General features: G+C 31.4%; 8 protein-coding genes across 18 annotated transcripts; 3 read left to right on the top strand and 5 right to left on the bottom strand.

Annotated features, from left to right (window-relative positions):
* Positions 1-12,513: 12,513 nt before the first annotated feature.
* LOC127711792 (uncharacterized protein C1orf50 homolog) lies at positions 12,514-19,154 on the bottom strand. Its single transcript, XM_052217932.1, has 5 exons — positions 19,031-19,154; positions 17,425-17,540; positions 15,198-15,284; positions 14,694-14,825; positions 12,514-12,853 (listed from the first exon to the last, which is right to left on the bottom strand). The coding sequence occupies exons 1-5, from the start codon at positions 19,062-19,064 to the stop codon at positions 12,623-12,625; spliced, it is 600 nt and encodes a 199-aa protein (XP_052073892.1). The 5' UTR covers positions 19,065-19,154; the 3' UTR covers positions 12,514-12,622.
* Positions 19,155-42,802: 23,648 nt separating this feature from the next.
* LOC127711766 (twinkle mtDNA helicase-like) lies at positions 42,803-63,295 on the bottom strand. Its single transcript, XM_052217888.1, has 13 exons — positions 62,492-63,295; positions 61,661-61,751; positions 60,848-61,004; positions 59,180-59,352; positions 57,941-58,097; positions 54,150-54,271; positions 52,935-53,106; positions 52,246-52,380; positions 50,187-50,260; positions 49,735-49,852; positions 47,496-47,681; positions 45,081-45,206; positions 42,803-43,982 (listed from the first exon to the last, which is right to left on the bottom strand). Exons 1-13 carry the CDS (start codon positions 63,126-63,128, stop codon positions 43,782-43,784), a joined length of 2,349 nt encoding a protein of 782 aa, XP_052073848.1. The 5' UTR covers positions 63,129-63,295; the 3' UTR covers positions 42,803-43,781.
* Positions 63,296-76,350: 13,055 nt separating this feature from the next.
* LOC127711786 (voltage-gated hydrogen channel 1-like) lies at positions 76,351-83,475 on the bottom strand. The gene is made up of 3 exons (XM_052217924.1): positions 83,042-83,475; positions 80,678-81,182; positions 76,351-79,315 (listed from the first exon to the last, which is right to left on the bottom strand). Exons 1-3 carry the CDS (start codon positions 83,045-83,047, stop codon positions 79,011-79,013), a joined length of 816 nt encoding a protein of 271 aa, XP_052073884.1. The 5' UTR covers positions 83,048-83,475; the 3' UTR covers positions 76,351-79,010.
* A 2,440-nt stretch (positions 83,476-85,915) lies between these two features.
* On the top strand, positions 85,916-88,898 carry LOC127711788 (X-box-binding protein 1-like). Its single transcript, XM_052217926.1, has 3 exons — positions 85,916-86,238; positions 87,168-87,488; positions 88,046-88,898. The coding sequence occupies exons 1-3, from the start codon at positions 86,045-86,047 to the stop codon at positions 88,215-88,217; spliced, it is 687 nt and encodes a 228-aa protein (XP_052073886.1). The 5' UTR covers positions 85,916-86,044; the 3' UTR covers positions 88,218-88,898.
* A 9,395-nt stretch (positions 88,899-98,293) lies between these two features.
* LOC127711780 (putative phospholipase B-like 2) lies at positions 98,294-111,946 on the bottom strand. The gene is made up of 11 exons (XM_052217906.1): positions 111,758-111,946; positions 110,616-110,859; positions 108,742-108,869; positions 107,842-108,059; positions 107,468-107,559; positions 105,169-105,329; positions 104,464-104,556; positions 103,868-103,939; positions 103,210-103,362; positions 100,868-101,027; positions 98,294-99,098 (listed from the first exon to the last, which is right to left on the bottom strand). The coding sequence occupies exons 1-11, from the start codon at positions 111,934-111,936 to the stop codon at positions 98,895-98,897; spliced, it is 1,704 nt and encodes a 567-aa protein (XP_052073866.1). The 5' UTR covers positions 111,937-111,946; the 3' UTR covers positions 98,294-98,894.
* A 227-nt stretch (positions 111,947-112,173) lies between these two features.
* On the top strand, positions 112,174-119,367 carry LOC127711787 (sesquipedalian-1-like). Its single transcript, XM_052217925.1, has one exon. It carries the CDS (start codon positions 112,297-112,299, stop codon positions 113,050-113,052), a length of 756 nt encoding a protein of 251 aa, XP_052073885.1. The 5' UTR covers positions 112,174-112,296; the 3' UTR covers positions 113,053-119,367.
* A 12,787-nt stretch (positions 119,368-132,154) lies between these two features.
* LOC127711762 (uncharacterized) lies at positions 132,155-267,305 on the bottom strand. Of its 11 annotated transcripts, none has more exons than XM_052217877.1 (25): positions 266,943-267,304; positions 236,394-237,828; positions 235,534-236,303; positions 234,753-234,828; positions 228,340-228,375; positions 221,566-221,711; positions 214,578-214,653; positions 194,918-195,885; positions 194,002-194,056; positions 192,326-192,595; positions 191,405-191,842; positions 183,396-183,680; positions 181,275-181,559; positions 174,519-174,818; positions 172,930-173,217; positions 171,709-172,685; positions 154,416-154,523; positions 148,149-148,224; positions 147,109-147,360; positions 145,503-145,559; positions 143,562-143,702; positions 142,068-142,146; positions 139,464-139,581; positions 136,583-136,734; positions 132,155-135,875 (listed from the first exon to the last, which is right to left on the bottom strand). In XM_052217877.1, exons 1-25 carry the CDS (start codon positions 267,000-267,002, stop codon positions 135,725-135,727), a joined length of 7,599 nt encoding a protein of 2,532 aa, XP_052073837.1. In that variant the 5' UTR covers positions 267,003-267,304; the 3' UTR covers positions 132,155-135,724. The 11 variants fall into 11 exon arrangements, with proteins under 11 accessions (XP_052073837.1, XP_052073840.1, XP_052073834.1 ...); XM_052217880.1 differs by having other exon boundaries at positions 236,484-237,828; XM_052217874.1 differs by lacking the exon at positions 139,464-139,581 and adding an exon at positions 140,616-140,730 and having other exon boundaries at positions 235,534-237,828; positions 266,943-267,305.
* Positions 267,306-281,692: 14,387 nt separating this feature from the next.
* Positions 281,693-285,824, top strand: LOC127711785 (bifunctional 3'-5' exonuclease/ATP-dependent helicase WRN-like). Its single transcript, XM_052217923.1, has 2 exons — positions 281,693-281,794; positions 284,839-285,824. Exon 2 carries the CDS (start codon positions 284,847-284,849, stop codon positions 285,666-285,668), a length of 822 nt encoding a protein of 273 aa, XP_052073883.1. The 5' UTR covers positions 281,693-281,794; positions 284,839-284,846; the 3' UTR covers positions 285,669-285,824.
* Positions 285,825-288,358: the final 2,534 nt, after the last annotated feature.

The raw sequence follows: 288,358 nt of genomic DNA, 5'->3' as shown, positions 1-288,358 counted from the left end.
CAATCATACCCGAGACGTTTAAATCGTAAGCATTGAAACTTTAAACTTCAAAATTGGGGAACCGAAATTTATCGGGATCGGGATTTTTAACAAAATATGTCCGGGATTTCGGGATTTTCTGATATTAAAACCGGAAAATCGGGTGTGGTTTGTGTTTCTCACTATTTTAAATGTTGTGTTATATGTAATATTCCGTAAAACCAAGAAAAAAGTTGCACGTAAATACAAAAACAAAAAATGGTTTGACAAAGACCTGGTACAAAAACGTAAAAGCCTTATTTCTAAAGGTGAGCTGTTATCAAAATTCCCCTGGGACCCAATTATAAAAGGGTCTTACTATAAATGTTATAGGGAGTATAATAAGCTACGTAAATATAAACAAAGGAAATTTAAACAAAACATTCTTGACAGTCTGGATAATCTAAGGGATAATAATCCAAAGAGTTATTGGAATCTCATCAAAGAATTAAAAGAAGACAATTTGGATGGTCCAGAACATTCTATTCAAACTAACGTCTGGTTTTCATATTTTCAATCTTTAAATCTCAACTCTGACAAATTTAAAGACAGATTAGAGGAAATTAACAAGAAAGTAAAAAATTTAGAAAATAATCCAACTTTTTGTGAACTGGATTACAAAATAACCCTAAAAGAAATTTTGGATGCTATAAATAAACTAAAGAATAATAAAGCTGCAGGACTAGATGGTATCCCAAACGAGATATTAAAATCAGGGGGTAGTATATTTGCACCTGTTTTGCAGAAACTTTTTAACTTGATATTCTGCTCTGGAACATACCCTCGCAAATGGTCATTGTCTTATATATGTCCAATTTTTAAAGCAGGGAGTCCTAGTAAACCTGAAAATTACAGAGGCATAGCAATTAATTCATGCACTGGAAAATTATTTAACAGTATTCTTAATAAAAGACTTGACATTCATCTTGATAAAAATAATATAATTCATCCATGTCAGGTTGGTTTCTCAAAAAAGAGCAGAACATCTGACCATATGTTTGTTTTAAAAACCATATTAGATAAATATACTAACAGAAAAGGGGGGAAAATTTATGCTTGCTTTGTGGACTTTAAAAAGGCTTTTGATAGGGTCATACACTGTGGTATTAGATACAAATTATTGGAAAATAACATATCTGGAAAATTTTATACTATTTTAAAAGACATGTACAGAAAAAATGAAATGTCGGTGAAAGTGGGTAATGTACTAACGCCATCTTTCAGCTCGCTAGTTGGGGTTAGGCAAGGGGATGTTCTAAGCCCAAATTTATTTAAGCTTTTCATTAACGATCTGCCTCCAAGATTTGAGTCGAGTCCAGATGCTGTTTATATCAATGGGCGTAGAATTGATTGTCTTATGTACGCCGATGACATTATTATATTATCAAACTGTAAACAGGGTCTGCAAACCCGACTTGATAACCTGCAAACTTATTGTATTGATTGGTGTCTAGATGTTAACTTGTCCAAAACAAAAGTTTTAATTTTTAACAAGCCTGGAAAATTTTTGAAGGAATCACTTTGTTTAGATAATGAGGCTATAGAATGTGTTAACAGATATAAATATTTAGGGATAGTCTTTACTTCCAGTGGTCTTTTTCAGCAGGGGAAAGAAGAGCTATTCAAAAAGTCCTTAAAGGCAAAATTTAAACTACAAAAATCCATGTCAGCTTGTAATCCAAGTATTGATACTGCAATCCATTTATATGATCACACAATAAAACCAATTTTATTATATTGTAGTGAAATCTGGGGTACCTTTAAGATTAACTCTGCTGCTTGCAAGAAAAAAAGTGATTATCTATTTGAATTAATTTACATAAATGATTATTTGGAAAAATCACATTTCAGGTATCTAAAATATATTCTTGGTGTAAATAAAAAAGCCTCAAATTTGGCAGTGTTATCAGAGGTTGCAAGATTTCCTCTTTATTTTTCTGTCATTATATCTATGGTAAAATATGTACACAGGCTTAACAAATTGGACGATGGGTTACTTTATGATGCTTATGTTTGTAATAAAATTTTAGATGCAGGAAACATTAATTGTTGGTATTCATCTATGAGATATGTCCTTCAATCACTTGATATACAAAATTTGAATACAAAGCTCAATAGATTAATTAAATTTGTAAAATGTAAACTTTGTAACAGTTTTAAAACATTTTGGGGGGTCAAAAGATCTGATACCTTATCACAAGGTAATAGTAAATTAGAAAATTATTTCAACCTCAAGACTGACTTCGTAAAGGAGGCTTATTTATCAATTAAAGATTTTAATATAAGAAGAGCTATATGTAAATTGAGAATAAGTGCACATGATCTTAAAATTGAGAAAGATAGGTATAGTAAAAAATACATAGAGAGAAGTCAGCGTCTATGTCATCACTGCCTATCACATGGATCAAATTCTATTGAAGATGAGACCCATTTCACAGTAAGTTGTCCTTTATATAACGAACAGAGAAAATTATTATGGGATAAAGTAAACAGTTTTTGTAATAATTTTAAAGAATTACCCAAGGATAAAAAATATTTCTGGCTGTTCACAAATGAGCATTTACCAACTCTTATGTGCCTAGGCAATTATATAATTAAGTGTTTAGAAATAAGATCCAGGTGGATACAAAATATATAAAATTATTATGCAATTATTGTTAATGTTATGTAAGACACATGATGTGTTAGGCTCTGATCCTGTCCAATATATGATAGTATTATATTAGGATATAGTTTTTCTTTTTTCCAATCATATTGTGCTTAATATTGTTGTAAATGATGCCCTTTATGGGTTCTTGATTAGATTAATAAAATTCTTATCTTATCTTATCTTATCTGTACTGTTTTTTTCGTCTTTTTTTTCCATGGCATTGTCAGTTTATTTTCAACTTTAAGAGTTTAAATGTCCCTTTGGTATCTTTCGCCTCTCATTTATAGAATTTTACAACCAGTCGGAACATTAACAGACCTTACGAAGAAATATGCACCATAAGTTTAGAATTATATATATAGATGAGAAGACAAGACCTATTTACGTCGTCCTAAAATGCACGAAATAGTTGTTATTGGACGGTAAACAAGAAAAAAATCAATCAATCAATCCTTCATCACAAACATTTAGAAGCACGACCACTTATTAAACTTTATTTTTGTCGTTTTAGAAATCCGTAAATTTATAAACCATTCATGTAACTTAATTGGTCCTTTGAATAAACAAGGTTACACCTTCTTGTTATTAAAAGTAAGTAATTTGACGCTGTAGTAAGGTATTTGGATATTGTTTTATCGGTACAAACATTTATTTTGTTAATAAATTAGATAAAACAAAACTAAATATGCATTGGTATACAGTAATGTTCATATGCGGATCCAGTGGGGTCCGGGGCGGGCCCCCCCTTTCGTGGAAAAAATTTGGTTGATTATATAGGGAATCACTGAAGCATGACTGTAGCGGCCCCTTTTATGGCAGTCAGTGCCCCCCCCCCCCCCCCCCCCTTATAAAAAGTTCTGGATCCGCCCGCCACTGATGTTGTTAACACTATGGTCTTACATCCTGTCGATACTGATATGTTGGCATTGCATAAGGTCAAGCTTTTCTTAGACTGTTCATGTCTTCTTTACCTGGAATCTGTTGGATGTGTACTGAATGATATTTTAGTCTGGGAAACATGTGTAATTTATTAGTTGTTATAACAATAATGGTACCAATTTTTCTGCACCAGATGCGCATTTTGACAATAAAGATCTCTCCAGTGATATACGAGGCCAAAATATTTTGAAGTCCAAAACTTATTTAAATAACCTTGACACAGGGATATGTCTCGCCTGTCGGCCGAAAATTCAGAAATAGACAAACTGATGGACAGCAACATTGCTAATTAATTCAAAGTCAATTGACTATGACCTAGGAACGGGGCCTCCAAATAATTGCCGAACTGATATGCACTGACAGTAATGCAACGTTATAGAAAATAGCACTGATCTATCATAAGTAGTTCCTAAATTAATTTCTGATAATGAAATCTCTTTAAATGCAATTATTATATAAGTGAAATATTTCACACTTGTGTTTTGAATCTAGATTTTCTAAAAAAATTATTTGTTAGTTTTGTTTTATTGTAAGAATAATTTGTTTAATTGTAAGAACAATTCTATCAATATACTTTCGGCGTGGCTCGGTATTTATACATCCCGATATTGTGTTATTGTGCTACGGTCATTTTTGTATTCTTGTCTTTCATTTTTACTCATGTACTTTGACTTTAGAGTGTCTATATGCCATGTTGTTTTTCTTTGTTGAACTAGTTATTTGTTTTATAGTGATTAAGATAATAACACAATGTGCTTGCTGTTCAGTGTGATCCAAGGCTCCGTGTTGAAAATAATTGATCGGCAATGATTTTCGTATAATTTTCATAAAAGCTGGCAAGAATTGTACACATAAGCGCTAACAATGCAATTTTCCATGTAAATTAATGTTTCCAAGGGGCATAACTCTTTTAAAAATAATTGATCGGCACTGATTTTCGTAAAAGTTTCATAAAAGCTGGCAAGAATTGAACACACGAGAGCGCTAAAAATAATTGATCGGCACTGATTTTCGAACACCTCCAAGACATAAAGATATAAACCTATGATATAAGTTTCATTAAAATCTGTATTCTAAATACAAGGTATATAGTAACCAGGTCTTTTATCGTCGGTAATATAAATCTTAATACAATAGATCATGATGCAGTAGCTGGATAAGCATCTGTGTCTCGTCCTCTGCGACTACACAAAATCGTTTATTTTCACCCTAAATCGAGATCGTGCCGATGCCGAAAATGGGTTTGGATTCAAGGAACTCTGTTTCGTCTAACTGACAATAAAATGCTCCGCTGGGCGCAGCTTGTTACGACCAATTTGGATTGTGATTAAATATTTGACACAGCATAGGTTTCTGACACAGAATGAATGTGGTCTAAGAACTTAAAGTTTTTTAATTTACCTATTCAAACCATATCATTATTATTTGCTTTTATATATAAATCAGAAATAACCAATTTAAAATGGAAAATTTTAAAGAAAAAAAATGAAAAAATAAATCCCCCCTCAAATTTTTTGAACCCCCTTATAATTCATCACCCCCAAACTCAATCCCAGCCTTCCCTTTGTGTTACAATGTATGGTGCCTTGCAGTACAATTTCAGAGAGATGCCTACACTTGAACACAAGTTATTGTCTGGAAACTAGAAAAATGCTTGTTTTTTGGCACCTTTTTGGCCCCCAATTCCTAAACGTTTAGTGCAATTACCCCCAAACTCAAACCAAGCTTTCCCTTTGTGATATGGAACTTTGTTGTACAATTTCATAAAGATCCATACACTTACAAACAAGTTATTGTCCTGAAACTAGAAAAATGCTTGGTTTTTTTTTTGCCCCTTTTTGGCCCCTAATTCCTAAACTTTTGAGGCAATTACCCCCAAAATCAATCCCAACCTTTCCCTTAGTGGTATGGTACCTTGCAGTACAATTTCAGAGAGATTCATAAACTTGAACACAAGTAATTGTCTGGAAACTAGAAAAATGCTTATTTTTGGCCCCCTTTTGGCCCCTTATTCCTAAACGTTTTGGGCAATTACCCCCAAACTCAATTCCAGCTTTCATATACTTACACACAAGTTATTGTCATGAAACTAGAAAAATGCTTGTTTTTTGACCCCTAATTCCTAAAATTTTGAGGCAATTACCCCCAAAATCAATCCCAGCATTCCTTTTGTGATATGGAACCTTGTGGTACAATGTCAGAGAGATCCATACACTAACACACAAGTTATGTCTGGAAGTTACAAAAATGCTTATTTTTGGCCCCCAATTCCTTAACTGTTGGTACCATAACCCCCAAAATCAATCCCAACCTTCCTTTTGTGGTATTGAACCTTGTGGTAAAATTTCATAGAGATCCATTCACTTAAACTAAAGTTAGAGTGCGAAAACTAATGTGTCTTCGGACGACGACGACGACGCCGGCGAAGACGACGCCGGACATCGACGACGACGACGACGACGCCAACGTCATACCAATATACGACCACAAAAATTTTTTTGCGGTCGTATAAAAATCACAAAAAAGAGTTATAATCTGTTTAAGCACTATATATGTCTCTATGAAACGGTTTTTGCTCAACTAAGAGGTTGCTAAAATGTGCTATTGTAAAAGAGACAGGATATCGATAGAGACAGCAATCCACTGTCACAAAGGAGTAACACACAGGTCTATATTTGACTTTACCAACAATAGACACAAGTTTTTATGATAAAACGCAAAAACACTTGAACGGATGTTAAATCGTCATATAAAGGAATAAAAAGTCTATAATGAGACTTAATTTGGATAGAAACAAATAGTTGGTAAATCTTTAAATTCTTGACATTTTAATACTTTCAGATTTTCTGGTTTTCAAGATATTAGTCAATTAATTGCATTTACCCATACTGTACATTTAATTATTTCTTATAGTGGTCATGTTAGTTTATGAATCAAAGTATTATTCAAAAATTTCAATACAATCATGTGACATTTGGTTTATATTAGTTCAATATGTGGTGTTTTGAGGGCAATATCTTGGATGTATCCATGGACACTGATAATATAGATGGAATATACATAAGTTACAGTGTAGTTATGAAATAAAAAATTGGGACATTTAGTTATGTTTATACAATATAAACTATTGACACAGAGATAGGTCTCGCCTGTCAACAGAAAATTCAGAAAAAGACAATCTGATGGACAGCAAAATTGCTAATTATTTCAAAGTTATTGGACCATGACCTTGGGTAAGGGCGTCAAAATGGTAGACAAACTGAGATGAACTGATAGTAATGCATCTTTACAGAAAAAGCATTGATCTGTCATAAGAAGTTCCTATCAAACTAACTTCAGCAAAAAATTTAACATTGAAAAATTGCTCTTTAGTTATGTTTATACAATATAAACTATTGACACAGAGATATGTCTCGCCTGTCCAAAAAATTCAGACAAAGACAATCTGATGGACAGCAAAATCGCTAATTATTTCAAAGTCACTGGACCATGACCTAGGAGGCAGGGCTTCAAAATGGTCCACAAACTGAATTGCACTGATAGTAATGCAACTTTATAGAAAATATCATTGATCCATCACAGGTTGTTCCGATCAAAATGACTTAAGCAGAAAACTTAACAATGATGACACTGCCGCCGCCACTGGAAAAGCATAAAATTGAGAATGGAAATCGGGAATGTGTCAAAGGGACAACAACCTGACTAAAGAGCAGAAAACAGCTGAAGGCCACCAATGGGTCTTCAACACAGCGAGAAAATCCGGCACCCGGAGGCAGGCTTCAGCTGGCCCCTAAACAAAAATGAGTACTAGTTCAATGAAAATGGATGTCACACTAAACTCCAAACCATATAAATGAACTAAAAATAAATAATATGCTTCGCTGAGTTCAGCCTGATATGACCGCAGAGGTCGAACCCTGAACAGTTGGGGCTAATTTGGACACAATATTCAAGCTTGATACTATCTGAATTTGGATTGTGAACAAATTTTTGACATAATATAGGTTTCTGACACAAATTAAATATGGTCAAAGATCTTACAAATGTAATGTGCAATACTGTGCAATAGAAGATTTCTTCTTGAAACTTTTCAAAAATTAGAAATTCGAAAAATTTGTGGAAAAAAATATGAACCCCTTAAAAAAAATTGGAACCCCCCCTCCCCAAACTTTTCGAACCCCCTTTGGAGCATTAACCATCAAACTCAATCCTAGTCTTTCCTTTGTAGTATGGAACCATTTAAAGGGAGGTTTACTTTAATGCAAAAAAACCCAAACAAAGAATAATCAATTCTGAGTATACAAATTTATTACCACTGAACCCTTTGATATACACTATTATGATATTGTATGTATTTAAATCACAGTATTTGATGTTTCTAGAAACAGCTAAAATATATTTCATACTAGAACTAGCAAACAAATAGCAAAAAGTTCCAACATAAAGAAACAAGGCTAAAGTAATTGTCCATTAACCAGGAAACCCTTGTTTTTCCCCCTTTTTTGCCCCCTAATTCCTAAACAGATTGAGCCATAACAACCCCCCCCCCCCCCAAAGCCAATCCTAACCATCCATTTGTGGTATGGAAACTTGTGGTACAATTTCAGACAATTCTATACACTGTTTCACAAGTTATTGTCTGGACACTAGAAAAATGTTTATTTTGGCCCCTAATTCCTAAACCATAGGGACCATAACCCCCAAAATCCATCCCAACCTTCCTTTTGTGGTTTCAAACCTTGTGTTTAAATTTCATAGATTTATATTTACTTATACTAAAGTTATTGGCAAATTTCCAATGGAGTTTATTATACTTAAGTTATTGGCAAATTTCCAATGGAATTTATTAATACTAAAGTTATTGGCAAATTTCCAAGATACATAATTTAAAAGCAGTGTAAGTGAGGTAATTCAAATGTATTTGAATTAACTCCCTTACACAGCTTATAAATTATGTTTTATGAACCTTCAAACCCTTGTTTTTCCCCCTTTTTTGCCCCTTATTCCTTAACCGTTTGAGCCATAACCCCCAAAAACAATTCTTACCATCCCTTTGTGGTATGGAAGCTTGTGTTATAATTTCAGAGAGATCCATACACCATTCCACAAGTTATTGTTTGGAAACTAGAAAAATGATTATTTGGTCTCTTTTTTTGGCCCCTACTTTCTAAACTGATGGGACCAAAACTCCCAAAATCAATCCCAACCTTCCTTTTGTGGTCATAAACCTTGTGTTTAAATTTCATAGATTTCTATTTACTTTATTAAAAACATTTTGCGGTCGTATAAAAACATACAAGAATAACAAAAGGCCAGAGGCTACTGGCTTGGGACAGGTGCATTAAAATGCTCCGCTGGGCGCAGCTTGATACGACTGCAGAGGTGGAACCCTGAACAGTTGGGGCAAGTATGGACACAACATTTAAGCTTGATACAGCACTGAATTTGGATTGTGATTAAATATTTGACACAGCATAGGTTTCTGACACAGAATGAATGTGGTCTAAGAACTTAACTAATTTAATTTACCTATTCAAACCATATCATTATTATTTGCTTTTATATATAAATCAGAAATAACCAATTTAAAATGGAAAATTTTTAAGAAAAAAAAAGGAAACCCCCCCCCCCAAATTTTTTGAACCCCCTTATGATTCATCACCCCCAAACTCAATCCCAGCCTTCCCTTTGTGGTATGGTACCTTGCAGTACAATTTCAGAGAGATCCATACACTTGAACACAAGTTATTGTCTGGAAACTAGAAAAATGCTTTTTTTTTGGCCCCTTTTTGGCCCTAAATTCCTAAACGTTTAGGGCAATTACCCCCAAACTCAAATCGAGCTTTCCCTTTGTAATATGGAATCTTGTAGTACAATTTCATAAAGATCCATACACTTACACACAAGTCATTGTCCTGAAACTAGAAAAATGCTGTTTTTTTTGCCCCTTTTTGGCCCCTAATTCCTAAAATTTGAGGCAATTACCCCCCAAATCAATCCCAGCGTTATCTTTATGGTATGGTACCTTGCAGTACAATTTCAGAGAGATCCATACACTTGAACACAAGTTATTGTCTGGAAACTAGAAAAATGCTTATTTTTGGCCCCTTATTCCTAAACGTTTTGGGCAATTACCCCCAAACTCAATTCCAGCTTTCCCTTTGTGATATGGAACCTTGCAGTACAATTTCATAGAGATCCATACACTTACACACAAGTTATTGTCATGAAACTAGAAAAATGCTTGTTTTTTGCCCCTTTTTTGGCCCCTAATTCTTAAAATTTGGAGGCAATTACCCCCAAAATCAATCCCAGCCTTCCCTTTGTGATATGGAACCTTGTGGTACAATGTCAGAGAGATCCATACACTAACACACAAGTTATGTCTGGAAGTTACAAAAATGCTTATTTTTGGCCCCTTATTCCTTAACTGTTGGTACCAAAACCCCCAAAATCAATCCCAACCTTCCTTTTGTGGTATTGAACCTTATGGTAAAATTTCATAGAGATCCATTCACTTAAACTAAAGTTAGAGTGCGAAAACCAATGTGTCTTCTGACGACGACGCCAACGTCATACCAATATATGACGTGGTCGTATAAAAATGCGCATATGTCCTACCTTCTGCGACTTCTCAAATTTCAAATGACTCTATTCTTACTCTCTTTATATACGAACTTATTGCTACCTGTAACGTCTATGTTATATAGGCACCTACGTTTTAATATTGTATTTAAATTGTGTCATAGGTCAAACTTATTCGTTCAGTGTATGTCTACTTGTTTTTGTTTAAATGTCTTTTTGATCGAGTTAAGCCATTTCGATTGATATTTTATAGTGGGTCTTTTTATGTTGTAATGTTACACTACTGTCTCAGGATAAGGTAAAGATTGGCGCCTATTAAAGCGTCTAAACCCGCTGCATTTTTATGCACCTGTCCTAAGTCAGGAGCCTGTTGATCAGTGGTTGTCATTTGTTGGTGTGGTTCATAGGTGTTTCTCGTTTCTCGTTTTTTATATAGATTAGATTGAATTGTTTGACACTAGTCATTTATAGCTTGCTGTTTGGTGAGAGCAAAGTCTCCATGTTGAAGGCCGTACTTTGACCTATATTTGATAACTTTTTATACATTGTGACTTGGATGGAGAGTTGTCTCATTGGCACTTCATACCACATCTTCTTATTTATAATTATGGATTATAATAGGGCCATAACTTTAAAATTAGTGACATTGATAAAAACCCATTTAAATTAATGTTGTTTAATGAAGGAGGCTTACCCAAGTAATGGAGAAACCCAAACTTTTTGAAAATTTCCACCTTATAAAGGAGTGCAACTTTGACCCAAAAAATTTACCTGTCAAATTTGCTCTGTTTCTACATGAGCTAGTACCTATACAATATTTCCTTAGGAGGTATGATAAGGGCATTTTTGGACCCTAAAATTTGAGATAAAAAGGTATAATAATATCAATCAAATAACATTCTTCAGATGTTTCAGATATTCGCATTGATATTGTTGATTTGTCTAGTTCCTTGAAGGATTCAAGTTTCTTGCTTTTATTCAAAAATTGCAAAAACTGTAAAAGCTAAACTTTGAAATCTTGTCATCAAATTTTAAATACAAACCTAGGCCTTACCAATGCAAAATTATTTTGCAAACATATGTCGTTAAGACACAGATGTTAATGTAAAAAAATCTTTTTAAATATTAATGTCTTTGACTCATATTTGATTTTGCGAAAGACTAGACTTTGTGTAAAATGGCCATTTTAGATAAACATTGAAATGTCAACTTGTGCATAATGACACAACAAATGGCAACTCTTTTCTATACAGGTATGTTTAAATTATAAAAGCTTCATAATCATATATCAATAAAAGTAAAATATTTTGGAAAGGATTAAAGAATCTAATTTTTTTATGCAATATCAGGGGTTTAGAAAACAGCTGTATTCATACATCCACCTTTCAAATGGATAAGTTGAGTCTTAGACAAGTTTTCTTTCTAAAACCCAAAATTTTGATTTTTTTTTAACTTTAATCAAAGAAGTAAAACTGGATAGACAAAGAGAAATCCATCAAAATTGGGGATTACAGGTGTGTTAAATGCTCCCTGACAATATTCCCAAATTTTAAACGAATTTGGTCAAGGCTCTCTAAAGCTATTGTATGGAATACAAATGTTTATCTATTTTCTATTAACTCAAGTTAAAAAAGAAAAGTAAAATTAATAAGTCAATGGAGGAGTCATGATAACCATTATTGTAAAAATAGTAAAAAATATTAATGCCTTTTGAAATTATGTAACTTTAAACGTGTTGTCAATATGAAAAACTATGAATGAATGAAAGCTTACTGCAGATTGAACACATATAAAGCAAAAAATAAATCATCAACAGGTCTCGCTATACCTTCCTAAAAATAACAATTTTAACTGTTATATAAACAAGCTCATCTATTGTTTGAAACTTGTTGGGTAAAATGTGAGTTGGATTTTTCAAATGTTGGAGAATCGTGACTAAGCCACCGTAATCTGTACACTAAGTTACACCTTTGATGTCACTTTGATTGATGTCATAAATATAACAAACTTTGACATATTTACCTAAATGGCAATTTTGCAGACATTTTGGACCTAAAAAGGAAATTTTGCAGACATATTGATCAATTTTGCACATATTTTTTAGACAAAAATGATATCAGTCAAGGCCTTACCCAATAGATATTTTATACACATTACAATTTTTGTAAAATACATCTTGAAGCAAAATATCTTTTTTGGTAAAGCCTTCGCTCATATTTATATATGAAAGACAAGTTCTCAAAATGAGGCTATTTTGGCAGTTTTGCACTATATGCAAGAAGTTTTAGTCCTAATGCCTGTCCTTTTTAAAAACATTCAACTTATTTTCGACTTTTTATTTTAAATAAAATATTTATAAAATAAAAATTACATAATTTATAAATATTAAAATAATCACTCCCATGATATCACATTTTAAAATCTCTACTATCATGAACTCTCATTTGTAACGTCTTTTACACTTGCTGACGAGGATTTCTTTGTGAGACCATCAAGGTTCATCTCCGAAGAGTCTGTGATTGCGTTTTGTGCATTTAATATTTTGTCTATGAGTGCAAATTCTTGACTTTTTTCTTCAACTTCTTCTATAGGTGTCCATGACAAATCATACTCAAGTTTGTATGCTCCAACAAATATATGTGGGCATCCTGCTCCCCATTCCTGAAAACATAACATGTTACAGACAGGTTCATGTATAATCAGCATTTTACATTTTTGTAGTTTGAAATGTATGTTGCATTTCTAAATTCAAAATAATTAATCTTCCATTGAGTACCTCTAGACCTTGTGTTCTTTTAATTTAGGCCTCAATTATCTAATATTTACTGAGTGAGGTTAGGAAAATAGGTTGTAGGTTATTGTCAATTCTGTTAGATAGTGTGCATCTTCACTAGCCAAGGGTTACGATCCAGTCCCCTCCTCTCCACCCTTGGCAGATTAAGATAGAATTTAGGATCCATAAGGTAATGAATTCCATTGGTTGCAGTTGTAACTGGCTGCATCCAATCAAAATGCACCTTTAAGATGATCATGTGTTAATGTAGAAAATGTAAATAATCAATTGCAGCCTCCTGATTTCACAAGTCTTTACCCCCCAAAACATAGGACGATATTTAAGGACAATTTTAAAGTTCTTAATCAAGTAATTAAAGTTCCTGGGTATGTTTCTAGCGCAAATGTTGGAATGTCAGCGTAAATTTTTGATTTCTGCCTCACGGAACTTGTAAACACTAGACACAACCATTTTAAACCTCCACACTGAAGAGAGTACAAGTGCTGCCATTGGTCAAGAATGATGTAGTCAGAATGGGCCTGACTTTTATCTACCAGTAGATGGCACAGCATTGTAATCACAAATGCTGGCTTAATCTGCCAAGGGTCGAGAGGAGGGGACTAGATCGTAAACCTTGGTTAGGGAAGATAGATAATGTGAAAAAGAAAAGCATGTTGAGATGTTATTTGGGATACTGGCTTAATCTAAAATGTACAAATCTTGTCAGAAAGGTTTCTTGTTTCAGTAAAGAAATAATTAAAGTGAAAGTATTATTTTTCATGTGGCACTATTACAATTTCCAGTATTTCATTGTTTCCTTGAACCATGAAATTTAGAACCTAACGAAATGCATATTTATCATTCAGTTCAATGTGTTAATCTTAAAACCAAGAATTTAAAACCAAATGTATCAATGATGATTTTTGCAAAGACAATGAAAATTGATACACATCAAGAAAAGTATTTCTACAGTATAGAACTAATTGTATGGGATAGTTAAATGGGCCAGAACATTTGTAGCAGTAGTAAAATTTTGCCAAAACTTCTTGCAAATTTAATTATGAAAATCTTTTATCATGAGCTACTATCATAGAAAAAGAATTTGTGTTCTTAGGACATTATGTTCTGCTTGCACTATCATATGCAAATGTTCAGTAAAGAAAACATAATGCCCCTACTACCTTTTACAGAGCATGAAAATCAGTACCTGAAAGTGTCATTTTTGCTGGGGAAAAAACCCCATTGATTTCAATACCCAGTTTTGTTTTACTAAGCAAGCAAATGTACAAAGATCAATATATATTACTGGTTTAATAGTTATATATAAAGGTCATCTCAAATGTTGTTTTCTTTTTATTTTCAAACTATTTTGAGTCTCAATTCCCAATTATAGTAAATCAGAGTTGTTTCCCTTGGATTGTGTGAGAGTTTTTAAATTATTGATGTTTAAACTAAAATTTATGCATGAAAAGTATTTATATGAACAGATAGTTTCAAGTAAGGCATATGAAATAAAACTCCATCAATTAGTGATTGCAGATTTTCATTAATGGACAAAATTTCAGTTGGAGGAAATGTTAATAACTATAACTTAACTGATTTTGTAATAGGAAGAGAATAACTAATCATTCTATTTGATTCAATTTCTTCAAAAAAAGATTCTTTGTGTCGTCTCATTATTTTTACATTTTTGTTAAAAGTGATCATAAGAAAATGACCTTAACCTACCTCAGGTGACAGTATTGACATGTATTTTTGTCCTGATTCTCGCTCATACATGTAATACATTGTACCAGGTCTCTTTACTAAATTACACGCTGCATGATGTATGATGTTATCTCTTTTGGCATCTTCTAAATGCTGCAAGTATATATAAAAAAAATTGGTTTCAGTAAGCATTTGCAAATATTTAAAATTGACCTTTTTAAAATCAAACCCTGTCCATTTCAAATCCTTGTTTAAACTATGCTGCCAGGAATTTTGTAAATGGGCATGATAATTTTCTTAGTGTCAAGAGTTTCGGTTGAATTCAATAACAGCTTTTATAATTTTTGTAGTTTAGGTTGAACTTGTAATGCTTCTGAAGTTCAATTTTACATCATTCTTTCCTTCTTTTTAGATATAACCATAATGATGAGCAGGAGCTCACGTCACATAAAATTATCGATACAGTGAAAAATTTGATTCACCTAACCAAAATTTAGAATTATCAATGGTTGTAATGGCACTGACCTTTTTAGCTTGTTCCTGAAGGTATCTTATCTGATCAGCTATTACTGTTAATTTACTTCCCACTCTTGCTTTTGTCATTTCATCTGCCTGAAAAAATACAAATCAATATTTATGCTGCAGTTAGAACACTTCCTGTTGTCTTTATCTACCAAAAATAGTAAAGAAGTGATATTTCGTGCAATATCAATGTCATGTCATGTTTCTTCACAATTTGGGGTTCGTTAAGGGATGGAAAATATGTTTATTTTTATTTATAGGTATAGAACCACTAATTCAGGCCCGGTCGGAAAGAACATACAAGAAAGTAGTACATATTTTAAACAAAATAGTTCCTACGCATAGCTGTATCTTTGTCAATAGTGGGAATATTTGGGTAGTTTTAGTATCAAATGAAAGCTTGGGGACTTGGGATCACTGTAGAACCCTTGTTGAAAGTTTTATTTGAATAATAAAGAAGTATATGAAATTTTAATAGGAGGGCTCATTTGGCCTGTTGTTCAGATCAGAAGTTCCTGTTTTTGTACTATCAAACTTCCGGGAACCAGTACGCTCTAATATGCAATTAAAGGTATGTTGTTTTTTTCAGCACAAGTCAGGATAAGGTACAGTTTTGACATGAAATAACTGCCACTTTATTTGAACTTAAGACAAAGTAGCCATTAATGCTTGAAATTGCAGAATTTAACATAGAAAGCAATAGGGCTATGAATTAGTGGTTTTATATCTATTACATTTTCATAACTATAACTATAACCATTTTCATAACTATAACTATAACCATTTTCATCGCTTTTTTGTGTATTTTTCCTTGAATCTTTTATTGTGATAGTTTTTCATATCATGCTACTTGCTTGAGGTAGAAAATTATTGTCAGAAACTAAGGGTGCACGCAGCAGCACGTGCCATTGTCAATGTAAACAGATTTTCAATTGTTTTCAAACACGAGGATCTTTCTCTGCAACATCTCATCTCAAGGCTGTCGTCCTTCGATGAGATTACAGCTTTGAAACACCCTCTCGTTTGAAAAACTATCGATAATCTATAATTATCTGCAGTATAATATAAAATTTTATTAGGTCAATGTCAGAAAAATATCAGCTTTATTGTATTCGACACGAAACAGTTGAAGGGCTCAGTAAACCCTTCTCCAGTTTCTAAGTCCCAATACAAAAAAGTTGAAAATTTTCTGACATTGACCTTATCTTGTATATATATCTACATTGTTACAAAAAGTTTAATAACTACCATTAACTAAATTTACTGCCCTCAACTTTTTTACAGGAAAATAACATGACTCAAAAGGCCAGTGTGAACTTTCTTATTGCTTATTTAGTTACTATTAAACTGTCCTGTCTTAAACTCTTTGTCAGCCCTTTCAAAGGGTTTTATTGTCATTTTGATACTCTTTTATCCCGGTCAACTTTTTATGGCATTTACATTAATTGTCCCTTCAATACTGAAGTACCATGCTTCTCTTAATACCTGGGAGAAAGTCGAGACAGTATTACACAGAGATTACATATCAAGTATTACATAGTTTATTTTGAGCCCTATCAAAAATTGATGACAATGCAAAAATTAACAAAAAATCAAGATTAATCATCAAATGTATAAAAATTTGATTAAAATATAGATGTTATTATGTATTAAAATAAATCAAACAACATGATCAAAGGATATGTTAAAAAAAAATCAATTCCATGTGTGCTGAGAAATGCATCTATCAACATACTGACACTCTTAAAATACCATGGTTAATCATTAAACATACATTTTCAAATGTCATCAAAGTCTAAAATTAATGTTTGTTTTTATAAGTAAATTTATGAAGTTTGTCAAAGGAATTAGTGCTGGTGTACTTAACAGACATGTCCCCAAGTCTGGAGGCTTCATCATCATCTTACAATGTAATTTCTTTTATATACAGAAAAGGATACATAAAAACAAGCTCATTAAAGAAACCAGGATTATAATTTTGTATGTCTAGTATACAAAAGACTCATCAGTGACATTTAAATTACAAAAATTTATAAAGAACAAATAACCTACGAAGTTGAAAAGCATTAAGGGCCTTAAATTCTAAAAGGTTTTGCCAAATATATCTTAGTTAAACTTCCTGGGGAGGAAAATCCTTAGTTTTTCGAACAATTCAGTACTTTAATAAATTTCCAAATACCCCTGGTAATAAAATGTATGGTGCATAAAATTAATGTACATTTAAGATTACCTTTTGAATTGTCTGTGCTAATGCTACCAGGTCCATAGGATCTGCATGTTTGTTAGTTCTTTCTGTATTAACTAGCTGTACACCTGTAGGCCGCCTATTAGCCTCCACTAACTGAACTAATAAACAAATCTGATTAATCAATATTGCATATATAATCATTACCCTTTCAAAACAAATCTACTATCACTGACAGTGACTATAATAATGGGACAAAATAATTAAGTAATAATGATTTCTCAAAACCCTTTAAGATGATCATTGTAAAGAAACATAGAAGAATACCAGGAAAATCCTTTTTTTTTTGTAAAAACAACATTTCATAGTCTGGGTCAATAGAAAAAGTAATTGACGCCTTGATAATGTATCATGCTTAGGAACAGAATTGACTTTGAAACATTATACAGGTGACCTGCCACACTTAACCTACGACATTGCAACACTTGAACTATGGACATCATACAATAATCACTTTTGCTGTTTTGTATTGTGGTGTCAAACATTTTCTTTTGCAACATCAAAATTTTATGGGAACTTTTGTGATGTCCAGTAATGGCAGACAAATAGTGATAAGGTTTAATATTCTAATTAGAATCTTTGAACACATGCTCACAAGATGAGTTAAGTCCACTTTAATCTTGTTTACAATGACACCATTCATACAATTTTTTTTTAATTTGATAATTATCACTAATATCAGTGTATCTGATTGTCTCCCTTTGGGATATCCAAGATAAAATACTATTTTTTTTTCTCACAAAAAAAGTGATTTTAAAGCTTTTTTCATGATCATGGATTCAGGACAAACAGTTAAAATCATGTCAATGTAGTTCATGCCTTAACAGGTCAGTTGGCAGGTACATATATTTTTTTGCCTTTCCCTCTGACATGTCTGTTTATCTTATGACCCTGGCAAACATTATATCTCGGACCAATAGGTTATGTATTTGTCCTGGATATAACATATCGCTATTTAGACATCTGCAACATTTCATGGGGAACCTTTGTGAAGCCCAATAATGTCACACAAATAGCAATGATAAGGTGTATTATATGCAAGGAACAGCTAATCAAAATTTATTAGTATGGTTATGTTTGGTTTGGTCACTGTGCAGCATTGATAGTAAAAAAAATATCAGATAAAAAACATTGAAAGCAAACGATGTGGACCTACGAAGGCTTATATTATAGGACTAGTTTTGTCATACATTTGTAGCTTGGAGCAAACATACATTGCTGTTTGGTCTTACTAATAGTACATTTTGTATAATGAACAATACATATATAAACAAAACAGGCAGACGTTTCTCCAGGAAAAAGAGTGTCCTATATAAATAAGTTTTATGTAACTTTACCTGCATGTTTATTTATGATATTGTAATGCAATACTTTCTAGCTTTTTGTATGTATTTGAATGGTTTTTAAACTTTTCACGCACTACACGTTTACGAAAAAATAAACAATTTAAAAGCCACATGAAGTTAAACGTGTTTTTACATTACATAACATAATTTGTCAATAAATGTTTACCGCTATATTAATTTTTAATGTGCATTCCTTTGTTGTTTATATTTATAATTTTAGTGCAGATAAAGTTTGCAAAATTTACCCGCTTGAAGATTCGAATAAGTAGGATCTGTCATTTTTATCCGGCAAATTTCAATATTTCTGTGTTGTTATCGCATCGAAGATGAAAGCGGAAATGAGAGTAACTCCGTGACTGTCAAGGTATATATAGGGAATCCCCGCAACGTCATATGTTTGGCCAATCAAATCCTATATTTATGAAAATTGTGAGATCGGATCCAACAGAGACCCTAAAAAAGAAATGAAAAGAAAAGAACCGAATAACCACGAACTTAATTCTTATTTTATAACTAATAAACTTAAAGGGGAATTAGCTGTCAAATTCATGTTCATCGATTTGTTACAAAAATACCCTAATTACAAAAAGTCTACAATAAACAAGGCACTGGCTACGGTTACATGGAAATGTAACAATAATAATAAAATTATTGTTACATTGGAGACTAATTGCCGGAATACAAGGTTGGGTAAGGATCCGATTAATTATGTAACAATAATATTTGAGTCTACGGTTACATTGCGTTATCGTTACATATTAATTATGCACTTCAATGTAAGCTAGATTTATTAAACTTAAACCTTACAGTTTTGATGCTGAATTGTTTTCGCCAATAAGAACGAAGTTACGATCACATAATATCTGGACTCAGAAAATGAAAGCACTAATTCCACCAGTTTCAACATGTCGGCAAATGTTAACATTACTGAATTGCCTTCACAATATAACATAAACATCGCAAGATTAAAAAAATATTTTTTCAGTATGAATCATGACAGACATTGAAAGTTTCTTTAAACTTCAAAAAGGGATAGTGCAAAATGTAATTGTACAGTATGCAATACAGACGTGGACCGTGTGATTGCTGCATCACTTGTTTGTGATGGCTGCTTAGTGGTTTCACTAAAATGCGTGGGACTAAATCATGCTGCCATAAACAACATACGGGATTTGTAGAATTGACATTGTAAATAAAAAAATTAAAAATTGTATGCAATATTGCAAAATTCAAATAAAAGTTTTCAAGTTTTATTTTGCATTAATGTAACAATAACGCAATGTAACCGTAGACTCAATTATTATTGTTACACTCGTAATTAATCGGTTCCTTACCCAACACTGCATTCCGGCAATTAGTCTCCAATGTAACAATAATTATTCTATTATTGTTACATTTCCATGTAACCGTAGCCAGTGCCAATAAACAATGCATGGACGCGATAATATATATCAGCATTTCGTGACGGTGTATTTTAGTCTACATGTTCTAGATACCATGAAATTAACCATCGAAAAACTGTCGAATGTCATATAACCCAGTATAAACATAAATATAAATATAAAAAGATAGAGACCACGTGGCGAATTGGATTTTTGTAGGTCTGTTTGATTTCATGTTAGTAGGTTAAAACAATACGTTAATCATCGTTTTTACCTGTATAAGATTTTTTTATGGGTCGAATCAGTCAACGAAATGATTCACCCTTGTTTCACTTTCAATGTGACATTAATTTCCTTTTATTGCTAAACACGCCTATAACATGCGTAACCCATTTCCAGCTAGGGGTTAAATTGAAGTTCACATAAATACAGATATACATGAGGTAGAATTATTTACTTGCAAGTGAATAATACATCAAATTTGGGCCATACTAACTGCTTACAACGAAATATTATTTAAAAATTCCGCCTTTATTTATACTTGAAACAAAGAGAATCGCAGTTTGAATTTTTGTCTAACTCGTAGCTAATTCCCATTTTAGGACATCGTATAAAGTAGTGGTCAATATCACGGAATTTTATGCACCAAACACATTGCTAGTAGAATCTAAATAGTCAACGGTATGATAATACTCCCCTAGGAGCTAGCCTGTACTTTACCGGAAGAAGAACTAGAGCATAGGGAACTCAGTGCATATGAGTATCGGCATAATATATTGACTCTAAGGATGACATATATGTTACCATTTTCGATCAGTAATTTCAGACATCAAATCAAATATTCCTAGAAATCGAAGATAAACGTATAGAATATATAGATTATTGCTATAAATGGTTCAGCAATTTTACTTGAAATTCATTATTTTTCCAAAACCAGGTCTCACAAATTTTCTATAAAAATGACAATTTATTGTCAATGAACTGTCCGTTATACTGATGGAAATGTGTAGGGGGTCACCGATGTTGATTTGAATAACGAAGTCTTCTGCACAGGATAAAAACAACAAATCAAACAAAATAATACACACAAAAAAAAAACACAAGCAGGCATTCAAAAGTAAGAGTGCAGTTGTGAACACATTAAACAAGTGAAAAGTAGTTAAAGTATTACAGGATTGTAACAGTAAAATAAAAGAGAAAAACGGGGGCTATTCCCGAAGCGACTAACAGTGTTTTTGCTGTTGTTATATATATATATATATATATATTTATTCAAGATAAAAGGCATGAAATTGACAGACACAATACAGTATAGTGATATACATATATATTACTAGACATGAATAGGATTTTACAGTTACAAACACCAAAATGATTTACAGTAATGATCACTAAAAATAATAAAAGATAAATTATGGTAATTTTCATAATTTTAATATTTGACAATGCTGTAATAATAAATTAAATGGACTAGATTTCAACTGCAGCCTAATACCTTGGAATGACCCACAAAACTTAATGAAACTTATTTTCAGTGAGGTCCCTTTAAGAAGAGACTACCAGTTTACACCAAGCTTGACACATATAAATAACACTGAATAATTTAAAATTATCACAGATAAAGGCTCAAAGCCTCAATAAAATTGATAAAAAAACAAATTCACTATTAAATTACTCTTACTATACAAATCCTTGCTTGTACTTTAAAATTATATTTCTACGAGCAACTTTTAACTATTTCTGGAAGCGAGTTCCAATCTTTTATTCCATTATAGAAAAGTGGTAGATTTACACCCTTTAATTCCAGGTATATAAAAATTCATGTTACTAGATCTTGTGTTAAAAAATTTTTCATTTCTAAAAAATTTAGTATGCAAATAACATGGGCATATATTGTTACAAATATTGAAGATTGGGTCTAAGTTGTTTGACTCCATTACTAATATTTAAAAAATTCTATTTATGTCACACTTTTTCTATAGGATGTAATTGTAGAATAAATCTCACAATTTTATTTTGTGCTACTTGAAGTTTATTCTTTTTTGGTTTTTATATACCTTCATACCAGCGTGCACATGCATAATCAAAATGACATTGAATCAGAGAAGAGCACTATGATTGAAAATTTAGACACTCTTTGTTTCTATATAAAAATTCAAGCCTTTGATTAACTTTTTTCACTATAGAAATCATTGACAACAAAATCACCAGTCAGAAACTGATCAATTATAATTCCCAAATATTTTACAAAATTGTATTTGATAAGCAATAAAAGGGACACTACGATGTACTTATAAATGAACATGGATTATGTAGATCTATATTTGATAAGCAATAAAAGGGACACTACGATGTACTTATAAATGATCATGGATTATGTACATCTACCGGATATCCCCATCCCGTTACAAATCCAAACTATAGTCTATACAAGGATTTGTATAGTAGTATAATCCTTAGTCTATATGAATGCACCGCCTGAATTATAAATAAAAGGGGATGTGGGATATACACCCACATTAAGATCAAATGGCATCCCTATGAAAACACAACAACAAAAGACATGTAGAAGCCAATGTCCGGTCTTCAACAATTGAAAACCGTCCATACAAGAGGGTCTGGATGGGGGGTCCTTCATTTCTGTATTCTGAAATTTTTTAGGCCATTTTTCTCTATTCTTCATGCGTTTTGCCCATTATTCTCTAATCTTAATATTGAAGCACCTCATTATTCTCTTTTCTTTATTTTTTGGTCCATTTTTCTCTATTCTGTCAACTCCCATCCACACCCTCATACAACTGATGCAATTCTTCATCGCAGTTTTCCTTTGTTCAATTTTTTAATTTACTAAAATGATATCAGTGATAGAACTAATTGTCCTGCATATCAAATGCAACATTATGCACATATATTAGGAATAATTCTGTATACATATATGAGTCAACAACCAAGCCCAAACGACAAGGGCAATAAAATCAATCATAGTACGGACTTTAACATGACATGGAAACGTTTCTATACAATATTCCAAGATCTAATTGGAACTAGAACAGCAGAATAAATCTGTCATTAACAGATCCAGAGAGGAGTCCGGGCACATAACCTCACCCAACCCTAAGCATGTCTTCTGATTTATTTTTGACGAAAATTAGCCGGACAATCATAGGTCGTGGTCACATCTCCATACTTAATGTAATGCGCGTTGCATTGAGAATCGGCCGGATCTTGAGCTAAAGCAAAAGCAAATTTATACAGAATTTTATAAAATAAATCGTGTTTCAAATTATGAATAAGCAGATTGACATCATTATCATTGAACATCAACTGTTTTATTTAAATCTTTATCAATACGTCCATTAAGCCCAAATGAAAGTTTTTGAAGAATAGTTCCTTGGTAAACGAAATGCTTGTTTTCTTTACAATAATTCGATCCAGAATTTAAAACATAATTTTTTTTTCTTAATCTTGACATTAATCATTAATCTTCTGTCAAAGTTTCATAACAATCATTGAAGATTTACAAATTTGTCATGTTAAAGCATGAAATGTAATCCCAGATTGGCTGTATAAATGTTAACTGCTAAAAAGTGAGGCCATTCATCAGTAAAATACTGAAAATAAAAAAAAGCTTCAGACATTATCTCTTAAACATGAAAAAACCTTCTACCAAAGTTTCGTTAAAAAAAAGATGTGTAACAAACTTTAATCCCAAACTGTATCTACTTAACTACAAAAAAAAAACCTGGCTCGGTATAATACAGAAAAATAAAAAAAGACATCCTTATTTTGCTTTGGATGAGGTCTTTTGACCTCAAAAGCTTCTGTCCAACTTAAGTAAACCAAGTTGACGAAGATATTGATGACTGAAAAACTTCGATCTTAGACTGAATTTACATGTTGACTGTAAACAAATTAGTTCATTTATCAGTAAAATAAGACAAAATGAAAATATATATTTTCCAAATTTTGCTCTGGATTCCGTCTTTGGGTCATAAAAAAGCTTCTGTTCAAATGTTATAAATTCAATGAAAGTTATTGATGACTAAAAAACTTTTATCTTAGACTGTATCTAGATATTAACTATTATAAGAACTAACAACAATAAAAGCTCAGTTCCTTTGCTTTTTGTATGATTTGTTTTTTGCTGTGCATATACTGATTTTGTGTCATGGATGGATAACCCATATCCTTTTTTTTTTATTAAGTTCATTTAATCATTATATATTTAGTTAAATATGGCAAAATGAAAATAAATATTTTTCAAATATTTTGCTCCGGGTACTGTCTTTGGTGGAACAAAAAAAAAGCTTCCAACAAATTTCGTAAAATTCCCTACAGGTTTGACAAAGTTATTGATGTCAAAAATAAACTTGAACCACAGACAGAACCTTAAGGGCATACGATACAGTTTTGATCCCATATTGAAATTTTGATGAAAATTTGCATATAGGCTATTTTTTACCTGATTAAATCAAATATGTAATAAAAAATATACCATCATGTGCTACATTTTGAGTAAATTAAGGTTGAAATTTCAGATATTTTCTCAAAATTCGGATTTGTGGACGTATTTTTCCTTTCGACAGAAATACATAACTTTTTTGTTTTAAAAGATAAACACAAGCGGTTTTTTGTTAAATTATTTGTAATTTCTTTTTTATATAAATGTTCTATAAATTTGTACATTTTATTTTTACAATTAACTCATATTTATCAAATGTTCATGAATGTAGAAAAATAACGTAATTTTTTGCAGTATATTTATCAAATTTAAAAAAATTGCACTATTGACTTATTCATGAAAATTGTTATACATAATCTTCATACGTAATCAAACCAAATGTCACTTTTAAAAAGAGGGGTCCATGAACTCGTTTTCAAGTTAAATCAGTTTGAACATGGAAGTAATATTTAAAATAAATATTACTTCCATGGTTTGAATGATAAAAATCAGTCGAAAACTGCATCTTTTCCCGATAAGACACAGTTTGACGTCGCGAAAATAACAATTTACGTTAGCAACGTCATTACCTCCCCTGTAACTGTATCGTATGCCCTTAATGTTGACGCCAACGACGGAATATAGGATCACTATGTCTCGCTTTTGCGACATAAACGTACAGGCTCGACAAATTTTTTTTTTTATCAAATAAAAACTGAATTGTGACTTGTTGTCGGGCTTTGTGTCTTTTTTTTCTTTTTAAATAATTATTTTTTAATTTTAGAAATGTTTTTTATAGTAAAAATGATTTTTTGATATAAAATGATTTTTTAATACTAGAAATGATTTTTTTAATATTAAAAATGATTTTTTAATCTTTTTGTGTTTTTTTTTTATTATTATTAAAAAGGATAGTTAATTATTAAAGAAAGGGAATAAATTCCTCCTTTAATTATTTGTACATGGAAAAATTTTGAATTAACCTGAAAATGTGTCAGATGAATTCAAGTTTCATCATAAGAATTTATTAGAACTTTGCCAATGAAAAGTCTATTGACTCTAGCTATTTTTTTTTTTTTTTTTTCCCTATTAAATAAATAATACGATTTACGGTCGGGGTTACGACATGACCAATAAATTTACAACAAATCTAAATTCTTTTTGGAACAATTTGTTAGCTCTTAAAAGAGCTGTTATGTTATTTGACTGGTGACGAGTTTCATCATATGTTGCCATGCTCTACTCTCTTGAAGTCATAATACTATCATCTTCCATCTCGTCTTGGATAACATCATAGTAATCGTCGTGCATTTCCTCTCTAATTCTGGTCAGCACAGCAGCTTTCTGTTTGGTGAACTCGTAGTACGCCATCCGGACCTCTTCTATCACCTGTATACGGAGATAGAGGCTATAAGATGTGGACATCTGACGCTGGAGAAGAGCTCTCTTGTACCTATTAACCAAGTCTAGGTATCGCTCGTTCATTACTTCGACTTGTTGGAAACCCATCTTGTACTGTTGCTCTAACCGTTGGATAACATTTTTCAAGGAAATCTTCTGTCGGGTCAACATTTTCGTGTATATCTATAAGACATAATGATGTTAAATCTCGGAAATTATCCTTATATAGTTTTACGATTTTAAAAATATAAGTGATTTATGGCTTCGTATACCCTAAAAAACAAAAGTTATCCGGTAAACGATGTCATATGTCAACAAACTTAGGGGAAGGTATGGCTTGGTATTTATTTTATACTAATCGTTTATTGTTTGCAATTTCCTATTTGTATACAAACGAATTGACAAATAAATAAATTAAGTGACACTTATTGATATTGTTTGCACACCTATTTCCTATTTCCGCACGTGCTTGATGCCAGATGTTTTAATAAAAAATATTAAAGAATTAATAAAAAGTAAAAATGTTATCTTCATTTTCTCTATAAAAAGGGAATTTAAATTATCGCGTGTAATTTTATTTGTCCCTTTTGACTAAATTAAAGCATTATAATTACCAAAACCAAACTATATATTCTGTAAGATGATAAATTATACTAAAACGATGGAATTATTTAAAAATTCAATTCTACTTTGATAGAAAATTTAATATTTGCTTCTTGTAATTGTATTTTTGTAATTTTGTTTTATTAAATTTGAGATCATGGATTTGAAATAAATTTTCAATTGGAACAGAAAGTCTCCGAACAAAAAGTAACAATTAGTTAGTTTGAAATAATATAAGTAAAATATACATTGTATCATATCTTTTTCTAAGATAAATTCGTTTTAATTGAGGATATTGTTCTTTAGAATTGTAAAAACAAAATTTATCGGACTACAATCACACAGGAAAAAAGTTACAAGAAAAAAGGTCACAGGAAATAATGTCACAATAAATATAGTATTTTAGTATATTAAATTTTTTAATATAAATACTTTTTAATAAATATTTATTAAGATGTAGGCAGAAACATATATATATATGCATTTTATGTCTCTATCGTATAGAAGTCAGGAAAGTTATTTGTATGTAGTAAATCATATCAACGGAATAGTGTTTCCGGATATTTCAACATCTTTTAATGTTAGAATACAGGGGTGTTCAATGTGGTAAATGAACAGAAAGTCACAAATTTGATAGGACAAAAAGTCACAAATAATTTGTTTAAAATTGTTTGAAAATATAAGAGAAATTTCTTGAATTTTTTTTATTACATATATTCATTTTACCAAGAGCAGACAACAGCCGAAGGCCACCAATGGGTCTTCAACGCAGCTAGTTGTTCATAAGCCTTGATAAATGAAGATTTATCAAAGACTAATCAAATTTTAAACATGCAAAGAATATATTTCATGACACCATGAACTTGAGCCATTTAAGTACCAAGCCACTTTGACAAATTATTTTCTAAACAATTATATGATCATTATTGATTTTTTTCTAATAAAAAATGTTTACAAAGTTGCTTTATTTATAATAATTCGAGAAAATTTCATTACATGTTTTTAAAAATAAGTGTTTTCTTATTCAAAGAAATATTATTTTCAAAACTAAATTGTAACTTTTTGTCCTGTGACTTTCTGTCCTACATTCGTGCAATGTTTGAGTTTATTGCAATTCAATAAATTTTCTAATATTAAAACAATATCTTATCCATGAAAATGTCAAGTTTCAAAAACAATTATATAGACAGTTATTAACTAAATAACTGGCTTCAATTTACTATTTTCCTGTCAATCGTCTACTGTCTGAACAGATTAACAATTCAAACTTTAATTTTTTTCAATTGTTTTTATATGATATATGTCATGAATTTACTATCGAAAGTTCTAGTTGTATAACTTTTAAAGAAGAGAAAAACAATGAAATACTATTACTGAACATGTACAAACATGGACATTATTTCCTATCTGATTTATGACTTCTTTCCTACCAAATTTGTTACTTTTTCCTGTGACTTTTTTTCCGAAGCCAGTCAACTTACCAGACACTTCATTAGCTTGATATCTATACAGTTATTGCGTCATTGTTAAACTTTTGACAACTTACTGTTTAAAAAGTTGATTCGTGATAAATAGAAAATATAAAACCGTATTTAATAAGGAGATAATTCAGTCAAATTTTCAGTACTAAATCAACAACTGAAATGATTCCATTTTTTGATGAAACATCGTACGAACGGAGAACGGAATCGCAGGTATAAAAATGCACTTTTTTCCCTTGTAAAGACCGCGGATCTATAATTTTTATAGATCGGTTGAAATCCCAAAACTAATTTGCATAATGGAAATTTAGGCGATAGCAATACATCGGAGTGACCTCAAGGTCATCCTCTGTAAAAATGATTTAAAAAATTATGCATTGTATAATTCAAGATTTTTTCTTTATTAAACTGAATTATGATTTTTTTCCTGCATTCTAGCTACAGGACCAAAAGTCACAGAGAAGAAAGTCACCGTAAATAAAGTCACAATAATAATCAAAATAAAAGATAATGATTCGTTGATTTAAATGTCAAAAGGATTCATTTTTGTCTTCTTTTCTTTGAGTATTTAATTAGAAAGTCAATAAAATGTGTCAAGAGTATTTCATTTCTTTCCTCTTTTTTAAACTTTTTTGTAGTAAACTTTGATTACTAAATAAATGAAATAATATTAATAAAATGAATTTTTTAGATCAACAATCTGAATTTTTCTTATGTATTTGGTCACTGCCAGTCCTTAGGATACAATCATTTGAACACTACCACTATTAGTATATTTACACTGTCAGCCCTTAGGATAGAATCATTTTAACAATAACACTGCTGGTTTTTGTGCACTGTCAGCCATAAGGATACAATCATTTTAACACCACCATTGTTGGTATTTGTGCACTCTCAGCCCTTAGGATACAATCATTTTAACACTACCACTATTGGTATTTTTGCACTGCCAGCTCTTAGGATACAATCATTTTAACACCACCATTGTTGGTATTTGGGCACTGCCAGTCCTTAGGATACAATCATTTGAACACTACCACTATTAGTATATTTGCACTGCCAGCCCTTAGGATAGAATCATTTTAACAATAACACTGCTGGTTTTTGTGCACTGTCAGCCATAAGGATACAATCATTTTAACACTACCATTGTTGGTATTTGTGCACTGTCAGCCCTTAGGATACAATCATTTTACTACTACAACTATTGGTATTTTTGCACTGACAGCCCTTATGATACAATCATTTTAATACTTACAATGCTGGTATTTGTGCACTGTCAGTCATTAGAATGCAATCATTTTAACACTAACACTTTCAGTATTTTTGCACTGCCAGCCATAAGCATACAATCATTTCAACACTAACCCTGCTGGCTTTTGAGCACTGTCAGCCCTTATTATACAATCATTCTAACACTACCACTGCTGGTATTTGTGCACTGCCAGTCATAAAGATACAAATCATTTTATTACTAACACATCTGGTATTTGTGCACTGCCAGTCCTAAAGATACAAATCATTTTAACACTACCACTGCTGGTATTTGTGCACTGCCAGCCCTAAAGATATAAATCATTTTAACACTAACAATTCTGGTATTTGTACACTGCCAGTCCCAAAGATACAAATTATTTTAACACTACCACTGCTGGTATTTGTACACTGTCAGCCCTTAGGATAAAATAATTTTAACACTACCACTACTGGTATTTGTGCACTGTCAGCCCTTAGGATAAAATCATTTTAACACTACCACTGCTGGTATTTGTGCACTGTCAGCCCTTAGGATAAAATCATTTTAACACTACCACTGCTGGTATTTGTGCACTGACCTAAGGATACAATCATTTTAACACTGCTGGTATTTGTGCACTGCCAGCCCTTATGATACAATCATTCTAACACTGCTGGAATATGTGCACTGCCAGTCCTTATGATACAACCATTTTAACACTACCACTGTCAGCCCTTACAATACAATAATTTTAACACTTCTACTGCTGATATATGTGCACAGCCAGTCCTTAGAACACAATCATTTGAACACTACCCCTGCTGGTATTTGTGCATACAAAATGGATACAATAAGTCCAGCAGCCATTGTGTTGTTACTGACATGATTTAAATAACTTATTTTCAGTTTATGGGTTGTTAATTTTTATTTCAACTAACATTTCCCTCTGACAAAATCCTATTTTGATAATTTTTGGTTGTTCTGTTTTTCTTTATAAATGTTGTAAAATGTGTTCAATTCTATAGTTTTCAAACCAAATTTCACAAATATAATAAGATGTGGTATGATTGCCTACGAGAATAAAGACTGAAATGATGTAAAAATAAGCAATGATTGGTCACCGTAAGGCCTTCGACAATGAATAAAACCCATACGGCATAGCAAGCTATAAAAGTTCCAGACATGTCGAAATGTAAATTCTAATATGACATTCTTCAAACGTTTTGAGTATACAACCGTGGGAAAATATGAATATATTGTATGTCAGCTGATCGTTAACGTTTGGGCTGTTCCAATCATACTACCATGTCATATGCTTTTTATTGAATGCGCTACCCGACGTCAATCGGTGTAAATGACGTCATTGAACATAAGAATACATGTATAAGCATTTTACAGGAAAATGCACGGTTGTGAAACTGAAAGTCATCAAAACAAGGAAACATAAACAAATGATAAAATTTGTTAAAATTTGTTACATATAGTAAGATTATCATTTAAATTCATCCAAACCTATCTAAGTATGTTATTGTAAATAGTTTAAGCATGTCACTAGTTCAGTTTTCTCTGTTCTTTTACTTCAATATTAATAGTGTGTTTAATTATCGGAACGGCAAATGTTTGCCTTCACCTAGAGCACTTCGATCCAAAAGAATTGCTGTATTTGTCCTATTCGACTAGAAATTAAAGAACCTTTGTGAGCATGCTCGCATACCCCACGGCCCCACATTGTCACTGGGCAAACAAAATCTCAACAGATTCTTAAGTTCAAAGACTTGTAACTCCTACAAAAGTCAACTGATAAAAATTTTCTTGTGGATTTGCACATCTACATTGTATAGTCCGAAATATAAAGCTTTACTAAAAGTATCACATAAACTTAACACGATCCAAAAAAATGAGGTCAAGGTCAGATAGACCAAACTGGAAATACATGTACACGTTACAATCATTCAATACAACAAATATAGTTGACCTATTGGTTGTAGTTTAAGAAAACAGACCAAAACACAAAAACTAAACACTGAGCAATGAACCTTGAAAATGAGGTCAAGGTCAAATAAAACCTGCCAGACTGACATGTACATTGTAAAATATTTCCATACACCAAATATAGTTGACCTATTGCATATAGTATTAGAAAAAAAGACCAAAACACAAAAACTTAACTTTAACCACTGAACCATGAAAATGAGGTCAAGGTCAGATGACACCTGCCAGTTGGACATGTACACCTTACAATCATTCCATACACCAAATAAAGAAGACCTATTGCTTATAGTATCTGATATATGGAGTTGACCACTATCTAAATCAAAAGAATTTGGTTATAAAAGATTCCAAGTACATGTACTACCAATAAAGTTCTTATAGTCTAGTCAATTTAGTGAACAACCTGCAACTAATTGCAACACAAAGTTTTTCTCTGAAAAACAAGTCTGTTACTATCTATGAACAACATACTAAAACTATATAAAAATATATTTTGCGGAAAGTGGTGTAATTTATAAAAATGTTTTGTAGTAAAAGTAAGGTTATATGAGTTGCTTCCCCTTTATTTGCCAAAGTTGAAAAAAATAAAATTATACAAAAAATGTTCTGTATTTTTTAAAACAGTTGAAATAATACAATACAATACATAATTATTTCAATTTGAAAGAATAAAATTACAAATGAATCACTTTCCTGTCTCAAAATTTGTATATTTGAATAAAGATATAGACCGAGATTGTGTTCTGCTATTTTACAGTCCAAGAATCTAGTTCTCCAAAATAGTATTGGTAAGTAACCTATAAGTGGAAAACTGTACTGAATTAGAGTAACCAACTTAGTCACATTCTTACTTGGTATTTGAAAGAATTCTGCCCTTGTGTTAAAGGCACAGACATTTTATTTTTTGTTAGGGGAGGGGTTCCAGAAACACGTGTTTTGTTCTTTATAAAAAAAAAATGTTAATGCAAGATTCAAAATCTTTTTTTTCCACAACTTTAGAAAGAAAACAATATATTTTTTTCATTTACCTTCTGGAACAAACATGTTAAGATTTAGAATCCAACAATGTTTCATAAATAAATAAGAATGATGAGTGTTAAATGATTTTATGTTAAATATTTTTTCACAAATGAAAATTTCAGGCTCCTCGAAGCAAATAGCTACTCATGTAATTTGCGACGATCTCAGTACTCACACACCATATAAAAAAAAGTTTTGACTGTAACACTGAATCCACTTTTCACTTTGGTTACTAATCGGATGTGTACTTATTTATATTTTAGTAGGTGCTAACAGTATTTATTCATCAACTGTAATTACTAAGCTTTGAACTAGATATGAGAACTGAGTGTCTTTTTGTTAATTGGTTATATTTATTATACTCCGTCCTGATCTTTTTGAGTTGAGCCCTTTCCAACCGGGTTTTACAATTTGTTCTTACGTTGTTTGCTATTTAAATAAAATTGAGAATGGAAATGGGGAATACTGTATATCAAAGAGACAACAACCCGACCAGATCAAGAGCAGATAACAGCCGAAGGCCACCAATGGGTCTTCAACGCAACGAGAAAATCCCGCACCAGGAGGTGGTCCTCAGCCGGCCCCTAAATAAAAACTGTTCCTGATTATTGGAGGGTTGAGTGCTCGCAAACAGGGTTAACCCTGCACATAATGAATATGATTATCACAAGTCACTGGCCCTTTATTACTTGGTTGTTATTGTTTGCTGTCTGTCATATTTGTTTTTCCGTTTATTGATTTAACATTAATCAGGCCTTTGAGTTTCTTGTTTGACTTGTTTTATATTTTGACGATGAGCCAGAGTTGTTTACATCCACACCCACATCATTGATATCTCTTGTGGAAAGCTTTCTCATTGGCAATCATACAATATCTTCTTATGTTTTTAAAGTGGGGAGATTTTATAATAAGTGATGGTTTCATTGGCAAGCGATCAAACTTACTACCAAGAGATCTCTGATAGAGTTGAATACAGGTCAGCATTCCGGAAGAAGAAAACAGCATCTTTAACATTGATATATCTGTAATAGAGTATATTTATGAATAGAGAGAGATTTGAGGTTTTTAAAGTCAACGAGAAAGCAACCCAAACGACTAACAAAAAACCAACAGACATACTTTCAGATAAGACATAACTATCTAAACGCTATCTCTGGTCATCAAAGTCGCCCACAGACACTACAAATTTTAATTCATACACAGATGATGCATGATCATTTTTTTACAGTTCTTAGGCTAAAGCTGATTACCTTTTATTAATTCAATGAGATATATTAAATAAAGAACTTGGTAATGCTTTTCTTTATATACTAGTAAGTATATTATTAGTTACATAGTGTGCTATATATATAGTGACCTAATACGATATATATGGGGTCAGTAAATTCCATATGGGGTAAAATCCCCATATGGAATTTACTGACCCCATATATATCGTATTAGGTCACTAGCACACTATGTAACGAATTTATCTTACCGACTATCTTAACATGTGGTATTTAGACTAGTGGCCTATCAAAGTGATCAAGTCTTCAATACCATACGTTAGTATTTAGAACCTTCTTTCATTGGTCTATACAAAAACAAATGCTAACAGTAACAACTTGTCAGCTTTAAATGTGTTTTATGAATTTATTTCAATCGTTCGTCGTCAATTTCTTCGTCTGTTGAAACCTTTAAGATTTTTCCTCAACACCGTGTTGTTTTTAATAAAGGGACGGAACACCACTACTAACCGTGTATTGAAATAAGCCCCACCTACTAACCCAATATGGAATATACACGGTCTCCACGCGGATGCTTTTAACCAATCATAATTATAGGAGGTAAGATAAATATATATCTTTGACCATAATATTTTCATATAGCAGACAACCCATGTTAGCTCTTTGTCATTACCATTTAGTTGATGTTTCAGACCACCACATACATGCAGGTTTATAGGGTACACACATAAGGCGCTGTTGATATTAACACTTCCTCCAGGAAGTAATCCCATTAATTCATTCAACAGTGCTTATCTCATTTTCAAAATCCAAAATTGGACCACTTTAGTACAATTGCTATTGAAGTTCAAGCTCTTGAGGTAAACTTATAATCGTATTGACAAAGCTGCTCTTGAAATTGCCTTAAACAATATCAGATCTACATTTAATTTTCGATCTATGAGTTTGACTGTCCCTCTGGTATCTTTTGCCCCTCTTTTAATGCTAATTCAGTGCACTAGTATATGTTCCTAAATTTAAAAAGCTTATATATCTGAAATTAAACGTGGACGTTGATAGAGCTTGCTAAATAAAATTAGCAACACATTAAGAGAAATCTGCAATCACATCGTATGTGTTTAACTGTGACTTTATGCAATTCAAATATTGTAAAAGTAGCTAATGAAAAAATACACAAAAAGGACTATAGTCAATGACGATGCAAGGACACTAGAAAAATGACTTTTCCAGCAATTAACATGACAAAATCAAAGTCAGTAACCAAACTGATTTACAGTTATTTTTTAACACAATCATTTTTTGTTTATTATACCTACACGTATAATTACTATAAATACATAACCGAAACATAAGATAAAATTTCATACCTCCACAAAATGTACATATTTAGAACTGAGTTTTACTGTGTGTTAGTTTATTCTATATATTGTCCAGAGAAACTAGGGGAGGGTTGAGTTCTCACACAACATGTTTTACCCCTGCCACATTATTTCACCTATCCAAAGTCAGGAACCTCTAGCCTTTGTTTGTCTTGTGTGTGTGGTTTTTTTTTGTGATAATTTTGGTTCAATTGTATGTACAGGAGTTTAGGGTGGTGTCCATTTTGCTGAACTACTGTACAAAATAATTAAGGGGTCAGCTGAAGCCCACCTCCGTGTGCCGGATTTACTTGCTATGTTAAAGACCCATTAGTGGCCTTGTTTTCTCTTTGACACATTCCGTGTTTCCATTCTCCATTTTTCGTTTTTAAAAATCAAACTAGAAATAACTAAGATTTTGAAATTTTCATTTTATATGCCCCTCACTTAGGGGCATTATGTTTTTTTCTGTCTGTGCGTCTGTTCGTTCGTCCGTCTGTCCTGCTTCAGATTAAAGTTTTTTGTTAAAGTTTTTGGTCAAGGTATTTTTTTATGAAGTTGAAGTCCAATCATATTGAAACTTAGTACAAATGTTCCCTATGATACGATCTTTCTAATTTTAATGCCAAATTAGAGTTTTGACCCAATTTCACAGTCCACTGAACATAGAAAATGATAGTGCGGGTGGGGCATCCGTGTACTATGGATATATTCTTGTTTTGTAGTTAGTGTGTAAACCAATATTTCACACAACAAAATGATTATTATTGATATCGATAACAAGAGGAATACATATGCAATAAACATAAGATAATATAGTCCGTCTATAAAGATCCTATGTTAAAAGTTTTAACCATGAATAATCGAGTTTTTTATTTCCATTTTTCACAATTTTTCTCTACAAATCACATTTTACACAAGAATTACAATTTTTTAAATACTAATAACTATAAGACTTCTTAAGATAAACATCAGACAGTATTCTCTATTTTCTGTTAAGATCCCAGTTTGAAAGTTTTAACCATCAATAACCGAGATATTTTCATTTCCAGTTTTCCGGGTTTTCGGTCTTAAAACATATATTCAACCAAAAATTAACCAAATATTAATATTGATAACTAAAGGTCTTCACAAATAAAACATAAAATAGTATGTTCTTTTTTCTATATAGATCAAATTTCAAAAATATTAACCATAAACAACGGAGTTTTTCTACGTTTCCAGTTTTCAGCGTTTTTTCACTAAAAATCACTCATTTCACCTCAAAATTACTTCAATATGAATAATAATAACTAGAGGACTACATAATACTCTATTAAGATAAGGTTTCCTGTCTTCAACAAGCTTTAGGTCTAAAAATGTAACCATAAATAACAATTTTTCTTCTTTTCCAGTTTTCAGCATTTTTTCTCTAAAAACCACATATTTCACCCCAAACTAACCTTTTCCGCAAATTATATCAATGTATAGTTTTAGTATGTTGTTAGTACAAGTCTATATTATAATTTGCACTAAAAAAACCTTGTGTTGCAATTAGTTGCAGGTTGAGCGATTTTAGAGCTAAATTGACTAGGCTATAATCTTAAAATATTATTCATCTTATTTTCAAGTTTTCTCTGTTATTAAGTTCTTTTTAAAAGGATTTGCAGAGAAACACTTCTATATTTTTTATTGAAGACCAGCATTTTAAATTCACAATATTTTGTAATTCCATTTATTACCTTCAAACCTTTTTTAAACTCTTGACATTCATTTCTCTTTCACTATCTCTTATGAGACATTATTTCACTCACAAAAAAAATTGATTTCTTTTTTTAAGATCCAAAAAAATTGACTTTTTGGTCATGTTTGGTTTGATGATGTTGTTGGATTGCTGTCTCATTCATTTTAATTCCATTTATTTCTTTATATTACAATCTTGTATACAGATGTCAAAATGAAAATAAAAAATGTCTTCACTTTGCATACCAGTAGTGAACATACTGATAACTGGAACATAGTAAACAGGATATTTTGCTCACATTACTGTAAACTAACTATTTTCAGGGATACTTTTATTAGCGTTTAGACCTTTCTTGCCAACTTCACATGATTTATTTTCACTATTTCATAACAGTGTTGATGCATTCCTAAAAGGGAAGATCCAATTTTGTGATTTTTTTGACAACTTCTATTCACGTTTTTTTTCTACCCGCCAAAGTTAGTTGGTTTAAAGTATTCCTTACCGACTCCATTTGTTACAAACAACAACACAAAACAATAACTGATACGTAAAAATTTCATATTTTATTCATAACAATAAATAATGCCATAAAAAAGTTATAACAATTACAAATCAATTACATGTTCTTAAAAGCTGTAAGATCTTCAAAACATTTTACAAAAGTAGCAACATTTTTCCTGTATGTTGCATAAGGTTGTGAAACAAAGTACCCACACATTCTGTGGGGAACAAATGCTAAAACCGAAGCCTAATAAAAGTAGTAAGTCAACATAGCCTAGCATTTTCACTTGAACAGAACTGATAGCTCTGGTTAAAAATGTGTTACAATATGACCAGTTCTATTGACTACATGTAAGATGGTGAAGGGCAGTGTATCATCCAGTGGCAAGTTAAATGCATTTTCAGAATAGGAACATATTAATGTGGTATCATTATGAACTCTGCTATGTAATAAACTGAAACACTGAGCTAGATTTTTAAAGTGCTGGCTCACAAAGTAACAGTCTGCAGGAAGACATAATCCTACATGAACACTAGATTTAGATTCTGAGTCAAACAGTTTTTGCTCTTACTCCTTGATGCTGCATGCTTAGCTGAAGAGATGCATGATAGTAGAAAATGGATGTACTGAAAACTTAAGATGATTTCTGCAAATTATTTGATATTCTTTGAGTTTTGTAAAATATGATCGTCCACACTACTGTAAATTCAGAAATTACTGCCAGGTTTTAATTAATGTGAATAATGCCACTATGTAAGTATGGCAATAATAGGGAATCACATTCTGATATCTGATGCATATATCTGTATGCAGCCTTTCCTCAAATTGCAATAAATAATCTTGCAGTTATGTCTTCAGAACATCGCAATAATAAATGCATGCAATAGTGTCTGAATTAACAGTATTTAATAATATCTGTCATCTTGCTTCAACATCAAGGTAAATTATCAATGTAATTTCGTTAGTCAAAACATGGAAGTAATATTTAAAAGGAATAACAACGTCGTCACTTCAAAGGTTTCATCTGCGTTACCGCCCATAATTCGATAACTCGTTAATTGGTTTAATATCTGGCATGGAAGTTGATTCTCCGCATGTGATCGATCAAATCACTGACACTTTTTGGTCATTTTCGTGTTCACGGAAAACTACGAACAGACAAGTTTTTGTCGTATATACGTGCGAAGTAACCCGAATAGTCCATTCGTTACATTCCGTTGATGTACGCTGCCGAATAGAGTCATTCGTTCAATTTTTATTTTAGTCCAATTTTCCTATTTCTGGTTAGTTCGATCTTAATAGTACCGACAGCTATCACATATGAAATTGGAGAACAAGGCTGGGTCATTTTCAATTTTAATATTTACAGACAGTTAAAAAGCCATTTCCGTAAGTTAAGAAGATAATTGTACAATAAATACGTTTGGACCCCCTTTTATTAAATACGAATAATCTAAGTCTTTCGTGTATTAGCCAATTAAAATATTCACAATTCTAAACGGTTCTATCCTTTAATTTATAGTTCTTGATACATAAACTAATTCGTGTAAAAATGAATTTGCCGTAAGACAGATAGCGTCAAGCTCAATTTGTCGGTTTGTTTTAATTTTTGTTGTTACTTGTTAAATTAATACAAGTATTCCACAATAAACACTTTTTAAAAAAATATATGTTTACGAACATATTATCCCTATTTTAGCTGTCCAGTTTCAATAATGTAATCAATGACATTTATGACATATACATAAATTTAGAATACTTCTCGATAAACTTTGCACATTTCAACAGTAAAAAAATCTATGTCTAGATTTGTCTACATTATTTTGTTAAACATCATGTGAAACCTGATCGATTCATCGGTATTTAACTGTTTTACTCGGGATCCGCTTTTAACCGGAAAATACTTTTAGAACAGTTTAAAACAAACGGTAAAAAGCAAAAATATGCTAAATTAAATACAATTTTCCATGCTAAACTGTTGTAGGTTGAACAATTCTCGTCCGTTTTTCAAGTTTTTTTTACATCATACGACTTCTTTCTGAAGGTAGATGTTTTATATGATACAGCACCACCTTCTTATTAATAAACCTCGGATTTCACACAGGTGCTTTATAATTACCGGACTCGATAAAATCACGTGACTGATAAGAAATTCCAGATGCCATTTTACAACCGCGGTATCACAGATAGTAACCAAAGGGGTCTTGCTGCTGAGACTATAATTGGATAAAATCATATGACTTTAGTACAGAGCTCTGCAGGCTGTTAATACATGCTAATTAGTCGTTGTTATTCCTTTTAAATATTACTTCCATGGTCAAAAGATAATAAAATCAAAGTGCTTGTGAACACTAAAGGGTAAAGATTGCTTTCATTTTGCAATTTTGTGAATTTTTAATAAAACATTAAATTGTATTTTGCTAGGTAAGTTAAAATATTGTACATTTGTAGTTGAACCTATTTTTATAACAGATTCATCTTATGTAATTTTCAATTAACATATCATCAATAAAGTGCATGACATTGACTGGATAGGTTCTAAATAACGATCAATTCACTGCACTATTTTGTTTGAACTATCAAAGGCATATCAACCTCGATCAACCTTAGAAGATATAGATATCAAGTCAGTACCATTGGGTTTTGATTGCACCCAAAATACCAAGTAAATTGAGTTTTATTCACCCACAAGGAAAACTTAGACATTCAGATATCACTTGCACAAAAAAGATCATACTGGTATTTTAACAATTTCTAAACATAACTAGAGGCTCTCAAGAGCCTGTGTCGCTCACCTGTATTTACTGATGCTTTGGAAATCATGTAAAATAAGGTTAAAATCATAATTAATAGTATTAGGTATTAGATATTATAATGATATCTAAGATAATAACAAAAAACTGCAAAATTTTTGTAAAATTACTAACTCAGGGGCAGCAACCCAACAACGGGTTGTCGGATTCGTCTGAAAATTTCAGGACAGATAAATCTAAATCTGATGAACATTTTTGCCACTTGTCAGATTTGCTCTAAATGCTTTAGTTTCAGAGATATAAACCAAAAACTGCATTTTACCCCTATGTTCTATTTTTAACCAAGTCAGCCATGATGGTTGGAAGGCGGGGTCATCGGACAAATTTTTGAAACTAGATACCCTAATATTGATTATGGCCAAGTATGGTTAAATTTGTCTCAGTAGTTTCAGAAGAGAATTTTTGTAAAAGATTACAAAAATTTACAAAAAATTGTTAAAAATTGACTATTAAGGGCAATAACTCCTAAAGGGGTTGACTGACAATTTTGGTCATGACAACTTATTTGTAGATCTTACTTTGCTGAACATTATTGCTGTTTACAGTTTATCTCTATCTATAATAATATTCAAGATAATAACCAAAAACTGCAAAATATCCTTAAAATTACCAATTCAGGGGCAGCAACCCAACAACAGGTTGTCAGATTTGTCTGAAAATTTCAGGGCAGATAGATCTTGACCTGATAATCAGTTTTACCCTTGTCAGATTTACTCTTAATGCTTTGGTTTCCGAGATATAAGCCAAAATCTACATTTTACCCCTATCTTCTAATTTTAGCCATGGCGGCCATCTTGGTTGGTTGGCAGGGTCATCGGACACATTTTTTAAACTAAATACCCTAATGATGATTGTGGCCAAGTTTGGTTAAATTTGGCCCAGTGGTTTCTGAGGAGAAGATTTTTGTAAAAAGATAACAACGACGGATGACGACGACAACTGACGACGGACGCCAAGTGATGAGAAAAGTACAATAATCAGACAGTGTAAAAAAAAAGAAAGTCTTGTTAGTTCATCTTCATGACACCATAAGGAATTATAGGTGCTGTGAGCAAACTTAATAGAATGATACTCCTCGCCCCTTGCAATGTCCAGGAGTCTAAGGACCTGGCCTTGCAGTCATAAAAATTTCGAGTTTGATTATAGTACTCAACCAATCAAAATACTGGATTTGATGTTTCGAGCACACATATTGTACTCCGAGAACTGAGTAAAGTTTTATGACCGAGGGCCCAGGGCTATAATTAAAATCAAACTACATATAAAACAAAAAATCCAATTTTGGTAAGTATCCACTTAATGATGATTTTAACATTTGTTTGTGAAAAAGCTTCAATAAATTGTAATGAGTCCATGATTTGGTAAGGAAAACCCTAAAATTATTTCAGACCAAAAAACAAAATAAAATATAAATATGGTTAAGAAATTGAGAAAGTTTCAATAAATTGAAATAAGGCATTAAGGAAAAGTTGTTGATACAATATGGATATAACCAAATAAAGAAATGACAAAGTCAATTATTTGGTAAGATAAACACCAAAATATTTCAACCAAAAATCAAAATAGGAGGTGCACAATAGAGTTAAATGGTTAAGATTGTGAGAAAGTTTCAATAAATTTTAATAAGGGGTTTGGGAGAAGCAGATGTAAAAGTAAAAGTGTACAAAAATAATGTGCAGATATGAGGAAGTGCATGTCATTTCAAAGTAACCCCCAAAGTCATTCAGATGAATAATTGAAATAGGAGTTGCAAGCATTCTGTCTCAAGCTGTTCAGGAACAGTTATTTATACAAAAGTGGGACAGGACAAATGAATAGACAGACATAAAGATGGATGGGCAGTCAAGAACATTCCACCACTATATACTGCCTGCTTTAGAAATTGGAAAGGGGTGTCATAACTAGAGGCTCTAAAGAGCCTGTGTCGCTCACCTTGGTCTATGTGCATATTAAACAAAGGACACAGATGGATTCATGACAAAATTGTGTTTTGGTGATGGTGATGTGTTTGTAGATCTTACTTTACTGAACATTCTTGCTCCTTACTATTATCTCTATCTATAATGAACTTGGCCCAGTAGTTACAGTGGAAAATATTTTGTAAAAATTTACAAAAATTTACAAAATTTATGAAAATTGTAAAAAATTGACTATAAAGGGCAATAACTCCTTAAGGGGTCAATTTACAATTTTGGTCATTTGACTTATTTGTAGATCTTACTTTGCTGTACATTATTGCTTTTTACTGTTTATCTCTATCTATAATAATATTCAAGATAATAACCAAAAGCTGCAAAATTTTCTTAAAAATTACCACTTCAGGGGCAGCAACCCAACAACGTGTTGCCTGATTGGTCTGAAAATTTCAGGGCAGATAGATCTTGACCTAATGAACAATTTTATCCTCGTCAGATTTGCTCTAAATGCTTTGGTTTCAGAGATATGAGCCAAAAACTGCATTTTACCCTATGTACTATTTTTTAGCCATGTCGGCCATCTTGGTTCGCGGGCGGGGTCATTGGACACATTTTTTAAACTAGATACCCTAATGATGATTGTGGACAAGTTTGGTTAAATTTGTCTTAGTAGTTTCAGAGGAGAAGACTTTTGTAAAAGATTACAAAAATTTACGAAAAATGGTTAAAAATTGACTATAAAGGGCAATCACTCCTTAAGGGGTCAACTGACCATTTTGGTCAAGTTGACTTATTTGTAGATCTTACTTTGCTGAACATTATTGTTTACAGTTTATCTCTATCTATAATAATATTCAAGATAATAACCAAAAACGGCAAAATTTCCTTAAAGTTACCAATTCAGGGGCAGCAACCCAACAACGGGTTGTCCGATTCATCTGAAAGATCTTGACCTGATAAACAATTGTACCCCATGTCAGATTTGCTCTAAATGCTTTGGTTTCAGAGATATAAGCCAAAATCTACATTTTACCCCTATGTTCTATTTTTAGCTATGGCGGCCATCTTGGTTGGTTGGCCGGGTCACCGGACACATTTTTTAAACTAGATACCCCAATGATGATTGTGGCCAAGTTTGGTAAAATTTGGCCCAGTAGTTTTAGAGAAGAAGATTTTTGTAAAAGTTAACGACGACGGACGACGACAGACGCCAAGTGATGAGAAAAGCTCACTTGGCCCTTTGGGCCAGGTGAGCTAAAAAAGGGATATGACACTAATGGTTATATGTAGAGATAAAACATGTATGCAAAATTCCATGAAAATTGTAACTCTTTTAAATGTTGTCACACACACACACACAAAACCAAGGAGATTTTTCAAAAATAAGCAAGTATGGGTTAACCTCATTACATTTCAAAGGTAAAATATATTCTGTTGACAGAAAACCTGTCTAAATACTTATAAAACATACACATGTTAAATAAGATGCATATGACCTTATGCAGATTCTTAAAATTAAAATAATTAATCCATAATACTATCAACTTATAACACGTAAAATTGTACCCTTAAACTGATCTGAACACAATGGTTTTCGAAAAAGTACCTATAATCAGTAGAGTTGAGTAGACACCAGATTTCACCTGCTTCTCTGTGCCTAAGTTACATGGGCAAAATTTTGATTGTAACTTAAAAGGCATGTAGTCACCTTTTTTCACTGTTCGGTACAGGTATTTAAAAAAATCCTGATACTTTTGCCTATGAATTTATCCACATATAATAACACTACTAAGGTGTTGGCTTTCTCCTTGACAGAGTAAAACAGGTCTCTTTCTAACGTTATTTTTATCCAGAACGTCACCTTTCATCTTTTATTTTTCAGCTTTATGGTATCACATTCATCACATTATAAATTCTTTTTGTTTTTCTTCCTCCTCATACTCGTCACTAAAATCTTCATACTCAGTAATTGTCTTTTCGTCAGATATTTTTTTTCCTGATGATTTTTTCTCCTTTTTCCCAGCATTTGACAACGTCAAGTCCTCTGGGTCAAATTTCAGTGATATATTTCCCAATTCTCCATCAAATCTATTTTTAGTTACCTATAAAATGTCATATATAATAATGAATAGTTTGAAGAGAATCTAAATTTCTAGGAAATAAAAAGAATTCTCAACTATTAATTGTAAATGTCAATTTTGAGATTTTTTTTATCTCAGGCAAAAAATGATACATGGAGTGTAAAAATAAACACATGCTCTGAGTGCTTGTTTTCATTATGTTACACCTTTAATTGAATAAAAAAGAATTTTAAAATCATAAATGTTTTAATCCTTTTTTCCTTAAAGTTTACTGATGTGGGGTTTACATCATTAAGACAACAAGCCAACAACTATCATAAGTACCAGGGGGGATACAGAATTTTTGAAAGAGGGGATGTAATTCAAGAAAACGGAATATATACCACTGAGCTTAGTCAAAACAAAATTTGCATACACCATCTACAGCCCCACCCTGAATCGGTTACTGAATACTAACTTTGTAGAACATTAAAACAATGAGCAAAAAATTTTAAAAGTCCATCAGCAATAGCCAAACATTTTCAATTGTTGCCAATAATAGTAATCAAATACCATTTAAAATGAAACTCGTTACCAAAAAAATTACAGCCATATGTTTAAACTACCGTGACATTCGCCAGAAAAAGTGGAATATATAAACACTGTTCATGCAACTGACCAAACTCTTTCCAGGTGGTATGATAAATAACTTTGTTAAGTACAAACATTGATACTAACTTCATACTTAATTTATCAAAGTCATAATTTAAAATGGCTTGTATTCAATGACTTTGAAATCATAAAACATACATAGCAAATTTGTATGCTAATAAAAAAAAAAAAATTAACTCGGATAAAAATTTACATTTTTACATTTTAATTTGATTAGCTGGGAAAGTAAAACAAACTAATCCAAGGTATTTTTCATCCAAGAAATAGTGAATCCTCTATGTCTCATCCCCTATTACTCACAAAAATATATTTAATTGAAGTTGTCTCCAAATTTTATAAATTACAAACAAAAAGTTGTCTCCCATTTTCATTACTTGTGCGATAGGAAACAATGGCGAATTCCTCACCATGCCTAATTGTCAGGGAACCATATAGTTTATTTTCATATGGCCTTTTACAATAGCATACCTGTATATATTTTTTTCCTCCTCTTTTTGTTTTACTGGTCTGTAAGAGAATAACATTGTCAGCTTCCTGCGTTGCCTTGGCACTCCCAAATATTGATGCTGTGGTTAATTCTGTATCTTCATTTTCCTTTAAAATAATTAATCTATGATATCACTAAAGTTACTATTTTACATTATCCCCGGCTAAGTATATTTCTAGGATTCTGATTGGTTAACGCACGTCGTTACAAAACCCATAGCCCCTGGGTGTTGCTAACCAATATCCCCGGACGTTGCTACCCATTACATCGGGGAATTTCACGCGCGTTTTCCTTAGTTCCATGGTTGTTCCTTATGAAATATCGAATTCTGTAGCTTTTCCATGATGTCTGTATAATTAAATATTTAATCCACTAACGATTTTATCTTATTATATCGATTATTTGCACTCATTTTAGTAAATGCATCACTATGCAGCCACATTGTCAATGAATGGTACTACTGACCTAGCTATGCAAATGACCCACGTTGACGTCACACCGTTTATGATGTAACTCTCACAACATTGCGCGCCAAATTCGACCCATTTCAGTTTCTCTGTCTCTAGTTTAAAAACGTCTTATATTTGTCTACCTGTAGGGTTCTACCAAAGGTAGTACCCTACACCCCGTTAAAAATATGTCAAATTCCCAAATTTCAATAAAAGATTTTTAAATAAACTGTTATCACAGAGATATGTCTCGCCTTTTTGTAATTTTGATAATGCAAATGTTGAAATTAAAATAGCAATACTTTAACGTGTAAGTTCTGCAAATATTCAAAGTTGATGAACCATGACTGAAGGTACATGGCTAAACAATGTCCATGGAATGAGATGTGCCAATGCTAATACAACTGCATACCAAATACTATTGACTTATTATAAGTCGTTCCCTTTAAACAAACCTAAACACAAACATTAACTTGTAAACTATGTAAAAGTTTCAAAGCCAATGAACCATGATCAGGGGTGGGGCTATATAATCTCCAAGGAAATGATACTTGCAAATGCCAATAAATTTGCATACCAAATATCATTGACTTAACATTAGCAGTTCATCTTAAACTGATCTAATCACAAACTAATACATGTAAACTAAGCAAAAGTTTCAAAGTAAATAGACCATGACTGAGGGGGCAGGGCCAAATATTCTCCATGGAAATGAGATATGCCAATGCTTATACAACTGCATACCAAATATCATTGACCTACCACTAGTGGTTCCCCATAAGTTGACCTAATCACAAACTAATACATGTAAACTATGAAAAGTTTCAAAGTCAATAGACCTTGACTGAGGGGGAGGGGCCAAATAATCTCCATGGTAATGAGATGTGCCAATGCTAATACAAGTGCATACCAAATATCATTGACCTACCACTAGTGGTTCACCACAAACTAGACCTTATCACAAACTAATACATTGTTGACGCCGCCGTCGCCGCCGACACCGGAAACAGCACACCTATGTCTCGCTTTTTGACTCCGTCAAGGCGAGACAAAAATGAAAAAAACATTGCTTTCACGTATAACTTTGAGGTCGAATTTCTCTAAAAATCGCCAGATTTAGACTAAGACAGGGGATAAATTCGTTATCTACGTTCATATCTGTAGATATGGATATTTTAACACCCTTCAGTACCCTGTACACCCTTCGGCTGCACCTCAGGGTGTACTTGGATACTTCAGGGTGTTAAAATATCCATATCTACGGATATGAACATAGATAACTTATAATATATGCACTATTTAACATGTTTAAAGTTTTTGTGTACTTGAAAATTTAAATAAATGATATCCAACCCCCAATAATATGTCTGGATTCTGTCTCCTGTAATAAAAACTAGAAGTTCTGTGAGAAGGGCTTGAAATCTGATACCCCAGCTCTCTATACCCACTTGACAATGTTTTGTTTTGGGAACCCTTAAAATCATACTACAGAATAAACAAGAATATGTCCATTTTCTATGTTCAGTGGAACGTGAAATTGGGATCAAAACTCTAATTTGGCATTAAGATCAGAAAGATCATATCATAGGGAACATGTGTACTAAGTTTCAAGTTGATTGGACTTCAACTTCATCAAAAACTACCTTGACCAAAAACTTTAACCTGAAGCGGAACAGATGCACAGACCGAAAAACATAATGCGCCTAGGTGGGGCATAAAAAATATAGTATATTTGTAAGCATTCAATGGTTTAGAAGGAGTTGCTGATGGGTGATGTTCACTCCCTGGAATATGAAATTTAAAAGTCCCATTTTTTGGTATGGGAAACTCAAAGAATCTGTCTGATCAAAACCTATATAGATTACCCAAGCAAGTTATGTGAAAGTTTTGTTGAAATTCAATCTTTTGTTCATAACAAATTGGTCCAGATGGACAAATAATAATGACCTTTCTGGGATGAATAACCAATGTTATGTGAACATTGTGCGCTGAAGCAAATCTTCTGAAGGCAGCATACACTATGTTCTGTTTGGAAAATTTATCTGTGACATCCATGTCACTTCCCATCATAAATTGTAGATTGTCGACTATAATATGCTGGGTATCATGAATATACACTGCATGTGCCATGGTCTGGAAAAAATAAATATATAACACATTTTATGTTTCAATTGAGTAGAGTTCATATTTCAACAGAAGACAAATATAAGGAGAAAAACTTGATTTAAATTTTTCATGTTCGCCAAAAAATATGTTACTATATTTCCATATTTCAAACCATGCAGTCAACTACATATTTTTAGGGAGATCTTAGTCTTCTACATCATGAAAAGTGAATTCTTTGATGTTTAAACCCAAAGCTGTCTACCAATTTTTAGTTGTTATTTTTCAAATTGTACTTGGTCATATGCAAGATTTTCATTATCTTTCATGTAGAATGCTCTTGTCAATATATTCTATGAGTACATTATATACTGTGAAAGTACTTTTATTCGTGCCGTACCAATTTTCGTGGTTTTTGTGCATGGCTTCATCAACGAATTTAAGTGTCTAACGAAATATAACAACTGTTTTCCAAATCGAGACAAGGAACGATCCAATGTACACGATGTACATGGATACAGCGTATAATCTAGAGAATACATCGAGTATCGGTTAACGCACTATGAACTATATACATGTATGTACAACTTCAGACAGGGTTTTACCCATTTAATCTTTAAAGAACCTAAACTGTACATCTTTGAACCTTTTAATTGTCATGAAAAATTTGTTTTGATTGATGAACGTCAGATGATATGCAATGATGAAGTGTTCATGTTATCTCCTCACAATTCGCATACATAAAAAAATAATTTCATATTGGGATTGCTTTCTTATTTCATAAGAATAAATTCTACAATTCAAAGCACATTTGTAGAATTTTTTTTATGTAACTGAATTCTTTAAGTGACATGTTTATTGCCCAATCAACTCCTTTTATGATCGTTAATCTGTTGATTATTTGATCTCGGGTTAATTAATGTCATCACTTCTGATAACACGTGTTTACTTAACAATTTCTGACAACAATTCCGAGACAATTTGTAAGCATAGATAAATCAGCTTATTTCCGAAACAATTGTTTTATTAAAAATTTGATGATTGTTGTCAGTAATGAAAGACGATCTAGTAAGTGAAAATGAACACCTAATTTGCAATGTCCAGCAAATCATTATAAAACAACATATGATTATTTTCAAGAATCTTCGTTTCTGATGGCTTCAAATTCTTCACTCAATTTTTTATTTCAGAAAACTAAAATCCATGAATTTAAGAACCCACGAACATGTAACTTTTGCTCAAACCACGAAAATTGATACCCACGAATAAAAGTACTTTCACAGTTATAAAGTGTTTGTGAGCACTAAAGGGTACAGATTGCTTTCATTTTTTAATGTGACCTTAAAATTAAAGACTGCATGGTATCCAGCAATGGAAGGCAATGTTTTGAATTGGAGTTATCTCCCCCTTATTTTTAGAACAGATAAACATATTGTTTTGTAACTTGAATATATGAATATATAATATTTATGAATTGCTTGACATGGACATAGATAGGATTTAAAGAATGTTCACTTCACTGCATTATGTTGTTTGTGATCTCAAAGGTACTGTATACATGAAGTCTGGAAAATATACCAAGCAAGCTAGTGACAAACGAGTTTTGATTGCATTTCATGCAATCTTTACCCCAAAAATTCCACAATCCAGGCAGTAATTATCAGTAGTTTTTGAAAGGGATAAGTACCAAATATGACCTGTTGATGGAAGTATATAAATCAGGCCTTTACTTTTCTCCTTTGAATCGTTTTACATTTGTCATTTCAGAGCCTTTAATAGCTTGCTATGGGGTATGGGTTTAGCTCATTGTCGAAGGCCGTACAATAACCTAGTATAATTGCTTATATATATACACCTCATTTGAACTCTGGTGGATAGTTGACTCATTGGCAATCATACAACATAATCTTATTTTTATAACATTTGTGAGTTACATTTCAAAGTGTGACACTTTCCTTGTTTGGTGACCCATAGTTGTTAACTTCTACATCATTTGGTCTCTGCTGGAGAGAAGTCTCATTGACAATCATACAACATCTTTATATTTCTATATTCATATGCTCAAAATTAACAGATATCTTACATCTATAACTTTCTTAATATCATTCTGTCCAAAAAATGTCATAAAGTGCATGGGTAATTTTTGGAATTCATCTGCATAATTATCAAATTCATTCAAATTTTCTGGAGAGAGTTTCTTCCTGAAAATACAAAACAAAGTACTATAAATCAATCTGTAGTTGGTTTAACACATTTAAACATCAGATTAAGATAAGATTCTATTTCAGCATTCCAAATTCTTCTCTTTTTTTGGATGTGGGTCTTCAATTCTTAAATTTTTTAGGCCATTATCCTCATTTTCTTTCAATCACCTCATTTTGCCCATTATTCTTTAATATTTATATTTTAGCACCACATTCTTCACTTTCTTTATTTTTTACCCTCTATTCTGTAAACCTCATCAAGACCTTTGTTCATTGACCATTATACAATTCCCTTAAGTTTCTTATTCAAAGAACCATGATGGATACTTACTTAGCATATTGAATTAACATTGTTTTAGCCAGTCTTGTATTATTCACCTCAAAGCTGCCCCATAGTGTGTTTACCTAAAAAATGATTAAAATTAACTCACAAGTTAAGTTATGTAACATGACAATTATTTAATGTGAATTTTTGGCCTAAAAAGCAAATTTTACCTAAAACCAAATTCAGGATGAACTCACTGTATCACAATAAATGACCTGTAAACAATACATTTTGGACAAGAATACACAAAGTACCCTCCAAGCATTGTTTAATTCAAATTAGCTACACAAGAAGAAGAAGTTTGATTTTGTGATTCTCCGGTCTAGAGATATAATTCTACATTAATATGTCCTATTCACTGGTTTAACTACATCACTTTAGTTACATTAAAATATTTCAGGAGAAACAAGTGAAACTGCGAGCTACTGCTCACTGATGATACCCCCAGCCCAAATATTTGATGGTAAACAAGAAGTTGTTGAGTGATTAATCTGAAAACGCATCACACAGTATAGCTGACTTATATAAACACTGAAACCAAATTTCAGAAATCCTTGTAATGTAGTTCCTGAGATAAATGTGACGAAAATTTTCAACTTGGATGTGTTGTGTAAAATGATGTAAGTGTTCGGTAAACAGGATGTTGTTGAGTGACCATCTGAAAACGCATCACACGGTATAGCCGACTTATATAAACCCTGAAACCAAATTTCAGAAATCCTTGTATTGTAGTTCTGAGAAAAATGTGACGAAAAATTTTCATGGGACGGAAGGACGGACTGACGGACTGATGATGGATGGACAGACAGAGGTAAAACATTATACCCCCACTTTTTTAAATCGGGGGTATAATAACTAGAGGCTCTCAAGAGCCTGTGTCGCTCACCTGTATTTACTGATGCTTTGGAAATCATGCAAAATAAGGTTAAAATCATAATTAATAGTATTTGATATTAGATGTTATAATGATATATAAGATAATAACAAAAAACTGCCAAATTTCTGTAAAATTAATAACTCAGGGGAAGCAACCCAACAACGGGTTGTCAGTTTCGTCTGAAAATTTCAGGGCAGATAAATCTAAATATGATGAACATTTTTACCACCTGTCAGATTTGCTCTAAATGCTTTAGTTTCAGAGATATAAACCAAAAACTGCATTTTACCCCTATGTTCTATTTTTAACCATGTCAGCCATTATGGTTGGAAGGCGGGGTCATCGGACAAATTTATTAAACTAGATACCCTAATAATGATTATGGACAAGTATGGTTAAATTTGTCTCAGTAGTTTCAGAGAAGAAGATTTTTGTAAACGATTACAAAAATTTACGAAAAATTGTTAAAAATTGACTATTAAGGGCAATAACTCCTAAAGGAGTCGACTGACAATTTTGGTCATGAGACTTATTTGTAGATCTTACTTTGCTGAACATTATTGCTGTTTACAGTTTATCTCTTTCTATGATAATATTCAAGATAATAACCAAAAACTGCAAAATTTCTTTAAAATTAACAATTCAGGGGCAGCAACCCAACAATGGGTTGTCAGATTTGTATGAAAATTTCAAGGCAGATAGATCTTGACCTGATAATCAGTTTTACACAATGTCAGATTTACTCTAAATGCTTTGGTTTCAGAGATATAAGCCAAAATCTACATTTTACCCCTATGTTCTGTTTTTAGCCATGGCGGCCATCTTGGTTGGTTGCGGGGGCATCGTTTTTTAAACAAGTTACCCTAATGATGATTGTGGCCAAGTTTGGTTAAATTTGGCCCAGTGGTTTCAGAGGAGAAGATTTTTGTAAAAGCTAACGACGACAGCCGATGACGACGGACTACGGACGACGGACGCCAAGTGATGGGAAAGTTCACTTGGCCCTGTGGGCCAGGTGAGCTAAAAATATGAAAATATTAGAATCTACTGATATCATGTCTATTTTCTTGATTAATTGATTGATTGGTGTTTGCCTTAAGCCCTCACAGCATAAAAAGGCTATACAGTTCTTGAGAGCTATGTTAAACATTTTTACAATAGATAGTGTTTTAAAAATGGGATTCTTACCCCTTGCATACAAAGATCAAGTGAGTATTCACTCATAAAGGTTGTTTTTCCACTTCCTGTCCGACCAGACATGACAGTTAGTTCCCCTGGACGCAAGCCTTTCAATACATTATTAAACTGGACAAAACGCCTCCACTGGAAGTAAAAATTGTAACTAATTTAATAATAATTACTTAATAATCATGGTTTATCTGGGTACATCGATAGCTTGTAACAACTTTGTTTTTTTAAATTGTTAAAACAGAGAAAAACATGTAATTTTAGAATGTAGGACAGAAAGTCACAGGACAAATATTTGCAAGTCTTTTTTTAGATTTGTGAAAGAAAAAAGAGAACAAAATTGATCTCATTACAAACTATTTATGATACTGGGATTATTTCTTTTAAAATTTTGATTTGAAAGTATATTTTGAAATAAATTTGTAAAATGTGGACTCACTTGACCTGCATTAATTGTCTCAACAAGTTTATTGAAATTTGAAATAATTTCACTATTATTTACTTCATGAATAAAAATCCCCTCCTGCAACTATATGAACAATAATAAGAGATAGCAAGTAAATGGTAGGGTTGATCTAAGTTTGGTCCTAAATCTTGAACTAAATCATTCCCTACATTAAAACTTCAATTAAAATGCAATATGTATGTAAAAATATCCCAAAGTAAAGCTATAGCACCATGACACTTACTTGAACACCAGCTACTAATTCTTGTTGAGCAATCTGAGCCTTTACTTCAGTCCTCAAATCTTCAAAGGATGTCAGGTGATCATTTTTCATTGGTTTAGCTTTAGACAAAGTGTGTGATATACTCAAATTCCTTTTTAATATTTCATGTGGAGTGGCACATTCATCACCAGGTCTAAAATTTGAGTAAAATAAATTGTTAACAGAGATATGTCTGGGCTTTTTGTTATTTTGATGATAAAATGCAAATGTTGAAATTAAAAAAGCAATACTTTAACATGTAAGTGATGCAAAATATTAAGTCAATGAACCATGACTGAAGGTACAGGGCCAAACAATCTCAGTGGAAATGAGATATGCCAATGCTAATTCAACTGCTTACCAAATATCATTGACCTACCACTAGTGGTTCCCCATTAACTGACCTAATCACAAACTAATACATGTGAACTAAGCAAAAGTTTCCAAGTCAATAGACCATGACTGAGAGGGTGGGGCCAAATAATCTTCATTGAAATGAGATGTGCCAATGCTAATACAACTGCTTACCAAATATCATTGACCTACCACTAATGGTTCCCCAAAAACTGACTTAATCACAAACTTATACATTGTTGCTGCCGCCACTGCCGCCAGAAACAGCATACCTTTGTCTCGCCTTTGGATTTTGTCAAGGCGTTACAAAAACTTTTCATTTATAGATATACAATTGTACAATAAACTAAAATCTATGATACATGTGTAATTAGGGCAATTCAAGTATAAAATATCTATAGTCTTTAAAAGCACTTTTGTATAACCAAAACGGCTGCATTATGAGTAAATATCCCTGTTAATTCATTGTTTATGAGAATTTTGAGCAGACTTAAAACTTTAGCAATTAATTAACATTCATAATTGTAACTACATATAAACTATGATAGCAAAAATATCTTCTATAAATTTTTAAAACATTATTTTGATTTTCAACTGGTATATTTTATTGTTTTTCTAGTGATGTTATCTAAAACAGCATTTTCCTCCAAAAGTTTGTTTCCACTACCAGAAAAACAACACATCTAGACCCCTATAGTTTCTGGTCAGTCTCACCAGGTAATTTTTATCCCGAAGGTTTATGTTGCTGTTACTTGAAGAAAAATTTAAACCACCTATTCTTCCAACATGTCCAAAGATCAATATATGGACTTATATCAAACAGCAAGTTTATTTAAGCCTTACCTGAAAACCAGGCATCTTCTCTCTCCAAGTTTCCTGGCAAATTTGATGGTATATTCCCAGGACTGCATATCATCCCCAAACCACAGGATAACAGTTTCAAACTTCTCTAGATATGGCAATACCTACGAAAAGGCATTCATGACTTTAAAAAATTTTCTGCAGACATTGCAATATTCAGAAAAGATATCACTATTTATTGTAAACCAATTATCTTTAAGCAAGCAATTTATTTTCTAGACTTTAGCGAGTAGAAAAATATTGCATAACTAAATCTTCACGGACAGGTCAAACTTCAATCTTTTCCTGATATAAAACAGGAGGGGTATAAATCCATTACATAAAATAAATGGAGAATGTGTCCATGGGACACTGATGATGCCCCCCCTTGCATATAACGTAATAAAGGGGCATAACTAGATAACGGTAACAGTGACCCAAATTCAAACTAGATCTGTATTTTGTGGTAACAAGCATTGTGTATAAATTTCATAACATTTGGTTAAGGCAAACTGAAGTTAGAGAACAGAAACCAATTTTGGGACGTACATATGGACATACACACAAGGGTAACACTTAATGCCCTCACCAGTTACTGCCGGGGCTTAAAAATGCAAAAATAAATCATCACAAACTAGGCTAGAAAGGCCTATACGTGAAAATATTATCTGAAAATTATTTTGTTTACAGTATATGTTTACCTCATTGTATACAGGGTCCTATAAAATATAGAACAGGAGATGAAAATAATTGTGATTTAGTGCATTTCATTGAATCTTTAACCTGTTACTGGTCCCCTGTCCTTTATCTATTTTACTTTAAAAGATATAAAGAACAGGTACCCAGTAAACAGATTCTTACTTCATTACTTTCAAAAACCAGTGAACAAAAACAATTATAAAACAAGAATGTGTCCATTGTACATGGATGCCCCACTATCATTTCTATGTTTCTAAGTTTCAATTTGATTGGACTTCAACTTCATCAAAAACTTTAACCTGAAGCAGGACAGACGAACGAACGAACAGACACACAGACCAAAAAACACAATGCCCCTAGGTGGGACATAAAAAATGTAAACAAAAATTGTTCATAGGAAAGCCTGTGAAAGTTTCTGCAAATTTTGTTTCAAAATGGCAGCTTTTACAACAATTAGATTTCTCTTAAGAATGTTAAAACATGCCTCAAATACTTTTGATTTGTGTTATATCTTTTAATTAAGAGTTTAATATTTTATGGAATGATTGATTGGTTGTTGGTGTATAATGTCACTTTCAGCCCATTGGTTATATTGTGGCGGCCAGATTTTATTGGTGGTTGAGCCAGTATGCCCAGAGAGATCCACTAACCATCAGCAGGAAAACTGGCAATCCCAGATGGTCCCTTTTGGTTGTCTACAAATATAGTCCCTAGTGTGGACAGTGTATAACTTGCCATTTTTTTGCACGGGATGCAAATTATTTTCATACAATTTCCAAATTTTTTTCTTTATATTTTATGCATGAAATATTAAGTAAGGGGATGAAATTACATGTTAAAATAAACTGCTTCACCGACCGCAGAGGTCCAACCCTCAACAGTTGGGGCAAAAATGGACACAATATTCAAGCTTGATACAGGTCTGAATTTGAATTGTAATTAAATATTTGACACATTATAGGTTTCTGACACATAATAAATGTAGTCAAAGAACTTGAAATTGGTTGTATGATTTGAATTTATATTCAATTGAAGATTTCTTGCTGTTGTGCAATACACTGTGCTGTTGCGCAATACTTAGTAGATCTGTTTTCAGACTATATACAAAGAATTAGCAAAATAAATTGTGACCCCCAATTTTTTTCTTTGGAAAATTGACAATTTCTTAAATCTTGAGGGGAAAAAAATTGCCCCCCCCCCCCCCTCACAAAAATTTTTTTTTTACCCCCCTTCCAAAAAAAAATATTTGAAGAGAATTTTCTTTTGAGGAAAAAAATGTGTTCCCCCCCCAAAAAAATAAATGAAAATGTTACCCCCCCCCCCCCCCCATTCCAAAAAATTTAATTTTGAAGAAATTTTCTTTTTGTAAAATGTGGTACAAATTAATAGACATCCATACACTTAATACACTTGCTTGTTTTAGACCCTTTTTGGCCCCTAATTCCTGAACGGTTTGGGCAATTACCCCCAAAATGAATCCCAACCTTCTACTTGTGGTACAATTTCAGAGCATTCAAAATACTTGTACACAAGTTATTGTCCTGAAACTAGAAAAATGCTTGTTTTGGCCCCTTTTTGGCCCCTAATTCCTAAACTGTTAGGACCATCACCCCCAAAAACAATCCCAACCTTCCTTTTGTGGTATTGAACCTAATGTCCTATTGGTTAAATTTCATAGAGATCCATACACTTAAACTAAAGTTATTGTCTGGAAACCAAAAATTTTTTGCAGTCGTATAAAAATTTGGATGCTGAATCTTTATGTTAAATAGTCATGGTCCAGTTAAAAAAGGTCAAAAAATAGTATGTCTGAAGCTGTCAAACTGAATTTTAGACCCCCTTAACATAGAATTGTCAATATTTTGAGTTAGAGCTGGTAGACTTTTCTATAATTTTGATATTATTTGTCCCAATAGTAGTACACTACACTGTAAAAATCTTTCGAGATAGAGCAGGTGCGATTGTTTTAATTTGACTTAATTGTCTAAAAGAAATGCACTACGAAATAACTGTGTTCTCGTGCCAGATAAATAAGATCAAAGTCCAACTAACAACCTCAGTGTCGACAGGCTAGTGATTGCTGTAGATGAAATACTTATACAACTCAGTCACTGGGGCTCAAGAATTTTACGAAAGAACTCCTTTCACAGATGTAAGGAAGTGTGCATGGCCTTTAAACATTGTTCTCTTGTGGCTTTTAAATAGGCAGTATCTTTCCATAATAGCCAAATGAGATATTCATTGTACATGATATTGTACTTTTATGAATAGTAAAAATAACTATTAAAGATGAGCAATGAAACATCTATTAGATAAAAGTTTACAAATGAAATTCAAAGAAACTTCATTAAATTAGTTAATTGATTCACTAGGAGTTTTTATACAACCAACTTAATCAGTGAATGAATGGCATTTCACTCTACAATTGATTGCTTTAAACTTCTCATTGAACAAACTCCAAAGAGAACAATAGCTATTATATTTATTCAACCAAACAGTTCACCTTGCAAAAATGTAAATATCCTAACAAACATTAACTAATTCGGGAGAGAGGTTTTATGTCCTTTGTAATAACTACATTTACTTGTACAAGTTTGATGATGTTGTCTTTTAACTGTTTAACAACCAGCTACAAATTAAATGCATATTCAGAAGGAAATCATGTTAATATATGAATATTAGCCCTGCTTTGTGCCAAATCCACACACTAAGCCAGATTTTTAATAACCTAATGCACAAGATAAAAGTCCACAGGAAACATGTCACCATTACCTAAACATTATTCTGACTCTATACTGTTCAGTCTTTGCTCTTACACCTAAATGACGCTTGCTTAGCATAGAAGCAGAAAATACCAATTATAAAGTCTTTGGTTCGACCTGCAGAGGGTTTGAACCGACAACCTCCCGCACTCAGTGTGAACAAGATATCAAAAGACCATGAAGATGGTTGTACAAGTTTGATTCTTGACTGTTATGTATACCAAAACTTTTCTTAAATAAGATTTTTTTGTCTATTCATTTAAACTAATTGGACCTGAAATTAATAATTCTTAAATCATGTTCAAGGATGTAATATATTCATGTTGATATTACCTCCTGTGGAAGATTTGATTCTCTAGGAAGAGATAATACACTATAGTCTGAGGTAGTCTGCTGTAATACTAGGGCATCTTTTTCTGTCTTTGTTAAAATCAACTGTTTTTTCTCCTCATCTTCTTTTCTCCATCCAAATAATGAACTCTGACCTGATCTGTGTAAAGCAACACTAAATTGTACACACTAAAATGTCTCACATTCATTAGTGGTCATTAGCGAATTTTTTAAATTGAAAGACTTTTTAAGATTAAAGTTCTACTGCATGTATCACATAAACTTAACATAACCAATGATCTACCAAAACTGAGGTCGAGGTCAGATGAACCCTTGCAGACAGGAAATATATACCATACAATTATTCCATACACCAAATTTAGTTCAACTTTTGATAACACTAGTATTTGAAAAAAAGACCTTACCATGAAAACTTAATGTTAACCAATGAACCATGAAAATGTTGTCAAGGTCCAATGAACCCTTCCACACAGACATGTTCACTTACAAACATTCCATACATCAAGTATATTTTACCTATTCTAATAGTATCTTATAATTGGACTGTACATGAACCACAAAAAATAAAAGAAGAATGTGTCTGAGGACACGAATCCCCCTTACTCAAGCATCGTCAAGCTTTGCAATTTTCCAAGATAAAAAGGGGTATACCTCTATAATGGTAAATGACTCACTGCTCAAATTTGAATTCTGTCTGAGTGTTGTGGTTCATAGAATGTGTATGAATATCATAAAATTTGCATGAGGCAAACTTAACTTAGAGTGTGGAAAGGAAAAAAATTGCAATTTTCCAAGTTATAATGACTCTAGATTGGCAAGTAACTCACTTCCCAAATTTAAACTTTGTCTACCAGTTTTGGTTCTTAGCCCTGTGTGAAAGTTTCATAAAATTTGCATCATGTAAACTTAAGTTAGAGTGTGGAAATGAAAAATTTGCAATTTTCAAAGTTATAAAGGGGCATAACTCTAGAACAGTAAGTGACCAAAATTATCCCAGCTTTCTCTCCTTGTGGTGCAAATATACAAATTTTGAAATTATCAAATATTACATAATTATTTGTAAAAATAGATTTAACCATACAATAAAATTGTATGACTTTTTTACTTAAAAACAAAATTTCCCACATATAAATTGATTTCTACATCCAAATATGCTATTTCAGTTAAAATCTTCACCAATTTTTATCTCATTCTCTTCTCGTGTAAAAGAAAAAAAATTACCCATTAGTAAAGGAATAAGATAAACCATTAAATTCTCCATCTTCATCGAAGTATGGTGTCAAACATTTACAGTCAATTAAAACTCCATCAGGACTTCGGTACGGAATCAATAAAGCATGTCTTTCCCTGTCATAGGTAATATTCTGTTTTTCCAGTGTGGACTTCTGGATATTCTGCAGAATGAAAAATACAAATTTTATAAACACACTATCAATTAATTAAAAAATAAATTAGTATATCCCTTCCTACTAACAATACAGTTTTTTTTAATCTAGAGTGGATTCATTATAGTTCTTGGGTTACAAATTTCCGGGATTTTGTGGGTCAGGTGAAACAAGAATTAAAATGTAAAATGAAGTAAAATTTTTTTTAAAGGCTTGTGTGAATACTGTTGTAAAACCACAACATCAAATATCCATGAATAAACAGTTTTTCCTTGATCCAGAAAAAAAATCAACAGTATTTTTCAAAACATCAAATAGAAAAAACATGAAGTTGCTTTGAATATTTAAATTTTAAACCAATGAAACTGCATATCTGAAAAAATACATTCGATAGTCTTGATTGTGTGAGTCTTTTTAGTAAGACATGTGTCACCTGCTGTTTTCAAATGATATACATCATATAGGAAGAAATAACTTAGTCCATGTTTTGGTATAGAAAATCTCCAAAAATAAATATGATCAAAAATCTAAATAATGAGGTGCATAACTTTATGTCCTGTAGAAGAATCTGTACAAGTTTGTTAAAATTCTGTCAACCTGTTTTCTAATTTCTGAATTAACAAATTGATATAAGCAGAAAATACTTTGTTGATGTCATGGTATAAGTAACCCTGAAAAATCACTCAGTCAAACTTTAACATATGTGCAATCTTCATGTGAAGTTTCAGGGATCTGGATAAAAAGCTGTAGGAGGTAGGAGTTGATTACACAAATTAGGTACCTACTTTTCCCTGCTTGCCGGCCCAAAACAACACCACCATTCTACTAGACTTAAAAGTGGAATTTGACAGGAATTAAAAAACATTGAGAAAGATGGAAATGCACTAATGTCTATAAATTTAGGTCTTATTATGACACTTCTGTTGAACAATATACATTTGCAGACTGATTGTTGTTTGCTTATCATACAGAGATAAATGTTTCATGCATATTCATGTCTAGACCGAATGTAATAAGAAATCAATAATCCACATAATGTAGATGTAAGCTATTATAAGTCACTGTACTATAGTATTAGTAAGTTATAAAAGGCTCTGAAATAACAAAATGTTTAACAATCCAAACAAGAAAACTAACGGCCTGATTTATGTACAAAACAATAAACGTAAAAAAAGAATTAGACAGCGACCAATGATAACCACTGAATTACAGGCATCTGACTTGGGACAGATACATAATGAATGTGGTGGTGTTAAACAAGTTTGGGAGTGCTCAACTCTCCCCCTAACCTGGTACAGTGGTTAAAAGCACACATTAAGAACAAAGTATAAAAATGACTCATCAGATCAACACAATGCACAAAAGGCAACTAACAAAAAGACTAAAGACATAATGTACCGATCTAAGTGTACTTAAATCGCAGTTACTGAAAGCCAGTTCAAAGCCAATGACAACTAATAAATAAATCATGTCACCAGACAAGTCTTTAATAATCATTTCTTACTTCAAATCCAAGTAATTCTTCGATCTGTTTGAATTCCTCTGATTTAAATTTCTTCAATTGTTCACCTTTTCCAAGAGCTTCCAGCGCTTTTACATCAACTTCTGTCCAATCATATATATCATATGTGTCTTTGTCATTAAAACACACAAAGTTCTTTCTGAAAATAGTAATCGACAGTGAAAATTTAATAAGCCGTCTATTTTTAATTAATTTATATATCTGAGATTTTAAAATTGTATTTTTGAAATTTAGTATTGTCCAATTGTCCACTTGATTAAGGTTCGCCATGTTGGCTATTTAACACAAAATAAAAACTACTAACAAATGATTATATCAATTTAAAACTCAGTTGTTCATCATGTATAAGAATATCATTATATTACTTTCTCAATATCACACCTGTATCAATGGAGACACCAATATAATCCTGATAGCGTTGATCAAGGGCTGATACAGTGTGATACTGTATAAACCATATCATATTCATTTTACAGCTGATTTTTTGTTCTGGTTTATTTAAGCCGGTACAACTTTGACTTATATAGGTATCATTGTGGATGCCCAATATAGAACTAGCTATTAGCCTTGTTATAGCATTCAGGTAAATGTTCAGTCTTTTAGACTGTTAAAGTTATAAGTTATAACTACACAAAAAAATAAATCTGTTAAAAAATACATCTGGCTGCTGAAAAAAAGTGAACTTAAAATGGAATTTCTATTTTTGAAGATAAACTTTAGCAAATTGTCTCTGTATACAGTCAACATGGTATATATGTACTTAATTGTTATCAAAAGAATATTAAATATACTTACTTAGCAACTTTTGTCTTTATCAATGTTTCAAAATTTTCCTGTAAAGCAGTTAAGGGACCATGTTTTTTACATGTAAAACACGTAAAATACCCTGTAAAAACAAACATATTTATTGAAACTTGAAATTTTAACAAAAATATTTTAGAAGCAACAATTTTAAATCTTTTCAAGTTTCGGCCACTTAAAATCATTTTCATTGCATAATTCAAGAAACAATAATATTTTTTTCTCAGTGAATTAGAATTCATATAAACAAAGATTCTTTTAAGTCCTTGTTCCATTCTCTAATTTTTTCTATCACAGGACTAAAGACTACAAAAGGCTTTTTTCAGTTCAAGGTGATAGAATTTCCTATTCATATTTCTACTGTGTTGTGTTCTGTTACTCATTAAAACATATTTCCGACAGAACAACCCATTATCAAACTTTTTCTTATTTTTATATTATCATTAATGTAATCTAAATATTTGAACTGAACATTGAGTTGATGGCAGGTACTTTCATAACAATATAAGGCTTAGGCCCTCAGATTTTAACCTTATCAGGGACTGTAGTGGCCAACAAATAAGTTGTCTTACTAGTATTTGTCCTGTACCATATATACTTTATATTAGTCAGGATGTGAATTTTGACATGGGAGAAAAGTGATGCCAGAAATATCGTAAGCAGCTGTATAGAGCAGACACATAGCACTGTTTTTCAAATTCTAATTTCTGGTAATGTTTGTATTATTTTGATTCTTTGAATATATTCTTAATTTTGAAATCCAAATATTACAAAAAAAAGTTTAAAATTTGTTTTACATTACATGCTCATTAACTGAACTATTACCTGTAGTTTTATTGACATATATGGCATCACTAACAACAGGTTTCTTGATCACTGAACATTTTAGACAGTTGATGATAACACAAGTATGTCCCACTATACGCTTTAGTTTGTGAGTTTCCAAAAGATTCTTTACATTTTCATCTAGCCCTGAAAAATCTTCTAGGTCCATTAATGAGTCCTTTTTCTTTTTCACTTTTTTCTCTTTCTTCTCTTCATCTGTAGCACTTTTCTTTGATGGTCGTGTCCTCTTTGCTTTTGTTGTTTCTAAATCAATATCACTCTCATTAGGCAAAGCTGTTTTCTCTGGCAATAATTTCGTAATTTTAGAACCTTTTGTTGTTTTAGCAATGTCCTCTTTCACATTTCCTACAATTTCAGTACTTTTCTCGCTACCAATAGTTTTCGTATCTTCAGAATTGTCTTGTGTATCCTTTCCTGGTACATTTTGTTCATTTCCGCCATCTGAGATTCCTGACAAACCCCTACATGCATAATATAAGGAGTTTCTAATTGCACTGCTTTTATGGCATATTCTGAAGGATAATGTTGAATAAAGTTTTACTTTGCTATGTCGAAGAATTAGTCTTAAATCAGTGTGTACAAGTCTGCTTAATACAACATAACTGACGTTCATCATGTTGGATATCTCACGTGTATTAACTTTGGTAGTTTTGTGTTAATTTTCTTTTTGATGTACATCTTTTTGGGGTATCAGCCATTGTTAAAATAATCCTCATCACTTTCGATTTTTATTATCCATTCCTCTATTTATTAGTTACAGTTGTAGTGTCCTGCTTTTTACTCATTTTCTTCCTTCAAATATAAATATATAAATATAATTTTTTAGAACTCTGCAGAGTTTTAGCAAATAGGTGATGTCATTGATTTTTATGAGATTTTGTAATCACTTTAAGCTTACAGAGATTTTACATGTAGATGCCTTTTTTTGACTTTAGCCTCATTGATTTAATGTCCTCAAAATAGTCAGACTGAAAAAAATCTCTCATTTGAAGGGAAGGTTAGTTTCTCATTTGGGGGACCTATTCCGCATTTGGCAGGATGGGATGAGTCCATTCTGCACAAAAAGATAAACTTGTACATGTCGTAAAACCAAATTCAAAATTTGTCTATTTTGTTTTACAGATTTTTTTACCGATACTTTGATGTTTCTACTTCTATTAATGTTTTAGTTTTGTGTTCTAAAACCTAATTTGCTTATATAAGTTGATAGACCTACAGTGGGAAACTTTCTACCATATAAATATTTAATGTCAATTTATTGAGAAGATGCACACATATGTAGATTTGTGCAGGAATCAATTCTACCTATTTTAAAAATTGTTATAAAATATCTAAATCTTTTTTAACAGTGAACATTTTTGAAAAAAAAAAATTTGCTTAAAATTTCTAAACCTAACCATACATACATGTAACATAAAATAGTTATATTCATACAAAGAAAATATTTTTCTATTGAAAGCTCCTGTGACAATGTACAGACTGGTGCTTTTGAAAACTAAGGTGTAGACAGCTGGTAGACACATTGTAGAAAAATGCTAGATTTTAGAAAATATTATCATGTTAAGGACTATGCCATTATGTTGTCACAGTTGAAAACCTTGAAAATTTGAATATAGAAAGAGCTATAAATTTTGCAGGTGCAATATTTTTTTTATTTTATTCAATATGATATTTTAAGTTAACTACAAAAAAAAACTTGTATCTACCTATGTTATTCTTTTAAAGACACCATCTGCCTATTGTCTTTCTGCAATATCAGTGAAATTTCTTCAAAATTATCTTACATATTGTAGGGAACAAATAAAACTTCAAGGAGTACTCAGCAGTTGGGCTGACATCCAAAGAGGTGTACACAAAAGCTAAATGTTGGGACCTTTATTATCTAATATTTTATAAATGATAGATTTCATTTTATTGAACATGAAATTCTACATAACTGTTGCTGATGATAATACTCTGCCATATGCTGATGATGATTTTGAAAATTTAAATGTACACTTGCAAAAGAAAGTTCAGCTATAATTGAATGGTATAAATGTTACTGCATGCAAGCAAATTCTGATCAATTGCAGGAAAAACAAATTTGAGATGAAGCCTGTTTTTAATATATAATCTAAAATTTCATGTGATGAGATTGTCAAACTTACAGGTTTTTCAAATGAATTTTTGGTTTCTGAGTGAATATTTGAAAGTCAAGTCTAAATAAATTCAGGCAGTGCACAAATTTTCCACTTTCCTCATGATTTTTAAAGTAATCATTGCAGACGTAATAATAAAATTAGTGCATATGGTTACATTGCGTTATAGTTACATTAAATTTCAAACTTTGGATTTGTTTGATTCGACCCCAAAAATTTCAAGATTCAATTTCTGTAGTTGACATATACTGTGGATTCAGTTATTTTCGTGGGTACCGATTTTGTGGATCAAGAAAAAATTGGATTTTTCGTGGATTTTTCATTTCGTGGTTTTACAAAAGTCTAAATACAATCCTATAGAAAAAGGTGCACATTGCGGAATCTGTCGTTTGCTATGGCTACACCAATAAATGCATCGGCCTTAAACATGCCCCAAAAAGCACATACTGGATGATCCAGAAGTTTCAATTCTACTTAAAACTATACAACATATACAATGTATATGAAACATTGTATTATTGAATTAAATTAGAATAAAAGGGTTTAAAAGTTGTATTTTAATATATTACAAAGATAGTTTTTTTTGTATTGTTAAGTTTTCAATGTAATTGTAGCCAGTGCAATCATTTTTTACTGCTGGCTATTTGTTCAAATAGTTTGTAACTATATAATTTGTGTTTATGTTTGTTCTTTGGTATACACCTAGTAGTTTTACAGACTGTCAGTAGAAGTACAGTCACTTGTCTCAGCAAAAGAACACGTTACTCAAGAGTCATATTAATAAAGGTATAATATATACATATTTTTACAGAGACAAGTGCCTATGTCTGTGTGTGGGTAGCTGCGGAACAGTAGCTCTTAGGTCCTTCTGATATTTTTGACAATTTGCGGACCATAGTCCTTAAGGACCTAAGAACTACAGTTCCGCAGCTACGTGTGCGGTTGAATTATAGTCATTTCGTACCCCCAATTTCGTACCTCATGGAATATTTACATGTATACCATTTTGTACCTCATGGAATATATATATGTATACCATTTCGCACCTCATGGAAGATTTGTATGTATACCATTTCGTACCTTATGGAAGGTTTGTATGTATGCCATCAGTCACGTCTCAGTCATTACAACTGAACGGACGTGCTGGGTCAGCTCTCCTTTACCCGCTATCTTCGATGAGGGTTTACAGTTAGATGGATCAACGACTTACTACTTTCGATGACAGAAACCAATCTAACGCTGTACAGTCTACGTTAGGCTATAATCCGCGTAGGGGCAAATTCCCGCGTCAACATACACTCCAAAACCCATTATGGATGGGGGAGTGGTATGCCGAGTGACGTCCGAGGGCTGTATCCTAGGTGTTAGATGATGGACCGCCATTTCACTGTCTCACGACTTTGGTCCTGATAATGCTTCCTGTCATCGTTAATACTACGTCCGAGACTCATCTACCAGTAGTCCATCATCGAGGTTAGCGGGCTGCCAAGCTGACCAATCTGGCCCTGAAAGCAGCCGTTGTGAAGACATAACATCAAAATAGTCAACAAAAGAAAAACCAAAACAACTCACAAAACCAAGATGGCGGCCTACCAAAATGGCGTCCTTCACCTGTTCCTGACCGATGGCACAAAATTATTTAAACGCTCACCAAACGCCTTCGGGCACCGAGCCGACCGTGCGAGGGATGTATATCCAGTCAAGGTCGTTAAAAACTTCCATTTGTTGTTGTTGTATGCCATTTCATACATCGTGGAGGATTTATATGTGTTTTATTTCTTGGTTAAAACAGTCTCATTGACCTTTTACTGTTAGGTGGTAGAGGTCACGAGAAATGTCTAAAATTTAAAATCAAAGCACCTATGAGATATTATACAAATAGGAATAAAGTCAATAAACGAAATTTTTTTTGAAATCTATAAAACTTTGTATTTAAGATATTAATTTCAAATATTAGCTGGCTCTTTAGTAACAGTTCACTTTTCTGCCGATAACACTGATTTTGTTACTTTTGAATACACGTTTAACAAAAGACATGCACCGTACTGGCGTATTGTTTTCAAAGGTAGCATTATATTTAATTGGATTAAAAATGTTTATTGAATACACATGCCCATTGAAATTGTGACGTGTGCCTAAATATTGAGATATATTCAATTGATTATCGTAAAGTGCAGTTGAACCTAAATGTATATATCATATGCATGGATTTTTTTTTTAAATAATACTTTTAGAAAAATATGCAATACACACGAAAAAAAGATATTTACCAAACGTTTTAGAAATTTAAAAGGTTAGATGTACATGATGTAAGGATACAAAATAAATGAACTTGTAATTTTCTCAAATTGAAAAAGCCGTAGCAAGTTCTTTGATTGGTCACAAAAGGTGCAAATTCTTATGCAAACATTTTTATTCATGGCTTCCTTCTTGGTGAATACCAGCTTGCAGTCTTCACAATAAACTTTTAAACCTACTAGCCAGAGGGACTTGTGGTTGATAAGATTTTACAAGTCCCTTAAGCTTGAAAAGACTACAAGCCCCCACAAATTTCTGTCATCGTTGAGCACCGCAACACGGCTCAAACTAGCTAGGGGGGTTTGAAGTCCCCGCAGGTGGAAATTTTCCACAAGCCAGTCGGACTAGTCCCAACAGCATATTTACAAGTCCCCAATAAAATTTACAAGCCATTGGCGTCAGATTTGTGGCTAAATTCAATGACTTTGTGTCCCTTTTCACTGCATTTTCTGGCGAAAACAACTGGTAATAACTATATATGTAAAAACAGTTGCAGATAATTATCCTTTGTTGGTTAATTAACCTTACATTTTTAGTTGAAAAATTAATTAAGGATAAATCCTGCAAACAAAGTGTAATTAAAACTATTCAAGTTTCTATGTGCTGCTTAATCAAACCAATCATCAGTCTTTATAACATTTCTACGGCTGGATGCATTTTATTTATGTTATTTAAAAAAAAAGGTAAAATCATCTCAAAATGTTTTATATCTTAAAAAGGAAGCAGGACAAATGGCCCCACTGGCAAATCGCCCCACACCAAATCACCAAATCACCCCACTTTTTCACCATTACTCGACCCACTTTTAATAAAATCGCCCCAAACTGGTTTACTAACTCGCCCCACTTTTTAAAAAATCGCACCACTTGTGAAAAGTGTTAAATTCCGTTAATTTTTCTCCTGCCAACTCGCCTCACTTAATGAAAAAAGGTAAAATCTAGATGAATATATAATTTTCAGGTCTGCCAACTCGCCCCACTTAAAAACGAAAATTTATTAAATTATTTTTATTGACTATGAGGTGGCATGACTCAATTCATCAGGACTTTTCTATTTTTCATAAGTGGGGCGAGTTGGCAAGACTCAATTCATCAGGATTTCTCTTATCTTTCACAAGTGGGGATAGTTGGCATTCACGTCACAGAAATACTGATACTCACTTAAATTCTTTCTGCTTTATTTTAACAAAAAGAAAAGAACTACAAAATAGATATAAGAAGATGTGGTATGAGTGCCAATGAGACAACTCTCCATCCAAGTCACAAGTAAAAGAAAAACCATTATAGGTCAAAGTACTGTCTTCAACACGGAGCCTTGGATCACACCGAACAGTAAGCTATAAAGGGCCCAAAAATGACTAGTGTAAAACCATTCAAACGGGAAAAGCATGTTTATCTAAGGTTTTCATACGTATTGATTTTATTTATGAGTGGGACAGGAACATAGATATACAACAGGATTGCATCTTTTGCATCAAGATGGTCGAGTTGGCATTACTAAATTCATCAGGATTTATCCATTTTTCACAAGTGGGGTGAGTTGACAGCCTTATTTCAGAGGGATTTTTACCCTTTTCATAAATGGAGCAAGTTATCCAACCTATTTTCAATCGGATTTTACCCTTTTTCATAAGTGTGGCGAGTTGGTAAACAAAAGTGGGGCGAGTTGGTGAAAAAGTGGGGCGATTTGCCAGTGGGGCGATTTGTCATGGATTCGCAACGAAATGGTTTCTATCGTGGGTACGAATGGTAAAGGTTGGGTACAAAATGGTAATTTGGGGTACATTTCGCAGAGGTACGAAAAGGTCAAGGTACGAAATGACTTGCTACCGTGCGGTTGAGTGAGATGGATATAAATTTACGTACATAGAAAATGTTATAATTTGCGTTTGGCATGCTTTATAATGAAACTTTAGGTTATAATATCTGTCTCATCTCTATACTTCAAAGAATGTCAACATGTGATCTCTGCTTTTTTGTAAGTAATACAAAAAATGTTACAAAACACACATGTGAAAAGGGGAGATAATTAAACCCCGCCAACCAAATATATTGCTAAATACAAGTCGACACTTCCGATCTCACCGTAATAGTGAAAATCTAAACACAAATAAAACGATAAAAGATAATTAAAGTCATTTGAATAACTTCAAAACTCAAATAAATAAAAGGAAAGCTTAAGACATTCTGTGAATTTTATTTTTTTCGAAAACAAATCCTTTAGTAAAAACAGACATATATATATATGTCTCTGCAGAGAAAAAACAGAGACACTGGAGAAATAAATATACTTAAGTACTAATAGCCATTTTCCTACAATTTTGTCCAGAAAGAACTATTCACACCATTTTATTAATTTTCTTTCTTTTTGCCCCATCCTTTATCTCACAGTGTGTGTAATTGAAGATTAATTGTGTATGGGGGATTGTGTAATAACCCCAAGCTTCTCTAATCATATTGGAGATAATCTAGGTCATATGCACCCTGCCAGATGGACATGTACACCTAACAATCATTACATACACCAAATAAAGTTGATATACTGCTTATAGTATCAGAGAAACGAACCTAATTACAAAAAAAAAAGATATGAATACTTTGCCATCATTCCAAGCACCAAGTATAGTTGACCTGTTGTTTATAGCATATGAAAAACAGACCAAATTATGAAACTGCCAGCCATGTTTACCTTGTAATTATTTTATATATACCAAATATAGTATTTATATTTATATAGTTCAAGTTATTTAAGCAGTCACTGAACTATGACAAGGAAACTTGACTTTTACCAGAGGACCTTTAGAATATAAGGCATCTGTATACATGATGTGAAGAATCCAGGTCTTCCATCTTCTTAAATATAAAGCTTTATACAAATAACAAATAGTTGTATTTAAAAAAAGCCAGATTAGCATCACTATGTCTTTCATTCTGCAACATTCATCATAGGCAAGACAAAAAACAAAGCTCCAAAGGGACAAACAAAATTCTAACACCATCTGTTAAATTTTATTTATGATGTAAGCTATGAGTAAAGTATCAACTTCCTATATGTACCAGATAATTCAAATCTACCTTTAGAAACTATGACCCTGACATGTATAATCCTAACAAAATCTAATAAAATGCTTCGCTGGGCGCAGCTTGATACGACCGCAGAGGTCGAACCCTGAACAGTTGGGGCAAGTATGGACACAACATTCAAGCTTGATACAGCTCTGAATTTGGATTGTGATTAAATATTTGACACAGCATAGGTTTCTGACACAGAAAGAATGTGGTCTAAGAACTTGAATTTTTTTAATTTACCTATTATGGTCCAATGTCCAAAATCAAAATACATGGTTAAATTCAGCATATCAAAGAACCCCATATATTCAATTTTTGTTGAAATCAAACAAAGTTTAATTTTGGACCCCAACTTGAACAAACTTGAAAACTGGGCCCATAATCAAAAATCTAAACACTTGTTTAGATTCAGCATACCAAAGAACCCCAAGAATTCAATTTTTGTTAAAATCAAACTAAGTTTAATTTTGGACCCTTTGGACCTTAATGTAGACCAATTTAAAAAACGGGACCCCAAATTAAAAATCTAAATACACGGTTAGATTTGGCATATCAAAGAACCCCAATAATTCAATTTTTGATGAAATCAAACAAAGTTTAATTTTGGACCCTTTTGACCTCAATATGAACCAATTTGATAGCGGGGCCCACAAATAAAAAATCTAAATACATGGTTATATTCAGCATATCAAAGAACCCCATATATTCAATTTTTGTTGAAATAAAAAAAAGTTTAATTTTGGACCCCAACTTTGACCAACTTGAAAACTGGGCCCATAATCAGAAATCTAAACACATGTTTAGATTCAGCAAATCAAAGAACCCCAAGAATTCCAATTTTTGTTAAAATCAAACTAAGTTTAATTTTGGACCCTTTGGACCTTAATGTAGACCAATTTAAAAAACGGGACCCAAAATTAAAAATCTAAATACACGGTTAGATTTGGCATATCAAAGAACCCCAATAATTAAATTTTTGTTGAAATCAAACAAAGTTTAATTTAGGTCCCTTTTGACCTCAATATGAACCAATCTGATAGCGGGCCCACAAATAAAAAATCTAAATACATTGTTATATTCAGCATATCAAAGAACCCAATATATTCAATTTTTGTTGAAATCAAACAAAGTTTAATTTTGGACCCCAACTTGAAAACTGGGCCAAAAATCTTAAATCTAAATACATGTTTAGATTCAGCATATCAAAGAACCCCATATATTCAATTTTTGTTGAAATCAAACAAAGTTTAATTTTGGACCCCAACTTGGACCAACTTGAAAACTGGGCCCATAATCAAAAATCTAGACACATGTTTAGATTCAGCATATCAAAGAACCCCAAGAATTCAATTTTTGTTAAAATCAAACTAAGTTTAATTTTGGACCCTTTGGACCTTAATATAGACCAAATTAAAAAACAGGACCCAAAATTAAAAATCTAAATACACGGTTAGATTTGGCATATCAAAGAACCCCAATAATTCAATTTTTGTTGAAATCAAACAAAGTTTAATTTAGGTCCCTTTTGACCTCAATATGAACCAATTTGATAGCGGGCCCACAAATAAAAAATCTAAATACATGGTTATATTCAGCATATCAAAGAACCCCATGTATTCAATTTTTGTTGAAATCAAACAAAGTTTAATTTTGGACCCCAACTTGAAAACTGGGCCAAAAATCTAAAATCTAAATACATGTTTAGATTCAGCATATCAAAGAACCCCATATATTCAATTTTTGTTGAAATCAAACAAAGTTTAATTTTGGACCCCAACTTGGACCAACTTGAAAACTGGGCCCATAATCAAAAATCTAAACACATGTTTAGATTCAGCATATCAAAGAACCCCAAGAATTCAATTTTTGTTAAAATCAAACTAAGTTTAATTTTGGACCCTTTGGACCTTAATATAGACCAAATTAAAAAACAGGACCCAAAATTAAAAATCTAAATACACGGTTAGATTTGGCATATCAAAGAACCCCAAAAATTCAATTTTTGATGAAATCAAACGAAGTTTAATTTTGGACCCTTTTGACCTCAATATGAACCAATTTGATAGCGGGGTCCACAAATAAAAAATCTAAATACATGGTTAGATTCAGCATATCAAAGAACCCCATCTATTCAATTTTTGTTGAAATCAAACAAAGTTTAATTTTGGACCCCAATTTGGACCAACTTGAAAACTGGGCCAAAAATCAAAAACCTAAATACATGGTTAGATTCAGCATATCAAAGAACCCCATATATTCAATTTTTGTAAAAATCAAACAAAGTTTAATTTTGGACCCTTTGGACCTTAATGTAGACCAATTTGAAAATTGGACCCGAATTCAAAAATCTAAATACACGGTTAGATTTGGCATAACAAATAAATAAATGTGGTCAAAGATTTTACAAATCTAATGCGCCATACTGTGCAATTAAAGATTACTTCTTGAAATTTTTACAATATTTGAAATTTGAAAAAAAAATAATATTTGAAGAATAATTCTTTTTAATTTCTGAAATCTGAAACAAGAAAAAATTGACCCCCCACAATTTCTTTTTACCCCCCCCCCCCCCCCCCACCCCCCCCCCCCCCCCCCCCCCTTTTTCCCCCAAAAAATTCTTTCCCTCAAGATATGGTCATAATCTCAATTCAAATTTCCAATGGAGTTTGCAACCATAATTACCCATTTAAATTTACCATAGTGCTAACTTACCGGTAATCTATTTTATAATAGAATTTAAAATATAGTGTCAAATCTTTCATATGGATTTTTTTGTAAAAAAAAAAGATGCAACATTTGCAGATATTTTTACTGGTCTTCCTTTATAAATATGCATTTCTTTAAACATAATTTAAAAGCAGTGTAAGGGAAGTAACCAAAACGTTGTATTTGGATTACCTCCCTTACACTGTTTTAAATTATCTTAATTGTTCATTAACCATTACTTTATACATAATTTAAAAGCAGTGTAAGGGAGATAATTTCAATGATGTATTTGATTTATCTCCCTTACACTGCTTTAAACTATGTTTTGTACTAAAGTATTTGTCCATTAACCAGGACAACCTTGTTTTTCCCCCTTTTTTGCCCCTAATTCCTAAAGGGTTTGAGCCATAACCCCCCAAAGCAAATCCTAACCATCCCTTTGTGGTATGGAAACTTGTAGTATAATTTCAGAGAGATCCATACACTGTTAAACAGTTATTGTCTGGAAACTAGAAAATGCTTATTTTTGGCCCCTTTTTGGCCCCTAATTCCTTAACTGTTGGTACCATAACCCCCAAAATCAATCCCCACCTTCCTTTTGTGGTATTGAACCTTATGGTAAAATTTCAAAGAGATCCATTCACTTAAACTAAAGTTAGAGTGCGAAAACTAATGTGTCTACGGACGATGACGACGAAGACAACGACGCCAACGTCATACCAATATACGACCGCAAAAATTTTTTGCGGTCGTATAAAAATGATGCACATTCTGTAACTTGAAAAATGTTTTGTGACCCTTACTTTTTATTATATTTTTGAAATATCAAGTTATAAACTACATTTTTGAAAGTTTTACAAAATTCTATCGATTTTGATTAAGACCATTCAATTACCTTAAGGAGTGATGACAACAGTTGGAATAAGTAATTTTCAAATCTAAATGGTTGAGTGAAAGAAAAATATCAGTAATTTATGTTCATATTCATTTCTGACACATAACTTCTTAAAATCTTTCTTTTTTTCAAATATCTTGTTCAGTTAGTTGTTCATTATAAGGTAGCCATGTAGAATTTTATATCAGCACAAAATAAAAGGTCCCAAGAACCATCGTGATGAACATGCATGCAATATTAACCACTGGACGTAATGCAAATAATAATCAATGAATCCTAAGAACCTGCATACTACTATTATTATTGGAGTTATACAGGAAAACATCTGATGTATAAACACAATGGTTGGCTAGGATCTTATTCATGAATATATAAAATGAGCCATGGAGCATACATCAATGAGACATCAACCCATATGCTGTTATTAAAAGACTATCAACATTAAATTTCAAAATGACCCACAAAAAAACCGGAGGATATAGAATAAAATCATCAAAGATACCAGGCTTATATTTGTGTACGCCAGACAAGCATAAAATCTACAAAAGACTCATCAGTGACACTTGAATAATAAAAGAAGAATGTGTCTGAGGACTCAAGCTTTGCTATTTTCCATGTTAATAAAAGAACAGAGTTCCAATGTCCCCCGCATTGCACATATTATATCTATCCAAGGTCAATAAGTTAAAAAAGCACTTTTTTTGTTTGTTCTATAAGACTTTTTATTAATATCTTAGAGAAATGAAGGCTTCAGAGCAAATGCAATGTGATTTCCATTATAATTAATATTTCCAAGGAGCATAACTCTTTAAAAACATTTGATCAGAACTCATTTTCCAAAGTGTCAAAGACATTGCTGATATAATAAGCCTATGATATAAGTTTAATAAAATTCTGGCAAGAATTGAACTTATGAGAGCGCTAACAATGCAATTTTCCATATAATCAATATTTCCAAGGGCATAACTCTTTTAAAAAGAGTTGATCGGCAATGATTTTCAAACTCCTCAAAGACATTGAAGATTTAAACCTATAATATAAATTTCATAAAAATCTGGCAAGAATTGTACATATTAGAGCGCTCATAAGGCAATTTTCCCTATAATTAATATTTCCAAGGAGCTAAAAAATTTTGATCGGCACTTATTTTCGAACTCGTCAAAGACATTGCTGAAATAAACCTTTGATTTAACTTTCTGAAAAATCTGGCAAGAATTGTACACATGAGAGCGCCAACAATGCAATTTTCCATATAATTAATACTTCCAAGGGACATACCTCTTTTACAAATAATTGATCAGCACTGATTTTCGAAATCATCCTAGACATTGCTGATATAAACCTATGATATAAGTTTCATAAAAATCTAGCAAGAATTAAACACATGAGAGTGCTAACAATGCAATTTTTCCATATAATTAATGTTTCCAAGGGGCATAACTCTTTGAAAAATAATTGATCAAGACTAATTTTCTAACTCGTCCAAGACATTGCTGATATAAACCTATGATATAAGTTTCATAAAAATCTGGCAAGAATTGAACAAATGAGAGCACTAACGATGCAATTTTCAAGGAGCATAACTCTTTAAAAAATAATTGATTGGGACTGATTTTCGAACTCCGATAAGAAATTGCTGATATAAACCTATGATATATTAGTTTCATAAAAATCTGGCGAGAACTGTACACGTGAAAGTGCTAACAAGACTGGATGGACGGACGTCCGATATTATTATGTCACGTGTTGCGTGGGGGACAAACAGCGGCATAACTCTAGAACGGTAACTGACTCACTGCCCAAATTCGATCTCTGTCTGCGTGTTATAGTTTTTAGCATCAATGAGACATCAATCCAAATGCTGTGATTAAATGACAATCAACTGTTTGCTATCAACATTAAATTCCAAAATGACAACTACAAAAATAAAGCAATAACTAATGTCTTGTGACAAGCACACAAACATATGATCATTTCTGATATATAGTGATTGCTGTGTCGTTTCTCCTGTTCATATAGTTATGATCATTATTTATCAGAGGCAGATTTAGGGGGGAGGCAGGGGCCTGGGCTCCCTTTTATGGTGCTACATTTTGGTTAATGCAGACTTTTTACTTGTTCCACTCAAACTTTGCCTAGTTTCAGGGCCCCATGGGCCCCCGGTTTTCAAAATCCTGGATCTGCATCTGTTTATCCCCTTCTACAAAGGGAGAATTATAAATTTTACCACACTACACTGTTGATTATAATATTTATCAACTCAAGGTAGTCAAATTTTTCTTTTTTTAACATGGTAGTTGAAACTTAGAAATAAATGATTACCGAGTATTTTTAAAATTCTAAAATTTCACTATATGGCCTGTAATTACACCAGACAAATTTATAAAAATGCACATATAGTTAAAGATATAATTTTTTCCAAGATAGTTTCTTCATCAACAATCAACAATACTATAACACTGTAGAGAACCTGTGATTAAGATGAGGTTGGAACACCACAAAATCAAATGACTACTAATGGTTTATTTTAGTTTTGCGATGCATACTGAATTAAAAAGAAACCATTCAAATTCTGTTAATTAAATTCCCATTCTATCTGACCAGCTTTACATTAAATAAACTTCCGCAATTAATTATAGACAGATAATAAAATTGATCCTGACAGCTTTCCTGGGTGGCACTCTGGTAACCTTCACAAATCATTGTAAATAAAATGTATAAATAAACTAGCAAAACAATTTATACTTTATTTTGTACATACAATTCATTAATTTTTACAATTCAAGTAAGAATATATAATGTATTAGATATGGATTATATATTTAAGTAGTACCATGACGTATTATCACCAGGCATATCCTACTTTCAAATATTAAAGTCTGATGACTGACTTCAAAAACATGATACATATCTCCTTTTGTTGGTATCAATATTTATGTTAGTTTTCTTAAAGACCAAAATATTACAAATATCAACACATCAGACTTATATAGTTATATTTTTAACTAAACTATGAGAAAAATAAGTATTTAACAAAAACCAATCAACAAAAGTGTAAAGGAAATTTTCATAAGGTATTATTTTAATCAGCAAGATATAAATTATCAAAGGTAAATGGTGCTTTCAGAATAAAAGAGTATTTTAAAAAATGCTTTTTTGATTGACTAAACTTCATTGGACAAATTACCCTATATGCAATAACAGTTTTGAATTTTTGCAAACCCAAATGCATAACCAGTAAGCGATACATTTCATCAACATATCACAATGTGATCAATAAAATAATATTTCATATGTAAACAGTATCAATAAATACAGATCTGGTTTATAAAGCAACACTATGCAGATCATTACATGTAAGCACTAATGATATATAAAGCATTTTTTAAACATGAGCCACCTACATGAAATTCTCTGTATTAATCATTCATGAAAAGTTTTTTAAGGAAGGGAAACAAAAAATATCTTAAAAATATCTAGAGACTCAGGTTAACATTGACAAGTAATTCATACTTTTTTTAACAACTGTCTCTCTTACAACAAATATGTGACAAGTATAGGAAAAGAGCCTTTTTAGAATATTCCAGTGTGAATTTCTACAAATCAATCTGATTAGAATTGAATTCTCATCTCCCTTTTCTATCAAGACCATTTTATGGCAAGGAGACATATACATGTATAAGGTTGATTTTAGCATATAATTTTGCATAATGAAAATCTTGATTAAATGTGGCTCATGCTTAGAATGATACAAATAAGGTTTAAAAATATCAAAATAATATATAAAGCTTATTCAAAATACTAGTAAAAAATCTTGAACAGCTTTTTAGCATGTAAAATCTAAATTATGCCACTGAATTTTGACACATACAAAAAAGATTAAAGTTAATAAAACATAAATAACATTTTTTATTTCATGTCAGAATTGACTAGAACAAACTTGCATTGATAATTATTTCCTTTAAATATGACACTAAAGTTAATCTATTAATATAATCAAAAACCAAACAATTTTTAAACTGCATTACAAATGAACTTTAAGTTTGTTATTATTTTATAAAGTAAATTCAATTAATGAATTTTCAACGGTATTTTTAAACGGAGAGTAATTATATAATGTAAATCAGATGCAAAAAAAAAAAAAAATTCAACCAGAAATAAATGTGTGTATATCAAAGTCTACTACTTAATAAATCAAACTGTATATTCAAGTGTATAATACCGTGTTTATGGCAAGGGTTTTATCTAGAATGACAAAAAGGTTAATAAAGCTTCCTTTTCCTTTCTTCTTTTCTTAACTAGTTGTGAAAGTTGAAATATGTTAAACAAACATTTTTTTCATTCAACATGAGATTCAGTCTTATTTTACAAATTATTTTCATAATTCCCCCTTTAAAAACTTCTTATCAGAGCAGATTAACCTAAAATTATCAGTGTAGTAGTACTACCTCTAAGTAAAATGTCTTCTCAAATTTGGTTTTGACTTCACTTCTGTCATTTCAACCTTCATCAGATATATACAACCTTCAAAATAAAAATATTACAAACATGTCCATGATTGTAAGTGGCTACAAGCTTAGGTATGCCTAACAAACATGTAAAAACAACATATGGCACTGTCATACATATTAATTTCTAAATTTAAAATATCAAGAATAATCAGTTTTAATAGAACTGTATGAGATTCAAATCAATTTTATTTTTAAATACTGTATTATCGCAGGGTCGAATATTGGGAAGGATACAGATAAAATTTACCTCCCAACTCCCAACTTACCCAAAGATGTTCATGAAAATGACCTCATGATACATTTTAACAATAAACAAAAACATTGTGGACGTCACAGCTACCCCAAACAGCACGCTGAAGTCTCACTTTCTCACCTTCACTAAGGTAAAAATTATAGATCTAGGCAAGTCTTTATGTAGAACAAGTAACCCTTTCTTGTGTATATTTTACTTCAACATTAAAAAATACATATATATTTAAATAAGTGTACATTTACTTAAGTACTTTATACAATTGCATCTTGAAAAAGAATGTTGGGATTTAGTCATAAAGCAATATATTACTGATACAGAATAATATGCATGTATATTGTATGACACTGTCTTGATAATGAAGTGAAATAGGCTTCTAGTTCAAATATGGTTTGATGAATAAACCAGATTTAACTGTATATGACAATGACACATTGTAGACCTTTATATACATTATCATTTTAAATACATTTTAAATGTTTATAAAAATTATACTTCTACTGCTATGCAATTATGGCAAGATGTCATACTTTGTACAAACATGACATATGTGTTATTGTGTATCTGTTTACAAAAGCACTATTTTTAACATTTCAAGAAAATAAAAATACATGTACATTTGTAATAACAATTCAGCTGCTTGCTGGTGGACTAGAATTTCTTTCACTACCAGAATCTGTACTGGAAGTCTTTTCAGATGCAAGGTGGTTGACTTCAGCAACTACATCAATGGTGCGTACAACAATCGGCTGTCTGTCTATTCTTGTTATATCTTCTATCCCATGTTTCCTAAGTAAACCTCGCAACAGTTCTATTTCCTGTTCTTGTGCCGTGCAATATTCACGATATTTCGTCAGTTCCTGTTCACATGCCTGCCGTAATCGTTTTTCTCTCTGTAATTTCTTTTCTGCTTGTTTCTTTACTGTAAGTACAATGCCTACAAAGATAGAATATCATATAAATCAAACTGTTCATAAACGGCATGAGCCATCATTGTTTATGCATGTACAATTGTCTCTTACTATTCCTTCTGTGTAATTTTTATTTCAAATACAGTATAAAAGTAAGGAGATGTGGTATGATTGCCAATGAGACAATCATCTACAAGAATTCAAATGACAAAAATAACAGCAATTATAGGTCAAAGTACGACCTTCAACAGTGAGAAAAACCTGTAACGTAAAGTCAGCTTTAAAAGGTCCTGACATGAATAATGTGTCTTTTTCTTTGGTGACATATTCTGTTATATTGACTTATAGCTGGCTGCTTAATATCAGGTAAAAAATAAAACATGCATACTGTAAATTCAGAAATTTTTGGGTGCATTTATCATGTTTATCATTGCAATTCATGAAGAATGGACAAAAATGTGACATAAAATATAGTGATTTCAATAAATGCTGCATACAAATAATAATATTGGAAATTAAATGCGTATTTTATTATTTCACTTCTTGTTAAAGTAGAGATATAAATGTACATATGTATATAAAACTAGATGATAAATGTATCAGCAAAATCACTGTTACAGAAAGTGGGCTAATGAAATACAAAAATTTAAGACAGTTAGAAACAAATTAATAAAATAATCAGGGTCCCACAGGGGGCATTTACAATTGTAAAAAACATTGAAATTTGACGATCCGCCATTTTTGTCAATGAAAACAAATCAGCGAGGCACGATTAGTATTCAAATTTCTACGGTGCGGAACCAAAAAAATCTGGAATTTGAAAAAAAAGCCGACCACCTCCTAAAATGGAAAGGTGGTCGGCACACCCGGCTTAAATGCCGAATGGAAAACACTGAAAACCACAAGATTTCACATCCACGAAAAAAAAAGATGTTTCTACAATGTTAAAAAAAGATGAGCAATTGATTTTGTTCTGTTTTTCTATATCTTAACCGTGCTTAGCTTCTGAATTCCTCTACCAACTTTCAGACTTTCTACAGAACTGTTTACTGAGGGTAATCCGAAGATGTGAGAGTTGAGCAGTATTTGTTTGCCTTTTTCGAGGACCTATTTCTATATGGTTACTCAAGGATTACTCATGGTATAGTACTATATAAATCCTTGTGTTAATCTGTCATTTTTAACATTATGATCTTGTTGATTTGATCATGTTGATTGGTTGCAGTAAAAGGTCATTTCATTCAGTGCTTTAAGTGTGCATTGTTGTGTGGAAATTTTAATGTTGTTTCCTCTTTATTATTGTGGTTAGGTCATACATGTATCTTAACTATTCCATTGTATTCACATAAAGTTAGTTACACATGCAAAAGAAAATTCAAGTAAATTACCATTCAGTATCCTTGTGACTCTCCATAACCTGAGTACAACCAGCAATCCTAGTCCACTTTCGGGACCCTCGTTTTTTCTGAACACAATGTCAAGGACAAATGAGACAATCACAATAATAGCATCAAACATTTCCAGTTTGTGTTTGAAAAACTTGAGTCTTAATGCGTAAATGCGTATTATAATTTCTATTATGAATAAGGACAAGACAGCTAAACTGCAGTAGTGGAAAACCATGGGTGCAACGTTTGTATCATGGTTTGGTAGAGTGATTATTTCCATGTCAATCAACAGTTCTGCTATCACAAAGAGACAGTCTAAAATAACTAAACACACGATCACAATTTGGAATTTACTTGTGTTCAGCACATATTCAACTTTCTCACGGAATGTTTTCAGGTCAGTTTTTGCATCATCAGAGTCTGACGTAATGGAACTATTTGTATCTTCTTTGTCAATAACCTTCTCAAGGTCATCATAAATTTTGTGAAATCCATCCATTTGAATCTGTAATGTAAATAAAAACAATTATTCAAATCTTTAATTTGAAGAACCTACATGTTGGATTCATTGATAATTTGCTTTAGTCCTTAAATTATATGCATGCAATATTTGTCACTGGACATTAAGCAAACTACACAATGCACAATCAATCAAACATATCATATAAACACAAATTTAGAAGAAGGCATTTTTGTCAATAAGTTCAACCTGTAATTATATGCACCAATCTTGAGGTTTTTTTTTATGAATGGGTTACACTGCTTGACTCAAATCAATAGGCGTAAAACAACATCATCGAACAATTGCTTCCTACTGTGACGTTATAATATAAGCATTGTGACATTTACAGAAAAGTGCATGATTTCAAAAGTTGTCTTTTTAATTGTTGTTCACTGTTTTGAACAGGACATTGAACTCCTGTAATGCTACAAGTAATTTCATACAGTATACTTACTATGCTATAGAGCTAACAGTACACATTGAACAAAATCTGGGTCTATTGGCCCTGATTCATGTTTGCCCTAGTACCTGTTTGCCCTGGGTCATCACCCTAATACCTGTTCGCACTGAGTCCGTTCGCCCTGATTCTTACTTCTATTTTGTTGTCTTGTTGAATAATGGTATGATACATAATGATTATTTGAAAATTTGTTGAAGTGTGTGTTGAAAATTTCGTCGAATATTCATGTTGTATTGCTGCAATCACATAATTGTTTTCTTTTGATTCACACTGTTAAAGTGCACAGGAGTACAAGGTATTTAATATAAAACAACTGAAAACCAAGTTTGGGTTTTTTTTATTGTTTTTTTTTCTCTTCTCTTTTACTTCTTTCTTTTCTATTTAAATGTTTTATCAAGTTATCTGTGTGTCAAGTGTTTATGGATGAATGAATTGATTCCATAATCAGCTGATAATCCACTTAACAAATTTGTCACTGCACGAAAACACACGTACACTTGAGATCAATAGAGCCAAGTTGCAAAAATAAATTCCCTTAGAATTCACACTTTTGTTTTTACTCATAATCATTCCAAGCTGACTACTTTACTTCTAAAAATGTTATTTTCATTATTAAACCACAAAAGACAATACAACAATAAGTGAGATCAAAGACATCATAATTATACCTCATTAGCAGAAAAATTAACAGTCATTAAAAATATTCTAAATACAAACAAATGTAACAATGAAACCAATCATTGCTTGAAAAAAAACAATTAATTTCATTTTTCCAAGTTTTTTTCACGAATTTTGACAGACATATAGCATGTAATTTGAGTCTCTGATTTTGAGATACACATGTACATTTTTTGTAAATGTATTTTTCTTTAATATTTATCAAATAAATATTTGCATAGGTATATAAAAACCTACATTGTAAATACCATTACTATGAATGATCAAGGATTTGTATAGCATTGTATCTTACTATACAAATCCTTGGAATGATGAATGAATATATTTTTAATATAAGAGTGAACACTCTATGGGCGAACAAACCCAGGGTGAACATGTAATTAGGGCAAACGAACCCAGGGCGAACATTTAATTTGGGCAAACAGACCCAATACCCATTGAACAATACACAACAATGACAATTGTACTGTGCTTTATGTGAAGAACATTCTGAAATCCTAAATTTTATCTTCTTGAATAAGTGAGAGAAAGGGAGTTTCTGTCACAGTTATTAAAAGTTGTCAAATAATTATACGATTTTAAACTTACAAGTTTCATCTCCTTGTGTTAATGTCTACACTCTTGTAACACTGAAATTTTTTTATGATCCGCCCCCTAATTTAAGTGTCATTCTTTGTCTTGCGAACTAAAGTCGTAAAGACTTTTTAGATAAAGTCGCATTTACCTTCATCTTGATACTGTATTACTTCAAGTCTTTAGAATAGTCTTCCTACATCTGACCACTTCTTGAGAACATTGCAATTGATAAACAATGTCCTACTATTAAATCCTCGCCCTGATTGATTCTGCACGCTGACTTTTGTTTGATCGCAGGGTCAATGACACCCACTTTGTTTACAATTTGCTGCTTTTGTAGTTGCTTCCCGCTTTGTCGAGATTTAAAACAAAGTACATTTCTTTTTTAAACTTTCTTCCAAAAGTCTTACGAATTTAACATAACTTGAAAAAAATATAAATAAAATTCTTTTGTTTATTTTCCTTAAAAAATTTACTAAAATTGAAACTGATTATCGGACGCGGGATTAAATTTCCGGAGTGGAAACTGTAGGCCTGTTTTTTATACTCAAACTTGTGAATGGTTAAAACAATCTGAAATATGTTTAAGCAGAGACATATAATACAATATTATATGTCTCTGGTTTAAGCTACAAGTCCTACAACGGTTGAAGAAAAATCTTTAAGGTTTAAACCATTTTGAAAATATCTAAGGCCTGTTTTTTATACTCAAACTTGTAAATGGCAGTGGCGGATCCAGAAATTTTCATAAAGGGGGGGGGGGGGGCACTGACTGCCTAAGAGGGGGCCGGCTCCAGTCATGCTTCAGTGATTTTCACATAATCAACCAAATTTTTCCCACAAAAGGGGGGAGAGGGCCGGGTAAGCTGGTCCTCGACTGACTACTACACTTTGTTCATAGAATATCGGACTTTACTTTTTTCAAAATATTTCAGGACCCCCACACATGATCAGTCAAAATTGCTCTATCTTAGTAGGTCCAAAACTATTTCAGGATTTGGTCCTTAATATTTATCGTCCAAATTCAAACCGGACGATGCTGCGTATATCTATACATTTCGTACAGCCAAACGGACCCTCCACTATAGCAAAGGTTACTCAAGGTCGGACTGTTGGACCGTCAGAAATCCGCGGGGTTATCATATTTTGATACCTCAGTTTACCCTTAGGTCCAGTAAAGTTTCATATGTGACTTGTTAAATAGAATATATCGCCCCACCCCCCGGACACTACTACCTTAATCATACCTTGCATACAAACTGACCCGCGGACGAGACCTGGAAATTAATTTACTCGCTCGAGATTTTTTTCATGACCCGACAGGCCTTTGCAAAATGTATAAAACCAAAATTAAAACTTGACTACATGTATTTGATCATGCACACAGTGAAACCATGCAATAAATAACATACGATAGTGAAGTCTGGGGGGCTTTTGATTCAAAAAGTTAACTGACGTAGGAGATAGTTATTTTGCAAACTTATGCAAATAAAACAAATTTAGATAAACTTTTGCATGCACGTTTAAATGTTTTTGACCTTATTTATAAATTGCGGATTTTACTAAATTTGATAATGGCCAATTTTTGTAGCTTTTTTATAAACACATAACAAATGTTTACACATGTTCATATGTAAATTGTCTTTTTCAAGGTTTTTGCCACAGGCACTTTTCTCAGAAAATATGCTATATACCTTAATATAACACGTGTTATATTAAGGTATATAGGGAAAAAAAATTCCGAGAAAAGTGCCTGTGGTTTTTGCATTCAAACAATAAAATGGGATTCACGTTTATAGGTTTTTGCATCAAAACAATAAATGGGGTCCACTGTAATAGGGTTAAATACTGGAAAAATATACTGGACTCTAATGATGTAATACTGCTTACATCAATTATAGTAATCTCATGAATAATTGCTTGAGCAGAGCAAATCACCATGACCGGGAGGAAATATCTATTCACTAAAAACTTTCGAGTCCTTCGCCTAGATAAATATTCTTATAAATAACAAAAATATCAAAATTGTAAAAAAGTTTTTGAAATATAACCAAATTTTGATTTATGAGATATATTAATTTTCTGATGTGAGATATGGTAATACTTGAAAAACGAAATGCATACATATAGATTGTTTAAATCTTAATTTAAATTTGAATCTTATTTATATTTAAATAATGGACAAAGACTTAAATAGATTATAAATAACAATTTAGAGATACAAAAACTCAGTTGTGAAGGATAGACATTTTAGATTACAAATGTATATACATTTTGCAAAAATGAAATTGAAATAAGCATGTTATGGTTCACTTTTATAAATTTTTACTTGGATGGAGAGTTGTCTCATTGGCACTCATACCACATCTTCTTATATCTATGTATAGTAACTGGGAAACTCTATTAGCTCCATATAGCAAATATGAAAATAAACATCAGGGGTCGGTTTCACAAAAAGACTTACGACTAAGATTGATCGCAAGTGTACTGAATTGTTCATGACTTACGATCAATCTTTGTGAAACCGACTCCCCGCATGGACTCCAGTCAATCCAAATCCTCATTTTAATCATTTTTACAAATCTAAATTTAACTTTGGTTATTCTGCCGATAATGAACGTTTGTTTGACAGAAAATAGAACTTGAACTTAACACAGTATAAGGAATACTACCGTTTTCAAAATATTATTACCTTCCACTAGAGGCTCATATAGCTGTCAGAACTCATAAAATGTCCCAAAAAAGTCCTTGAGGGGCAAAAAAAGATATCGGAAAAAAGTCCATGACATAATTTTTTCAATCTGCAATTTTTTTTGTCATACATTTGTATGTTGTCATGTAACGGACCTTTCTTATGAAACCTATACCCCTAATGGGCCTCTAAATTGCATCAGCCTTTGGTTACCCTGATTGGTAAACATGTGATTCCGACAGTAGGGATTTTCCAAAGTCATTTTCTAAAAATACACACCGGAAACAGTATACGACCAATAAAAACTGATAATTGTAGATACGTCAAAATGAAACTAGCCAATTAGAAATTACCACATCAGCTTTACAACGTAGACAGAAAAGAAAACAACAATGACTTAGCAATGAAGAATAATATTTTGTCGACTTCGACGGCTAATTGACCACATTTTCCTTACAAATGGTTACTACGAAAGACATTATGTCAGGGAATACAACACGAACGATTGTTATAACCACATCTAGTGGAAATGTTCCAAAATTGGTGACCGTCAACGCCTCTGCTGTCGAAGACATTTTCAGTGATGATGGGGGAGGGCCACGTAAACGGCGTCGGCTGACCAACCTTACCCCGGAGGAGAAAATGCTGAGAAGGTATGCATCCTTTCATTCCTTTGTCTATGATATTTAATTTTTATAAATGACAAATCCATAATGAAGTTGTAATAACTGTGCATATGGAACACAGCTACAAACCCTACAGTACAGCCTGTACAGACACATCATGAAAAACCTAATAAAGTACTAATCAATATATATTGACAGAAAGAGCCTGTTATATATGGGAGGGAAATATTTTGCATTTTATGAAATAAAAAACATGATTTGATACACCTACATAGCAAATTAATAATATTTATATTTAATAGTTACATGTATTACTATTATTGAGATGCTTTTGGAAAGGGGGTTTCTATCCGATCATTCCATCCAACTTCCATGTACAAAAAAATATCATACACCATGTATTGTCTTAAAATGACTATTATTGGTTAACACAAATGGAAGCTTCCTTGGGGGTCTCATGGTTGCATGTTCTGTTGAAGATCATTGCCAGGTCAACCCAAAGACATGAAAATTGATATTTGCTGCATCTTTGCTAAGCACACAACATTGAGTCATTGAGCATCTGATCAGTTTGATATTCTATTAATATCCAGAAAGGATGACATGTCTTCCTGCCAATGGTTTCCATGTTTAAGTAGCACATTTAAAATATGGCTCTGACAGTGTGTAGGTTTATGTAATTAGTTCAAAGCTAGATTTATATTCCTGTCTTATTAACATTTTGCTTGTCTTGAAGCTGCATTTAATTTTCTATTGAACATTAGACAACCATCAATGCATCAATACAAATGGTGTTTATTATCTGGCATAATCTGCAGTATTAAATGCAGGAAAATTAGTGAATAAGTTCCAACATGTCCAAGTTCACTTTAGAATTGATCATTATAACTGTAATACAGAATTTTGAAATTATTTTACATGTTTATAATTGATTTTCATTGTTACCTTTATTTTAGAAAACTAAAAAACAGAGTAGCAGCACAGACAGCAAGAGATAGAAAGAAAGAATTGATGGGTACTCTGGAACAACAAGTTACTAGACTGATGGAACAAAATAAACGACTCCAAGATGAAAACAAAAAACTCAAAACACAATCATCATCATTAATTCAAGAAAATCAACACCTTAAAGAACGCCTGGGCCATCCTGGTTCATTGGCCGAGAGAAAGTCTGAGTCCACAGGATCTGCAGTATCCTTTGACCTCCTGCCGTGGGGACAAACTCAGACGTTGTCTCGGTCAATGATGCCATACGCCACCTCTGTTCTGACAATGAGGTAGATATCTTTATATTTTTTCAATTACTTAAAAAACTTTAGCTAATTAAGAAACAGAAAAATTACAAGTTATTATATTTTATATTTAAAACAATTAGAATATATTGTTGTCATTATTTGATACTAATCAAACACAAAAAAACATGCTATGCATTAATTTTACACGGCAAAGATGACTTGTAACATGTATACTGTGTTTGTGGTGTCTGATTTTAATTTGCAATTGTAAGAAGGGAAAAGGAGACACTCATAATTATTTTTTTAACAAACAGGAAAGCTTTCAATGTTCCTCTTCAACATCATCATATTTCATATTCAGATTTACTTCCCTTGCTTTAAGTAAAGAACTAGAAAGTATAATATACACATGTGGTTTTAGTCTTAATCATTTAAAATTCATTTTCTACATGCTTTAAACAGAGAGAAAGATATGAAGTACATGGATTAACATTTTTGGAAAAAACACACTTGATCACAGAAAAGTGCATTTAATGCTTGAAAAAAATTATTTAAAAAAAATGTAAATTAGCTAATGAACACTTCTTTTGTCTTTTCAGTCTCTGCTTAGCATTGTTCAGCAGATCAACTCAAAACCAGAAACAGATGTTGCCAGTAAAGGATGTGAATCTTCAATCATCACTGCCCAAGGAAATACCCCCAAAATCACTGCCAACTCTGGCTTGGTGGGGCCCACATCAGCGGAGTTGGAATCCATCAATGAACTCATAAAATTTGATCATGTTTATTACAAGCATGAGTCCTCATCTGTTGAAACTGGACTTGAAAAACCTACTCAAGCTGTCAAAACGAACTCTCAAACTAAAGTGAATATTCATGTCACACAGGATATACCTAATGACATTACAATAGACGATTCGGTTAAAACTGAACCTGAATTATGTGCAATAGACATGATAGATGAAACTGACCTCAATGATATCAATTTGGAATTATTAAAAGACATTGAAAATTTAATTGGAATAGATTTTCAAGACCAGATTGAACAGGACTCTTTTGAGTCTATTTCACAGAATGGACAATGTGTAAAAAGCAAACAGGAAGTTTTAGTGACAAAAGACACTAGTTCAAATCGTAAACGCAAGAGATCAGAAGATGCGTCACCGCTTTCTGTCACAGATATGTATGAATCAACAGACAAATTGGGACAGGAAGCATCTGTATTTAATGATTCAGAATTCGGTAGTGATTTCAGTGATGTGTGTTCTCCCTATGGAAGTGACATTTCTGGTGACTTAAATGACAATCCATGGGAAGAATCATTCATGGAATTATTTCCCACCTTAGCATAAACCAGCCATTTTGTTTGTTGATTTGTATTTAAATGTATATATTATTTATTGTTTATCATTGACTTCTCTGTGAAATAAATTCATTGGGAAGAGGACTCAATTTAATTTTTGTCTTTTTAATCTTTGAACACGAAAAAATTATTTTACATAAATGACAGAAGTTAGAAACAAGAGTGCACATGCTGAAATGTCTCGCCTGTTTTACTGACCATTGATTTTATGTTGAAAGTCTTAAAGGTTTTACTACAAGTATCTCATAAACTTAACATTTTTAAAGATCCATGACAATGAAGTCAAGGTCAGATAAAAACTGTCACACAGACATGTACACCTTACAATTATTCCATACACCAAATATAGTTGACCCATTGCTTATGGTAATTGAAAAACAGACCAAAACACAAAAACTTAATGTTAACTGATGAACCGTAGAAATGAGGTCAAGGTCAGATGATTCTGGCTAGACAGACAGGTACACCTTACAATCATTTCTTACCAATAATAGTTGACCTTTTGCTTTTAGTATTTGAAAAACAGATCTAAACACAAAAACTTAACAATGACCAATGAACCATGAAAATGAGGTAAAGGTCAGATGAAACCTGCCAGTCTGACATGTACCCCTTACAATCATTCCATACACCACATATAGTTGACCTTCTGCTTGTAGTATCTGAGAAACAGACCTAATCACGTAACTTTAACCTTGATCACTGATCCATGAATTGAGGTCGAGGTCGGGTTAACCCTGTCCGACGGACATGTAGACGTTGCAAGGAACCCATATCCCAAATATAGTTATCCTATTACTCATAATAAGTGAGAAATTCACATGACGAAAAAACTTTTTTTTCCAGCAGTCACTGAACCATGAAAATGAGGTCAAGGACGATGGGCATATGACAGACGGAAACATCGTAAGATAAGGTATCTGCATACAAAGTATGAACCATCCAGGTCTTCTACCTTCTGAAATATAAAGCTTTATACAAATAGTTTACGCCGCCTCCGGATAGTTATAACTAAGTCTCACATACAGACAAAAATTAATGTTTTCATGTAAATTGTATAAAATAAAATTGAGAATGGAAACGGGGAATGTGTTTAAAGAGACAACAACCCCACCAAAGTGCAGAAAACAGCCCAAGGCCACCAATGGGTCTTTAACACAGCAAGAAAATCACGCACCTGGAGGGGGGCATCAGCTGGCCCCTTAACAATAATGTATACTAGTTCAGCAAAAATGGACGTCATACTAAACTCCAAAACATAAATGAATCAAATTTAAAAAAACATACAAGACTAACAAAGGCCACATACATTGTAGCAAATCCTGCATCAACACAGACAATACAACAACAAACTAGAGGCTCTCAAGATCTATCAAGATAATAACCAAAAACTGCAAAATTTACGAAAAATTACCAATTAAGGGGCAGCAACCCCACAATCGGTTGTCTGATGCATCTGAAAATTGCAGGGCAGATAGAGCTTGACCTGATGAACATTTTTACCCAGTCAGATTTGCTCTAAATGCTTTAGTTTTAGAGATATAAGCCAAAAACTGCATTTTACCCCCATGTTCTATTTTTATACGACCACAAAAATTAAAAATTTTTTGGTCGTATATTGGTATGACGTTGGCGTCGTCGTCGTCGTCGTCCGGCGTCGTCCGAAGACACATTGGTTTTCGCACTCTAACTTTAGTTTAAGTGAATGGATCTCCATGAAATTTCACCATAAGGTTCAATACCACGAAAGGAAGGTTGGGATTGATTTTGGGGGTTATGGTACCAACAGTTAAGGAATTAGGGGCCAAAAATAAGCATTTTTGTAACTTTCAGACAATAACTTGTGTGTAAGTGTATGGATCTCTCTGACATTGTACCACAAGGTTCCATATCACAAAGGGAAGGCTGTAATTGATTTTGGGGGTAATTGCCTCAAAATTTTAGGAATTAGGGGCCAAAAAAGGGGCAAAAAACAAGCATTTTTCTAGTTTCATGACAATAACTTGTGTGTAAGTGTTTGGATATTTCTGAAATTGTACTACAAGGTTCCATATCACAAAGGGAAAGCTGGAATTGAGTTTGGGGGTAATTGCCCGAAACGTTTAGGAATTGGGGGCCAAAAAGGGGCCAAAAATAAGCATTTTTGTCGAGCCTTCGACTAATGTCGAAAAAGCGAGACATAGCGATCCTACATTCCGTCGGCGTCGTCGTCGTCGGCGGCGTCCACAAATATTCACTCTGTGGTTAAAGTTTTTGAAATTTTAATAACTTTCTTAAACTATCCTGGATTTCTACCAAACTTGGACAGAAGCTTGTTTATGATCATAAGATAATATTCAAAAGTAAATTTTGTAAAAAAAAAATTCCAATTTTTCCGTATTTTACTTATAAATGGACTTAGTTTTTCTGCCAAGAAACATAACATTCACTCTGTGGTTAAAGTTTTTGAAATTTTAATAACTTTCTTAAACTATCCTGGATTTCTACCAAACTTGGACAGAAGCTTGTTTATGATCATAAGATAATATTCAAAAGTAAATTTTGTAAAAAAAAAAATTCCATTTTTTCCGTATTTTACTTATAAATGGACTTAGTTTTTCTGCCAAGAAACATTACATTCACTCTGTGGTTAAAGTTTTTGAAATTTTAATAACTTTCTTAAACTATCCTGGATTTCTACCAAACTTGGAAAGAAGCTTGTTTATGATCAAAAGATAGTATCCAGAAGTAAATTTTGTAAAAAAAAATCCATTTTTTCTGTATTTTACTTATAAATGGACTTAGTTTTTCTGCCATGAAACATTACATTCACTCTGTGGTTAAAGTTTTTGAAATTTTAATAACTTTCTTAAACTATCCTGGATTTCTACCAAACTTGGAAAGAACCTTGTTTATGATCAAAAGATAGTATCCAGAAGTAAATTTTGTAAAAAAGTAAAAAATAAATTCCATTTTTTCCGTATTTTACTTGTAAATGGACTTAGTTTTTCTTCCAGTTAACATTACATACAGTCTGCACTTTAAGTTTTTAAAACATTTATTAGATTGATAAACTATCCTGGATTTTTACCAAACTTGGACAGAAGCTACTTACAATCAAAAGATAGTATAGAGAGGAATATTTTTATTAACTTTTTTCCTCATTTTTGTTGAGCCTGCGATTAACAGCAAAAGTAGGCGAGACACTGGGTTCCGCGAAACCCTTACGAATTTTTCTAGTTTCCAGACAATAACTTGTGTTCAAGTGTATGGATCTTTCTGAAATTGTACTGCAAGGTACCATACCACAAAGGGAAGGCTGGGATTGAGTTTGGGGTGATGAATCATAAGGGGGTTAAAAAAAATTGGGGGGGGGAGGATTTTTTTTTCTTTTTTTTTTTCTTTTTATTCCTTTTTTTTTTCTTTTAAAATTTTCCATTTTAAGTTGGTTATTTCTGATTTATATTTAAAAGCAAATAATAATGATATGGTAGGAGATACACACCAAACAGGATGTGTAAATTATTATATAATAAGTATTGTGCAATAGCAAGAAATTTTCAATTGCACAGTATTGCACAATAGCAAGAAATCTTCAATTGCACAGTATTGCGCAATAGCAAGAAATCTTCAATTTAACAGTATTGCGCAATAGCAAGAAATTACCAATAGCACAATATTGCGCAATAGCAAGAAATTGTCAATTGTACAGTATTGCGCAATAGCAAGAAATATTCAATTGAACAGTATTGTGCAAAAGAAGATACTTCGTATAAATTGCTTATTTCTTGATCAATTTCAATGGGGTTTTATTCTTGAATTCTTGGGGTTCTTTAATATGCTGAATCTAACGGTGTATTAAGTTTTTGGATTTTGGGCCCCGTTTTTAAATTGGTCCACATTGAGGTCGAAAGGGTCCAAAATTTAACTTTGTTTGATTTCATCAAAAATTGAATTATTGGGGTTCTTTGATATGCCGAATCTAACCGTGTATTTAGATTTTTAATTTTGGGTCCCGTTTTTGTCGAGCCTGCGACTTTTGTCGCAGAAAGCTCGACATAGGGATAGCGATCCGGCGGCGGCGGCGGCGGCGGCGGCGGCGGCGGCGTTAGCTAACTTCTTAAAAGCTTTATATTTTAGAAGATGGAAGACCTGGATGCTTCATACTTTGTATATGGATGCCTCATGTTACGAAGTTTCCGTCAGTCACATGTCCAATGTCCTTGACCTCATTTTCATGGTTCAGTGACTACTTGAAAAAAAAGTTCAGATTTTTTGTAATGTTAAATTCTCTCTTATTATAAGTAATAGGATAACTATATTTGGTATGTGCGTACCTTGCAAGGTCCTCATGCCCGTCAGACAGTTTTCACTTGACCTCGACCTCATTTCATGGATCAGTGAACAAGGTTAAGTTTTTCGTGGTCAAGTCCATATCTCAGATACTCTAAGCAATATGTCTAGTATATTCGGTGTATGGAAGGACTGTAAGGTGTACATGTCCAACTGGCAGGTGTCATCTGACCTTGACCTCATTTTCATGGTTCAGTGGTTATAGTTAAGTTTTTGTGTTTTGGTCTGTTTTTCTTATACTGTATGCAATAGGTCTACTATATTTGGTGTATGGAATGATTGTAAGGTGTACATGTCTAGCTGGCAGGTGTCATCTGACTTTGACCTCATTTTCATGGTTCAGTGGTCAAAGTTAAGTTTTTGAGTTTTGGTCTTTTTTTCTAATACTGCATGCAATAGGTCAGCTATATTTGGTGTATGGAATGATTGTAAGGTGTACATGTCTAGCTGGCAGGTGTCATCTTACCTTGACCTCATTTTCATGGTTCAGTGGTCAAAGTTAAGTTTTTGAGTTTTGGTCTTTTTTTCTAATACTATATGCAATAGTTCAACTATATTTGGTGTATGGAAATATTTTATGATCTATATGTCAGTCACGCAGGTTTTATTTGACCTTGACCTCATTTTCAAGGTTCATTGCTCAGTGTTAAGTTTTTGTGTTTTCGTCTGTTTTTCTTAAACTATAAGCAATAGGTCAACTATATTTGTTGTATGGAAGAATTGTTAGCTGTACATGCCTGCCTATAGCATGGTTCATCTGACCTTGACCTCATTTTCATGGTTCATTGGTCAATGTTTAGTTTACTTGGTTAATGTTAAGTTTATGTGACAGTTGTAATAAAGCTTTATATTTAGGACTATCAACATAATATCAATGATTAGTAAAGAAGGCGAGACATTTCAGCGTGTGCACTCTTGTTTAAATTGGTCTACATTAAGGTCCAAAGGGTTCAAAATTAAACTTAGTTTGATTTTAACAAAAATTGAATTCTTAGGGTTCTTTGATATGCTGAATCTAAACATGTGTTTAGATTTTTGATTATGGGCCCAGTTTTCAAGTTGGTCCAAATTGGGGTCCAAAATTAAACTTTGTTTGATTTCAACAAAAATTGAATATATGGGGTTCTTTGATATGCTGAATCTTACCATGTATTTAGATTTTTTATTTGTGGGCCCGCTATCAAATTGGTTCATATTGAGGTCAAAAGGGTCCAAAATTAAACTTTGTTTGATTTCATCAAAAATTGAATTATTGGGGTTCTTTGATATGCCAAATCTAACCGTGTTTTTAGATTTTTAATTTTGGGTCCCGTTTTTTAAATTTGTCTACATTAAGGTCCAAAGGGTCCAAAATTAAACTTAGTTTGATTTTAACAAAAATTGAATTCTTCGGGTACTTTGATATGCTGAATCTAAACATGTGTTTAGATTTTTGATTATGGGACCAGTTTTCAAGTTTGTCCAAGTTGGGGTCCAAAATTAAACTTTGTTTGATTTCAACAAAAATTGAATATATGGGGTTCTTTGATATGCTGAATCTAACCATGTATTTTGATTTTGGACATTGGACCATAATAGGTAAATTAAAAAAATTGAAGTTCTTAGACCACATTCTTTCTGTGTCAGAAACCTATGCTGTGTCAAATATTTAATCACAATCCAAATTCAGAGCTGTATCAAGCTTGAATGTTGTGTCCATACTTGCCCCAACTGTTCAGGGTTCGACCTCTGCGGTCGTATCAAGCTGCGCCCAGCGAAGCATTTTATTAGCTATGACCGGGGTTATAGGATACATTTTTTAAATAAGATACCCTAAGGATGATTTAAGCCAAGTTTGGTTTAATTTGGCCCAGTAGTTTCAGAGAAGAAGATGTTTGTAAAAGTTAACGGACGATGACGACGGACAACGGTCGCAATTGATGAGAAAAGCTCACTTTTTGGGCCAGGTGAGCTAAAAAGGTCTCACAATCATTGATTTGATGTCCTTAAAATGAGATATATATATGTATGTACTCTTGGTGAATTACTTGCACCTTGCATCCAAATTGACCAATCTTAAAACCATAAGTGACAACATACTAAAGATGTAAACAAAGATGACATGCATGAGGATGTAAAATGTCATTATCATGGGAAGAGTTTGAATCCAGTTTTCAAGGTCAGGTTACAACATGACAAATATCATTTTCAAACTCAGTTTAGAGGCATCTTAAATACTTAGTAGTTCCTCCAATCTTGCATCTGATCATCCTCTAGATTAATCATTAAAGGACCTTAGACATACATGTATATATATCCAATACTTGGCCATTTGGTAATTACATGTAGAGCCTTTATTTCAAGGCCATAACATACATTGTAATCATGACATTTGAGTTTTTTGAGTGTCTTCTACAAATGAAGCTGATTTGGTTCTGACTCTTATCAAATACATTGTTTACTACAGGCAAATTTGATTCTGATTAGCCGATTTTAAAAAATCTGATCCTCAAATAGGCAAATGTTTTGAATCTTAATGGGATTGATGATTGCATTAGTTTTGCATGAATAAGCGGCAGCATGATTCCATTGCAAACATGGTGACAATGTGGTCATGTATGTGTCATACATGTAATTTGAAACCCTATTGAAAGACAGCAAACATGTTGTACATGTAAGTGTATATAAGGTCCTCTTCAAATAGTCTACATTTGGTTGGTTGAATTGTTTGCTTGATGTCTAGTGGCAATTATTTCATTCATATCCAGTGTTATTGATGTGATTCTATAGTTTCTAGAAACAAGACAGTATTTCATAATTTCCTGTTTACCAGGATGATATAAGAAATTTCTGAGGAGAACACTGTAAATGGACACCTTTATTAAGTATAGGGTTTACTGCCCGATTTGAGAATTCCAGGTGACCATGCATGGCTATATTGCTATTTTCAAGTAATCCCTAAAGGTCTGAATAAATAGAAAGATGAGTGCCAAATACAATGTTTGTTTCTTTTTCGTCAATATCTAAAGTTCTCCAAAACTACATGGTTCAATGTTTTGAAATTCTTGGTGATTGAAGAAAACTTTTATCAATATTAAAATGCAAGCTAAATTGATTAACCACAAATACATAAAATACAATACAGATAAGGCTTGGTGATTTTCACATATTCAGACTGAGAAGATGACTACATGGATACTCTACTACCTGTTAATATGATGTTTACTAAATGACTTAAGCCCAACATATCTACATGTACATACTGTGGATTCTTTTGTTTTTTTTTCAGATACCAATTTTGGTGGATTGAGGAAAAATTTTACTAGATTTTGTATTTTAGCAAAGACTCCATACTGACACAAAGAAAATTTGTACTTCGTTGGACATTTAAATTTGTGGTTGTACCCACGAAATCTTCGAAAATTGGTACCCAACAAAAATATGAATCCGCAGTAGTCTCTGGCTGAAAACTTGATGCTGAAGAAAGGAGTCTATATTTGTTTGCAAGCAACACCTTGTCAACAGGCTATTGTTTTAACTGTCTTGAATAACTTTATGGAGAAAATCTCAACTTCATGTATTGATGATTCGGTTTGTTTATCTTCAATGCAATACCAGTAGATGAAAATACTGTATATTCAGAGGAGCCCACTGATTTTTCGGGACCAGTGTTTTTATGGTTCAAATCCTTGTAAAACTTAATAAAGTATATTTATTGGTAGAACAGCATCACCTTTATTGATTTTCATGTCAAAAGAACCAGGATTTGTCTTCTGCATAAAATTGGTTGGAATAAAAAATGGACATATTTTATAAAAATGTTTCTGAATGAAAAATTTAAACAATTATAAACATAACTTCTTTTACTTTAAATGACTGCAATGAGAACTGCTAAAGATGCGTAAATGTTTTTATTTTAAGAACATTTTGAACTTAAATAGTTATGCATCAAAAAATTTTGTTATCTTGTAATTTTGTATTTCTACTTCTTGACTGCAGGACGTAGACCACAAGTCACTGAGGGTATCACTAGTCTTGATTTTTTATCAAATTTATTCGTTCAGTGTATGTTCACTTGTTTTTGTTAATATGTCTTTTGATTGAGTTAAGCCATTTCAATTGATATTTTATAGTGTGTCTTTCTATGTTGTGATGTTACACTATTGTTTCAGGTAGGGTGAAGGTTGGCGCCTATTTAAACGTTCAAACCCGCTGCATTTGTTTGCACCTGTCCTAAGTCAGGAACCTGATGTTCAGTGGTTGTTGTTTGTTGATGTGGTTCATAAGTGTTTCTTGTTTTTTATATAGATTAGACCGTTGGTTTTCCTGTTTGGATGGTTTTACACTAGTCATTTTTGGGGCCCTTTATAGCTTGCTGTTCGGTGTGAGCCAAGGCTCCGTGTTGAAGGCCGTACTTTGATCTATAATGGTTTACTTTTACAAATTGTGACTTGGATGGAGAGTTGTCTAATTGGCACTCATACCACATCTTCTTATATCTATTGAAGCAAGTGATTTAGTACTGGCCTAACATACTTTATTTTTAAATGAGAAATTTTCATTAGACAAAAACATGTTTTATTCTAAGGTTATGCAATCGATGCACAAGTGTTCCTTAGCTGGTTGTTTTTTGGGTTTTTTTTGTGATCTTTTGGATTAGTGCTCAACTTTTGTAAAGAGCGTACCTGATAAATGTTAGTGTAAATTCAGAAATTTTTGTGCTATTTTTATTATTGTGACTGGATAGGTTTTATTAGCATTTTAATGTTTGACAGCATTATTTGTAAGCAGCATTTTCTGAAATTGCAATAATTGATTTCTTATTTTTGTCCATTGTTTTTTGCATTTTTAATTTTTGTTCAACAATCACAACGATAAATGGATGCTAAATTTTCTGAATTTACAGTATTAAGAAACATGTGTTGTGTGTACAAAAATAATATCATTTATTACTTTTGAATTTCCAACACATGATTTTAAGCTCCCCTGACAAGAACAGATTTTCAAAATGTGAAATATTGCATTGATTAATTCTGGTTTCATACATCTTTTTCGTAAATTCATATACAAATGCATTCCACTTCTATATAAATGTTAAAGCAGTTTTTGGGAATAGCTGATTTTCTACATTAATTCAACTGCAAACTGGTTGAAATTAAGTACCAGAAAAAAATGACATAATAGTGTTTCTTTTTAATTGTTGAGAAATCTGCTGTTAAATTAAATAAATCAATAATTAATACATAAATACAAATTCTGAGCTGCAACAGCAAGGTTAACAATAAAATAGTATTTGTCTAAGTTCTTAATACCATTATTCATTATAAATATATGAAAGACATCATCATAATAATAATAATAATTTAAAGAGGGTACCTATAAAACTAATCATCCCTGAGGCTCTCGTGATATACATTGAAATATAACAAACAAAGAATTACAAAACAAACACACACATGAAAAAAAAAATCAAATGAGAAATTGTTTTGAAATATATTTCATTATATTAAATATATAACATTTTTAAAACAGGTAAAAATGATGAATTTATATAGTATTTGTATTATTCAAATTACCTAACAATATTCAAATTTTATTTTAAGTGTGTGAAAAATTATTATGCATATGAAATTACACAGCTTCTTGTTCCGACAAGTAATTTTTTGTTAATCTATTAGTAATTTTCTTTCATAAACAATATCAAGAGACAGAATTAAAACATTATTTTCAAATTTTATTTTTATCCTGGTCATCTTTAAGTTTTATATACCCTTCTATCCTCTAAATCCTCCAAATTTTTTAATGTTTATTGAACCATCAAACATAATTGGATCAAATTTGAAAACATCTGGATGGCTTCTGTGTGGGGTTTTAGGTCCAAAGTCTGACTTACTCCATTGGAATGGTGGTTGTTGTTCATGAGTTGGACCACCAATGGCTATAAACTGTAGATTCTTAATCATTGTCATATTTGTTAACTGAAAATTAAAAAAAATCACAAGTTACAATTTTTCATGGTTTGAGATTTACTAATATATACTACAGGTGATTGAGGATACCCCATAGTACCTACCCTTCATTATCGTTTATATCTGTTTTTTAATATTTATCATTTATATGTACAATGTGGATAACAATAAACGAATATACCATATCTTTACTGATAATATAAATGTTTACTATCAATGTGCCACTCAATTTAAATATCAAGACAATTTTGTGTTGATGGTTTGTCAATATTTTGCTCCATATAGTAAATATTTTTTTCAAATAGATGATATATAAATGTTAAGATTGTGATTCATTCTAATATGACGTTCTTCAAACGCTTTGAGTACACACCCGTGGTAAAATATGAATATATTGTTTGGGCTGTTCCGATCATACTCCCATGTCGTATGTTTTTTATGAATGAGCTACCCGACGTTATTGAGCGATGACGTAAGAATATAAGCAGTTTACGGGAAAATGCACGATCATGAAACTGAAAGTCATCAAAATAAGAAAACATAAACAAACCATGATAAAATGTGTTATAAGCCAATTTTTTTTTACATATAAGAGATATTATCATTTAAATTCATCCAAACCTATCTAAAAACATTATTGTAAATAGTTTAAGCATGTCACTAGATCAGTTTGCACCATTCTTTTACGTCAATATAATAGTGTGTTTATTTACGGGAATGGCAAATATATGCCTTCACCTAGAGCGCTTCGATCCAAAAGAGTTGCAGTATTTGTCCTATTTCAATAGAAATAGTTCATGTGGGCTTGAATTTATCATGGGTTGGCCCTTTATGCCGATATTTTTTAAAATATTTAGCACAAAGGGCCAACCCGTGGTAAAATCAGTATAAATTCAAGCCCCCATGAATTATTTCTTAAATAGTCAGTTGTGAACATATTAAAATTGAGAATGGAAACAGGGAATGTTTAAAGAGACAACATTTCGACCAAAGTGCAGAAAACAGCCCAAGGACACCAGTGGGTCTTCAACAAAGCGTGATAATCCCGCACCTGGAGGAGGGTTTCAGCTGGCCCTTAAACAATAATGTATAATAGTTCGGCTAAAATGGCTGTCATGCTAAACTCCGAAGCATACAAATGAACCAAAATGAAAAAAACATACAAGACTAACAAAGGCCAGGGGTTCCTGACTTGGGACAGGCGCAAAAATGCGGCAGGGTTTAACATGTTTTGTGAGATCTCAACCCTCCCCCTATGCCTCTAGTCAATGTGGAATAAACAAACACACAGCAATTGTATTAAACTGCTTAAAATTCAGTCAATTATTATTTTTTTTATAGCACACACTCTTGCTCATAAGTATTTTTTTCCAGAACCAACCAAAAATCATAAAATTTTGAACATTTCAATTAAGAATAGCCAGTTATGCTGCAAATTTTCTGAGGCCAGAACAGAGCTTACATAAGAATAAAACTACAAATTTTTGTTTAGTGTAAAAAACTCAAGAAGTTAAGGTATGCATGCATTGTTGTCAAGTATTCAATATTTAAAAAAAGTTAATGAATATATATGACTACAGTGGACTACCATTAGTGAATTAAGATTAATAGTTAGAAGAAATTAATTTTATGGAATCCAGCTACATAGATAACCACTAAAAAGAACTTCTCTATGTCATTTTTTTTCTTTCTGATATTCCAATGATCCACACAGGACAATACTGACCACATACTCAGATCACAGCCATCAAGCTTGAAGATTTCCATTCAGATCTTACCTTCATATCAGTTCCACCATGTGACCTATGGCCTAAAGCTCCAAATGGATAGGTACCGTTAGCAGGATTTAGGTCTGATCTAGCTGATATACCATTTTCACCACTGTATGGAGGAGTACAGGCACACTTAGAGACAGGGTCATGTTGAAAATCATTGTACCTATAATTTACATCAGAAAAAAATAACAAATAAGTTTGATAATTCAACTTCAATTCTGCATAAAAGGGCTTCAAGAAGATGTTGAACTGTGGGGTATAAGGTAATCAGGTTACTATCGACTGGTTTATCAGACCTTCATCTTTAACAGATACAAGGGTAAGGTATTCACTATACATCTTTATCTACTATTTAGTATTACTTTCAACCACTGAGGGAAATATTCTTAATATTATTGAAACTAGGTTGTAATAATGAGCTGTTATCAAATTTGTTTGTTAATTGGAGTTAGCCCCGAACAGAATTTCTGGAGATTCTTGATAACTAAGAACTTAATAAGCCGAATTTCAATAAAAACATGACTATTTAAACAGACCCTCAGAGTCACAGGTAACAAAGATACTTGAATGACAAGGGAGAGAAGTTCCACAAAAAATATATAGTGCATGAATATGGATATAAGGAAGTTTTGATACGGAGATGAAAAATTTTGACATGTTTTAAACTTCTATATATTCTTTTTTGCTTTTTTAAATTTCTCTTGTACAATTTAAAATTTATTTTGGCTAAGAATGTGTCTGGTCATGCAAAAAGTGTCAGTGCATACCTGTCAACTTCTCAAAACATCCATGGGGAGTTTTAGGCACAAGTGGACCTAATGCATATCTTATAAGTGTCATAAGTGTTTTTAATCTTGTATATAAAGGTTTTGAATAAGTATCTTTGTCCTTGAATGTCATTATAACTTCTTTGAAAACCTGTTTTAAGGTATTGAAGTTTAAACAACAGAGGATTTTAAGAGTCAGGTCAACATCTATCAGGGAAATCCTCCCCTAAATCAGAAAAGTTATTTGGTAGTGCATACTGGTTTTGCTTATTCATCCCAAGTGCAAGTAAAATTTGAAGACATGTCATTTTTATGTACTCCCATACATTTTCATTTGTATATTCTTTCTTTCAAAGATTGAATTTATTAGTCTGAATTATATGTATTTATTATATATTCCATAAAATTTTCTCCCCTTCATAAAATTTAGTATATAAAAGACACTTTTACAGATTTCCACTATAGTACATCAAAATTCAACACATTAGTTTAAAGAGTGTTCTGTTATCTCCACTTTACACAATTTAATTTGTGAAATTATCTCCCCTTAATAGCTGGTCATCTGTTTTATCAAATATTGTCCAGAGACATATAAGGTAAACAATGCTAATTTATTTCATGTATTTGAAATATAAATTATAACAGTCTTGAGATGCATAATAGAAATGGAAAAACAATTCTTTGAAACTTTCAAAACCTACGGTACAAAAACTCCAACTGAATCTGTATTTATCATCCATGACAAAATGTGAAATTTGTTTTAATATAGACTTTGTCTAAGATTTTCAAAAGATTTGATTAAGCAATACTTTATATCACCAAGAAACCCTAAAAGTCTACTTTTCTGGTAATACCTTCATCACTCTTAACTGTTAGAAATTAAAACACCATCAGGCCCTTTGTCTGGCATTCTGCAACTTTTATCGCAGGCAAGACAAAAATGAACCTTTTCTGTATATTGTGTCAATGGTGCAGTTTTTAAAAATTTGAGTACTGTACATGTAATTCAGAAAGTAATGCACCAATTTATTATGGCGAATCACTGATTACTGGTAAAAATGTGAGATCTATCAATGTGATTACAAACATTTTGTGAAGGAAAATCACTACTGAAATTATCATTACGAACCAGAAACTGTTCCATTGTTTGTATAAACAACAACATCACAGCAATTTCTGAAATTACTGAATAATATGGAAACCAAAATTCTGAAAGAAGATGTACTGACATGAAGATCTAATTTATACCAACTTCTGATATTAATTGATTGGCTGATTGATAGTTGGTGTTTAATGCCACTTTCAGCACTATTGGCTATTTTGTGGCAGAATCTTTTTATTGGTGAAGGAAGCCAGGGTTGCAAGAGAATACCGCCAACCTTCAGCAGGAAAACTGACAATCCTTGTCAATTAAGATTGGAATAGAACATAGCAGCCATGTCCGGGGATCCCAACTCACAACCTCAGTGTTGACAGGCTAGTGGTACAGTAGATGAACTACTTAGATCACTCCGCCACAGAGGCCCCCTAATATCAATTATATAGTCTTGAAACAAATAAGCTGACTAGGCATATTACCGCATTAACTGCATCATAGTTTCCATGCTTGTAACTTTACTAAAATCTCGTTTGAATATTTTAGCTCTTGGTGCCCCATCATATGAAAACCATTCTCCATACTGGGCTACTGCAGCTGGCCCTCCACTGAGGTTAAAAATGGTAGGATAGAACCTAATAAATGTAAAAAAGAAATTAGTACACTGACGGAGTAATAAGACTTCTATATAATTATTAGGAATAAATTGACTTTATTATGTTGATGACAATAAAAATAATCTGAGTTATCAAATGTTATTACAACAAAAATCCACAATGTGTTACCTTATTTTCTTGTGAGCAGTCAGCTCAATTTCATTTCTATTCTGAGATATCTAAATAAATGTAAGGTATTGAAAAACAATATCATTTAGGAGAATAAGCCTTTTAAGTGGCTAGAGGAAACATTTTAGTTTCGTGGACATTGTTTTAAGAAATTCTGCATAAAACTTATAGAAAATTTTGTACTTTATTGAACATATTCCTGGTTCACCTTTAAAAATAAGTACCCTTAAATCATTTATGAAACACTGTGATGAGCAAATTAGAATGCATACATATTCTGCAACTTTACTGACATTTCTAGACAGATTCATCAATTCAAAAACCGAGCTTTATTGATTACACATGTTCTACTTACGGAATGTTGTAACTTGGCCAGTATCCTTGTTTCATTAGAACATCTGACCGATCTCCATATTCTATATTATTCCTGTAAATATCAATCAAAACATTTTTTGGTTGAAAAAAATTGAAATTTTACAAAGAAAGTTCTGCTCTTAACAGTTTTTGAATGCAATTCACACACTTTCTGTGCTTTTTGAAGAAAAGAAACCAGCATTAAAATTGAAAAACAAAAAAAAAATAATTTGCAGTTTTACCGGTATATTCATTTTTTTGAACAGATTTTTAAGAAATGAATCATTGTAAATTCAGAATTTTTGTGATGTTTTTTTATTTCTACCAAAATTGCCATTGGATAGGTATTGCAAATTTAAAAGTGTGCATATTACATTTTGACAGCATTATTGTATACAGAGTTTAACAATTGCAATAATAAATACATGCAAAAATTTATAAATCTAGAGTAGATGTTTCATTAGAATAAAGTTCCAGACACATCAAAATGATAAGTGTATGAATATTAAATTTCATTGATAAACAAACCTTGCATGACATCTTGCATCCCAAAAAAGTTTCAAACTACATTCTTTTAAAAAAAACATAACAACTTACGGAATTTGTTCAAGAACATACAAAAGATCTGTCATATTGTATGATCCTGGTTTGAACTTGTTAGAATCCACTATCATCCACTGATTGTTGTACCTGTAAATATATAAACAAGACTTTTGTAATAAAATGTATTACAAATATCATCTACAGATTATAAGAACCTTAAATCGAGGATACAGGAGCGCTATAGTTTTCATTTTGTTTATCTGTCCGTCTGTCCATCAACAATTGTTGTGAGTTGAAAAACTCCAGTGTAGGTAGGATATGGTATAGTTTTGTACATTCCTTTTGCATAATATTAAGATGTGCATATTATTTTTGACTTTCGAAAATTTATTTGGATCAAATAAAAGAAATACTTTTTGTGCAAAAAAATCTTTAGACATGTGAATAGGACTAAACACATTTTGTACAGTTGTTGTGCTTCATAAGTTGATTTGCATATTATTTCTTGTGGAAATTTCGAATATAAATTTTGGAATATAAATAGTTTTTGTTAAAAAATTATAATATGTACATTAAAATATAGCACACTATAACTGTACACTTTAAATCAAATCAATTACCTATAGTCCTTTAGATTATGAGGTGTTGAAGTAACAATGTTTTGGTTTATGTCAGTGAAAATAATACCCAGAATGCATTAGACCATAAATGTGAATTGACCTGTTTGACAAATACATGAATGGTGTCAATACTACTTACGTTCCACTATTGTAAGCTGAAAACATCAATGACCACGTTTTACCACTGGTTGCAAGTCTATTAGCAGCCATTACTCTGATACCTTCAAGAACGGAATTTTCTGGCCTGACATATTTCCATAAGTCACTGTTACTATTTCCTATAGTTGTTTCTAAGGTTGCCTGTGAATTATAATTAACTTTTTTTTATAGAAAGAAGGATTCAAGCTACTGTGAATCCATTATTCACACCATAGCTAAATGTCCCAAGTGCTGTATAAATGAGGACTTAAATTGTGTGTCACAATGTGTCATTGTGGTACAATAGTCAAAATATGGTAAAAGTTTGATAAATCCAAACTAGAGGCTCTCAAGAGCCTGTGTCGCTCACCTGATTCTACTTTGGTTTTTGAAATCATGTAAAAATAGATTAAAATCATAACAGATACCCTAATAATGAGTGAGGTCAAATTTGGCTTAATATTGGTCCTGTAATTTAATAAAAAATCCTGGTGGCCATCTTGAACAGTAAATCGGCAACAAAGTAGCAACACTTCATCAGCACCTCATAAGAAACATTTATGCCATGTCTTGGTTTCATTCCATTCAGTGCACCTCTGTATGTATTTCCCATAGGGTCTTATGTTAAAGGAAGTCCCCCCATTGGCGGCCATCATGGATGAAGGACCAGCTTCAAAGTAACAAAACTTAGTCAGCACCTTATAAGGAACATTCATGCCATGTTTGGTTTCAATCCATTCAGTATGTGGTTCTCTAAAAGAAGACATTTGTATGTATTGTCCATAGGGTCCTTTGTTAAACATTGTCCCCATCTGGCGGCCATCATGGATAAAATGATCAGCTTCAAAGTAACACCACTTGGTCAGCACCTCAAAAGGAACATGCGTGCCATGTTTGGTTTCATTCCATTCAGTGGTTCTCTAGAAGAAGTTCAAAATGTAAAAAGTTAACGACGATGACGGACGACGGACGCCAAGTGATGAGAAAAGCTCACTTGGCCCTTCGGGCCAGGTGAGCTAAAAAAGCATACCAAGTACGAAAGCGATCTGTTAAATGGTCTTAGAGGAGCTATGTTCACAAGGTGACACTATTACATAACTCCAAAAAATAATCAAAGTCCCATAGCTCCTGTAAAATTGGTATGGTCAAAATAACAATATAAATTGGTAAATTACACTAAATGGCAAACAATCCTGCAAGTATGAAAGCCTTCTGTCAAATACTGTAAATTCAGAAATTATTGAGTGCATTTATTATTGCGATTTTGTCATTTTAGACTAAAATGCAATTTTATTTTTTGCGATATTGAGAAAAATCCTGTTTAATTCATATAAAAAATTTCAAAATGCACGTTTAAATTATTGTGATTATAACCCTGTCGCATTTTTCGCAATAATAAAAACATCGCAATAATTTCTGAATTTACAGTAGTCTCAAATGAAGTGCATACCCAAGGTGTTATTTTTCACAATACTCCAAAAATAGTAAAAGTCCCATAACTCCCATAAAAATGTTGAGTTCAAAGTGAAAGTATAATATTGTTATCTACATATATGATAAAAGTATGAATGCTTTCTGTCAAATGGTCTCACAGGAGTTGTGTTCACCAGGTGACACTAATAAAATACCTAAAACAAGAATGTGTCCATAGTACACGGATGCCCCACTCGCACTATTTTCTATGTTCAGTGGACCGTGAAATTGGGTTCAAAACTCTAATTTGGCATTAAAATTAGAAAGATCATATCATAGGGAACATGTGTATTAAGTTCCTAGTTGATTTGACTTCAACTTCATCAAAAACTACCTTGACCAAAAACTTTAACCTGAAGCGGGACATAAGGACGAACTAACGGACGCACAGACCGAAAAACATAATGTCCCTCTACTATTGTAGGTGGGGCATAAAAATAGTCAAAGTCAGATAACTCCTGTAAAATTGGTCGGATCACAATAATCGTAAAATATGGGCAACTACACACGACAGCAAACAATCCTACCAGGTATGGGAGCTTTTTATCAAGTGGTCTCAGAGAAGTTAAGTTCACAAGGTGTTAATGTGGCAATACTCCAAAAAATAGTCAAAGTCCCACAACTCTCATAAAAATAGTCAGACCAAAATTGCGGAAAACTAACAGCCTATTGCTCGCATAAGGAGGACATAAAATGCTTACAGTACAAAATACCTAATTTATGTTTTGCACTGAAAGCATAAATGTAAACTAAAGCAGCTGCGAAGTAAATACAAAACTGTTAAAAATGTAAAGGGAGATAACTCAACCTTAAAATAATCAACTTACTAATCCTGTACTCATGAGATAATAATCATCCCCAGATAAAATAGTTCCTGGGTAGGAAGAAAACGTCATCATGTACCCTGGTATATATACACCTGAAAAAATATATCAAAATTGTTCAATGCAGTTTTCTTTAGAAGCAATAGTATGTATGAATACCGAAATAGACCTATCGCTGTCAATAAAGATCAAAGTTTTGGCTTAATATGGCTATATGAAAACCACTTATTAAAAAATGTTCAACAAAACATATATCATCCTTTATCAAAATTTGTCAAAACCAAGAAATAAAATATCCATGAAATTTTCCTAAAACCATGAAAAATGTTACCAACACAATATTAATGAACCTACAGTAATTAAGACTTCAATAATACCTAATCCATCTTTAACAGTATATGCAAATTCATATCTCTTCAGAATCCTCAGCATGGACTGGTATGTTGACCAAGTGTCATGACTGACATACAAATCTTTGTTTCCAGGGAACATTTTAATCAAAGCAGAACAGGAACCAGATCCAAACACTCTCGATTTTTCAGGTTTGCCTAGTACCTCCTCCAAATCTTCTAAATCACCTCCAACTTGAAAAAGGCTGAAAATTAATGTAGGAATAAAGTACATACATAAATTTAAACTAATATTTGAATAAATTGAATTATTAAAAGTAAAATTTTTAACAAATAACAAAATTTAAGTATAGATTTCTTCTCTTTTTAATGATCATTTATCAATTTTATTGGTTTTTAATATATATTACGTTAGAGATTGTTTTAGTTAAAGAAAGGATTGATATGATTCATTTTACATCATCATGATCATACTGATGAAGTATATATATACTGATGAAGTATATATATATCTTTTATTCTAAATATTTATAGATACTTATATTTATTGTTTCCTTTTTTTATATTGGTGTTGTTTTGTACACTTTTAGGCGTATGCATTATACTTAGATTTCATATTGCTCCTGTTATTCATTGAACATTAGCTTGTTCATTTATGGTAAATTGGACGGGGCCATTAATAGATATATGGCTTCCAATATATTTTGTATATATACAGGTAGGTTAAAATTAAAACCTTCTAATTTATTTCAACACATTTACAGTTCAAAACAGTGTATAATATAACAAATAATTCATAACCATTTTGTATGACTATTGTGTCATGGACACCTTTATCTGACATCTGTGTTATCTTCCTCAATGTATTTCAAGGAAATATAATCACAATATTCCACAAGCTAAAAAGTATAAGATTAGTATTCTTACTAAAAACCAAATGGGTCTAGGTTTGTTGATCCTGGTCCAGAATATCTCAATGATGACCAGCCAGGTGACCTTCTTGATAGTTCATAACCTTGACTTAAACCATCAACTTGTAATAAAAACAGCTTTACCTGAAAAAAATCTTAATGTATACATGTTCTTATAGAAAAGCTATTATAACTATTTCAAAAAAAAATTTGTTGGTCATGCTTATTGCTAATTTTCTTGGGACAAACAAATTTATTTCAAAAACAAATATATGTTTTTCAACAAAAGTCAGGAACAAGACATTTTGTTTGTTTGTAGACTCTATCTTCATATTTATTATTATAGCTATATTGAATTTAATCCCTTTCCCTAATTTAAAACGGAAACGAACTATTTTTTCACTTCTCTTCAAAAACAAAACAAAAAATTTCCAAGAAATTTGGAAATTTTGAATCAAACAATTTATCTAACCCCTTCCACACACACAAATGAATTGGTGGTAGTCTGTGCCTAACTGCTAAAGAAGTTTACAAAGAAATTTTCAATTCAATTATATGTAAGGTACAATGTACATTCAATTACTTCTATTTTACTGGCGTATACAATTCTCATGTACAGGTAATTAAAACCAATTTACAGATGAAAACAAAATTAATTTGAAAACCCTGTTCATTACATAAAACTAATTGTAAACAAGTTTACAGTATGTAAACCTTTAAACAGACTTATTCAGAAGGGATATAGTTACCATACTGTTGTCAGGTCATTAAAGATGGCATATTTTATGAATTAATATTGATTCACTCATAGGGACTTTGCATCGGAAATAAACACATTTATTCAAAAACCAGTTGTTGGCATGATACAGGTCATGTTCTTCTTGTATATTGTATGATGGTATGATACTAAACCCCTTACGGGAGGGGTTGTGCTTGATTTTCATATGATGAAGACATAACTTTTCAATCAGTTTAATTAAGGTCTGGAGCTGGCATGTCAGTAATTTGCTAGTAGTCCATTGTTAATTTATATATCATTGTCATTTTGCTTAGTTTCTTCTGTTACCTATTCTGACATCGGACTCCAGACTTCTTTTGAACTGAGTTTTACTGTGTGTATTGCTGTGTGTTTGTTTATTCTAAATTGCCTTTTACATGTTTTGTGAGATCTCAACCCTCCCCCTATACCTCTAGCCATAGCCAATGTACAATGTAGAATAAATATACTTTATTGCTTTGCAATAAAGTATATTTATTCTACATTGTACATTGGCTAGAGGTATAGGGGGAGGGTTGAGATCTCACAAAACATGTAAAAGGCCATACTTTGACCTATAATTGTTTACTTTTTACACATTGTGACTTGGATAGAGAGTTGTCTCATTGGTACTCATACCACATCTTCTTATTTCTATTCACCCAGCCATATTTTTGCAACTGTCCCAAGTCAGGAGCCTCTGGCCTTTGTTAGTCTTGTATGTTTTTTTCAATTTTGGTTCATTTATATGTTTCGGAGCTTAGTGTGATGTCCTTTTTCGCTGTACACATTTTCGTTTAGGGGCCAACTGAAGCCTGCCTCCGGGTCTGGGATTTTCTCGCTGTGTTGAAGACCCATAGGTGGCCTTCGGCTGTTTTCTGCTATTTGGTCGGGTTGTTGTCTCTTAGACACATTCCCTGTTTCCATTCTCAATTCTCAATTTTATTTGATGAGTTAAATTATCAGTGTTATTCTTTCAGAAGTTAATGTTTTAATGCATACATATTAGCAACTCAATACAAAGCCAAGAAGTTTTCATTATAGGACATAAAGTAAATTGTTTCAGAAAAATCCCTGCCTAACCAGTTTTTTTTTTCTTCTGTGAAATAATAATCTTATGACATTAATCCTACCATGTGCCAATATGTAGATGTATTTGTTTTTATCTGTTCATTCATCCAGTCCAGGTTAGTCTGTAAAAATGTCTGTAATTTTGTACAATATGCACTGTATGGTTTTGTACAGTAACCATCCACAGTATTCATCCAGTGATCATGCATAAGATTGGACGAATGTGAAGCCTCTGCCATCCCAGCAGCAAAGGCTTGTTGCTCATCGTCATAATTTGTAGATGTCTTGATATCAAGGTATGCCCATCTGTTGCAATATAAGCATTCCTTGTTAAACATGTTAAATAATGATACAGATGGAAGGAAGGTGTCACAATAAAAAATTAGAATAGCCTTCAAGATGTCATTCTTATTTGGAATACCGGTAGCCCTGTCCCATATTAATTTGTATGCATGAGTGACAATGATGACTGGAGCTCTAGACATTTTATCTAGAAACTTTGATATTTTTCCTCATGTTTTCTTTGACCTCTGACTAATAAAGTTAAAATTTACTTTATGACCAAACAGTCTAAAAGTGGGAGCAATTGTGGAGCTCAAATATGCCCTCCAATGTATACATTTTGTAATTCTGAATTTAAAGTTTTTTTAACTAAACTATGTACTTCCCCCCTATAAATAGTCTTAATGTGTATTTAAAAAGTGAATACACATGATAAACTTATCATTTAAAATAAATGTAACTTCCTTATAAGATTACATTTAAAAATAAATCTGTATATGTTATATTAATCTTAGAATAAATGTAGCTTCCTTATAAGATTACAATCAGACAAAAACCCTATACAATAAGAAGATGTGGTTATATTGTGGTACGATTTTCAATGGAACAACTATCCAACAGAGACCAAATTCAGTGGTGACACAAAGAGGGAGATGTCAAATTTTTAACAGGAAAAAGAGGGAGAGTCTCCCTGCTAGAAATGGTTCTTCGGCAAGTATGCACGTCTGAAACATTCTTTTCAGAAAATTTAGAATTAAATAATTTTATTGTTTAAGATTTAATTATGGTTGATTAGTTCTAAAAACTGAAGACAACTTCCAATATATAACTTCTTACAACTAACACTAACCAGGGACAGTATAGAAAGTCCCTGCACTAGCAGATTAATCATATATACGTATACAGATTAATTAAAACCTACCCAGTATTATTGATGTCATTTTTAAATTCTGCTAATGCAACCCATTCCGGAGCTTCGTGCCGATGAATTTTATATTCCTGACTATTTTTATTGTACGTTACTGAAACAATTTCCCCATAGCATATGGAAATAAATGCCCCAAACATACAAGCAAACAAAAATACTCTGTCGTCTGCCATTTTGCATAGTCATGTGACTCAAGAGTGCTTGGTCACCTGATTTAGGAATAGAAGGTAGAGTCCGAATGTTTCGAACTTTTAATTATTTAAGCTACTTAATATTTGTTAAGCTTAAACCCAGGTTCTAACTTCAAAAGACTACACAAATGAAATATTGTAATTTCAATCAACTGTAGACGCAATCTTCACATTTACCCTTGAATGCCACGCCCACTTTCACTTTGAAAATGAAAGTAAGTATGAAATGCTCCATGACAGTGACATCACTGACACAGTGAAACCTAAATAGGAAGTTGCTTGGTGTATTTATAAGCTACTTAAAAACTCAGGTCATAAACTGTGAACTTTCCTGTTAATCTGATGAATAGACACAAGGATAAAATGAAAATAAATGACAAAAGTTTAACTAAATTTGCTTCATCAGGAGCCCCAGCAGACAAAGAAGGATATTTACTGAAAAGAGGAGATTTTAATAAAGGTTATCAAAGGAGATGGTTTGTGTTGAAAGGAAATTTATTATTTTACTATGAAAAGCGCAATGACAAAGAACCTATAGGAGTTATTATACTTGAAGGATGTACTATAGAGTTGTCAGAGGATACAGACGGGTTTGTTTTTCAAGTAAAATTTAGTGCCTCTGGTTGTAGGACTTACATTATTGCTGCAGATTCACAAGAGGATATGGAAGCATGGATGAAAGTCCTTTCAAGAGCAAGTTATGATTATATGAAACTTATGGTGTCAGAACTTCATAGACAATTACAGGATCTAAATGAAGATGCAAAACTTGTAGAGGATGCAATGAGAGACAGTCTTATTTTATCAGGAACTTATGGAAATTTAGACCAAAGAAACTCATATCAGGAGAATACGGAAGAATCAGTTGAAAATATCACACAACCTTTGAAAAGATTTAACCCGTTCAATACCTCAGAAGAAAACTTGACATGCTTGACAGACTCCGCTAATTTTCATTTTTATGATGATGCAAAACCGAAACATAAAACATTTGCTCAAATGCATGAAGAATATGGGAATCAGATCAAACATATGAAAGAATTATGGGGTGCAAGGACATCATGTTTGGTTGAAGATCTAACAAGTTCCAGTGTATAGCCAAAAACATTGTTAATCCAATCATGGAATACATGTGTTACACATAATGGTTGTATTGTGTTCCCATTTTAGTAGTTTGATGTCTTATATTTAAATTATAATTCATTTTATTTATTTATTTTAATGATTACCAACTTTTTAAAACCCAGTTACATAGCTGAAGGTATACAAAGTAAATCCTATCTATTCATACTTCAGACATCCCCTGACATTGAGCATAACAGGGTATTTGTTATTTTAAGATTTTAAATTACTACTACCATGACTACTGAAAGACTTTGATAGTACAATTACTTTAATCATGATATTGTTGTAACAATTATCTCAAAACGATCAATTATCTCCCTTTGAAAGCAAACTGATGCTTACAATCAATTATGTATGATCCTGAATTGATGATGAAGAGAAAGTGAAATAACAATGAACTTATTTTGTATTTTATTTACATATTAAACTGTCAATTTTATCATTTTTAAACTGGTAAAGGCAGTCTTCGTGTCAGTAAAGAGAAATAAAAATTTAACCTCAACTTACATTTTTTCATGTTTTACTTTGTTTTAAAATATATATATATATCTATATTAAAATGAATTATAATTAAATTGAAATATAATTGATTATACATTCCCATAATTGCTAAACACTAACTGTTATTTATATTCTATATTGCAATTTGAATAGAAATTTTAATATGGTTTCATCATTTTATTCATAATGCTTTTAATTTAAAATTTTCTGCAGTGATTTGATAAATGTTTTGTTTCTATTTTACAGAAAGTCTTTAAAAATGCATTATTTTTCTCATAAACATTTAAGACTTTTTATAAGCACATATTTTCAAACCCATTCTACCCGTATATCAAAGAAACACAATTTTCAGATGTTTTGGATATTTTAGCAAATGTTGTGATCATACTTGATCAGATATGGTTATCACATGGTTATTGTGCCACCTTCAGCATGTTTAGGGTCTTTTAATGAGTACTCATCATGTATTTTGTCTTTGTGTTTGTTTTTTAATTGGTGGATTCTATATGCACAACAATGTATAAACAGAGAATTTTTTATCATGCTTATTTTATCTAATACATATATATATATTGTAACTCAAAGATCAAAGTATGTATTATATCATGAAAGTTTGGTGAAGAATGATGCATGTATCCATAACCACTGGTTTAGCACCTCTTAAGTTGATATTGTTAAGGCCTTTTCACTTTCTGGGCCAATGTTATGACTGTAATTATAGATAATCCTTGATTCTGAAAACCAGAGGGACTTTCTCTGCTACAATCTCATCGAAGGGTGAAAGTCGAGGGATATCAGATGTAGCTGAGAAACTTCCCTGAGTTGAAGCACAATAGATACCATAATTCAGGATATTTACGGTGTTTTTATTAAAAATTAATAGTTAAATTTTGGTGTTTCCGATTTTTGCTGTTTGGGTCAATCCGTTTTAGATTTTTGCCTTAAGGAATTCATTGTTCAGATAGTGTTGTGACTAGTACTTATGTAAAATAAAATTTGTATTGACATCGGTAATATGAAAAATTTAACACATCACATACAGACATATTAAAAAGGATAGTAATAAAGAAGATAGTAAAAAGCTGCAGATTATATACATTCCAACAATTTGACATTAGATTTGGGGGTAGATCAACGGAAGTTTACATTTTATGATCATTAATTGAATTATGTAGAAATTGTTTCAATAATCAATTGATCTTGCAACCAGGAAGGATGGTTAAATTTTTATTTCCTTTGATGTACTAACCAGATAATTGTATTACTATTGTTAATGCCTTTTCCTATAGTCAGATTATGTACTAGAAATTAGCACTTCTCTTTAGGAGCAAATTACTATATCATGTCATAAAATTTCACAAGAATGGGGTTTTAATCTTCTACAATTGCCTTCATGTCTGCAAACACCAAAAATCTTTATACCTATGAGGTTCTAGAAATGATCCGGCTAAACAGTTACATATATGCCTTATTAATAAGTCCAACTCTTTAGTTTTTCTAAGGTTACACATTGTGTAGTGAGGCTTTAAATTTTCAAAATGCAGGCGATAATTAAGATGGAGGTAACTGAAATAATACATGATTAGCTTATTATATCTCCCATCCCCAATTAAGTAAAGGGGGTACAGCAATTTGAGTTTACATTTCATTTATCTTTCATTTGTTTGATTGTTTGTTTGTCTCGCCATCTTCAATTTGTGTGCAATATTTCACAATAAGTAATTGTTTTCAGTGTAACTTCAGAGAATCTTTACTACCTGAGGGCATTATTCTGGTATATTTCTTTTTTATCAAAATGATTTTGGGGGTTTCCCATGGCAAAACATGGCCTATGCCATACAAGTGTATTTACTAAAGAGGTTGACATCTCTTGCATTCATGTCTGGATTTAAATGAAAGTTTTACAGTGTCTTCAGTACTTTATGACTTTGTTTACCACAGTGTTCTTCTCAGGGCCTTTTAATGTGAGGGAAACGACAAACTTTTGGGATGTTGGAAAAAATTACAAAAAAGGGGTATTTGGGAAATGAGCATCCCCTCTAGTGTGATAATGTATTGCTTGAAAGTGATGCTATCAAAAATGATTTCTTATAGATTGTGTTATGGACATGATCGATGTAATACTATAATTTCTAGAAACAAGATGGCATTTCAAAATCGATGTTTATCAGGATGCTGTTCAGATACTTTTAAATGGTTTTTTGTTTGTTTTATAAGAAGAGTTGATTGCATTTTTTAGTTTCGGGTTTGTGAATTTTTTATGAAATGCATGTATCCATCACATTTAGTGTTTTTAAATGATAAAATTGAGATTATTTTCATTAAATACATGTATTTGTCAGCTTTTTCTGTGACATAATTTTATTTAAGTTGCCCAAATCTGAAAAACTAATGAAAACTACAGTCAACAAGTTTTTTTATGAGTTATTTTCCTTTTCGTAAGGTGTTTAACATATTAACCATGAAACCAACTTTCTGAAAATAAGCCAGAAATTTTACCACACCCATGTCATTTTGCAATGATTATCATATTTTACCACTGAATTCATAATCTTCTTGATGAAGTCTTTTTTAAAAGGCATAAAAGATAACATATATTACATAAAAATTATTGAAAAATAAAGATTTGTTCATGCAAGAATAGAAGGAGATATGGGGTATGCATCAATTAGACAGCAACCAAACACAAAAAACTGAAAGGAATATATATAACTTTGTAGGTCAACATATGGTCTTCAATAACAGACAGTTATTTATACAATATTTCAAACACTAAATCCCAACAAGTAAAAAAATATTTAAGAAATTTTAAAGAAAATCAAAGATCTGCCATGGAGCAAATGAAATACAACCCTGTGCCGCAAATAAAATACTGCATTTTAAAAAAAATTGGCACAAATGTAATGCCCCTGCCATTCGACACCTAATTCCCATGTGCTTGTTTTTCAAAATCTCATTTTTTTTTCACATTGAAATTACAGGAAGATATAAATGTTAATTTGTTTGAAAAACATACAAGAAATACTAATTTAACGTAAAAACATTTTTTTTAATAATTGAGATGTTTTGTTTTAAACTAATTTTATATTATTTATTGTCTATTTTTGTTATTCAGTAACAATCCTATTATTTGGATTTTACACTAATATAATCATGATAATATCTTATATCATCTTAAACAAGGAAATACAAGGCATATTAACACATAAACTATTCATGTAATAAATCTCACAAAATGTAAAATATGTTGAAGAGGTTTACTTTATGTTGTTTTATTTTATTATGTAGCAATATATCTGGATTCAGTTTCTCTATGTCACTCATTCTATATAAGATTAATTTTCCCTGATCTCTTTGCAGTGTATTTTCAGCTTTATATGTTAATAAGTTTCTTGCCAAGTATAGTCATTCATTCAGTAAGTGTAACCATTTTTTTTTTAAAGTTTTCTTTCATCAATTTTATCTTTTATCAATTTATTAAATTTTAGGATTAAATGATTAGATAATTAAATAATTGCAATAACTATGTTCTGCCTTTACAAAATGTTCATCTAAGGATGGTTGTATTTCAAACAAAAAAGGGCAGCAAGGTCAAATTCATAAATTGCCTCAGGTCACAAGGTCATATTTAAGAATTGCCTCAGGTCACAAAGTCACATTTGAAGATTGCCTCGTGTCAAAAGGTCATTGAAAAGCAAACTATATAGTTCTAAACTGATATGATTTACGGTTTTTAACATATTTAAAGGTCAGAAGTCCTTTTAAATGAGATCAGGTGGCAAGGGTGCCTCCCAAACCCCTGAAGGTTTTGCAGGTTGGATTTGGCCATGTTGCAGCCACTAATACAGTATTTGAATATGTTGTTGATTGTTTTTGTTTGTACCTGAGTCTTTTTCAAGGAGTCTGGTTTTGGTGTTTTGTTTGGTCTTATGGACTGTCCAAAATATTGGGTCATTTCTGTTTAATATCCTTTTTATGTAAAGACATATCAAAAGCAAAGATTTTTTAAAATGATTTCTTTTGTCAGTCTTTACTTTGACTTTTTATACATTGTGACTTGGATGGAGAGTTGTTTCATTGGCACTCATACCACATCTTCTGATTTATATTTAATATATTGTAAATACCAAGATAGAATTCTGTAAAAAAGTAACCGAATAAACCACACAAAACATACATGATTGCCACAACTTAATATGTCATTGAGATAGTAACCAGCAGAGGACATATATAATCAAAACACATCTTTATATGTTTGAGATGTTTTGTCTTGCAAGTCCTTGATAAAATCTGTGTGATTGTGCATTTTTTACTTTGTTGGTCGAGCTAGTCCTTTATGAACAATATTTGCCACTGGACATTGAGCAACCAACAATCAATCAATCCTTTATGAACTATGTGATTGTTGTTGTGGTACGTATACTGATCTGAAATTTAAGATCCCTACCACCATAGAATGAAGCAGTGCTCCGCCACCTGTCCCAAGTCTAGAGCCAGTAGTCCAGTGGTTGTTGTTGGTTGCTGTCTATCATAACTATTTTTTTTGTAAATGTAATAAGCTTCAATCAGGCCACTGGGTTTCTCTTTTTGTTCTCCTAGGACTATTTATAGCTTACTTATTGTATGGTTCTTGCTCACTGTTGAAGGCCTTATAGTGACCTGCAGTTGCTTACGTCCTTGACATTTTGTCTGTGGCAGATAGTTGTCTCATTTGAAATCATACCATGTCTCCTTATTTTTATATTTAAACTATATAAAATGATGAGGGGAAAATTAAATCAATTTCATGTGTCATTCAAACCATGCTAAACAATATGATCAGAGGATTGTTCTTGCTAAACTTATTCTTTTGCTGTTGATTAGAAGTCCAAGGAGTTCCCCATTGTGTGACACATTTACAAATAGGACCTTACAACAGAGCATTTATTCTTCTTGGGCTTATTTAGACTTTCGTGCAGATTTAATTTATATTTTGCATATGTGTTAGAGGTTGATTTCATTCTTTATTATTTTTGTTATTTCAATGCTTATTCAAATAATTAATTTCTTGAATAGAATCCATACATATGTTAACAAACATCACATAATAGCCTTTCATAATATTTTAAATCTATGTTAAAAACTGAAATCTTAAACAACTTGTAGACTGATGCTTCTTTTAACATCATTTCATTGATAGATATCTATATTATGAGTTAACTGCTACTAATCATAGTGTTTCATTAAAGTGATAATTTTTAAGTTTAATATTAAAAAATGTAAAGTAGCTAGCACCAAGGAACAGAGTTTCACTGTGGATATTATGTGAAATACATTTAAACAGATAATTTAATTCTAGGGAACCATGCGAGTTGTTGAAATCTACAACACAACTGGCCATACTGCAGTGTCCTCCAGAAATCTTCTTTTTTTTTTTGAAAGCTTATGTTGTTTAGTTGCTGTCTTATTTTTACGTACATCCCACTCTTCTATTGGTTCCTGCTCTGGTATATATGTCCACTTAGTAAAGCATTAATGACAGTTACACATTTTACATTACTGACCCATAATTATCAAGATTCTTTCATTGTTTTGCCTTCCTATCATAGTGTTCAGTATGGTGCTTGTATTTCAGATTTTAAACATTCTCATCTTGCTTATTGTGATATGTCTTAATGGTATGAATACACTGGTCTCGTACTCTATTCGTCTTTTGAAAAAAGATTGTATTTTTATTTACAATATACTGTATTTGTTAACTTTTTAAAATATCTCAGTTTTACAAATTATATTTAATTAACAAACGAATGTTTAGTGTTTTTTATTTTGCCTTTTGCAATTAACCTGAGGGATCGTGGTTTCAATTCCCAATAGGGTCAGGCCAAAGACTTTGAAATTGGTATTTGCTGCTTCTCTGTCAAGCAAGGGGAATTTTTAGGAAGAGCAAATACTGGTCGGTTGACTCTGAATCAAATTATTGTGTCCGAGTTGGATAGTATGTCTTACAAAAAAATCCTGATCATCGTGTCATCTAGTTCAAAACAGGTTACATTCATAACTCATAAAATGTTGTTACGTGTATGTTATTTTGCTGGCTACTGAAAGTCTATCATTCAGTGTACTTTGTCGGTGTCAAACATTTTGGTTAAGCATAAACTGACGTATCATTTGGTACGTTTTGTGTTCTCTAGTTCCACTGAATAAAACATGATTTCAAGATAATGAAACGTTATACATGGTAAGTAGTAAAATCGGAGTTAGATACGTGTATCGGTGTAGGGTGCAACTTAAGGATCATAACAACCTTAAAAGTAAGTCACTCTGACCTACATTTCGTGCTTTGTTGACTTGAATTTCTGTTTTGCCTTTGTTTGTTCAGTCTTGGTTGTTATTTTTTGGTTAAGTTTTTAAATTATCTTTTTGTTATTGAAGTTTTTTTCATATCCATATTTTATTTTCACGCCTAAGACAAAAAGATGTTATAAAGATGCACAATCGTGTCACTTTGGAATGTGGAGAAACCGTTAACCATTTTACTATTATTCTCTCCTTTACGCACAATTGAGAATTCAAATTGCGAAAACTATATGAGCGTACTAGGATATGCTCCATTAAAGTGACACACATTTCACCAATTCAGGCCTGTCCTAACATATATGATATATTTTTATACGACTGCAAAAATTTTTGCGTCCGTATTATGTTATGGCGATGTCTGCGTCTGCGTCCGAAGACATTTTGGTTCACAGACAATAACTTGAGGATCAGTGTATGGATCTCTACGAAATTTTATCACAAGGTTCCATTCCACTAAAGGATGGTTGGGATTGTTTTTTTTTTTGGGAGTATTATCCTAGCAGTTTTGTAATTAGGGGCCATAAAAGGTCCGTTTTACTGGTTCATAGAAAATAAATTGGTTCGCAGACAATAACTTTAGTATAAAGGTATATATCTCTATTAAATTTTAGCACAAGGTTCCACACCACAATATGAAGGTTGGAATTAATTTTGGGAGTTAATGTCATAGCTGTTTAGGAATTAGAGGGCTAAAAAGGGCCTAACAAAAACATTTTTATTTGTCTGGTTCACAGACAATAACTTGAGTATAAGTGTATGGATCTCTATTTATTAAATTTTAGCACAATGTTCCATACTACAATAGGAAGGTTGGGATTCATTTTGTGGGTTATTGTAGTTGCTGTTTATTAATTACGGGTCAAAGAGCATTTTTCATGTTTCAGGACAATAATTTGTGTATAAGAGTGAAGATTTCTATGAAATTTTACGACAAGGTTCCATACTTCAAAAGAAAAGTTGGGATTGATTTTTGGGGGGTCATGGCCAAAATCGTTTAATAATTAGGGGCCAAAAAAGGGCTAACAAAAACAACTATTTTTTCTGGTTCACAGACAATAACTAGAGTATAAGTGAATGGATCTCTATTAAATTTGAGCAAAGGGTTCCTTATCGCAATTGGAAGGTTGGGATTTATTTTAGGGGTTATTGTTGTAACCTTAAAATTTTAGTAATTAGGGACCAAAAAGGAGTCATAAACAAGCATTTTTGTCTCGCCTTGACGAAGTCATAAAGCGAGACATAGGTATGCTGTTTCCGGCGGCGGCGGCGGCGGCGGCGGCGTCAACAATGTATAAGTTTGTGATTAGGTCTAGTTTATGGTGAACCACTAGTGGTAGGTCAATAAAATTTGGTATGCAGTTGTATTAGCATTGGCACATCTCATTTCCATGGAGATTATTTGGCCCTGCCCCCTCAGTCATGGTCTATTCACTTTGAAACTTTTGCTCAGTTTACATGTATTAGTTTCTGATTAGGTCAGTTCAAGGGGAACCATTAGTGGTAGGCCAATGTTAATTGGTATGCAGTTGTATTAACATTAGCACATCTCATTTCCATGGAGAATATTTGGCCCTGCCCCCTTAGTCATGATCTATTGACTTTCAAACTTTTGCTTTGTTTACATGTTTTAGTTTGTGATTAGATCAGTTAAAGACGAACTGCTAATGTTAAGTCAATGATATTTGGTATGCAAATTTATTGGCATTTGCAAGTCTCGTTTCCATGGAGATAATATAGCCCCACCCCTTCATCATGGTTCATTAACTTTGAAACTTTTACAAGTTAATGTTTGTGTTTAGGTTTGTTTAAAGGGAATGACTTATGATAAGTCAATGGTATTTGGTATGCAATAATTTTATTGTATTAGCATTGGCACATCTTATTTCAATGGAGATTGTATAACCATGTACCTTCAGTCATGGTTCATTGACTTTCAATATTTGCATAACTTACATGTTTAATTATTGCTATTTTTTATTTCAACATTTGCATTATCAAAATAACAAAAAGGCGAGACATATCTCTGTGTTAACAGTTTATTCATGTTTCAGGACAATAATTTGTGTATAAGAATTTGGATCTCTGTGAATTTTACCACAAGGTTCCATACTTCAAAGGGAAAGTTTGGATTGATTTTGGGGATCACGGTCCAAACCGTTTAATAATTAGGGTAATGAAAGGGGCAAAAAAAAAAGGATTTTCTAGTTTCTGGACAATAACTTGAGTATAAGTCTATTTATTGCTATTTAATTGTGCCACAAGGGGTTATATAATAACATACAGTTTGGGATTGAATTTAAGGGTTATAACCGTATCGGTTTAGTTAAAAGGGGCCAAAAATAATTCTTTTGTAATACTTTGTATAAATTGCTTATTTCTTTAGCAATTTCAATATGATTTTATTCAAAGTCTTGAATTATTTGGGTTCTTTGATATGCTGAATCTAATTGGGTATTTATTATTTGGGTTTTGGGTCTGTTTTTGAATTGATCCATATTAAGGTTTAATTTGTCCACCATTAAACTTTGTATGATTTCTTCAAAAATTGAATTATTGGTGTTCTTTGATATGCTGAATCTAACCATATATTTAGATTTTAATTTTGGGGCCCTCTTTCAAATTGGTCCACATTTAGGCCCAACGGGTCCAAAATTAAACTTTGTTTGATTTAAATAAAAAAAAAAGTGAATTCTTGGCGTTCTTTGACATGCTGAATCTAACTGTGTATTGAAATTTTTGATTTTGGGAACGGTTTTCAAATTTGTCCACATAGTCCAAAATTAAACTTATTTTTGAAAAAATGAATTTAAGGGGTCCTTTGATATACAGAATCTAAAGACGTATTTATATTTTTGATTTTGGACCAAGTTTTCAATTGGTCTAAATCGGGATCCAAAATTTAACTTTGTTTGATTTTAACAAAAATTGAATATATGGGGTTCTTTGATATGCTGAATCTAACCGTGTATTTAGATTTTGGATATTGGGCCATGATAGGTAAAAGTCCAATTTCAAAATTTTCAGTTCTTTGACCACATTCATTCTGTGTCAGAAACCAATGCTGTGTCAAATATTTCATCACAATCCAAATCCAGAGCTGTATCAAGCTTGAATGAAGTGTCCATACTTGCTCCAACTGTTCAGGGTTTTACCTCTGCGGTCGTATCGAGCTTCGCCAAGCGGAACATTTTATTTTAACATGCACTTTATTGCACACTATTGCTGTTAACAATTTACTTAGTGTACAGCATTGCAAATAATACATTTTTGTCAGTACAAATAGATCCACTTGAAACCCTTAGAGTATATAAGTACAGTTAAGCATTCCACGCTTTAATATCTATATTTAATATATATATATATATAATCATCGGACATACTTTCAAATGCCTTTGATGTTGACCTGTAGTATAAATTGCGTAGTTGTGATTGATATTTTTAAAATAAAACATTTCCATGCACTTATATTTTTCAAAGTGGAATCATATGATAAAAAGATTATGCATGACATGACAGTTTTCATATCATATGTATTATCATCCCTCGGTCGATCATTAACCCTCGAGTCTTCGGTATTTAGCAAATATCATACTTATAGGACTGACAATACATCTGATATGAAAACTGTCATGTAATAATCTGATAAGATCAACAACGTATAATAACAGACCAATACCATACAATTACATTATAACTAAATGTCAACAGCATAAAATAACATAGAATCAAATCATAAAATTAAATTATAACTAAATGTCAACAGCATAGAATAGCATGGAATCAAAGCATAAAATTAAATTATAACTAAATGGCAACAGCATAAAATAACATAGAATCAAAGCATAAAACTTAAATTATAACTAAATATCAGCAGCATACAATACATGGAATCATACCATAAAATAAAATTATAACTAAATGTCAACAGCATAAAATAACATAGAATCAAATCATAAAATTAAATTATAACTAAATGTCAACAGCATAAAATACATGGAATCACACCATAAAATAAAATCATAATTAAATATCAGCAGCATACAATACATGGAATCACACCATAAAATAAAATTATTATTTAATGTCAGCAGCATACAATACATCGAATCACACCATAAAATAAAATTATTATTTAATGTCAGCAGCATACAATACATCGAATCACACCATAAAATAAAATTATAATTTAATGTCAGCAGCATACAATACATGGAATCACACCATAAAATAAAATTATAATTAAATGTCAGCAGCATACAATACATGGAATCCCACCATAAAATAAAAATTATAATTAAATGTCAGCAGCATACAATACATGGAATCACACCATAAAATAAAATTATAATTAAATGTCAGCAGCATACAATACATGGAATCACACCATAAAATAAAATTATAATTAAATGTCAGCAGCATACAATACATGGAATCACACCATAAAATAAAATTATAATTAAATGTCAGCAGCATACAATACATGGAATCACACCATAAAATAAAATCATAATTAAATGTCAGCAGCATACAATACATGGAATCACACCATAAAATAAAACTATAATTAAATGTCAGCAGCATACAATACATGGAATCATACCAAAAAATAAAATTATAATTAAATGTCAGCAGCAAACAATACATGGAATCACACCATAAAATAAAATTATAATTAAATATCAGCAGTATACAATACATTGAATCACACCATAAAATAAAATTATAATTAAATGTCTTTTTCGGTCGACTGTCAATCGAATTATTGTGTCCGAGTTGAATAGTATGTCTTCCAAAAAGATCCTGATCATTGTTCATTGTGTTGTTCTAGTTAAAAACATGTTATATTCATACTTAAATAAAACGGTGTTACATGTACCATAATGTTATTTTGTTGGTTACTGAAAGTCAATTGTTCATTGTATTTTGTCGGTGTCAAACATTTTGGTTTAGCATAAGCTGACCTGTCATTTGTAATATTTTGTGGTCTCCAGTTCCACTGAATAAGACCTGATTCCAAGATAAAAAAACATAATACATGGTTAGTAGTAAAATTGGATTCATATAAGTGTATCGGTGTAGGGTGCATCTTAAGGTTTATAACAACCTCACATCAAAAGTAAGTCACTCTGATCTCATGCTTTGTTGACTTGAATTTCAGTTTGTTTTCTTTTTTGCCTTTGTTTATTCAGTCTTAGTTGTTAATTTTGTTTTGGTTAAGTTTTTAAATTATTTTTTTTTCTATTGAAGTCCTTTTTTGGGGTTGAGGTAAAAAACAAATGAGTGACTGACACTCCTATCGTTTGGTGTGGTGTAACCCAGTCTTCCAAGGCTCCGTGTTGAAGACTTCACTGTGACTTTCAGATGAAGAACAGCAAAACAAGCGCTGTTTCTTTGCATTTTGCGTGTTGTTTGCTGTGCATGTAATGATTTTGTGTCATGGATGGATACCCCATATCCTATGTTTTTTTAATTAACTTAAAGCAAAAGTACATTTCTTTCTTCACAGACTCTGGATAAATTTAACATCTTGGTTTTGTCGTTCGATATTTTTAGGCCATATATACATAGACATAGTTGACTGAAAGCATTTTCAATCATATAAGATGTCATCACTACTGCATGCGTTTGAATTTAATTTAACTTCTATTTTTTAATGTTTTATCAATGATTTTAGGTTTTTGATTACAAAAAACTTTGGTGTAATATTTCATAACAAAAAGATGATATAAAGATGCACAATCGTGTCACTTTGGAGTGTGGGAGAGATATAGAAACCGTTGACCATTTTATCAACATTCTCTCTTTCACGCACAATAGAGAATTTAACTTGCGAAAACGATATGAGCGTACTAGGATGCTCTATTAGGATGCCGCACATTTCACCAATTGAGGCCTGTCTTGACGTAAATGATACATTCTTTTTAGCATGACATATATTTTATTGCACAGTATTGCTATTAACAAGTTTCTTAGTGTACAGCATTGCAAATGAGACATTTTTGTCAGTACAAATAGATCCGTGTGAAACCTCTAGAGAATGTAAGTACAGTCAAGCATTGTACGGTTTAATATCTATATATATATATAATCATAGGACATACGTTCAAATGCCCATGATGTTGACCTGTAGTATAAATTGCGTAGTTGTGGTTGATGTTTTTAAAATAAAACATTTCCATACACTTAGTTATGTTTTTTCAAAGCGGAAATTCGAATCACATGATAAAAAGATTATTAATGACATGACAGTTTTCATATCATATGTATTATCATCCCTCGGTCGATCACAAACACTCGAGTCTTCGGTATTTTGGCAGATATCATATACTTATAGGACTGACAATACATCTAATATGAAAACTGTCGTGTAATAATCTGATAATATCAACAGCATATAAAAAAAAAAAACAACACCATAAATTATAACTAAATGTCAACAGCATTAAAAAATGCATGGAATCACATCAAATTAAATTTTAACTAAATACTAAATATTAATAGCATTAAATAACAGAATGACCACATCATAAATTTAAATTATAACTACAGCATGCAATAACAGAAACACACCATAATATTAAATATTGCCAAAAACTGCTATCGAGTTCCATAAGTAATTATCACCATTTTTATCTTTATCACTTTATATCATAATCGTTATCATTGTGTTTAGTAGTATTAATATAATTGCTGTCTCACTGCATAGGTGCGTTGGATTCTCGACCTTTGTCCGTTCTAATTCTGTTTGGTGATCTCCCTAAAGGCCTTCGGGTGGGATATCTCTCAATGCAGAAGAAAAATATTCATCTTTCTTTTTTTTCAAAGGCCGTCTTAGCCATATATATTTAAAGCAGATGTCGATGACCACCAAAACAAAGTTATGACCAATTTGTTCATGTCCATCAGATCCGCATCTATTGTTCGTCTATTCCAGTAACTATGACGTTGTTACGCTGAAATGATCTTTTTACAGGTCTTTGCAAACTGTGTGGTTTTTGAAGCCTTTTCCGAGTCTTGTATTTACTTAGAACGAATTTCCTATCCTTTCTCACAAATTAATGCATCTGATCAGGATCTGCAAAGCTAGCGGGATTAGGTGGGTCGTAATATATTTGCTTCAGTTACTGCTACAACCAGTAGGTCCAGCAAATATCTTAGTGAAAGGATGACATATTACGACAGCCTTTGGTGGTGGTGGATACGCATGACTGATCGGTGGATATGGTTGATTGATTTTGTGTCTATACTTGTAATGTCTTAACAGAGGTTATACATAAACAGACCCATTTACGTAGGATTCGCAATACTTGATTTGTCAAAAACGCTGATGTATGACTTTCATTAAAAATACGTGAAGAACAAAAACGGATCTAGGGCAACCCTCTTGTTAACGGACACAGACTCATTATGCTACATCAGCAACACTGATAATACATACTAAGATATGATGGAGGACAGGTACTTGTACAGTTTGATACATCAGAATATGACCCAAATCATCGCATCATAGCACATTAAATAAGAAGGTGTTAGGAAAAATGAAGGATGAAACACATGGTATTCCTATACAGGAGTTCGTCTGTCTTAAGTGTAAGATGTACTCATTGATAAACGAAGAGAATGGAAATATCAGTGAAAAGAAAACAGCTAAGGGTATAAAGAAGAGTGCAGCTAAGGGTATAAAGAAGAGTGTTATCAAACATGACACTGGACACGTACATTGAAATAATTCCTCCTTACTAAAGATATGCATATGTCCACTATTTTTCAGATCCGTTTATACGACTGATACGGTGCTATCGGTCCGCAATTTGCTTTTTGTCCGCTTTTGTTTTTTGTCCGATAATTTTGCTTTTTGTCCGACACTTTTAATTGCTTTTTGTATGTTGCTTTCGGTCCGTTTTGCTTTTGGTCCGATAATTTTGCTTTTGGTTCGACACTTTTGCTTTTTGTCCGTTGCTTTCGGTCCGTTTTGATTTTGGTCCGATAATTTACGACGATCAGTTATTAAAAAAAATATATATATCAATAAACTGGACCTATCCCTAATTTGATGACAAAAGATAGTTACGTGATGATTGGATACGTAGTCTCGCGTACGGACATTGGAGAATACATATAATATGTTAGTCTGTGTTTTTATCACCCCACGTCTGTCACTTGAAGGAAGAAAACGTGTTTGTGTGACCTCTCCAAGATGTCTAATATTTGTCCAAAGTGTAATGTGGAATTTACAGGAAAGGATGCAATGTTGAGACATTACAGGAATAAACACAAAATCTATCAACCATTTCCACCAAACAGTCATGCGTATTCACTGAGCTATGATGGATATCTACCGATTAATAATTTCGTATACATCACACCACCACCACCGACACCACAGAAAGTGGTACTACACCATCCGTTCACTATGATGTTGCCTGGACCTGGTTAAAGTAAAAATTTTGGATGAAAACATTATTGGAGCGAGCACGGACTATGATAAACACATCACTTGAAAGGATTGTTTGGTGCTATAAAAGGTGGCAACCAATATTTAGTGAAATGATGAAAACCATTAAAAAACATTTTGTTTGTTCAAGGTTCACTTGAAAATTTGAATGATGACTCTTTCATAGGCTCTAGATATTAATATCGTAGCATCCTAGACGATTTAATGAGAGAGGCCATCAGCACTCGATAGTTAGTATGTTTATGAACTCTTTGTGGAGGGCAGCCATCACAAAACCTTAAAGTATTTTGTATAATACAAAATGCGTTCTCGAAGAGAAAGGAGATTCGAACCATGACCATCAATATACATCATATAGTCTTATTAAAAAATCCACTTTTTGCTAAACAGATGTATCCTTATAATCCAAAGAAATTTATGAATAAATATGTAGAGGGGACAAAGCGACCATATGGAAATACTTTCTCTATTCTGAAACAGAAAACATTGGAAGACGATGTATTCGAAAACAATAACGTGATTGGTGGAGATGACACTGAAAAGTATATATGCAGATAAGAACCAGAACCATCTCAGTTCGAAGAAACATTTCAAAGTGAACTGACGTACTATAGAGATGATAGATGATGGACTGGACTATAAGAAGGCCATTAAAATTGTTATTAGAAAAAATAAGCTCCTAATGGAAAATTACATTGATGAAGTTGCACTGACGAGAAGATTAAAAGTGAAGAATAAATAAAAAGAACTTTATCATCTGTAGATATTTCATTTAAAAGCTCCTTACTGTGCAGATGGCTCCGTAACAGTATCTGAAGACAATATATTACGATCCGTCTCATCCCGCTAACTTTGTGGTCCTGATAAGTTGCACTGATTTGTAAAAAAAAGGATTGGAAATTCGTTCTTAGTTAATACAAGATTCGTAAATGGCTTGAGCGACAAGAACCATACAGTCTGCAAAAACCTGTAAAAGGATCATTTTAGCGTAATGGAATAGACGACCGATTGGATGCTGATCTGAAAGATATGTCCAATTTTGCCAAATACAACAATGGTTATAACTTCATTTTAGTGGTCACTGATATATTCACCAAGTATATATGATCATCTATGGCTAAGACCTTTGAAAAATTAGAAAGGTGAATCTATTTTTTACTGCACTGAGAGATCATAAGGAAGATCACAAAACATGCAGAATAAAAACGGACAAAGATCAAGAACTCATAGCCAAGTCTGTTGCTACAATGCTAAAACAGAAAAAAAAACATTTAACATTTGTTTGCACAGAATACGGCAGTCAATGTCATCTGCGCGGAGAGGGTAACACCATCATATCAAATATATACAGATACTTTACAGACAAACAATCGTATGATTACATAGACAATCTATAGAAATTTGCTGGTAGTTCCAACCAAACCTTCCATATAACAATTGGTATGGCGCCGGTAAAGTCACCCAATCTAAAGAGACAAATCAGTGATGGAAAATCTATTGGCCAAAAAAATAGTTAAACCTTAAACAAAGATTGACGAAAACCTTTACGTTTCAACACCGGTGATAAAGTTCAAATAACATACATCAGAAACCCATCTACCAGGGAATACGACGAAAGGTGAATCTGGGTCCTCAATGCTCTTCAACTTCGTATTTGGCCTTTTTAACTTTTTTGATTCAAGCGTCACTGATTAGTCTTTTAAAGACGTAAAGCGCGTCTGACGTACAAAGTTTTAATCCTGGTATCCATGATGAGTTTATCTAAAACTTGGTTTAATTTGCCATACATACAACGAGAAACAAAAAACTTAAAAATCAATGCACCTTCTCAATGATTACGTCATGGGCAGCACAATGCCTCTATAGAACACGATCGTATTCAAATGCTAAAATAAGTATTTAAAAAAATAAATTAAAAACATGCATCCTGTTACGTAATGACCAATAGCACATTATTAAATATACTCCTACATAATCAAAATAAAAAGTGCTTTTCTAATGAACCATTTCAAATAACCGTAATTACTTTCCATGATAAGATTTTATCATCTGAGTTATCTCCCCCTTACAAAAGAAAGTTTTAAAAAGTTTAATCATTAAAAAAATGTGTATTGAAAAAATAGTTATAAGATTAAATTACACAAATTTCATTATTCAGATAAAAGTATCACAATTCTTGCATAAATTGATTACAGTTTGCTTATTTCATTAAATATCTGGAAAGATTTGCTGCTATTACCAAAGACAGTGAAATGCTCCCACACTGTCTAAATGTTTTAGCCCTATAGGTATTATGGTAGATCTTTTAAAGTCTTTATTAATCTATTAACCACTGGTCTAGACTTCTGATAATTTAGCGCTTGAAAAATTGTAGAAATGTGTCTATTGTTAAAGTCTAATCTACCTTTAGGTGTCTCCTGGTCAAAGATTAAAGAACGTATATTGACTTTTAAATGTCTTTCTTAGTGTCATTGAGTTCGTGTCTCCTTGTAAATGACTGTTTATGACCTCTATATGTCTTTCTTTGTGTCATTGGGTTAGTGTCTCCTTGTTAAAAACTGTTTATTGACCATTAAATGTCGTTCTATATGTCATGGGGTTGATGTTTCAATATTAGACCATAAATAGACTCTAAATGTCTTTCTTTTTATGTCATTGAGGTGATGTCTCCTGTTTAAAGACTATATACTGACTTCTAGATGTCTTCTTTGACATGTGTCATTGGGATAAAGTCTCATCATTAGACCATATATTGACCTCTAGATGTCTTTCTTGACATGTGTCATTGGGATAATGTCTCATCATTAGACCATATATTGACCTCTAGTTGTCTTTCTTTATGTCATTGAGTTGATTTCTCATTGTTGGACCATATATTGACCTGTAGATGTCTTTCCATGTGTCATTTGTCAATGGGTCATCCATAAACCATATATTGACCTGTTGATGTCGTTCTTTATGTATTTAGGTTGATGTCTCATTGTTACATGGTGTATTGACATTAAATTGTCTTTATTTCATTGGAATGATCTAGATGACTTTCTTTGTGTCATTTGGGTTGATGTATTTGTGTTTAAGACCGTATATTGACATCTAGATGACTTTCTGTGTGTCATTTGGGTTGATGTATTTGTGTTCAAGACCGTATATTGACATCTAGATGACTTTCGTTGTGTCATTGGGTTGGTGTGTGTGTTTAAGATCGTATATTGACATCTAAGATGACTTTCTTTGTGTCATTGGGTTGATGTATTTGTGTTTAAGACAGCATATTGACATCTAGATGACTTACTGTGTGTCATTGGGTTGATGTATTTGTGTTTAAGACCGTATATTTACATCTAGATGACTTTCTTTGTGTCATTGGGTTGATGTATTTGTGTTTAAGACCGTATATTGACATCTAAATGACTTTCTTTGTGTCATTGGGGTTGATGTATTTGTGTTTAAGACCGTATATTGACATCTAGATGACTTTCTTAATGTCATTTGTTTGATTTCTGATTGACAGAAACCAACATCTTTTCATTTTTTTTTATCAATATCTAAAAATAGTGACAGGTAGGTAAATTGGTGATATCACCGATATTTATGCAATTTTGCAAGGTATGTGGAACTGCAAACGAATATTGAAAAAAACCATATAAGTTACTTTGTGACTTTCTGAGATAAAGTACATGTAATATTCTGTAGAAAAAGGTGAAAATGTATAGGATTGAAAGAAAGGGATAAATTATTTGGGAGATACACCGTAATGACCCCAAATAAAGAAAACAAAATTAATATTTTTATCACTTGTTTATTATCAATTTCTTCAATATTTATGTTCATTCAAAAAAATCTTAAAAAATAATATTAAAGCAAAATAATCAACCTACAACAGAGTACACATAACAAATAAATGCAGAAAATATAAACAAAATGTAATGTTAAAATATGGCAAGCTATGTGTGGTTAGAGTAGATAAACACTGAGGTCTTATTTGCTTTTTTAAAAGCAGAGATACATGTACAATATAAAAATAGTCTAATGAACTAGGTGTGTATACATACATGTGTTAAGATTTAAAAATAAAAGTTATGGTCCAAACTTGCTGTTTTTGCAAAGTTCCAGGAGACTCCAAAGGAGATACCTTATTCCAGCTGTTTTGTAAAGTTCCTGGAGATTACAAGGGAGATAACTCATTCCAGTTGTTTTGCAAAGTTCCAGAAAATTCAATGGAGTTAACTTTCAGGAAAATTTTGAAGGTTTTTGGAAAATCTGACATGTTCTATATTTTCTACCAGTATTAAACAAGAGGTTCATAGCACCTTTATTTTCACTAATATCACGATTTATATTAAATCTTTAAATTGTTCCCTCCTGTATATTTGATCTTCAAATAAGATCAAAATCAGGAGGAAAAAAATCGAAAATAAAACCTTGCAAACTGATTTGGCCGTAGAAATTGAGAAATTTATACTCCACAAAAATAAACCGCTATACAGTATTATATACATTCCAATTGTGCTTATATCAGAGCTTGTCTTTGTAATAGTCTATTACAGATACCAACTATAGCTGATAATGTGGAATCTTTTACAGTTACCAACTATTACTTTAAGTTTCTCATTCAAACTGCGTTGCTAGCTCACAAACAACAAGGTTGGACCAAGTACCAGTCACAGAAATATAAATATTGCATAGCTTTTTTTCCCAGTAAAATACATTCTTAAAATATTTTTCTAAAAATATAAAAGAATCTACCAACCTTTAACAAATCTGTAAAATTCTACAATATTGAAATAAGATGGTAGATTTTACATGAACTTATTTTATAAATAGATATGTAAAAATACAGAGAGACACAAGATAGGATAAGCTTAATAAAACATTCCTTGGAATCTATATCAGGTTAACCATTATGATATATGAAAGACAGAAAACTATACTTGGTGAGTTTATGGTCACCTGACCTATATAAACAAATCTACACGAATATATATATATGCTTTAAATATACAACTCTTTAAGTACATTGCTTTATACACAGAAAAATGTCACAATAATAATTGCAAATAAATATTTGGATTTCATAATCACATAAATATTTCTGGATAATCAATCCTATGCGGTTTCTTGAAAATCCTATGTCGTTTCTCGATAAACCTATGCAGTTTCTCAATAATCTTATGTCGTTTTGACCTTTAAATTTTCAATTTTCATCATGAAAATATTGTTGTTTTTGTGGAAGCAAATCAAGTTTAAACAAAAAACAGATGGCATCTTCACCTAATGAAGTGCTGTTGGCAGTAAAGTTTATACATTTGTTCACTACGAAATCAGTACAGAACAATTTGGTTTGATTGATTGATTGATTGTTGATGTTTAATGCAACTTTCAGCACTCTTGGCTATAATATGGTGGCCAGTTTTTATTGGTGGACAAAGCAGCAGTGCCTGGAGAGAACAACAGAGAAGGTGAGAGCTGCATTTTAAATGTATATAAAAAACTGACCCAAAGGCGTTTTAAATCTGAAAGATAAGTCCTATAGAAATCTTTTTTTGGACAAAAATGCTAGCAGAATAAAACTAGAATTAAAAGTATAATAAAACGACGAAAAATAAAAATATTGCAAAAGACCCTGAGGTTCTACACTATAAATATATATTGCAAAATAGAGAGATATATATCTTAATGATATATTGCATAGCTTGATATGCATGGGTATGTGCAGATTTGTAAGATCAATCCCAGAAAACAGTCTGCATGAATGATTTTGAAAAAAATATATTTTGGACACATCCACCAAGAAATCTATAGATTAATATGTACTAAGTAAAAGTTTGCTTCCGATACATATTAACTGTAATATCTTTATATGGTGATAATTTTCTATAGTGAAAACTATTATTACACAGAATATTCTTTAAAAATCTTGAAAATAATTTGCTTTTGAAGGAGCCTGCTTATATACAAATTGGTTTATTTTTTTTAATAATATCTAACTTGATTAATACTATTTCCCTAAAATTATCTTTAAAATGCATTGACTAGTGGATAATATTAAACCATAATCATACAATATATTGAAACAACCCAATCTGCATAGTAAGTATAGAGATCATAATTACTGAACAAATCATATATTACATTACATCAATCTGTCATTTCACATACACAAATTTGTATGCACCATATTTATGTTCTTTTTCTTAAATAATAAAGTAAATAGTATATATTTACACAAATAACCATATCTTTTTTCCTCCTTTCTTATACCAAAGCATGCAAAGCAAATAGTATATATGTTACTGTTGTTATAAAAAAAATTATAACAAAAATACTGAACTCCAAGGCAAATTCAAAAAGTGAAAGTCCATAAAAACGGATAAAACCGTTATATATTTGAACCCACAAGAAAATTCCACTTTTTCTACATTGTGCAAAATGCATAGAATCCAGTGCGGTCATCTAAATTCAACTACATGCTTGGGTGTCAATGTTTACAAATTCTGCATTTTTGTCTATTTCAATTATACAACCTGTATATGAGCATAGATTTGGCACATAATTGAGATAAAAATAAAACACTGAGCCAAAAGAAATGGCCTTTACAATCTTAACCTTCCTTCTCAGTTAAAAAGGTATTAATAATGAGAACTGCTTTCAAAACAATTCTGTAAATTTTGGTTATTGTTTATCTCATAAAAACTACCACAAATATGTCTTGTCTAGAAATATTCAAGGTAATTACAGACAAGTAATGAAAGTGATTAAAACATGGCAGTAATTCTGTATATTTTTTAGTTCTAAAAAATACTAAGAAATAACATAATTTTCATAAAAATACTGAACCAATTGAGTTTGGTTCCATTATCTGATATCAATACCTGCCAACTTAAAAGATTTCGGCATGAACTAAATGATTTTGACCCCTGTCCCACTTGCATGATCATAATCATGTGAAAATCTACATAAAAAATTTGTTGGTTCCCATTCGACTTTTCCCAAGGGATATGTATTTTATATATGTTCACTTAAAACAGAAAAATAATCATATAAATCTTTAACAAAAAGTACATATTAAATCACAGACTATAATCTGATAAATAAAAATTGTTCCGAATGGGAAACCTCGGACTTCTTCCTACAATAATATCAGTCTTTTGAATAAAAATTATTGCCTTCTAAATATCAATGTAACACAGAGAATGAATGAACCCTTTCATGAAAACAGAAAAACATAGAGATTGCAAAATGTTATATTCTCATAAACAATCAAAGATGTTGAGCATTTAACTGTGTCCACATTTTGCCATCCATAGAGTAATCATGACAGGGTTGAATTCCTGAATCAAAATTGCAGTTTATTTATTGCTCTTTGTTTCCTGTGCCGTTTCTAGGATGATCGTTGAGTTTTCGGTAGAAGCTCTGTACATATGTAAAAACACATTTCCAATCTGGTTTCTGCATTTTAACCATATCATCAACATCTAATAATGGAGCAATGTCTGCATATTTTCTGCAAAAAAAACAAAACAAATAGGTTATATACACAACATGAACTTTTTCATTTTGCACACTGTGTTTGAATTTTTCAAAATATCTATTCTGATTTTACAACTTGTCAAAAATTACTGCAGAATATATATCGTTTACTGCTTCTGCAGATGTTCATCATTTGAGTCCCAAAAATTGGAATCTTCATTTAAAGACTTATCTCCTGAGAAAGAGATCAAATCTTCTTTATTTCAGCAACTTTTATCATTATTTGATTGTAAGTAGTTGAAGAGTGTTGAGGAATGGGGGCAGAGGGTACTTACCTATAATGTTAAAAATATATGAATTTCACAGCTGTTTTGTGTAATGTTGTTTGTCTTTTAGTCTATTTCTTTGTTTGCCATGGTGTTGTCAGGTTTTTTTTTACTTATGAGTTTGAATGTTCCTTTGGTATCTTTCGCCTCTCTATTGTAATACATGTACTATAACATTGAAGTAAGCAAGTTTGATTATCTCCCCTTTAACAAGTAGGACTGAGATTATGTTCCTTTATGTACATCCTCAGTTAGTGTTCTTTAATTGTGTAGGGTTTCATCAATATCAAGGCAGCTCATTAGGAGGAGTTGTGCACTTACAATGCACATGGACAGACGAAACGCTTATGTCCTATTTTATTAGACATTAAGGTCTGCAGGAAATAATTTACTGGAATCTTGTCTAATTACTTACTCTGCTATATTAAATGCTAATGTAAAGTTTGCTCGTCTCTTTTTGGGGTCCAGTCTAGCGAACTCAAAGGATTCTGGGTAAAAATGGTGGATCAGCGCACAGAAAGCCATGCCGTTGTTCCATGACGAGGAGAAATTTGTGACCTCCACATTCTGTAAAAGTTAGAAAGTATTCAAGTTTTAAACAATATGAATAGAAAAATTCAATGTAGCACATTTTCAAATTTAATTAATTTCTTTTGAGTGCTTAGCATAATCAATGAAAGATAGTTTCTTTTAACACAGATATATGAAGAAAATTATATCACTGATATGTTTCTAAAACAACTTAAATGTAAATACAGAGCATTTATTTAAGAAATGTAAATTTAAGAATTTTTTTTATTAAATTCTGTGGCACTAAAATGGTTTTAATTGTTTTATCTAAAATCCTTTTAAGAAGATATGCATATTCTTGAAAGATTTTTAAATAAGGTATGATCAAAAGTTGCAATTTTTTTCATATTTGTAAAATATGCATTGATGAAAATAATTTTTATTGAATATGTTGTAATTTGTGCCTTTTGTCTATTTAAAAACATCAGTTAACCTTATCTTTTAGCCTCACTGCCATTTCTGTAACAAACACATTACTGTAGTAAAAATGAGATAACAAGATGTAATAAGTGATCTAGGTTTTCACTGTTTAATACTGAAATTATTTGTTTTCAATATCATTTTTAAACCATTGTATTCATGAATAATTGTATTTCTACAATTTGTTAAATAGAAATAATTCATTCAGAATACAACTTCAAATAAAACTTATTATATCACATGGAAACGATGATGTCAACAATAACAGACTGTAGCAATTTGATAAATGCAGATCCTGTGTCTTTTAGTGGGTTTATATCTCAGCAGAGCTCTTGTTAGAAAGTCATTGTGTACATATGAAGACTTTAAATAAATTTAACTTACTTACGCACAGCTAACAAGGATCTGATGATGCTCTGTTCTACTTTCTGTTCTAAAGACCTATCAGGGTTTACCTGGTTTTGTGGTAATGATACACACATTCAAAATTTTGTAAGTAGGAATTTCATTGGCTATTGTTATAATTGCCAGAACAGAAGGTAGAACATAGTGAGTATTGTCAGGTCCTTGTAAGCAAAGCGTGAACCCAGGATCTGAATTCTAATCAGATTGTGAAGTTAGCAATTATGCAGTGAATAAAAAGACAAATCAGTAGGCATGTGGTAACTAGCATTGTTTTCTAATTGGCTAAACGGAGTTTTATTTCATTTGAATAATTACTATATGCCTCATCCAAACCTAGAGATAATTTTGCTAAAAAATAATATGCCGAAACGGCTGTACCCTAAGCCACTTTATATATTTAATAAAGAAGTTTTTATAAACAAATCGACCAGATTACAAACAGCGATAGATCCACTAAAAAGGGGATATTGATCATCTCTGCAAACTTTACTAAAACATTGTGTTACCCATTTGATGATATACATAATTAGAATATTTAACAATAGAATAACATATTTTTACAGGGCTTATCAAGACTTGTTTACTTGTATAAAAGATTAAAATATTATTACTAATTCAAAAGTTTAATAAAATGAATTAGATAGTCTATTTGAAAATTATCATAATAACTGAATATCTTTGTGCATTTGAAATATAGTTTAAGTAATATCTATCCTGGTATACCTCCCCTCCTAATAAACCCCAGATATGTGCTGTTAACTGGCAACCAATGATATTGTTTTCTACAACAGCAGAATCACATGACAAGGATCCAGATATATTTCTATGGTGTGAGATACCATGTAACTGGATCCCTGCTATGAAATTCTTTTGCTGATACTATCCACTGGATGTCATTTAACAGGGTAACATGGTGCTAAGTTACTCTAAATAAATCTTCTAGATGTGAAATAAAACTTAAAATGTTGCAAAGTACTGTAAATTACATAAAATTAATCTGATAAATGAAAAAAAAAACTGTAATACTGGCAGTAGGTTCTACAAATAAAACAATAACAGGGGATCACCAATTACATGTGAAACACATCACCATGCAGAGTATAAAAGTTATAAGAGATAGACAGAAAAAAGTAAACTAAGAAAAACGTTCACTCCAGTCTGATAAATTATAGAGTACAACTGCATTTCAAAGTTTACAAAATGCATATCTGATACATTTTTTATAGGTTTCAGCCTGAAATCCAATTATTGTTTTTATGTTGTAGATAGAAAACAACTTTTTGGTAAATTTCATTTTTACTAAAAAATCTTTGGATTAAAATTGATTGTATTTACAATTATTTTTTCTCATACTATTTTTTAATAAAAAGAGCTTCAATTTTCTGAGATGACAAAATTCCTGATACAAGTGCACTCTACTTATGAGAATCTGGTTGTTTCTCTATACACTTTTTTTATTTTGCCCATTGTTGTCTATTTTTTATATTTCTGCATCCCATTATTATCTATTCCTTAATTTTGCGGTCCATTTTTTTCTTCACTTTATTTTTTTGGCACATTATTCTCTATTCTGTAAACCCCATCTAGACCCTCATTTATGAGATAACAATTTGTGAGAGAAAAGGGTTTTTGTTATATTTTTCACATGAAAGAACACATTTTTGTCATTATTGGAATAGTTTGAATATATTTTACATAACTTTACTTTGAAATGCAACAATATCTCAATAACAGAACAAAAATTCACATCATGCAAAAGTGAGGTATTAGTGAAGAAAAAGGTTCATTCCAAAGTTAGTGCCATTTTCTGGTTTCAATTAGCAGTTAAAACCACTCCCGCTTGGGAGAAGCCATGCAACCATAGATTTGCCACATCCAATTCACATGCCACCAGATTATACCTCATAACCAGCCGTCATGGCTTTAGTCCAATTCAGGAGCATTTCTTTTATTGCACTTGGACTACGTCTAACTGCTGTCCCCCCACCTCTGCCTCCTCCTCTACCACCGGCCATAAAACTTAGAAAATATCAAACCATGTGAAAAACAGCAAACATAAAAGTTTGTGTGATTTAGACTTAAAGCTGGAGCGGAATTGCATGCAATGCTGAAATAAATCAGAATCTGAAAGAAAACCCTCTGTCCATTATAAAATGAAGCAATGGATGATGGGAAATGATAGTGGGTGACCATGACAACAAACACAAGACAAGCAAGGGAGACAATCACAAAACAAAGGAAAAATACCAAGGTAGGATCATCAAATACATCTCATGTTGACTCAGGATTACTTTTTACCAAAAAACTAATTTACTTTTTTTTCCATATCTTTCTACATTGTTTTTCCAAATTCTGTAAATTTTAAACATTATATCTTCAAAAAAAAATTAATTTGTTATGTTCTATGAAACAAAGAATAGTTTCAAATGGCTAGAAATTCAATTTTCTCTTTAAGTTCCCAAAGGCAAAGTTTTTCAATTCTACTGATAACTTTCATTATATGTTTATCTTGAAAAAAAATTTAAAAAAAAGTTAGATTAAATGATTTTATTTTAGTATAGGAGCAATGAGTTTTATATCAAACATAAAAACAATTGAGAAAAAATTGTTAGCTATATAATTCTACTAAATGTTATATGTTATATTTTCAACTACTGATAAATATTTACGTATATATAACTTGTATGTCAAAGCTGTGAGAGTATTTGAATACATTGAAAATATGAAGATGTTAATCAACCAATCAAAACTCAATATAGTATAGAGCTCAGCTCTTGTTTTTTTTTGTACAAACAATAATTACGATAAATTTAAAGAGATCATATATAACATTACTACCATTGTAAAACCTGGGACTGATATAGGTGGTCACTGGTTTACAATGCTTTTTGTATAGACTATAGTAACTGTTTTTAGAAGAAAAAAGTTTAAACTAAATATAATTTAAGAATATATTACTGATGAGTTTTGATTGGCTTGGGAAAATGAGATGACAGGATGTATATGAGGAAAATGACTCCATCTGTAGCTAAAAACAAAAAACTCAAATGTACCTCATATTCTCGTGTGTTGGTTTGGACAAATTTTAGTATTTCCTGTTTAATTGCTACAACATTTCTCTGCATAGTTTTGGCTGCTCGCTTAGCTAAAGATACAGCTAGTAAACCACTAAATAAATAAGGCGAGTCCATGTTAGTACATAATGTTTATGTGAAATTTTTAAACCATGAAATAAACATGATATGAATGTTTTAATTTAATAAAATTTCAAATACAGTAACAACTTTAACCCGAATAATTCAGTCGTTATATTCCACTGCTATATGATGGCTACATTAACGGCTGAAGGCCTAGTCAATGAAAAATCGTCAAAAAAATCATTCGGAATTAGCTCGGGATTTACCTATTTTGATAACATTTAGCTATTAGCTGATTGGCTCTCTCTCACAGAGAGCTCCAATCAAAATCCTGGATTCGTGACGCGTTTTTATCGTATAAAGAGTTCAGGCCCTCGCGAGTGGGAGAGTCGATCACGGGGAGGGACTGAATTATACGGGTTATAACAACTTTAAATTCCATCTATTTTTCAAAGACAGTTATTTTCTCTATTTTTTACCTTTAAATGTTCGGTATTCTAAATAGAAAATATTAGAAGTCTTCTGTAGTGACAACTATAAGACTTTTTCTCTATTATTTTATAATATATAAGACTGGTAAATAAGATAATCCTTGTGCAGACTGTCCAGCCTTTTCTGTTCAAAATGGTAAGTACCCTGAAGTATGACTACATAAATCAAATTAAATCATTTAAAGAAAATATATTTAAACAAAGTAAACATTACCATGAACAGAAATTAGAAAATAATTATCCTTAAAAAGTGCTGAAGCCCTTCCAAGTACATTTGGTTGTATGCACACAGAGGTAAATAAACTCATCATATAGATACCAGGATTAAAATTTTGTATTTGCTCCAGACGCGCGTTTCGTCAACAAAAGACTCATCAGTGACGCTAGAATCAAAAAAAGTTAAAAAGGCCAAATAAAGTACGAAGTTGAAGAGCATTGAGGACCAAAAATTCCTAAAAGTTTTGCCAAATACAGCTAAGGTAATCTATTCCTGAGGTAGAAAAGCCTTAGTATTTCAAAAATTCAAAGTTTTGTAAACAGTTAATTTATAATTATGACCATATCAATGTAAAACATTGACTATAATGTACAAATACAAGAAGATGTAACACACCATCCACCACTGGTATACAATTTTTCAAATTATCACTCTCACATTAACTCTCAATTCAAAGGAACTCCTAATATGAATGCAATTTGAAAAACAAATAATCTATAAACTGTTTATGACTTTACATAATCTTGTGCTTCTAGAACACTCGTTAATATCAAGTTTTTTGGCTGAACATCACAGCATCTTATTCTGTGTTAAAATGGTCTTTTCTATGATATAAACATCATGATTCATAAGAATTATGTACATATTGTAAATACATACTTTGGTTTAGCACCACCAGCTCCAGCTGGTTCCATTGACTTAAACTTGTTCATGGCCCCCTGAGCACCAGCTGGTTGAGCTGAAATATACAGTTATGGCAATTTTTATAAAGTGTTACATTTCCTTCTACTCAGAAGAAAAATTATGTCCTATTTTTTTGGGGGTCAATCTTTTAAAAAAACACACAAAATGGCAATGATATTGCCCTTGAAAGTATAAATATAACCATATCCTTATAATAAAATTTTCTTTTTGCTGTTTTTTCCACATAAAAAAAAGAATGAAAATTTACACAACATGATTATCATCAACAATCTGAAAACGAAAAGAATATAACAAAAAATATTTACAGATGATTAGAGAACATGAATGAGTAAATAATGTGTTCATGAAATAAATAAAATAATGATTGATTGATAGATGACAATGTTAAGAGTATAATATATATCATAAATACAAAATGCCTGAAAGTCTGAAGTTAGATATGATAATATTGATGAGAAGATAATAGATTTGTTTAAAATATTTACAACTAAACCTTGGTGCTTTAACTGTGGGAATAAAGGGGAACTAATATACAAAAATTTTACCCTACCCCTAACCCTAACACAATCACATTTTTCTTAACATATTTCATATATAATACAATGTTGGTAGCAGGTTATTAGGGGATATGCCAAATTTTTTATTTCAAAAATGTCAATTTTGTGACCTTTACATTTGTGTTAACAAACAAAAGCAACAATATGAACTTAGGGGCATTTGGAATCAAAACACACAGCAAATTAACCAAGGTCTGTTTGTTTCCGTTGAAAAATAAAATATTTGTTACAATTATATAATATCTACATATTAATACAACATCCATATACAGTTAGTAAACCATACAAAAGTTACCGATATACTACAACATGCTACACACAAATATACAAACACATGCATATTACAATATATTTGAAATAATATTAGTCAGTAAGGATATATAATAAATCAGAAATAAATGGGCAGAAATCAGATTGATTATGGATATGACTTGGACAAATTTTTTTAAGTGTAGAATTAAGGGTTGCATGTTGTCATGGTAAAATTTTATTACATAAAAAATTAATAAATGAAAAATGAGTTTTTCAATTTCAGGTCAAATTCCTCTTCATTTAAAACAATTGAAATTTCTAATAAGAGTAAATGCATCATTTAAAACAATTGTTCAAATTTTTATTTAAAATGAGTTTTCAAAACCCAGGACAAATTCTCCTTAAAATAAAGGCTTAAAGCATAAACAACTGAATATTCTTAGAGTTTAATCATTTAAAATAATTAACTGTTCAAATTTTAAATGCTAAAATACATGAAAGAATATTTATGTAAGACCTATGAAACCCACTTTAACACTACCAAGGGAGACAATACAGGAGACTTAAGGTTAGTTCAGGAAATGTTAAAATCTAGATAAGCTACATAAAGCTGGAAAGAAAAAAAAAGAAAAATGGCTACCTCCCCAACTCTCGGTTTTCTCTGATTTATTTGTAACACCATCTTGACTGTTCCAGGTTTCCGTTCGTACAGTTATTTTACCTCCAATGACTGGAGTGCCAGTATTTATTAGCTTGTCGCTCAAAAATTTGGCTGCTTGCTCTACAATTTGGGTAAAAGGAATGGGTAACATATCAGTGCATTCAACGTCATAATAAACAATGCAGAACAAACTTTATAACAAAATAAAGTGTTTATAACATGCATCTACAGAGATCTAATTTGATTTTACAGGTTATTGCAATGGAGTTCTAGAACAAAACTCATGCAGTGTGTTTATCTTAATATTGATGAAGCTGAAAATTTTTCAATAACTACATGTTTTTTTTAATTCACACACCAAGAACCATTTCTGTCTTACATCACTTCAAACATATGTCAATAAATCCTCAATCTGATTAAAATACAGATCCGGCATCCACACTTCACTCACAAGGACCTGACAGTGCTCTGTTCTACTTTCTGTTTTAAAGACCTTCAGGTATCCTCTGGTTTTATCGTAATGATACACTTCTTCAAAAATGTGAAAGCTGAAATTTCATTGGCTGATGTTATTATTACAAGAAAGAAGTAAAACAGTGTTTTCAGCTCCTTTTAAGCAAAGTGTGGATCTGTATTTTAATTAGATTGACAAATTATCCTCTAAGTAAACATGAAAACAATATCACTTTGTATAAAAATATATTTTTTTCAAAAATGACTATGTTTTACTGTATACATAACTGGGGAGGATTGTGATAACTTAATGATAACATATGCAACATCTGAAGTGAAGTTAGTGATGAAATACAAATGTTGTAAACACTTTTTAATCAAACATACATGTACCCATTACATTGTTAATTTAACAACAACACTATATATCAAATGCAGTTAATCATTTTGATGACAATGAAAAATGATATTTTGATGAAAAATCTAAACAAAAGAAAAATTGCAATGACAATGTGATATAAAGGAAAGAAACAACATCCTTATAGTATAACAAAAATTTAATGATAAACAAGAAGTTGCATGTTTTGTCCTGCTAAGCATACCCTCAACTGGTAATTTTAAACAAGAAGGAGTGGTCTGACAGATCTGAAAAGCCCTCACATGTTACAACTCATTGCTGTCAACCTGCTGACCAAAAATTCAGTCATTCTCTTTTGTAGCATTGGAGAAATATGAGTGAAATATAATAATTTCATAGTAATGGCAAACAGGAAGCAGGTGTCTGACAGATCAGAAAAGTGCACACACTTTACAACTCATTGCTGTCAAGCTGTTGACCAAATATGAAGTCATTCCGTTTGAAAGAAACATGATGAAAGTGAGACAGAAAATTTTTTGATGAATAGATGGACCAACAGCCAGTTGACACCACGATGAATGCTTGCCCCCATTTCTAGACTTGGTGTATAAAATGACTAAATATACTCTTAAAAGTGTTCTTTTTCATTCAGGTTCTTTACATAATGATAAAATCCAAGTATGACATGATGAAAAGTTGTAACTACATGTACTGCAATCAGTCAATCAAAAGGTAACCTAAATATAACCTTGAGAAAATTTAAGTTCAGCTGGATAAAAGAAAGATTTTTTGGGAGCATAAATTTTGGGAATTTACTTATATCACATCCCAAAAAACTCATGACAGCTTGTACCTCATAAGTAGCAATAGCTCTGAGAAAAAAGTGACAACTAGCAATGGTCTAATGACTTGAGGTTGACTCGATATGTGCAAATTTGATAAATATAAAACACTTTATAAAGGAGGATTAAAACATACAAAATATTTCAATTTTTCACATAACCAATTATACAATGCAGACATTCAACATTTTGAAAATATCAAAAAATAAGTGTAACATAAATATAAAATAAATTATTCCATAAACAATAGAAATGCAAGTGTCTCACCTGGTGTTTTCGTGAAGGATTGCCCACCAAATCCTGCTTGTGATGATACAGTGCCAGCTAAACGAAGAAGCAAAAGGCAAGATGAGAAGCAGAAAATCTACCATTTCAGATATGGGTTTTTGCATTCTCCTTAATTGCACCAAATTGTATTAGATCATATGAGAGATTTTCATAAAGGTATTATTATCATAAAACTTTATCTGCTTTAATTTTGATTTATGATCACAATACCTATATTGGTAATTATGTTTGAAATCAGTCCAAATGTATCGCTTCTTTTCTATTTAGCATTTTGTGTGACCAAATGTTATTTGTGTCAGATTTCTTCTTTATATGATTTATTAAAACATTTCTTCTCTCTCCAAATAATTTTTTTTTCAATGGTATTTTGCATCAAACATAAGTTTTTATATGACCTATTTTTAGCAACTTTGACCAATCAAAAGTCAAAGAATATTTGGTGCAGAGAAGTAGAATAAATGTGCACCCATCATTTATCTCTTTCTAAAATGGCCAATTGTTTAGAAAGTGAGTGAAAGCATCTATTAAAGCTAGCAATTCACACTTCTCATAGAGAAAGTAAGAGAAATAAGATTTCTACATAGTTTGAAATTGCATTTAATCTTATATGAAGTAAACATTAAAGAAATATTAAACAGATTCCCATTTATATAAAATTGGAAAGTACAGAATAGATTAATGATATTCTATTGAATTTTTCTTTTTAAATTAACATATCAATCATGCATATGAAAAATAATGAATTTTAATCAAATTAAAGTAACAGCAAATATTTAATAGTAACGAATCATTCCTCCATTATGTATTCAGACTGGCAATAACAGCTTACAGCCAGATTGATAATTCCACAAGTTTAAGCCAGACAGACTGCTTTATTTGCAATTTTTTTTAACTTGGTATCATGGCCATAATCAATTTATCAGCCCAAAATATATTAACTGCTCTTATAAATGGCACTGGTCAGAATGTACTGTTGAAAAATAACATTTGTAATGGCATTGCCTCTCAGCAAAGCAGAGCTAACATGGTACTAAAGAGTATTATTTAAATTAGCAGCTTTATCAGCTTAAGCATCTCTTGATTTTGCAGCATTATCAGCTGAAGCCACAACTGAATTAATAAGTTAACGTTTTGGCACAAAAAGGCACTGAGTCTTATTGTTCTTATAATTGAATGCTGAAAACACATTTTGTATATTGTTATTGGTTAAATTTCTTGTTCTCTGTTTATTTTTAGAATGCTTCTTATACATCAGAAAAGATTTAAGAAATTGTAAAAGAATTAACAAAAGAAGAATAGAAAGCTGATTTCCATTTTGTTCCCATCACACTGTGAAATGGAAATCACCTTAAGTATATGTGCCACTCAGAAAGCAAGGTGCAAATAGAAATGTTTGAAATAACAGTGAGTTAAGATGTAAAGCAACACACTAGCATAAACCCTTCATAAATTTTGATCCAACTTGATATTACCTCTACTATTTGAGACTTAAATCAAGCTTGACAATTGTCAAATTGAGTTATTTGCAGCACTATAATAGCATCATCCCAATACTGGAACATGTTAAGTTGTCACATTGACCTACCTGATCCTTTATTAGCAATTCTATCAAATGCTGCCAGCTGTCGTTTTTTAGCTTCTTCAGACTCTTTTAAATGTTCTTTTATTATATCATCTTTAATATTCATAATTTTTTCTCTTTCTTCTTTTGTTTCCTTTGCTGCTTTCTCAAATGCTGCTACCTGCCGTTTCTGATCTGCCTCGGCAGCAGCAAACTTCCTTTTAAATATATCCTCTGTTTCTTTTTCTCGTTGTAACCTCTTGACCTCCATTTCCTCTGTAAAGCAAATATAGCAATTTGAGATATATTAAAAGTTTTGCATTTGAAAATCATAGTATAGGAATGATAATTATAAATCTCACTGTTAACACAATAATCTATTCATATCTTACTGTTAACACAATAATCGATTCATATCTTACTGTTAACACAATGATTGATTCATATCTTACTGTTAACACAATGATCGATTCATACCTTACTTTTAACACAATAATGTATTCATATCTTACTTTTAACACAATAATCTATTTATATCTTACTGTTAACACAATAATCGATTCATATCTTACTGTTTACACAATGATTGATTCATATCTTACTGTTACCACAATGATCGATTCATAGCTTACTGTTAACACAATAATCTATTCATATCTTGTTGTTAACACAATAATCTATTCATATCATACTGTTAACACAATAATCTATTCATTTCTTACTGTTAACACAATAAACTATTCATTTCTTACTGTTAACACAATAATCTATTCATATCTTACTGTTAACACAATAATGTATTCATATCTTACTGTTACCACAATAATCTATTCATATCTTACTGATAACACAATTATCTATTTATACGTATGTTGACCAATTCTGTTGCGAGTGGTCAATTCTATCCAATTTTTCTCTCTTCAAATTAATAGATAAAAAAAATTCTAGCTGTTAAATGCAAAAAATAGAAAACATGAGTTTCAGGTTCAGAATATTCTTAATAGTGCAGTGCTTAAAATGCCCTTACTGAAAATGGACCTATCCTGAATTTTTTTTTATCTTACTTGATTTTTTCTCTCGTATTTCTCTCATCCTGTTTCGTATCTTTTTTCTCTCATCAAAATCATCTGTTTTACTGAGCTGTAAAAGATAGATCATACAATATGATAATAAAGTATAAGCAAGCATACCAAATATATATGTAATACCTTTAATTCATTCAAATCCTTCTTGTTATCTTATGCCAATGTGTGGACTTCAGATTTAGTGTTACATGCTTTTTCATTTACCTAATATTTTCCCTAATCATATACAGTCAAGCCTGCTATAAGGGACATCTCTATTGAGAAAAAACTGTCCGTCCAGGTCGTCCTCTTCTTGTCCATCTGTGGTAATGCTTATGCATTTTGAATTCAAGTTCAAAGGTCACCTCTCTTATAAAGTCAGTTTTCTCTTGTCCAGAGGGTGACCTTTATATACAGGTTTTACTATATATATTATTTCTTCAGTCTTTCTGTTTTCTATCTTTTGCCAACATATGTATCCCCAATTATAATGAAATGCTTATTATTCGCCAACAAATACAAACTGCATGTGTATCAATAATTACATTGACTTTTTCAACCTCTTCTGTTTTGTTATTTATCTTGATGTCAATGAATGGATCTCAGCTAATTAATATTGACAAAAGAAATTAACAATATGGCAAAAGAATTTCCAAAATGTTTATTTCTTTAGAGTTAACGACTTAATTCCAAGAAAAATAATCATTGCATATAAATTGTTCCAGGCCCCATATTACATGCATGAATAAAAGGAGGTGTAGGGTGTACCTCAACAAGACAGTAACCCAACAAAAAAGGATGTTATCTGGATTTGGGTTGATTTATAAAGCTATTGGAGTTTTCTCTGATAGGCTTTGTAAGAGGAATGTACTGCTTCATAGACTGAATATTTACAGAAAGTGTAGAACTTGTCTGTGCTCATAAGATAAAAAACAAAATTACTATTAAATTCAATTAAAAATAGTTTCTTTAGGTATCGTGTTGTGGAATATCTGTAAGTCATGGTGCTCAACATTTGCTGACTAGTAATTTATATCTCTGTTCATTAGAAATATGACAAATTGCTTCATTTAATTGAAGTGGATGGACAAATTGTTAAGATAAATAACTGGCACATTCTTGTATTAATTTGATGTATTATTGTGTAATATGTAATTGTGTGCAACATTTGCATACATAATCATACTAGTTATTTGTACCTAAAGCCAACAAAACCAGTACCTGACAAAATAATTTTGGCAAAAACTTTGATTCTGCGCATCTGCTATTCTCATTCAAACATTGTATCTGTATCAAAATCACAATGTGGAAAAGAGTGAGACATTCTTAGCAATCCAGAATATGTTAACATTATTTTTGAATAATGATTAAAATATTTCTGAATTCATAAGCTAAGAATACAGTAATCTGTTTTTAAAGTTTTTACCAATTAGCAAATTTTTAGCTGAAAAGGGAGACTGACGGACTATGTGACAAAAAATGATCTTTGCTTTATCATAAAGCTCCACATAATGAGCTAAAGAGAAGGGTGACCTCTAGGTCTATCCTATTATAGATCAGAGGTCAAAGGTTTAGGTCAATACCTTGTCACAAAAAAAAAAGTTTCATGAAAGGAGTCTAATGCAAGAATCAAGGTTAAGGTCAAAGACTATTTATCAAAATACAAATTAAAAGACATGGACTGTAGGAAAATTATATCAAATCTTAAAATTGTTTAAGAAATTATAATTCCTAGATCGTGTTTGTTTGCAATAAAGTACACACAAAAAATTTCTCAGTAGGAGGAAGGTTGATAGAGAAGTATTTTTATGTTACATTGGTATGTAAAATAATATTTAGATCATTCAAATATACATTTACCAACAAAATTATTTTCTGTCAGCAGTTGTCCATGGCACTTATAGCAGTGGTTATTTTTTCTTTTTTGTCTTGTAGGTGGATAGGGGGTTTACAATGTGCTCAATTCAGTACACTTGCACTGATGGTATGACATTCCATGGTCTTATATGAGGAACAAGTCAGACATGATGTCTGTTAAATGGGAGTACCTGGAAATAAACATAGTTTATTCAATTTGAGAAAACTCAACACTTTAGTCAAGATATTCTCAAATATGGAAAGGTTTTACAGAGGAAAATTCAAACTACTTCAATAATTCAATTTTCCTTTCAAAAGTGCAAAGACAGAAAATAATGGAATTCAAGAAATTTGTACTTCAGCTTCATCACAGTAAATGTTGGCAATGAATAACTCATCTAATTAACACTTGTGTAATTATCGGGGATTATAATTACATTGTAGTTGTAATAGCCATTAAGAAAATATTAAATTACAGACATAATTCTTGAGAGATATAACACTTGTCTTCCCAACACATTGATATGTTGAAGACTTTGTGTATATGCCAAGTATTAATGTCTGAACCATCTTCAGCATTGGTATCTTGACAGAATATCTTGCAAGAATTATGAATTCAACATATATTTGGACATTTAGCTAATGATTTAAGGACCACACCTAATTTAATTTGTGCAAATAATCTAGATTTTTTTTTATATTCAGCTTCCTGTATTGTATGTTTTCATAGAAGAGGTCTAGCTGATTCAGTTTAGACTCTGGTTTGTGCAGCATGTTACCTATTGTTTTTATTTCCCCTGTTAATAATTTCATTGTCCATGACCCTCTCTGTGACCTCTGAACCCCTTACTTGTGAAACAGTACCCTTAGTAATAGGCCTATCACACAGCAGTTTTTGAAAATTTCTGTCCTTTAACATGCATGCCTTTTTTCTGATCACCCTAAGGTCATTTTGATCAGACTGGGTTTTGGTTGGAACAAAAATGCTTTGGAGTACTTATTTGTAAACAGACCATGTATCCAATAAAATTTTATCTGGCCTCATAGCATGATCATAGCATGAGACCACTTGTGATTTTCTTGGTCAAGAAAGAAGATCTATATATAAGCTTTTTCATACATGATTTTTAAAATGACTTGGTCAGTCCTGATAAAACTTTTGAACTACTACTACTAAAGCTCTATTAAGAAAGGATAGTAATGTTCACTTCTTGCTCAAAATAGAAACAATTTCACATCATAATACATAAAATTTGTATCAATAATTAAGTATTCGCAGCTATGATCCTATCACATGCTGATTTTAATCACAACATGAAAGTAACGGCATTAAGCTGATATATCTAACATTATAAGCAATGATACTGAGAAAACTTATGCCTAAATGATCAGAAAAATAAACTTGTATTTGTTGGCTTGGCTTCAAACATAATTAGAAAACCATAGGATCACAGATTCCTACAGAATAATTGCAGAAACAGTTGATTATATTGTAGGTATCAAGTGAAGTAAACAAAAACATTGGGGTACCAGTAATAACCTTGAGTTTATCAATGACATTGAGGCTGTCATTGAGGTAAGCCACATCGAAGGAATTAGCAACACAGAGTAAATTTCAAAACAGATAGCTCTATATGGACTGAGAAACATGAAGATGACCAAACATCAGGATGATAATGCCAGTGGGACAGCAACCCAAAAGTAAATATCTCTCCTTCAAAGGAGATAGCCTAAGAAACAATTCAGGAATAAATTGCTTGCCGATCGCAGCTGGATACGACCGCAGCTGGATACAACCGCAGAGGTCCAACACCGAACAGTTGGGGCAAACATGGACGCAATATTCACGCTTGATACAGGTTTGAATTTGGATTGTAATTAAATATTTGACACATAAAAGGTTTCTGACACAGAATAACTGTAGTCAAAGAACTTAGAATTGGTTATATGATTTGAATTTATATTCAATTTTTTGCTTTTGTGCAATACACTTTGCTGTTTTTGTGCAATACACTTTGCTGTTGCGAATTGACCCCACCCCCCCCTCCCCCCACAAAAAAAAAAAAAAAATTACCCCCCCCCCCCCCTTTTTTTTTTTGCTTTTGTGCAATACACTATGCTGTTGTGTATTAACACCCCCCCACACACACACACACTTTTTTTTGGCCAAAAAAATAATATTTGAAGAATTTTTCTTTTTTTTTAATTTCTGAAATCTGAAATGAGAAAAAATTTACCCCCACAATTTCAAAAATTCTTTCCCTCAAGATATGGTCATAATCTCAATTCAAATTTCCAATTGAGTTTGCAACCATAATTACCCATTTAAATTTACCATACTGCTAACTTAATCTATTTTATAATAGAATTTAAAATATGGTGTCAAATCTTTCATATGGATTTTTTTGTAAAAAAAAAAAGATGCAACATTTTCAGATACTTTTACTAGTCTTCCTTTATAAATATGCATTTCTTTAAACATAATTTAAAAGCAGTGAAAGGGAGGTAATCAAAATGTTGTATTTGGATTACCTCCCTTACACTGCTTTTAAATTGTCTTAATTGTTCATTAACCATTACTTTATACATAATTTAAAAGCAGTGTAAGGGAGGTAATTCAAATGATGTATTTGAATTACCTCCCTTACACTGCTTTAAATTATGTTTTGTACTAAAGTATTTGTCCATTAACCAGGACACCCTTGTTTTTCCCCCTTTTTCGCCCCCAATTCCTTAATGGTTTGAGCCATAACCCCCCAAAGCAAATCCTAACCATCCCTTTGTGGTATGGAAACTTGTGGTATAATTTCAGAGAGATCCATACACCGTTCCACAAATTATTGTCTGGAAACTAGAAAAATGCTTATTTTTGGCCCCTAATTCCTTAACTGTTGGTACCATAACCCCCAAAATCAATCCCAGCCTTCCTTTTGTGGTATTGAACCTTATGGTAAAATTTCATAGAGATCCATTCACTTAAAGTAAGTTATTGTGCGAAAACCAATGTGTCTTCGGACAACGAAGACGACGCCAACGTCATACCAATATACGACAAAAAATTTTGCGGTCGTATAAAAATGACCAAACAGCGTATTGTCCTAAAAACAAATTCAAATATATAAATAGAGACATCAGAAGAAAATATCAACTCACTGACCACTGCAATATAGCACCTAGACAATTGGTATGGTTTTGAAAAGGACAGAACCCAAATTAATAGGTGCACTTAGCACTGCCACTACCATCAAACTTATATAGATACATATCATAATCCATGCTCATAACATTTGTTGTGCATCTAGTATAAAACCACAACTACTGTTAATTCACACAATTTTGAATGTCAAGTATTGCTATTGTTGAACAATGGACAAAACAAGAATGTGTCCATAGTACACAGATGCCCCACTCACACTATCATTTTCTATGTTCAGTGGACTGTGAAATTGGGGTCAAAACTCTAATTTGGCATTAAAATTAGAAAGATCATATCATAGGGAACATGTGTACTAAGTTTCAAGTTGATTGGACTTCAACTTCAGCAAAAACTACCTTGACCAAAAACTTAAACCTGAAGCGGGACAGACGGACGAAGGAACGGACGCACATACCGAAAAACATAATGCCCCTAGGTGGGGCATATAAAAATGAGTCTATCTATAGCCATTTCAGGAAATGATGCAAACACTTAATCCTATCAAAGTGCGATATGCCAGTATTTCATTTCTAATTGCAATTTTCCCCAATAATAAAAACACTGCAAAATTTCTGAATATACAGTACTCAAGCACCAATGAATTTTGTGCAGAAAGCAGAGAAACAAAGGTAAAAACAATATATGACTGTGGGTGTAACAAAACATGTTTATGCCACAAACAATCTACAATTAGCTCATAATTAGCAGATCAATCACCTGCTTATAAATTATTTGAAGAGCATGGTAACATTAGGATAAAGCAAGTGTACTGTTATGCTGGTGACATCAGTTATGTAGGAGGTATGATGGATCTGTAAGTCTTTTGGCAGAGAACCAGGTCAAAGGCACCTACATTGTATCAAAGGTTATAGAAAATTGCAAATGTTTCAGCATATTAGATTGAATACATAATTTCTGTAATTTTTTACTTTGGCAAGAAGTTTGGTAGCTACATGGTAAAGCATTGAAACATGATGCTGTCACTGTAGTTTTTCTACCCTGATTAGAATATTTCTGCAGTAAATGCTGTAAAATCACCTGTTGTGAATATCCATTGATCTTGAAGAGTGCTAGTTTAATTTGTGAGAGCAAGACCAAAAATAGCATATCAGTTGAAAGCAGATTTTATAACATTGTCTGATTTTGTGGCCTTTATACATATAGCATTCATAAATATTGATAAGCACAGATTGTTTGTGTATAGGGAAACTTACTATTTTGTGGAGTTCATCCTCATCGTCTATGTTGTCATAGGTAGGCATGGTCCTTGTTTTTTGGTCTCCTTCTTTATTTGAAAATCTGTTTGAGGTGGATTTTTCACCCTGAAATCAGAAAACCAAACTAATAAAAAATTCTTACATGCAACACATGATGGAGGTTAGGGTAGCTGTCTCATGTTGAATATTGGAGTACTGAAATATTCCTCTCTCCGAAGAAATATGCATTTTGAATATTTTGAAATTTTTTATATTTAACCCTTTTAGCAAGAATTTCAATGAGAAGATAACCTGATGCAGAACTCACTACAAAACAATCGATCTTCCAAATATTTCAAATCTGAATGCAAAATGTAACCTTAAGTTATGAAGATCCTGATTGTCATGTCTAAATGATAAAAAATCTGTACCTCTAGCATGCATGATGCCTTGTACAGGCCTTTACACTCCCCTTCAAACCCGATTATAATTTACCTGTATGCTGTAAGGTACCTTCCTCTGGAATGACAAATTCTAGAAATTCTCCTTTCAAATGGAATGTTATAAAACTGCTACAAAATCTAGATATCCCTGACACTAACATATAATATTGAGTCACTTTTTTACTAATAATCAACTAATTATTGTTATTTAATTACTGTCTTTCTAGACAAGAGCATGGAATGAAGATTTTGGTAGATTCCTGTATTACCGATAAGTTACCGTGGCAACAATCAAGTGTTAATGTAATGCATTACTCTTCTCAATCTCTCCAAAACGTTTGTTTTTATTCTCACTTTTGGCACTGTGTCGATAAGTAGCTTCCTTAAAATCAAGTTTGGCAAATGTCAACAGTTGTCTTCTGTGTTTTGTGCATGTTAAATAAACTGTTTAAAACAAGGTTTAATTAGTTTAAAACAGCTTGAGCCTACTTAATCAATGTACAAGATTAGTACATAGTACAAAGTTTAGGTCTGGGATTGCAATTTTCCTAGAAAGTCTGTTAAATTGGTGAAAATTATATATGATTACCGGTAGTGCCAAATTTGTATAAATAATTCTTGAGGACTGCTGAATTCCCCTGTAGATTCCAGACACTGAAATTTCAGCAGGTTAATCAAACTTTCTTATATATTTTTATTTCAAAACAAAATAATGACATTTGATGGCTGGGGAAATCTACATTGCTCATGAAAATATGGTAAATTTTACCAAATATTCAATGTTTTCCTAATATACCATTATCAATTTATCATTTGATATCGTTTATAAAATTATGGTTGCTTAATGCCCATTTGTTCAATTTTAAAGAAGAAAATGTATGCGGTTCATAAGTGTTTCTCGTTTCTCATTTTTTATATAGATTAGACCGTTGGTTTTCCCGTTTGAATGGTTTTACACTAGTAATTTTTGGGGTCCTTTATAGCTTACTGTTCGGTGTGAGCCAAGGCTCCGTGTTGAAGACCGTACTTTGACCTATAATGGTTTACTTTTATAAATTTTGACATGGATGGAGATTTGTCTCATTGGCACTCATACCACATCTTCTTATATCTATATACAGTAGAAACATGTTTGCTGTAATTTGTCTTTTTTTAGCATAATGTAGATGTATGCATCTTTAAATTATCATCTTCATCAGACAAAAATTTCTTTTTAACAAAGGGCAGATAATTCAGGTTTTTTTTACATAGCACAGTCTCAGTGTCCTTGAAAATGCGATGATTAGACCAATCAGACTATCTAACAAAGAAATATTCCCATAATGCAAAGCCAATTTCTCAATGGGTACATTTCATTTCAATGTCATTAAGAAATGTTTGACAAAATATGAAATGCTTAAACCATAATTCTAGTGGAACTTAATTATTTCACTGAGCAATACTGATTTCAATACTAATCAAATAGGATAGAATTCAAATTAAACTTACAAGTTACCAGAAATTTGGTTAATTTATGCATAGTTTTAATCATAAAGTGATAAGAGTTTGAGACAAAGTGTTGTCAGAGATACTACTATAAATCAACATTTCAACACCGATATATCAGTGCATCATTTAAACCTTACATGTTTTTCAAAAGATGAGTAATTTAGTTAAATTCTATTAAAAATTTGGCCATGCTTACAAATTTTTAGACATATTACTCATTTACTAGTTGATTATAATTGATCGAACTAATTTAAGTGTTGCTATTTTCATACGTTTACACTCAAAGTAACAACAAGATGAACTAAGTATAATAATCTGCTTATCATGAATTTTGAGTAATAAATTTAATTTTTACACAGATATATAGCAAGTATATCAGAGCTGTTGGTTTATCTATTGAGATAAACACAGTTGTAACAACAATTTATCTATCAGTACATATGGCTCCTAACAGAATACTTCTGGCATTAGTTATCTGACCACAGGTATTCCTGTTCTTTGTAAACAGGTAAATTAAGCCTAAGCAGACGTGAAATATGCATATCTTAGAGTCTGAAGGGAATAATGTTTGTTATTTATGATATGTAATGTTTACTTCTAGTTTTCTATTCATGATTAATTACAGTCATTAGACTCATATCAGTAAATATAATACATGAGTAAATAAATTACATTCATCAAGAAAAAAAATGTTTTGAATTTACAGTGAAAAATTGATACTGAATGGTTGAAGAAGGATTGGGCTGATTTATATTATACAAATATTAAATAAATCTGTATTAAATTGGCGGAAAATCCAGGGGAACTTTCATGAAGGACTGTTGCAAAAATTGTGCAAAGATCATGGGATGAACTAGCTAAAATCAAATATGAATTTGCCCCTTATCTTTTTCATTGAATATGCTAAGTTGCTCTATTCTCTTAAAAGTCAAATAAATGTATTGACGTAATTACTATTTGCCCACAAGGCAATATTAGTGTACAAAGGCGTTAAGTAAACAATAGGCAACGCAATTGACTTTAGTTACATAGTTAACGAATAGCAGCAAATCCTTGACAAGCACAATGAGGATAAAAGCTTGTATTCTTTTGTATCAATTGAAACTTATCCATCTAAGACTTATCTCATTGGTCAAACACATTTTAATTTTAAGACAATAAGCAAGGTTACCAGAACAAAATTGACAAGCTATTTACAGCTGTCAGTCAATGCTTTACACCCTCCTGGGATAATGATCTGGCCACAAGACCTAATTACTCTATAATGGAGGTCCAGATGTTACAGATATAAACATTGACATAACCTAGAATGACCCAGATCATATGACCTTAGATGGCACCTGCAAGAACTCAAAGGTTGAAGACTTCTGTAACATGAAGAAGCTATGTTTTTAATGCCTATTCTGTATTTGTTTATTTTTGTAACATAATTTAGGAAAATTGTATTCATATGAAAAATGGGAATAATCATAAACCATAATTCAACAAAAATAAACAAACCTATGATGGCCAAAAGAAAAATGATGAAAAGACAAACAACAGTTACTGTCCACAAACACTACACTGAAAATCTAATATTGAACAACATTAACCTCACAAAAACCTTGGGTGCACTAGTTCTCCTCTGGGATGGTAAGTGGTTTCTACTCCAATAGTGACATCATTTTAATGTTGCGCCACTCCATAAAGTACCTCATCTAATGGGGAACATAATGACCAAGATGAAGATAAAATCTCAATGAAATGACAGTTTCTCTTTCACTAACACTTTTTTCTAGATGGTAATTGGTATTGTCTTGGAATTCAACCTTGTCACCAATTTTGCAATTACAACAAAACTCTAATACATGAGAAGTTGATCCTAAAGATGACTGCATGCCCAGAAGTAATTACTTTTAATTGAATCTTCAAAATTTATTATCTACTTGTTTATATTGATATTTTGACGCCACATACCTCTTCAAACCTGCTCCTCAAGTACGATAGTTTACGGAATGGCGATCTGCCTGACAATGCAGCCATGATTATATAGTCTCTTATTAATCACAATGTATAAAAGTCTGTCTATATTTTCACAAAGAAAATAGTCTTTGTTTTTATAACCTTTCTAATTCTGATCCATCATATCTTTCTCTCTCTCAAATTTGATTTTTCTTCTTGGAAAGAAATCCTCTTAAATGCATTAATTTCACAACCACAACTATTTTCTAGATTGGAAAACTTTACCAAACTCCTTTGCAGTTAAAATGAAAGTAGACATCCAAAGAAGCACTCTTTTCTATAAAACTGTAAAACATAAACCCACAACAAAGGCTTTTTTCCCAATGTACCATGAATGTTTATCTTACAGAATCCAGAAAAAAAATGGCATTAGGATTACACTATCTCTCCACGGGAACCGTGAACTTCAAATTTTCAAAATCTCAGATCTTTTGAGGTTTTATAAGATAAGACTCATGACTAATGTGCACTTTTTATATAAGATTCTGATCATCCAGAAGCCTATATCAAATCTGGTAAATTTGAAGGTTAATCGGAATAAATTGACTATGCATTGATGGGAGACAAGGCCTGGTCAATCTTATATATACTTGTTTAGGTTCATTTTTAAAAGGCAATTGTCTATAACATGACTTTGTTGATCCAGAACATTACGTATTTTGCACAATTTGTGTACTTAGCTTTCGAAAATCTTTTGAATGTAGTGATATAGTAAATATGTGATTATTTTTGTAAATAGAAGATTGGGATCTCTAAAGATGTTAAACATACAAATAAAATCGTGAAGAACATAATTAAATTGTAATAAACAATCTCCCAGAAAACATCAATATGTAATAAAAAAGGTATCAAAGATGCTCCAAGTAATCACAGTTAATGCAACGAAGCTTTATTCCTCAGATATACAACTGTTTACTAATAAAAGCAAAATCAAAGAAAACTCCTTCCAACTAAGTCCTCAAACTGTCAACATCAAAGTCTATTTAAAAGTATACCTGAGTTTGGTAAGACAATGACCTTTTTAATACCTGCCAATAAATTTTTATTGAAAATTTCTTTTTATAAGTCGCAAAAAAAATGATAGTGTATCATCTTTTCACAAACCTTCACACACAAGATATCATAATCAAGAAATTGAACCAATAAAATATTTATTTTAGCTTAAAGAAAATAATCATGCATTTTTAAAAGTGCCTGTCCTAAGCTAGAAAACAACATTTTGAAACAATTCGAAAGAGAAAACTTATGGTCTGATTGAATATAATAGCATTAAACGAAAAATGTTTATGGCAGACGGCAAAAACGACAAGCTCCTGGCTTCGGGTAAGCACATAAAGAATGCAGCTGGGTTAAACATGTTTGTGAGCACCCAACCCTCCCCTTACCCCAAGGACACTGGTTCAAAAAGCACAAAATTAGAACGAACTGTAAATATTATGGTAATTGAAAAGAGAATTAGGCATCAGATCGGTGCTAAGATTTATTATTAGAAGACTATAATTCACTTTGATTTCCCCTATCAGTTATGGTTTTCAAGAAATCAGAGAAAATTACTAGCTTAATATATCAAAATTAGTTTACAAGTTTGATAATTGTTGGTCTGTTAATGCCAATTATCAGCATACCACAAGGAGGAATTCTACAAGTACATGTAAACCACTGAATCAGGAATAGAATTCTTTGTTCCTACCAGATACATCACAGATATGTAGGTAATACACACATACCTACCTAATTACTAAAGGTAAAGTGGATGTGGAGGAAGCGTTTAAGTGAAAATTGTTCTTCTAATTGGTCTCTGAGAGGTGAAGTACGCCTTGTGTTTTCAGATGAAAAGATAATAATTAATGATGGGATCCTGACGTTATAGACAGAAATTTATTGTAAACAATAACAAGAAAGTTTAAAAAGTCAGACAGGGAAGTACAGAATACTTACTGTAAATTAAAAAAATTCTGTGATATTTTTATCATTTGACTTTGTGTTGATTGTCAAATAATCAAAATAATAAATAAATACAATAATTTGAATTCACTGCATTACTTTTTCATTTACTTTAAGGGGGGAAAGGGGTGGTATTTTAATCATCTTTACTTTATTCTGACAATTTATTAAATTTTGCTGTAAAAGCAAAGACTTTAGGCTTACCAAGTACCTTATTCTGACCATTTACAAACTGTATGTGCCTCTGTACCCATGGTATGTGTTCCTTAACTTTCGTTTTAGTTTTAAAGTTTGCATTGATGAGAATTGCAATTTGGAGAAATGGATAAGTGCTGGATGTGGGAAAACCCCTTTTTTTGTTAAATCACTAAGGAACTTTACCGAAACTTAGATAAATTATGACTTAAAACCTAAGAATAACTTTTGCTGTTAGTTAGGTACATCTGTACCCTGTAGTTTTTACCTTGACGCTGCAGTCTTTATTTAAATCCTTATCTCTACCTATCAGGAATCAACTGCTAGTAAATCAACTTACAGATATAACCTTGAGAAAATATCAGCAAAACAAATAGATATTACTCTCCTTGAAACAACAAATTCTATGAAATTAGCAAAACATTGGTCAAATAAATATATGAAAGTGATATACAACGTGGATGTTTTAAGGGTCTATTTTTGTGGATCTGTGGATACATTGAACCAAACTACATATAATATTCCATTTGTTTTGTTACGCACAAATTAATGATGAGATAGAGGATTCTTGAAGCAAATTTTTTTTCAGTACACATGTTGGTTGATACCCACAAAGGTAAATGTATCTACTGTTGACAGTTTCTAATGGATACTTGCCCTTGGTTGTTACCCAATTTCTATATTTGTTATTTTTGCAGTCTCTTAAATACTGGCTATATTTGTATAAAGACCCTCTTTTGAATTTTTCAAAATTAGCATATAAGTCATTTGAAGATTTCAGTGTACCTTTAACAAACACATTTTTCAGTTTCTTAAATTCGTTGGTTTTGACCATGTCTGGAATAATAAAGGAAAACTGTCAGAAGGAAAACTCATATCTGCAGTGAAAAAAAGATTACAAAAAAAGATATGAAAAATATTTTTCTCATGTTTATCAGGTGAAGACCTAAACAAATAACATACATATTACAAGCTAAAACAGGAATATAAACCTGAGACTTATACAAAGTTGAATATCTGGAAACAATATATTAGACAGTTCTGTAAATTAAGAATTTCTAACCATAATTTACACATCGAAAAAGGAAGATATAATAATATGAATTTGGATCAAAGAATATGTAAACATTGTATTGATAACAAAATTGAAGATGAGTTTCATTTCATATGTGAATGCACCCTCTATCAAGAAGATAGGAAAGAGTTTTAAGATCACATTGTTCATACTATACCATGCTTTTGTAATTTAGATAATTTTGATAAATTTAGATATTTAATGAACTGTTTGGAGACTGATGTTCTCAACAGATTTCTTTTATATATAGACAAATGTATCATGATCAGAAATTCATCAGTGGGAATAATTGCATAATATTGATGTGGGTGTTTTGTCTATTGTTTGTTATACGACACACTATTGCTGTCTCTTTTTTGTTTTATTTTTTCTATGTTTTCATGTATTTCAGCGATGATCCTTTTGTACTGGATTTTATACTGAATAAAATTAGTTAGTTACTTACTTAATATGTTTTTTGGGAGTTATTCCCATTGGCCAATTTAAATTAATCTAACCTGACTTTAGATTAAAGGAGTGTAACCAGGGGACTTGCCCATTCCCCTGTTTTTTGTTTTTTTACTGCAAGTTTCTAATTCCCCCCCTCCCCCCTTTCTCTCTTTCAAAATCTGGATCTACCAATATGAAATGCACATTAAATCATAGAGAATTTGAATCAACTAAATACCAATGACATCACACAAAAATAAATAGGAGCTTAGCTCATAATTTAATTGATATGTCACACATATTCAAAAACAGTTGGCAGGGAAGACTTCAAAAACCAAAAATATCCATGAGAGCACAAATGTTCTTTTCTGTTTCATTTAAATTTTGCAGCGAGATAACAAAACAGGAATCTCCAAAACAACATTTTTTATGATAAACCAATCAATTGCATAATGTGATGACAAAATAGTTACAAGAAAGTGTGAAAGTCACATGATTAGCTATTGGGCTTCTTAAACAAGGTTCAATCAGGGGAAATAAGTCAAGAAAAGTCCACATCAAAAATAAATGTTACCGCCATGCATTAAAAAATATCATATCTAAATCACAATCCTTCATTTGTACCTCGTAAAATTTTAAAGCTTCATTTGTTTACTTCTTTGTATAATACTGATAATGTAACCTGCAGTGAGCCCCTCATTTGCAGCTATGCTTGCTGACATTTTAGGAAGTGTGTAAGATGATGCCTACCAGGTAGCAACAGAACTAATACATTACAATCATTAATGTTCTAATGGACAATCTTATCTGTTAATTAGATCATCCATATCTATACAAGCAATGCATTGTTATTTATCTAGGCTTGGTGGTAGATGCATTTTTGATGCAGAAGTTTTAATAGATAACTACCAATACAAATGTGAATATGGCTTACTTACCTGGACCCACAAACCCCTCAAATTTATAATGAAAATATGTTACACTTTCATCAATATTTCATAATGTATGGCACCTTTTCTAAACATTTTTTTTTTCTAAATGCATGTTTATATATTTGCCTGAATATGATTACTTGTATATTCTTATAAAAACATCAATTACTTATTTAAGAATGACATATCCTGTAATCATTTTTAACCCAATTTTCAATATTCTCCCATGATGCATATTCTCCAAAATTTCCCAAAAAATACAATTTAAACTGCAGTTCTAAAATCAAATTCACTTTTTATGGTCTGGGGTCAGTCAATGCTGACTGTCTAATCTGAGAAAGATAAACTACAAAAAAAAAAAACAGGTTAAAAATGATTTCAGATTTACATTTACACTGTTTACTTAAGAAAAATCATAAAATAAAACGAGAAAAAAAAATGCCAAATTCTCTCCTGACTTGGGTGCAAGCTGCCAAACTCATGGTGGCAATTGAGTTTTTTTTTCTTAATCTTGATGCTCACAATAGATAATAGGTAACAAAAATTCCTTATTTTCTGACATTTCTTTTTCTTCATTGCAATAAATCTTTTAATTTTCACTTAATACCTTTCATAAAGATAAAATCCTATGATTTGAATTTCAAATATCTTCATAAATAATTGATTTAGATTATCTAAATGAAAGATACCTCATCTATTGGTAAATTTTACATATTATAAAAATCACTTTAAGCAACAGGTGCCAGAAAACAAAGAAAAACCATAACTATTGTTAAATAGTCTTTTTTTTACTTTTTTCCTGTTACTTTGTGTTAAACTTACCTTATTAAAAACTTATAAAATCAGAATGTATTAATCACAATTGTTTCCACAATAAAAGTTGCTCCTACGACCTTCACAATATTCTCAAGATCGCATGTGCCTCTTTCTGTTTACAACACATATAAATATTCTCTGAGCACTGTAATCCTTTGCCAAACAAATAATCAAGTTTTTTCCTGTTTCCTCATTATTATGGAGGATCTTTACAGATGCTTGATTTTTGATAATCAGTTATTAATCCCTGGTCAGGGCATTGAGATTGGAATCTGATTGCAGATATAATTACCTAATTATTAACAGATGTGCAATAATTAATAACATATATTTTTTCCTCAATGAGTTTTTACTTTCTTCTAATTAATCTGATTTTATGTAATTTGTTCTTATCCAAATAAACTTCAAAACATTAATGTATCTAGTTTTTATTTTACAAAAGTGTATACAAATTAAAAGCCATAACATAGTACATGATGGCTTAATGGTTACAAGAGCACAATTATTTGTAATGCATTTTCCATGGGTACAAGTGGTGTTCTTTATTTCATTTCTTAAAAAATAATAGCCTAGAAAAAATGAGTAGTGTCAATGTTGTATAAGTGTAAAGTTTTTGATCATGTGACAAAAAGTTATTCTAAAATGCAGTAGAAAAAATAACATCTATATTTTTTTTACTTAATTGGAAAGGCAAATTTTAAATGGCTCCTTCGTAAAAATATTTACTAAATTTTCTACAATTTGTAATATTATTTCAATGTTTTGGATTTTTTCAACCTTTCAATTATAAATAATTCCAACCCTGTATCCTCCAATCAGGAGATGCACAAGATTTTATTCTGAGTACCATCTTGGGGTAAAAAAAGTTGCTGGTAAAATGTATACAAATAGTTGCGCTTTTGTAACCTTGTACATCTATAATAATACTAACAGTGTTTTTTGAAGATTACATGAATTTAAGTTCTTCTGTCTTTTTGTGATTTAAATTTTATTTGAATCAAGTCAACTACATAAATGCTGAATTGTGTTATTTATGATATTTTTTAATGCATAAACATGGTCCTAAATTGCAAGTATAGTTGTCTAAAAAATGTATTTACTTTTGAATGCAATATTATTTGCTTCAATAAGAAGTCCTTAAAGATTGGCTTTAGAGGGCTTAGGGATTAGGTTTCTTATTTTAACTAACTATGTCTTTCCTTTAAAATAAAGAAGATATTATCATTGCTATTAATATTATTCCTTGATAAAAGTTTGTCAAATTATTTAAAAAGTTCAGAGAATACTTTTTGTTGAATTATTTTTAACTTCTTGTCGAATTATTTTTAAAAGTTCAGAAGAATACCTCTTTTAAAATTATTTAAAATTTCAAAAGAATACTTCAGGTCATAAAAACTATGTTAAGCTGCACAATATTCTTTCTACATTCTGAAGGACATCTGACAGAGTACTTTTATCATACGCAAAGGTTTTGTTACTTGGGCTGAAACAGATGCTGTGTCATTTATGGAATTCATTATTTTAAATCTTACTTGTTGCCAAATGAACCAATATGAACTTCCGAGGGCAATAACTATGTTTGGAGTCCAAATCGTATCCCTAATACAAATTGATTAAAATCTTAGTTGATCAATTCCAACAAAATAAATATTAAAAGCAAAATAAAAAGTTCCTAAACATGCTTTTGCATGAATGATGTCACCTACCCACTAATTAGGTGTAACTGAAGCATGACAAGTAGGTCAAGCTGACATATACTTCCAGTCAGATGTAACTGAAGCATGAGAAGTAGGTCAAGCTGACATATACTTTAACCAGTATGCTAAACTATTCCTGAAAGAGTACCTTCGAAAGAATACCCTTGTCTATGTTAATATAATCCTACAACTTCTTTATACCCTAACATCACAAGCATACAGATTAATTAGTTTCACAACTCCATAAAATAAATTAATTTGGCATTTAATTGAGAAATTATATGTATTTACCTCCTCAATAAACTATACAAAGCATTTAGGTTTCTTTTATGCATTATTTTTTTACTGTATTAATTTAAAGGGATCCTGTTTAGCAGAGGACATAGTGTAGATTGATTTAAACTTTGCCAGGATCTGCTCTCTGAAGATGATCTTACAATAATTATAAACATTTGTGAAAGTTGAACAAATGTCAGAGAAGTACAAGAAGGTTACTTGATCAGTGAGAAAAAATCAATGATTGATCCGTGAGAAAAATTCAATACAATGTATTTATTCAGTGAGGAAACTTTATAGTCACTATCCTAGAAAAGGATACCTATAGTATGCAGGGTCAGTTTTATCAAATTCATAGACTTACAGAAACATGTACCAAAAATTCCTTTGAATCCTCAGAAGTGTTGCTGTATTTTATATAAAAGGTTTTTTTGTTAATACATATAGCTGATTTGTTTATCCTTGCAATCTTAATTTAGCTATCCCTGAATATAAATTTAGCAAGAAATTAGATTTTTTTCGGTATTATTTGGAAATGCTGTGAACAAGGGGAATTAATTCTAGCATACATCCAGAATTTCACCAGAAGTTGTCTATCTTTATATCTTATAAACGTCTCAAACTGATTGAAAGAAGCATTACCTAATTACATTGCATAATTAACACATAGGCCTTGACTTCTGTGCCAAATAAATGCCAATCAAACACACCCTAATTTGAGAAAGAATGAAATGACAAGAAGGAAGCATGTTAAAACTGTAAATTATTTTGGCAATGGTTCTGACCTGACTTCTATAAAATTAAAATAATTGACCCAAAAATGTTTCAGATTTTTGTATGCTGGTTGAAAATTAGTTTTTTTTTTCTCTCTCTAATTTTTATTTAACTTTTCCCAGAGCAACCTCTCATTACTTAAGTATCTGTCGCAAAGTGATGTAATAATGTGAAGATTTTATCATTTATGTCTTGATTCATTACAAACTACGTGGATCTCAAACTGTATAACAGTCAAGTCAGTTCTAAATTGTTCCTGTGCAGTTTTGTAAACAAGAAAAGGGAAATCAAAATGATTTGAAAACGGTAAAAGTAAGAGAAAATGTTTGTTCACTAATAATAAGACTAGAACTTACTGCGTAACAAAAAAATCTTAAGAGTTAAATGTTTTGCTAGTGTAATTTTAGCTTTAACTAAAAAAATGAAAAACTTATGTCTAACTCATACATTTTCAATAATTCTTCTATAAGTTATACCAGACAAACATTCAGATGACACAGACAAATAATATGCTTGTTTGACTCTAATATTTCCTTCCAGCGGCCGGAAAAATGAGCATCAGAAAAAAAACAATGTTAATTCATCAGATACATAAAATAAGAAAAATGTGAATTTACTGAAGGTTGCAGAATTGACAAGCAGGGATCCCACAATCCCCAATTTTGTCAAACCTAGAGACAGTTTGTGTTTAACTTAACATTTTCTTAACATATCATTTATCTTTAGCTATGCATAAGAAGACATTATAAATTTCCTTGAAAATATTTGTTCAGGATAAGTGAGTATAATTGACAGCTATTAATCAAGTGCACCTTATCATTTAAATGACTAGGTCAGGTGCGCTCTACTGAGTTAAAAAGCAATCAAAAATAATTTTGCAATTTATATATGGATTTTTTCTTTCACCAAAAACTTTCTTTCTGATTCATATGCCTGTTTCATATCTTTTAAAGATGTGGCTGTTTATCTTTTTATATCAACTGTTTTTCCTACACCTTTCATTCAACTTCAGAGGAAAGTATTGTTTATTTTGAAATACATATTTTTTTTATTCTGTAATCTGAATTATTTTTCTTTAGTAACGCCTTTAACACAACAATCTATCTAGTTAAAATTAATCATGCACCAAACAATAAAAGTTTGTTGAAAGAACGAGTTTTCATTCCAAATAAATCTCTGAGATTCTCAAAGCCTCCTAACAATAAATTGCATAACGACTGTCTGGTATCATACAAAAACACAGAGAAAGAAAAGATTGCAGGTAACTACTTCCAAAGTTTTTGTGCATGCAATTACAGTTCTACTTAAAGAAATAATTACAATGCTATTACAACTAAGATTCTTTCTTTAACTCTTTTGTTTGTGTTTCATTACCATAAAAAAATTTGTAAGGGTTCAGCGGAACCCAGTGTCTCGCCTACTTTTTCTGTTAATCGCAGGCTCAACAAAAATGAGGAAGTAAATCAATAAAAATATTCCTCTTGATACTATCTTTTGATTGTAAGAAGCTTCTGTCCAAGTTTGGTAAAAATCCAGGATAGTTTATGAATCTAATAAATGTTTAAAAACTTTAACTGCAGACTGAATGTAATGTTAACTGGAAGAAAACAAAATTTCCTTCTAGATACTAGCATTTGATCATAAACAAGCTTCTGTCCAAGTTTGGTACAAATCCAAAATGGTATAAGAAAGTTATTAAAATTTTAAAAACTTTAACCACAGGGTGAATGTGTTGTTTCCTGGCAGAAAATCTTAGTCCATTTAAAAGTAAAATAAGGAAAAAATGGATTTATTTTTTTTACAAAATTTCCTTCTAGATACTAGCTTTTGATCATAAAAAAGCTTCTGTCCAAGTTTGGTACAAATCCAAAATAGTATAAGAAAGTTATTAAAATTTTAAAAACTTTAACCACAGAGTGAATGTGTTGTTTCCTGGCAGAAAATCTTAGTCCATTTAAAAGTAAAATAAGGAAAAAATGGATTTATTTTTTTACAAAATTTACTTCTGGATACTATCTTATGATCATAAACAAGCTTCTGTCCAAGTTTGGTACAAACCCAGGATAGTTTAAGAAAGTTATCAAAATTTTAAAAACTTTAACCACAGAGTGAATGTAATATTTCCCGGCAGAAAAACTTAGTCCATTTATAAGTAAAATACGGAAAAAATGGAATTTTATTTTTACAAAATTTACTTCTGGATACTATCTTATGATCATAAACAAGCTTCTGTCCAAGTTTGGTAGAAATCAAGGATAGTTTAAGAAAGTTATTAAAATTTCAAAAACTTTAACCACAGAGTGAATATTTGTGGACGCCGCCGATGACGACGACGCCGACGGAATGTAGGATCGCTATGTCTCGCTTTTTCGACTAAAGTCGAAGGCTCGACAAAAAAGAGACAGGTATCTAGGATTAAATCAAAAACCATAAAGATAAGCAGACACCATCATGGCCAAAAAAGGGAAAACAAATATAATTTGATGCTTGTACAGTAAGAAAAAAAAATGGAGAATGTGTCCATGGGATATAACTTGCATATAATGTTATGAAGGGGCATAACTCCAGAACATTAAAAGTGACACCATCCAAAGTCCAACTTGATCTGCGTTTTTTTGGTAATAAGCATTGTGTATAAGTTTCATAACATTTGGTTGTGGCAAACTTAAGTTAGAGAACGGAAACCACTTTAGGGACGCAAGTACCGATTGATGGACAGACCAACAGACAGACAAAGATAAACCTTAATGCCCCCTTCTCTAGGGCGGGGGCATAAAAATTTCAGAATGAAAAAAAAACAAAACATAACCCACTTGAAGTTAAATGGTGCTTCCCTATACAACAGTCAACATAACACTACATAAAAAATAAAGACCTCAAGCAACACAGACCCACCAAACATCAGAGGTGATCTAAGCTGATACTGAAGGGATACAGCTTCACTTGTGGCACCTGTCATGTTGATTATGGCAAGTAAAAATTTTAAATCAAAATATTTTTTTAGTTTTGTTTATATATAAAAGTAATGAGATGTCTTCTGATTGTCAGTGAAACAACTACTGGTAACCAACAAAGACCAAAGGACAAAGATGTTAACAACTAGTAACAGCACTGCCTTCAATAATGGGCAAAACTAACATCTTATAGTAAGCAACAAAAGAGAGAACTGATTTTTAAATGTTTGTTTTTATTAGACAGATTACTTAGCCCACTCGGCCACTAAGGTCCCAGAGACCCCCTGGTTCTCCTCTACAGATTTGACATACATTCTGCATCTCCTTTTATCCATAACCAGATAATATATCATAAAAACTTGCCAAATGGTACTGCCTGATAATGCAAGACAACTGCACCATTTATTTTGATGAAAGAATCTGTAATAGCTTTTCAACCTGTTTCTTGGTGAATTACATAACTTTTGCATTTACAGGTTACTTGTACATCAAAAGTGGAAATGGTCTTCCAATCACGTATTCTGTAGTGTTTTTCTTCTAACAGTAAAAAAAAAAAAAAAACAGAAGTGAAATTATGTAATTAATGCAAAATGGTCTTCCCGTCACATATTCTGTAGGGTTTTATTTATAACCGATAATAAAAACTAACCAGAAATGAAATTATGTAATTATTGCAAAATGGTCTTCCCATCACGTATTCTGTAGGGTTTTATTTATAACCAATAATAAAAACTAACCAGAAATGAATTATGTAATTTTTGCAGAATGGTCTTCCGATCAGGTTTACTATAATCAGTGAAAAAAAAAAAAAAAACCTACCAGAAGTAAAATTACGTAACGATTGCAACCAAAATGTTTCTAGAGTTTAGTGCGTAATTGAATATTTATTATTTCAAGTAAGACAAAGGAATCAAAGTGAAAAATAAACAAATATATACAGGAACAAATTGTTCTAATTTGTTTTCCAGCACTGGCATACAGAGAATCTCTACTTGATCTTCTTTTATACAGAAATGTTAAACCTTTTTTGATGTACTTTTAAAAGGATTGAACTGAAAACATCAAACTGTGGAATTAATCATCAAACTGATTTATTTCACAAAGTATGCATTCTTAGAAATAAGAAACTTTGTACTTTAAAAAGATGCTGTTCTCTTTTCAAAACATCTTAAGACATTCTAAAATATTTTAGTTTAAAAGTGTTTACAAGTACAAAATTGAAGAATTGTCAGAGCATGCATAGACCATTTATTTTGAGGTATTTGAAATTTCGGCATAACAAAATGTGCTCTAAATATAAACAAATTTGTCTTATAAAATTATAAAAGATCCAAGTTTTTTTTTATATAAAAATAAGAAGTGGTATGATTACCAATGAGACAACTCTCCACCACAGACCAAATGAAGTAGAAGTTAGCAACTATAGGTATTCGTATGGGCTTCAGCAATGAGCAAATACCATAACTGCATAGCAAGCTATAAGAGGCCCCAAAATGTCTCACTGATGTGGGACCTTAAGACTGTATGTTTAGTTTATAAATACACTACTATGGTACATAAAAGTACATTGGTCAGTTTAAGAATTTACCAGGTATTGTTTACAACTAGCTTAAATTGACTGTTGATTGCAAGAGTAGAGTAATCTAACAGGGATCCAGTTTACTTTACCATGCATAGTAAATTGTACTGCTATGTAATTGTTAGTCTGGCTGAGCCATTGCCGTGGGAGGTAAGACCAATATACCGTGTATTGGAATACACTTTTAATTCGTCTCAAACATTTTGTTTCTATTCCTATAAACAAATGAACTTGGTGTTAAAACACAAATCAAAACTATATAAACTACCTTTGATTGTCCAAGGTCAAGTCAAGTTAAAATATATAAACTACCTTTGATTGATCAAGGTCAAGTCAAGTTAAAATATATAAACTACCTTTGCTTGATCAAGGTCAAGTCAAGTTAAAATACATAAACAACCTTTGATTCATCAAGGTCAAGTCAAGTTAAAATATATAAACTACCTTTGATTGTTCAAGGATAAGTCAAGTTAAAATATATAAACTACCTTTGATTGATCAAGGTCAAGTCAAGTTAAAATATATAAATTACCTTTGATTGTTCAAGGTCAAGTCAAGTTAAAATATATAAACTACCTTTGATTGATCAAGGTCAAGTCAAGTTAAAATATATAAATTACCTTTGATTGTTCAAGGTCAAGTCAAGTTTAAATATATAAATTACCTTTGATTCATCAAGGTCAAGTCAAGTTTAAATATATAAATTACCTTTGATTGTTCAAGGTCAAGTCCACCATTCATTCTGGAATGTACTACTGGTCGTGTTCCTGCATCTCTCTCGGCTTGTGTTATTTTAAGACTTGATGTCCGTCGAAGTCCACTACCAGGTCGATTGAGGAAATTTGTTAATTGTGTGTCTTTAGGTTGATCTGATTCTAATTTTCTTTCGAACAACAATCGTGTACTACTTGTTTGACCTAGTTTTGGAGTTTCATTATCAGTTTTCTTGTCAGCACTAAAATTTTCTGTTCTGCTGCCACCATCATGTTGCGCATTAGCACTAATATTGCTGCCTGTTTGTTTAATTTCATCCCTCAAACTTCTAGCACTATCACACCTTCGAAGATTGACCTGTCTTAATGATGACAAAACTTCAGTCTCTTTCGGTGTATCTGAATCCTTTTTGTCACCAATGACTGGTCTCCACCCAGGGGGTTTTGTAGCCAGTTTTGAAGGATCATCATTGTTCTGAGGAGACGATCCAACTTCCAACTTACCAGCCAATTCTTCTTTTCTTTTACGAAGAAAGGGAGATTCTCTTCGGCCAACAGGGGCTCTTGCACTCTCAGTTCTTCTTAGGGTCACGTTTTTCCATGGTGGGTCCTCTGGCCCTTTTGAACGAGCAATTGCTGCTTTTTGTTTTAAAGGATCTTCAAATTTTGTTTTATTCATGTTGATATCAACTTTATTGTCATTGTCATTTTTCTGCACAATAGTTTCCATAGAAACTGTAACTTTATTTGGAGTTTCATGTGTTGTTTCTTTAATTGCATCATCTGGCTGAGTAGCTTTACGATATTTGTCCCTTAAAGAATAATTCGATGAAATTTTCATACTTTCACTTCTCTTGATTGATGGTTCTTTTTGTTTATCTCCAATAACTGGAGTGTTTTTGTCCCTTCCAACCAACCAATCAAACTGTGTTTTACTTTTATCTTCAGCACCAACAGACCCTGAGTTACTTCCTGCAAATATAAGAAAGGGGTGTAAAAATCTCTGAAAAGAAAAATCTGTAGAATATATAGTATAAGAATAGAACATTGAGTATAAAGAAGTGCATGTGTATTCCTAATTTTTTATATGGTGGATTAATTTATTTTTCTGGATGCTAATTCTTGATTTGAAGAAAAGTTGGTTTGGCGTCTGCATACAAACTTATAGGAAATTTGGATTGGCTATAACTAGAAAAAAAATTGTAAAATTTCTTACCCTTGACTACTACAGAACATTTAGTAGTAATAGCACCATGAACATTACGAGCAACACATTCGTAACACCCTGCGTCCTCCTTGTGTATGTCACTAATTTGTAACTTTGCTGTCACATCCTGGTAAGTTTGGCGGAAATCTTTAGTGTTCCCTATAATACGGTTGTCCTTCCTCCACACAATCATGGGTGAAGGATTACCATTCATGTCACATTTCAAAGTAAGAGATTTTCCACAAACAGCAGTTTCGTCTGTTAAGGGACTCAAAATTTCTGGAGTGGCCTGTTTTGCTGGTAAATAAAAAGGATACATCATTCCATAAGGTAAAGAAGCTATGTTGACAATATTTTCCCTTGAGGATTTGTACTATATTTAATTTTTTAAATGCCAAAATATGTGATAGTTATATCATCATTAAAACTGACCCTGATTGCATAACATAGATTAAATATATATGTGAAAAGGAATTGTTTACAGAATTTAGAAATGAAGCAGGTGGTACTATCAGTCATGAGTGCAAAATAATTAACTAAGAAAAAAGGGGGGCTCCAGCAAAGTACTTCAAAACAGAAAAATAAAGAGCTATTATAAATGTGTTAAAAAAAGTTCAACTATCTGCTTTAGCTTTCAAAATGGCAACAAAAATCGAGATTATTTTCAATGAAAAAAAAAGAAAAGAAAAACTTTTTGAAGTATTTTTTTATGTAATAGTCCCATTCGTAAATACATGTAGATCAATGACCTTTAATCCTAAATCTGATGATTAAATGTAAAATCATGCTAATTTCAATTAAAGTGCTACTTCAAATGTATTTAAAACATTTAATAGAATATTTAAATTCCTACCACGTGTGAAATCGGAATTAAGTATGTTTTGTTATATATAAATAATTGTCATATAATGGGTTCAGTGTCCGGCAAAAAGAAATCTTCTTACCATTGAACACTTAAGAAAAGTAAAGACATAATAATAAACAACTTAAGAAGCTACACTTGTTGAACTTTTTAAAAAAATTTATAGATTTATTCTTTAAAAGTGCTTGATTTTTTTTACATTGAAAAGATATATCATAATGAGCTCCCGAAGTTGTGTTTCACATTTATATATATAAGAAAACATTTTAAGATACTCAGGAAAAAAGTCCAGACTTTTGTAATAGTTCATTTGCCTCTCTGATAATACTTATGTCAAAAGTTAAAGACCAAAAAAACATAATATCAACAGTTTTATAATTTTGTTTAATTCAATATGTTACAAGTCTGCTTGTTCAATTCAACATGAATTACTAATTCCAGTACTTAATTGTCTGCAGAGAACTGTAAATTCAGAGTTTTTTTTATTGTTTGGAATTGGGACAGGATAGGTGAAACAAAAATATAAGCATTTTAAATTTTGAAGGCATACATTGTTTGTAGGCAGCATTTCCTGAAATCATAATTATAAAACTTGCATTTGATTCGATTGTCCAACAATCGCAATAATTTATATTTGTTTATCAGAATAACACCAATATAAGAAGAAAATCAATATGCTTTTAGTTTACAATTTACTTCATACATTTGGTTTTTATATAAATGACTAGCTAGGTACCTTTAACAACAATAAGAGCATCAACAGAAACTTTTCCTGAGGTATTTTCAGCAATACATTCATATTTCCCAGAATCCTCAATGGTTGACTTGGTGATAAGCAGTACAGCAGTTCTTCCATCAAATGTCTGCTTGTGGCAGTTGTCAATGTCAACAGTCTGCTGATCCCTGGTCCATCGGATGGTTGGCTGAGGTGATCCTATAACATCACACTGAAGGGTAACAGTATCACTGCATTCATGTATTTTACTCTCAGGTTTAGTAAGGAACATAGGAACAACATCAGTTTCACAAGCAGTTTCTGAAACACACATTACAGTATTAAAAGAATGCCTTTTTTGGTCTGATACAGAATGAACAGTTAAACCCATTACATCAAAAATACATACTGTGGATTCATTATTAATCGTTGGATACCAATTTTCGTGGATTTCGTGGTTATAGGTTAACTACGAAATTAAATGTTCAACGAATGACAAATTTACTATAGGCTTGTATGCAGACATTGTCAAAAACCACGAAATTAAATATCCACGAACATGTAAGTTTTCCTTAATCCACGACAATTAGTACCCACGAAAATAAATGAATCCACAGTAAACTCAAGCCAAATATAAATGAAAGTTGAATGTTCTTAAACTGTACTGATTTTCATTGTATGTTCTTTCATGGACCTTTTGTTAATCCATTTATCATTGAAAGGTAGAAATGTTGAGATAAAATAAACTAGTTTAACCCAGTCCCATGTTCATGTTATTGTGCCAAGTCTGGTAGGTACCTTGTTGACTTTTGTCCTATTAAATCTTTTTATGTTGTCAGGAGAATTTCGTGTTGACGACAGATGATAGACTCTAATAGATTTATTCACTTCATCTTTTATATTCAGGACAATTTAAAGTTTGACATATTGTATAGAAACTTGTGTGTACCCTATGTTGACATTTGTTGTCTTTTAGTTATTTTGTGTCATTTGGGTTGCTGTCTCATTGACATACATCCCACATCTCCCTTTATTCATGTTTAGTTTCATTTATTCTGATTGATCACAGCCTATATATTGAACAACAAAAAGCAGTTTTCTAAAAAAAAAAAAGATGTTTTAAAGTTCAAAAGAGCTAAAATCAACATTATATCAATTTAAAAAGATAGATTATGCATCTGTATGTTGTGAAAAAATGGAAGTCACCTGCTGACAACAATGTACTTTTGAATGAGACTAAGTGGTAAAATATCCTTCATATATTGTAAAACTATATGTTTCTGAGAGATTGATATAAATGCAAACATTCACCAAAGTCACTCTAGCATGAAATGTAGGTCAGTGATCTAAATTTTAAACAGCACTGTTCTTGTATACACGATGCTAATAACAATATAATGTCATTGGTATAATTATCTGAAAAGTTTCTAGGAATGCAAAATCTTTGGAAAACTACTCTCAATCTTTTTTACAGCTCCTATCCGAGAATTATATATCAAATTGTCCCAGCTCCTGTATAGTAACATTCACGAAAGTAGACACAATCCCCCAATAAACCTATACCAAACTATTGCTATAATGTTATATTTATGTATATGCTAATGCTGAATGTTTCTTTGTATAATCTGTCTGCTTACTGCACTAGTTTTGAATAGTGGTTAAAACATTTTGTCTGTCTGTGATACGTATTTGATTCAAACGATTTCAGAAGTTGCATGAAAGAAATAGATTGTAGACTAGCTACTACAAGTAACAAGCTTTTAGTAGCTCATAATACATAATAACAGTAATTTATTTTATTACCACTACTTGTATTCCACTTCAGTAATACTATTTACATTATGATATATGCATGTTCCACTTAAATTAATTAGTTTACTTCAGCTTGATAAATCTGAGCTCAGTCAGTGCAAACTTAATAGAATGGATTCATTTGTTTTTACTGGTACACAAATGTACCTATTTTTTTAAATTGAGGAAAATTGTATATTTGTAGATACTTGATTTAGTGTTTTGAACAAATTCTACAACCAAGCCTACAGGATATCCACACAAATTAGTACCTCACCAATATAACAATGTTTGCTTGTCTATTTCTTGTTGTTGTTTAAAGTCACTTTCAGTGCTATTGGTTATGTCATGGTGGCCAGCTCTAATTAATGGATGGGCTAGAATACACAGAGAACCACTAACCTTCAGCAGGAAATCTGTCAAACCTTGTCAATTAAAAACCAATTAAAAACCACAACTTGAAGGAAAACAGACAAAAAGACAAACATGCAACAGTCCACAAACTCTTTATAGAAAACTATGGATTAAAGCATCACAGACAGCTCCAAAAACTGGGGGTTGGAGGGTGAAGTCAGGTGCTCTGGAAGGGTTATTGGTTCCTGCTCCACTGGTGGCCCACCAATAAGATTAAACTAGTTGCATACAGAGTTTAAACCATTTCATAACCTCCCCCGAGGAATTTGTTGTTGTTGTTCTGCCTAAATAATATCAATTTGACAAAGACGTGTTCGAAGTTGTAAATAACCTCATTAAGAAACATCTATTCAAGAAAATTTCTAGTGAAGGAAATTATACTTATGCACTTTCTTAACTGGATCCTTGCCACATAATATAACCATCAATTTCATCTGCAGACATATTGGCATGAAGACAGGATGACTTTAAATTAATGGCAATGAGACAATTAATTATGGATTGTACGTGACATATAAAAAACATGATTTACTAGAAAAAAGCAGTAATACATCAAAGGAATAGTTCCTTAATTGTTGTTTTTCTTCACAATGCTTGTACTCCCACCATTATAAACTAAGAGCTTATTCTTGACACTGCTGGAACTCCTTCAATAAACTAGGAGCTTACAACTAACAGCAAGATCAGAATTGGATCCAGTTGTAAACTTAAATGCAACATATGTCTTTGTAGGAGTGTATGTGGGAATAACCAATAAACTGCACTTAAGACTACAGAAGTATGCATGATGGCCTCTTGAATTCCATGTTAGTTTTAGGGGCTTATAATATGTTGAATATAGCTGATGTATTTGAGCTGTCAGTTTTCTAATTTATATCGTGGTTCAAAAAAAGGGCTGACCACAAGAACAAATTAGGCCTGGTATGATAGGCATGAATATCCTCTCATATTATTTAATTCTTTTTCAATAATTTTAATTCTTTTCAACAGAGGTTTTGAAAGTAATGTTTAGAATCAATAGGAAATGAGCTTTTGAGTGTAACTGTCCTCCTCTTGACAAATCCTGAATATATTCTGCATATTTGCCCATTGTTTTTCTATTCTGTAAACCCCATTTAGACCCTCTTATATGTACTTGCCCAAGTGTGTATATGAGTAAGTTGGTAATGTGATCTGAGTATTTAAGGTATATCCAATTCAGAATTTATTTATTTATTATAAAGTTTTCATGGGAATCATTATCATGATGCTGCTTGCAACGAAGCTGATGCTTAACTTAATCAAGGGATATTGATTGAAAAGTTGACCTCATCTCTTCGAAATTTGTACAAATAGACTCATAACTTGTTTGACAGCTGAAGTCAAAGAATATCTGCGTATCATATGTGTATAATGATGTTTCAATTGTTAAAGCAACAACTACATCCTCTTTTTCTCATTCAATACTAATCACCACTAGATTTTTACAATTCATGATCAACATGACAGGTGCCATTAGTAAAGCAGGAACTGCTTACCCTTCAGGAGAAACTGAGGTCATCCCATCCAAGTTTTAGTGGATTTTCTGTTGCTCTATCTAAAAGTATCTGTATATTATTTGTGTTAACAATTGTTTGTTTTTAATATCCATTTGGAATGGGGATGTTGTTTCTGATGCCCTGTGTAGGGAGACTGCCACATTCTGTGCACATTAAAGAAAAAACAGTGTCACAACTTTTTGAGTGGTCTGTAGGTGCCCTGTACTAGGCCAAATTTCTGCCCCTATCCAACATAGCGGTACCCTCATTTTCCAGTGACAATCAAAATTTCCCGTCCTTAATCCAAGCTAGCCAATATTGCAGACCCTACCTTATATATAATGTTTTAATTTGTTTTCGACCTTAATATACATGAAATATTTGCCACTGATCTTTCATCAAGCAACACTCAATCAATCAACCTTCTTTCCATCCTGTTGTCGTTTGACCTTCCTACAGAATTTCCACTGCGCCTTAATATCATTACAACTTTTTTTATATTCCGTACAACTTGTTTATATTCCCCATCTGTTGATTTCGTTGTAATTTTTTGCAAATCAAGTTGCAATCAAGGGACCTACAATATAGCATGTATTCTGATCCACTGTTCTGCATGTGTTAAAAGAGTTTTAGAATGGTATGTATATAGCATATTAGCTGCTTACTGCATTTCAACAATAAGTTTTCATTATCATTTAATAAATATCTAACTGACTTCCAATGTGTTAAAGTAAGTATCCAAAGTTTCCCCTTCAATTTCAAACCTGTTATCATATCACAAGATATATTTTGAAATAAAACAGAATTTTGTGAGATTATCTCAGATTGTTAATCTTTAGAATTTTTTGTGTTTCTTAACTTGAAAGAATATAGCAACAATAAAGATATTTTAACAATTTTACAAGTGTTTTTCTCTTTAAGTTTCCACATTTCTTTGGTTAAAGTTTACTTATCTGATATTTTCAAGGATAACAGTCCTACTTTCCTATATAGATTTTACAAGTGTGTACATAACAGTTCCATGATGTAAACATTTTTCTTCAGACATGTGATATAAAAATTGCATTTAATTTTTTTTAGCTCAAATTTAAAATAATATGGACTTCGGAAATATATTTTAAAGCCTTCAATTTATTTGAAATATAATTCTAGAAGAAAAAAGTTACCATTAAACCTGTTCTGTAATGTTTTGCTTTATTTTCAATTATTCTTTTTAAAAAAACAAATTTCTTTGATGGTTTTTTTCATCTTTCTTCTCCTTTTCAATGGTTTTATTTTTTTTTGTATTTTTCACCTCTAACATACTGAAATAGATTCGGTAGCATTGGTAGGTCTTTGTCAGACCTAGGATGCTTGTACACATTTTCACGACTTATCAAATTGATGATTTTTGAAACTGGCATTACATTTCCCCAAATTATCGTGTATATATAACACTCAATATCTTCTGGTTCAATAGTGGTGTTGGCTTGCTGTCTAATTTAAGTGTTAAACCACATCTCCTTTTTCCACGTTCTGTATAATTACATAACAATTTTCAGAAGTAGCTAAGTGCTGAAAGGTAAATTGCATGTAGGGCTGAAGATTTATTATCTAATTTCACTCTCTCATTACTTTTCCTTTTATTTCTATTTCCTGATGTGAAAAACAAGTGGATGAGTTGCAAACAGATTACTTCAATCCAATATTCATACCTAGGGTTAGGGGTAGTGATGGAGTGCTAACACATCCTGTATCATTTGGAACAACAAAGTCCACCCCTCCCCCTCCCCCTCCCTCTAAATACATCTAAATGCAGGCTCCAAATCATTTCCTCACACACAATTGTTATAAAAAGGCTATTTCAGGAAAAATCAATTAAACTTGTTGATATCAATTATTTCCCAAAGACTCCATGTCACAGTGGGAACCAATTCAACCAAATAATGGGTAGAGAATAATTCCTTTTAATACCTCACAACCTACCAATACTTATGAATAAAATTGAGAATGGAAATGGGGAACATGGGGACCAATCTTCAGACAGAACCGTCACTCTACATGCTTTCATGGAGTTAAAATCTTCTTAGAGTACATGTGTCTTTATTTTCCTCATCCCCTCCCCCCCCCCCCTTTTGTGACTTTCCAATGATTTTTTAAACCTGAACACTTTTTCTGGTCCAAATGGTATTTCTAGAAGTTGAAAGATCACTATCTTCCAATTAAGAAAACAACAAACTAAGCATTAGTTTTAACAAGTAAGTTCATTTGCACTGCTAACATGCATATCAGTATGAATGTCAGTATAGTTTTGTGATTGTTTTTGCGTATTTTTCTGTATTGGAAGTTTTCCATAATATTTTGTTTGTAGGTGTATGTAGGTGATGGTATCAGATTGGTTTCGTGCTATGCTGCATACTATATGTCTTAGTTCTGATGACTTTTGATTATTTCTATTATGAGATTATTACGTAAATGATAAGCTCAAAACTGTAGTATTTCAATGTCAGCAAACAAACAAATAAACAAAGGTGTTTCTAGAAATGGAATCTGGAAGTGGGAGGTTTAAATCTACGATAGTGTTTGTATATTGCTAATAATTATATAATAATTGAACTATAAAAAAAATCGTAGGCTCAAATTAGTTTCAAGTTTTAAATGGCTTAACATCCTTTAACTAGCATGCTTGTTTAAGTTGGTAGCTTGCATGCAAAATGAAATCATTCATGCTTAACAGATTCATTCCAAAATATAAATTTGTCACAATTTTTTTAGTGGAGTTTGATAATGATTTAATACTAAAATTCTAAAGTTAATTTTTTTTCATGCCTAAACATCCAAATTAAAAATATTCCATGCGATATATCCAGACTTTTTGAAAATGATTTAAATTTATTGTTATTCCATCATATTTACACAAAATAGTTTCCTTTTACGGTACACAAATATATACAACATCGTCAAAGACAGAAAGGCAGAATATAAAAGTAAGCAGTATAGATAGCCTGTCACACCACCTTACACCATGGTTTTTTGTTAACTTTAGGTACCGGAATTTTATCCGGTTCATTCTCACCTTTCACGATTATTTTACAGGATGTTCTATTTTCACCGAAATCGTTCTTAGCAACACACGAGTATTCACCATGATCGTCAACAAATATCTCCTCGATATCTAATTTTGCGATTAATCCATCGAAAGTCTGTTTGAAGTCTGAAGTGTTTCTCTGAATAATTCCATCTTTATACCATGCAATTTGTGTAGCATCATTAACAGAACATTCTAAACACACTGAATGTCCTTCAGTAGCTACCATATTCTTTAAAGGTTTCGTAAATTGAGGCTTTTTCTTTGCTCTACCTAGAGGAATATAAAACAACAGTTTAAAGATATGAAATGAAATTAATTACGATACTTATATATTAAGATTCATGCTCTTTTTGTAACGAAATATTCATTATCAAACTAATGTTTTCCTGATTGATAATGAAGAATTGTATGTAATGAGCAATTTTTTTTTCAATTACAAAATGTATAACTTTTACATTATTGTGTTTACCTATAGCTTTCAGATGTTTCTGAAAGAAAAAAATGGTTTTGAAAGTTGTTTTTTTTCTGTGCACAAACCTGCAAATTGACATAAAAAAAAACACCTAACTATTTTGAATTCTTCATTTCTATTAGTACTCTTTTTGCTCATTCTAACTTTACTAGCAAGAATGTTTTTTACATTGTGTCTCAATTCTTGTTTTCACAAGTCAACAAGCTCTCTTCCTGGTTCAAGCAAAAAAAAAACCACAAAGAATAGACCATTTACATTACAATAAATTTCTTCTTCTAATTTTATATTAATGTAATCCCAAAAGTAATGACCCTGAAATTAGTTTCATAGATTGTTGATCCTGACATTAAAATCAATTGCCAAACTAAACAATACAAGATGTAAAGAAATATTTGCAATGAAAGCACTTCATTACTTCTTTCAGTCAAGAAGAAGGGTAATTAAAAAGCATGGAGTATGTCTTTCATTTCTTAAACTGTAAACCAACTTATTTCCGGGGATACTTTATTTCACAATTAACCCTTCCTAACTGACTTCACAGTCATTTGTTTTCGCGATATTCTAATTGTCATGATGCCTAATTATTACATATTCGCGTTATTCTACTATGTTATGTTGAGCATATCATATATTTTACACTTTTGATACTACCTTCAAGTGTGGAATAATCATTATTTTCAATTCTGACATCTAACCTTTCTTTTTAAATTCAATGTAAAAATATACTTTAAACACAAGGATATGTCACCCAGGTGTGACTGTATAACAACCTTTGACATTTGCTGAACACTGCCAAAGACAAAAAAAGAAAACCAAAGTCTTGCTTTAGTGTCTTTAATCAAAGCGAGATCATTCAATTGCCTGCTACCAGCAGATACTGCCGATTCATCATTTTTGTTCCATACTAATTTTTGTGAATAATTCAGGTGGAGCCAAACCACGAAATCACTCAGTGAAAATGCTTCTTGTTGATTTTTTGTTTCAGGGAATTGATAAAACTCTGAAACTGATTATCAATAAAATCATCGCAGGAAGCTTAGATCATTCATTTGTTAGTTTTCTTGTTAGTTGTAATTTTCATTTAGTGTGTTACAAGTGTTTTAAACAAACCTTGAAAATAAAATTGCTCACAGGGACTTCTGGTTTGTTAAAGTTAAATTTTGATTTATCAAGTCTTCTTCAGATTAGCTAGTAGAATTAAAAAAAAACCTATAGTTACGATCATGCAAACCACACAAATAAATCAAATATAATAAATCATCAGTTCCAGGGCCCTTATTTAGGTAAATTTTTATCACAAATCAACTGCCCAGCAAAATATGAAGCCTTTAGAGCCCATTCACAATGCTACCAGACCAGAATAGCTTTCTTCTTAGACTTTAAACTGATAAATTATAAATATCAATATGCAGAAAAACTGGCCTTCTTTTACTTTAGGGGTCCAACCCACCAAGAGTTATAGTAACATACCCCTTACCCATACTCAACCCTAACACTAGCCCTAACCCTTAAAGCTAACCTTAACCTAGAACAAACCCTAACCTAACCATCACCATAAAAGAACCCTAATGCTAATGTTCAGGAACCCCTAAAGTAAAAAGAAGGCAGAAAATCTGATAATGTATTTGTCTTACTTCTAACTGTAAGAGCTGCCTTTGTCTCCGCTTCACCCAGTGGGTTTCTCAATGTACATTTATAAGGTCCAGTATCTTCCTTCTTAGCACCCAACACTGTCAATGAAGCTCGCCCAGAAATATTGTCATACTTGGCTTCATAATGACGATTGTTCATAACAGATTTATCTCCTTTGTACCATGTGATGTCGGGTGAAGGGGAACATGTGACGATTGTTTCCAGGACTGCATTACTGCCCTCTAGTGTCACTAGGTCTTTCAAAGTTGCTTTTATTTCTGGTGAACCTAAAACAGAATATTTATTTTTATAAAGTTATGATCAAATTTGAACTAAGGAGTTGCTGTTTTTGTTAAAAATTTAGCAAATGTTGAAATGTCAAAATAAAAGTACCATATAATAATTTTCCATTTTCTATTGAGCAGGTAAATGACTTTAAACACTTGCAGCTAGAATACCTAAGTTAATTTATGTTACAAAAAACTACAATGTTAATGATTAAGGAAACTAGAAACAGAGACAATTATTTCTACAGTATAATGAATTGATGAGTTCAAAAAACAAAAACACAAGTGATATATATACCTGAAAAAATAAATAATAAACGTTTTTCTTACAAAAAAACTACAAATCTGTGTATGCAAACAATTAACAAGAAAATTATAAGTACAAGTTTCTGATTAATGAAAATATAACAAAATTTCTCAAATTTCTGATCATAATTGCTTACAGGTAAAAAAAAATTACAAATGTACCTGAAAAAAGTTTACTAATTACCTTCTGAGTTGAATAAAAGACTACTCCGTCGGACAAACAGATTAGACATCCTGACAATCGACCATCTAAGCTTATCTAACTAATTCACATTCAATTTTTATGTAGGTAGTGTAAATCTTGGCTCAAAAATAATAACGATGTTTATACTGCAACAGTCAATACAGAGCTTACTATCACTGCTAAATGCTGCTAGTTAAAAGATTTTGAGACGACAGGAAGATGAAAAACATCGACAGATGAGTTAATAGGCAAAACTTGTACAGATGCATATTTATTTACTTAAAGAAAATTCATTTCTTAAATTTGTTTAAAATTGTTAATTAACTGGCAGAAAGAGGATCCTTTACAAAGCCAACCATTCAGAGTTAATTAACATGCACAAAAGAATCAGAAGAATGCATTTCTTAATTTCCTAACTTCGCCAAAAATTACTTTGTGTTCTATTGCTGTAGAAACTCATCAAAACCTATTTCATAATATGTCTCTTCTCTAATCATTATTGACATTTTAAAATAAGACCAGATTTTGTGTTAAACATTTTACTGTATATGAAGCTGATTTATTTAATTTAGACTGAGAACATTGTTGCATTTCTAAGGAAATATGGATCAGTCAATATTTTCTGACTACCACAACTGACAAACCTCTCTCCTTTTAAACAAACAGTTACACAGGTACAACATGGTTCTAAGAACATGACAATAATGCATTACCGGTATGTCACTTTCTATGACAGGGAACAGTGTCACCAAGGGGTACAACTCATTGAATGGTTCCACTGCTTAACCAGCAATCTTTATAAACCCCTGCATGGACCAAGGAAAATAGAAGAATTTGAGTGAAATAAAGAACTGGCTGCCTTGTTTGAAAAAAGTTATTTCTTTGGTGATGTATAAAAATATCATTTGTTCAAGACTGAACTGAAATTTTGTTGATAACGCCTACGACAATGGAATCTAGGATCCCCAAGTCTTGCCTTTGCAACTTTTGTCGCAGGCAAGACAAAACAAACTAAATTGCAATTAGAACGCTGACAAACCTTTTACATCCCCTGAATTAAATTCATCTTTCATGAAGTATAGATGTAATATACAGATAGTTCATGGGGCAAGCACCTATTTCTCGCAAAAAAAAGTGTCAACCAAAAAAAATTTACTATTGCCAAAATGTTTGTCGAGTTAAAAGAATTCATGCAGTAAACTGCAGAGACTGGCAGGAAACCAATGAATTTCAGTTTTCTACTAGACATATTTCTTTTATAGGCACTTCTTTTTTCTGCTACAATTTTCAAAGATAAACAACAAAACCCATTCATTTTTGAGAAGTCTTAATTGTCATGATGTCCTACAAATATTAAATAAATAGATCACTATGACCACAAACGTTAAGTCTGAGCTATATTTATATTAGTGCCAGGAATATTGGGTTAAACCAGAAACCACCTGTTCATAGTTTGTACTTTATTTCCTCATCAATTATTGGAATTATAACAAATATATCAATGAACAGGACATATGGTTTTCTACTTATTAAAAATTATTGACTCCAAGTTTTAGTTATTTCACTCAGTTTTCCTATTATTTGCTTCATTTATTATTTTTTATTAAGACTTGAAATTGATGCACCATCTTTCCTTCACCACTTCCTATAATTACAATCCTCTTTAAAACTAAGGGACACTGGTTGAGTTTCCTTTTTCTTTAAATTCTATACAAAATAGACAACGCCTCAAACTTAATATGACTTTTTGCTTATTATTTTTCATAACAGAAATAAACAAACAACTTGGCTATCATCCCAAGCTAATAGGTTAATGACAGACCTTTGTAATAAGTTAGACTTATGACATTTTCATGGTTAGTGGTATTATCATTAAGCTCCTGCTCATTTTTTATCATTCTGATGTAAAAATCAATCATAATTTGCCAAAACGTAGATGTAATCTCATTTACCAACCAATTTTTCACATATCTCTAAGATAGGAAAGTTCATAGCATTCAAAAATAAATTCCTGTTGCTTGTTCCAATTTGTCAAATTGAAGTATTGGTTAAATTCCTACAGAAGTTCAACAGTTCTTTAAATTAAAGGAATTGACATGATTGATTGTCGGTGTTTAATGCCACTTTCAGCACCCTTAACCATTTCATGGCTGGCAGGTTTTATTGGTGGAAAATTCAAAGTACCAAAAGAGAACCACCCACCTTTGGTAGGAAAACTGGCAAATAAAGTCAATCATGATAATAGTTAAACACACTTGCAAGGAGCAGGGTTCGAATTCACAACTTCAGTGTTGACACAGGCTAGGGATCACTTGTAGATGAACTACTTAGACCACTCTGACACCAAGGCACCCCAACCCCTCAACCCAAGGAGAAATTTGTTTTTATAAATAACATTCCTACATGCCTGCAGATTTACATATCCCAAAACCCACAAGTAATTTTTTTAACTTACCAGGCTTAACCAAAAACGGTTTAGAACATATTCAGATATCGCTGTACTGTAAAAAACTCTGGGCCTCGGTAGTCGAGTGGTCTAAGTAGTCGACTACTGTATCACTAGCCTGTCAACACTGAGGTTGAGAGTTCGAATCCCACACGTGGCAGGTGAGCTAGACTCCAATCTTAATTGACTAGAATTGTCAGTTTTCCTACCACAGGTCAGTGGTTCTCCTGGCTTTCTCCACCATAGTGCTGAAAGTGGCGTTAAACACCAATCAATCAATCAATAAATGTAATTAACCTTAACTTGTTTTAGGACATCTACATGTTTCTACCTTGATCATGACCTATAGAAGACTGACCCTAAGGCATAGTGTAGAATAAATCATAATGGCATTTTATAGCACATGATAATTCCTGGCATTTATTATAGTGCTTATCTGCTGCAACTCCTGCCAAGTTATAATTGTCACTGTCTGGCCAGGAACTCATCAGACCAGGAAGTTGTCAAGGTCATTATTCTGTCTCTGATTGTTGTTAATGATAGAGCTATAGGTAAGAAATTGTACTGCCAAGTCATAATTACAGTCAATGTTTATGCTAGGGATGTCCATACAGAACTTTCAGTTTGCTGAGTAGCATTTCATGAACCAGTTTTAATTTTAGTTTTATCCCTTTCCATCTATCTGACTGCTATCTCATTACCATCTATCCATATGCCAGTTTTCAAAAGAAGATTTCAACTAGGAAAACTAGAATCAATATGCCTGCATACAGTTTTAGAAACTTAAGGTAATTTTTTATGTTGCACTGACATATTGTAAGTGCCAATCTGCCTAAGAATCAGGCAGTGGTGAAAACATGACAAACAAAAACCTGTTCAAGTTTACATTAATTTATGTTCAAAATGTATAATGGTTCGCAAATATAACATTTGTTTCCTTTTCCTGTTCTGGTATTTCAAGATACAGTTTGATTGAAACGCACTAGAAATTAACAATTACAGGGAGCTAACTCTGTAACTTGCTATCATTTTAACCAAATGTTATCTAGAGATTTCTTTAATTACCAGACACCCAGAAATGAAAGACCTACCATTGCTAACTTAGGATGAGGGTAACTTCAAAATAGGATGGTTAGGTCGGCAGGTTTTTTTCTGCCATGTTTTTAATAACTTACATGGTTTATATAGGTCAACTGGACCATCATTTTATGAAATATTACTTGGATCCAAGGAGAGATACTAAATATATAGTTTAGGGTTAAGATAATTCCATAGGTCATGGGCAACAATTGAATGTGTGAAGTACTATTTGAATCTGAAAAGGCACTCCAACACAAATGGCGGGACATACAGATGGACAAGTTGGTATGGGATAAAGCTTTAAACTAAAGCAGTTTTCTAAATTTCCTACATTTTGAATCCAGGCTTCCATCAGTTCCTACAGGCATTGAACACCAACTGAATATTCATTGCTAAAATAGCACGAACTTCGAGAGATCGTCATAACCATATGCAACATCTCAAATCACTGTTTGTAGTGAAAGTGTAAGGTGTAAAATCTTCCTGCTTATTTACCAAAAATTACAGAACATTGGCAGGAATTGTTGTAGTATCACATTAATAGATCTTGCAATGCAAGAATGTGTAGATAGGACATTAAACATAGAGATAACCATGATTTAATATACCATCTATGTTTCTGAGAGATATTAACTTATATCAACAAGTTTGCTAACAACTGTCGACAATTTATCTATCAACAGAAAAATGAAAAATCGGTCAAAATGAATTCATCATTATTTATAAACACTGCAAAGAATGTGGATGTTTGGGAAGTTGGTGTTATTACAGTAATTAATTGTTTCCATTCTTTCTGCCTACACGAGTACCTAAAATAAAGTTCATGTACGCTCTGGAATTGAAAACTTTCAGAACTGCCTTTTTGTATTATTAAATGCATATAGAAGTTGCATATGAATAAAGAGCAACAAGACAGCTACCCAACAACAAAACTTAACAAAAGACATCTAGAAGGCAAAATGCAAAATAGACAGATGTCTAAACAAGTCATATGCTTGTTTCAAGAAAGTTAGATCAGTCTAATGCCTGATATCAATATTTCTAAAATTGTAATGTCATGTATACAGACCTATCTCCGAGAAAATAGTCAAAACCATCTCAATTTTTTTTTTACTTCAAAACAGGATCTAGTACTTGGGTTTGTTATGAAGTAACCAAGATGGAATGGATTTTCAAAATAAGTTATGATTGATTGATTTGTGCAAAGTACCACTTTCAACATTATTAGCTATTTCGTGCAGTCAGCTTTTATTGGTGGAGCAAGTCGAAGTACCTGTAGAGAATCACTGACCACGGTCAGCTTTTATTGGTGGAGCAAGTCTAAGTACCTGTAGAGAACCACTGACCTCGGCATGAAAACTGAATATCCTAGTCAATTACAAAATAAGTTATGAGTTGTTTCTGCAAGATTATGCGATCATATGCAGAATACTTCTTACTATAATTGAACATTAAGGAAAGTTGTTTTTCATTCAAAATCTGTCTGTTTTATCAAATGCAGGAGAAGATAAGCCATTCTTAATGTGCAATAAAAAGACTGATTATTATTTAGAATGATCGCTGTCTATCTTTAAATTGTATAGGTCAATGTAAATATGAAATATATCTGGGATTTGTAAACATTATAAAATCAAATTTTCATTTGATCTTTAAATATCTCTTGAATACATCTTCACATTAATTTATTTTTTTCATCAACTGATTTTGAATATCATTGATTCAAAGACCTAAATATTAAAATAAATTCTTGAGATCATTACCTTGCTGTTTTATTCCGTATAAAACTTTTGAATCTGGAATGTTTCAATGAAATAATGCTTTTAGATGTAATTCAAGCGTTTCAAAATATTAAAGTAACTTGTTTAAGAAACTGACATTCTTTTCTTTTATATATATTTGTAAGGGAAAAACCCCCTATGATTACTGTTAATTCAGAAATTTTTGTGAGCAATTATTATTTTGATTGCTGAACAATAGACAAATATGTGAGAATATTTATTGTGATTTCAGGAAATTCTACAAAAATGCTATCCCATCTTAATTTTTTAGTTTAATATAACAGACTAACATAAATTGAAATAGGAAACAACGCTATGACTAACAAATATTGTAATGGGAGACAACTCTATGACTAGCAGATATTGTAATGGGAGGCAACTCTATGTCTAAACAGATATTGTAATGGGAGACAACTCTACGACTAACAGATATTGTAATGGGAGACAAATATACGACTAACAGATAATTTAATGGGAGACAACTCTATGAATAACAGGTATTCTAACGGGAGACATCACATATTGTAATGGGAGACATCTCTATTGTTCTTGCAGTTTCCTGCATTTTTTTGAAATAATAATTCTTATCTGCATTTTCATTAGGGTAGATTCAGAAAAATATCTAGAAATCTTTGAAAGCATTTGTATGTTAATTTCTATTGATTTGGGTCTAAATCGTATTTTTGCATTAAGCGTAGAGTGAAAAATTACATGGGTGGTCTTTTAACAGTGCTTTCAAAGACCCTTGTACTTCTTCTAGATAACCCCTTAATTGTTATGACCAATGAAAGAAATACACACTAATTTTGTTAATTGTTTTATCAAGTGCTATCACATTTATCATCTCCAATGATACAACAGACACACATACTACAAGCTTCATGTGCTATAATCAAACACAACCTCAACCAAACATTTGTTCCATCTGGATTTTATTTCAACATCATTGTATTTTTTTAACACTTTGAACAATGATATATAGTATAAACAAATCTAAAAATTCTAATAAATTGTTGAAATGAAATCCCTGGTGTAACAACAAACTAAAACAAATTGATCTTGTCAGGAGATTATTTTTAAAATATTTATAATGCAAAATAAATTGTATAGTACCACAAATCCTCATTATTTTATATAAATGAAGTGTTTATCTATTGACTGTTAGAATTCTTGATAATACTTATTACACCCAAAACTAATTAATTCATAATTGATTTTTTTTTTTAACAAAAAAATTTACAACTAATAAACAAAATCCCAAGCTTCAAAGTTTAAAACACTTAAATTAAAAAAAAAAATTTTTTTGTACAGAAAATGGAAAATGGTAACAGATTCTGACTTAACAGAAGACAAACATTAATGTCTTCTATCATTTTTAATTATGTGAAATAATCTCCCTTTGAAGACCTTAACTGGGATGCAAACTACCACACCAACATACTAATTCTCCATCCTGACGATGGTGAAATGGGGTTATCAAGGGGTTGTGAACACAGGTTGCATTCATCTTCTTCTACAGCATATAAACCAAGCAGCAAAGATCTCAATTCTAATTAGAGGAGAGGGTAAAAACATTAATTCTTAGTATTCAAAAGTTAATAGCTAGATCTTATTTGAAATATCAATGGAATAAGTCACAATTATAAAAAGCAATTAGTTCAAGTTATTAATTTCTGGATATTTAAACTTGTTAGTGTCTTTAACAATATTATTTATTAATCACTTCAAAATAGTTTTGTATAAAACACAAATAATATTTTCTACATTAAATAATTTTTAAACTTTATGAATTATCTCCCTTCTTACAACTTAACTAAACTGAGTGAAATTTTCTAAACTAAAAGCAAATCTAAGATGTCTAAAATCTTAAAGCATTGGAGTAAGCAGCTACTAAATTATCCTTTTTGACCAAGAATGTCTTGTTACAAACCTGATGGCTGTCCTTGCAATGCCGTGGCAACAGCCTCTTCCTTCTCTTCTTCATCTGACCCTGACACACTACCATATCCACTACTAGCCTTGGATACATCCATTCTGCCGGGAACCAGTAGTCTATTGTCTCCTGAATCATGATTGGTTGGTTCCTGTATCTCCCTTGATACACTTGTTATGGTTGGTTTATTCAGCTGTACTGTGGCTTCTGACCTATCACCCCAGGACTGACCTTTGGTGACAGAAAAGTTGTCTGATTCAACTGTAACATCATGTTCCTCTATTGTTTCACCTTCTTTATTTCTCAACCATTTAGATTTATACTGACTTCTTGAGAAGTAGTCAGAACCACGAGATGTCAGCTTTCTCTTTGTTTTGATGACATCTTTTTCAAAATGGTCGCTACCACCAGGGGAAGTAACCTTTGATTCAATAACTGTAAATATAAAGAAATTGATATATTAATAACCAGTTCATAGCAAGTTCATCAAATTTCATTGTCTAGTATCATTATCTTCATAAAATTTAAAGCTTACTTTTTGTTTACCCCTTAAATACATTTGATTCAATAATTTCATGAAAAATATATAACAGAACAAACTTAAAATCTTAATTTACCAATAAAAGTCAATAGCAAACATTTCTTTTAAAAAGGGGTTTTTATGATTGAAGAAAGGGGAGGGTTTTTTATATATTTTTTGTATATTTTTTAAGAATTAAAATACTACCCCCCCCTCCTTCCGCAACCACCTATAACAGTGAATATCGGTTATATCCTGATATTTAAAATAAAAAGCTTCAAAATGAAATTCCAAATCTTAAATCTTAAATCAAAATTGATATGTATTTATGATATTCTGATACATGTTGTCTTTTCAGTGTATATTATTACCTGTTTTTTTTCAGTGTATATTATTACCTGTATCCTTTTCTTCTTCCTCTGTCCTACTTTGTGACCTCCGTAGCGTGGTTTTCTCTGTAACAACACAGTCTCCCTGGTCTTTGTATGAGACACTCTGTACCGTGATGGACCCATCATCATCCTCTATTACAGACAATGAATCGTTGAGTGGTGTAACTGGTGCTAATGTGAACACAGGGCGGTCTTTCTTCACTGGAGTAATCTGGAGTTCTGTTGATATTGGGGATTGTATAACTGGGGTGACTTGTTCTTCTATGATTGCTTCCTCTGTAAAAATTATTCAAAGTATAAATTATTCAAAGTATAAAACTTACCAAAATATTAAAAAGTTATTGTCACTTAAGTCAGTGATATTATTTGTTTATCTAAAAAACAATTGCTTATTTTTCTAGCTTATCAAAATATTGATATAAAAAAAAACACAACTTTTCTAGACTCTTGATACATTCCATGTGAAGACACTTGTTAATTTTTAAAGACCTTATTTTTATCTCTGTCTTATATCTCTAAATATTATTGGGGGACTGTCTCATCCATTTATACCCCACATGAACTTTTAACTTTAATATACATCGTATATGTAAATGTTCTGAAATTGATATGACACTCTCACCATGGCAATCATGTGCACAAAGCAATGGTCTGTCTCTCATCGAGATGACCAAAAACTGAAGGCTAAGTCTCCAAGTAAGTGTTAGAAGCTGTCATTAGTCAGCTCTATCATAACAACTAGTATGCTTTAACTATGGTATGGACACCTTTCTTTCAGAGAATTAAAACACTGTAAGTTGATCTCCAGATGTCTGAGTTTTGTATTTATCCCACATTTTCTTTTATTTGTATCAAGAAGAAAATCTAAACATGTATTTATTCCACATTAACAAATTGCTATTGTGGTGTATTCTGAAGCCATTCCAACAAAAATGGTGTCACCAATGTTTTTGTTACGTCCCCATTCTATCATTTGTAAGCACTGTAAACAAATGTTCCATGTAGATTACTAGTGCCAAAGTCATCAATGTTAGTTGCTGTTGGCAAAAAATAAACAATTTCCTGCTTTTAATTATAACAGAATTATATTCTTAAGTAGCAAAAACTAGTCTCTTCTTGTGTAAATTCACAGTTTGTTTTTTGTGTGGAATTTGTGCCAACAATCACTTCAAGGAGCAATACTCAAGGAAACAATATTCTGGTTGACATGTTACTTAGGTACTTATTCTTTGTCAAGGTTTTATATAGTCCTTTGTCTTTGTTAAAAATAAGAAAGATGCATAGAAAAATGTCACATGATCCCTATTTTTCAACCTCCACATTGAAACAATAACTATCCTAAACTCCCATATTCATTTTTCAATTGTGACAATTATCAGATGCTCTGTAAACATGTTGTCTCTTAACAGCAGAAAAACATATTTCTGTATGATTGCATTGTCCCTTAACGCTCAAATTATAAGAATCCGGATATCAATTGGAACTCTGAAGATATTACCTTAGAATTGTGTTTTCAGGTTTTTTTTTCAAAACTTGATTCCAAATTATTAGCATTGAGTATATCTGTTTGCACTATAATACACAGACTTTACCAATAGTCTATGCAGATTAAAACTAATTCCAAATATATGTTGTGTCTACTTGTTTATGACCCAAATCTAGCATGCTTGGATAAAACAAACCTTTTTCTTTCTCCTGATCATATTCATCATTGTTGGGTTTCAAAACTGTTTTTGCCTAAAAAGATATAAATCAAATGTTTTACTACACACTTACTTCAAATCCAGTTGTGAAAAATTCACTTTTAAAAATATACACATAAAATTCTAAATTATCACTTGTTGTCTCCATTGCTTTAATCTACCTATTTATTTTGTGTTAAGTAAAGAAAGGTAATAATTTGAATTCTAAGAATAAGCATTATCTTACAGAACTGTGGTACTATATTGTTCTAGCAAATATTATCTATTAGCGTGGTTTTTTTTTTTAAAGACCTTGAAGATATGCAACATGTGTTTTTTTGTAATTTTTATTTTAATGCTTCAACATGTATTTTTATATGTAATCTTTGGCATTGTTTTTTTTACTGCTACAATATGTATTTTCATATGTAATCTTTGTTATTGTTTTTTTTTTTTACTGCTACTATATGTATTTTCATATGTAATCTTTGGCATTGTTTTTTTTTACTGCTACTACATGTATATGTATTTTCATATGTAATGTTTGGCATTGTTTTTTTTTACTGCTACAACTTTAATTTTCATATGTAATCTTTGTCATTGTTTTTTTTTTATGTATTTTCATATGTAATCTTTGTCATTGTTTTTTTTTATGTATTTTCATATGTAATCTTTGTCATTGTTTTTTTTTTACTGCTACAACATGTATTTTCATATGTAATCTTTCGCAGCAAAACACATACTCAGTTTTCGAACATCAAATTTTTTTTTCAATTTATGTCATTTTAATTTACAATAGACAAAATTACAAAATGGGTATTGTAATGGAATTAAATAATACTTCACATTTTATATTGCCTGTATTAATAATGCAAGGGAAATAACTCAATTTTAAATGAAGACAAAATGTTTTTACCTCACTATAATTAAAGTTGATATCGACTGCAGATGTTGATTTCTTATCATTTGTTATTCTTGGAGTTATGATATTTATTTTTTCTAATCCATCAACTTCCATGATCTCCAGTTCAGGAGAATCCTCATTATTGTTTTCCTCCTCAGTGTCCACAGCATTTAAAATTTCCGAGAATGCTGCTTCAATATCCATGGTTGAATTTAATTTTTTTGTATCAATAACAGTTAAACTATTTCTTCTTTTCTTTTCTAGCCAATCACGGCATGAACTACTATCAGACTCCGACCCAGATTTATCTGAATCTTTGAAATGTTTGGCACTTGCAGGAACACTTTTCCGTCTTACAGCATCAGAATTTTTAAAATTATCTTTATCATTTAAAACATGATTATCTTTGAGATTTTCTGAAAAACTGACTGAGTTGTTTTTTATTTCAGAATGGTCTGAAATATCTTTGGAATGCTTAGAAGTATGTTTGGAATGTTCAGAAAATTCTGACGAAGATGAAGAATTGACTGGTGAATCTGAATGAACACTATAAAGATTTGAACTGTTCGGTGATGTGACTGAAATATCTTTCTCACTTCTCTTTCTCCGCAGTGAGTTCAGTGAAAAAGAGCGTCTAAGAGGTGAGGAAGGTGGTGAATTATCATCTATATCATCAGAATGTTTTGATATATGATTTTCACCACTACTGTTCAAACTTCCTAACTGTCCTGAATCATGAATTACATGAACACTTTTTTCACTCCTGCCATTTTGAATTCCATTACAATATCCATTTGGTAATGGCACTCGTTGTTCTATTTGACTTCCTGATTCCTTAGGTCTATCTATAACACTAGTACATCTTCCAATACGAGGATGATTTGTGTTATTAGCCCGATGATCACACCCGTCAAAATCCTTCACACTCTGACTCCTAGTCAGACTTGTTGTAGGTCCACGACTATTTCCACCTTCTCTTTCTGAAAAATAAAAAAAAAAAACTCAGTAAAACAGAAATACAATTATTGCCCTAAAAAAAAGTTTTGATTGTTCAGGATATAACATCAGACTTCCTAAGTGCCAAAATTTAAAAAAATCTAAGCTATCAGGAGTCTCTATCCATGACAAAATCAGTACTAAAAGATAAATCTAGAATTAGACAGGACCATAAAATAATAACCTCTAGTTTATAGAGATCCCTGAAAGTTCACGCTCGGTAAATGTTTCCAAACTAGCTTTCCTTGTGTAACAGTACAGCCCATAACATATCGATATAATCAAAATTCAAATTGGAGTTCTTCCATGCTGATGAAAGCAAGATTCATATTTAATACATTTTCCATAAAAATTCAAATGTCTGTCTTCTTTAAGCTTTTTCTTTTTTTGTCAGAGTTTACATTTATATCCACATTTGTCAAAACATTTTGTTGGTTCTCATATATATAATTCTGTACAAAACATTTTACCTATAAAAATATTAAAATGTAAATGAAGGTGAAATTGGAGATGACAAAAGTGACAAGTTTTCCTCTGCACTAAGCTTTTAGTGAAAATGTAACATTTTGATGTCGTTATCAAGTGTCATCCTCCAATTTCTGTAGAAAGGAAGGTTAATGTATATTGAAATTGCTTCTTATGACATTACTTCAGATAAAAATCAACTTTATGACAATAAATGCTTCAACATCTTTTAATGAATATATTAAATGGTACACTGTCATTTAAAATACATTAATCATGTTTGAAACTCCCTATTTGTAACTTAAACATATATTTGTTAGCATTTTTTAGGTTCTATTTTCAAAGTTTTTCGTTTAAGATGTTAAGATTTTGTTTGTTACAAGAAAACCTTAAGACGAATTCATTAACAATTCAAAAAAAAAAAAAAAAATTATATGAGATTGATTGATTGTAGTTTGCTCAATGTCCTGTGACAAATATTACATGCATATTCAGGAACAAATTAGAAATAAATCCGTTAGATATGTCCTCTAACGTCAGTTGACAAGGACGAGGGATGACAATTTTGACTACCATTGGAACGTGGTTGTGTTGGACAGTGGCAGAAATTTTGCCTTGCAACAGTCCTACTACAGACCCCTTAAATTGTTGTTGCATGAGTAAAGAGTGTTGCACTAATACTATCTCTACTCAAGGGCAACATTTTTAACGTCCCAATTCCGACTGCCTATTCATACAATCCTTAGCAGCCAATTGGACACTCCTTTTAAGCTGTGGTTTTACTGCAAGATAGAAGGAGTCCAGGGATGACCGTAGTTCTATACCCCAGACTACCCTAGAGGTCAGATCATTTATTTAAGACAGCATAACATAAAATGAAGGAAATTCATGTTTGCTATTTCTCAATCCACTATTTTGTTTTTGGAAAACTTTTAAAAACAATGCATAAAAGTAAAACACATGGTTCTTGATCATCAAGTCTACTAACACTGACACCAAAAAATATTTATGGGATAAATGGTTATGAAGGCAACTAAAGGTACAGTTCAAATAGTAAATAACTGTAGAATGTGTAAACCAAAGATAGAGAGAAAAAAACTGATACACAAAAATAATATTTTGTAGTCGTATGAAAATGATAACTAAAATTCTTACTGGTTAAATATTTGAGAAATCTTTTTGTTCAGAATGAAAAGTGGTAACCTGACCTAGAATTCAGACTTCCAGACAAAGTGCATTTCAAAGTTGTATTATAAGCAAAAGTGAAAAGTACTTACATTTCATCTATATTACTTTCCAATTTTAATTTTGAAACAATTTTTGCAAATATTTCGTATCCATACAAAGTAAACAATCCTATAGTTTACACAATACAGACCAACTTAAGAATGCCAGGTCAAATGTTTGGTGTACCACTTTATAAGATAATTAAAGAGGAATAACTAAATACAGACATACATATATCATACAATTTTGCCACAAAAATGGCAATTAAAATAACCTAACATAATTTTATGACCTTCTCGTTTATTATCAAAAATATATCTACTTCATTGCTCTAATGTATATTTGTAACATCAGAAACAATTCAACTGTTCACCATTTTTTCTTGTAAATGGTCAGCCAAAATTTGTTAAAGAGCTATCAAAAAGATACTTTTTTTTAAAAATTTGAAATCAGTATTGCTCAGATGTAAGAGCATGCTGTCTTAGATTTTCCTGAATTTCATTTAAATAATTTAGATTACAACACCTGCACATATTCAGATTACTTGGAATAGAATTTTAAATTTGACCCATGCAGGAAAACAGGATAATACATGAAAGGTTAATGCTGTAACCACAGGCAATGCTGCTTTTTATAATTCCTAATACAAATTGAAAGAGAGTATCTTTTTTAAAATTGTTACCATAACTTTTCCCTTTGTGAGTGATACAACTCTATACAATCTCTATCACCTTGGTGGTCTATGTTTTTATTACATTAAAAAGTCACAATTTACAATAACATCTAAATTTCAAAGTGAAAGTTTATTTTAAAATAGTTAGGTGCCTTGGACAAAGCTGTCATGAATTTTACTGTCATTTTATTTTCAAATTAAGTTTACATAAAAACTTTCATATCCATGTAATCAAAATGACATCCAGTTTATGACCATACATAAATAATTTTCTAATTTTGTTTACTGTAATGTGAGGGCATTTTACAACTCTTTATTATAAAAAAAATTCCAACTGGGGTATATAAAAGTGTGACTACAAATAAACTGATACAATTTCTGAGATTTATTAGATGTTATTTCATTTAAATGTATAATAAGAGTTATTGCCCTTTTTTAAAGTCAATTTTACTGATTTTCTATGAATAATGACAAAGTAGATGTTTTAAAATCCATTCAGTTTCCTTATTTTTAAGGAATATGAAAATCTATTTCATAAAATAGTAAAACAATTTTTTTTCCTTGTGTACAGTTTTATTTACTAATCTTTTTTATGCTTATAACCTCTGCTTTTAACATCAAAGTCAGCACCACAAGTAATTTTTTGTATGTGCCATGAACGCAACTATTAAAGCTTAAATTTTCAGTGTTAAGAGTGACAGAGAAGGTAAAATTTAATCAACCAAAAATTAATACATTATGTCATAACGAAAATGAATTTCAATACTTTAATTGTATGTTTTTGTTCAATACATACAGTGGGGTAATACAAATGTCATATTAACTTGATATCTTTCAATACTTTACTACATCAAATAAGTGTTAGACATGCTCTCCTTCCTTTGAAATTAAAGTTTATATAATTTAACTTCATTTAAATCCTTTAACAGGTGGAAATGTGAACATTTTGCTATCAACCTTCAGTTTGAGACGGAAATTATTTGATGCAGTCCTTTGTGCGCTTTTTGTATGTATCAGATATCCTTGTTCTGTTCAGGTTTCAAAAGTTTTTTGCTCTGATACTTTTTATAGCTTTGATTATTTGCTAAATGCAATTACTGAGGTCTATTGATTTCTACATCAATTACAAAACTTTTTTATTACTTTTTGATTCAAGGACTTGCTGAGTTTAATTATACCATGGATGCATTACAAATTTATGCTGTCTGCTCAATTGTGTTCAAAATCAATTCTAGTTGTGAAGGCTGTGGTCCATTTTTTCTGAAAACACAGTCTTTTAGAAAATAATACATTTTTAAATAATTTTTGGATCCATTTTTCAAACATGCATTTGAGAACCTGCATAATTTCCAAAAAAAGTAATTTCAGAAACTAAATACCTGTATTTTTTTCTTTTTCTAATGTTTTTTTTTTTGGAGGGGTGATAAAAAATGGAAAAAAAATAATTCATCCTACCTTTGGAATGCATTTTAAACATTTTTGCATATTTTCAACAATCCTAAGACTTGTATTCCTATTTGAAGAGCATTTTTACTTTAAACTGTTGAGTTTAATTGACTAACACTTTTATAAGTCATAAAGTTAAGTTTCTGTAAGGTATTATGATACTTAGGTGTTAAAAATATTCTTTTCTAAGTAAATATTTAGAGAGCATTACACAATAATCTCCTTACAAGGTATATCCCTCTATTTATCAACATCTGAAAGACAGACCACTTAGTGTATGATCATTTGTTTTCTCTAACATATTATTTTTGTTTCTTTTAACCCTTCTACTTAATCCCTCTAATCCCTAACATAAATAAACCTCACACAAACTTATTTTTGGTACTCTTTCATAATGTTGTTATCTGAATACTAGACTATGACCATATAAACTTATTTTTGAAATAAGCTTTCATAATGTGGATTTTAGAGGATTTCTTGTAAATCTATATGAAGTATTACCAAAACACAAACAAAAACTGTCAGTATCTGTCATTAACTGAAAATCCAAAGGGACAATGAAAGAGGGAAAAACCTGAAAACAGACCAGTACAGACCAAAACACAAGCAACATTTAACGATCAAAACAACACTATATCATACAAGCAACAACACTATAACTAATGTTAGGGTAATATTGACTCTCATAAATATTTAGTGATATCTGGTACCCTAGAAGTGCTAGCTTTCCCTGTTCAGAAATAACATTAGGCCACTGTGATTATAGCTTGATATTTCAAAGATGCTAAAATAATTGGTGAAGATCGCTCCCATAAATATGAAACTGCTAACAGACTTCATGGGATTATGGCAACATTAAGTCAGTAAATTTTCCATTTCTTTCCATATAAAAATACAGAGATTTGGTATGATTGCCAATTTGACAGCTATCCACCAAAAAAAAAACAAAGGACAATGATTTTTAACTTCTACAGATTACCAAATACCATATGGCTTTCAACAATGAGTAAAACCAATAATGTATAGTTAGCTATATAAAAGGCCTTTGATAGCACAACATACTGACTATCAAGATGAAAAACTGTAGTAAATGTCCTGCTCATCTGACCTTTGGTCAGGTAATAGTAAATCATAAAATTATTTTTACAAAGATATATATATATTACATTCCATCTTTTTCAATGAACTATCCATTAATAATGCTAAAAAATATCAATAAAATGATCAGGTCCTTTTCAATAAAGTGTCTAGCTGTGCTTGATTCTAAAGGATTATTTCTTATTTGGCAATAAATCAATGATCCATGACAAAATTCCTTTCACTTCCCATCACATGTGTCAATCAAGTGGTTTCTACCATCATGTAGGTCTTGAAATAGGTCCAAAAATTATAATCTGATTAACACAAAATATGTAAGTGTCTATTTGAACCAGAAACTTAATGGGTCCATGTTACAAGTTGTCACCAAAGTTGGACTACCTGTTGAGGTATATAATAAAGACATTCTATACTGGTTACCTGTCCAGACCTTGGTGGTATCAGGTGAGATTTCCAACATAAGAATCCGATCTTCCTGTAATATTCATATCTACAGGATTTGTTTTTCTCATAACTGCTTGATTTATGAATAATTTAAAAGATTTTAAAGGAAGAAAAGTTTGCAATATACATAAACAGATTTTTTTTCAAGGTCAAAAGTGCTAATCAACAAGAAAATTTAATAATCGGAGATATTTCTTTTTAAAATTTTTTTTTGTTATATTGGTAGATTTTCCAAATCATCACTCCTATGGCTATAGAGATAACACAAAATTTTTACCAAATACTGGGGAAAGTCAGGTCATTTTCGGTTACTAAAGAGAGCCTCAAAGTGAAAGGCTTAATAGGTAGACTTTATAAGAATTTCAATTTCATATGTTAAATGAAAATAATAAGACCCTCCCTGAAATTTATGGCATCACAAAAAAAACATTTGACTTCATCAATCAAAAGGACTATTCTCAAGATATCATTGGGTCAATTTGTGGAAAAAACATTCAAGAATGGCACAACCAGATCATTGACTTATAAACACATCATTTGACCGACCAAAATCTGGTATTTTAAAAGTATATAGACAGAACTAAAATTCTTCTTATTCAAAGTTCCCACTCATTTGCTATCAAGTTAACATGAAATTTAAATAAATCACAAGTAGTTTTAGATGGTTTCACATAGACCAACTAATCCTCTTCACCAATTGATGTCACTTCAAAACTGAGATTTTTATATCCCCCGGTCACTTAATCTGTATTTCCCCGTCAACCTGGACACTTCACATCTATCCCGCTGGTACAAATCTTACCAGTAATATTACAATCACAATATTTGTTTGTAGTCTTACTTAACTTGACATATTTTCTAAGGAAGGCCTATACAATCTGGAGTCCAAAGATTAACTATTATATCCCGTTTATTCTGAAATCAATATGAAAGTCTGTGAGAAAGAATTAACTGAAATTTAAAGGATCTTCTAACGACATCAGTATTGACCTCTATGATGACCTCAGTGTAAAGGTACATCATGGTTACACAGCATTTTCTGTCAACGACTTAAAAAAGCAGTCAGTCCAAAAAAAAATTTCAGATACTAACTAAAATGAGTAAAATTTGGTTTGAATAGAAATTCTTTACTATGGATACTACTGATTATAAAGCCTCAGGTAAAGATTAAAGACCCCCAAAAGGATGTATGCCCCACCACCCCCCCAAAAAAAACCAAAAGGGTTGGGGGGGAATAATATTATACTTCAAAATATATGTATTGGAAAACATAATATCAAAAGTACTTAAAACTGAAAAACTGATATTCAGCCAATATGCAGAGCACAAGCACTAGGTAAGAGCAGAAAGAGAATGACAATAAAACTGGAGTTAAACGATTCCAAACAAGAAAATAAATAATAAAGCATAATTAAACTATGTGTAATTTGACAACTAAAGAGCAACAGTGGTCCTCCTGATATGGTAAAAGAATTTCATGAAAAATCTACATTGAGTTAAAATTAAAATCAGTAGTCTTTGAATTCAAATGACTGTTTTTTTTAACCTATGGTTATTTTTTTATTTCAAAATTTTCAGCATCAATATTCAGAAGCCTAAGTATTTGGATGCTACTCAAAGATCAACAATATCAAGGACAAAGTTTACTTTCTTTGTGGAAAGGTATGATATCACTTAATACAAAAATGTAAGGTTCATATCTTTAATGTCAGTCTTTGGTAAAGTCTTATTATCTTTTTTTCTATTTGCACAGATCGCCCCAAGTGTTTGCTTGTGAATTATATATGAATATTTTAATGTTTGCCTTATCATTTTACTTCAAAACTTAAAGTTACGACCTTTCAAGGGCATGCAGAGTTTCATCTTTCGACCTTCCGGAAAACTAAACGGATTTAGGAATCATACCCACCCAAAGATCTCTTCTATAAAGATAATCTTCAGTGACCTTTTGACTAAAATATAAGATATTTAAGTGATTTCATATGATTTATTGCATATCATCTGTATAAAAGACAGGTAAAAGTCGTTAGAGAGTCTTTTGAAGTTGTATATTAAACCTATAGCTTTACATTTATGATGGATACGGTAAACATTGGACACTTCGCGGTCGAGAGTGGCCCTTCATTTATCCATTTCGTTGATTGCACCTTCTATACAAATAAAAGAATCTTCAACATGATATTTTCCGATTTATTTCAGATCTATCCAATACCAAATGAAATATTAAAAATCCATTGATTATGTTTTGATACTTCATACAATATTCATACAAAGTACGCACTCAAATGAAAATAATCTTTTTCCGACCATTTAAGCATAAAAAAAAACAAAAATTGTTTGGAAAAAATGATAAAAGACTGTAAGAACAGAAAAATACTGTTATTTTTGTGTCTTATTGCATATAATCTATTTTTCTTTTTTGTTGGTTATAAATTTTTAAAAAATGAAAGTGTCACATATCGGAACATAACTAACAATTAAGTCTTCTTTTTTTACCTGCTTCTGTGTTCATTTCACTATCTGATAATTAAATTTTTTTTTTTTTTCAGAATTTTCTTTTTAGCTCTCATAATCGTTATGTTCATGCTTGGTCAGTTCTTCGACTTTTGCCAGTTTCTATTTTAAATGTCAAGATCCCATGATTTCCTACTATGATTTTTGTTTTCTAAGTTTCACAAAAGAAGGAGGAGACATTACATTTTTTCTAAAATATATGTGGTATCTTCTAAATACTTAATTTCTAAAATAAAATACATATTTCTTTTTTTATAAGTGATTGTTTGATTGTTGTCATATGCACATAATTATTTACACCAAGATGTCGTTAAATGAAATTCGATACCATGCATTTATCATGCTTTTCAATAACATATGATCAAATCAATGAAAGACCCCCTCCTAATTTATTGAATACTACCATTCTGCATTGACAATAATATCTTGGTGTAAATTAAATACACCCATTCGGGCTAACGCCCTCAAGGTGTATCAAATACATATCAGGTCATTACAAAAAAAAACATGCACTTACCCTCCTCAATAACAGCTCTTGCGATAATGTATTTATATTTTGTCCCAATCATTTTAATCTTAGTAGATTATCACACCATTTCCCAAAATATATTATAAATCTATCCACATATTAGGCACTAGAAATATCCAAGGTATTTTTACAATTCATATTCATATCGTTCGAAATCACAACAACCTATGTATGACATAACTTTGTTACTTCCATGTTAAAATGTTAAAAATTAAGTCCAAAAGTCATGCTGATTCATATATGTCTAGGCAGTCTGCACTATTTAATTCCTTGTCAAAACAAGTCGTTAAAGAATTATCCACTATTAATAACCAACTAATCCAAAGATTCATTTATAAGATCAAGCACATATTCATACACTTTTGAACAAGGGATTAAGGATTCAAAAACATTAACGAATTTCCAAATTTCCGCAATTGTCTGAGACCGCAGGTATCAAGCATCGTTCAAAATGACAGGTACGCATGACAGGTACGCTGATACAATATTCCAGGTAAACAAACAAATCTTTAACGATCTTTTGTCAATAAATCAAATAGATACTTAATGAGGATAAGTAAAAATCCATGTCATGAAGAAAAACTTTCTATGGCATTTAAATCTAATAAGATGTGCAATTTTACATCAAGACATTTAATATAAAGACACCTCATGATTTACAAACATTAAAATAGATATTCTATTATTCCATAAGCTGTGGGAGTTAAAATTGTAGGAATTTTTATGGGAAGTGATTAAAAGTATTTCAAAAAGTAAATATTTCAATTAAAATAATTACTTTTATGCAACATGGAATCCCAATAATTATAAGTTATAATTAGGTTCTGCGTTTAAATAATTCATATTTTCGTCTTTGGATGATTTTCTCTATCATTTTGTAATCAAAAGAACGTTTTTGAAATACTTGATATACATTTCTATATGCTTTTTTTGGTCTTTAAAACAGACTTTTATGACCATCCTCATTATCCTGGTATATTATAAAAACGAATGTTTGCTATTACATGAATTAGCTTGAGAGATCATTCCTATACGATTTTTCTCACAAATATTTACGTTAAGACGTTAAAAAATTTTTAAAGAAGAAATAGCAAAATGGCGAAAAATGTGTCCAAGGCGAATATGCGCCACCCACTCTATAGGTATATAAACCTTGTGCAATTGTTTATTATACCAGTCTACAACAGAGGATAAATTCTATAAATTGATAATTGGTAGCAATCAGCATAACAAAACACTCACACAGAATTTAAAAGAACATGTTCATGTCAGAATTATCAAGTAATTTAGAAAATAAATATTCCTATCAACAGCATAGGCCTACCAAATTACCCATTCTTAACACTTGTGAATTTCAAATCCTGACAGCTAAACTGCAATAATAATATTTTGTAACTTAAACTGCACATTTATGAAAAGAAAGTAGCTAGTAATATAATTAAATTGTATGCCCTACCTGAAATGAACTTAAACACCTTTTTATGCTCAAATACATCCTTATCATTATAATAGACCCACCAAATGTTGCCACATCTTATAGAGGTGATGGTCGGGGCAGACGATACAGGTTATATGATCTACAGCTCAAGGAGGCAAAGATTGTATATTTCAAAAGATCGGAGCTGTACACTGCTTACCCTGTCAAAGCTTTGTTTGTCATTTAGACGGGCCAAAATAATAGGAAATATAATATTCTCACTTCCCATTCAAAGTCTGTAAAATGATACAGAAAATATATTGTACTTAATATTACAAGTCAGAAATATAATATTCCCATTTCCCATTCAGTCTATAAAATGATACAGAAAATATATTGTACTTAATATTACAAGTCACAAAGTTTAAAAGGACAACATCAGTATTTTGAACTGTGAGTATTCATACATTGATACATAACATCTTGTAAAATGAGGCTTAACATTAACACTTTTTTGTCAAAATTATGGTTAAAAATACAGCTTACAGTAAAAAAAAGAATCTGAACACTTGGACATCAAAGTTTGTCTTAAGCCTCAAAGCAATACATCTTTTCCATTTGAAGGATTTTACTTACAAATTCATTTTTATTCATTGATTGTTTGTTGTTTGCTGAATGTTCAGTGGCAAATCTTCTGTGTATTTTCAGGATGAGAATAAATCAACAGTTCTGCAGTTAATACGATAGGTAGATCTGGCAATACATAGGTCACCTGGGATGAAGGTGGGAAAGTTGGAATGCCACTGGAAAATGACGGCATATTGAATAGGGACAGAAATTTAACCTTACAACAGGCCTCCTGCAGAACCCTAAAAGAGTTGGTGCAAGTGTTCTTAACATGCAGAAAGCGTGGCTATGCTAATGAAAGAGATTATAAAGCGGTAAAACTCAGTTGAAAAAAATGTAAATCTTGAAATTAAATGGATCCACTCTGAAAAGGTGTAACCTAAGGGAACATCACTATTTGGGATGATTTGATTGGTCCAAGCTTTAGTAATGAGAATGCTGAAACTGTGCAACATAAAATATGAATAAGAAAGTATTACCATATTGGTAGTACACATGACAACCTGAACAAGTTTTGTTTGTAGGGTCAAGAATTAAACCTCCATAAAAAATAAAACCTCAATATTTCAGTAACATTTAAATCAATAATCATGTTCAATAGTGTATTGAAATTTTAATAAGGAACTTGTGCATTAAATGTTACTTATTGGAATTTCATATACAATATATTTTTTTCAAGCTATATCTAAAGCTATAAATCTCCTTTATGCAGGCACTTCAAAAACATCCTGTTTCTACAAATCTACAGACGAGGGCATTACGATCAAGCTAATAAGTATTGCAGGACATTTGTACTCTTACTCTTGATATAATCTTTATACCCTTGATTTGACTGACACTTTGATTCCTCTGAAGGGGACATCTCTGAAATATCACTGACAGAAAATCTTCATTCCTTTTCACTAAAAGTGTCACTTAGCAATTGTGAGATATTAATTTTTTATGTAAATGAAATACTGGAACATTATGTTTGCAAAGGATTTCTGTATAACCTCTTAGGCAAAGCCTGTACACTGTGTGAATATTTTTGCCAAACAAAAGTTATGAAGAAAAGGAAACATTCATTAAACAACAATCTGACAACAACCTAACAACACACGCAAACAAAAATGGAAATATAATCAAAATAGACAACTAATTACTGTATTCAACTAGTAATGAAAAATTTTGTCAAATGGATGTCCATATTTTGTCCAAGAACCAAGTGTTTATGTATAGACTTAGTCCGTACTTAGTCAATTAAAAGTCATAAAATTACTTAAGTTTAATTCTATTAAATATCCTTTAGATTTAAATTTTAACACCTTATTTATTTCCAATTTATGTTCAAAACATTGAAAAATAGCTTGGAGTCCTTTGGCATTAATTTTTTAACAGGTCATCTAATGGCCATCATACTGGCGGTTACTCCACTGACAAACATACATTGTAACAGGGTCAGTATTGGACCTTGGCATTGCTGTTCAAAGGCCTGTTAACCAGTCCAAAATATCAATGGCAGATTCATGGGGAGCGTAGAGGGCATACACCCCTCCCCTTTGATTGGAAAGTTTATCTTTTTTAAGCATAAAATTGTCTAAAAAATTTTTCGCCTCGCTATCATCCGTGTTATTTCTTCATTGTCATGCTATTATGCCCCCTCCCTTGAAAAATCCTGGATCCGCCCCTGAATATCATTATTGGTTGTTGCTTTATCTATATGATTTATCTATTGACTTTCTTGTTTATATAAAAATAAGGAGATGTGGAAGATTGCTGATGAGACAACTATCCACCATAGTCCAAATGATGTGGATGTAGGCAACTATAGGTAACCCTGTGGCCTTCAACAATGAGCAAAATATATACTGTATAGTCAGTACTTTTGTTATCTCTGTTGAATAAATTCACAACTTATCTTAACTCAGGTCTATTTAGTATATTACTATATTGTACTATACCTACTGTGATCAAAACTTGACCGAAATAAAAATTTATTCATAACAAACTTTAGAAGCCATCTAGTACAGCGACAGTTAAGGTTCGGTGTCTGTCATCTCTGATCTGTGATATGTTAACCAGTTTGAAATTATACCCAGCTTCCTTTCATTAAAAAGGCAAATTTGATCTTCTTCTCATTGAAAACAAATTAAAAATGAAACGCTGTGACACATCATACTACAGGTGGTATACTGTTTAGTTTCATTTTGTTTACATTTAAATTTAATTCTTTTCAAATGACACAAAACTAATAAAGTTTTTTTTTTTGGTAAAACTCTCACCAAGATAAGTTTTATTTATCATATTGTAAATATAACTTACTGTCATACAAGAGGGAGGTACAGCTAGCTATACAATCAGATTTAACCCACTATTTTCCAAATGTTTGTACTAAGTCAAGAATATGATGATTGTTTACCATTCGTTCTGTTGTTTGATAAAGTCTAACGTTTGTATTGTCAGGTATTATGGACTTTCCACTTTTTGAATTTACCTTGGAGTTAGGTACTTTTGTTAATATTTTTTTACTCTGATGTTTAGCCTTTTCAAAAAGAAAGGAATGACCTTTAGTCTTTTCAAAAAGAAAGAAATGACCTTTAATCTTTTCAAAAAGAAAGGAATGACCTTTAGTCTTTTCAAAAAAAAGGAATGACCTTTAGTCTTTTCAAAAAGTAAGCAATGAACTTTGGCCTTTTGAACATGATGATGACTGACAAAAGCATGATCACCAATATTACCCTGACCAATGTTTTGACTAAATTTTCAAAGGTTTCAAGCAAGAACTTACTTTCAGGTTTTAGAAAAATCTCTTTATAGCTTATAAATGTGTCCATTGCACAGCAGAAATTCTATGCTTGTAAATTACTTCAATCTACATGTAGCCATCTTATTTTGCCAGCTGAGCAAAATATTTGAACCTTACAATATCAATATTCAATTGTAACAGTTTAAATAGAGAGAGAACAGATGTATTCGATCTAGCCCTGAAGATCTAGCTTATTTATTCAAACTTATATTTTTAAAAGGAAATCTGAATAGAAATGTCGTTATGTACAAATTTCATAAATCAAAGTTAAAAAATGTGATTAATGAAACCATTATGAGACAGATTTCATAGTTATTTCTTGTTACCTCAATACACATATCATCTTTATATGCTACATGAATTCCCTTTGATCTGAATAGGTGATTATTTGTTGTTTGTCAGCAAACAAATCAGGTGTAAGCTACAGACAAAACACATTGATATTTTCTCATCATTTGTAATGGATACATTAATTACATAATTACTATGGCGATATTGAAAATTTATCATCTGTATAAAAAATAGTTTTATTTGTTGTTTACGAATCCTGCAAGCATTAGCCCAGTTTCCTAGCTCAGTTTTCTATGGTTCTATAAACTTTGGTCCTTGGTTAACTGTATATTTATTGATAGGAGACCTTTATGACAAATACCAGGGGCCCAATTATCAAGGTATATAAAATACTTATAGATACTCGATGGTTTTTCAAACAAGAGGGTGTTTCTCAGCTGCAATCTCATCGAAGGGTGACAACTCTAAGATGAGTTGTAGCTTAGTAACATCCTCGAGTTAGAAAAATCATTGATAATATGTTTATAGCTGTTTTTATCTAGACAACATCTATGACGTATGCTTATGACATCATGTATTCTCACTCTAATTGACTGAGAAAAACCATTCTTACTCGAGTAGCATGATATGAAAAATTATCGCAAAAAAATATCAAAGCCAAATGTAAGAAATAGCAATAATAACAATAACATTTAGCATTCGGTCGATCATCAAATCACATCTAGAATATCATTATCCAAATATATTAAAGCAAAAAAATTTAAAATAGAAAAATATTTTAGTTTTTAATACGTTTAACATGAAATCCTGGATCTGCTCCCTGATGCTTATTATAAGTCAACATTATAATTTATTTTGGATGACTATTACGATAAATTGTAATTCTGATGTTTTACAAACACAAAACTTTAAATGAAGCTAATTTACATGGTATACATGTTAGAAATCCATCTAAAGCTGCATGTTTTGTAAAACATGACATACAAACAGATGTTTGAAATAATGAATGAGTATGTTATAGCCATGTACACGTACAAAATATTTTCAGCACTTTATAGTTGCTATATGCAATCTTTAATGAATTTCAAGATGAGTAATTCAAATTTGAAATCTGCACTTTATTCATGGTTAAGGTGCAGCATTTTCTCATTCAAACATGGTTGCCTAGTTGAGTAGATTGTATTGAAAATAAAGAGGCATTTTAGACCACATTCTCTGACATCAAAAAGAGTCCAGGGGGTCGGAAGTATTTATTTAGACTATTTGCAATCAAAAAAGTATTCGAGTATCTGTCTTTATTCACACACAATTTATGTCGATCGTAAAAATTAATAATATTTTTATGATATCAGATAAAAATTAAATGTCCTCAGGAAAAGACATATCAATAAAAAGTCACGAACCAAAGTTTCTTTTGATAAGAAATTGGATATCATAATTAACGAAATAAAAAAACCTAATATTTGTCTTTTACACTTCAATCATTTACAATTAAATAATTGATAATTACGCTTCCAATTGAAAGACTATTAAATGTTCTTTAATATATCACATTTATGCAAATTGTTATTTTCATTTCTCATGTAATATTTATATGTCCTACCAATTAGTACTTCTCAAGAAATTTTCAGAACAAAAAGTTTGTTTGAATAAAGATTTAACAACTACAGTAGTTTGAATTGGTAACATTTTGGACCGTAAGTTTCAAATATTCCAAAGATATACATGTATAATTCTATATATTCATCCGAATTAAAAGCAGAAATGGCTGTATCTTAAGCCAACAACTGTGTACAATAGACATGTTTACACTTGTTTGCAACTTTGTCCACCATTACTTAAGTCACAGAAGTTCTGACAATATTTTGCATTACAAATGAAAGCAGTTGATGTCAAAATTAAAAAGTGATTGTTGTATGAGGTCTGGTGAGAAGGTTATTCAGAGCTAGATCTAGATTCAATTGGACCAAATTCAGTTAAATACTTAAAAGTGTAAGTTATAAATGTCTATACAGAAATCACGATGGAGAAATCAAGATTTCCAAAATATGCATCAAATCCAACAAATATGACAAGTTTCTGTTATAAATTTTGAAATTTTCAAAAACTGAGTCTAGCAATTCAGATCAAAGCTTCATACAATTGAGACAATGTAACCTGAAGGTACTGTAAATTCAGAAAGTATTGTGATTTTTTTATTGATGCCAAAAATGCCACAGTTATATTCAGGTTTGATGAGAAATATTTTATGAAAGGTTTAGGGATTCTTGCATTTGGACAGCTTATTGGAGTCTACTGGCATTACATTATTCTGCAACAATGCATACAACTTGCACGAAACAAGTTAATCTTGCAGTGTCAGGCTGTTGCAAGTTTTTGTATAAAATATATTTATATTTATTATTCATGCCTTTAATAAACCTGCTACACATCTGATTAATACTTCACTGTTTTATTCATTTGTAATTTTTAATAAAAATGAAAATGAAAAAATAACATTACAAAAGAAAAATACATTATAACTTACATTTTTCTTTATATTCCTATATCTTCTACAAAGTATATACCTATCAAAATTTCTATCGATTTACAAAAACCCATCCAAAATATTTATGATCATCTTTGAATTTGTCAATTTTATGATCACTTTTGAGGCCTTTGTCAACAAAAATTACCTTAAATAAAACAATAAAGCAAAGTTTAAGTCTTGCCTGCATCACAAATTGATCCATAAATTGTTCATGTGCTTTAAATGGATAACTGTTTCAAGATATTTTAACTCTAAATCAACATTGATTATTTGTGTAATTTTATTAAATTGGAAAATTTTTGGCAGCTGATCTTAGACGATTTTCAAACAACAATGAATTTCCGTCCATCGAAGAAAGACTCCATTGAGCCCATATTCAATCAACTTTCTCGTTATCCAGTACAAAAAATGTCGTAATACAGCAAGCACCTGTTAGATGGGAAACCTTATGGTTTCAAGTCTTGTCACTCTTGATAGTCAGAAGAAGGTATGAAATCCTTGAATTTTGACTAGCAAGCAATTTTTTCCTTTCAAATTTTGTATGCATTACTAAAACTAAAATGGACAAGGCCATCACCATATACAAAAAAAAAAAAAAATTGCAGAGCAAGAAATAAGTCTATTTTTTCTTTTTCAGGGTCATTTTTTAAAAAAGTCTATTTTTACAAGAAGGAGAGGGTCTGCTTGGGTCAAGACATGAGTTATGGATATGAATAGAATTAGGCATTCACAAAATTGAGAATAAAACCAAATATGACAGTAACTTCAAATTAAGTAGTAGAATGCATATACAAATTAAAAGTGAACTAAAATACGAATTATGTGTAAATCCAAAAATTTTAACCAAATTACGTCAGCCAAAGAAAAGATGAACAAATTTTGCTTACCAAGCCGATTTGGAATTGTCCAATATTAAGGTCAAATATCATAGAATTTTAATATGACAGGCTGAATTTATTAAATCATATTTACATTAACTTGTAAATTGAGCATGAAAATGTTAAGTGTCTAAACCATAGAGTCAAGACAAATATCAAGATTTGATTGAAGGTGTTGCGCAAATATTTCTTCAAGACCAATTTTATAAATCAGATTACTGTACGAAACTATGGTCTACTACTGATCTACATATATATACGTATATATTGTCAAAATAAAATTCAACCTTATTTCTTAATTAAATATTTGACCAAAGAAAGAGTTATTAAATCCATGTTAAAGTCAAAAAAGAAAATCTGCCCCATAATAAGAGAGATTTAAAATTGTGTTAGAAATCACAATGACGCTAAATTCTGGAATTTGATTTGAGTATTTGTATATTTGTGAACGGATATACTGTTCAAGATAAATAGAGAATTGTAATTCACTGAAAATGTTTAAAAAGGGTCAAATTTGTCCAGTAAAAAAGCCAACTCTCCCAACAGATCAAGGTGTATTATTAAATTCTTATTAATTTCAAAAATCCTCCAAAATTTATTCAATTTAAAAAATCTAATGTAGTTCTATCTATAAACACTAAAGTCTAGAATTTAATAATTTTAACTGAAATATAATCAATCTTGCATTACTACCCAATAAATTTTTCCATTAAATTGAAGAAAAATCAAATTGTAACCATTTAAACTTTTAGTTAGAGTGAAACCTAGGATACAACTAAAGTTATCGTTTTTTGCAAACATTTCGTTTTCCTATAAAACAGTAAAAAGTTCTCATTTATTGCAAACATTTTGTTTTCTTATGAGGCAGTCAAAAGTTGTCATCTATCTTGACGGGGAACCTGTCCCGACAACATTGTCAGATTATCTGTAAGTTACCCCTATCACCTATAAGAAGTCTGATTCTATACAATTTTGTAATCCTCCAAACAAAACTATCAGCATGACTACTTGATAGATATACAGACTGTTAAAGTTTCAATAGGAGAGTAATTTGTATCAGTGACTAGTTTTCCAACGATTGCATTGTATCACTGTATGACTATATGATTTTTTTTTTTTTTTTAATAAATATTATTTATATTCTTAGTCTAGCACAGTAAATATTTATCTCCTTGGGCATCATACATTTTTGCAAATTAAAAAAAAAAAAATATCATGCAAAATATTCATTTATTGTAAATATTGAAATTTTAATGCTACTAAACAAGAAAAGAAGGGTATGGTGTAGGTATATGTATAAATTCATGTCACAAATATAAATGTAAACATAGAAAATATTGCCACAATTTTATTTTTTCTACTTTTTAGGTTAGAGTTGAAAAGCAAAATTAAAACTACAGCGAATATTTCATTGGACTAAGACTAAATATATACCACCTTGAAATCATCAAGTAAAAGTGACATGAAATTGAATTTAGTTGGCAAATCGTGAATAAATGACAGAGCGTAAATTTTGTGGTTTAAAGTAAGGGTGTACACCTAAACATGTGGAAACTTCTTACTGCTTCAATATACAGCACAATAGAGACTGATTTTTATTTATTTCTGGGTCCTTAATACCACTTTAAGACAGACCAGCAAAATTTAATGCTTAAATACAACCTAACACAACTCTTTAACACAACATGATGTGATAAAAGCAGGGGAAATTGTACGCCAAAAGTTTATTAATTTTCATGTCAATATATTTACCTCTATCTCTCTGTCGCAGCTGTCGTAACGCTAATCGTATCTGCTTTTTCTCTTCATAATCATTGGTCTGTGTAAGCTGAAAAGAAACATTATAACATTGATACAACAAATGCTACATAGATTTAGAACTGAGTTTTTTTCTCGGTTAATCCACAATGATTTGTACAGAACATGTTTTAATTTTATGGTTTCTGCACTTCATTGCATTGTATAGTTCATCATTAAACAGGGGACCGTGTTTATGAATGTTTAATAAGCATTTATGTAATTCAGTGTTTTTTGCATTTTTGTTCAACCAGAATAAGTGCATTCAATAGGTCAACTTCTACGTATGTTATTGGACAAGCAACAACAGAAAGAAAATGGAAACTGAATTAAAATCCTAATTATTGTTGGTAGACTTTTTTGGCGGATGTCTACAGCCTAAGATTTGATTTAAGCAAGTTTCTCTTTTTTTCACTAAGTGTGCATAACACAAATTCCTGCACTTAACACCGCAGCATGATTCTGTTTTCTTGTACCTAAATCTTTTGTGAAGCTTAGTTTATGTTAAAATGATAGAATTTAATAGAAAGTATTCATATGAATAATATCTAATAAATTGGGGCTCTAAACTAATGCAGATATTGAGGGAAATCTTTGTAACAAAAATAGTTTATTTCCACAAAAGTCTAAGAACACTCTTTGCTTATTTAGAATTTTAAAGAGAATGATGAAGGGTGTTTTTTTTAGCTAAATGGTCATTATTTACATTTTTTCTTTAAAAAAGATAAATATGCACCATTCAACCATAAAAATGATCTTCTGTGTATCATGAAACCCCAACTTTTATTTCACCTAATCCTATGTACATGCATGCCCTTGCTCCCTTTACACCACTGCCCCATTTACCTTCATCTTATTAATATCTAGACCTCAATTGTATTCTAGTAAAACAATAAGTAAGGCAAAACTCTTGTTTTAGGTAAAAACGTGGAAAATCAATCTCTGTATTGTCAATAAAGGGGAAAATTTCATTAAATTTATGAAGCTGTTGTACTGGAAAATTGTTTCAACACATAGAAGATATTGATCTGTCAAGAATCAATGTGTATAATCTGTAATCTATTAAAAACATTAAAGAATGTTGAGATCAATTGGCAGGTATATTTTATTTTTACACCTGTGGTTTACATTATGTAAGCTCCATACAGTACTGGTGTCATTTCCTTTTTTCCCCCAAATGGTAATTTTCAATTGAATAATTTTGTACTTAGACAGGAATATTTGATAAGGTTTTTGACCAATAATTTCAGGGCTCTATATCAATGAAAATGTTTTGCTTTGAAGTAAACTCTCCAGGAGTATTGTTAATTGTTCTTGCTGTTTTTTGTCTGTTGTTTTCTGGAGTCTGGTGTTTGTTAACCCGAATAAATCAGTTGTTATATCCAATCAAAATCCTGGATTCATGACGCGTTTTTATTGTATAAAGAATTCAGGCCCTCGCGAGTGGGAGAGTCGATCACGGGGAGAGACTGAATTATTCGGGTTAGGTGTTTGTATAGTCTAATATTCTTTGTTACTCCTTTTGATGCATAATATAGATAATCTTAACATTTGATTGGCTATTTTCAAAATAAAAGGAATGGAGATATGGGGTAATATTCATTAAACAGCAATCAACACCACATGGATACAACAATGATAATTGTGAGGTCAGTAATAGCTGTGGAAAACCATTGCCATCACTTGGTTGAGTATATAGATATAAGTATATCTCATGTATTTGAGCTTTCTTACTCTCATCATTTGATTAGCCTCAAGTTTTGCAGCTATCACTACTAAAGATAGACAAAAAATTCTTAATTGCACTGTCCAAATATTCTATACCCAATTTATTCCATCAGTACCATAAAATTTCCTCCAGTGGATATTAAATTCCATAATATGTCTTCCATTGTGAACTAATATTATAAAGGGAATTTCTATTTCATAACAGTGACAGGTAACTTTACATAATTTCTAGACATGAAGGGATTCCCCAAATTTCAAGTTGAGATCTCTAAAACATAAGACTTTGAATACTTTATTCTTATACTTTCATGGTAAATATTTTGAAACAAAATATATTTTCAATTCAGAGTTTCTTACCTTTGCACTGATCAAGTTCTGCGACCGCGACCACAGAAGATGTGATCGTGGTTCGGTAGGCATATCCAAACTTAATTTACGATGCATGTAACTGACAAACATAGCCAATGTTTTTATAATTTCTAATAAATCTCTATTGAAGAACAATTCAACATTTCAAATTTCCAACTGTCAACCAGTTATGAAATATTCCCATAAAAATATCCATACATTACGAATTTAAAATCAGCAATAAATATAACAGAATCCATGTCGTTTATATTTAATGTCTATGACACAGTAATTTTCTTTTTTATTTAACTGTCACATGACCTCCAGCAAAATTAGTTTGAAACGGTATTTACCCCCACTCAAAATATTTACTTGTAAGGATTTAAACATTGTGTAAATAGCTGAATTAAAGTAATTCAAAAGAATTCAAAATTGATATAACGGTAACAAGGCTATTCAATATACTGTCCCAAACATTCTACGATTCTTCCTCAGGAATAATTGCTATCTTAATGTCATGTATCATGTCAATCAGCACAAAATCTGTCTTTTTATAAAAGGTTATCGTAATCTACACTGTCCTGTGTGAAAATTAAAAACATCTTAATACATGATAACACCAAAAATGACTCCATATCCAAAATGAAAAATAAATTATCCGAGACACATCAATGTTTTCATTCTGTTGAAACTTGGCTCTATCTATCTATATATGTAATAAATTGGCCTAACGAAAAATAAATATATTGATAAATCTTGGATTGATTCTTTAACGATATGCTAGTCCAATACATGAAAGGAATTTCCGACAAAAAGTAAACACAGTCTTTCATTATTATGGTGAATAGCATGCCATGGTTTTCATAATAACTATCTAAGTAAACGGTATAATCAACAGGGGATTATAGTCATAACGGTGAACATTCAGGTAACAAAATTTGAAGGCAATTACTTCCATGACGAAATAAATAAGAAATAATTATTTAAAATGGTGTATATCTTAAAAGATATAAATGTTCTTTTATGAAGACTAAAATTGGACAAATTAGTTACGTAATAAAATAATTAATTTGTCTATTGTGTAACAGAGGGTGGAATTACACAAGTCGCAATTATAGAAATGGAACCAAGTTCTTACATTGAAATATCAATTTGAAGTTTAAAACATTTTAAATGAAGATATGATTAATGTCAAGCTACAAGGTTTTCATAAAAATCTTCTTTCACACAAATCCAAAATATCGTACAACATAACTAATGAAGTTCATATTATTTCATTCAATTTTTTTTTTCTCAGGAATTATGATATTAACTGTTTATTTTAGTGTATGTATTACCAAGGTTACAGCATCCTTGAGAATGTGGCCTTAAATTATTTCTCCATATATGTTTAAGCAATTTAATAAGATTCTGATACTGTTTTAAAATTTTCTCCTTGTCAAGTTTTCATGGTGTCCTATTAACTCTTACTTTAGGAATGATGAATTTTCTTTTTGAAAAAAATCTAGAAGCAGTTGATTTCATTAATTTTGAAATGATCCTTACTATTCTAATTAAAATTTTCAAGCATGCAGCTTAAATCACTCGAAAAATTAACATACAAAAAAAGTAAAAAACCAAAATCTTTGGAGATGCAAACTGCAAAATTATGCCTTTCCATGTAAACTCACAAAGCGATAAGATTTTTTTTACAAAACAGTACAAAAACACTTGTCACAATTACCCCATAAAATGTTCTTATCATATTTACACAAAGAATTGTCAGAGCTTCTTGTTGTATCATACAAGTTCAATATGTATAAAGAACATAACAAAATAAACATATTATTTACTCATAATATTAATCCCTGTTCTTAACACCTTTTTGTTTTATATATAGATTGTCAAGTGCTGTGTTTAACGTGATGAGACCTCCTAGTTAGCTTGTGAATGGAATATCTCAAGAAGAAAAATATTGACTTATGTTTAACTACATGTACTTCGAGTGCTTAATTTGCTTCTAGCTGATAGTTTCCTTTGTTATTCCTGTAAATAATACAATGCAATTTCTATTCTTTTACATCACATGTAAAAGGTACAGTCTTTAGTAACCAACTTCTATGAGGGTCTGGATGGGTGGGAGGAGGGTCCCTCATTTCTGTATTCTTTAACTTTAAGGTTATTATTCTCTATTCTTTTCTCACTTTTTTGCCCATTATTCTCTATTTTTTATTTGTTTGGCCTATTTACTCTTTTCTTAATTTGTTTGGCCTGTTTTTCTCTTATTTTTATTTTCTAAACCTTTCATTCTGAATTGTTTTCTAATTATTCTCTATTCTGCAAACCCCACCAGACCCTCATTCATTGCAACTTGAAAGCAGACATTATCTTTAGAACAGTCAACATCATGCAATTGCCATTCAGCATTCAAAATGTATACTCATTAAAGGGACGGCCATCACTACATGAGTATCTTGTTAAAAATATCCAAGGGGTTTAGTGAAAAGTCCTTTCACAAGACCACTGGTAAAAATAAATGGTGTACTATCCATTGTCTAAGAAAGATACGAATTGAAAAGTCATTCACACAATCTAACATAAGAAAAATTGGCAAAGATAGACATCAATAAGTTGACATATATTTGTTTTCATTTTCTTTGTCAACCTTATTTTGCACCCTTTTATATTCCTATTCATTTATCGTTTCTTTCACAGTGAATGCAGTAAGATGAAAAGTAATAAAATGAAAAACAGTAAAATTCATTGTACAACAAGCGTTTAATATTAATAGCTACATTAGACATAAAACATAGGACATTTAAACCCTCCATCAATAAACTTTTATTTTAGAAACTGCATGTATTTATAAATCATGGCTGCTATTTTTATTAAGATTTAACAACCCCAAAATAACTCTTATTAAAAAGAAAGTCATCTGTTATACATGTACTATCAACATTAAACTATGCAAAGGACCAACACTGGTAACCTCTGACAATGGTTCCCTGTCAGAGATTGTACAAGGTACCATCAGTCTTATTTCCTCATTGTGAAACAAACATTTATCACAGATTTCAGTATCTGATTAATATCATAAAACAAACATTGAAGTTAATTTCAAACAATTATATGTTCAACTGGGTCTCAATTTATTTCTCCGATTTCACACTTTTGTCAATTTCTTGCCAAAATTACGATATCTTTTACAATCAATTCTAGATTAGTGTCGGTAAGTGTAGTTTTGCTTTGACAGGAAATTAATATGTTCATCCACGCCATAAATCACTCGGTTGCATGTTAATTTGTAATTTCTACATATTTGGTGTCAAGTATTACACAACTGATTCCTAAGATAAGTACTTTGTAAATAAAATATATATATAACTATCCTCCACAAAAAAAAAATCGTCACGTCTTCAATGACACTTTCTTTTCAATTTTATTGTTGTCCTTTTCATAAAATTTTGATTCATGGTTTAAATGATAATAAACATTTCAGTTGTATTTGTCAAAACATCTGATATATCTTTAATAGTTGAAAATCTGAATGTGTTTTAAATAGTAAAAAAAGACTACGTCAAAAGATAGTTTGGTCCTGTAAATCAATACTCTAATAATTTTGACATCTGAAATTAAAAAAAAAGCTCATAACATGGAATTATTTAAAATTTCCTGTTGATTAACTAAGACGTTATTAAGAAACTCAAAATCAAATTTCTTAAGGCAAAATTGACTGTAGATGGATTTGCCTATTCTTTTTATGTCCCTTTTTAGGTCCCTTTTGCTCCAAAAGAGGGACGAAAGATACCAGAGGGACAGTCAAACTCATAGATCGAAAACAAACTGACAACGCCATGGCCAAAAATAAAAAGACAAACAGACAAATAATAGTACAGATGACACAACATAGAAAACTAATGACTAAGCAACACGAACCCCACCAAAAACTGGGGGTGATCTCAGGTGTTCTGGAAGGGTAAGCAGATCCTGCTCCACATGTGGCATCCGTCGTGTTGCTTATGTGATTACAAATCCGGTAAATACTCTAATTCAGTAGGTCACATTCGTGAAAAGGGAAGGGTATTGTAGTTACAACATAAGGAACATATCCGATATCATCTATCAAATGTTCCTAAAAATTTATATATCCCTGGCCTTCAATTATTTCATTCCTGATGAACGTAAATACAGAATCCAAAAAGACTTCAGACATAAAAAATTAATAAAGTGTTATTTTCATTTTGAAATAATTCATTTCTTTTTTATTTTCAATCCATGCAATTTTTTATTAAAAAATAAACAGTTTTATCACTTGCATTATGTATTACATAATGATATGTTTAAAGTGAAATTGGTTTAGGTATGAATCAGTATAGATGTGGCATCAGTCAATGTGAAAGCAAGCCTCAGACACAACAAATCCATCAAATTTTCATTAATGATCAAATACAATCTTTAAAAGAAGCTATCTAGAGGTTAAATACACTCTAAAAAATAGACAAGTTTCTATACCATTGGTAAACATTGTTTCTTAGATAGCAAGTACATGTAACTTCTCAGATATTTTAGATGAACAATTTGTTAAATTAACCCATTTGAAAAAATTCACTGCATGGTTTTCAAAGTTTTCATGGTTATTAATTTTGTAAATAAAATAAATTGCAGATTTGTCAAAATTGAAATCACAAATTCAATTTTTTTTCACATTGCATTGCATTGCATGAAAAAAATGATTTTTGGTAGCCAAAGGTTACGATCCGGTCACCTACTCTTTAGGGTGAAGAGTAGGGGAGTTGATTCTTACCCTTGGCTAGTGAAGATGACAGTAGTTAAACAATACTTGCATTCTAAAAGTTACTAAAATCAAATTTCAAATATAATTCCATACCAATTTTCTTAATTCGTCTTTACTGTCAACTTGGCTGTAATCTTGTTGAGCTGTAGAATCTTGAGTTAGGTCCCTTTTGACACCATTTATTCTCAAACAGCTATCAACAAATTGATGAACCACTGGTTTTCTTCGTAGCTCGAATGCTGAAATAATAACAAACCATTTATGTCAATATCACTTAATTATCTTAGGAAATAAAATAAAACTTACCATACAGATATTTATGATAAAATCTTAACTTTAATTCTATGAACCTACATAAAAAATTATGAAAGTGTATCCCATAATTACAATCAAATCAAAATTTTTACCAAATAAATATTTTATGATAGAAAAGTTATTCACAACTTGCTAATATTGGAAATTCAATGTGTTAACATCCAATAGTACCCCGGTACATAAACTACACAGTCCTGAGAGAATTGTAAATTTACAAATCTCTTTTTGAAGACATCTTTATATATCTTAATGGCTTGGATTTGAAAACGTTTTATCATTTAAAAAATGTCTGTCACATTTTTATTTCAAATGCTATTGTTTGTTTATGTTCTAATATTGGTGCCTGTTCAAGAAACTATCATATAGATCACTAAAACATTTATGTTTCAAAGACATTACTGTGGATAAACTTGTCAATCACGGGAATATATTCAGTACAACTACGTCAAATGCATATGAGACACGTCACTACAGCACTTCAATAATGTTAATAATATTTACATTTTGTTTCATTCAAAAGTTCATTTTTTGAAACTTGTATAAGTAGAAAACAATTGATCAAACAAATGATCACACAGTGTCAGGTTCTTATCATATGTATGACATGTATATATTCATGGTAGGTTTCAATTCTTATGTTTTTATACGACTGCAAAATTTTTGAGGTCGTATAATGGTATGATGTTGTCAAACACATTTGGTTTCCAGACAATAATTTTAGTATAAGTCTATGGATCTCTTTGAAATTGTACCACATGGTTTTATACCACAAAAGGAAGGTTGGAATTGATTTTGGGGGTTATTGTCCTAACAGTGTAGGAATAAGGGGCCAAAAACAAGCATATTTCTTGTTTCAGGACAATAACTTATGTATAAGTGTATGAATCTCTATGAAATTGTATAGCAAGGTTCCATACCTCAAAAGGAAGCTTGGGATTGATTTTGGAAGTTATGGCCCAAATGTTTTAGGAATAAGGGGCCAAAAACAATATTTTTCTAATACTTTGTATAAATTGCTTATTTCTTGGAAAGTTTTACAGAAATTTGGTAATAGGTAATAGATCTTTTTTATTCAAGATAAGAAGACGTATGAATGGACTGATTGAATGATGGATGGATGGACAGATGGGAACAATATTGGATGGATTGATGGATGAATGAAACAAGGATGGATGGATGAAAGATGGATGAATGAAAGATGGATGGATGGATGAAAGATGGATAGATGGATGAAAGAGGGATGGATGGATGAAAAATGGATAAATGGATGAAAGATAGATGGATGGATGGAAGAATGGATTGATCAATGTTCTACATCCAGCTGGTAATCTTTCAACCATTAAGTAAGGACAAATTGTTTTGTGATATGAATATGAACAATGATTTACACGGATTATCACTACTATTTATAACATGCTAACTCACACAAGAAAACGTCACTTTAACCAGTCTTAGCCCTTAAACTCTTAAATTCCACATGATTGGCTGAGATGCAGATAATACCAATATTACAGGTCTGTTGTTTAAACAGCCAGGAATAATATGCACAACCTCCAGCACTTAAAGAGTACAACTTATTGTCATACATCCATGATATGAATATCAAACATCATTTCTACCAGACTAACATCCCTAGATTGATGTTTATAGCGTTACACAAATAAATTATCCATAGAAACATGTCTTTATTAAAATAAGGAGATGTGGTATGATTGCAAATGAGGCAACAATCCACCAAAAGAAAGACAAGCATGTAAACAACTCTTTATAATTCGCTGTCAAACAAATTTTGTTATACAAAGAGCATAAAAGGTACCACAAGTTAAAACAAGAATGTGTCCATAGTACAAGGATGCCCCACTCGCACTATAATTTCTATGTTCAGTGGACAGTGAAATTGGGGTCAAAACTCTAATTTGGCACTAAAATTAAAAAGATCATATAATAGGGAACATGTGTACTAAGTTTTAAGTTGATTGGACTTCAACTTCATCAAAAACTTAACCTTGACCAAAAACTTTAACCTGAAGCGGGACAGACAGAAGGACAGACGGACAGACAGACGGACGAACAAACGGACGCACAGACTGAAAAACATAATGCCCCTAGGTGGGGCATAAAAATGTGTATGTCTGGGTATGGTCACGGATTCATCTCTGGACTCAACACCCAATGGAAGCCTGCTGCCCATTCCACGAACTATGAATAAGACTGGGAGATATTACAGGACACGATTTCCCTAAATCATATGTATGACTTGCAGTTTGTTTATACTGAACCAAATAGTTTAAATAAGATGTGACAAATCATTTTTGAACAAGTATCAAACTGTGTTTTTATTAATATCTTCTTTAGTAAAACCTTAAACAAATATAATCTATCTCCTCGAGCTCAACCAAATATATCAATCACTCCGAATTTAAAATTTTGCTGTATTTACGTCAAAGCCACATGAAAACAATTCAAACAAACGTCATCATAAACTCCCAATGTGTCAACAAATACGTTTATAAATTAAAAAATACTTGTCTCAGAAAAGGTACTAGATATAATTACAAAATATCTAATCTAAACTAAACCATTGGGTACTTTAAAAAGTTAGCTGTTCATTTTTTTTATTTTTAAACCTCTCAAAACCTTTTTATACTGTGTTAACCTAGATGTATGTAACAACAAACATTTTTCACATATTGTATCACATCTGAAATCAACGAATATTAAATTTTGATAGGATTTCTGCATAATACAAAATACAAGACATGAATGAAAGTAACAATTCATGTATGGCCGTTTTAAAAAAGCATCAAGGAAATACATAATTTTTTTCTGTACATGTCAATTCCTTGTGCGATATTATTTTTTATAAACACAGGAGAACCATAGTTTTTATCACCACATGAATAAATGTCAATCCTTATATAATGTTTATTCCCTATTTCAGAATGTGAATAGTTTAATCTTACGTGATCTACAAGGAAATTGAATTTTATTGGTAAATAATATAGTTTTTTTGGCACTTCATTTCACTAGCAAAGTAAACAAACAAGACAATCTGTGTATACAGTGTAAATGTTTACAAAAATCTTTGGTCTAGTTTCATGACTCTTATCTTGGCTTTTACTATGGTATGAAATTGTAGTACATGTATATGGAAAACAGTCAGATATTGTTTTTCATCTATTAAGTTTTTTCTTTTTTATGTTTGACATTTTTTTCAAAAATTTGCAAGATGACACAAGGCCTACCGGTACATATTTTGACATGTGCAACCAAAATAATAAAAGTTCTTACAAGTCTTTCTCAAGAAAATGATATAATTTTTGTATGTAATTCCTAATGACTTTTTAACCATCATGTCAATCTCCCGCCTAGCAATATGTAAATTTTTGCACTTTTAGGATAAAACGAGATCATTTACATTCATAATAAAAAATTTGCTTAGTCAGTGAACAGGAAATCACAATAATTATAAAAATAAGAAGATGTGGTATGATTGCAATCGAGACAACTCTCCACAAGAGACCAAATGACACAAAAATTAACAACTATAGGTCACATTACGGCCTTCAACAATGAGCAAAGCCCATACCGCAAAGTCAGCTATAAAAGGCCCCGAAATGACAAATGTAAACCTATTCAAATGAGAAAACTAACGGCCTGATTTATGTCTGCTTTTGAAAAATACATTACAACTTAAAAGTTTTATACCCCTCTAAAGAAGGGTGGTATTCTGGTTAGTCCACATTCGTCCGTCAGTCCATCTGTCTCATGAAAATTTTGTTAAATTTTTCTTATAAAAATAAGGATGTGGTTTGATTACCAATGAGACAACTAAAGGTCACTTTATTGCCTTCAATAATGACTTCGAAATACAAAGTGTATTCTTTAAAGACTTAGAAATAGGTAGAAGGGTAAGACTAAGCAAGCGTTTGTATCCTGTCTTGTTAAGAAAAAAACAAACAAAATTTATTCCGAGGACATTGAACGTGTGTTTTTCTATAATACTGAGATGTTTTTAACTTATTATAATTAACGCTGTAGATGATATCTAATGTGAAAATTGAAAATCTTGCATAAGAAGTCTGCTAACATGTAGTCTTTGCAACAACAGAGTTAAAGGTCAGTATAGAACCTAATTGTAAAGGCCAATGACATGGACTGTATATAACAAATGTTTATACAATCAATACAATTTTGACTGCCGGAATAGCATGGTTGCAATAAAATACATTCATGCATATGCTGTCTGATACTTAATCCATACATTGAAAAGAGAGAAACCTGTGTAACAATAAATCCTACTATAAAATTCTTGTAAGTACCGAAATAATCCACTTTATAGTCAAATGTGGATAAAGCCAGCGATAAAAATATTTTAAATATTAGGTCATGCCAAATCTGCATTTTTAATGTGCATCATCGTAAAATCAACCAGGTCACACTTAACCTATTAATTTACATAAAGGGCAACAAATTTGTAGGCAAAAGTGCACGGTTGCGCTATAAATATATGTCTCATGTATGCGTTGTCTGATACATAATACATACATGTAGAAGAAAGAAACCTTTGTAACAATAAATTCCTCTATAAAATTCATGTATTGAAGTACTGAAATAATCCACATTGTAGACAAATGTGAAAGAAAGCAAAAATATTTTACATATTAGGACATGCAAAATCTTCAATTTTGATGTGCATTATCATAAAATAGAACCAGGTCACACTTAACCTGTTAATTTACATAAACATGTAAAAATCAATGAAAAACAGTTGCATATTTGAATTATGTTCAACCAAGTGTTAAACTACCTTATTAATAATATAATATGTAAAAGGAAATTTAAAACATCTCAAGAGCAATTTAATCAAAGTGAAGTAATACAATGTGCTTCAAAGAACTTAAGTGTATTTTGATGGTTAATATACAAAATTTATTACTTATTTGATAGAATGTAGATGCAAAAAGTACATGTATCAAAAAAGAATAAATTGGTTCTATTAGATTGTTCAACTTTTTTGGCTATCATTTAAATCTGCGCTATAACAGTCTGATAAACTTGTAAGTCTGATAGAATTAACTAAGATGTTGTAAACAATGTAATAGCACCTGAAACAGCAAGTACAGTTTGGGCTGTACCACTTTTTGGCTTACCATATAGGAGGGTCTAGATGGGGGTTCTTCATTTCTGTAATCTTTTTTTATTTAGGCCATTTTTCTCTATTCTTTATACTTTTTACCCATTATTCTCTATTCTTTATTATTTAACACCTCATTATTCTCTATTCTTTATTTTTTTGGTCCATTTTTCTCTTTTCTGTAAACCCCCATCCACACCCTCATAAAGGAAATTATAAAAAATCAAGCATTCCTGATTCTGAGTTATACTGTACATGAGTTAAATAAAAGGCCTGTTTTAGAGTAACAAACATCTGTAGCAATTATATATGCAAAATGCAACCATTTTAGTGAGCATTAATCTTTGCGCAAAGAATTTACTCATAAACTGTTTTAACACAGAGATATGTCTTGCCTGTGTATTCTAACTAATCACAAACTTTAATGGTGCCGATGCCTAAGTCTCCTTTTGAAATGAAATCTGTGACTTTTGTTGCAGGAGAGACATAAAGCATTTATTTTTATTTAATTATCTACTTGCAGTTGAAAAGCCTTAACATAATAATGATTTTTGTCATGATAAACCATTTATACATACTGTGAATTCATTTATTTTTGTGGGTACCAATTTTCGTGGATCGAGGAAAAGTTGATTTTTCATGGATATTTATTTTTGTGGTTTTGGCAAAGTCTGCATACTTTCCTTTAGAAAATTAGTAATTTGTTGAACATTTAATTTCGTGGTTCACTTGTACCCATAAAACCCATGAAAATCGGGGGGGGGGGGGGGGGGGGGTCCTCGGTGGCCGAGTGTAATCACTAGCCAGTCAACACTGAGGTTGTGAGTTCGAACCCCACTCCAATCTTAATTGACTAGGATTGACAGTTTTTCCTATCGATGGTCGTGGTTTTCGCCGGCTTCCTCCACCAATAAAAACTGGCCGCCACAAAATAGCCCAAAAGCGGTGCTTAAAAGTGGCATTAAAACACCAAAAATCAATCAATCAATCATGAAAATCAGTATCCAATGAATAACAACGAATCCACAGTACATAATTTTTACCCTCATTTTTTTTAAGATCGGCAAATGATAATATATGGCATTATACATGTTTATCATTTACGAAATTATTCAACATTAATTTAGTTTAACAACCCAGAAACTAAAAAGACACAGAATATAACAATTATCCACTGCCTTTGGATCAAAGATATGATTGTTATATATTTTTGGAGTTAAAATAGTAGCTTTACTGTTCAAGTTGAACTTTGGACTTGTTTCCATTTTTAAACTTAATAAATAATATTTAGAAAATACAGAACCATTAGGTAAGAAGCATGTCAGTTAGAATGAGCAAGGAATCATTTATTATTAAGTTAAAATTCAAAGCTATTGCGTAAAAACTGTAAGTAAATTCCAAAGTCTTGAACTAACCTCTTAAGATTCCCATTGTTTTTCCAACGTCTGAACCTTTATGTAAATATATTCCAAATATAAACAAAAAATTTAACTTCTCTATGGTAAGTAAGTTTAACTATGATCTAATGAGGAGTGCTTGAGACCGAAGCTTTAAATATGGTCTCGTATCAATTCTTTTGTTTGTATGTTTACATGTTTTTATCAATTACTTTACTTCTTTGTTTTTGAAAACTTTATTTTATCTATTGCCAAAACATGACTAATATTGGACTTTCCGAATGATGTTGACTTCCCTTTAAAACTTAACTTTAATTGTTTAAACACCTGAATTTGTCAAATTTTATTGAACAACGTAGGTAGGCTCTTTATCTCACCAAAACATTTTGATATTCAAATGAATTAAAAGACGGTTATCGTTCATTCATATAAACTAACATAAAGTCGTAATCTTAACCAAGACTTCAATCGTTTGATTTACAGTGCATGCAATATTGAATAAGACCTGTCTGGGTTATTGACATGGAAGGGGTAAAGGGTTCAAATCATACATGTGCAAAATACCCCACGACTCGCGTGCTTGACATATGAGTAGGTTGTAGGCATTGTCATGCTGACTTTGTGCAATATTTGATTTTTAAAAACCTTTGTTTTAAGAAGAAGAGAGATTGTATCGCTAAAAGCAACCCTAATAAGTATACAAGTGTCAGAATCGTTAAATTCTTCCTTGTGTTAATAAAAACCGCAGAATTTAAATGAAATAATAAATTGTATCTTCATACCATCAAATTATAAGGTATTTTTACAGTAGATGAAATCTGCCTGTTTAACAAAAAATATCTTTAATTTTAAAGACAAAAGGAACTCTAAGCTAAAACGCAGTATTATAATTATATTGTATACATCATTATGGTATTTCCAAATGTATATTTAATTCAATATATAAACTATTTTCAAACAAAGCTTTTATATACACAGTCCTATTGCAAGAGAATGTAGTTAAAAGAATGTTTAAGGGATTGTCTACTCCTTTTTATTAGAAAGCATTCTTTTGTAATTCAAAATATCAAAACTGACATTTCATTTGAAAAAAAGCATAATGCTTTCAAAAATTATTACAGTCGAAAAATATTCATTATGTGAAATAATCAAAATATACATTTATATTTATAAAATATATTTTTTCTGATTATTTGTGTCAGTTAGTTCATGGCACCAAAAAAATGGATCACTAATATCAAAGGAATAATCGTCATCTGTTACCATTAATAACATCTTTCAAAATCTTGGCCCTTATAATTTGATATAACTTAAGATGTACTTTGGTTCACATTGATAGAAATTTAATCGTCATAATGACAAATCGTCAAATATAATAATTAAAGTTTACGATCTAATTATAGTCTAATTTGTTAGATGGTTATCCGTCCCAATGTGAGTAAAGGGGTTATTCAAGTCAAATTTCCATTCACAATGTTTAAGATGATATGTCATTGATTGTCATCATTTTAATAAGAAAGCTATTAATATTGATCCCGCCATATTTGATACCCCTGGAAATGTCATGAGAAGGTTGTCATCCAATATGTGTGTCATGTCCGCAGATGGTTTGCCATTTCTGGGAGGTCGGAATCAGTTCATTATAAAATCCCCTTTTCTTTTGAAGGTCTATATGCAGCAAATTTAAGATAAATCTGTTTCTAAATGTGTGGAAAATTACAACAATCAATTTGATATCAACTAGTCTAAAAAAAAAAAAGCACGATTCACTTTATCAAATCATAGTAGTTTACAGGTCAACTAATTTTACAGAAATCTATTACATTTTAAAGACACTAATGTTTTTACAAAAATTCCTATGTATCAAAAAAATTTGAAATTGGAGTTTACAGTTCTTTGCATTCAAAACTATTCTAAAATAACATATTTTTTTTCAAAATGATTTTAAACCAAAAAGTAAATCTATCATCCTTTCATTAGCTAACTCAAGAAATTTTTTAATCCTTGTTAAACACAAGACTTTTTAAATAGTCTATTTACCATAAATTTCAGACATTTAAGTTTACAAGGCTATTAAATAATTGTTCTTATTTCTCATGCTGTAATAGCAGACGAATGAATTTTTCAAGCAAAGCTCATTCAATCCTATGTATAAATTTGACACTGGTTAAAGATATCTAGTATGTAAATGCTGCAATCAAGATTGCATTCAGGTGTTTTAATGAACTGTTCATACACTTCAAGTATAAAAACATTAAAAGAAATAAAATATTTTATTCTAACTCAAAGCATTTTGCTCTTAATCAATTTACTCTAGTCGAGTCTACTGTACAGCAAACATTAATCCATGTAAATGATTGATTGATTGGTCGATTGATTGATGGAATTGTTTGCTTTTCTGGTTTATATCACCTTAGAGCAAAAGGCTATATGGCAGGGATAGTTAATTAGCACATTTTAACAAATAAACACATCTGCAAACTCTCAATGTTCAACCCTAGAATAGGAAACATGTCCCCAAAAAAAGCAAAATCGGACATTAAATCTCCTGCTTATAGGTATAGACAAACATTGGTTTTCATTGCAGGGGAGAAAATTAGGTAATAAATCACCTCTACTATCCCTATTTCTGACTGACAATGGAGAATCCAAGATAAATCACTGAATTGTTAGATAATCGTAATCCTTTAAAACTACTAAAGGTGATAAAATTAGGCTCTTATCAATTATTTAGAGCTTTATTTTTTCCTTAAGGGTACATGGGACTTAACCGATAATTAATAATGGTTTAAATGTACCGAGCCCTATTTAAGTTTCATACTTTAAAAATATCATATGCAACATTTCAACATATATGTTCTTAAATTTTAATTATCTAATATAAATGGTGTATGAAATGGATAAATCCAAAATAAAGTCTGGCTCATATAAATTTTTTTATCACCCACGCTTACTCAAATTTCTGAATGTAGTAAAAAGAGAGCTTTGAATGAAAAATGTGTTATAACCGTCATTTCATATTTAATTCATGATAAATACAATACAAATGCAATGTCAGTCGATGAAGTGCATAAAATTTTAATAATGTGCAGATACTCACATTTTGTTTTGTATGCATTTAACCCATCCTACGTCTTTTGAAAAAGTCACGATGGTCAATGGATGTTTTATCAAAATAACTATTTGCTGCATATTCAATTTTTCTTTTTCATTAATTCCTGCGGCATCAATTCAAACTTGTCAAAAAAGTATCAAACAAGATAAAAAAAAGCTTATAACTGATACCAGATCCGTTTTATTATTTTTTTTAAAATAATATTTGTGTTCTATACCTTTGTCTTTAAACCAAGGAAAATTAAAATCCCCCAAAAATGTAATCCAATACACCTTGATGATAAAAGTACCTGTCAACAGGTAAAACCTAGCCAATACACATCTGGATGAAATTTGCCACGATCCATCTTTTTATACTACAAAACTGAACAATAAGGCAAAAAGGTTCAAGCTTACCTATTCATTGATGTCAACAGACTTGGTAGGGAACATTTCAATTTTAATACCCACTTATTAGAATCTATTTGACAGCTCGCTGATTCTAATTCACTTTTTGAATGAGAGAGATACAATATCCTGCCAAGCTAAGCAAAAAAATTTCAATACAATTTGAAAGTTAAAACAGCAATATGATCCAATATTTATGTAAACAAACAACCTATATATTCCTTCATCCTATTTTGATTCAAAATTAAAAGTAAACAATTTGTTTCAAACCAATTTCATTTATTCAGCATATTTATTAAAAACAAATCTGCAATGCAGCAATAATTTTGTAAAACAATTTATTTTCACTGACTTCACAGTAGTTCATTTTCATGATTTTTCCAACTAACTTGATATATTTACAAGATTTATATTAGGGAAGATTCAAATTTGATATATATGTAATAAATGTATATATATTCGCATTATATCTCTCCTTGCAAAGGTTAGGAAGAATAAATCACACATGATTTACAGTAACTAAAACATGTTGAATATCTACTTTCCACTGATTTAAAAGCATGAGATATTTTTTTAAATCTACCAATTATGTATCAAAATTTAAAGATCTTTTACTAATTCAACAACATTAAGAACTTAAAAGTAGGTGTTAAATAGTTTATTTTTTTTATGCAATAGCCAAGCTAAAACAAAGATTTTACATTTCAGTTTCCTATCTTGAATTTGGAATCTCTGCAATATATCGGATAAACCTTCAAACACATGCTTGATGAAAACTTTATTTTAACGATTGTTTTGGGACTGTTGTTGGCTACATTTCTGCAAAAAATTATGCAAGAAATTGCTGGGGATTTTTGGTTTGAAAAAAAGAAGCTTTTTAAAATACTTGGGATTCGTTATTATAAGTGGGATACCAATTTCATGGTTTTCGTGGGTATAAAGGTAAACCACAAATTAAAATATTCAACAAAGTACAAATTTTGTATAGATTTGGTATGCAGACTACCAAAACCATGCAATCAAATATCCATACAAACATAATTTTTCGTATATCCAAGAAAATTGGTATCAATGAAAAGAATTCACAGTAGAATGGGGTACCATATAAAACACCTATAATGGTGTAGGTAACTATAGTAAATAATTATTTCCAGTTTTGTATAGTGAGTTACAATATAAACGACCAAGTCAATACAGTGTAAAAACATCTATATTGATATGAACCACATTATCTGAGGTGAATGACCAATCTATTACTCTGTTTGAAACTGTGAATCCATTTAGGGATGTTTTCAGCAAGTTCAATCAGTATTCTTAAAACGGCATACAAAATACCCACTTATATCCGATCCCAATATGATGTTACAAATATATAAAAATTGCATTATTAAATTTCAATTGAGCGTGCGAGTTTGAACCTTTATAGTATACTATACCAATGTTGATGGGTGTTATTTCAATATCTATCTTATTTCAACATGATCTCGAAACTTTCCATCTGACTTAGTTTTTTAAATGAAGACACAATTGGGAGATGTCATTTGTAAAATATTTTTTTCATAGCTTACAATAAAAAAAATGAAATTTTGCCAGACCACATACAAATTTTGAATCTGATTTCACGATGGAAAACCGATACGCTGAATGTATTAAGTACTTATTTGTTATAAGCCTTTCAATGAAATTCAAATCCTATAGTCTATAAAGAAAAAGCGGAATAATTTTTTTAATGGCATAGAAAAAAATTATAAGAGGTAAGAATGTCCTAAAATGAGTTAAAGAGAATCTGGTGCACTACTCATTGTGCTTATCCGTCTGCTGTAAGAAATGAATTGGAGTAGGTCATATGTCAATGCTTTAGAAATCAGAATTAGCTGCATACAACTATGTGTAAAATATAATATTTGATATATATATATTTAGGACTATATATTTATTAACTGAGAGAGTAATTATCAAACATTTTATGCTATGTACCGGTACCCAAGCTATCTAGACAAAATTTAAACTTTACCAAATATAACTGAGGGTAGTGCCCATAATTGGGCTTAAGATTTGGTAAGATTAAAGATGTAGGGTTTCTACAACAGTTGTAGAATTTTAGGGCAGACATCAGCCTGGATTGTTAAGTACTGTTTTCATTACAGGAAAATTGGATGTATTATCTTAAGAACTATTTAATCTGCATCAAGATAGATAACTTTGAGGTAAAATTTAGATGCTAAGGACAAGGATTAAACCATGCATTTACAATCTTTCCATTATACCAATGAGCCAAACATTACAGAACAAGAATTTATAAATAAGAAATCTCAATCTATCAAAAATATGCACCTAAGTTAAATAGGATGTAATATCACTGTCTCAATGCCATTGACAATATTATATAGTTCTTCCATGAAAAAAGTTACATTAATGAAACTAGATATAGATATTACAACCAGAGTTAGGGGCATAGACAGTTTTTCATTTAGAAAATTTGAGCTGGAGTTATTTCCCTTGGTTACCATGTTGGAGGGCAAACTGGTTCATTTTCTTATTTGAAACATGTGATACAAGCAAGTCTGATAAGAGATCCTTACTAGATGGTAATAATGAATAATACAAGGCTTAAACAATTTAAAATTGTTCAGAAAGGAACTTTTTCTTTAGTCTAGCAGTCCCTTAATATAACAAGATGATTTTTTGCAGATATATGTAGGAATTTATGCTGGTTGCCCTCTAACATGGTGGAAAAGGGAAATAGTTCTAACTCAAATAATGTTGATTGAAAACTATCTATACCCTGTTGATAACGCTACTTTTCCAGTCTAGATTTTCAATATTTAAAATCCAAGACTTTCTTACCACTTTGAAAATATGAAAATTTACCTATTGAGATGAAGATGTAGTTTATTAATAACACTTTATCCTTTTTGTGTATTAATTACCTTCAAACTGTTCTCTCAGCTTCCTTATTCTGCCTCTGATCTTTCTTCTTTTTGTAAAATCCTGGCATTCCTTCAGCTTAAATAAACAAAATAGTGTAATCTAATTCGAAATCAAATAACAGACATTTGAGTTGTGTGTAAATGTGTACATGTGATGATGATTGTTAGCTGGTCTTGTCTTTTTGTTGCTCTTTTTTTTTCTTTTCTTTTTTTTTGGCAAGTTTTCTTTGCAAACACTGAGCTGTTTCTGTGATTTTCAGGTGTTTACTTTCATTCAATTATTTTCACAGGTACCAATTGATGACAAACTGTAACTACCTTTATACCTATAACTTTAATGATTTTGACAAATTTGATAGATGGCTGCTTAACGTCAAGCTGAAAATAAATATGCATATTCAGGACAAGAACATGTTAATGTAATATGAATATTAGCCCTGCTATGTACAGGACGACATGGTGAGCTGTATTTTAAAGGTGCAAGTTCACAAGGGAATAGTCGGCAGGAAGACATGTCACCTTACCTGGACACATTATCCTCACTCCTAGCCGGCCAATTCTTGCTCTTACTCCTTAATGACGAATTCTTTAAAACAGAGAAGCAGCAAATACCAATTTTAAAGTTTTTGGTTTGGACCCGGCCGGTGTTCGAACCCACAACCTCCTGCACACTAGGCGAAAAATGCTACCACGAGACCACCGAGGTGGTTCAATACAACTAGTGGTTTACCTATATCCTTGAAACGCAGGAAATAATACTGAATGCACATTATATTGTTACCTGTATCTGAAGGGCCTGTATTTGTTGTGTGAATTCCTCCTCAGTCTGACATTGTACTTGACCTTCATGGTTAGCCTCCTGGTTTTTCTGACAGTCACTACAACCATCAGCAGCATCATCTATGTCTATTGCATTTGATGATGATGAACTTTTGTCCTCTATCAATGAACTTTTGTCCTCTGTCAATGAACTTTTGTCCTCTTTCAATGAACTACATGGCGATGTTTCAATTCTAATGGAACAGTTGCTATCCTGTTGTTTTTCGTCAGTAGTATTCTTTGTAGTCATCAAGTCCTGATGAATTTTCTCACTTTTAAGTTCTTCATTATCGGTTTTAAAGAAAGATTCATGTCCATTCTGTTTAACAGAAATATCTTTCTCGTTTTCATTACACTCACTTTTATCAGTTTCATCCGTCTTTTGAGAATTTTGACTGATGAAGTTACCGTTTATTTCATTAGTACCATGGGAGTTATTGTCATTTTCTGTTTCTAGGGAACACTGATCCATAGATCTACGTCTCATATCTTCAGTAATTATAGTGCCACTTTCTTTACTCTTTGATAAAATATCATAATTACTTAACGAACTTTGTTCCAAAGATTTACGTCTTATTTCGTCAGTAATTATAGCCCCACTCTCTTTACTCTTCAATGAAATATCGGCATTACTTAATGAACTTTGTTCCAAAGATTTACGTCTCATTTCTTCAGTAATTATAGCCCCACTTTCTTTACTCTTTGATAAAATATCACCATTCCTAAATGAACCTTGTTCCAAAGATTTACGTCTCATTTCTTCAGTAACTATAGCCCCATTTTCTTTACTCTTTGATAAAATATCACCATTCCTAAATGAACTTTGTTCCAAAGATTTACGTCTCATTTCTTCAGTAACTATAGCCCCACTTTCTTTATTATTTGATAAAATGTTGCCATTATTTATCAAACTTTGTTCCAAAGATTTACGTCTGATTTCCTCTGTTATAACAGTTCCACCTTCATTTGGCATATTTTCTTGATTAAGCTGGTTCTTTTTAAGAACTTTGAGGGAATTACTTCTTCTTACATCATGACCTCCTGAGGTCATGTTTTTCCGAGACTGATCTATATTTTCAGAATTATCGTTAGTGAACACATGTGACTGGCATGGTAAATTGGCAGCTTTAGAATTTCCTATACTTCCAATTTTCAACTGACTTTTATAACTTTTCACAGGACCTTCCATGTTTGCTTGGTGAGTGGCAGTTTCCTTTTCTGATTTTATTGCATTTTTTGGTATGTTTGATGTGATTTTCCCTCGACTTAAAAATCTACATACTTGTTTTCTATCACTTAAAGGTTCCTCATTCAAATTACTTACAACTAAAGTTTTCACAGAACTTTTTTTATCAACTAAATGTTCCTCATTCGAATTACTTAAAACTAAAGTTTTCACAGAACGGATTTTATCAATTAACTGTTCCTCATTTGAATTACTTAAAACTAAAGTTTTCTCAGAACAGTTTTTATCAATTAAAGGTTCCTCATTTGAATTACTTAAAACTAAAGTTTTCACAGAACGGATTTTATCAATTAACTGTTCCTCTTTCGAATTACTTAAAACTAAAGTTTTCACAGAACTGTTTTCTTCAATTATAGGTTCCTCTTTCAAATTACTTACAACTAAAGTTTTCACGGAACTGATTCTATCAATTAAAGGTTCCTCTTTCAAATTATCCACAACTAAAGTTTTCACAGAACTAATGTCTGCTGTATTCCTAACGTTGCTTTTACTCTTTTCAGGAAATATCAAGTAATTGCTCTTATCCTGAGGAGACGAAGACTTTAGAATTTCATCATGAGAAAACTCTGGTATATCAATATCTTTTGTTTCAGAAGGCTCTGAGGCTAAAACAGACCTGACTTTGTCTTCTGGTAGTGAACTTGTAGATTTTATTGTTTCAGGGTATTTTTCTCCTTGCAGTTTCAGATTAATAGATATTTTATCGTCATCTTGCAATAGTAAAGAACATCCTTTTGTTACATTCTCATTAGAATTAATCTCCTCTGATTGTTCTACAATTTGACAATGAAAAGAGTCAGCTTTGTTCTCATCCTCCTTCAATGGCAGATGAAATGACTTTTCTGAATTTTCTTTATATTTTTTGGTCGATATGGAAGGTTCTAACTTTAAATTTCGTGGACGGAACGACAGTGGTTTGATACCTCCACAAGCTCCTCTGTTGAGCCCCTGTACTTCACGTAATGCATCTCTGATCTTCTTCCTTTCTTCAAAGTTGACACAACTATCAAGCTGAAGAGAGAAAATAAATATATATATATATATATACTAAACCCATGAATAATTCCATAGATACATCAAAGCAGAGCTCTTTACTCATCAAAACTCCCTTTTTCACCTTTTGTGATTTTTTTCATCTTTTCGCATACACCAAATGTATATCCATCTTCAGCATTCTGAAAGGGAGGTTACCCATATTTGTCTTTTGAAAAATAAGGAATTTTTTCTTTGAAACAATTTAATAAAAGAATAATCTTTCTAACTTACAATGTTACATAAAAATTTTGAAAATCACCAACTGAATAAAAGTAAGAAATACCAATGTAATAAAAATAATAAAAAAAAAACCTTATTAATCTATCTCTTGGTAACAGCTTTCAATGATTACTATTACCGTAAAAAGTTAAGCTAACTCATACATGATTTGCCAGCTAGCTTAACATGATTAGGCTCTGAAATCGACTGGAACAATCCTGGTGATGGTCTTTAAATGTGATTAAAATAACAAAATGTTTTTTATTTATTTTCAGATACTTCAAAGGTCTTTCTAGTTGAAAATAAAATTTTCAGATCAAAGACCATATTTTATGGATGCTTAGGGTGATGTTGAACCACATTAAACTGATATTGTTATACAATTTTTCCTCTAAATGGGATTCTATTTTCACACAATGTAATAAATGTTTTTTAATGTGTATTGTTGTAACAATTTTATGAACATAATAATAAAAACTACTCTCACATGATATACAAATAATTGGAACAATAAAACATTATGTTTGAATTTGTCAAATGTCAAATAAGTACTTGTGGTATTTTACATCTCAACTTATTTGGGGCCAGGATAAATTGTTGATTTTCAATGTTGTAACCTTTAAATCAATTTTTTTTTTAGACAAAAACTTTTTATTTCATCGGAATCCAAATAAAATTTTCCCAAATTACATGCTGGTAGTCTGTAATATAGCATGTTTTGAGTATAAAACATGTAAAATAAGGAGATTAAGTATGATTGCCAATGACACAACTATCCAAAACAAAGCTGAGACCTGCATTTATTTGCCAGGGATGCCATCTTTTGAAAATAAAGTATTCAAAAAATCATTAAGATATATCTGAAAACATGTACTAACACCAATTTTTTTTTAAACAAATTGTCACAAATTTCAACAATTTGAAAAAAATTGTGTATAAAAATGTCATGAAATCAGATAAATTAATTATAATAGAGAAAAAGATCCCTGGATTGATGTTGGACATCAGAAAACTTTTTTAAAATCATCTTTCAAGGGCAATAACTCTTATAAAGTCAACAAATAGTTCATGATAGCAGTTCCATTAGTTGATGGGTGCTAATAAATTAACAAAAGAGAAGTTGGTTTTTAGGTGTCAATAAACAGCAACCTAATGATCCAAAAAACAAAAAGACTTCTAGAGGTCACCTGCGGTCTTCAACAATGGACAGTTGTATATAAAAAATATAAGCTTTGAAATTCTCTAGAGTCTAGAAAAGTTGAAAATAAATTTAACAGAGACAATCAAAAGATCTGTTAAAACAACAATTCCAAAAGTGACTAAATACATTAAGATATACTGTAAATTCAGATAATTTTTGTGTATTTCGTTATTGCAAATAGACTGAAGGGAGATTAATAAGTGCAATATTAGGAAATGGTGCATGCAAATTTTGCTATCAAAATTAAAATGCGAGCTTTTTCTTTGTGAAACTGTATGTTACTGTCACATTAAAAATCTTAAAAACTTTGCAAAAGTTTCTGAATTTATAGTAACAAAGTAACAAAAGCAAAGGCCAACCATTGATGAGTTTCTTGTCTTGGAACTGGCACATGAAAATGTAACAGGGGAACTATCAAATTATTTCAAACTGAAATTTTAAAACTCTAAAAGTACTATTTTTTTATCCAGCAAATCACGTAAATTTAGCATGACTTTTATAAGTTTAATAATCTTATCAATAAGTGCAAGCTGAGACTACTAAGTGTTATAGTAGTCTCAGGTGCAAGTAATAGTTTCTCAATTTTCCAAATATTTCCCCATTTGTATTTCCATGTTCAATAGTCTCTATTCGTTGTGTTTTATACTCATTTTAGTCATTTTGCTCTATGCAAAAATAACATTTACTGTTCATTCATTGTGAAATTCTTTCTTCTGTGCACAAAGCCCTCCTCCTTAAGTCTACAACAAAAGCCTTCATGTTTGTATTGTAGACATATACACATCTTTGCTTACCGTTTTCAACTCTTATATTCCAAAAATGAATAAAACCGCAAAGCACAAACAAAATTATACTCCTGATATTGTAATTCACTAAATGTATATAATAAATATATCAGAGAGATATATGGCAACAAACCATATTCACTGCCAGGAATGTCAAAACAATTAAAATAAAAACATTTCCTATAATTTTGTCAAATGTCACTGGTAATACAGTCCGTCAAGACAGACAGTTAAACAAATTTGAGCTTGAAAGAACTTTGACTAACAAAAATTTGGTGACAACTGCCTTCTTTTAATCAACAATTTCATATGTACAGCTCATTATTCATAATACACAATGAGATACTAAAACCTGATCTTATTTCGAGAACCAAAGTAAAAATATTTCAAACTATCAGTTGACAAGAAGTTAAACATATTATTATGCAACTACATTTACCATTGTAACATGCAATGACAATATAAACTCCTTTAACATTTCATTTTTTATACAATTTATGATTTATGCAAGATAAATCTAGTTAATATGTCTCTATTTAAAACCATTAAATACTATCAATAATAATCAAAATCTCAATTTCAGACCATTAATCTTATTTAAGTTTATTCAGTAAACTTGTAAACTTCAAAGAACTTATATTACAACCAGTGTTCTATTCAGTCAAATTATCATATGAAAAATAATAAGACTATAAAGTCAACTAGTATAATTCTGATTGTATTGCATGCATCCCATAGTACAGTATCCTCAGAATCTGAATGAAATTAAACAATAATTACTGTGGATATAATAAAGGTAATTTTTGATAAGGCCCCAATATGGCCCCTATTTCTAGCTAAAATTTCAAATATGATTTATTAGCCATTATTACATTGAATTGTAGCCTCAAATACAATGATAAGATAGGAAATAGTTCTTGAATTGGTTGAAAATTTACCTATAACCTACCGGTAGCTTACAAATTTTAGAAAACTATTTTTTATAGTCTTTTAAGAACTTCAATGGGTGCCAGCAATGAAAATAGAGAATTAACTAATTTCACTTTTTTTTTTAAAAGTGTGTCACCTAAACTGATTGATTTCATAATTTTTAGTCATTCATAAATAGTTCGAAAACACCTTCGTCTTAAAATTTATTATGCATAATAACTGTATAAAGCTTACCTTTAAAAAAGTAAGAAATTTCCAAATTACAACACACAAAATTATGATAATAAATTCTATTACGTTAATATTCAAAAGCACTTGTATTAATTCAGTGATACACAATAGAAAAGTCACCGATTTTTTTTTTCAAAGAGAAAAAGTCAAGATTTATTTCCCGTCACAACAATATGATTCAGATCATTAATTCATTATAGTCGTCTACATGCAGATAAACAATAGTTCATTTTTCGTGTGCAGGAATGTTAAAAAATTTTGTAACCAAAAATTGCCTATATGGCTGAATTTTAATTGATGTCTGGAACCACAAAGATGTGAAGTTTTAATTTAAGGATAATTTTCCAGCGATAGACAAAGGAAAAGTTTCAAAAACATGCAAGGATATCTATTCGCACTGGTTTAATGTTTCTAAAAGGGAGTATAAAAGATAAAGAAAATTGTTTAGTTGTTCATGAACCTTAACTCAACAACAAAAACAAAATATAAAGATATCTCATGTTATTCAATAAAATCAACATTCTGTTTTGATTTTTTACCTATACTACATTGTTTGATACAGAATTATCAGATTTCTGCAAAAATTCAATAAACTGAAGGACAGACAAGATTAGATCATAAGGAAATAACACACCCCAAAACATGATATACACATGTACATCCTTAAGAAATAAAATTTTATTTATTTCAACATAATTTTTTTTAAACTAAATCGCAATTGTAAAATATACTTTGTTTTTTAACATACCAATATGCCTTATCTTTCAGAGTGTTACTTTTCTACTGTTAATTTCTTGTTCTTAAAAAAGAAAGTTTTTCCAAAACAGTTAATAACTACATTTGTATATACTTTTTTTTAAATAATTTCAAGTAATTAATAACACTTTCAAAAACCTTTGTGAGGTGAAGATGAAGAAATGTAACAACACTGACAACTATATTTTGCTGCCATGGTGACTATTACATATTTGGTTCCAACACTAATGTTTTTGATGATTTCAACTGTAAACATTTCTCTCACATCTATAGCAACCAGCTTTAGTCCACTTTCATGAACAATCTAATTCAAAAGATGTGTTTTAAAAATTTCCAATTTCAAGAACCCAATTAATTTCTTTTCAGTATCACATAATGATGTGCCTACCTCCTAGTCGGCACAATTCACCCGTAATAATTACTTCTATCTTGTCATCAGCACATATATTACTTATATCAATAAAGCTTTACATAAATCATATCTAACATTACTTTTTTTCATATTTATAATGTGACATTTAATCTTGTCAGATCAATAGTAAGATTAATGTACTAGTCAAGGGTGAAACCATCTTCTTTACCGACTATACAGTACAGTATAGGTGTTTCTAATTGTTGAAGGCTGTACAGTGACCTATAATTGCTTATATCTACTTCATTTGAACTCAGGTGGATGTCTGTCTCATTGGCTATCATATCACCTCTCCTTATTTTTATATTCAATAACTTTCCAACTGTCCCCATTAACAAATAGTACAATTTAAAAAAAAAAGTAGATGTGGTATGAACGCCAATGAGACAAATATCCACCTTAGTTCATTAATGAAGTGGATACAAGCAATTATAGGTCACTGTATGACCTTCAACAATGCGCAAAACCTATTACCTATAGTAATTAATCTATGAAAGAACACATGACAATATGCAAAGATTTCAAAAGAGAAAACCAATGGCATGATTTATGCTCAAATAATAAATGTAAAAAAGCATATGACAGTCAGCAACTAACAACAACCACTTAATTACAGATTCCTGGTTAGGGACAGGCACATGAAAAATGTGGTTAGGCGGGACATGTTTGTGAGTGCTCAACCTTTATTAATTTACCTGTTTGCAGTAAATAATAATGCTCCTTCAAAGACATATTAAAGTTGCAACAGTAATCGATGAACATCAAACAATACCGCTTAAACTTAAATCAAATAGATTTTGTCTTTGTCCTGTTGTAAGGTGTGACATGATTAGTTCATCATTGAAGACCATCAAACAAACATCAGTATGAAGAACAGCAATAAAGGAGATTTTCAATTGTAAAACTGATAATTTTTTTTACTATTTCATGGGAGTTACTTTATGGGAGCAAAACATTCAACAATTCTACTAATATTACTGAAGAGTTATTGTCAATTGAGCAAATATTCATCCAATTATTGTTTATATCAACAATTGGATAGATATCATTGATGATAGCAAAGACTGCTAACTATAAACAAATGCACATTTCTAAAAATAATCAAAAGAGTAACTCATCATGAATAACCATTAATGAGCTGTTTTGGCAAATGTGATATTGGCATTTCAAAATTACAAAATGGAGCCTATTTTGCTGAAATTTTGTCATTTTTGAGATGAACTTTTAACCTTTCAAATGACACTGAATTTTCCAGTAACAGAATGATGCAATTTTTTTTTTAAATGGAACACAAATTATATCACCTGCTTTGAAAGAAAATATTGTAATACACATAAAAAAAAATGACCTAATATTTAACTGATTCATTTTTTAGGGTTGCTGTCTCATTAATGATTGATTCATGGTTGCTTAACATCCAGTGGCAAATATTTCATGCATGTTCATTAAATGTCCATTCCATATCTTTTTAAGACACATTTACATTGACTCCTAGGTTGAAAAGATATTGTGCAAGTGGCCATACTAGTCTACATTCAATATTGGATACAATAAGACCAGTTTCCTCCCCTTATTTGCTATCTATAGCTCCTCAGATACTGAAGCATACCTCTGTAAACTATACAAGATATGCTGATGTGTGGGCTTGATGACACAATCAAGAGAAGATGAATAATTTAACATACTTAACTTTTTTATAACCTTGATAAGCTTTTAGAAGATTCTTGAGTTTAAAAAAAAAATGTTGTACCACCATATAAGCATTGAATTTATTTGCTCTTATTATACCTTATAATTATCAGGTAGACCATTATCGTTTTGATAATTTAAATTACAAGCGTACCTGTTGATTTATCTGTTAACGACCTGCCTTCCTAACACCTGTCGATGTACCTGATATACCTATCAATTATTCCCACTCCTACAAATTACGTGCTGTCCCGCCAAAAAGCATAGGGATGACTTCTTACACAAATAACAACAAAACAAAGTATCAAAATAATACATCTTTCAGTTGTCACAGCTAAAAGAATTTTTTTCTTTATATGAATACATTAATAAAACCGCAAACAAATAGTACCTTACGAACATTGACACTGAACAAGGTTTACTAAGCAAGTTACTATGATACTTAAAATTAATGATTTCAGGGTTAGGTCTGTTAACACTAATGTGAGATTCATAAAACCTCAAAAATGTTTCATTTCTTAACAAACAAATGCAGGGGTGTCAAGGTCAGGCAATAAAAATCAGAAGCCTTGATCATTTTGCCTTTATTTTCAAGCGTGGGACCAGAAATGATGTTAAGGTGAAACAAACATTACTCAACCATAGTCTAAACAACAAGCAGTAAACTAAAAAGTGACTGGTCTTCTAAACATTTGAAAGACAGATACTCACAATCACACATCAACCATTTTCTTTTAAAAGGGGCAGCTGAGATTTGATTTTCATTGAGAAAATATTCCTTTTTTATCAGAGGTGTATTCAATATTTTTCTTTTAAATGCATTTTATGTGCAATGATGAATATAAATAATGAAACACATGTTTTGCACTCAGAAGTGGGACAAAAAAATTTCACAGAAGTTTTAAAGGATCAGAATTTTTCTAAATGGTTTGTACAAAAGTTACAGATGCTTTTTATCCTTAAGTAAAACATATATATATCGCGCCTTTCTGTTTCTTCTGCTTTCTTCCTTAAATTCATAAAAAAATGTTGGCTGGAACCCAAAGAGGACCTTGGCTTTATCCTCGTATTATGGGTTTTCATGTTATCAAGAACACAGTGTAACATAACAATTTCCATTGAAAAAGCACACATAGTACGAATTCATATGACGCACCAAAACATAAGATCTGACCATAAGTTTTTTTTAATAAGTTCTCAATCAGTTGAAAAGCTCTTTTTTACACCCAACTAGTTCTGTTAATTACATGATGTAATCTATAGAAAACACAGTAATAATTGCTTTATAAATCTTACAATTGCATAGATATACTTATTGTCCAGACAAACTAAATCATATATATATTGAATTGTGTCATTAACCGACTGCACCATATTAGATGCATTTTAAATTTGTTCATTGAAAAGATTTGTAAGTATGATAAAAGGCCAGTAAGATGATAGTTTGCACTTGTAATTTCATTCTTGTAATTAAATCTTGAATGGAGAATCATGTTTTCAGTGCAGTGAATAAGTTCAAAATTTTGTCTCCATTTGGTATACAAAAGTCAATTTTTTTTTTGCACTTCCTGATCCACATCTTCTATAACATGTTAGTTCAAGAAGTAACTCCATACTTGTCAAGCACATATGTTTTTTAAATTCAAATTATAAAATATCATATTATTTGACAGATTTGCATTTTTTTTTCAATCTTAATCTTCTATTTGTTATAAGAAAATGAGATATGAAATGTGTATCTAAAGCAACAATAAAGGAAAAAAATATTATTTTACAAAAATAAGGAAAAATTTCTATCGTACTGTTATAATTTACAGTTTTCATGAAAAAATGCTACACCTCTAATTTTTATCTAAAGTTTGTAACAAAGATTTCAGTTTAACCTTACCAAATAAGATCTCATAATCAAATCCAAAGACAGAGTTTCTTTTTGTTAGTATTGAAAGTTTCATCAAATGTGCATTCTTTTGACTGAATAACTTTACCCAACCTAACAACAAGTAGTAAATTCAATAGGCAATAGTCCCCTCATCATGTACAATGTACAAATAGATATAAATAAGAAACAAATTATGTAATATATACGTTCTTAAATACTCAGTTACATTCATTTCAACAAAATATTTACCCATTCTTCTCCACGAAACAAGTGGCCGTTAAGAATCCTACGTCAAACAAGGTCAACTACACAACCCAAACTTGCACTTCAGAGCAACAATGACTTTATGAAGAACCAAGTCCCAGACAAAAAGCCTTCCTAATGCCCACAGAATGACTTCATTGGCTTATCTTCACAATATTATAATCCGAAAAGCAATTTGTAAATCCGTTAAAATTAAATAAGAGTACAAAATAAATCTGCAAATCCATGATATAATCCTGAATAGAATGGGAAATCTTAATATAACTGTTATCATATTTAATAATACTTGTATTGTAATCCAAATTTGAGGATAACTGTGAGGTACATATGGGGAATTTGTTTTTAATCTTAGTTATGAGCCATACAAGTACTTTATGGATTTCAAATATACTTCAGGTGAATCAGATTTATAAAATGCAGTTTTAATTACCTAGATGGTAACCTTAATCTTAAAAAAACACTAAACTTATTGCCTGGCTTTGTTTGAAAATACTCAAAATTATTATATGTGTTCATGGTTTCCCAGTAAAAAAGAAACATATAAAGAATGTAAAAAAATTTGCAAATAGATATAAACTCAAAATTATTATATGTGTTTATGGTTTCCTAGTAAAATAGAAACATATAAAGAATGCAAAACAATTTGCAAATAGATATAAACTACACCTAATTTCAAACTTTAGGTATGTGCACAGATTTTTGGTATGAATTGGTTTCATTTTCATCAGACCTTTATTTTTATCTCTTTAAAAATAAGATGTGGTATGATTACCACTAGGACAACTAAATATCCACCACAGACAACAAAATTTTGTATGTGTTTCCCAGCAAAACACTTAAATTCTTAAACTATATGGAAAGTATCAATACTTTATATCTTAATCAAAACCTTTCACCAAAAACTTTATGATAGGACATCTTATCAAAGCAATCAAAATATATTTTTTGTTTGTTGAAAGATGAAGATTTTTTTAAAGATTATTGGTTCCCTGATTTTCTTAATACTCAATTATTTGGATATGTTCTTTAACTAATGATTTTTCACACAGACAATACTTTCAAAGGTAAAATTGCATTTCGCAAAATGCAAAATAATAAGCCACATGGCCATATTCAGACAGGAACAAAAAATACTCCAAATTGACAACAAAAAAAAAGATTTTTTTTTCGTTGTGATACTGAACCTTTCGGTGTTCTTAATTTCATTATAAATAAAAGAACAGAGTTCCATGGTCCCCCGCATTGCACATATTTTATCTATCCAAGGTACAAGGGCAATAACTAAAAAAAATTTGTTTGGGGCTTTTTAGAACTTTTTATATATTCTTAGAGGAATGAAGGCTAATCAGAGCAAATGCAATGCTATTCCCGCTGTAATTAATATTTCCAAGGGTTAAACTCTTTTAAAAATATTTGATCAGCACTTATTTTTGAAAGTGTCAAAGAAATTCCTGATATAAACCTATGATATAAGTTTCATAAAATTCATAACATTTCAGAGCACTAACAATGCAATTTTCCATATAAGCAATATTTCCAAGGGCATAACTCTTTTAGAAATAATTGATCGGCACTGATTTTCAAATTTATCTGAGAAATTGATGATATACACCTATAATATAAATGTCATAAAAATCTGGCAAGAATTGTACACATGAGAGAACTCACAAGGCAATTTTCCATGTAATTAATATTTTCAAGGGCATTAACTCTTTTAAAAATAATTGATCAGCACTGATTTTCTAACATGTCAAAGACATTGCTGATAGAAACCTATGATATAAGTTTCATAAAATTCTGGCAAGAATTGTGCACATTAGAGCACTAACAATGCAATTTTCCATATAATTAATGTTTCCAAGTGGCATAACCGTTTTAAAAATAATTGATCGGCACTGATTTTGGAATCCTTCCAAGGCATTGCTGATATAAACCTATGATATAAGTTTCATAAAAATTTGGCAAAAATTGATCACAAGAGAGCGCTAACAATGCAATTTTCCATAGAATTAATGTTTCCAAGGGGCATAACCCTTTTAAAAATAATTGATTAGCACTGATTTTCAAAATCGTCCAAGACATTGCTGATATAAACATATGATATATGATATAAGTTTCATAAAATCTAGCAAGAATCGTACATGTGAGAGCACTAACAAGACCGGACGGACAGACATCCGGTATTTTTATGTCCTTTTGTCTGCAACGCGTTGCGCGGGGGACAAAAATAAGTATTGTATCTTCCACAGAGACTAAGATGGTCCTAACAGTAACAGTACATTCTTGTTATTATGTGATAGCCTACAAAGTCTCTATGTATATAAGGGGAGTAACTAAATAATGCACACAAATGGCTGGTACAGTCATGTGAGATCTGTTATTGAGTTGCCCAACTTTATATGAAATAGACTAAATGAACAGATGTTCCTTCAGAAACCACTGAATGAGAAATAGAGTAAGCAACAAGGTTTATAAATGACTGGTACAGTCACTCTATAAAGTCTGTTATTCATTGCCCATCTTTATATGAAATAGACTATTAAAAAATGAACAGATGCTTCCCTTCAGAAACCACTGAATGATAAATAGAGAAAGAAAAAAGTTTTATATATGATTGATAAATCATTCCTATAAATAATGTCATTTCAAACTTAACTTTTTTAAAAGTTAATGTTTTCTTTCAGAAATTATTTGTTAATTATCTGTGTACTAATTCCCATCTTCTTGTTTTTTATAACTGTCTGGCTATGAAATTTATAATGACCTACCATAAAGAAAAAGTCAGCACATACCCCTTAGGTCATTGAGAACTAGTTTTTGTCTATAATTTTCATCTAGCATTATTATAATCATCTATCATCATTAGTCACTATGTAAAAAAAAAACATTTCATTTTTTTAGGTTAAGTTCTCAATTAATTTTTTGTATAACATGTTTTAATATAATTTGCCACAAGTAAAGAACAAATGAGCGGGAACAAAAAACAACAGCTTTTTTAGTATACAATAAATTTCAAAGGACAAACGCTATTTTAGTAATACTGAAAATTTCCAATTAACAGTAAGGACCATTATTTAACTCCGACATAAAGATTATTTCATTTAAAATCAATTCTGAGAACATTTTGTTTGTTTTTTTGTCGTTTCTCAATCTCTTTTTTGCTTTTTTTCACAATATATCTGGAGACATGTCAAATAATCATACAAAATTTCTTGAATTGAAATGTAGTCTGAAATTTATTTTTGAACCTTGCAAAAAAAACCAACATATTAATGGTCCAAGCTTCAGTTTGACTGTCCATTCTTTTCTCTCTAACCAGGCGATTTGGGTTTAAGTCTGAATATTTTACTTGGGTTTGTAATTTGTCTGTTTAATCTCCAAAAGGAAACTATATAAAATAAAAATTTTAAAAACCCAAAAAACTATAAAAGGGAGATAATCATCTTCAGATTAACAATTTGCAGTACTTAAATAAAAAGATTTTTTATGGACCATTAAAATGACAGGATGACCCAATAAATATGCTAACATCATCAAAATAATAATTAAAGTTGTCACATTATTAATTACAAATGCTAATTTAAATCATTTTTAATTATAAAATGTCAGAAGGATGACGTTTCATAAAGTTGAGGACAAATATCAAAGTGGGAGGCGGGAGGATGACACTTATTATCCAAATTTCAGCATTCATACACTGAATACATGAATTTGAATGGAGCAGATTAAAAATTAAAAGATTTTTAAAATTCAAATTTGTAACCAAATCAAATTTATATAGTCATCTTATGTAAACTTGTATCTCCGTGCTATAATAAATACTATTTCACTGGACTAGTGCCAGGTATTTAATTAACTGTTAATAATTTGTAATCAAAATTACTTTGTTTTGTTATCGAGTTCAGTCACTTGGATAATATAATCGTAATTTTTGTCAAATACTTAACCCTGATGAAATCTACGAGACTTCGTAAAACAATCAAATAGAAGGAATCAATTCGCCTTTTAAATCGCCAGCTTTGGACCTTTTGGTTAGCAACAAAAGACATTTAAACCTATTTTAAACAATTAGACATGTTAAATCTAATATTTGAAATTGGAACATAGCATTAACTATTTCTAATGATGTTTTTTGCTTCATCGTATAAATATATTATAAATCATTTATACGTGTATAGTTTACCACAAGCCTGTTGAACTTTTGACACATAAGATCTTGTGCTTGCATTTATATTCAAATATATTCCTGAACATGATCAAGTTCAGTTAATTAAACGTAACATGTCAGTATTTCAGTTCAAACTTATATTTTATACTCTACCCTAAAAATATATTGCATGTCACTCATATTATAGTACTTGTGTGTTACAAAAAAAGAATACTGAAACAATGAGAAAAGTAGGTCCATTAAAGACGATCAGAATAATCAAGACTTCAAAATATAAAAAAATATATACAATTCACTTAGTTGTGGGTTTTAAAACTTTTATTGATTGACTTTTTGAATTATGATTTTAAACTCTTCAGATAACTTTGAAATAATTGGAGTAAAAAATGAGTTTTCTTTGGATTTAAAATTTGTGGGTTTTATCTAATCACAACATCCATGAACATTTGTTCCCAACAAATAAGAGCACTCTCACAGTATTGCCATAATCCTTGTCATGGGGAGATGCAAAATCACTGACATAAGTTCATTACATTAGTTATTATAGTTATCATACTTAATCTTCATAGTAATTTAGTTATGTAGTACTCATTTATGTAACTCTTTACTGGAGAGTATAAAATGAATGTGAATGAACAAGGAGCGTAAATTGGTTGAACATCCTTAAATATCGAATTAAAGGGTAATTTCTGGTTTTCTTTGTTCTGTAATAGATGATCAAAGACATTAACTGTCCTTAAATAATTCTTAAGACATTAAAAGCAAAGAAAGATCTTATGGAATCACCACTTATCTAACCATTTACCTGAAATATTCAATTAGATAGAAATTAACAAAATTGTAGTAAATTGGTCCTTTTGACCTTTTATGACCTGATAATAGTGAAAATGACCTGATTTTTAGTTTTGATTATTATCAAACAAAACATCTCCCCTATGGGTCATTCAGGTGTCTTATCAACATTTACTGTGTAATATGTTTGGCTTTCATCATATTAGTAACATATCCTTAAGCTCTGATGGGGCCTCAAACAAGGTTATAATTGTAAGTTCATGACAGTAACAAATACTTTAAGGCTTTTGCATAAAATAATTTCCAAAAATCTGAATTTTACTCCAGATTATTAAATCGTATTGATACAGATTATTTTCCCTCCAAGGTGCTGGCCGTTCAATGCAATAAAGTGCAATGGCAAGAAGAAGTTAATCTGAAAATACAAAATACTCTCGAATAGTATCAGAATTTTGTGCATGGGTTCATAATGCCATGAAAGTAATTTTATTGATAGGGGTTCACACCCCATTAATTTCATTGGTTCCACCAACCATGAAATTTAGTACTCAACAGAATACATAGTTTCATGATTGAGATCAAATATCTCAATCAATCTTAAAACTACAATTGAAAATCCCTCAAATCAACTAGGTTTTCACAAACCCTTAAAAATTATACCCACTTTTTCAATTTTTTTTTTACAAAAACAATAAACATGTCCATTTATTCATATCTCATTTTATTGTGCTAAAAAAATCTACTTGTCACAGGTTGGAGACATGAAAAAATTAAAGTCTAAGGTAAGTCACCTCTAAAATCCATCAGGTCCTTAAACCAGAGCAACTTTTGAAAAACAATAGTTGTCACTATGTATCAGGGAAAAGGAATTTAAAAAAAGAAAAAAGCCCTCGTTCTCTATTTTTTAAATTTTGTTTTCAGTTCAACCTTACTATTTATAAGGTTATTCCCCTTCCTATGACCTTGTGCCAATATTTATTTTGGAAACCTATCTTATATAGTCCAATCTTAGGATTGAGAAATGATGTGACACATCTCCAATAATGTCAATAATATTAATGGTCGTTTATATCAAATGTTCCACTTGGTGTCATAAATTAATGAAAGTTTATCCACAAATACAAGAATAATTATTATTTATTGTCAATTAATAATCATTATGCTGATAAGATTGGGTAAAAAAAAACCTGTCAGCAGTCCCCCAAAACAAATAAGGTAAATTAATTAGATAATTTGATCAAATCAGTTATTTTATTGTCTTTTTTTCTCTTCTCAAATAGAAATCGAAAGGGTGTATAGAGTTCAGGATATCATAATTCAATAATGAATATATTGTAAACTGTTCCGATTTGTATCTGTCAATCCCGTTCATACTATTTCGAAATATTTCTGATGAAAAAAAAACGGAGTTGAATCAAAGTTTAATAGAAATTCAGTTCATTTAAAGATTTTAGAAATATCCAAACGTTGCGTGTACAACTTACACCTATCTTTATACTCCTACATATTGAAAAATGATATTAAAATTACAACATATAATCATATGATTCATATTAAACCTTTAATAATTCTGGTATTAAAGCACTGTTAAGATTTCTTATATCTGATTAGGTCATAAAATTAAAATATGAATTATAAATATAGCATTCCAGAGGTTTATCCATTCATAAGTTTAAATCTCACACACAGTCTGACCATCTTCTATAGGTGTGATCAAAAGGACAGAGTGACTTTGTAGGAAGATATGTTAAAGAATATTTCCTGCAATATCAGCCATTTTGTTACCTAAAAGATCCTTGCAGTCGAAACTGGACAGGTAATTGAACGAAACATTAAAATTGATTGATTGTTGTTTAATCAATGTCCAACCGCAAATATTTCATGCATGTTCAGGACGATAAACATTTAAAAGAAATCTGTTCTAATGCAAGATCCATAAAATATATAATTTTTTTGTACAAGTTACAAAAAAACCCATCACTTTCTACTATCTTTTTAATCCTTCTCAAGTCCTTATTGTCATTGTACAATAAAAGATATTTAAACAAGAATATGTCCATAGTACACGGATGCAACACTCGCACTATCATTTTCTATGTTCAGTGGACCGTGAAATTGGGGTAAAAACTCTAATTTGGCATTGAAATTAGAAAGATCATATCATAGGGAACAAAATTGTGTACTTATTTTCAAGTTGGTTGGACTTCAACTTCATCGAAAACTACCTTGACCAAAAACTTTAACCTGAAGCGGGACAGACAGACGGATGGACAAAGGGACACACAGACCGAAAAACATAATGCCCCTAGGTGGGTTATTAAAACATTTGAGAAAAAAATATGTCACCATCATTTTGTATGTTAACCTCTAGATGTCTTTTGGTGTTATGTTGTTGGATTGCTGTCTCTTTGACCTATATCCCACAGCTCCTTTTATTTATATAATTAGTTAAACTTTCCTCATCATTTTTTACCACATATATAATCGATATTTACATCTGCCGTTATTCATGCAAAGTCACAAAACAAAGCACCACATTACTATAAAAATTTAATTTCATCCCCATGTAACGGATACAAAATTTCTGTTCTCCTTACAAAACCAATGTACGTGAACAGCAATTCAATGTAGCTGAAATCGATTGAACTTATTATTTTTTTATTAATTCTGTAACAATGCATAGCCTTTTATTCCAAAATTTGCAAAAATTATAGATTTTTTTCCAATGTAAGAATTTTATTTTTTATGTCGTACTTTGAAAAGAATCCACACATGTAGCTTTAATTGATTTCCTTTACCAGGGAGGTACTATATCAAACGTGACTAACTTCCGTTAGATATAAAGTCACCAACACGTTAATAAAGTATTTCAATACAAAAACTTCTGTGTTCAAACATAAAAAGTATTTAATAGAGTACTTCCATTTAATTAAAAGTATAAAATTTTGTTCTACTATAACTTCAAAAGGCCAAACCACTTATTATTTCAACTTGGTGTTTTTTATCAAAAGTCAACCCTAGGATAAAAGAATTCTCTAAATTTGATTAATAAAAAATACCAATTATTAATAACAGTAAGTCAGTTACTAAGTATACCCAGGGTATATCTATCTATGTACATCTGGGTCCTATTGGTAAAAAAATTAACCACTCAATAAAGTCATAATGTTGGTAAATTTGGTTTGAGTTATACATCAGAATAAACACAATTAACTCGGTGCATTCCATCTTCAGAGTAGAAATGATGGACATCTAAAACAGGCCTGTTTTGAAATACAGTTAAAGTTCATATAGACATTGGATATTTGACCCAAAACAAATACAAAATATTGAGGGAGTTACGGATGCCCTGTGTTTTTCAATGAACCCTTGTAATTGTTAACAGTTCTCTCTTAGGGGTTTTCTTGCCTAGCATTGCAGAGCCTTTCAAAGCACATCCTTATTTTTCACTGATATTGTATACAATGGAATTTTCCAATTCATTTGATGTGTTTGAGCTTTTGATTTTGCCATTTGAAAAGGGCCTTTCCATTTTGAATTTTCCTTGGAGTTCGGTATTTTTATTATTTTACTTTTCATATCTTCGACGTTTTTTTTCACACTGTGATTCTCAGAAATGAATTTGAGCTATTTTCATGATTTCACATTTGCTGTGCAAAAACTTTACATGGTCTGCATGATTTCACACTTATATATTTATGACGAGCTGTCACCCTAACCCAAATGGTGAAACCTGCAGCATATGTTTTCAACTTTTTTTCTCTTGATAATATGCTCAAATCACTGATTACTAGTAATTTCTTTTCTACGAAATTTACCTTACATATTTTAAAGTGGCTTCATATAATATATATCATACACTTTAATATCAGCTATCATTACAGCAGATACAGTAGCCATTACAATAAAATAGAATTTGCAATGTGTACAGAAGATTTTTTGTCTGCCTGTTCAATTGCCATTGCAATATAATTGCAATATAATGTATTTTGCAATCGTTACAAGCAGATTTTGACCCATGTTACCTGTTGCATCTGCCATACTGATACCTGGATCAAGACCATCCACTTTTAGAAGGTTAACAACAATCACTGTTTTATATCCTATCAATAAAGAAGACATTAAACACCTCATTAATCAATAAAACTTTTACAGGCATCCTTTAAACAGCCAGGCTTATGTGAAAGAATCAATTCTCTGGGGAAAAGATAAGCATAGAGTAATTTGAAAAGCTATCTGGATAATTTACCTTCAGAATTGATGACAGATATTACAACAGAATCTCAGGAAGATCTGCTGATCTGACTACTTGGAGGATTTAAGCACAAGACCTTTGTATAACTGCCACACCTGTAGCCAAAGGGGGGAGGAGGAGTTAGGACATACTCCCCTGAAAAAAAATACCATTAAAACCATTAAAGACTATTCAAGTTAAAGTCTGACTATTAAAGTAAGAGTGTCACAACCCCCCATTTACCCCCAAACAAAAACAAAAAACCTCAGAGCCATCTTGGCTATAGGGCTGACTAGCTCTTACATTAACCTGCAAACCATGATGGTTGATTGGAAGTTCAAATGGACATCAAAGACAAAGAAAATAGCTAATAATAGTTGTACTTTACAAGGATATAGTTCCATTATATAAAAGGTGTTTTATATACTCCTGTGATCTCAAGTCAAGCACCAATTCTAAATGAAAAGAAATTCTATGCCTACCTGAGCAAAAAATATGTTTCTGAGGAGTAAGCTATGAGGGTTTTCATATCCTAAATCCACAAGAAAGCAAATTATTTTTAACTTGCATAAGGTTTGCAATGTCAAATTGCTAATATCTCCATAAAAAGTATCAATATTTCACATTTGTCTAAAAAATGATCATAGATATAAACCCATTATAGTTATAAAACTGAAAAATACACATAAATAATCACTTCCACTGTGTATGTTAATTAGATTAGCAAGGAAAAAATCAAGTCAGTGCAGATTGATTTTCTTGTAAATTTGTATTCCATCTTCCCACTTTTCTGAATCCCTCCAGGTCTAAAGGTACATATCATCTCCAACTCAATAATTAATGAACATACCTGTACATGTATAAAGTATATAATTCAATTCCCAATCAACGCATTAAATGTCATTCATCGACAACTTTGTTACAGGGTGTTAATGAAATTACTTTTTGCAATTACGAGTGAGAATGTTACATGCAACCACAGTTTACGTATAAAATATTCACATTCTCGTAGTCCGTTGGGCTAATTTAGTCACGCTACAATTTTTTTTCTCTTATAAGCTGTATAGTCAGGTATCTCGGTAATTAAAGGTAACAAATGAAGTTGGACATTTTAGGCGAGGTCACAAGAGTTCAGATTTTATCATGGATGGTGAACAGATAAATGTCCACTCTATTCCGCCTGGCTGGACAAACTGAATTATCTACCATTGTCAGATTGGTCGGAAGGTGGCAAAGATTACAAGTGATTCATAACACATTAATTAGATTTTTAGTCCATTCAAAAAACATTAAATTAAAGTATATTAAAATTCTGACTTTTAAACAGTATCATACTATGACCATTGTCAATATTGAAGTTAGATTACAACAGGTTTGTTTGGATTGTTATTTAAACCAGTAAACAAAGTGAACAAAACTTTCTGTGACTATATCAATTAACACAACAGAAAAACCAATAAAGAAAGCAAATCTCATACCAAACAATAATTTATAGTCTTTTATGGGGTTTGCTCATTGTTAAAGGCTGTATAGTATCCTATAGTTGCAACGTAAATTTCATTTGGTTTTTGGTGGATAGTTGTCTCATAATTAGCTATCATACAAAATCTCTTTACATTTACAATACATGTATAGTGTATAAAAAAAATACTTTCCAAACAGTTCCAACCATCAGTGCCATTTTTGTTCAGTTTATTGAGATTACAATGAATCTTATTCATTTTTTTACGTTTTTTCCAAAACTCTTTGTACAGAATCAAATATTTAAAAACACATTTCTTCATTTCTTACTTAAGAATAAAATGAAAACAGCTGATTGCAATAATGTACAAATATGAATATCATGTATTATGCTGTTGTGTGTAATCAAATGCCAATGAGACAACAACACAAAATATGGTTTCCCAAAAGTTACAAATCATACCACAATATATAAATAACACATGGCTGAGAGGGTGATAGAGCAGATTGTTACCCCGAGAAAACATTGTCAACTGAGGCGAAGTCAAGGTTGACAATGTCTTTTCGATGGGTAACAAACTGCTCTATCACTCTCTCAGATATGTGTTCTTTAATTTATTATACTGAATGTTCTGTTATTACTGTCTGTTAAATATCAAATACAAAGTAATAAACTATGTCATCTCGTACATAACAATCATCCGTATTTATTAAAGCGCACTCTTGAGCAAGCGTCTCCGTGAAAAGTAATAGAGTATTTGCCATGGGATACAGTAAGTTGTCTCCCTAATGTATTAACCAATCAAAATCTGGCATTTTGACATGAAGTATAACAATACTAAATGAAAGCTGCTTAATATGTCCAACAGCACAAAGATAAAGATAACATGATGCTGTTATAAGCAGTAAATTAATTTTATATGGTTTGGCTTACCATCATCTGCAGTATTTGAAGCAAACACAATTACTATTACTTAAGCCATTATTCTACTACAACTTTTAAAGGTAAAAAATTTTACTAGGAACAATAAAAAAAATCAATATATTATCCTTCTTACATATTTATTGAATGTCTGAAAATGTATCCCAAATAACACTTCAAATTACTTAACAGTAAGAAACCTAAAAAGAACAAACAGAAATAATAAGTGCTATATTTTGAATTTGGAATGGTCACACATTCAATGTTCTGAAGTTGTATAAATAACAAGAGGACAGCAACTGAAACCAATAATTAACCAAAATAATTATCTAAAATTCACTTCTACTGCTGGAGATGGAAAAGCCTCCAAATTAGAAAATAGATCAAACTGGACCCTAAGTCTAGACAAACTGTAATCAAAGTACTGAAGTACTGAACATCGGATGACCACAAGTTCTTGAGGATGGTCAAAAGCACTTGTCTCAGAAAAAAAACAACATATCTCTTTACCTGAAACTGAGGTTAATGTACAGAGATATATTTTTTTTCTAGACAAGTGCGTGCGAGTATGATGAATAAATGACAAGAAATTCAACTTCACCGTAATAACTATTATATTGTAGTGATACAAATCAGTATACACTGATTTGTTGTTATATATTATATTAAAATAACAGTTACATATATATATAATTTGCATCCGTTTGTATATCATTCTATTCTACTGTTCTAATAATAGTGCAATGCAAGTGCATGGTGGACACTTTTCTGTAAAAATTCGATTTTTCTAAGATTGGATACGAGTAGGCATTCATATTTTCCCGCAAAAACAATTACAGAGTTACCGGTCCTGTCGCAAAACGTTCTTTGAGATATTCTTCCGCATGCTTTAACACAATTTTTCGGTACGTGTGCATTGATATTATCAATGATTTTTTTACTTATATATATATATCTAACTACAAAACATTTTCACATTATTAATTTATGTTGTAAACAAAAATATTTTTATCAGTATTCATTGAAGAGATGTATTTATATCAAATGACAAGGAATGTTATTTTGCACTCGTTTATGTGCGCATATTTATCATGTTTATAGATCGGTTACAAACCCAAAACTAATTTACATAATGGAAATCTAGGCGATAGCAATACATCGAATGACCTCAAGGTCATCGCGATGTAAAAAATTAATACAGATATTTGTACAACAACAAATAATCTTTTTTACCCAAATAATGGTTACTGTCAAGTGACAGAAATGTCCCTACCACCAAGTGGTCATAAACATTACAAAGATACAAAAAATTGTTTAAAGTGTTCAAAATTTTGAGAAATTGATTCCATTGGGATTTAAAAAGTAACTGATGCATTAATTTTAATAATATTATAAAAGCAATAACTAAAATAACTGAAGTTGACATATTACATTAAACTCTTGAAACTGCAATCAATTTATATTTTGATTGGTGCAGTTATTTATGGTTTAATTCTCCAAATCTCAAAATTCAGAGGACATTTCTCTTATTATCAACTAAAATCATGCTGTGATAGTCCTTACGCTTCCAAATACTTGTTGTATTAAGCTAGTTGAAATTAGTATTGTGGGTTCATTATTATTCGTTGGATGGTTAACCACAAATTTAATTTCAAATGAACTACAAGTTTTCAATAGGCTTGTATGCAGACTTTTGCAAAACCATGAATTTAAATATCCACAAAAATGCGATTTCTCTTCAATCCAAGAAAATTGGTATCCACGAAAATAAATGAATAGTACTAGTATATTCATTTCATGCAGTTTCCATTTCAGACAAAACCAATTTATATAATAAATTTCAATACAAGTGTACAAAAAAAGAAATCAGACAATTTTAAACATATTATACCTCTTGATCCATTTGACTAACATAGAAGTATGTAAACTCAGTTTAAAATCCAGATATAGCTGTAACACATGTCAGTCCTTAGAAAGACCATAGTACAAACAGTGTACTGAAGTTATCTTTATCTTGGACACTAACATCAGGTACATGAACCCAGCTTAGTCATAATATCACACCAATGGAAAAGATGCTTGATTAAGAAAAATATCACAATCCCCCCCAGACAAAAAAGTGATGACAGACGAACATAAGATCTTACACCAGTTATCAAATTTTACTACGATACATATAAATTAATAATGTAAACTTGCCTATGGTCATTTGTTTTATCGTAAATAATAACATAACAATGTCAAAAATTATTAAAATACACTACCTGACAAAAAAGCTGTAGGTTTCTTCATTACACAGCAGTCATTCCATTTATTTTGAAATTTCCAATGTATATCCTTCGAAGTTAATTTTACACTAATCAACACCGAAATAATACCAATATCATAAAACAAATAACGACTTGTTAAGACAAACAAAACATAAGTAATTATACAGGTAAACATCAAGTCAAAGCTTGTGTCTTTAACACTTTCCGTCCTTTTGTTGTTTTTAAATGGTAATTTATCTATGTATATACGCGTCAAATGAAGCATATAAACGCAAATTAACAACCGACCCGCTCAACTGAAACTGGGCAAATCGGCAGACCATTTACAAAAATTTACCATACATCATGATGCTATCTAATTTACAATTCACAGTAGTCTGTGATATTCAAATCAGATTATAGGAGTTAAGTGTTTTATACTTATAAGTATATACTTAGATAGTTAATGACGACAAACCTCCCTCAACTTTGAAGTTCTAGATTTCACAACTTCTACTATTACCATTCATTTTCTTTGATATCTTTTTTTACTAGAATGAAAAGTTGTAATTATGCCAAATAAAAATGAAATTTTAAACCATTTAAATATTTAACCTATAAAATATTGAAAATTTGATGCTAGGTATGTAATCATCATCTTGCTTTACAATATTGAACGATTTCATTTTGATTGCTTTGATCATCTCTATAATGACAAGTTTCTCGATACCTAAGCTTGTACTTTTCAGGTGAATGACACTAAAATATTACCTGGGTATAGAACAAGATCCTTAGTATTGGATAATCATGATGCCTCGTTGTACATCGGGAAATGAATGCTATAGTTACATCCTCGAAGAGCCGAGGAGCGTAATTAGTAGAATCACAGGTGTGTCATGGGTGTAAGTACGGAAGGTGTCATAATCCAGAAATCAGGAAAATTTCAATATTTTGTAAAGGACTGTATAGGGACAAAAATGACAAATTCAGGAAAACTGGCAAATGACATAAAACATTCATGCAACTCCCTCCCCCTCCCCCTCCCCAACAAAAGAAAACATCATTCAGAGCTCATTCAAATATACACTTATAGAATATAATCCTTAGTAAATGTTAATAAACACCCCTTTAAAAAAAAAAAGAAATTTAACAGCATTCTAAGTCACAAATTTTTTTTTCTTTTCTGAACTCAAAATATTTAAAGAATGTAAAGTACATCTTTTTATTATTCAGTTAAGAAAAGAACTGTTTACATAATACAATTCCTTGACTAGTTAAGCAACGTTGCTCAAAGCCAATGTAATTAGTATTGAAAAGTCATCGTGACCACTTTGTTTCTCAAACAGTACTTATAAATACATGTAAATGACTATAACAACCTGGAATGTTTGCTATCTAGCTTATTAAATATGCTAGTTTGTCGATAACACCAACATTTCTTACCTTTAATACATACTATGTAAAATTTGTCTTATGTAACATGTTTAAGTAGCATAATATTATGTTAACATGGTTCTAGGTTTAATAAGAATTCAGTCCCATCAATATGGACCCCTCGGCAAACATTTCATTGTTGTGGTACATGGCTTAGAGGCTATAAGCAACCTAGATATTTACTTAAAAGCTCATGGGCTACCCTTTTTTACATGTATCTAATTGTACAAATATGATTTTAATCAACTGTGCATGTCGTTTCACCCTTCAAATCAAAGAAAATCTATTCAATTTCTAAGCTGCAATTTTATTTAATGGTTAATGGCAAAATTTTGAACTTGTCATAAAATAAATATTTTCTTTGATGATTAAAATTCATAAATAGTTGGATAATGAAACTGATTTATGAAATGTTGCAATAAAAGTTGCTGAAAAATGTGTCAACTAGAAAATTACACTTTTGCAATTAAATATTTATTATTTCTAAAGATATAACAGAGGTAAATTTACATTTACAATAATTTCAGTCAAAAATGTTGTTTTGTGTAAAGAATTTATATATATATATATTGGCAGTCAGCAGGGTTTAAGAACATCCGTTGTTCAACCTGTTAGTCAAATGCATTTTGTTTATATATACTTTTTCACTTTTTTGGTCGTTTGGAAAAATGTTGTTTGTGCTGTATTTAGACCCCTCTACCAAGAAATTTGTTTTGCATGCACATGTATAAAACGTTGGCAATTTTTATGGATCTTAATATTAATTTAATACCAAACAGAAAACAATAAACTTGTGGAAAAGATGGTTTACATATATATATAAGGGGTATATATATATACATAAAATTGCCTATCAATGTAATTTAAACACACTATTTAGGATGTAAATATGAAAATGTTCAAAATATTTACAATGCGATAAAAAATAAAAGCAAGATGCAGGTAAGAAACTTTTGCAGATCATTGTACATTGAACTTTGCTGCTTAATAAATAAATTCAAAATTTGGATGTAGTTTAATAAGATTATTTATTCAGTTACGAAATCTGTTGTTGAAGTACTGGCAAGTTTGCAATGTCCATTGGTCAATTTTACAGAGATATGAAGGACGATGCTACATAATAAATCTTTCTTTATCTTTCCTGTATCTTTTCTGGTCTTTTTCATTTGCAGTGTTTTTCATCACACGAACGACATTCTCAAGAAATACTCAGATCAGACTCTTCAGCCCCACCAGCAAGTTCATATGGTCTGTGAAACCTGCTGGTGTGGGCTGAAGTGTTTTTGTTTGTCTGGGCAGTTTGTGATCACATCAACAAAGTTACATTTTTTGTCGAAATAAGGCTTTTGACCCAGATATACTTCATGGTTCACTAGACATTGAAATGTGATAGTGGAAGCAGGCATGGTGTCTTATGGACACATATTCTTGTTTTAATTTTTTTGGTTTTTTAATTTCAAAATCAACAAACCAAAGAGCTTATTTTTATGAGAAATCGACTAACTTAAACGATCTTATTCGTTTTTTTCAACATATTAAGCCCTAGTTTTGTTGACCTAGATTTGTAAAGCCAGCAGTCTCAGTCTTATTTCAAGCTCTCCAACAGGTATAAGACCTCATTATCATGCTGTTGAAAGCACCTGCTAAACATATCTACATTTACAGTTTTAATCTTATATTCATAATACAGCTGCATGATAACAATGATTGAAAAACCTCTCTATTAGATAATGGATATTTATTTTCAAAAATTAGGTCCCAAGGGAGGCATTAGAACATAATAAATATGATCCTTGACAACACATACCATTCATATAATTTAAAATCAATCTACATTTTAGAATTTCTGATATTCATATACTCTTAATTTTGATAATTTGCTGTTCATATTAAAATTTTCAAACATTTGATATTTTTGGTATAATTTGAAGAATAAGTGTCTTCAATTTTTATCCTTATTACTTTTTTATTTGACCTGCTTGTGATGACATGTTGACAGGCACAATGCCTATTTAGATTATTTAATTCAAAGTATTTACTTTCTCCCTCACATTCAATGCTTGTGGAAGGTTAACTGGGAATCAAAGATTTATTTTCTAGCATTTTTATTTTACATCCCAAGTACAATTTGTTGACTCCAAAAATTTTAGAAAAAATTTATACCCCTCTCAGGTAACATTTTCTGTATTTTTCTATAATCCATAATTCAATATCAAATTTACTCAACCTCTAAATACATGTACTGTCATAATTTCAAATTGATTCAAAAATTCCTGTAACAGATTAATTCTTTTGCAAGAAGAAACCCTATGCTCCTTCTTTTTAACACTACACAAGCTTTTCTTATAACAGGCATATCCTGAAATATCATATATGATTTCTAAATAGAATAACATTGGCCTACCTCTACTTTTTTTACATCAGAATCCATTAAGAAAAATAAGGACTTCAAACAAATCAAAACATTTCAAAGACTGTTTTTTCATTGAGTTTCTTCTGGTATGTTTTAATTTCTTTCTCATGAAATTTATTAGAATTATCGGAGTCCCATATAAAATCATAAATAAAAAGAGTCCACTTGATAATATGTATCTTGACAAAATATTTCAGTTAATAAAACTTTCATTGTCATGATTGTGGTGGGGCTGAATAAATATTGCTTCCATAAGATTTATATACTTGTCAAGGTAAACATGTAAACTAAAAAAAAATCAGTTTTATTAAATGTTCAGATGTACAATGAACATGGGTTGATGGGTTACTTTGAATACAACAGGTTTTTACCAATCACCAAAAAGGGGTCTCCTTAACCTTTTATGGATATCACATCCCAAATGTGAAATGAGTATAGTGTGAAGGACACAGACACTTGTGGCGTTGAATAAATGTCCCTTTATAATATAGTTCCAAATGAAAGAAATTTTCTGGAATATATTTCCAAGTGAAGAATTACAAATTTTGTTCCTGACAGAATAATTTGAAAAAGGAATAAAACATTTATTTTCAGGAATAGATATAATAACATTGTTTATAACAAAATTGCCAGAGGAACATCGATACTTTGGGCAAGGACCCTACTTGCAATAATTTGTCAATTATAAGAGGTATTAAATAAAAATTCGTAAGGGTTCCGCGGAACCCAGTGTCTCGCCTACTTTTTCTGTTAATCGCAGGCTCAACAAAAATGAGGAAGTTAATCAATAAAAATATTCCTCTTGATACTATCTTTTGATTGTAAGAAGCTTCTGTCCAAGTTTGGTAAAAATCCAGGATAGTTTATGAATCTAATAAATGTTTAAAAACTTTAACTGCAGACTAAATGTAATGTTAACTGGAAGAAAACAAAATTTCCTTCTAGATACTAGCATTTGATCATAAACAAGTTTCTGTCCAAGTTTGGTACAAATCCAAAATAGTATAAGAAAGTTATTAAAATTTTAAAAACTTTAACCACAGAGTGAATGTGTTGTTTCCTGGCAGAAAATCCAAGTCCACTTAAAAGTAAAATACAGAAAAAATGGATTTATTTTTTTACAAAATTTCCTTCTAGATACTAGCTTTTGATCATAAACAAGCTTCTGTCCAAGTTTGGTACAAATCCAAAATAGTATAAGAAAGTTATTAAAATTTTAAAAACTTTAACCACAGAGTGAATGTGTTGTTTCCTGGCAGAAAATCTAAGTCCATTTAAAAATAAAATTAGGAAAAAATGGATTTTTTTTTTACAAAGTTTACTTCTGGATACTATCTTATGATCATAAACAAGCTTCTGTCCAAGTTTGATACAAACCCAGGATAGTTTAAGAACGTTATTAAAATTTTAAAAACTTTAACCACAGAGTGAATGTAATATTTCCCGGCAGAAAAACTAAGTCCATTTATAAGTAAAATACGGAAAAAATGGAATTTTATTTTTACAAATTTACTTCTAGATACTATCTTATGATCATAAACAAGCTTCTGTCCAAGTTTGGTAGAAATCCAGGATAGTTTAAGAAAGTTATTAAAATTTCAAAAACTTTAACCACAGAGTGAATATTTGTGGACGCCGCCGACGACGACGCCGACGGAATGTAGGATCGCTATGTCTCGCTTTTTCGACTAAAGTCGAAGGCTCGACAAAAATGGATTTTTTTTTTTACAAAATTTACTTTTGGATACTCTTATGATCATAAACAAGCCTCTGTCCATGTTTGGTAGAAACCCAGGTTAGTTTAAGAAAGTTATTAAAATTTTAAAAACTTTAACCACAGAGTGAATGTAATATTTCCCGGCAGAAAAACTAAGTCCATTTATAAGTAAAATATGGAAAAAATGGAATTTTATTTTTACAAAATTTACTTCTGGATATTATCTTATGATCATAAACAAGCTTCTGTCCAAGTTTGGTAGAAATCCAGGATAGTTTAAGAAAGTTATTAAAATTTCAAAAACTTTAACCACAGAGTGAATATTTGTGGACGCCGCCGACGACGCCGACGGAATGTAGGATCGCTATGTCTCGCTTTTTCGACTAAAGTCGAAGGCTCGACAAAAATAGAAATACAATATCAAAATAGATTACTTTGTATAGAGTTTTAGATATATATATGATCATATATGCATTTACATTATTTACATTTAATTAATAATGATGCTACATAGAAGTGAGCTCACACACCTGTCCAGTAAAGGGTCCAGAATAACGAACAATAGGTCATAGTATATTATATATCTTTATTATTACAAATTACTTATTTCATTTACTTTAATATTAGATGTTAATCAATTAAATCAAAACTAATCAGTGATAATTTGTTTAACCTTTTTTATCTACTAATATATTATTATGTTTGAAAAATTAAATTGTAATTATTCTGCTCATTTTAGGTGCTGTGACTGGCAAATAAAGTATAAATTTGTTTGTTTGTTTTGTTTGTTTTGTTATTTTTGTTGCATTGTCATGTGTTTTGGGGTCATCATCAGGGTTTGTCAGTGACTAAAGGGACATTCAGAATTTGTAAGTCAAAGAGAGATATCAAGAGAGTCTACTGTCAGTCTCCCTTTGACTTACAAATTTGAATGTCCCTTTGGTATCTTCCACTTCTTTTAAATTGTACGATCGTTTGAACAAGAAAAAGAACTCATTTGATAAATTAGTTGAAATATTATTATTATTATTATTATTATTATTATTATTATTATTATTATATTATTATTATTAATATTAGTATTATTATTATTAAATTATACTATTATTTGGGATTTCGAAAGGGGGGATTAACAGTGCAATTTAAAACAAAAATCCAACAACTTTGGTTTGCAATTTCTAGAAATCCCTAATTAACAGATTAATAGTTAAATTATCATATACCTCTGTATTTGTAATTGAGTTGTGATTTACCTCAAAAACTTCAACTATCAAGGATGCTGGTATGGCGTTGAGATGTGTATTAAAGAAAACATATTTGTGAAATGTTCTTACCATGTCTTTTAATGTTGCTTCATCTTTCCCTCTAAACGCATCACGCTTCCTTAGTTCCATTTCCAAAGTGAAAGTAACGTGCTACCTAAACACAGGTGTGGTGATCCCGGCTGCTTTCGGTGTGTTCGATACACCCCACAGACAAGAAAACACTAAATTACGGGAAAACGCCTCCGGTCGTATTATACAACAGGTATGCAATAAAAACGTTCATTGGATATAATTGTCGGCTACTTGAAGTACACGGTATTGTACACCTTTTTCATTTCCTCGGATTAATCAATATGACAATTGTTTAATTATAAAAAGGCAATCAAAAGGCTGTACGAAAAAGATAGTTCGTCTACGGAATCACATGGTCACTCATAACTGTTACGTGTTTTATCATAAACAAATCTATTGATCTATCATATATTTATCAATGAATGGAATTCTTTAGCTCTATGGTATCATAAACTCTGAGACTTGTTAAACATAGACTCTATTATGAATATTTAATTCAGTGTCAATATATTTTTAATTGATCCAATTATTGAAGCAGATCGTTTCTTTATAGTATTAATGCAAAATAGCTTTGTGGTATAATAAGCTTATATCATTATTACCAATGCAGTGCTGACCATTTAGTGTACGGATACTGACTGGTTATATATGAACAAAAAAACGTTATTATAAATTAAATCTAAACTGCAGATTTTAATGGGGTCAGCCAATCAAAGGTGCTCAGTTGTATCTGAAAAAAAAATCAAATATACCTTTATATAATATGTATATATGGAAAAAAAAATTGAAACAAGTGCCTGTGATTGCTACCAGAGTCATATATACTACACTATACATGTCTCTGTAAGTCTGTTGCTACATGCACAAAAGAATTGTATACCCTGAAACTAGTAATTCAAGTAAACCCTCTGCATCCTTTTTCGTCAAAAGCTTCATGTGATATTTTGTTCTCCATCGTCATTTCTGTGTCCTTTCATTTAGGGAGCTACTATTTGATTTTTATGGGGGGGGGAGGGGGGGGGCTAGGTTGAAATTTGACAAAAGACAGGACAGGAGTTTTGAGTAAAAAAAGGCAGGATGAGCAACTTGGCAAAAAAAAGGCAGGATGACAATTTATGTAAAAAAAAGTCAGGATAAGCTAAAAAAAAAAAAAAAAGGGCAGGACCGAATAGAGTGAAAAATAAAAAGACAGGACAGAGATTACAAATAAAAAAAATGCAGGACAACATTTTTCATCCTATATATATTTACTATATAAATGAGGCGAGTAACTTTTAAAAGGCATACACTCCTTTTCACTGTAAGGAAAAAATCAAATTCCAAGAATCCGATGACATAGGATTTTTGTAACATAAAACAAAACGAATTACTGACACAATGTCTCTTAAAGACACGTTTTTTTCCCTCCTTTTTACATACTAGATAAAGATGGTGATTCTCTCGTAGGAGGTAATTAGGCGTTACACAGGTACCACAAGAGATCACAAGAATATGGACGTTTCAGTTCAATTGTCTGAAAGAGAGAGAAAATAGCTTAAATCGTTATTGTATAACGGAGAAGAATCGATGGAAAAAGAAGAGGATAAACAGAATGAGGAAGTTTTATAGAACGGTCTTCAAATGAAACTGGACCATGACTTTGCCATACCATTTAGACCGTCTGAATTATTTGTTGGACCAAATTCAATATATGAACTTCAAAATCGGGACGGAGGTAGCGACGAAGGTCACAAAGGAGACAGTCATAAACCCGAAGATCATCAAAAAGATTGTTCAATGTATATATTAAAACAGACAGAAGGAAATGTCGCTAGTCCTTACAATTTATTGTCAAAAATTAAAAGTCGCTTTGATAGATTTAGATCAAGCACAAGTCAACCAAACATGCAAACCAACCCTGCCACGATCACCGGAGCACCGATTGCACAAACAGGGTCTGGATACTCCATTCAAAAGCGTCCAAAAAGTGACACAAACAAAAAAATAGACTCGTCTTTTAAGAGTCTAAAACAAAAAAGGTACCGAGAAGTTTGTCATTTATTTTACAAGTCGTATACGTTCATCGGGCTGTTTTTCTGTTAATTGTTTCCTTATTTGACATATTTTGTTTATGAAAATAAGAGGGTATGGTTTGAATGTTAATGAGAAAACTACCCAGTAAATGGATGAATAAAAGGCTCCTTGATGACAAAATGTAAACAATTCAAAAGAGAAAGCCAACGACTCATTTAAAAAAATATTGATAATGATGTAATACATTTTCATGAGCACTCGCATCCCATTTCCCCCCAACTTAACCTTGGACATTGATGAAACGTGTCACAACTTCAGGACAAATAAATATTGTACAAGAGGGCAAACATATGATATTCTTCGTTTAAGTATTCATTAATTGTTGTTAAGCTATTCTTTTTGTCCGTTATTCTCGATCTTGTGTATTTTTACTACGCACCTTATACTATTCTATATTATTTTTGTTTTTCATCTGTGATTATTTTCTATTCTGCTGTGGTGGACAGGAGCCTAGTCTCTGATTTCGAATCCCCTATCCCTGCTCCCGATCCCCGCGCCCGGCTCCCCTTTATTACTAGACGCGGCAAATCGGTCAAAGAAACTTTTCCAATATTTTCCTATTGTTTACTTCCCTCTTACTTCCCCGCCCCCCTCTTCCCCGGTCCCCGCTTACCTCTCCCCGACACCCGATTCCCTAATCCTGACTCCTGCTTCACGCCCCCTCAGTACCAGGTCCCCGTACTCCCTGTACAACCCATCTTTTCTGTAAATGATCCAATCTTATGATCTCTTCTTAAGTTTATGCCTGTCTTGTAAAGTGTTTAGATATTCATATTTATGTGTATTTGCTTGAGGTGTCCTTTAAACACCTGGCCTAGGTGACTCCTGTATATGGACAACAATACTATTTGTTCATATACATCAGCCACGAGGAAGATAATAGCTATTTTTTAAATGGATGTGATGCTTCTGCCTTCTGGTGCATGGTCAATAAACACTATATAAACATTATGGTTTATATGAATTGGTGCATCTTGCAGTCGGGTCATCTTACAATATGTATCAACCCCTTCTGCATCAGACACGCACGAGGATGACATACCAGGTTTGTGGATCTGCTCATAATATCATAACCAAATTATCTATTTTACAAACATGTACATTGTCGTGACGTCAGCCTATTCATTTACCGTGGATTCTTTATCTAGAATCAACGCTTCCTAATCTGTCGCTTAAATGGACTCACCAAATTATATTCAATTGTTTCTTTTGTGTGCCTCATTTCATTAAATTTGAATTGGCCAATATACTGATTTCTGGAATTAATTTAAAAACTTACCTTTAATTTTTGTAACTTTTAAATGGCTTCACTGGGAATCAAACTCCTCCTTGAAATCTGTTGTGTGTGTCTGACATCAACACACCGACGAAACCTCCGGGCTCATGGTTTCTTTTTCAAGAAGCAACGCTTATTCATTGGATCTATACTACTGAGTCCATCTCCCACCTTGCCATGCAGCACCGTCCCTTGGTAGCTTTTGCAGTTAAGTTAAATAACCAATACATTACAAATTTATTTTAGGAACTTTTTCATGTTTGGGTGTACCTGAGAAGGAGGGAATTTATATATTTATGTATATGTGTGTAGTTCATGATGTTCAAACTGAATTTTCTTTTCTTTGTATGTATACTAGGCTATTGTTGTTTCTTTGCTATTGTCTTATTAATGTCTTATATTGTACTATGCTCCTTCTGAGCCCATTTAATGAAAATAAAACATCTTCTTCATCTTCTTCCAGGGTAAGACGGGGTATGTTCTATATATTATTAACTCAATTTATATTTCATGTTTTTAGTTGTTTTTCTTGTGTAATGTCTAGATATTGCAATTGCAATTGTTTAATATAAAAATCACTATACTGATTATGCCCATAATGGGTCCTCTATTGGAAATAAAAAAAATTATCTTTATTTATCTATCTATAGATCTCTGATTTGTTATCCACATATGATCATTATGGCATATATATGTGACATTAATGCTTTATGTATTATTTTGCATTTGTCGTACTTTATTTTCATTACTGTGACAGCACCCACCTTCACGCCGGTCTCTGTTAGTGGCTAACTGACAACTTGATAGAGAAGATAGGATCACCCGACTCCCCTTTTTCTTTAATTAAGCTCTGGATTTATTAATTCCACTTCAGCCTATGACATATTTTGGTGAATAATAGTAAAACCGTCAAACTGTCATTGGTAAATGTTCATGAAAACAAATAAGGTTTGGCGGACAATATGCGACAAGCTACTATGTTGAGAACAGAGTATCCTCCCCTGTAAATGCGTAGTTTTGTTTTTTGTCTATAATTATTTTTTTCTTCATACGAATTCTATTTAATGTCTAAGATTGATTTAATATAACATTCCTAATGCAAAATAGCAATGGTTTTGTCTGTGTCAAAGTTTTATCTGATTGTTTGCTCTTATTATAAACAGAATTGAACATTTTATTTGAAATTGATTTATTATATAAATACATTGCCAAACGCTGTCTTTTTCATACATGTATTAAGTTTTGGGAAACTCTTCTTGCTATATGGCAAGAATAAGCTAAAAATTATAATAGAATCACAAGAAGAAAGAACGTCTCAAACAATACGGCAATAATTCCTACAGAAAGAAATTTAAGTGAGTAGAAAGGACATTAGTCCACACAAGCATACATAATATAAACGCTAAAGATTGTAAATGCATTGATTTGTTACAAGTCTCACTTCTAACGTTTAAATGCCGTGTTGGGCCGTTTTTCAAAATCCTAGTTCCGAAACTGTAATGGACGCGTTGTCATGAAAATCGCAGAATGAGATTAAATGTTTAGGTCACAGTATTAACATTGATTAAACATGATTTTCCTGCAGAAATAACGTCAACTATTTTATCAGAAAAGTTAATTCTTAATTAAGTTTTATGTAAAGACAAGAAAACTTATTAACACTGAAACGCGATAAACATTTAGTGTGGCCCTTATACAGTGACATTTTGATTATTCCTGTTCCCATTGGTATGCTGGTTTTTCTGAAACTTTGAAACTAGACGCAGAAGATCGGTCAAATAAACTTTTCCAATATTTCTATTGTTTACTTCCCTCTTACTTTCCCCTCTCTTCCCTGGTCCATGCTTACCTCTCCCCGACACCCGCTTCCCTCATCCTGACTCTTGCTTCTCGCCTCCTCAGTCCATGGTCCCCGTGCTCCATGTAAAACACCTCTTTTCTGTAAATGATCCAAACTTATTAAAATAATAATGTGCATAAGCCACGAGGAGGACTATATAATAATCCTTTTTGAGTACTTGTTTATGCTTGTGTTGTAAAGCGTTTAGATATTCATATTTATGTGTATTTGCTTAATTGACCTCTAAGCATCTGCCCTTGGTGACTCCAATGCTATTTGTTTCTTCTGGTGCATGGTCAATAAACACTAAACATAATCTGTCAATACCTGTATCTTGGCATTTCAGACTCATTTCACAAGGTCATGTTTTTCTCTGACTGTTTATTACATCTTACACTAAATCCATTGGATGTTGGATGTGTACTGATTGATAATTGAAGTCTTAGATGCATGTTTTCTTTAATAGTTGTTATTGCCTTTGAACTAGCTGTCAGTAACTGCGAGTACTCCCAGATCTGTATACTTAGTGTCTTTTTGTTGTTGGAATGTACAAGTACCAGGCCACGTCAACTCTGTGTTTTTGTTAGATGTATTTATATGTGTATCCATCTGATGAGTTAAGCCTTTTTCAACTGATTGTTATATATATATATAGTTTGTTCTTATGTTGTACTGCTACACCACTGTCCCAGGTAAGGGGGAGGGTTTGGCGCCCGCTAACATGTTTAACACCGCCACATTCTAAATTTGCCTGTCCCAAGTCAGGAGCCTGTAATTGAGTGGTTGTTGTGTGTTGCTGTATGTCATATTGGTCATTCGTTAATTGTTTTGTATAGTTTGTTCTTGTGTTGTGCTGTTGCAGGTTGGGGGATGGGCGTCCGCCAACTGTGACACGTTTAACCCCGCCACATTCTGTATGTATGTGCCTGTTCCAAGTCAGGAGCCTGAGCGGCTCTTTTCACAAAAAATCTTAAGAGTAAAAATACTCGTAAGTCAAACACATTTCAGTATAACTTACGATCAATTTTAATCGTAAGATTTTTTGTGAAAAGAGTCGCTGTAATTCAGTGGTTGTCGTATGTTGCTGTGTTACGTATTTGTTTTTCGTTCATTATTTTGTACATAAATTAGGCCGTTAGTTTTCTCGTTTGAATTGTTTTACATTTGCCATTTCGGGCCTTTTATAGCTGACTATGCGGAAAAGGTTTGACTACCGATCGAAAAAAAACCAAAAGGATCATTTTTATATTCCCAAGTCGGCGCCCGTGAGTGATGATTTAGAATAGTCGGTGTATAACAAAAGATGAGATATAAAATTTAAGATGTTTTTCCGAACAATTACGAGTTGAACCTTCACTAACTTATGTTAGCACAAACGTTTATGATGTTCTTGGTTTAAAAATGTGCATCCGAATATTGACCCTTTGAATTGCGTCAGTAATTTATTTATATGGCTTGATTCTATGACCTTTAGGGAGCAACCATTTTACTTCAAGGGGTGGTGGGGTTATGGTTTTTTGTCTGAGTCAGAAATTTTATTTAGTTTTTCAACGTTATCAATCAAATTATTTTTTTTCAATATTTAATACTATAAAAAATTGAAAACAACACGTTTAATAATTTCATGCGTCCGAAGCGCTTTTCTGGATTTACCTTCATCAGGAACGCTCAAAGCCAAACATTTGAAATCCGAGGGATGTATAAGTACTGAAACATTTGAAGAGCTATATGACAAAAATACCTAAAACAAATAGCCAAATCCATTCTAAGGTATGGGGGAAATCTGGATTCAGAATATTTTTTTTTTGTCATCTGCTTGACCAGAATATAATTTTTCATCAAATTGGGGATCAGAATATTTTTTTAGAAAAAAAACATTTTTTTCAAAACTTCTTTAAATTGTTGTGTTCCCCCATTGTTATGATTACACTATAATGAAAATATTATTACAGGATTAATCACATTTTTTCTAGAGGTTATTTATGTGTTTACTGGTCCGATTATCTCACAAAATGAATAAAAGTCCCGGTTAACTTACACACTAAATAAAAAAGACCGAAGGATTTTTTTTTAAACTTTTGTGAGTCAGTTGCTCAGTTTATATATCAATTACTTTGATCAAATGAGGTTCTTTTTTGGTCATAGAGCTCTTAAACTGGTTCGGTTTTTATACTTCCATGGCTTTCAAATATTCCGCTTTGAGCGTTCCTGATTAAAGAAAATCCAGAAATGCCCTTCGAAAGCATGAAATTTATAACGTGTTGTTTTCAGTTTCTACTTCTAGAAAAGAAGTCCTTACATGAGCAACACAACGGGTGCCACATATGGAGCGGGATCTGCTCACCCTTCCAGATTAACTCAAATCACCCCCGTTTTAGGTTAATTGGATTCGTATTGCTCAATCATGAGTCTTTTCTATGTTGTGTTTTGTGTACTGTTTTTTTTTGTCTGTTGGTCTGTTTCTTTTTTTGCAATGGCGTTGTCAGTTCATTTTCGCCGGACTTATGAGTTTGAATGTTCCTTTGTTATATCTTTCGCCTCTTTTCTTAATCCTCATCATTTTCAACTAAACACTTGTTATTTTTAATTTTCAATTTCAACTTTCTTGGAACCATGGAGTTCATTCATGTTTATCGCGTATCAAATCGATTATGAAGGTAGTTTTGACAGCATGCTATAGGTAAAGAAAATATCTACCGGAACAATCGCCATTCAAATATTTGTAGATGTGCAAATCAAATATGAATAATACGTCAATACATCTGTTCTCCTCAAATTGATTTCCTCATTATTCCTGTTTACCGGAAACGGCGAACTTATAGTAAAAAAAGTCCTCTCGCAGAATAGAATAACTACTGGATAAAAGTTAACCCTCTACTGTGTACCAACAGAGACATATAATACAATGTATTATATGTCTCTGGTACCAATGATAATAATGGTAATGATTATTGACTGTTTAACACCCATTGACAAATTAAGGATGTTCGCTACTCTGTTTCAAAATAACAAGCTTTGTAAAAGATTGTTATAAATTGATAGCATATAAATAAAGGAACTAAATAAGCAGAAAAAATGAAGGGTCCGTGTGCTTGTTTTCGAGATATAAGCCATTTAAAACTTTGGCGGGACTGAATAATTCTCTCTAGTTTTCATACATTTAACATTGGCACCTTTTTTCTTTCAAAAACTATGAAAAAATAACAAGGATTTTATAAGATTTTCAAATATGACTTTTGAAACTATATGAAAAGAAAAGTAGGGGTTAGCGGGCAAAATTTTTGAATGGCAGTACATAGATAAAACTAGCCTGGCATCCTGACCCAATCTAATACTACTGTGGAGTAGTGAGCTAGGATCCCAGGCTAGGATAAAACCAGAGGATTCCGAATATCTGGCAAAATTCAAAAACAAGAGGAGCCAATTTCCTTAAATACTAGACGAGAGCATATTAATGTTGTAGGATTTAATAATGTCCCCCATGAAATAATGTCCACTATTTCGGCATTTTGCTGTAAAATGGACACTATTTCATAACTTTTGCGACAATGTTGAGAACAGAGTATCCTCCCCTGTAAATGCGTAGTTTTGCTTTTTGTCTATAGTTATTTTATTCTTCATACAAATTGTGTTTTATGTTTTAAATTGATTTAATGTAACATTTCTAGTACATATAGACGAGAGCATATTAATGTTGTAGGATTCAATAATGTCCCCCATGAAATAATGTCCACTATTTCGGCATTTTGCTGTAAAATGGACACTATTTCATAACTTTTGCGACAAGCGACAAGCTACTATGTTGAGAACAGAGTATCCTCCCCTGTAAATGCGTAGTTTTGCTTTTTGTCTATAGTTATTTTATTCTTCATACAAATTGTGTTTTATGTTTTAAATTGATTTAATGTAACATTTCTAGTGCAAAAATAATAATAATTTTGTCTGTATTAAAGATTTAAGTGATTGTTTGTTTTTATAATAAATAGAATTGAACATTTTATTAGAAATTGATTTATTAAATATATACTTTGTCAAATTGATAATATTAAAGTTCTTTAAGAAGAAGACTTTGTATGTATTCATTTTTGACAAACAATCTTGCACTGAGGCAAGACCTAAATGATATAGAGAGTAGAAGGTCCAAAAGATGAGCAGTGCAATGACATTAGCCCACTAAAGTTTTTCAATGTTGGTTGAAACTAAAGTGGAACAATTTCCCCTGAATCATGTTGATTAGATCTTAAATAATACATGTGTCCATCTTATTAACAAAAAAATGTTAACGAACACCACAGTCTCAATACAAGAGAAATTCATTATAACCATATATATGTCTTATCATAGTTTTGTTTGATTTCTTACCTTTAACTACCCATATTAAGCAAAAGGACCAAAAAGGGCAGTTCATGTCAATAAAATACATGCTGTAGTGTTTTACTTTTTAACATTTACCAGACATGCATATACATAAGAAGATGTGGTATTATTGCAAATGAGACAACATTCATACACCAAATGACGAAGAAGTATAGGTCACTGTACGGCCTTGATAGAGAAGATAGGAAGATAGGATCACCCGACTAACACTCCCCCTTTTCTTTGATTAAGCCTTCGGATTTGTTAATTCCACTTCAGCCTTTGACATATTTTCGTGAATAATAGTAAAACCGTCAAACTGTCATTGGTAAATGTTAAAGAAAACGAATAAGGTAAGGCGGACAATGGAATCCGCTTTGAATAAAAATATTACTGCGACAAGCGACAAGCTACTATGTTGAGAACAGAGTATCCTCCCCTGTAAATGCGTAGTTTTGCTTTTTGTCTATAGTTATTTTATTCTTCATAAAAATTGTGTTTTATGTTTTAAATTGATTTATTGTAACATTTCTAGTGCAAAAATAATAATAATTTTGTCTGTATTAAAGATTTAAGTGATCGTTTGTTTTTATAATAAATAGAATTGAACATTTTATTAGAAATTGATTTATTAAATAAATACTTTGTCAAATTGCTTATATTAAAGTTCTTTAAGAAGAAGACTTTGTATGTATTCATTTTTGACAAACAATCTTGCACTGAGGCAAGAACTAACAACTAAATGATATAGAGAGTAGAAGGTCCTAAAGATGAGCAAGTGCAATGACATTGGCCCACTAAAGAGCGTACAAAACGTATACGAATAAGGGCACTCGATACAGTTTCGATCCCACAATGATTTTTGACGAAAATTTGCATACAAGCTTTTTTTCACCTAAGCAATTCAAATATGTAATAAACAATATTCTTTCATGTGCTACTGTAAGACATAATTGGGGTCGAAATTTTAATCATTTACTCAAATGTTTGTTTATTTGGACATTTCTATCCTTTGGATAGACATACCTAACTTTTTTGTTTCCAAAGATAAACACAAGCGGAGTTTTGTAAAAACAGTTGGAAAATCTTCTTTACATAAGTATGCTCTAGATTTGTATAACAATTCTTTGGAAATAATTAAATTTTATCAAAGTTTCAGGATTTTAGAGGAAAAAAAACGGCATTTTTTGCTGTATATTTATCTAATTTAAAAAAATTTCATCGTTGACTTTTTCATGAAAATTTGTACAAATAATCTGTTAAAATAAAAAAGTTAGGTGTGTCTATCCAAAGGATAGAAATGTAAAAAAAAACGAAATTTTGAGTAAATGTCTAAAATTTCGACCCCTTTTATCTCTTAAAGTAGCACATGAAGGTATATTTTTTATTACATATTTGAATTGCTTAGGTGAAAAATATGCAAATTTCCGTAAAAAATTCATCGTGGTATCGAAGCTGATCGTATGCCCTTAAGATTGTAAATGCTTTGATTTGTTATAATTAATTCTAACATTTATAATTGCCTTGTTGACCCGTTTTTCAAAATCGTTAAATGTTTAGGTCTGCAGACATAACGATCAACAATATTATCAGATAAGTTGATTCTCAATTAAGTTTCATGTAAGGGAAATTAAACTTTTTAACTGCTGAAACGCGAAAAACGTTTTGTGTGACCCTTATACAGTACCATTTTTATTAGTCCTGTTCCCATTGGTATGCTGGTATTTCTGAAACTTTGAAAAACGAATTACAAAAATGTAAAAGTGGCACGAAAGAGAAGTGAACAGTTCTAGTTGTCAAAAGCACTGACACAGGAACTAGTACCGGTATATACCAAAATGATTTATCTAATATAGTATTTTTTCAATGTTGGTTGAAACTAAAGTGGAACAATTTCCCCTGAATCGTGTTGATTAGATCTTAAATAATACATGTGTCCATCTTATTACAAAAAAATGTTAACGAACACCACAGTCTCATTACAAGAGAAATTCATTATAACCATATATATGTCTTATCATAGTTTTGTTTGATTTCTTACCTTTAACTACCCATATTAAGCAAAAGGACCAAAAAGGGCAGTTCATGTCAATAAAATACATGCTGTAGTGTTTTACTTTTTAACATTTACCAGACATGCATATACATAAGAAGATGCGGTATTATTGCAAATGAGACAACTCTCCACCATACACCAAATGACGAAGAATTATAGGTCACTGTACGGCCTTCAATCATGAGCAAAACACATACCACATATCAAGTTATAAAAGGCGCCGAAGTGGCAAACGTAAAATAATTCAAATGAGAAAGCTTAACGGCCTGATCTATGTACAAAACAATAAACCCCTGAATAACAAATATGATATACAGCAACGAACGACAACCACTGAATGTCTGGCTCCTGACTTGGGATATGCACATACATAATGTGGCGGAGTTAAACATCGGGTTAGCGGGCGCCTAACCTTCTCCTAAAATCTGAGACAATGGGGCAACACAAAAACACAAGAAAACACTGTACATGCTGTACACAACAATAAACGAAAAAATACAACCACAACCACACAAAATCAGGCTCCTGACTTGATATTTGTTATTTGCGGGCGCCAAACTCCTCTAACCTGGGACAGTGGACTAATACATCACAACACAAGAACAAACTATAAAAAGCAGTTGAAAAGGGCTTAACTCAAAAAACAAATAACAAAAACACAAAGGACAAAGGACAAAGGACAAAAGACAAAATGTAGAGCTCCGAGTTTACTCGCACTTACTGAAAAGCTATAGTTCAGCATTCAAAATTTCTCCTTGCTTGCTTGTTTTTCTTTACACGATCAAGTTAACCCACGTTTACATGTGAGTTTTTTTTAGTTCAAATTAATGTTCTCTGAATACTAACCGTTTTAGTACTGTGTTATATTTATTGTGTGTACGGACTTATTAATTGTCTTGTCATGTTTGTATATTCATTATATAGTCGATTTTAAAAGCTCATTAGTTCATGTTTTATATGTTCATATATTCGAATCGAAATATAACAGTTTGAATTGAAGCAATTTCTTTGCCTATTTGATGTTGAAAACAATCCTTTCACAATCTCCGCTTATTTATTAACAACTTGCCTAATCTGTTGTGGTTTCGGTTGAATAATGTGTTATGTCGTATCGTTTGTTGTCCAAATAATTATAAAATTGCCTTTCAATACCATCATTGTCATATTCCCGAATATGACTGTTTTACTGAATGTGAATGTGCATTGCTGTGCGGCTCGTCTCTGTGTTTTGTACATCCAACATTAATGGATTTATTTTGATGTTTCTGTTATGGTTTCGGTTGGATAATGTGTTAATTATGTCTTATCGTTTATAGTCCAAATAATTATAAAATTGCCTTTCCATACCATCATTGTCATGAAAATTGTTTGGACGAATATTGTGAAAATAATTGTATAAAGTTCGAGATTGCATGTTAGTTCCGTAAGCGCGTCACCGGTTTTTGATATCCTATGTTGTTTTTCGTTGATCATGTAATATGTTAGTTGTTGTTCTGTGGTTTGCATGTTGTGTCGACTATTGTATTATTTGTTTGTGCGTTTCTCTGTTATGAATGTTCTTGCGTGTGTTTGTGCTGTTTTTCTGTCACGTAGTGTTTTAGCGATATTTTTTAACATTGTCATAAAGCGGGAGGTTTGGCATGCCATGAAACCAGGTTCAACCCACCATTTTTTTCTTAAAATGTCCTGTACCAAGTCAGGAATATGGCAGTTGTTATCAAATAGTTCGTTTCTATGTGTGTTGGCGTTTGTTTTTGTTGCACTTCGGTGTTCCTGTTGTTCCTTTGTTTTCCTCTTATAGTTGCCGATGATGTGTTTCCCTCGGTTTTAGTTTGTAACCTGGATTTGTTTTCTCTCAATCGATTTATGACTTTTGAACACCGGTATACTACTGTTGCCTTTATTTGTGATAATTGGAACTTGACATTTTGGTACAGATACTTCGTGTCTCTTCGGCTAATAGCCTGGGATCCTGGATCACTCATTGGTCCACAGTAGACGCGAAGCAGAGATTGAGACAGGAATCATCTTGATATCCGCAACTGTTTCCTTGTTAAAATGTGGTTGCTGTCTCATCAATGTATAGTATATTTATAGAGCGTTTGCTGAGGACCCAGTTTGATTCCAGCAACGGTACAACTTTAGGAACTAGGACTACTTTATTTACATGAACAAATTAATGCGATTTTATCGTTATGATTACAAATAGTTTTACAAAGGTAGACTGTTTTGCTTGATTTTATTATTTAGCATAGCTTATTAAGGGAGATAATTAAGAATTTTTACAAAGGAATCTATATTCATTTTTTGTTCTATCTCATTTTATAACAGAAAAAAAGTACGGTGACGCCATTTTCTTTTGATATTCTGAAAATATTTCATAAAAGCAAACTTCTCATTTTTTATTTCAAAATTCTGTCATTTAGTTTACCCAGAGACATATAATACATTGTATTATACTGTGTAAAATTAAATAAAATTGAGAATGGAAATGGGGAATGTGTCAAAGAGACAACAACCCGACCATAGAGCAGACAACAGCCGAAGGCCACCAATGGGTCTTCAATGCAACGAGAAACTCCCGCACCCGGAGGCGTCCTTCAGCTGGCCCCTAAACAAATATGAATACTAGTTCAGTGATAATGGACGTCATACTAAACTCCAACTTGATTATACACAAGAAACTAAAATTAAAAATGATACAAGACTAACAAAGGCCAGAGGCATGTCTCTGGTTTACCTTATATTCTCCCAACGATGTTTTTTTTTTCCTTTTTTCGTTTCGTTTTCTTAAGCTTGAAAACAAGCTCCGCCGCTCGATATTAAACCTACCATTTTTTAGGGGAATATATCACAATATAGTCATTTTTAGGGGAATATATCATAATATAGTCATTGAGAAATCTTTTTACGTTCTTGTTACTTAGAGCACCGGAGATAAAATTAATGAAGAGTCAAACAAAGCTTCGGGGTTCGAGTTTTAAGATAAAAGAAGTAAGCTCATGCTGACCAAGGATTTGTGTAGTAATTGTATTGTACATATCTTGTTCTGACCCCCAAAAAAGTAATTTGGGAACTTAAAGGTATTTGTTCGAACGCAACTTAAAATTATTTCCTTATCGTAGTTTTATTTGCGCTTTTTGATTAGTATGTTAACACTTTCATTTAAAGTTAAAATTCTACATTGAACAAAATTTTCGTCTGCAGTTTACCAGTAATTAGCAGCCTGAAATTATACTGAATTTGTGGTAAATTATTTTGGTTTCTTGTTCATTTTACAAGAAAGAATAGAGAAAAAACAAGATTAAGAATATTTCTGTTATATTGTCCATGAAACCTGGGAACAGTATATCTATGTTCCTGATGAAACAAAAGCCACGAAGAAGCTACTGTTGCTCTTGTATTTTTTTTATTTTCTTCTAAATTATTATTATCTATCTAAATGTATCTATCTATCTTCCTGTCGAGGATTGGACTCATTTTGAGTGTAGAAACTCCAGCGTGATGAGCAGCTTAAAACTTTCAAGTATGTACAGTGAAATGAAATCTGTAATACAAAGATCCTGGTCATTGAAGGTCTAGGGCATATGTATAGCTAGTAATATACGTCCTTGGTCCCTTTCTGTTACCCAAAATTAGGCTGATTTTCATCTCGCGTAAATATGACTAAAGCCCTCAAAACTCCTAGCTGAAACCCCTGTTGTTTACATAAGACAATGTTTGACATGCCCTTTTTGAATTATCAATCAGCATGCTAAAGTGCCCTTTTCATGATTGGCTCCCTGCCCTTTTGAAATCCTAGCTGGAACACTGTGTATATACAGTTGTAATGAAAATGTAAGATGGTCTAAATTAGTTGCGGAGTATTGTTGACACGCTGGCAGCTTGAATAGCGTGTGGAAAATGTTCCACTGACAAGGAAGCTCAAATATCTGGAGGTAAGGTTTTCCAAAATATGTAAGTGGCATGTATGAATGAATATTTGAAACAGTCCAGTTTAATAGGTTTTTATCCACGGGTCCTAGTGTTGTGGAAATGGAGCAGGTGGTGAACAGTAACTTCTACAACACTGTTCAGAATCTTGTAGAATATTACAACTCTGTTTCTTGCTCTCCTAAGTTCTAGTAGTCCCAACCTAGTTGTTTTATCATGTTCATGACACAGCAGGGGTCCCCTGTAAAGTAATCCCCAGTGACAAATCGAGCAGCCTGGCGCTGTACATTTTCTTATTGCTGGTTTGAATTAGGGTAAATTGATCATGTAATCAGAGGATGTCGTTGTCTTTTGTTTATGGTTCATAAGTGCTTCTTGTTTCTCGTTTTTTATATAGATTAGACCGTTGGTTTTCCTGTTTGAATGGTTTTACACTAGTAATTTTTGGGGCCCTTTATAGCTTGCTGTTCGGTGTGAGCCAAGGCTCCGTGTTGAAGACTGTACTTTGACCTATAATGGTTTACTTTTATAAATTTTGACTTGGATGGAGAGTTGTCTCATTGGCACTCATACTACATCTTTTATATCTATATATGTCAATTGAATATTGTATAGCTAAAGAAAAAGAAAGTATATTGTATTGCAACATACTTTAAAAATAAAGGGATATATTACAGCATAGATTGTTATAGTTTGTCAATATCTAAATTGTATTAACAAACCATGTCTCTTGGTGGTAAGCTGGCAAAAATGGAGAAATGTTATGGGCAAGAAATCCCTTACCTTTGTATTTTGCATACATGTATTCCACTAACAAGGGATTCGAATGGACGTTTTTATTGTAAATTGGTCATCAACATCTTTTAACACTGGGCTTTTGTAGTGAACAGATGGAGGAAAACCATGAAAACTGTGCAAAACTAGTCACAAATATTAGAAATAAATTTTAAGAATGTAATTTCAAATTAAACACAAAAATAACAAAAACATGAATTTATAATTAAAAATTATGTCAAAATGGCAAACCCACTTTGGTTGTTGGCTTCAGTTGTGCACCAGCCAGACACTGCATGAATTTTGCAAGAAATGTCAAGAAAATATTACTTTTTTGGAAGTATTTAATACTTCTACAACTATTAGAAATATAGGTAATTGATAAGAGTTATTGATATTTTGCCAATTTTTTTTACATGGCCAAGGAATCTAAATTCAATGGCTTATAATATATATGAAAAAATTATGCTATGTCTGTCACAGAGTTCATGAAAAGTCATGGTCCCAAGGTTTTGACCCCCAAATTGTGCAAAGGATCGACATAATTTTGGTAATTAGAAATAGAAATAACAGTGAAGACCAGCAGATTTTCTTCAAGGATCATGAGAGACAAAAAGATTTCCAGAACTCCTCTAGGAGTATAATTCTTGTTATAAACAATAACACCCAACCATATCACAAATACAGAGGTCAACTGAGAGAGATACAGTTGCTCTGGATTTTTAAAGTAGTGATTAGGATATAACTTCTGAAAGTCTCTTCCTTCTGTAATGGTATACATAAATATCTGCTATCAGATATCATTTTAATTCATAATTTCGTGTATTTGATGACGGATGAAATGTATTAAATGAAAAGTTCTTGAATTGGAAGTTTCTTTCCCCTATGAATTGAAAATGACAGTCCACTACCTAAGGCTAAGGATTTTAGAATAAGGTCACACCAGTTTGAACTCAGTTCCTTTCAACTTCCAGCAAGTAATTGTTTTACAGATAACTATGTTTTCAGTAAAATGATATTTCACTTTAATATTGGTATCGTTTTCAGATACATACCACCCCATAGAATTTACTTTAAAAAATTGAATGAAAAACATTCACTTCCTGAGACGAATTAATACAGTTTGGAAATAAAGAATATGTAATGTTTAACAAAAAAAAAGAACAAATTACACTATACTATTGCACAGCCTTCCACAACTTTGTTGTCAGGGGTTAAATAACTTGTTCATCAGTATTCACTATTAAAAAATTGAAGCAACTAGCCTGATGCTCATTTTTAGAAAATTTTGAATATTGGCCTGTATTTAAAATACTTACAGGCCCAATAAAAATTTTCAAGCCTGGGTAGGTTGACCTGTGATCAATTGTGAAGACCGGTGTCATGCACTCTGGTTAAAAGATTTTTATTAAAATTCTAAAAAAAAACTAAAATAAAATTCTTGTGCCCTAAACAATACATATTTATATTGAGAATCATCAATATGTAAGATATAGGTTTGTTATTATTTAGATCTTACTCTATTTTGAATTAACCTTCAGCAATATTTTCTGCTTTTACAATATACTTACTCATTTTCTTCCAGACTGAAGAATGTCGAAGAAAAGACATCTCCCTGATTGGATGGTCTTATGCAAGAGTAGGAAGATGGAGGAAATGCAAGAAGAAGTGAATAAAAAAAATGATGAAAAAGTGCAGAAAAGGAAGGAAGATATCATTAAACAGAAAAACACAAAGTTTGATAAAGCATTACAATCTGCAAAACAAAAATTCAAAGAGGAAAAGAAAGAAGCAACTTCACAAGTATTTGATCAAATAATGAACGAACAGACAAAAGAAATGAAGTTTGAAGGCAAACTAATATATTCCTCTCATACAAATGATTGTAACATGCTATGTGAAGATATTGAAATGGCTCTGTGTGATTTAACTGAGGCTTTTGTTGGATTTGATATGGAATGGCCAGTGTCATATAAAGTAGGAAAAGAAGATAAGACAGCTCTAATACAGATATGTACAGCTCCAGATACTTGTTATTTGTTCCATATATCATGCATGGGTTGTATACCTTCCAATCTCAAAAGTTTGCTTTTAAATAAACATATTAAAAAAGTGGGCATGAACATTGAATCAGATATTTGGAAACTTGAAAGAGATTATGATATACATGTTATTGATATCATAAAAAATAGCATGGAGGACATTGGAGTGTTAGCTAATAAAATATTAGGCTGTAAGGAAAATTGGAGCTTAGAGGGTTTGGTCAAGCATCTTTTTAATCACAAAATAAACAAGGATCCTATTTTGAGAAAAGGTGATTGGTCAAAATATCCATTGTCAGAGGAACAAAAATGTTATGCAGCAACTGATGCTTATGTTTCTTATAAGGTATATGAAAAGTTAGTGAACATGTGAACAAGTGATTTGTAAGTGCTGATTTATTTATCAAATGTTCAGAAAGTCTACTCAAACTAATTTATTGTTATATTATTTATTGATATTAATACAAATTTCTATTGATAACTGTATTAGTTTATTTTGATAGCTATATAATAAAGTTAATTTTTTAAATCAAGTTATTTTGTGTGTGAAAAGGGAGATAATTCAATATTCACAGTTATAAATTACTGGTATAAATTTTTAAAGGGATGATTATGTCTAAGATGACTTTAGGGGAAAGGGGAAGGGACAAGAAAATCTTTGTCCTATAGTTGAAAGCTATATTTCGACCCCTTGCTTTTTTATGTAATTGAGTTGCTTTTTCTTTGATGCTTACTCAAAATATTGAAAATAAAGGCCAAACTAGATACCATAAGTAGAAAACCAGTTTTAAAAATGACAAAAACAAGTCTATAAAAAACATCAAAGAAATCTTAACAGTGAACAACACAAACTCCACCAAAAACAGGGGTTATCTTAGGTGCTCTGGGAGGGTATGCAGATCCTGCTCCACATGTGGCACCCATCCTGTTGCTGATGTAAGTAAACATTTTGGTGATTAGTCTTAATTTTGATGAAGTCACATTCCAGGAAAAGAGGACAAAATTGTATTAATGATAATTGGAACATATCATAGTCATTTAGTTCTTATCTGAGTCTAACTAAGGTAAAAGGGTCTTGCATTTTTAATAAATACTGGTACATATATTTGTAATCCAAAATGGGAATTGCAGAAAGTAGAGGCTCCAAAAGCCTGTATCAACAAGCATTCTGAGAGTATTCCATGACAATACATAGTCCCCTACCGTTTAATAATTCATTGTACTGGAACAAAATGCTAACTTGATCTATAACTTGACAAGGTGTAAACAATATAACAAATACCAAGTCAATATCTTCAAGCATGAAAAGTGTGGAAAACTGATTATTTAAGTGAATTTTCTAAGTCCAAGGACCATAACTCTGCACAAAATCATCAAACTGGAACAAATTTGAACTTGATCTGTAATTTTGTCATGATAAAACTATACACCAATTATCAAATTAATATCTTCAAGCATGAGGAAAAAAAGTGTGGAAAACTGATTATTTGAGTGAATTTTCGAAGTCCAAGTACCACAACTCTGCACAAAATCATCAGACCAGAACAAAATTAGAACTTGATCCGTATAACTTGTCATGATAAAACAATACATATCAAATCTATATCTTCAAGCACAAAGAAAAAGTGTGGAAAACTGATTTGCCGGACTGACGGATGGACAGACAGACAGACAGACGGAGTGCAAACCTAGGTACCCTTTGACTTCATCGCTAGGGGACCAATAACCTGGTACCTATGCCAATGCAATGGACCATAGTTGTAACTTGTTGCATAAAAGTACAATTTACAAAAATTTAAATGGACAGGTAAACTCCAACTGGTTCTGGGGAAAAGTTTGATTGGCATTGCAATAAATTGATAGTTTAATAAGATGACAAATCTGATTGATTGATTGTTGGTGTTTAATGCCACTATAAGCACACTTGGCTATATCATGGCAGCCAGACCTATAGAAAATCATGGACTTGGGCATATAAACTGGCAATCCTAGACAATTAAGACCAGAGTCTAGCCACAACCTTCCCAGTATTAACAGGCTAGTGATCTCTGTAGATTAACTACTTAACAACTAGGCTTCTGAGGCCCTTACAAAATCTGAAAATCAAGAATTACTACTATTGGCTATTTTTTTATACTGGAATTGAAATAAGATGAAATTTAAATGAGGGACCTTTCATGAATAAATCCTATCGGTATAAGGACAGGAATTAAGGGTCAAGTATGGGGTTCACATGGAAACTCATGTGGTATGTTTTGCCATGTATGCCATCTGTTCAACGGGAAATAAGTTTGTGTTTTGATGTTTAATGCCACTCTGATTGACCTTGGCAGTATCATAGCTTTTAGTTTGGTGGAGGAAGCATGAATACCGAGAAAAGCTTTGGTCTTTCGCTGGAACACTGACAATCCTTGTCAGTCCATCACACATGGCAACAAGTGGGGTTTGAACTCACAACCTCTGGGTTCACAGGATAGTGATGATAGTAGATAAACCACTTAGATTAAGGCCTCCACATGAAATAAGAATTCAAATATTGTAAAATATTCAACTTGTGATTAAACAGCACTGATAATAAATTCATGAGCTACGCATGTTCTTGAGAAATTATGTTGTTCGGTCAATCGTTAAGTATTTTTCTATATTTGAATTCTTCAATTAGTTATTCTATAAGTCATATTTGTAATAGCAGATGAGATCCCAATTGTCATTTATATGCATAAAATATTGGTGAACCCAAATCAATCTCATTCCAGCATCTTCATTTCACCCTGATGTATATTCAGTGTTTCTGTTGTTCCGTTGGTATCCTCTTATAGTTGATGTGTTTCCCTCGGTTTTAGTTTGTAACCCAGATTTATTTTCTCTCAATCGATTTATGACTTTTGAACAGCAGTATACTACTGTTGCCTTTATTTGTGATGAAGTTATCAATTATATTTTGGTATCAGATCTACTCCTTAAAAACTACTTTAAACCTAAATCTTAACCATAAACCTTACTTACAGTTGGACAGATGTTTCAACCAAAACATTTAAAGTTCCTCTGAATAATGCAAAACGG

Source organism: Mytilus californianus, unplaced genomic scaffold, assembly GCF_021869535.1.
Source record: "Mytilus californianus isolate M0D057914Y unplaced genomic scaffold, xbMytCali1.0.p SCAF_8, whole genome shotgun sequence".
Taxonomy (NCBI): Eukaryota; Metazoa; Mollusca; class Bivalvia; order Mytilida; family Mytilidae; genus Mytilus; species Mytilus californianus.
This window is presented reverse-complemented; position numbering and strand designations above follow the sequence as displayed.

Excerpts from the sequence above, each read along its gene's own strand:
- LOC127711786 (XM_052217924.1), bottom strand. Across the intron at positions 79,316-80,677 it reads AGTCACAAGGATACTGAATG|GCATTGTACTTACAGTAAAG; the intron begins GTAATTTACTTG and ends CTATCTTTGTAG.
- LOC127711792 (XM_052217932.1), bottom strand. The coding sequence starts at position 19,064 with ATGACAGATCCTACTTATTCGAATCTTCAAGCGG. Across the intron at positions 14,826-15,197 it reads TTCAGGAACAAGCTAAAAAG|CATTTAGAAGATGCCAAAAG; the intron begins GTCAGTGCCATT and ends ATATACTTGCAG. Across the intron at positions 12,854-14,693 it reads TGTCAATACTGTCACCTGAG|GAATGGGGAGCAGGATGCCC; the intron begins GTAGGTTAAGGT and ends TTATGTTTTCAG.
- LOC127711780 (XM_052217906.1), bottom strand. The coding sequence starts at position 111,936 with ATGGCAGACGACAGAGTATTTTTGTTTGCTTGTATGTTTGGGGCATTT. Across the intron at positions 110,860-111,757 it reads AATGACATCAATAATACTGG|ATGGGCATACCTTGATATCA; the intron begins GTAGGTTTTAAT and ends ATATTGCAACAG. Across the intron at positions 107,560-107,841 it reads TACTGTTAAAGATGGATTAG|GTGTATATATACCAGGGTAC; the intron begins GTATTATTGAAG and ends ATATTTTTTCAG.
- LOC127711788 (XM_052217926.1), top strand. The coding sequence starts at position 86,045 with ATGGTTACTACGAAAGACATTATGTCAGGGAATACAACACGAACGATT. Across the intron at positions 86,239-87,167 it reads GAGGAGAAAATGCTGAGAAG|AAAACTAAAAAACAGAGTAG; the intron begins GTATGCATCCTT and ends CCTTTATTTTAG. Across the intron at positions 87,489-88,045 it reads ACCTCTGTTCTGACAATGAG|TCTCTGCTTAGCATTGTTCA; the intron begins GTAGATATCTTT and ends TTGTCTTTTCAG.
- LOC127711766 (XM_052217888.1), bottom strand. The coding sequence starts at position 63,128 with ATGATGAACGTCAGTTATGTTGTATTAAGCAGACTTGTACACACTGAT. Across the intron at positions 47,682-49,734 it reads ATATTAAGAAAGTTATAGAT|ACCATGGCACATGCAGTGTA; the intron begins GTAAGATATCTG and ends TATTTTTTCCAG. Across the intron at positions 43,983-45,080 it reads GAGGAAAAAAATATATACAG|GTAACTAAAAATAGATTTGA; the intron begins GTATGCTATTGT and ends GACATTTTATAG.
- LOC127711787 (XM_052217925.1), top strand. The coding sequence starts at position 112,297 with ATGAATAGACACAAGGATAAAATGAAAATAAATGACAAAAGTTTAACT.
- LOC127711785 (XM_052217923.1), top strand. The coding sequence starts at position 284,847 with ATGTCGAAGAAAAGACATCTCCCTGATTGGATGGTCTTATGCAAGAGT.
- LOC127711762 (XM_052217873.1), bottom strand. The coding sequence starts at position 267,002 with ATGGAACTAAGGAAGCGTGATGCGTTTAGAGGGAAAGATGAAGCAACA. Across the intron at positions 214,654-221,565 it reads AAGACGAATTAAGAAAATTG|CTTACACAGACCAATGATTA; the intron begins GTATGGAATTAT and ends GTTTCTTTTCAG. Across the intron at positions 183,681-191,404 it reads ATTGCAAGGACAGCCATCAG|GTTCACCAGAAATAAAAGCA; the intron begins GTTTGTAACAAG and ends ATTCTGTTTTAG.